Source organism: Pelodiscus sinensis, chromosome 1, assembly GCF_052426305.1.
Source record: "Pelodiscus sinensis isolate ZL-2025 chromosome 1, ASM5242630v1, whole genome shotgun sequence".
Taxonomy (NCBI): domain Eukaryota; kingdom Metazoa; phylum Chordata; order Testudines; family Trionychidae; genus Pelodiscus; species Pelodiscus sinensis.
Genome location: NC_143052.1, coordinates 152,795,621 through 153,037,487, shown reverse-complemented (window position 1 = coordinate 153,037,487; position 241,867 = coordinate 152,795,621). Strand labels below are relative to the sequence as shown.

General features: G+C 45.6%; 2 protein-coding genes across 7 annotated transcripts; one reads left to right on the top strand and one right to left on the bottom strand.

Moving 5' to 3' along the window:
* Positions 1–29,604: 29,604 nt before the first annotated feature.
* On the top strand, positions 29,605–165,925 carry BOC (BOC cell adhesion associated, oncogene regulated). 6 transcript variants are annotated; one of them, XM_075906699.2, is made up of 20 exons: positions 87,052–87,274; positions 121,333–121,421; positions 128,348–128,504; positions 130,256–130,534; positions 143,275–143,421; positions 144,172–144,315; positions 144,833–145,126; positions 146,332–146,604; positions 147,234–147,499; positions 150,944–151,109; positions 152,335–152,445; positions 154,052–154,258; positions 154,678–154,859; positions 155,207–155,312; positions 155,548–155,670; positions 157,720–157,941; positions 158,330–158,538; positions 159,233–159,306; positions 160,489–160,682; positions 165,199–165,925. In XM_075906699.2, exons 3-20 carry the CDS (start codon positions 128,426–128,428, stop codon positions 165,381–165,383), a joined length of 3,261 nt encoding a protein of 1,086 aa, XP_075762814.2. In that variant the 5' UTR covers positions 87,052–87,274; positions 121,333–121,421; positions 128,348–128,425; the 3' UTR covers positions 165,384–165,925. The 6 variants fall into 6 exon arrangements, with proteins under 6 accessions (XP_075762820.2, XP_075762814.2, XP_075762805.2 ...); XM_075906705.2 differs by lacking the exons at positions 87,052–87,274; positions 121,333–121,421 and adding an exon at positions 29,605–29,729; XM_075906690.2 differs by lacking the exon at positions 121,333–121,421 and having other exon boundaries at positions 87,052–87,427.
* Positions 165,926–168,855: 2,930 nt separating this feature from the next.
* Positions 168,856–237,937, bottom strand: CFAP44 (cilia and flagella associated protein 44). The gene is made up of 36 exons (XM_075906631.2): positions 237,836–237,937; positions 232,919–233,074; positions 230,059–230,349; positions 228,617–228,742; positions 226,637–226,808; positions 221,550–221,712; positions 220,174–220,276; positions 219,655–219,871; positions 218,260–218,374; positions 217,782–217,946; positions 216,270–216,425; positions 215,840–215,887; positions 211,795–211,894; positions 210,336–210,430; positions 208,193–208,402; positions 207,643–207,753; positions 199,265–199,417; positions 197,008–197,229; positions 195,986–196,131; positions 194,694–194,964; positions 191,682–191,737; positions 191,018–191,180; positions 190,257–190,387; positions 188,518–188,711; positions 187,861–188,041; positions 185,550–185,727; positions 181,990–182,493; positions 180,857–181,060; positions 180,168–180,363; positions 178,866–178,976; positions 175,890–176,020; positions 174,364–174,480; positions 173,690–173,891; positions 173,272–173,432; positions 169,616–169,750; positions 168,856–169,048 (listed from the first exon to the last, which is right to left on the bottom strand). Exons 1-36 carry the CDS (start codon positions 237,864–237,866, stop codon positions 168,866–168,868), a joined length of 5,898 nt encoding a protein of 1,965 aa, XP_075762746.2. The 5' UTR covers positions 237,867–237,937; the 3' UTR covers positions 168,856–168,865.
* Between the last annotated feature and the right edge of the window lie 3,930 nt (positions 237,938–241,867).

Genomic DNA, 241,867 nt, shown 5'->3' with positions numbered 1-241,867 from the left:
TTCAGCTGTCCTGAGTTGAACCACCTTGATTCTTTTGTGATGCTCTAGTGAAGAAAAAAATACAGAGTGTATTTTGGTAAACTGTAGCAATGGCAGAGAAGAGGGTTTGCATATATACTTTAATTTTAGAATACTCTTAAATTCTTCCTGTTCCCTTAAGACAACCTGGAGAAACAAATGTAGTTCAAAGGTAGATTTCTTCCTGCTGCGTGGAGGGAAGAGCTGGTTGTTCTAATTTCCTTCTGCCACTGAGGCAGAGGGAAGAAAAGGTGGCTGTATCCATGCTGCAGAAGTCAATCTGGCTGTGAAGAGTTGGAAATTCAGACAAAGGGAAGTAAATGGTTAGCTGGGCAGAGGCAGCCCCAGCTCATAGAGCTATCTGCACCGTCAATAATCTAGGCTGTGTGAGTGACTGTGAATTTAAACAATAAATGGTCTGGTAGCACTTTATAGACTGACAAAACATGTAGATGGTATCATGAGCTTTTGTGGGCACAGTCATCTGAAGTGGGCTCATACCACCATCTACATGTTTTGTTAGTCTATAAAGTGCTACCAGACCATTTGTTGTCTTTTTAGTTTAGTCTGTACAGGATAACTCGGCTACCCTCTGAAGCCAGTGAATGTGAAGCACTTCCTCATGTGTGTTTCATAGAGGACTTCAAGCACACAATTGATTAGGGTTGTCTTGAGGCTTCTAACTCTTGCATGCAAGTTTTCTGCTCGCTTTGTCCTATTTTAGCTGTAACCTAAGCTAATCTCCAAGCCAAACAAGGGCCTACATCTGTTCTAGTGGACAAAAGTTTACCACACAGTGCTAACCAAACCAGTCCTTGAGTAGAGCATTGGAAAGACAATCTTCTTTCTTCTTCCTGAAGTCTTAGGTTACATTAGCCTCTGGGCGGACTAGTACAGTGAGCCCTCTTCCCAATAGGAGAGGCAAATCCACCCACCTCAAACTATACATAACAGTGACTAGCCCATACCCCGGTGGAATTTCCACGTATCCTGACAACCATCTATGCAACCCTACAGCCTTTAATCCAGCTGTGGCCAACCCATGGCTCACGAGCTGCATGTGGCTCTTCTCCCCTCCCTCTCCTCTTCCCCCGGGTGCGGCTTGCGAAGGCTCGCTGTGGCAGGGGAGCTGTTCGGCATGGCTATTAAATATGGTGTTGGCCGGCGGAAGCCTGATGTGGCCAAAAAGTTGCTCGACAACTTTGCCCCAGCAATTCGCATTGGATCCGCTGATATCTTGGCTCTTTGCCCGGAATGGGTTGGCCATCCCTGCTTTAATCTCATCCCAAGAAGTCAATCATGAAAGACCAGAGCTTAGGTTGGAACAAGAGGCTAGAAACAGAATGCTGACATTTTTTAAATGAAATGTGTAAGTTCTGGTTGTGTCAAAGTATTCCACAAACGAAAGAAGGTTACACAATCAGAGCCAAATTCCTTTAACTGGGATTGCTCAAAGAGTGACTTCGCAAAGTGATGGAACAAGATGCTGGAGTCAATGATTCTGCCCTGGTGGAGAAACTGGAGGAGGAAGGGATGCTAGTTCTTTTCCAACTGTAATGGATTTAGCCTATTCCACTAACTTTCCAGCCAGTGACACTTTTTTTTTAAGCAGGGAGAAGTGAGTAAACAAAAGCATCTTTGCCTTTAGTTGTCTTGTGGTTCAAACTGGGTCGATGAGGAGGGAACCATAAGCTAGGAACAGTTTATAGCCAACATCTCCCTCAATACCTGTGCTGCTAGTGGTAGGACACTTGTCCCTTGGTTATACTACAGCAGGCTCAAGTGTCAGATATTGGCTTGGAAAGCAGCTTTGTGAATTCCCTCTCCTCCAGTGTGCCTGTTTTGTTCTCCTCCACAGGAGGATGTGGATGAATTGTAAAACTGAACAATGTGCTCTGTCTTCCAGGAGAGGGCAGCAAAAGGCTGTCATAACATTAGCCATCTTTTTCTGAACTCTGAAATCATCTTTCTAGTCAGTCAATCACCGTCTTTCAACTGAAGGCATCAATCACTTTCGATCACTCAAATGAAGGAGAATCCTTTGATCACAGGGATCTGACCAGTTGAAAGTGGAGTCTCAGGGAGATTTTAGTCCCTGGTGGAGCAACCTTATATAATCATGACTATTGAATTTCTGGTGACTCCTGAAAGGAGGGGGTTTTCTTGCCGCAGGTCAGGGGGGCTGATCACCTCTGTAGGCCCCAGACAAGACGTGTGTGGGGGGGGGGGGGCTGTGTGCTCTTTCCGGGGCCAGAGCCTTCAGCAGAAGGAGTCCAGCCTGGAGCAGGCAGCCATCAGCACCATCTGAGTGCATTGCCCCCTCTCCTCAGCCCTTAGTATTGCCCAGAGCATGCAGCAATCTCATATCGATTTAAAGAGCCCTGGAATTTAGAGCAACTGTTCCCCTTTTCCTCATCCGCATGAGCAGGCCTGCTACAGGTAGATGACAGCATGAGCACATGGACAACTAGTCTCACCAGGAATGAAATCAGCTGTGTATTTTACTATGAATATATTGTCTTGAAAAAGAGCTCTATGGAGCTCAAATGCATGTCTCTCTCAACACTAGAAATTTGTACAAGATATTATCTCCCCCATTTATGATCTTTATTATGACAGGAAGACCTCAAGGCAGCCGGAGATGTTTTCCACCATGAGATATTTCAAGGACCCAAGATGAAACTTTCTTCTTTTCTTCACTAGCTGATTTCCTGCAGAAACTCTGCCAGGTGCTTCAGTGGATTCCTCCGTAACTACTTACCAGTGTGAATCATCTTTGACTGTTCAGGCTATGTTAAGAAACAGAAACAGCAGTTTTCTTTTGCTAGAGACTTACACAAAAGTTTGGTGTTGAGTTTGAATTTCACTCTCTGGGCTCCTTGGGTTCTGCTTAGCAGAACAAGAGTATATTTCTTTGGCAAGGGGGAGAGGTGGGAAAAGTCTTCTGTCAGCATAGCCATATTTTTAGTGTGGGAGTATAAGGTGTGTAGGTCAATGAAAACCTCCTCTCGTGCCTTGATGATTTTCCCAGGAATGGTCTCAGCTCAGGTACTGTAATTCTGATCTTAGGCACTCTCCCTCTTCCTGGGCAGTGATGGGGATCCCCCAATTCAGGTGACATACAGATGTCTAGACAGAAGCTTCCACTATCCTTTCCATGTTGTGAACCAAAATCATCAGGTCCAAATAATTTGCAGTGTTTTAAAAGAGCTGGTTCAGGAGCAACCTAGCTCATTAATGTTGATTTTTCAGTAAGTCTGGGAACATTAGAGATATTCCAGAAGAATGGAAGAAAAATATTGTTGTCAATATTTTAGACAGGTGACTGGGATGACCTGAGTAAGTTTAGGCCTTCAGTCTGACATCAATCCCAGGTACGATAATGGAACAGCGGACACAGTACTCAGACTGAAAGGAGGGTAATGAAATCAATGGCAATAAATGGGAGTTCATGGAAAATAGATCCTATCAAACTAGATTACAACTCTGATAAAGGTAATAGCATAGATATAAAATACTTCGACTCCTGTGAGTTGGCTTGGTACTACGTGGTGATATTTTGATTAAAAGCCTAGAACAATATAAAACTAACATGACACTCACTAATGTATTACATTGGCTAACTGAAAGGTCTCCTAATATAATTTTAAATGGGAATCATCACTCAGTGGAGTGTTTTTCTAGTGAGGTCCTGCAGGGGCTCAATTCTTGACCCTATGTTATTTAACATTTTTATCAGTGTTCTGGAAGAGAACATAAAATCATCACCAACAAAGTTTTCAGACAACACACAAACTGGGTGAATAATGAAAAAGTCAAGTCATTGACTCAGTGTGATCTGGATTTCTTGGCAAGCTGGATGCAAGCAAACAATGTTTTAATACAGATACATATAAATGCATACAGCTAGGAACAAAGAATGTAAGCCATACTCACAGGATGACGGACTTGTATCCTGGGAATCAGGGGCTGAAAGAGATTTGAGGGTCATGGTGGATAATCAAGTGAACATGAGCTCACAATGTAGCACTGTGGCCAAGCTGCATAAAGAGTAGGAGTAGAGAGGTTATTTTACCTCTGTATTTGGCACTAGTGCAGCTGCTGCTACACTACTATGTCCAGTTCTGGTGTCCACAATTCAAAGATGTTGATAGATCGGTGAGGGCTCAGAGAATAGCCATGAGAATAATTAAAGGATTAGAACACCTGCCTGAGGGTGATAAACTCAAGGAGCTGAAATTATTTAGCTTAACAAAGAAAAGGTTAAGGGGTGACTTTATTACAGTCCATAAATACCTTTGTGGGGAACAAATATTTAATAACAGGCTCTTCAGTCTAGCAGACAAAAGTATAAGAAGATCAACTGGCTAGAATTTGAAGCTAGACAAATTCAGACTGGAAATAAGGTGTACATTTTAAATAGTGAGGGTAATTAGCCATTGGAACAATTTAATGAGCTTTGTGTTGGCTGCTCCATTGCTGGCAGTTTTAGGATTGATTTTTTTTTTTTTTGTTAAAATATATGCTATAAGTAAAAAGGAATTATTTTGGGAGAGTTCTACTGGCTCTGTCATAGAGAAGATTAGACAGATCCACAGTGTCTTCCTCCAGGTCACTGTGCCAACCTCAGGAAAATCCTATAACATCTAATAAAACACTGACTGGGTGCAATGAGAACCTTATAGCTGAACATCACTAATGTGCTTGTGATCTCGTTTGCATGTGTTTTATTTTACCTATATAAAGGGGGATATTTTCAGAGCTGCAACCATTTTTAGAAATAACCCCCTTACAGTCCCAAATATCTTGTACATTGGTGATTTTGCACTTCGAGGTCCCTGGATTGGGATGTATCGTGTGTTTGTTGGAATCACTGCACAGTGGTTTAGGACAGGAGTTTTAGAACAATGCATCTACCAAAATTGAAATGAAGCTATACTTTGGTCTTGTCTATCCGGTGAGGCAATGAGGACTATAAGGGACAGATTTCTAAAGCGTATCAACGTGCCATGCATTCGTTGATCTGTGTTGTCTCTGTGCATACTAAATGTTCCCTAGTATGTTTTAATGTAGTACCACTTGAAACAAAACGACGTTAAAGTTCACTATGGCAGTGGTTCTCCATTTTTTTTTCTTTCTGAGTCCCCCACTCCACATGCTTTAAAAACTTCTGGCCCACATCTGCCACAGTAACTGATTTTCAGCATACAAAGGCCAGGGCTGATATTAGCGGGTGGCAAGCAAGGCAGTTCCCTCGAGCCCCATACTACAGGAGCTTCTGTGATGCTACATTGCTCAGGCTTCAACTTCAGCTCTGCCAGGGCCCTGGGCTTCAGCCCCATGTGGTGGGACTTCAGCTTTCTCTCCTGGGCTCCAGTGAATCTAATGCTGTCCCGGCTTGGTGGCCCTCTCTGAAACCAGCTCAGGATTCCCTGGGGGCCCTAGATTCCTGGTTGAGAACCATTGCACTAGGGAACTTTTAGTCCATACCAGCGGGGCATGCAATAAGTGCACAATGCATTAGTTCTCTTTACATCCCTGTAGACAAGCCCTATTAGACACAATGCAAATAGTATAGTCAGCTGGTAGCATTGCCATTGGTTGAGAGACTAGCTTACTGCTTAACCACTGGTTTTTATTTAGTTAGTTATTGTGAAGAGCTGTAAAATCCACATGCTTTCTTGGATGTTCTTGAAATTTCCTGTACCTCCTAGGAATCCAGAAGCCAACAAATGAGATCATTTGGACAAGATAGTACCTTAGCCTTGTAGAAAGTACCATTGAGTCCTTAGTGATCCTAGGGGGCGAGGAACTTGTTTAACAATGCCTCCGGCAGCACTGAATCCCCTAGAGCGTCGACACCCCCCCCAAGTGAGCACCAGCGATGCTTTCTACAAGCCTTGAGGTTTCCCATCTAGGTTCTGTTACTAAGCATCACCCCAGCTTGGCTGGCTTGTCCCAGAGAGGTCCCAGGCTAGCAGAGTATAGCTGCCGGCCTTCTTGGCAGGGTTCTCTGTGGAGTTTTTATGAGACAATATCTGTCAAGCGTACGTGTGACAATAAATCAAACAAGCACAGCCATGGCAATTAAATCAATGTGAAATGTGAGTGGCTTCCCCCAGCTGCCATGTGTGCTGAGCGTTTTTGCAGACACAGGACAGGGAAAAGGGGCTGGGTGGGGGAGGGAAGAGTGGAGCGGGGACGGGTTACAGGGAAGGGAGAGCGCCAGACAGTTGCAGACAGATGTAGGCTTGTGCTGTTGAAGTAGTAAGGTTGGGGCTTGTACAGAAAGCAGCTGTTTTGGAGCTAGAGGCCATCAGAATGGGAGACTTTATCCATCCATCTGGGATGTTGTCTTGCCCATCTCACAGCCTCGGAGTGGACTGCTGATGGGAATGCGAGGGAGTCATGGCAAGGGGCACGAGGGAGCACAGCTCCAATGTGAACTGAGGTGTGGTGAATGAATGGTATGTACACTGTATAAAGCCATTGGGCAGATAAAAACTGAGCGTGGAGAGACCACCAGTTCTCTGCTCCTACTTCCCTTTCCCCACAAAAATTCTTGAGCTGATCTCTTCTCGGCCCCTTTTCCCATTGCCTAGTCATCTCTCCCTCATGGAAAGGGAGGTCAGGGTTGAGGTCACTGGTGGGGCACGGAGGGGAAGGTCAGGCATGAGGCTGCCTGCCTGCCCCAAAGCTGTCCCCCATAGGAAGAGGGCATTGCAGCTTCCAAAGCCATCAATCTCCTCCCAACTTTCACTGCCTATTCACCTCTCCAAATTTTAAGTGGAAGAAAATACAGCCACGCTCTTCAGACTCTTGTGTGGCGCCCTTCGGAGCTGCATTCTTGCTCCGGAGTGGTCAGTTGCCAAAGCAGAATAGCCAATATATCACTTGCAACGTCTTATTTTTGGGTTGAAGCTGGATCAAGGTAGCTGAAAGCTACAGTAAGGGGGTAATGATTCCTTGGTTTCATACAATGGAGCTGCTGTGACCACTAAGAAAGCATTTATCATTTTCCCCTGGCTGCATTGGGAGTCTCAGTGCGCTTATTTGTTTACACCCGTGATTTGTAAGCAGAGAGAATGGCCTTGCAGGGGAGACAGGACCTAACGCAGTTCCAAACCAAGAAAGCGCTTGGTGTGGTAAGACAGCCTGCAGCACTTGCACCAAGTATAAAATCGGAGCTGCGTCAGTATGGCACACACCCTTGACATGCCCTAGGACACACAAATATGGGGCACAATCCTCTGCTGGTGTAGATCAATGTTGCTCCACTGAAGTCAACAGATCTGGCCCACTGTAGCGTGGTTTCTGCATGTGATGTGTCTTGCTCGTTTAATAATTATGGTTCAGGTATGTTGTCAAGGGTTAACTGGAATAAAAGTAAAGAGAGATGTAGGGTTTTGCTAGTAACAAGTGAACAAAGGCCATGTGCTGCATGTATACTGAACTCCTGGTCTGTGACTGGAATCCCTAGCTGTTACTCGGGACAACAGAATGATTAATAGGTAGTGGCTTATCAGACACTGCCCCTTCTATACTGGATTGGACAGGTTTATGGTGTTATTTACCATGTGACCTTTTATCATCAAAAAAGCATAGGGAACCTCTTGAAGAAAACTGGGCTCTAATGACGGGCTAGTTAGATTTGGGTGGGTGGAGACATACAGCAGATTACTTAGCTGATGCAAGTTGCCAAAGCAACTTTAAATGAGAGAAATACGGCCATTAACACCAGCCCAAATCTAGCTCCCAGTCTTCCACTACCCAGCAGAGAAGTTGTAAAAGCCAAACATCCAAGGGCCAGGCTTCTATATGGTTTTTTTTAAATGGGTATTGTACCTATTGGCACCAGTCGACCAATCCTTGCCCCCAGAAAGTGGGATGATGGAGTCAACCAGCATTTTGGCAGCACCTTTTTGGGAAAGCAGTCATTTGGCAAGGCATTTTGAACAGGCACATCTTACCCCCATTGCCTCCCCCAGAAGCAAGGAACTCATTTGCCTTGTCCTCAGAGAATTATCCCCAAGGCAGCTTACCTACATCTGCTGGAAAACGGAGAGGAAAAATCATAGGCCAGCAGAAGTGAGTGGCCTAAAATCACATCTAGTCCAGGTCTGGGTCACAGCATCTTGGTTACAGAAGCCCCATTGTTATCTGCTGCCAAATCCCTTAGCATCTCAACACCTCTCATCAGCTCCCCTCTGAGCTAACGTGCCCAGCTTCACGTCCAGCGCTCCCTACTTGTTCCAGGGCCTTGTTGCTCATTCCAATTTAGGAACATAAATAAAGTAGCCAGATTTTCAGAGGTGCTCAGCAGCTCCTGTTCTTAGTGGAAACTGCTGGGCACTGAGCGCTTCTGGAAATCTGGCCTGTAATGAATGCCCCTGGCAGTCTCTGAAGTCAGGCTTGGATTTCCATTACGAATCCAGCCAGGGAGTCCTCCAGCAGGATGTCTCCACATAATATTTGCTCAGGTGCAGTGTTGTGGGAAGTGAAATAAGCTCTGTCCCTTTCCCAGAAAAATAGTCATTGTCTGCCATGGTTAATTAAAATTTCTCGTTCTCGCTCTCTCTCCGCACACACACACACACACTTACACACGCGCACATACACAGCTGAAATCTGTTTTCTAGTTTTCCCATCAGCTTTCTCCTGTGATCTAAGGAGCTGTCACCCCAACATGCATATCACTTCCCTCCTTCCCCAGTTTAGTCAGCATCACATTTGTTTGCGTGTTAATGGGTTCCTCCCCAGGGGCTGTTGACTGTCTTTCCCAGAAGTGTCACCCAATAAACGAAACCATTCTCTTTTCAGTTCCTTGATTATTCTGTTAGGGTATGTCTACACTACAAAGTTAATTCGAACTAACAGATGTTAGTTTGAATTAACTTTGATAGGCGCTACACACGCGAACCGCTAGTTCGAGCTTAATTCGAACTAGCGGAGCGCTTAATTCGAACTAGGTAAACCTCATTCTACGAGGACTAACGCCTAGTTCAAATTAAGTAGTTGGAATTAAGGGCTATGTAGCCACTTAATTCGAACTAGTGGGAGGTTAGTCCTCCCCAGCTTGCCCTGGTGGCTACTTTGAGCACAACCAGGGAAACTCGTCTGCCCCCCTCCCAGCCCCGGAGCCCTTAAAGGGGCACGGTCTGGCTACGATGCCCGTGCAAGCGTGCCAGCACCCAGCCAGCACACCCTGCACCTGGCACAGCACGAGCCAGCCACCTGCTGCCACCCAGCCCTCTGCCTCTTCCCGGGACCAGGCTGGCGGCTCCCAGGAGCCTGCCCAGGGCCGAAAGAGGAGGGCGCCTGCCTGGTCTAGTGCGGAGCTCGTGGACCTCATCCAGGTTTGGGGGGAGGCCTCCAACGTCCACGACCTCCACACTAGGCACAGGAAAGCGGCCGTCTAAGGCAGGATAGCTGCCAGCCTGGCCACCAAAGGCCACATGCAAACCCAGGATCAGGTTTGCATGAAAATCAAGGTGGTCCAGTGAGACCCGACCCTGAGCCCTGAGCTTAGAACATAAGAACGGCCATACTAGGTCAGACCAAAGGTCCATCTAGCCCAGTAGCCCGTCTGCCAACAGCGGCCAACAGCGGCCAACACCAGCTACCCCGGAGAGGATGGACCGAAGACGCTGAGCAAGCCATTTGTCTCATGCCGTCCATCTCCAGCCTTCCACAAACAGAGGCCAAGGACACCGTTCCTACCCCCTGGCTAATAGCACTCCATGGACCCAACCTCCATGACTTTCTCTAACTTCTCTTTAAACTCTGTTCTAGTTCTAGCCTTCACAGCTTCCTGCAGCAAGGAGTTCCACAGGTTGACTATTTGCTTGTGAAGAAGAACTTTCTGTTATTAGTTTGAACCCTGCTACCCATTCATTTAATTTGGTGTCCTCTATTCCTTATATTATGGGAACTAATGAAGAACTTTTCTTTATGCACCCTCTCCACACCACTTATGCTTTTATAGACCTCTATCATATCCTTCCTCAGTCTCCTCTTTTCTAAGCTGAAAAGTCCCAGTCTCTTTAGCCTCTCTTTATATGGGACCAGTTCTAAACCCCTGATCATTTTAGTTGCCCTTTTCTGAACCCTTTCCAAGGCCGAAATATCTTTTCTGGGGTGAGGAGATCACATCTGTACACAGTTCTGAAGATATGGCGTACCATAGATTGATATTTCCCCTCCTCCTTCTTCCCCTGGCTTCCCCTTCCCGCTCCCTCCTCCCAGGTTTCCCCCTCCCCTCTCCCACCCTCTCTCTTACCCTCTCCCACCTCCTTTTCCCGGTCTCCGCAGAGGTTAACTCCCCCCCCCCCCCCAGTTTTGTTAAAGAGAGTTTCTATTTTTGACCACGTGTCCTTTATTTTTTACATCAGGAAGGAGAGCTAGAGAGGGGTAAGTGGAAGGAGGTGAGAGAGGAATGGGGCACGAGCCCCCAATGGGGAGAACTGGGGTGGCTCTGCGGGCTCCTCGGGGTGGAAACTGTCCTGCAGCCCCCAGATTAACCCCCCTGGATGGCAGCCTGCGGCAAGTGCTGCCGGACTGATGGCCGAGTGCTGTGATGTGCCAAGTGTGGACATTCAGGGCACTCCAAGGCAGGACTGCTTTGCTGTCCCTCATCGAGGTAGACAAGCAAGCGGGGAACCCTGAGAACTCTCTGTCCGGGGTGGGGGTCGGGTGCCTTTAAGCACAGCCCTCAGCTAGCCTGAGACAGCAGCTCCACACTCTAAGGGTATGTCTACACTACAAAGTTAATTCGAACTTTGATAGGCGCTACACTAGCGCTCCGCTAGTTCAAACTTAATTCGAATTAGCGGAGCCCTTAGTTCGAACTAGGTAAACCTCATTCCATGAGGACTAAGCCTAGTTCAAACTTACTAGTTCGAATTAAGGGGCTGTGTAGCCCCTTAATGCGAACTAGTGGGAGGCCAGCCCTCCCCAGCTTTCCCTGCTGGCCACTCTGGCCAACACCAGGGAAACTCTATTGCCCCCCTCCCGGCCCCGGAGCCCTTTAAGGGGCACGGGCTGGCTACGATGCCCGTGCCAGGTGCAAGCCTGCAAGCACCCAGCCAGTAGACCCTGCACCTGGCACGGCTCGAGCCAGCCACCCAATGCCCCCCAGCCCTCCCCCTCCATGAATTGATCTCACTTCTCTTTAAACTCTGTTCTAGTTCTAGCCTTCACAGCCTCCTTCAGCAAGGAGTTCCACAGGTTGACTCTTTGCTTTGTGAAGAAGAACTTTCTGTTATTAGTTTGAAACCTGCTACCCATTCCTTTCCTTTGGTGTCCTCTAGTCCTTCTATTATGGGAACTAATGAAGAACTTTTCTGTATGCACCCTCTCCACCCCACTCGTGCTTTTATTGACCTCTATCATATCCCCCCTCCGTCTCCTCTTTTCTAAGTTGAAAAGTCCCAGTCTCTTTAGCCTCTCTTCATATGGGACCTGTTCCAAACCCCTCATCATTGTAGTTGCCCTCCCCTCTCCCACCTCCTTTTCCCAGTCTCCCCCAGTTTTGATCAATAAAGAGAGATTCTATTTTTGAACACAATTGTCCTTTATTTTGTACATCAGGAAGGGGGGCTAGGGAGGGGTAAGTGGAAGGAGGTGAGGGAGGAATGGGGTACGAGCCCCCGATGGGGAGGACTGGGCTGGCTCTGCCGTCTTCTGGGGGTGGAAGCTCTCCTGCAGCCCCCCAATTGCCCTCTCTCCCCAGATGGCAGCCTGCGGCAAGTGCAGCTGGTCTGATGGCCGAGTGCTGTGATGTGCCCAGTGTGGGTACTCCGGGCAATCCAAGCCAGGACTGCTTTGCAAGCGGGGCACCCCTGAGAACTGTCTGTCCAGGGTGGGGGTCGGGTCCCTTTAAGCACAGCTCTCGGCTAGCCTGAGACAGCAGCTCCACACTCTAAGTCCTCATCTGATGCCCTGCCGGCACTGCTTCCGGCCATCCTCAACCCCGGTTCAGGGTCCACTCTGTGTGGACATGCTAGTTTGAATTAGCAAAACGCTAATTCGAACTAGTTTTTTAGTCTGGATGCTAAGTTAGTTCGAATTAGCGCTGTAGTGTAGACATACCCTAAATCCTAACCTGATGCCCTGCCGGCACTGCTTCCGGCCATCCTTAACCTCGGTTCAGGGTCCACTCAATGTGGACATGGTAGTTTCAATGTGTTATATTTTGGAGAGTGAATTTGGGATCCAAGAGTAGTTGAGGCAGGTGCTGTGCAAACCTCCCCCCAAAAAGACTCTGCACCTCTCTTCTGCCCCTGCAGCACCCTCAATGCTGGACTCCCCCCATCTCTGCCAATGCACCCACCCCACTTCTGTTCAGCACCCCGCTTCTCCAGTCCTGGATTCACCCCACATAGCTCTGCTGATGCCCCTCCCCTCTATCCTGCAGCTCCCTGTCTCCCGTTCTTAGTCCTGGAGTGCTCATCAGCAGAGATTCACGTTCCAAGCAATGTGTAGTGTGGGGTAGGTGCTCAGTTTCTGTGGGCAATGTTCCTGACATAAGTCTCACCTTTAAATTGGAATTCGGCAGGCTAATTCTGCTCTCTGACTACACAAGAGCATTAAATCTGCATTGGTGAAAGGCCCTCGTGTTTCCTCCAGCGTGTCATCAAATTAATTCTCCTGAGTTATAGCTCAGGGACATGGCACTGGGATCCAGGGCACACCCAGCTAGGGAGGCAAGAGTCATACCCAAGGGAGATGATGTTAGAGGAGATAAATTCAGTCTGGCAGCTGCCCCAATTTGCTGCTAAGGCCTTGTCTACAGTGAACAGTTTTGCCAGGAAAAGGCAGCTTTTGCCCACAAACACACAGTGGAGATGTATACACTACACAGCTACTTTTGACAGCAAAACTCTGCCAGCAAAACAAAACCACTTTGACGAGTGACATAAAGCTCTTTATGGCAATGCTACAGTGACAAAGCTTCAGTGTAGACACTGCTGTTTGTTATGTCAACATAACTAGCTTCCCTCAGGGCTCATCTAGACTATGCAGAAGATTCAAAAGAGGATATGCAAATTCCACAGGAGCTTTCAAAAGTGAAAGTAGTCAAGACGCGGTTTTTTCGGCAACCTCCCCCTTTTTCGAAAAGCCGATTTTCCTCAAAAAATGAGGTTTACGCGGCTTTTCAGAAAAGGGTAGGGGAGTTGCTGAAAAAATTGCATCTTGACTACTTTCACTTTCGAAAGCTCTGCTTTCGAAAGTGAGATTGGAAGAAGATATGCAAATTCCACAGGAATTTGCATATCCTCTTTTGAATCTTCCGCGTAGTCTAGATGAGCCCTCAGTATCCCATAATGCTCACCATGACTGCTCTGCTCAACTGTTTTGAACTCAGCTGCCCAGTCAGCATGGACCTCTCTCCTGACACAGCTCAAGGACGCATTCTTTGAAGCTGAGGATGCAGCTGAGGCGGCTGTGGGAGAACTTCTAGGCTACGTCTACATTGTGCTCTCTTGTGCAAGAACATATACAAATGAGACGCGGCGATGAATAAAGATGGGGGGGCTGATGTGGCAGGGTGTCCCCCTCACCTAAGCATGGAGGCTCAGGCTGCTGTCTGAACTTAGACACAGCATGCCGACACACTCACCCCTAACACACGCACTTGCCCATCACACTGTCTCTCTCACATATAAACTCCCCCCATACACTCCCTGTCATACACTCTGCTCCTCCCTCCCTTCCCTACACACTTCAGTTGAAAAGTGTCTGGCAATCGAGTAGGATGCCCCTGGAACGATGGGATTGAGAAACTTGCATTGTGTGTTGTTTTACCTGTGCCACGAGGCATGGCAAACCCTTCCCAAAGCACCCTCTGGCCAGCTGCAGGGTGGGATAGCTACCCACAGGGCACTGCTCTCTGTGTCAATGCAAGAGCTGCCAGTGTGGATGCATTCTGCCAACACAAGGAGCACAATGTAGACATACAACAGCAGTTATAATTAAAGCAGCTTAATTTTTGTTGACAAAACTTTGTAGCGGAGACGATTCCTGGACCACTGGAGTGAAATCTTGGCCCATTGAAGTCTATGGCAAAACTCCCCATGACTTCCCGTGGGCTAGGATTTCATCCCAGTTCCTACCAAGTTGGGGAAGGGAAAGGAAAGCCCAAAAAGAAGTTGTGCGTTGTGATGATGTTTGTGTGTGCGTGCGTGTGTGTGTGTGCATGTACACACGCATGCATGCATGCACAAAAGGGACAGGAAAACCCTGCAGCTCAGAGGAAGTGGTCAAATCAATCATTCAAAAACAAATGCATTTGTTCAATAATATTTTCTTTAGATTTGTTAATAAGTTAATAAAGCTGAGGGCTGGAATTTTGCTCTCATCTTTTCCTGGCCTCCTACGACGCCAGTAAGCTCATTAAATCCTATTTACACTGATCGTTTTTAGATTCATGCTTACTTTATGACTGAAAAAAGGAGGGGATGAAAATCTCCATCCAGCAAATGGCTGGCAGGGGATGAAAAAGAATACGCCTTGGGAAAAGAACACTGTTGCTCACAGAGACACACACCCCCACACAATCCAAGTTTCTCTTGATTCCAGAGCAATCAGCCACACTCCATACAGTTAAGATCCAAGTCTGCAACATGGAAAACAATGACAGCAGAAACAGCTCAGCAGATGTAAATTTATTACTAGAGCAGCAACAGCAAAGGAAAAAAAAATTCCTTGGAGCCTATGTTTGATTTGACTGCAGTGACCTCTCTCATTCCTCAAATAAAGCTTTTTCTTTCCGCAGATCACCATGTATGGCTGGCATTCCATGATTAGGAAGGCGTCGATAAATCAGTGACAGACAACCACGTGAGAACTTTAGCCTTCCCTGGAATCATGCTATGGAAAGTTCAGATTCGAGTACTCCTTCATTCCAAGCAGCAGACAAGGAGACTGGAGTTTGGGAAGGATGACGGGATGGTGGGGGGAAATTGTGCTGGTCAAGCAAAGGAGGGGTGGGAATAGCATTGGATGAGCTGAGGATGGTAAGGTAGTGGAGTTCTGAATGAGCCAAGAACTTGAGTGGTACTATATCTGAGGATTAATCCTGATAGAAAATGTTAATATTGTACAATGCTTTACACTTGGTTGGGATGTGATAGAAACAATGGGATTCCTGCCCTACAGAGCTTACAATCTAAAAGCATGTGGGAGAAGCAGACAGACTCTCTTTTCTCTCTCACCTTTCCCCAGGCCAGAAGCTGTCTGGGAGGATGTGTTTGTACAGTGCCAAGAGCAAGACAGGTCCTGATTTCCCCTGAGTCATGCAGGTGCTATGGTAACACAAATAACAATAAGAAGGGAGCTCAAACAAGCTGTGGGGCAGATGAAAATACATGGAATGCCCCAGAAATTTGGGAAGAGACATGGTGCTCGGTGGGCGAAGGGTTAGAGAGAATGACAACAAGGTTGTGTAATGTTACATAGCCACTTTTCCCTCTCAGTCACTCTTTCAAATCCAGACCAGATTAGTGGGGATCAGAGCTGGGCCCTTTTACAAATAAAGAAGGCATCAGAAAATCAGGGATAGGAGCTCAGGGGAGTTAATGCATCCCCTTAAAGCGTATAGCAACTGGTATGTTCTCCTCTCACACTGGAGGTTGTATTGTCCTGAAGCACAGGACCACCGATGTAGCTGAGCATTCCCTCCCCCCACCCCCACAAGTAGGGCAGTAACTAACAGCCACCAGACAGCCGTGCTGAGCAAAGAGCTGGAGAAGGTGCGTTGGGGGATGAGGAGCCTGACATGGCTGCCCCATCTCTGATTTTTAGTGGTAAACATCAGAATCTTTCTCCGGCCCCTTTAGCAGAGTGGGACAAGTTACCCCTGGTGGAACTCCACTCAGGCAAGTGAGATTATGCCAGGAGTGAATTTGGCTGAGGGAGTTAACTGATCATGCAGCTTTTGGAAAGCACCAAGTAAAGCATGAGGCAGCGGGGACTGTGACAAAGGCTCTTTCCTGGACAGAGGTAGGAACAGGGCCAGATCAGCACTGTGGGCTTTTCTCTGAGGTGCCTCCCTGTCTGGGGCCCTGGGTGTGGGAGCCAGGGTAGGGCTTAGTGGATTTTTTTCCACGCTGTTTCTCCAAGATCCCTGACAGAGCCCATCAGGACAGCCTTTTATCAGCGCTGCACGCTTTAGTGAGTCTGTCATGACTCACACACAGTATGCTCCATGCTGGATTAATCCAGCCAGCTTTCATGCTCAGGATATGGCAACAGGAAGTGGGGCGGGGGAGAGAGAGAAAGAAATAGATACATGGGCTGACAAGGGCTGAAGAGATCAGAAACCCAAGCCCCTTTGTTTGTTGACGACAGGATCTCAGTTTTTAGGGTGATACGAAAAGGTGAATAAAAATAAACATAGGCCAATGAAAGGGGTAAAGAACAACAGGTACGTATGTCTACTACCACTTATTTGCAGATACTTGTTGCTTTCATGATTTATACATTTCAGGGTGTATTGAGCCATCTCTAGTGGGACTATGCAAGTGTATTTCAATTGCTACACCTTTACCATTATATCACCCTCTGGCGAGTCTGAGTTTGAGGGCTATGTAACATCTCCCAGAGCCCTCTGGGCTGCAAGGAGGTCATTTCTTAAGCCAAGCACCTCAAGGCAGGGGTGGGAGTGGATGTGGGCAGAATTCTCTCTCATTCTCTCTCTCAATTTCCACATAGATCTTTGTTTTTTTTCCATCAACTTGGGCTGCACCTGGATTTGAAAGAATTATTTAAAGGAGAAATTTCCTGCATTTTGCTAACATCTGTACAACTTACTGTATCTCTTCAGTTCTTAGTCCACTCCACACTAACTCCTCCTTCAAATCATTGGCTCACCCAGTATTAACCTCATTCCCAAAATCCTGGGTTCACTTAGCACTAAAAAGCTTTGGAGAACCCACCTATTCCTAAATCATAGCAGTTTCAGCAATCCCACCTCACTCTTTGTCTGATTGCCCAGCTCTTGTTTCAATAAACTGCTCTGCATGTGCCGAGCTGAAAAGTCAAGGAGCGATGTTGTGTCTTTGAATTTGAAGAACTTTGATTCATTAACTCAGTGTCCTGATAAAGATCTAGCAGTTTTCTCAAATGCATCCAGGCTGAGTGTTGGTGGCTGATGTGGACCTGGCTATGAACTTTTCAGAGCACTCTGTTCTTCCATCACTGGTGTCTCAAGAAAAACTTGGACGGATTGAATCAAGAATCTGTTAGCTATCTTCCAAACTCCCCATTTGGAGTTTAGATAGGATCTCACCAGGATTTTGCATCATTGTTGCAGATAAAGGTTACTGCAGAGCAGTTTTCCCCATGACTAAAAGATCCATTCTACCCAGAGGATAGGTAGGGCCAGATTTTCAAACACAGATGTACAAAAATGCATTTGCACTTTTAGCACATTTATGTTAGGAATGAAACTTTCTTTCTGTACATGCACTGCTTGAGCTGATACCTCCAGGGATTTATGAGCCTAAGTAGGATATGCACCCACTGATTGCTGTTAATACTTAGCACTTTATTTTTACCCCTTGCCCTACTGTAATTTCAAAGAGATGGACAGTAGAGATTAAACTGCCTTCTGACCCCCAAACACCCATCTTCCTGGGCAGGGTTGATGCATATGCTGTATTGAAAGCTGTCTTAAAATTGTCAGCTCTCACTTCATATGTTCAGGAATATTTCCTGGTTCTGTTTACAGGCTAGGCAACTCTGTCAGAAAGTATGCCCTCTGGGCCTAACAGTAGGAGTCTGCAGTAAGCTGAGGTGAGTTGCTAACCATCTCCACTTTAGGGAGCAGCCTGCTTTGTCTCACTCTTTTTGTTTCTTGTGGGGTGTCATTTCAGATTTTTAAGAAATAAAGAAGTGTTACATTGCAGCCTCCCAACAAGAGCATTTTTACATTTTTTAATCTAATTCTCTTGTGTGTGCTTGAACAGGCTAATGCACACTATCAGGGGTCAGCACTGATGCTGCCGTGCTGTATATTTTTGGGATAAAAGGCAGTCCCGAAAGGGCCTAGACAATTGCTGTGCACCTGCAACTCCAAATGAGTAACTCTCAAGATTAACCCCAACAGAAAATGTCACACGGCAGGGTTGTCAGTCCTGCATCTTTCACCTGGCCCAATTACTTCAAATTGACACACGAGATCAGAGAGTGGGATTCTTCTCTGCCTGGCACTTTGTGTGGTGATTTATACCTGTGCAAAATGAATGTGAAATACTGCCATCCCTTTTTAAACGTTCCATTTATAAAGATAGTATAAACTGGCTATTTAAGTGGAGCTTTGCTGATCATCTACGTACGCAGATGGTCTGACCCAACATTTTTTTTCTGATAAAACAGCTGTGGCATTCAAGATAGAAAAAAAAACCCCATAATGCCATTTAGTCACATTAAGATGAGAAACCCCTATGCATCTTTCTCATACCTCACCAATTAGAGAAACACAGTCACAGTGCTGACAGTAGAATATTACCACCCAGATACTTTTCACTATTCATCCAATAGCTGATACATCAACAATTCATCCAAGACTCTGTGGCTATGTCTAGACTGGCATGATTTTCCACAAATGCTTTTAACGGAAAAGTTTTCTGTTAAAAGCATTTGTGGAAAAGAGCGTCTAGATTGGCACGGATGCTTTTTCGCAAAAGCACTTTTTGCGGAAAAGCGTCCATGCCAATCTAGACGCGCTTTTGCGCAAAAAAGCCCCGATCACCATTTTCACGATCGGGGCTTTTTTGCACAAAACAAATCTGAGCTGTCTACACTGGTCCTTTTGCGCAAAAGCTTTGCACAAAAGGACTTTTGCCCGAATGGGAGCAGCATAGTATTTCCACAAAAAGCACTGATTTCAGACAGCAGGAAGTTAGTGTTCTTGCAGAAATTCAAGCGGCCAGTGTAGACAGCTGGCAAGTTTTTCCGCAAAAGCAAATGCTTTTGCGGAAAAGCTTGCCAGTCTAGACACAGCCTATCAGATTAATTACTCCTGATCTGTGCTCCACAAAAATAGAATTTCCACCAATCGTTGTTAGGATCAGAACCATTAATAATGTAACAGAGTTGATCAACATAAGCCAATAGTTGTGTTCTGATTGGGTAGTTTTTTACACCTGTTTTCCCCAGGTGCAAGGCCTGAAATCCACAGAGTATGGAAGCATGTTCTTAATATTAAGCATGTGATTAAAATCTATTCCTCTTCAACAAAGCAGTTAAGAATATGCTTAAGCTTGTGCTTGAGTCCATCTGAAGGCAAGGGCACAAATTAAGCACATGCTTAAGTGTTTTGCTGAATTAGGGCCTAAATAACTATGTGTGTGTGACAGAGAGAGCACCAGGCAGGCAGGGCTTGGCTCGGCTCAGCTCCACTCCGCTCCGCTCCGCTCCCTGTGTGCTGATCTTCAGAGGATGTGAGTTGTTACATCTCCACCTATAGAGGTTTGGCTCTTCAGCACAGGCTGTAGCAACTCATGCTTTTAAGTCTGCTGGTCCAAGATGGTGGCTGCACAACAACTATGCAAAGTCGTAGAAAATCCGATCCAGTTAGGCTATAATTACACCCATGTATAGGAGATCATAATCTGTCTCAGGGAACTGTGGGTTTATATCAACATCAAGGATATCTGAATTCAGCTCTTTACCATGGCTAGCAGAATAGTGGATCATTGCAGTCTGGGAATCACAATCAAGGGAGCTATTCTGGTTTATACCAGTTAAGAACCCTAGGGTGAGGGTTTACCCTCCTCCCCCTATCTGTGCCACTTTTCTTAGGGGCACAAAAACAGTTTTATAGTCCCCGTGATCGTTACAAATGAAAACTCTCTCAGTTTAACGTTAATGCCGTCTATTAACTAAACCACCTTGCTTGGCATCTCACTGCACTTTGCCCAGCTGGTTCACCCCATGTGTTCCGACGATTCCCTTTCGTTTTATTCCCCACGGGTTCTTTTTATTCCCTCCCTTCAGCATTGCGCCACTCAGCTCTGAAGCATGAGCTGCTGCTGCTGCTGCCACTTCTCCTTGGCACATGGAAATAGGCCCAGGTGTCAAAAGCTCTCTCAGTTGCATGTTACAGCCCTTCAGCTCCAACGTGAAAGGAAAGAAATATGGGGTGTGTGTGTGTGTATGTGTGAGAGTGAGAGAGAGAGGGGGGGGGGGCTGCACTAATAACAGGGCCTACTTGTTAACTAAAAAATAGAGCCAGAACAGAGGAGACTGAGACTGGCAACAGCAGGAGCTGCTGGAATGGGGCTAGGGAGGTGGAGAAGGGGGCGGAGGTAGGGGGTGTCTCTCCACAACAGCCATCAATTATACAGGCGGGTTTTTGTTGCCGTTTTGTTTTGTGAGGTCTGAACTGAGGCTCAGCTGATGAGGGCGAGTTGTGTGTGTAGAGGCGGAGGGGGAAGAAGGGATTTTGCCCAATCCAGTGATTCTGAATGGAGACTTCAGGCTAAATTGAGGGGCCTGAGGCAGTGCAGGCCTGAAAAAGGATTCCCTGGGACTGTGCAGGGGAGAGGGGGATGGGGGGGTAAGAGGCTGGGGGGAAGGGAGTAGAATAGCACAATAATGGGAACGGGGAGGCCGGGCTGTGGAGCTCTCATTTCTAACAATGATTCCCATGTGGTTCTCTTTATCTCAGCCATTCAGGAGTCAATAGAAGGAGCTTTTTTATTTCAATGCGGAGTATGCAATCCTCCCCCCCTCCCAAGTATGCAATGTTTCACCCCTCCTGCAATAAAAAAGAGGGAGAGGGAGATTCTTAATGACATATATAAAAAAACCCACACAGCTTGAAAGAAGTGGGAGAGCAGTTCAGTCAACAAGTGTTTTCTTTGCTCTGACTTGCCCTGGATTCAGTGTGATCAGGTGGTACTGAATATAAGAGTGGCAGAGTTATTCCACCCCAGCTCCCCCTTCACAGACCAGAACTTGATTCTTCCTAGATGCCCTCTCTCTGCCCACACTTATCATCACCACACTCCTTACCTACCCCCCCTCCCTCCGCACCCACTTTATACACAAGCCTTGCTCCATTGGGGCCTGATTCTCCTCAGCCCTGCACCTATGGAAGCATTAGCCATCAGAATACTCCCCTCCCTCATTCTGGCAGTAATAATGTTCACTCCCTTTGCCAACTGGAAACTGCTCCAGGTGCACAGAACAGCAGCCTCTGGCTTTGATGGTTTTCTGCTGCTTTACATTGAGGGAAGTGACAGAAAAACCAGGTCCAACAGGCCCACAAAAGACTTCTCTCTCCATTACCTGGCTTTTGTGGAGGGGTCCTGGCTATTTTTTCTGGTGGATCTTTCTGAGAACTCTATCTATTGTGAGATGACAACTATTTGGAACAAACATATGGAAACAGTAGAATTTTAACATAGGAAAGGTGGTCCCCAGAGCATGGGCTGGGTGCTTATTCAATACATTTATACTGAAATACAGGGCTGGCCTTACCATGAGGCCGCCTCAGGTGCCCTGGGGCGCTCCACTAGGACCCAGAGAATTGAGACCTTTCAACGTTTTGGCCCAAGTGAGGGAGTATGGGGGCATCATTTGAGCTCCCCGACTCAGGTGCCAAAATGTTGTGGGCCGGCCTTGCTGAAATGGAATGGGTGGCTCAGACCCTTGGCTGGGTGTTCGTGGATTTATGCCAGCTGTGCATATACACGGAGAGAAGCTAACCCAGAAGGGACCATTGTGATCTGCTAATCTGACCCTTTGTATAACAGGCCTGAGCACCTCACCCAGAATTTTTGCAATAAGCCTATAACTCCTCTTTGAGCTACAGCATATATTTTTTGTGTGATGTCCAGTCTTAATGTTGAGACTATTAGGGATGCAGAATCCATCACAAGTTGCTCCAGTGGTTAATTACCTTCACTATTGATAATTTGTGCCTTGGTTTTACTCTGAACTTGTCTGGCTTCAGCTTCCAACTATTGGTATCTGTAATGCCTTTTTCTGCTAAATTAAAAGCTGCTTACTTACAAATCTCTTTCCCATATAGGTTGTTATAGATTATGATCATGTTACCTGTTCATCTTTTCTTGGATAGACTGATCTTACTGAGTTACTGTTCTGTTTTTCAGATCTCGGATCATTCTTGTATCTCGTTTATGAATCCTTTCCCATATTCATACGATAAATGTAGTCACATATGCACCCGCTAGCATGCAGAGCACTTGTGATATACACACTTCAAGGAGCTGTGTCTGCAATTATGGACTAGATGTTATAATATACTAGTATAGCAACAATTGGAGAAAATACTGTATGTGGACATGCAGAACTGCTTCTTATAGACCAGGACCGAGCCATGTGAGGAGCCAATGGTGCTAGAAAAATTTAGCCTCAATGTTTCACTGTGCAACTGCCTAGCTCTCTAGAGTAGATGGACGTACAAAGAGAAGACATTCTTAGAGATGGAAAAAATCCAACGCAATTTAATAGAAAATGACATCCTTGCAGCAATCTATAGGACAGTTCCAAAAAACTACCATAAGGATCTCAATCCCTATTACATTCTATAGGTTGGCTGAAAGTAAGTTCTGTAGAACAGTATTGGTTTCATCCTTATTAAACTCTATAAAACTTTTGCACTAGGGGAACTACAGGATTTAGTTCATACTTCAAACCCTTCAACCCCCAGCCAAACTTCTGGGGATTTCAGTTAGATGATTTCAGTTCAGGTGACTTTCCTGTCCCTATTGGTCTAATTCCCCTCTCACTTACTATGCCATAATCCAGGAGTAACTCCGCTGAATTAAAAGGAGTTTGGTTTAAAACAGGGATGAGTAAGATCACACTTAAGCCCTATGTTTAAATGCAGCCATCCCGGGCAAACCAGAGATGTCTTGTGTGATGGATGGATAGATAGAGTTATGGTAACAACAAAAGTGCAAGGACCAGTTATGTTTAAATGTGATGTATCTATCTAAGGTGCTTATATATGGTCCCCATCACCTTAGTAACTGACAACCTTTGACATATTTATCCTCACAATACACCTGTGAGGAAGGGCAGTGCTGTTACCCATGTTGTAGTGATAGGTAACTGAAGCACAGAGAGGCTAAGTGACTTGCCCTAGATCACACATGAAACCTGTGCCAGAGCAGAGATTTGAATCCAAGCCTAGGGTAGTGCCCTAACCAATGATCCATCCTTCTTCTGCTATATGGATCGGTCTAAAATATGGCGTGGCCCAATGTCAGTCAGCGAATGGCACTGAGTGGTATGTTCCCTGCATGAAGGGGTACCACACCAGTGTTAGAACTGTCATGGTCACGCAACAACAGCCAATCCACAAACCCTTTTTTCCAACTGTTGATTGTCTCCCCCTCCTCCACCTCTGGTGCCCGCTCCCAAAGAGCATAGAGATGAACCCCTTCCCCTTCTGTAGGAGGAAATCATTTAAGTGTACGGCACACAGCTGGGGCAAAGCCATGAGAAGGGAGTGATGGACAGGCAACTCCTAATACAGTCTTCACCTAGTGCAACTAGGGACAGCCTCGGGAGCACTCCAAATTACACTGGCAGGGTAGGAGGCATGAATATTGGATTCCCTTTGGAGCATCAGGGTCCAGACTGGTGGATCCTTCCCCCTGATCATTAATTTACCATCACAAAAGCAATGAACATAGATAGCACCAAGGCTCAGAGCCTCAAATACATTTAGATCCCTAAATCCTGTGGAAATCAATAGAATGTCTGAGTCCCTTTGTGGGTCTAGCCTTAGGAGACACCAATTCTTTCTCCCAACATAGCACTTGATATTAAAGGAGACAGAAGGAAGAAAGGAGAATTTCCCTCTGACGGACAAGGTCCTCCTACTCCAGCCCCCAGTTTTTGGAACAGGATGATAGCAATCCCCCCTGCTCCAGCCTTGCAAACTCACAATGTACCACAGGGCCTTTTTTATGCTGCAAGTTACATGCTAATGGTGCTCACACATTGGTGTTGCCCTGCTATGGGAAGAGTAGGCCTTGACCCTCTCTTGTGCCACTAGTGTACTATCCTCTGGCTGTGTCTGCAACAGGCAATCCCAGGCAGTTAGTTATTCACCTCACTCCCAGAGGCAGCAGACAGGGGCCCTTGACCCTGTCAGCGATAAATTTATAATCAGTGATAAACATCTCTAACACTGTCCTGTTTTCAGGCAGCTATCTTGCTAGGGGACTTGCTGGGGCTGTGGGTGGGGAAAGAGGGAGGTGGCTTCTGGTCAGCCTTGCTGAAAAGGAGTTAATTAAAGTGGCCATTTTGCCTTTTCATGCCCTGACATTCCTGTCAACTTTTCTTCAGCCGTTCAGAAACCATGTGACCAAAGTGGCCTCCCCTAGTCATGTGTGACCAGCTCTCCTCCTTGGCTAGTTTCTCACCATCCCCCGCCCTCCTCCTCCTGCTGCTGCTCTAACACATTTCCATTATTTATGAGACGCTTGGTAAGAAAGAGATGTCGCAGTTTAGGCTTTCTCCTTCCTTCTTCCACACTCTTTAGCCTCTCCTGGCTGCCTCCTATCGGTAAATGGCCCAGAAGTGGAGGTGAGTTTAACCCACTGACAACAGGCATAGATTTCCCCCAACTCCTCATTCTTGAGACTGGCCATGCTCAGAAAGGTTTCAGAGAGTGTTATTTGTACAGTGTTGGGTGCAATGAGCACTAGTAAAAGATGGATTGGATCCCTGGAGACCAGAGTTCTCTGGGTTTAGCCCCAAAATAGGCACTGCATGAGCAACTGCCCTGTCCTGGAGAAGTCAATAGCCTCTCTCATGAGACTGTCAATGAGGGAGCCAATTATTGTTGGCAATTTTTCTGCTGGACCCTGTTCTCCAGGAAGTGGACAGAGACCTGCTTATTTCACGAGTCACCAAAAAATCAACAATTGCCATCTACCACCTTCAGGCCATAACCCATTTCTGTTCCCTAACCCAGTTTCTGGAGCATTTTTTAAGAGAAGCAATAAAAAATTATAATATTTTTTCTCTTGCTCTATGTCATTTACTCACTTCAGTGCTGTTATCATGTAGTTAATTAACCCTTTTAATAGGACCAATAGTCAAGCACTGGGAAAGCTAGCCATTGGCTCTGCCCGTGACACATTGGAGTGGGTTTAATCTGCTTCCTGGAGTCCCTTCTCCAGGGCTACACTCACCACACATGAGCATCCTGAATATTACCATAACTAGGATTTCAACTTATATCTTTGTGGTCCAAGGCAGCGGCTTTACCTAGTAAATGAAAAGCAAACCACCCTCCTACCAAGCCATACAGACTGTGTTAAAACTAGCTCTGTTGGAAATTGTTCTTTGGCCTTCTTATTCCAATGGTGGCCTGAGAAGGTTGTTAGCTGCTGTTGGGAAGCAAGATGGGGGACTCTGTACTGGGAGGCTGTGATTCTGAAAAAGATTCTACAAGGTCTGCTTGAGAAATGATTCAGGGGGAGTCCTCTGGCCTGTTTTATAAGATGATCACAAGCAGTCCCTCTTCCTCAGTATCTATGCATTTTGTGAATATAAATAAGATCAGTCCCATCTTTGTGCTCTCTAGATATTGTGTTTGACACCTCTCTCCTCCACCCACACTCTTGAAATCAACAGTAGAAAAATAACAGCACACAGCCAAACTAAGCCACACACAGCTCCCCAGGAGTCTGGTTTCATTATAAACAACACACTCGGGCCAAGTTTGTCCAAACGTTCACTGATGTTCATGAGTTGAACCTAGGCCATTCTGAGTAAATCAGGGGCACTTTATAATTTCTTTTCCTTGTGACGTGTGGGCCCAGGAGGTAATGTCACATGCAAATTTTGGATTTGTTTAAGGTTCAGGGTCCATTTTTGAGACCATGCCAGGGAATGGGTTGGTGTCTTATTTCATTGGTACTTAAATCTCTGTTGTTGAAGGATTTCATCCCTTAGAATCATGAGATCAGCTGTTTGTGCATGTTGCCTCCAGCATGGGTGTCACCTCAGGATTTCAGCCACATCCCAGACCAGAAAGCAGCCAATCTTGGGTATGAGTCTGGCCAAGACCTAAAACTATAAGGGAGTGTTTGGGATCAGACATTTTAATCTAACTGCTTGCTTGCCTTCAAAATGTAAAATGGTTCATATTCAAGATGCTGATTGAGACAGCTCTGCCAGTTTGAAGCACAAGTGAGGGAAAGTGAAGCTACATGGGCCAAAAAATATGTCTGTACATGGCCCAGTTAAAGGGAGATGCAGGGACTTGCAAAGGCCACACAGAGTCAGTGGCAGAGAACCCCCAAACCCTCTTCTTCACCCACTGTACCATCCTTGATCCATCAATGCATGCTTGTGTGGGCCAAAACCTCAGCTGATGTAAACTGGGTTAATGCCAAAAAAGTCAATGGAATTTCATGGGTTTTTGCCAGTTGAGGATCTGGTCCAAGGTTTGTAAAATGCACTATGAACAAGTGAAGTGTTATTTAAAAATCAAACCAGTTATGATGATACAAGCAGAAGACCACGCTAGACGCAAGTTAACTCTATTTCTAAATGGCAGTGCTTGAGGTGACACCGCTGGGCTTATATGACACACCCTTCTTTCCCTTCCCCGAGAATGCCAAGGGTATGTTTAGGAACCCACTGCTGAAAGACTAAGAGTGGGGACAATTTCTCCCCCACTTTCTCATTTCTGCAGTATGCCCAGAGAAACCCTCAAACCATTGCATTTTACATTTCTTCCTTAAAACCTCACTGTGCAAATGTTTGCTGTGAGATGATTGGAATAACCCCTCTTCCCAGACCTTAGTTTGATGGATTTCCAGGGTTGGGGGAGTTGTACTCACACGGGAGGGAAGCAGAAATGGGCAAGAAGCGGGTTCTGCTGAGTGAGACCCACACTTGATACAGAATAAAGTTAACCTTCTGACCTGTCAGCTCCTGGGGAAGGGATGTGGGAAGGGTTGGAGGAGAGGAGGGAGATGTGACACACTCAGGGAACTGAAGAAAAGGGATTTGTAACAGGAGGCCCATTAGGGCTGCTGAGAGAAACACACAAGGATTTTGAAGACCCCCTTATTTCAGGAGCTCAACTTTCTCGGAGCCTCCTGAATCGAGGGTTCTCACCATCCAGCACAATATATACAAGCACACATGCGAGTGCGTGCACATAGAGTGGATGCGGAGGAGGGGGGGGGGCGCAGAAGCGACGGTTAGAAAGCCTTGCTGAGAAAGGTATTTTTCATGGGGGGCGGGGTGTGGAGGGAAAAAAGGGCAGGCCCCTCGCTCCCTACTGAGCCCATTTCTCCTGCTTTGCTGGAGCTGTCAGGCATGAATCCCAGTAGCATTCCGTAACTAATTGACAGTAATGGGGGCCATTGGGAGTCTAAGAATACATGGCATTACCCAGAATGCATTGGAACAAGAAGGGGGGCTGCACAAGGGCAGCTGTGGGGGGAAATAAAGAATGTCTTTTAAACTTTTTTTTTTTGTGGTTTGTTTTGTTACAGAGGTGGGGGAGGCCAGAGAGGGGTTGAGTGGAAAAGTGATTTTGGAAAAACTTTTATTTATCAGAAGTGAAAAAAAGGTGTAAATGGAGGTGAAATCTTCTGTTTTCCACAGTGTCCCAAGGCTTTGGGGGCTGGTACTACAGGGAAAAAGTGGATTGAATTTCAATTTAAACCTAGTGAAATCTAGGAACAATCTCTCTGTTTTGCATCTCCTCCTGGACGTATAGCAGATTGTAATATACGACCTACTGGCATGGCTGTTGAGTTGCCGTTTCTAGAAACAACCCACCCTGTGTTTTCTGTGCTTAAGGAATCAGCACAGAAAAATCTCCCTCTGCACATGTAATTTGGGATCTCTAGCTCCATATGTTTATTTCCCCCTTTCAAATATTAAATACATATTTGGAGAAAAAAGGGGAGCCGATTTTCTTCTCTCTTATAATCCTGCTTGTGTGGAGCTGCGCTAGCATCACAGATGGAATTTTGATTTGACTCACACAAAACCTTTTTTCAATTAATAAAAGTAAACTTTACCGAGATCTGTTTGTTTATAAAAACAGTCTAAATGTTTTTTGCTATTTTCCAAATGGAAAGAAATGAAAATGGGATACCTTTCTCAGGTGCCCATCACCATAGCATCTGGGTAGCAGAGAGAGAACTGAGACGCTGTCATGTTTTGAAATACTTTGATCCCCACAGCAGCTAAAGAAAGACCCCAGCCTCTACGATAGCCCCTATGTGCTACTCCAGTGGTGCAAAGAGTCTCAAAAGCCGTCTTAGGGTATCTCCTTCAAATTGCCTGACTTAGGGGTATGGCTGGGGAGCCCAGAAGCTGGGGAAAGAAGAGGCATGTTTGAGTCAGCCTCTTGCCCCCATCCCAGGGGATGTGAGGATTTTAAAGTGGCATATCATAGACTCCAAAGAGACCACTGTGATCATCTAGTCTGACCTCCTGCACATTTTACTCAGTTATTCATGCATTGAGCCCAGCAACTTGGATTTGGCTAAAGCATATCTTACATAGCCATCTTTTGTCCCCTAGTATGTCTGGATTGTGTGCAAAACACAGCTCAGCCAGGCATGAGCATGCTGGGCCTCTAGTATTTAGAAAAACATTTACTTTGCATTTTGAATGCTCAGTGTATTTTACATCACCCACACAAGTGCTGTGTCTACAAATGATCTGCAGTATGTGATATTACAGCAATAAGCTCTTCAGAAGGAGGAGCATCTCTCACTCTCAGGCTATGTCTAGACTGGCATGATTTTCCGGAAATGCTTTTAGCAGAAAAGTTTTCCGTTAAAGCATTTTCGGAACAGAGCGTCTAAATTGGCACGGACGCTTTTCCGCAAAACACTTTTTGCGGAAAAGCGTCCGTGCCAATCTAGACGTGCTTTTCTGCAAAAAAGCCCCGATCGCCATTTTCACGATTGGGGCTTTTTTGCGGAAAACAAATCTCTGCTGTCTACACTGGCCCTTTTGCACAAAAGCTTTTGCGCAAAAGGACTTTTGCCCGAACGGGAGCAGCATAGTATTTCCGCAAAAAGCACTGATTTCTTACAGTAGGAAGTCAGTGCTTTTGCAGAAATTCAAGCGGCCAGTGTAGACAGCTGGAAAGTGGCTGATTTTCTGGAAAAACTGGCTAGTCTAGACACCGCCTCAGTGTATACTGTGGCCCGTGGAGTGGGGCCTCAGTCTTGGTAGGACCCTTTAAGACCTCCCAGGGTACAACTACAGAATAATAGTGTACCATCAAGATCAAAGACCTCTATTTAAAACACTTCCTCAGCAGCTCAGGTTATTAAAACTGGGGAAACAAAAGGTTGAAAAAACCAGGCCAGACTCTCTCCCATGCCAAGATATGGTTGGTGCAGAAGAATGAGAGGGAGAGAGTGGAGGTGGCCTTCTGCATCAAGCATATTTTTGCACTTGATTAATTACAACTCCCTGATTCTCAGGCCAACCTAGCCCCAGCCTGGGTATAAATTAGAGCAGCCTTGGAGCTGCTCCCACGTATACCACCTTTCTATAGAGTCTCACACCAGCTGAGAATTGTAATAAGGGAACAGAGCTCCTTTTCCAGCCCTATCACGCCCCCTGCACAGGTGGAGGAGCAACAGGTGTAGGGACCAGCACCACCACCACCACCATCATCATTCACCAGCTGGGAATTGCTTTCCTTTCTATTCTGAAGGCTTTGAGTGGTATGTACACAGACTTTTTGGTGTCTTTCTCTGTGTGGGTGAATTTCCACATGCCAAAGAGATATTTTATCACACTGTGTGGTTTCACTCTGTAACTATTGAGCAGATCTTATACAATGATAGAAACAGGGCATGATTATGGACCAAATTAAATCCTCATTATGCTGGCCTTGGGTGCATTGTCAGACAAGAGGGCAAATGCTGTGTGTGTTTAACCTAAACCCTTAAAGTGGTCCAAAAGCTGACTAATGCCCACCCTGGCTGACATGTATCTTATTGGAGTATGGTGGATTTTTATTTTAACATTTAAAAATCCTGGAAGATGAAAATGCATGATATGCAGTAGCTTCTTCTGCTACAAAAAATAGTTTCTAGAAAGAGGATTTTTAAAAAGATCAGGATATTTAAAAAGATCAGGCATGCATCTGACGAAGTGGGTCTTTGCCCATGAAAGCTTATGCTCCTACACTTCAGTTAGTCTATAAGGTGCCACAGGACTCCTCGTCGCTTTTGCAGGAATATTCTTGTTTGTGAATATTTTTGTAAACTTTTCTCTGTTACCATTCTCTGGTTCTATTCTCCATCCTCCAGACCCCCAGCTGCAGTTTCAGCAGCAGTTTGTGACTCAGCTGCCATTTTGGGGTCAAGGTGCATCATACAAAGTGACACTTGGCACATCAAACAATACCCAGATTTAGATCTCTCCAATTCCCATTCAAGTCAATAGAAAGATTTTCATTGACTTGAGTGGAAACTGGATCACTCTCTATACCAAACAGAAGTTTAAAAAATGGCTGCAGGGCCACAACATGTCCCCACCTAGTGTCTTATGTCTCACCATCAGTTTGCAAGCTCTTTAGGTCAAGGACCATCATACCTAGCACATTGTCATCCTGGTCCATGACAGAAGGCTCTAAGCTTTCTGGCAATAGAGAGACAGGTGGTTATTTGCGTTATTTGTAAAGGCATAGGGAGTAATGAATCTGCATGTGCTTGCTGCATTATGTTATCTGTGTGCTGTGACTTTAATTTGCAGCACCAACTGCCATTTTATTCTCACCGTTGCTGTTAGCTGGTATGGTAGAGGCATGCACCCTGGGCTCCTAATGGAGATGTCAATTCCATTCTCGCTTTTTCTTGCTATTGTTCTTCCTTCATCTACAATAAAAATCATTCAGATTTCAATGATTGATGTGTATGAAAAAATGGAGGAGACATAATACTGTCCCTTTTCCTCTTCCTGAGGGCTTCAAGACCTGTCCCTACCCTCTCTGCTCACCTCTTCAAGCTTCCCTTTGTCTCCCCTATTGCCTCTTTCTCCACCCATTTCACAGCAGGGATGTAGGGACCTTTCAATATAGGTCAGGATGAGGTCCCAGCTGTGCACTTTTAGAAGTGTCAGCTGTAATGTTCTTGACAGTGGAGAATAAACAGGGTTGGGCTGTATTGAATACAAAGGGGATTCTTTCCTGAGGCTACTGGGCACAGACTGACTCTGTGGATGTCTCTGGCTCTCCAGCTCCCAAACTAACACAGCTCATGCTGCCTCATGTCACCTCACAGACTCGCCCTGCTGGGCTGGATGTATTGGTCACAGAAGGGATGTTTGACTATGTTACAATGCACGGCGGTATCCTTGTCTAAAGTCCAACCAGCCTAATAGACAACCTGTCAGACAATCAATGTCTGCAGCGTAATTGTGGCATTAAGGTGCCACCCCAGGAGAAGCTCTGGGAGACCCCATTTGTTAGGCAGCCATCGTACATCCTGCTGCACACAGGGTGCCCAGCCATCATCCCCAATGAACTCCACCATTCCCCACCACAGGCCTACTGCACTAGCTGTGTAGTGGGAGGAAGAATAGCTCTGAACTTTCTGCTAGTCTCGTAGCCTTTGCTCTCAGGGGAAGCTGCCCTGCCCCGGCAGGCAATAGACTTGAATGAGATAGAACAGGGTTTCTTAACCCCAGGCCGGGACCTAAAATCAGGTTGCCAGAATGTTTCAAAGGGCCACAAGGCAGCACTTGTCCCACGGGGCTGGCTGGGCTTGCCTCCCTGGCTTAGGTACCCGGGGTCTCAGCCCCACGCAGCTTTGGCCCAGCTGTCATGACAACAGGAGCCTGGAAGCCCAAACGTAAGTGAGCAGCACTGCAACCCTTGCAACCAGGTCACAGATCCACTCATATACATTTGGTCCAGTCGGGAAGAGGGGGTAGGGAGAGCAGGCAGAGTCAAACCTGCATGATGCAGCAATCCCAGAGATTGCAACACCGAGAGCCCATCCAGTGAGCCTGACGGCACAGGTGCTGCAGAGGACACCACTGTGGGGTGAGTGCTGGGCAGGAGCCAACCCCCAGGCAGCAGGACCCAAAACCACCCCAGAGCTTCCACACCCAGGCTGTTTACCTAGTCATGACAGGACATAAGCATTTGCAAACGGATCTTAAGCCCCAAATGTTAAGAACCACTGATCTTTGCTGTTCGGAATGCATTTGGCTTAGGAGTAGTATTGAGGGGTTTTAGACAGCACCCTGGGTAGGTGCCATGACTTTGCTTCCTTAACGTCAGCATCAACAGGGACTGTTTGCCCAGGCTCCTAAGTGAGAAAGGGCTTGTACAACAATCACACAGCATGGTTACGTATCCTCCAGTAGACTAGACCTGATAGCCAAGATGAGCACAGTCCTACAGCACCATCTCCCAGCAGTCCCCCCATGCAACTGGTGGAAAAGGTCCAGCTATTAAACAATAGCTTTTCATCCTGTGAGAGTTTTAGTGGTGGCCCTGTGTTATGACAGAACATGGTTCTTTAAACAAAGCAAGAACTCTACCTCCGGTTGTCGGCTGCATACCACTGGATTTGCAATGGTGCATCCACAAAGCCTGCCTCTGAGTCCTGCACCATTTTGATAGCATTGCCCATGTTCCGTCTGAGAGCCTGGCTGGATCCCCACCATTATCCCTCTTCCCTGAGCACCCAAGAGAGATCTGAGCCTTGAGTTAACTTCTGCTTTGCTGGAACGTAAATAGGGATTTGGGACCTTGTCACATACACTTCTCCCCCTCTCTTCCACCAACCTTTCAACTTATCCACAAGCAAAGGCTTATATGACTATAAAACAAATGGTATAAATAGCTCACGCCGAGATAGCCCAGATGTATAAGCGGGAGGAACACTAATGGACTCACAAGAAGCTGCTGCAGAAGAGAGAGCAGCTGGCTCCTTGGGAGCACTACCTTTCTGAATGGACCTGCCCTTTGTGCAGTGCCAAACACTAAGCATGGCTGGACTTGGTGAGGCTCTGCGTGAGGGAGGGAAGTAGCGCGCTGTTGTGCAGAAGACAGGCCAGTCTCAGGGTCTTTCAGTCCTTTGTGCACCTGCTTTTACGCATCTGTATGGGGTTGCTGTCTGTTCAAATGAATGGTTCATTCATTCATTAGGGCCAGGATAAGGCCTTTGACTAAAACCTTTGGTTGCGGTGCCCTCAGGACTGTAAGTGATAGGCAAAGCAGATTCTCCTTTAACTCGACTGCTAGCCTATAAAGGCCTCTACATCGGCTCCTTACCAACAGGCTTTCTAAACACCCAAGGGAAATCCTTCATTTGATGGTCACTCATTTAGTTCCTTGCCTGTCATCAACAACGTACAATGCCCCAGTGTGGCAACTTCTTCGTGTTGTCTTGATAGACGTAATTACACCTTAGTAGTCGCTGTCAATCTAGACCAGGGGTGACCAACCCGCAGCTCACAAGCTGCATGCGGCTCTTCTCCCCCAAAAGTGCAGCTCACGAAGCCACTCCTGCGACCCTCCCAACGGCCCCCACTCCCCTGTGCTCACCAGGGCGGCGATTCAAAATGGCACCCAAGATGATGGCCATCGATGGGAGCTGATATGGCCAAAAAGCCTACGCTTCTGGTGCGGCTCTTCGCATTTTTTCCACTGCTATTTCGGCTCTCTTTGTTAAATGGGTTGGCTGCCCCAGATCAAGACATTTCACCTGTAGACTACAATGATGCCTGGGTACTACAGAAATGCCAAGCTGGATTCAATTAGATGTAGATCACAGCATGACACTAGCAACTCTATACTTAAAGCTCAGATTGCCAGCTTAGCCTCCTCTTTCCAGCTGCTCACGATAGTTTACAAATTACTTTTCTGTGCCTCAGTTTTCACATCTGTAAAATGGGCCTGTGTTATGCAGGAGGTCAGGCTAGATGGTCTTAGTGGTTCCTTCTGGCACTGAGCCTATGAACACTAAAGCAGTGCAAATCTGTGTGATTAAAAATCATGTCAACCAGAGATGGAGCCAAAGGAAAGCCTGGACCCCAACTCTCCTGAACTTTGGAAGTGTTAAGCCCTGGCTTCAGGTCCAGACTTTGCAGCTCTCGTTCAAAAGGCTTGTGAGCCTTAGGATACTTTGAGGTGAGCCTGGTCTGGGGAATGGATTTATAATGAAATCCTAACCCAGGAGAATTTCTTGAGGCTTGGGGTCTGTAAGGGAAGTGTCTCATCTGGCTCTGGTAAAAAGTTACCTCCCAATGTCTGAGAGGTTTCAATTCTCTTGAATGCTTGACAATTTGTTTAGAAGAAAGGACTGTGGAAGGGGAACTAGCATGGAGGGGTCAGCTTACCTACCTACTGTTGACTTTGCTACCAGACTCCTCTGTGACCTTTAGGCTAGTTGTGTCACCTCTCTTTGCAGCTGTCTCCCCACTTGTATAAATCTGATTGTTAGAGATGATTCAGTGAAAAGAATGGGATAATGAGAATCTCCAGGGTTAAACAGTAATTAAAGAAAATTGACAGGGACATAAACCCACATGCTTCAGGGTTCAAGCCAACCTTTGTCTGCTGGGGGTTAGAAGGAAACTTTCTCTGGAGAGGGTTCTCCTATAACTGCCTACTGGAAGGTTTTCCTCACCTCCCTCAGAAGCAGATGATGATGGTCACTGACAGGAACTGGACATGGGAGTAAATGGCTCCGAGCTGGTTTGTTAATTCCTCTATTGCTAATTCCTCTATTGCTATAGTTACCCAACTTTGTGAGTCTGCATGTGCCATGTATGGATTTAAGGCAATATACAGGTGGTGGTGTTAGAAACTGTTGGAGCAAAAGCACTATAGAAGAGGAAAGTGAAGTCCGAATCCCATAAAGGCTCACAATGGGATTACTCACAAGGCATAAAGTTATGCCGCTGCAGGACTGAGACCTACCACTCTTATTGCTCTGAGAACCAATTTAAGAATGGGCACTCCTTCCTCACCAGAAAGGGCATCAAGTTTATGAACCCTTCCACTCCTATATGCTGGGGGGGGGGGTAGCCAAGTTGAGAGTTTCCCAGCAGTTGGACTGGATCTTCCCATCCACCTCTCTCTTGGTCTTTTGCTGTGGGCTGCATCCAAGAGCGGGAGGTGGTAGCTGCCGGGGGTGGGGAGGGGAAGCAACTTTTTAAATAAAAAATTATAAGTGATGAATAGATCGGCTAATCCCGGGAAATCTTGAGAATATAGCGCTGCATCTGTGGGGCCTCCCTTTTTTCTTTTCTTTTTAAAATTTTCTTTTCTTTAATTTCGCTGCAGCACGTATAATCAATTATGGCTTGAATCGGGGATAAGGGGAGGGGAAGCACTTCAATTCATAAATCAATTTTATACGGTCATCAGTCAGGTTGTGAATGCAAATACCTCTGTCGGGTTAGGTTATTCAGAATTAATTGACTCCCACCGGGCTGGGCTGCAGATGGAGAGACACTTTCTCACAAAGTCTACTCAGACTCAGCATGGGGGCAGGCAGGGGGTGGGAGGTTGGCTTCCTCCTCTTCCACCTCCTCCTCAGCTTCCCCCCTCTCGAGGAGTATTATACTATTGAAGGTGGGGGGGAGCAGTGAGTATGTGTGTGCAAGAGAGAGATGCTTGAAGAAAGAAAGGCATATGCAAAGATTAAAGGCGCAAGCCCCCTCTTCAGCCCTGGCCTGCACAGAGACTTTTATGTGATTAGAAATGCCTTGCTTTCAAGGGTTTGCTTTTAAGCCTTCAGCTTCTCTTGAGTTTCTCAAATAAGAAAACAAACAGCAATGTCAAAGCCCCATGTGCTCAGAATTGGAGGTAGAATTAAACAGCCACTTTGCTACTGAGACGTGGGCATTTGGGTCACAGTCTTAAAGCCAGCCTGGGTCAGGAGTGATTGAAAGTCATTAGCATCTAGTGTCTGTTTAGGTAGCCTAGTGGAAATGAGCTGGGTGGGTTTCAATCTTCCCTGGGGACACATCACAAGAGCTACCCTTGAATTCCCACTCATTAGACCCCCCTCTCTGGTTTCCTGGCAGTTGGACTGCCCACCTTTCTCTTGGTCCTTTGCCCTGGGCCATATCCGAGAGCAGGAGGTGATGGCAGTGGGGCTGATGAGACCCCGGAGCCTGACAGACATTCTCATCTTTAGAAAAGAGTCCCATGAGGATATTGCAAAAACAGTTGGCCAGAGCAGTTGGGGCGCGGGGGCTCTATGCTGTATCTGTTTTATGGATGAAGAGAAGACTTCGGTGACTCCGGACTCTGGCTTTAATCTGGCACTCTTTGGCTGCACTGGTTCCTTAGCCTCCTTGGAGTGGCAGGTATTGCCGATGGCTCTCTGCTTGGTGACCCCCCTACAGATCCCATGTGACCTGCTCCCTCATCCCCGGTTTTCACTCTTTGTTCCAAGTAATTAGTTAATGTTCTGAGATCAGTGGTGTCTCCCCATGCCTGAGGATCAGACCTTGTGGTGTTCTGATGGGCTTAGCCCACAAGCCCAGAAATCAAATTGACTGGCACATTTCAGAGGGGGAGGCCATTACTGAGCTCTTTGGAGGGCTTTGCCTATGCCACAGAAGCCAAATAAGCCAGTATCTTTGGGAGTAACTCAGGGTATGTCTAGACTACATCCCTCTGTCACCAGAGGGATGTAAATTAGACATACCGAAATTGCTAATGAAGTGGGGATTTAAATATCCCGCACTTCATTAGAATAAAAATGGCCACCGCTTTTTGCTGTCGCAGCAATTTGCTGGCAAAAAGCGGCAGTCTAGACAGGGATCAGTCGGCAAGGAAAGCCTTTTCCGACCGATCCCTTATGCTTCGTGCAACAAGGTTTACAGGATCGGTCAGAAAAAGCTTTCCTTGCCAACCGATCCCGGTCTAGACTGCCACTTTTTGCTGGCAAATTGCCACATCGGCAAAAAGCGGTGGCCATTTTTATTCTAATGTAGCATGGGATATTTAAATCCCCGCTTCATTAGCAATTTCGGTATGTCTAGTTTACATCCCTCTGTCGCCAGAGGGATGTAGTCTAGACATACCCTCAGGGCTAAAGTGGGGACAAAGATATTTTTCTTGGGGAGATTTAGCCAAACTCAGGACCGAGTCCTGACCTGTTTGTATAGGTGAATGGGCACTGAGAAAGACTTGTAGCAATACACACTCCCCAGTGAGTTACAGTTGCATAAATAGCAATACCTAGCTCTGTTATAGTGGCTTTGCAAAACACTTTGTGATCTACTGAAGAAAAGAAGCAGAGAGTAGGGAAACTGAGGCACGGAGTGGAGACATAACTTCCATCCAGGTCAGTGGCAGAGCTGGAAATGCTACCTAGGCCTCCTGAGTTCCAGTGCTCTACCCACTAGGTCACACAGCTCTGATCACTGGAAATCTGATTTACAGCTCTACCTGTTATGGAAAGTAAGGCACAGGGCCACGGCATATCCAGGTCCACTATTTTACAATGGACTAGGTGCATCAGATGCCGAACAATGCTGGAGGTATGGATGACCAACCCATACGGCCCTATGAAAACAATAGTCTTGGAATGCTGATAGGCACTAGAGCATTCCAAGGTAACACTAGCAGCAGAGGAAGCCCAGTTTCACTTTTAGCACCTCACCAGGATGAGGCTGTGAAGGAAGATGGAAGGGAGCTGTCTGTAGCAATGCAGTTTAGTGAGGAGATGGAAAATAACTTTGCAGCTTTTTAAATAAGGCAGAGTGCAGAGTTTGGCAAGAGCAAGGGATGGCAGAACAAAAACCAAGCAACTTCCTTTATATTCTTTTTACATTTTGAGTGAGTGTGTTGCACGAGTATTCACTAGTGGCCTCGTCTACATGAGAGCATTCAGGAAAATTAATGAAAGGATTGAGTGTGAAAAGGGTTATTTAAACCACATTAAAACTCAAAGGTGGATGCTGTTACTCAGAGTTAAAGTGGGTTTAATTTGGTTTAGTTTAATTCACTGTGGAAGTGAATTAAGTTAAATCAAATTAAAGCCACTTGAATTCTGAGGCCTGGTCTAAACTTAAATTTTAGAATTGCATACTTATCACTAAGAGGATTGAAAAATTCATGCCCCCTGGGCATTGTAGCTATGCTGACCTAAATCCCAGCATAGTCACAAATCTGTTGACCAATGAATGCATCTATCAACCTCAGTACCGTCACTTAGGCAGGGGATAATGCACAGCTACAGGAAAAACCCCTTCCAGCGCTTTAGTTAAGCATATATATTTTGATGCTACAGTGGTGCCCGGCCTCCCCACACAGCCCTGCCCGTGCCTCTCAGTCCTGGGACTTTCCCCTCATGCTGAATGGCAGCAGTGTGACTCTATGGACACGTGTATGCTCAGGCAATGAGCATGAGGATCACAAACTCCTCTTCACTTGTAGAATAGTGATAGAGATGCAGCCGTGTTAGTCTGGTCTAGCTGAAACAAAAGACAGGACTATGTAGCACTTGAAAGAATAACAAGATGGTTTATTAGGTGATGCTTTTGTGGGCCAGACCCACTTCCTCAGATCAATATGTGGTTGTGCCGATTTTCTTCCACATATTGATCTGAGAAAGTGGGTCTGGCCCACGAAAGCTCATCACTTAATAAACCATCTTGTTAGTCTTTAAAGTGCTACATAGTCCTGTTTTTTGTTCCTCTTCACTTGTGATGTGAAACAGATTTGTGCCACCCTTCCCAGAAGTGACAGGTTGGTTAATTAACACGCGCATGACTTCTTCTTGCTTTGACTAAGAAATCTAGGAGAACCAGGAGTATCTTACGATTGTCTAACTCACTTCCTGCTGTGTGTTGAATGGTGGCCTGTGGTGATGACCAGACCTGGCATTGGTACTGATTAATGTTACATTTCTTGATGAATCAGTTAAAATGAAACATTGAATTTGAGTCTGCAACTTCACACTAGTTCTTTGGACAGATCTATACGTAGTGCAGCGGTATGATTGCTGTAGTACACACTCACCAATGGTTCACACCTCACCCTGTCAGCTTCTCACCTTCCCACCTTTCCATTCTAGACTTGATTGTCTGAAGAATACCAGGAAGTTGGGCATTTGATTCTTTTTCTGGAAGGTCACATGGTCAAATTCCCGTGCCGAGTGCCATTAATATTATGCTTAGAGTTAGAAAAGTGACCTGTGGCCCTTCCTTCATCTCAACTCGCCCTTCCGTGTGTCTTTGAGCCACAACTGCCCCCTTGACTGACAGTAACAGGTTTTACTCCTGTTATCCACACAGCTATAGAACAGTGGGCTGGGTTCTATTCTTTCGCTATGTACCTACGTAGTGTAAGCAAACTACTCTTAGCACTCAGCTGAGAGGACAGCTTATAATGGGTGACAGTTTGAGAGCCAGGAAGCAACCAGCTGAATAGGCAGATGCCAGGTGGAATATGTGGCAGTGGAAGTTAGGGTTCTATAATACTGGAGCCCCTTTGATACAGAATCCCTGAGAGTGAAAATATATTGGATCATTTTGGCAGTGATTTTTTTCAGAGTGTGTTTCTGTTTGCCCAGCTCTCAGACAGCCCCCTCTAGATCATTTTTATTATTGTTACTCAAAGCCAAAATCTCAGGCCATGTCTACACTAGGAAACTATTTCAAAAAAACTAAATTCAACTTAACTCACAATATTACTAAATCAATCAATTTCCACTATGGGAAACCTTGAAATTACTCCGAGGCAGGCTCCCTTAATGTGGACGCACTACCATGACTTAGAGCCCCAGGAAGCATTGGGGAGTAATTAGTTTGAATTACTCTGGGAAGTAGTTATTTCAAAATAGCAGCACCAGAGCGTCCGCACTACTGCTATTTTGAAAGAACTATTTTAAAATTAGCATTATTCACCGAGGGAAAGCAGGAGTACAGATTTTGAAATAAGTGGCCTCTTATTTCAAAACAACAGGCTTGTTGTTGTTAACCCTCCACTTATTCATTCGACCTACGGGGGTTAATTTTGAAATAAAGCCCTAGTGTTGACCAGGGCTCAGTGACCAAAATCCAGATGACTGATTCTCTTCCCTGCAGGATCCTAGAAACTCCATGTGAGAGAGAATCAGGCCCCAGGACATCAGCCACAGGTCAACATTTCATAGACCAAAGCCAGTGCTTTAACAGCTGCGATCGTTGGGAGGTGTGAGCCCCTTACTTTACTACACAGCCCTTTCATAGTGGCCTGGGGAAAGGAGGGAGAAACTTTACACTCATGGTGTGACTTCTGAAGAATTTACAATCATCTTTCCTAAAGACACTAAAGATTTTATAGCCTTAGTACCCGTGGTTACAATATCCTGTGAAACTCAGAGCTGAGCCCATGCCAGGGACCCTTCCTCTCTCTAGCAGCTGGAAGGCAGCCTGTAGCTTCACGGGGGGGGGGGGGGGGATTTTATTTTGGAGAGGGAGGGGAGTGAGGAAGTTGAGAGAGAAGGAAAGACGGAGGCAAGCGGTGGATGGGTGAGAGAGAGGGAGAACAAAATAGTGTGGGATAAGACTGCAGTGAAAAGAGAAACAAAGGTAGGGAGTAAGACAAGACTGGAAAAAAAAGGATCAAGAAGAAGGATGAAGGGGTTGGGAAAGAGAGAGAAGAGGAGAAGCAGAGAGAGGAAGGAAAAGAAAAGGAAGGAAGACATGAAGCGGAGGATGAGAGATAAGGAATGAAATGGGAGAAGGAAGAAAGAGAGGTATAAAAGAGCAGAAGAGAAAGGGAGTGAGAAGAGGCAAAAGGCCTGGGGTGATATGGCAGCTAGGGGCAGGTACATCAGGAGAGCTCACAAAGCTTCCAAATCCATCTAGAAAATGAGGCTTTTGCACTAACCTTCTGAAACGAGTCCCAAATTATTTGGCAAATAAACCCTAAATGCCAGTAATATGGGGGTAAGGATCATCACATGCACATCTCCACACCCCCAAACATGCCTACCAGACACCCTCAGAGATTCCAAGGCCAGAAGGGACCATTGTGATCAACTAGTCTCACCCCCTGCATAACACAAGCTACAGAACATCTGCAAAGTAATACCAGTGATGAGGAATCCACCACTACCCTTGCTAAATTGGTCCAATGGTTAACTATCCTGACTATACAAATGTATGCCTTATTTCTAGTCTGAATTTGTCTAGCTTCGCCTTCCAGCCATTGGATCATGTTAGAATGAGTATCCCATTATTAAAATTTGTTTCTTAGGTAAACCGTCTTCTTCTTGTCATATGCACAATGTGCCTCAGGTGGAGGTAAGCTAACAGATTACATTTTTTGAGTCTCTCATTATAAGGCATGTTTTCTGATCCTTTAAATCAGTCTGATGGCTCTTCTGTGAACCCTCTCCACTTTATCAACATCTTCAATGAATTATGGGCACCAGAACTGGACACACTATTCTACCAGTGGTCTCACCAATGCCAATATAAAATACCTTTTGAGTTTCTTACTCTAGTTTCTCCTGTTTATATATCCCAGGATCACATTAGCTCTTTTGGCCAGAGTATCTCACTCAGAGCTCATATTCAGTTGATTCTCCACCACCAACTCCAAGTCTTTTTCAGAGTCGCTGCTTTTCAGGATAGACTCCCCTGTCCTGCAAGTATGCCCTGCATTCTTTGTTTCCAGGTGGATACATTTACATTTAACCATATGAAAATGCATAATGTTTGCTTGTGAACACTTCCCAAGAGATCCAGATTGCTCTGAATCACTGACCTGTCCTCTTCATTATTTACCCCTCCTCTGCTTTTTGTGCCACCTGCACACTTTATGAATGATGGTTTTGTGTTTTCTTCCAGGTGATTGATAAACATCTTAAATAGCATAGAGCCAAGAACTTATCCTTCCAAAGCCCCACTGGAAACACACCTTGCTCGGTGATGATGCACCATTTACACTTGCATTCTGAGACTGAACAATTAGCCAATTTTTAATCATTTAATGTGTGTCGTGTTAATTTTGCATCATTGTAGTTTTTATTCAAAATTACCTATGGTACCAAGTCAAACACCGCACAGATGTCTACATATCTTATGTCAATAACTGTTACCTTTATCAACCAAACTTTAATCTCATAAAAAAAAAAAGATCAGATTAGATAGACAGGATCTGTTTTTCATAAACACATGTTAATTTGCATTAATTACATTATCCTCTTTTAATGATTTATTAATGGAATCCGGTATTAGTTGCTCCATTATCTTGTCCGGGAGTGATGCCACAGTCTGGCTTATAATGATCTGAATCATCAGACAGGACCTACATCCAAACTCATAAACAACAGTAAGTGCATCTTTTCCTCACACATTTGTACACCCAATACACACACACACACACACTCACACACACACGTGCTCATCCATGTACACCCCCACATACATGCCCATAGACACACATACACACACACACACACGTGCTCATCCATGTACACCCCCACATACATGCCCTTAGATTCCCCTGCAACCTGTCTCATTCACACATACAACTCCACATACCACGTATGCATACCCTCATGCACATGCTCCGGTCCCCTACTCAGAGAAGCATGCACAAACCCAGCCCCATGTCCTCATACACAATCAATCACATACATGCACCCATACTCCTTGACCCATACCCTCATATACCCACAGTCCCATCCCTGATTTAAACACGACGGCTGTGTCTAGACTGGCATGATTTTCCGGAAATGCTTTTAACAGAAAAGTGTTCCGTTAAAAGCATTTTCGGAAAAGAGCGTCTAGATTGGCACGGACACTTTTCCGCAAAAGCACTTTTTGCGGAAAAGCGTCTGTGCCAATCTAGACGTGCTTTTCTGCAAAAAAGCCCCGCTCGCCATTTTCGCAATCGAGGCTTTTTTGCAGAAAACAAATCTGAGCTGTCTATACTGGCCCTTTTGTGCAAAAGTTTTGCGAAAAAGGACTTTTGCCTGAATGGTAGCAGCATAGTATTTCCGCAAGAAGCACTGATTTCTTACAATAGGAAGTCAGTGCTTTTGCAGAAATTCAAGAGGCCAGTGTAGACAGCTGGCAAGTTTTTCCAGAAAAGCGGCTGATTTTCCGGAAAAACTGGCCAGTCTAGACACAGCCACTGTCACATGCTTACATGCCCCATGTGGGCATACTCTCTCACACATCTACACTGCAAGACCAGGCAGGGTTTTTGTTTTTTCAAAAGCACAATGTATTGACTTATTCCTCAGACCAGTCAGTCACAATCATAAAAATAAATTCCTCAAACCCAACATTAAATCCAACACATTTTCCCTTGGTTATAAAGGACAGAAACTGATTTACAACACAGACTTTCTAGACTTTTATGGGCATTACAAGTGCCCTGGAAAGCGATGGGAAAGTGGGGGTGTGGGGAGACCTGGCAAGGATAGGACAGAGATGAAGGTGCTACAGTGGTTTAATTTTCTATTAAAATCCCTTCCTACAAGCTGTGTAAACATTTGCCTGTTAAATAAACACTCTACAAAAGACATAGACTCTACACAGTTAATGAGACTAACCGCTTTTGCTGTACTAGGAACCTCCACAAAGCAGCCAGAGGAGTTAAAGTAGTGTGCAGCCTTAACCGGGGCATATCCTGACCGCTGAGTAGCAGGCTCCCATCAGCAGGTGCTGAGGATGTTGAGCATCTCCCGGGACAGATTCTCCATGTTCTGTTCATGGAGGTTTGAGTTTATGGATACCTAAGGCCTGGTTCTCTCGCTTACACCAATATAACACCACAGGATCAAATTCAGCCTTGATGGAACTCCATAGACTTCTCTGCAGTTGTACCATAGTTAAACAAGACTTATCAGAGCTGATTCTATTCTCATGGGCTACGTCTACACTGGCATGATTTTCTGGAAATGCTTTTAACAGAAAAGTTTTCCGTTAAAAGCATTTTTGGAAAAGCGCGTCTAGATTGGCAGGACACTTTTCCGCAAAAGCACTTTTTGTGGAAAAGTGTCCGTGGCCAATCTAGACGCGCTTTTCCGCAAAAAAGCCCCGATCAGCAGTTATGCAATCGGGGCTTTTTTGCAGAAAACAAATCTCTGCTGTCTACACTGGCCCTTTCGCGCAAAAGTTTTTCTGAAAAAGACTTTTGCCCAAACGGGAGCAGCATAGTATTTCCGCAAAAGCACTGACAATCTTACATGAGATCGTCAGTGCTTTTGCGGAAATTCAAGTGGCCAGTGTAGACAGCTGGCAAGTTTTTCCGGAAAAGCGGCCAGTCTAGACACAGCCATGGAGGATTACCTTCGAGAAGGGGAACTCTTCACTGGCACAAAGATAGCAGAGGCAGCTCCTGCACCAGCTAGTCCCCACCCCAGCATAGTGGAGGAGTGTTGGGAGATGGAGGAGGTATGGTGGGGTACCACCAATTCTCCACTGGCTTATATCTATAGGGACCTCATGCCAGTGGCAGCAATCACACCAGGGCTGGGCGGATGGAAGTCAGGTGGCTAGATGTGGCTCATTGGTGATCTTCCCCCTGTATCACTGCTGTGCCCATTGGCTTCAGTGGAGATACTCCTGATCAAATAAGAGGCTGTGACAGGGTGACTGCCCTGCACTGGCCCCTTTAAAGGCAAAACCCAGCACTGAGCCAGGGCTGAGTGAAGCCCCAGCTGAGGCAGTTATTGCTAATTAGGGCCCAGCTGGGCTATATAAAGAAGGGCTCTTGCTGCTGAGAAGAGAACTTAGGCTCTCTCTGTCTAGAGAGCAGGAGGTACCTGACTGCCAGGAAAGCAGAAGGAAGAGGCTTCCTGGAGGTATCCTAGTGCTGGGGAAGGAAGGCAGAGCAGGGGAATCTCTGTCTAGGCAAGCTGCAGGGCCTGAGGCCAGACCCAAGAGCAGGAGGGCTTCAGCGAGCCAGCCAGGGTAGGCAAAGGCAACAGGTTCGTACCCCCTTGTGATGAGTGGCCATTTCAGACTGCAGTTTGTCCCCTGAGGCAGGGGCTAGAGGCTAGATGAAGACTGGCAGTAGGTCACTGAGGCAAGGAGAGTACAGGGGAACTGGGTGTTCCCTGGGAGGGAGGACCCTGGAGTGCAGAAACTGATAAACACCCTGCTCCCCAGAGGATTGAGACACTGGAGTGGGCACTGCCCTGAAGAGGATACTATGGTCCGAGAGTGACATGGGTCTGGACTGGAGAGTGAAGTGAGGATACAGGGAGGCACCAGCCAGAGGGAGGCATCCAGGAATTCCCAGTGCTACTGGCAGGAGGTGCTGTGGTGATGAGCCTGCCCAGTGACAGAGGCAAATAGGTTCCCTGGGCTTTAGAATGACCCAAGTTTTCAAAGGACAACTAGGGAGAACTTTCCAAGAGCTAGGAGAGGAGCAGGGGTTGTGCTGTGTGTGTTTGGGGAAGAAAGATGAATAGGTATCTCATTTCATGTACCCCTTTTCCTAGCTTCTGGAAGGAACCTTGAAAGGTCATCATGTTCTGGGCCAGATTAAGGGGGGGGAGAGCCTAGCCAGGCAGCTGCCTGGGGCACCAACCTATGCGGGGGGCACCTGATTACAGCTGTAAGGGGCACCGCATGCTCCGGGGGGGGGGGAGCAGGAGCTGTGCATGCGCTGCACACCTGCTGCCCAGGGCACAAGAATGGCTCGAGCCGGCAGTGATCACTTCCAGTCCCCTGCCTTCACAGCAGGACCAAGTACCATCCCTGACAGATTTGCCCAAGAACCCTAAATGGCCTCCTCAAGGACTGAACTCACAACCCTAAATATAGCAGGTTAATGTGCAAACCACTGAACTATCCCTCTCTTTTGTAGATACTACTTTCACTAGTGAGCAATTGCTTGCTGAGTAGATCCAATGAAGCCACTGAGTCTATTCATGTGAGTAGCTACTCATCAGTGGACACTTAGGCTATGTTTACACTGGAGGGTTCTTGCGCCAGAAATATGCAAATGAGGCAAAGCATGGAATATTGCTGAGCCTCATTTGCATACCTAATGAGCTGCCATTTTGTGGAAGAGGCTCTTGCACCAGAAGGAGCTGTCTACATGGCCCCTTCTTGCGCAAGAAAAGCCCTCTTGCGCAATGCCATTATTCCTGAAAATAATCAACGTAACAGCATTGCGCAAGAGGGTTTTTCTTGCGCAAGAAGGGGCCATGTAGACAGCTCCTTCTGGTGCAAGAGCCTCTTCCGCAAAAATGGTGGCTCATTATATATGCAAATGAGGCTTGGCGATATTCCACACTTAGCCTCATTTGCATAGCTCTGGCACAAGATCACCCCAGTGTAGACATAGCCATGGAGTTGCCAGGCTGGCCTTATGCAATTTTAGGCAAATCACTTAACCCAGCTGTTTCAACACCATATGCCTGAAGTTAGAGACCTGATGTTGTATTTAGTTAAATAAATAGCCTTTTTCAGGGTGCTGAGTCCTCCCAGATCCCATTGTCTTCTAAAGGAAGGCAAAGGTGTCCAATATCTCACTGGATAGGGCCTGCAGCTTCATGCTAGAGGGTGTTTTTCTCCCTAATTTTGAGGGGAGAGATGGAAACCATTTGATCTTTTACATTGCTCCAAGGCAAGATCTAAACCCAGATATAAGCTTGTCTTCCAGAGAGTTGGCAGCATTTCTTGGCTGAGATCACAGGAAGCTCATTTATGAAGCAAGGAGAAAGCAAAGTGCTTTTTATAGGTAAAATGTTCTCTGCTTATTTCCTTTCCGTCAGGCAGCGTTCCTCCTACGCTTCTGGCTTAGATCTAGTTCCCTCCAACCTAGCATAAGCATTTCAGCATGTGCTAGTTGAACTGAACGAGGATTGTGGCAGGCGCTTGGGAATGACATCCCCATAGTAGCTGGAGGACACAACCTAGTAAACCTTGGAGCATCCGGCTTCTGCCGCGTTCAGGAGGATGAGACTCTCCATGCAGCCCTGTGTTATGTACCTTCTCCATGAAGCCATCAAGTTCCAGGATCTCAGAGGAAGTTGCTGGCTGACAGCAAAGTGGGGGGTATCGTGCACCTCAGAACCTGCTTCAGACTCCTCCTGGGAGCCTAGACAGTGTTGTGGGCAATGTGAGAGATGGCAGTGAATGTTCTAGAACGGGGGAGGAGGCCTGAGCTGGGCTTTATATGCAGGTAAGGGGCCGCCCATGCAGTTGACTCGCGGGATGCCCAAGGCTGAGGTACCAATTTCAAAGTGGTCGCTAAAGGGTGGGCACCCTGAGACTGAGCTGGGAGGTCCTGCTACTAAAGCCCTTCCGCAGTGTTTGCGGTTCCCATCCCTCCACGCAAGCACTCTCAACTGGACAGGTGCAGGCACAGCCATTGTCTCGGTTGCTTGGAGCTGATGCAGTCGGAACAATACTCCAGCTCTCGCGAAATGTGAGGAATGCTTTTATGGGTTTTACGAGCAGCATGTGGGAACAATAATATATTTCTCTACGACTGGGGCAGGGGAGGGGGTCTGTGTGCATTGAGACACACTCAGGTATATGCATATAAATCCATGCATGCAAAGAAGCAGACCCAGAGATACCCTCTGACATACGTAGAGTCAGAGAGGCAAAAGCTTGGCAAGATATATGGACATGCACAGAAACAGCCAGACACAAACACACCTTCACAAACTCAAATCAACAAAGGAGCTGGAATCAATTACTTCACAGTGAAATCAGACATGGAGCAAGAAGCCGAATATTCAAATGAAGAGAGAATTCTGAACTTAAGGCCCAAACTGCGGTAGGTTTATGGGGAGGACAGGAAGGAGGGGAGAGAAAAAGCTGTGTGAATCAAGCCAGTTTTCTCTCCTTTCTCTTTTAGACTCCACTGAGTCAGGAGTGCTCATTAAGGACTGCTCTTGTTTCCCTAATTAGGCTGCCCCGCTCTTCACAGAGCTCTAGACCTCCACCGTTCAGCAATAACATGAAACTTGTTATTTTACAACCCAAGCAGGGGAGGAAGAGATGGCTTTGTGAGGTGCTTCCTGGAAGGAAGCAAGCTCAGAGAAATCTGGGAACCTGTGCGTATCAATGTGTGAGAATTGGGGGAGGAGGGAGTTGTCCTATTAATTAGAACCGTTCCACTCTCTTCCATCCCTGTGTGCTCCAGGCCCTAATACGCACACACCAGGAGTTACACTAAAAGGAAAGGGAAATTATTTTCTCTTTTCTCCATGCAGTTCTTCAAAACCAGCATGTGTGAGGTTTTTTTTTAACAAATTAGGGCTGGGGTTTTTAAATCAACCTTTGGGCAAAGGTGCCTCAGGCAGAGTTGGAGATGATCCAATCCTGATGCTAAAGAAGGACTCGGTGGCAGGGATGGTGGGACAGAGGAGGCAACTAAAGTTGGAATGGATAGGTTTTGTCTTCTATCAGTCAGGAGACGCTATTTTGAAGAGCACAGTGTTCTGCCTCCACCGTGTTGGCCTCACATGCACAGGCCGGAGGAGATGGGGTCATGCCAGTGGGGTGAGTCCAAGCCTTTCCTTAATGTATGAGAATGCCCTGTATTCTGGGAATGCGTGAGAAGTCACCCTCCTTCTGCTCCACAAACGGTGTGGTCTCTGTTTGGTGTCTGACTCTGCTTTTCGGCCATCTTGTTAATTTCAGATCCCACAATCCAGCCTCCCTGTTTGAAATAGTCATCGAATTTCGACCTGGATTTCACATTCTCAGTACCACTTTGCCCCAGGCTTTTATCTGGCCCTCATCATGGTAGTAGCCAAGCAAATCACAGGCAATAACAAGACATTCGTCTCAGAATGCTTCTGTGAAGTGCAGAACCACAATCCCCAGTGGGCAGATGAGGAATGAGGCAGAGGGAGGCTAAAGTGACTTGCTCAAGGTGTCAGCTGGTCTGTGGCTGAGGTGGGAATCAAAACTGTGTTCCAGTCCCCTGTGCCATCTTTCCTGCGGCCTAGGTGCCTGACTCATGTGGCGAAGTGCCTTTCACCAGAAGTAATCTCTGTAAAGCCAGTGCTACTCCTGACGTGCTCAAGTGCTTTGCTGGCCTGAGAACAGTGTTCTGCACTTTGGAGGATCATTTATCCCCATCATAAAGCTCTGCGGATCCACCTTGTGCTGTGGAGTCTCCCTCCATTTTCTCCCAATCAGCAATGAAACCATTTTTGCTCAATTTGTGTCTCATTTGAATAACTTGTCATTTATTATTTAGTAACATTATAGCATTGGCTAGCTGGCCCAAGTAAGATCAAGGTCCCGCTGCGTTAGGGATGTGAGAGACAGTCCCTGCCCCCAAGGAGCTTACAGTCTAAAGCAGTGGTTCTCAAATTATGGGCAGGCTTCCCAAGGGAGGCACAGGAATGTGCCAATGGAGGCATGAGCAGAATACTTAAAAAAAAAAAAAAAAATCTGACTCCCAGCTATCTGCCATGCACACCCAGGAGGCGGGATACAGCAGACTGTTGGAACATCACCATCTGAGTTTGGGCCCTCCATCCCTCAATGGGAGGCATCCTGAGATCAGGATCTCCTTCCCCCCAGACATTCCTTGCCTGGAGTGGCAGCAGCAGCACAAAAGTAAGGGTGGCAAAGGGGCACCAAGTCTGTTGTGAAAAGGGATCATTTCACTTTGCCTCCTTTCACTTCTGTGCTGCTGCAGGCATGGCTCTGCCTTCCGAACTTGTCACCCAGCCTGAAGCTACCGCTGCCTTCAGAGTTGGGTGATGGTATGCATACTTGTGTGCATGGCACGGCAGGCATCCGCGACTACAGGCAGATGCAAAGAGGGCAGGCCTGATCAAATAAGTGTGAGACCCACTGATCTGAATACATATGGGTGGGAGTGAGCCAGCGCTACTGACCCCATTTTACAGTTACTGTGTGTTATGAAGATATTAAGTTATTTGCCCAGAGTCAGGCAGGAAATGAACTCCGAGTTCCTGAATCCTCAGGCAGTGCCTTTAGAGCAGTATTTCTTAAACTGTGTTCTGCAACACACCGGTGTGTCGCGAGGCAGTGGGAGGTGTGCCATGGAGAACAACAGAATTCAAAATGGCCACCCTTAAAGGGACAGGTGACCCCCCCTTTTTTTTGCACTCAATAACTTTCCCCCTGACCCTTTCTTCCTCTCTGCCTTTTTTCCCCCTCAACAAAAAATCCTTGGTGTTCCCCATTTAAAAAAAAAAAATTGTTTGGTGTTCCTCGGTCTTAAAAAGTTTAAGAAACACTGCTTTAGAGCAAGGCCATCTTACTTGGCCTCACAGTGCACACATGCTTGTACACAACAACATTAAATATACTTCTATACATACACTCACACAGTCCAGTTCAATCCATTAATGCAAACACACATACAAAATCTCCTTCATGCTCACCCACTGTTACCTCTCTAACACAATGTAGGCTCTCTTTCTCTCTCAGGCATACACTTACTAACTAGCTCTTATGCAAAAACAAATATTAAAAAAAAATGCCAGCAACTTTCTGCCCTCTTCTCATTGTCCCATTCTGTCCCTCAAAAAACCATGCACGTCCAGCAGCATGAGGGTAGTTCTTAGTGTATCAGGGCCAGACAAATCTGTGGTGGCAGCTTTGAGTCTGGAGAGGCAGATTTCTCTCTCTGTGTTTGGAAACATGCTGGCTGCCAGTTCATTCAAAGGGAGCCTGTCTCCCCCTCTTTGCTTCCATTCTCTGGAAAGGGCAAGCAAGCCTTGAAACGCCTGGCAGTGTGAATGAATAACTGTGCCAGGAAGCAGGCAAGGTGGTGCCAACAGCAACGTGCTCACTTGGAGGCCAGTGAAAGCGAGAAAGAGACTGGAAAATTACATAAGTCTCCTCAGGGAGCGTCTGTTCATTTCCTGTTGCTGACTTTCTGGTGGAGAGCTGAATATGATCAGGAGAGGTACAATTCTGTAGTGGTCCTTGTATAAATCAGCCCACACAGCCATTGGTGAGCAGAGAGAAACAGGAGAGTGTGAGGGAATTATGCATGGATTTCCCATTAATTTATTTAAGGGGTGGTTGTTTTTGTTGGGGGACAATAGCACGCACTGTTTTGGGCTGCCCTGATTCCACAGCTGGTTTTGGGCTGCTCTGATTCCACAGCTGGTTTGTATCACAAGTGAAAAATGAATGATGTGGCCTAACTCAGCTCACCTGTGAACATTTCCCAGCATTACAAAATCAGCAGTGGTGCATTTGGAGTGATTTCATGAGATGGCAGTGATCAGAAGGGGCTCAAGATTGGAATACTGAATTTGTTCCTTGGTCATGAATGAGGGGCACTGGCAGAGCTGTGTGGGGAGCCCAGGGCTGGAATAGCAGGAGGCTGCAGGGCAGGACTGGGGGTACTGGCAGGGCTGTGTGAGGAGCCCAGGGCTGGAATATCTGTCTCTGGAAGCCTGTAGTATTTCTGTTGGAAGCAGGATGAAGCCATCCTGCAATGTACTTAGATGGTTTTCTCCCACCCTCCTGTGAACTTATTTTCCCAAACATTAATTTCTTGACAGGTGACATGACCCAGAAATTTTCTATGCTCAGGAAGCTCTGTGCATTGAAAACATTGCAGACATTCTGACCCATTCCGAGTGAGCGTTCATGGAATGGGTATGAGGTGGGGATTGAGGGATGAGTTCTAAATTGCTAGAATCCTTCTGAGGTGAGGATTCCTGGCACGTACCTCAAACAAAAGAAGGGGGAGAGAAGTGTCAACAAAGAACACCCTCACCCACAGGTCTGCCAGGAGTCCAGGACAGCAAGCCAGCAAAACAGAGCTTGGGTCTTTACTTATTACTGCTGGAGAAACAGTGCCATTCCCAGCTGATCATCATGCCAGCACTTGATAGGCAAGGATTTCAGTGTGTGATGGGGAAGAGAGGAGAGCGTGTGTGTTTGCACGCAGTGCAGATAGGGGGGAGGAAAAGGCCAGCTTTCCTAGTTTAGTTAAAACCCACTTCAGCCTCTAACACAACACACACGGAAGGTCCCAAGATCTTGGTAACAGCCTCCCTCATGCCATTGTGTGGCTGACCTGCTTAAATAAACTGTGTTATTTTAAGCAAGGGCAGCTGAGCATTTGCTGAATATCCTTCTCTCTCCCTCTTCCCCTCCCTCCAACCCCCCTTTCCCACTGCTTCAGTTTCCCCTCCCACCCCACTTTTCTTTACACAGCGGGATTAATCCATCAAACCAAATGGGGGAGAGGAGGAGGGGCAATGATACCGCACTTCAGTGAGCACTGAAGAGGCCCCCATTCATGGGTCAATAAAACCAGGGAGGACTCTCGAATTTAATCAGCCAAGGAGCGCTTCAGCACTGGAGACAATTAACATCAAAGAGAGAGAGAGAGAGGGGCGGCAATTTGGAAATCCAAGTACAATTTTTTTTCTTAAAAAGACAGGCAGGCTAAGAATGAATGGAGAGGTGTGTTCTAGGGAAGAGGGCACTGAGATGGGCATGGAATATGAACCAATAGGAGAAGTGGATGGATGGGAAGTAAGAGGGAGAGAAGGAGCAGCCCACCTCAAGGCCACGGTTCTCTGGAGTTCCCCATAATCTCGTTTATAATGGGTGCTACTGTTGCTTACATTCTATTTACATTAGAGTAGGGGCTGAATTTAAAGAGAGACAGTCCTTTACTTGAGGACAGTTGGGTCCAGATCCACAGCTAATGTTACAGATGGGGGACCTGAGGCACAAAGCAAGGGCATGACTTGGCCATGGTGAAACTGTGAGTTAATGGTAAAGCTGGGAAGAGATCTCGGTAGCCCTGGCTCCCTAGTTTAGCTACTAGACAAACTCACTTACTGCTGCTACCGTAGGGTATGATCTTGCATGTACACTTACCCTAATGTACAGACTTGTTCGCGCCAATGGGACTCTGCCTGGGAGTAAGCATATGTACAGGAGTAACTGTTTGCAGGATTTGAACTCTTAAGGATGCACTTACACATCTGTATCATCATCAATATCTGAATAGTTAGAGTTTTAATTTATCAACCATTGTGCAAGAGTGCAATAGGCTGGTAATGTGTTCCTTAAAAATATACATATATGCTTTGTTTAACAAATGGCTATCCTGTTACAAATACTAAGCAGGCTCTGCTGACTCTGTTGAAGAAGGCTCATTATCCTACTCAGATACAAGTGAAGAGGTCTCAGCAGAGGACCTAGAGTGTGGGCTGAGCAGTCACCAAGGAGGAACAACCAAATTTTGGGAGCATTCCTGCTTCTAAGACTCATGCTCTTTAGACTTCTCTTTTCTAGAGTTTGGTGCTCATCTATACCACTCATCCTATTGTTTTGGTCAGCTGCTATGAGGAAACAGAGGCTGAGTTTTTCTTTAAATTTCCTACCATTGCTCTAGCAGCTTCCCTGATGCCAGCACACAGCAAGAGCATTACAGTAAATAAGGTGGCAACACTATTTTGATAGGCAGCCTGTCTCTGTAGGGGGGCACAGGCTTTGTAATCAAAAGCCATGGATTCCATTCTTGGCTCTATCAGTACCCCACTCTTGGATCTTCAACTCTTTGCATCTTCTTTCCTCTCTCACTCTTGTCAGTTTACAGGGTATGTGCTTCAAAACCGGGACAGTCCCTTACTGCATATTCGTACAACTTCAAATTAGCAAGTCCAGTAGTTCAAACACCAGAAGGCAAAAAGTCTCCTCCCCTAATTTGTTATTTTTTAAAATCTTATTATTTTAAGCCAGTCTCCTAATTTGGGGGGCCTGGTTCATGATTTTTGAATGCTTGGGGGTTGGCAAAGCATCTGTTTTAAATATTTATGGTATTTCACGGGAACTAGAAGAGATATACAAGCACTATAGACCAAAACCAGATTTTCTAGCTGAAAGACATAAGTTTCATTTAAAGAAGTGGTTTTCCACCTTTTTTCATTTGCGGACCCCTAAAAAATTTCAAACAGAGGACCCCTTTGGAAATCTTAGACCTACTCTGTGGAACCCAGCGGTCCACAGGCTACAGGTTGAAAACCACTGATCTAAAGAATCAAATGGAAGGAGAAAATCTCCATGAATTTCAAGCAGGCCTAGCAGACAATTTCATAGCTCTGTATCTCAGAGTACTTTACTCTTTACTGATTTGGACTAAATTTTGAAGCCTCTCTTCTGTTGAAGTTTTTTTTTTAAACTCTGAAAGGATTTGTTTAGGCTCTGAATGTCCATAGACTTGCTGTATTGATAGACTGCATTTCTGTTCTTGGGCACAGCACTAACAAGGTTTGCCCGTTTACCATGTGCAGACTTTTGGCTCCAAAGCTGTGACTTAGGAGGTGGTGCTAAGTATGTCCCTAAGGGTATGTCTACACTACCCTCCTAGTTCGAACTAGGAGGGTAATGTAGGCATACCGCACTTGCAAATGAAGCCCGGGATTTGAATTTCCCGGGCTTCATTTGCATAAGCGGGGAGCCGCCATTTTTAAAACCCCACTGGTTCGAACCCCGTGCAGCGCGGCTACACGGGGATCGAACTAGGTAGTTCGGACTAGGCTTCCTATTCCAAACTACCGGTACACCTCGTTCCAAGCCTAGTCCGAACTACCTAGTTCGAGCCCCGTGTAGCCGTGCTGCACGGGGTTCGAACCAGCGGGGTTTTAAAAACGGCGGCTCCCCGCTTATGCAAATGAAGCCCGGGAAATTCAAATCCCGGGCTTCATTTGCAAGTGCGGTATGCATACATTACCCCGCTAGTTCGAACTAGCGGGGTAGCGTAGACATACCCTATGAGAGGACGCCTCTGAGCAGTGACCTCAGGCGAAGGCCATTAATGGAGATTGTGATCTGTATCCCAAAGCATGCCAAGTAGGGGGGCTGGTGAAGGCACAGAGAGAGACCGATGATCTAATGGGTGCAAGACCCAGGAGGTAGAGTTGGCACAGCAGTAGGGGAATGAGTCTCTCTCCTGGATTTCAAGGTGATGAAGTCAGTAAAGACTCTGTATTCCCTGGCACTTTTAGGAGTCGGTTAATTCTTAGTGGAGGAAGAATTAATGTAAAGTTGTCTCTATTCTCCTACCCCGCTCCTTCTGCCCCACTGGGCTCCCTTTCCCACTGTATAGTGTCACCAAAGATTAGCAGCTACAGAGTACTCATTTGTATGTTTATTCATGTGTTGGCTGCCTCAGTATTCTCCTAGGGTTTGGCAGTTACCACAGTTATGGGCACGTTAGAGACAGCCAGACGGATCAGGAGGAAGTGACGGAACATTGGCTTGGGTGAACAAGCCATCTATGTATCGGTTACATCTAAATTGCAGCTGTCTGGATTTTAGGAGGAACAGAAAGGGGAGCACAAGGCATGCCCCGGCTTTTGTCTTGTGCACTGAACTTTGGGATCCTCTTTCCTGCTGTCCACCTTCTCTCTGTCATGTACGTCCACCCACATCCTCACCCTGTGTCCCAGATTGGCTCCTCTCCAAGAGCAGCTCCTTTAAATTATGACGGGAAGGAGCCTTTAAAAGCTCTGAGGTAAAATGTCTGGGAACACGTTACTACCACCTTTCCTCCTCCTTCCCTGCATAAATGGTCTCTCTATTATCCTCCCTCCTCCCAGAAGGTACCTCCAGAGTAATGTTAGCAACAATATACCAGCATGACCAATGCCTTGCTCTCATTCTGGCAGCTGGTTTCTGTTAAAGGTTCTTAAGCACATTTTCTCTCTCACCCTCTCATCTAAAAGCATTATTGTGTTTCCTGCCCTTTGTTTCTGTGTCTGAAGGAGGGGAAGGGGCAAACTGACATCAAGAAAGAGCATGTAGAACATGATCCTGCTGCTCCATGTATAGCAGTCCCATCAAAGGCGGTGAGTTACCCATCAACTGAGTTATTTACTTGCCTACTTATGTACCCACTGAGTTATTTACTATAGTGTTGCTGATGACCAAACACTCCTTAGAGTTTATGGGGCCCTATGGCAACCCCCCCCCCCGCCTCCATGTATCCCCCCCCCCCCCATGTGACTTGTTTCTGTCCTCAGCCCTGGGCCTCCTGTATCCCCCCACACACATTGTTCTTCTCTCCATGGCGTATTACATACAGCCAGTGCAGCACAGAGGCTGCCTGGGAGAGTCCAGGAGGGTCCCTGGGCTGGGGTGTGGAGTAGTGAGCGGGCCTGGGACTCCCCACCTCTTCATTAGGCCTTGGGGAGAAGTGACCTGGACATTCAGGCACCCAGGAGAGGGTGGTCTAGCTGGAGAGATGCAGCCAGAAAGCCTAAGAGGGCGAAGATGTTCCCTTCAGGGAGGGAGCTCTGGGGGCACTGCTGTATCCTGGAGCAGGGGCAAACAGGGCGAGAGAGTACGGGCACATCCTGCACTCTGCCAAGGGGTGCTCTCGAGAGCTTTGCTGAAACAGGCTAACATGGCTACCCCTCTGAAACAAGGAAAGGAAGTTTCTCCGGTAGCTCATGTAGCAGCATATTTGTACTACCCAGAGGGGAGAAAGGGCCGGTGCAGTACACTGGTAAGAACCAGCCACAGTTCCCAGCCTGCACAGGGCTGATGTTCGAGTGCTCTGGACCCCATTGGCAGGGCCACCAAAGGGGGGCTGGAACAAAAAGGACAATCACCTTGCAGGGGAGAAGGGAGGCGTGATTGATTTAATAGGGCAGAGAGCCCAGGATCCTTCAACTCAGTATTGGAGCCCTGAGTTGTCACAGCTGTAGTCCTCCCTCACCCTGCCCCCGCAAGATCCTGGCCACTGCTAAAGCAGCAGGTATGAGGAGCTAGCTGGGGAGGGTTTGCCCTCAGATTTGCCCCTTCTGCCCTATCCCTTCTGGGCACCAGAGCCACTCCCTACCTCTTTGCCAAGGATACCAGGCCCAGTGCAGGGTATGCTGGTAAGCCCTGGTATTTACTTTCACCCCTGGTGTGACCTGTCAGCAAGTCCTGGATTCAAATCATGGTGCAGCTGCGGGCAGAGGGCAGGCTTTTTGGTTAAATCTGTTGAGACTTGTTTTTCCATCTTAAAAACAACAACAACAACAACAACAACAAAACTGGTACCTTTAAATCAAAAGGAGAAACATCCATAATACCAGGTTTTATATTTTTAAAATAACCTGTTATCTCTCAGTTATAGTGCCCCATGCAACAAAACATGGGTGGGCCACATTTCAGTCGTCTGTCACTCTTGGCTTGCTTTACACATTGGCAAGGCTGAAGGTTGAGAGGTATGGGTGTGCATAAGTGATGGAGCTCTCTAGCTCTCCACTCAAGAAATAGGGACTCCTTCTTGGGGAGACAGAGGGACAATAGGCTGGGCAGTTCATTGGTGCCCTTTATTCTGGATTGTCACACTGCTGTTTGGGTTGTCTGTTCTTACATACTGCAGGTGGCCATAGGCATGCACCCAGGGAATTTTTTTTTAAAGGTGAACATTTATTGAATGCTCAATCATAAAAAACATGCTGCGAATGAACGCGGGTTTTCTATACATTCTACAACATCTATATTATGCAATTTGGCGTTTATTGCATAATACAACAATCCATACTTTACAACTAAAAGAGCATATCATGTGATTAAATTAAAGCGCAAAGCCACTTTTTTTCTGAGACATTAGGATGTGCCTGGGCACACCAGGCACACCCCCTCCGCACACCTCCGCACACCTCCGCACAGGTGGCTCTGAAACTGGGGGAGATGTATGGAAGCACTATGGCTGGCTTGGGTGGATGAGCTAACCTGATTGCAAGCAGCTGGGCACAAGGAGGAAAGGAGCTGGATTAATTGCAGGCATCTTATTGCATGAGCCCTCTTCCAAAGATAGTCCCTGTACAGTCAGAGAGAGGGGGGTTCCAAAGAGGATGGTGAGAGACTGTTCTCAGTGGTGACAGAATACACCACTGAGAACACTACTGGTCTCAAGTTGCAGCAGGGGAGGTCTAGGCTGGATATTAGGGGAAAGTATTTCCCTAGGAGGGCGGTGAAGCACTGGAATGGGTTACCTAGGGAGGTGGTAGAATCTCCGTCTCTAGAGGCTTTTAAGTCCCAGCTTGACAAAGTCCTGGCTGGGATGATTTAGTTGGGATTGGTCCTGCTTTGGGCAGGTGGTTGGACTGGATGACCTCCTGAGGTCTCTTCCAACCCTAGGATTCTATGATCTTGGAGTCAGTTAGTATTGGCCATGGGGATCTTGAACCAAGAATGCACAAAGATGTGAAACTCTCTGTAGGTTCAACATGCTCCATATGCAAAGGGAACATGGATTTCTCGTTTTCTCACATCCATAGTCCCAGCAGCCAGATCTGAAGGGAAAGCTCAGATGGATTTAAACTTGGAGCTGCAGGCAAAAAGGAGATGAAGACAGGGTCTTTTTGCCCTTTAAGAACAAGAAGTAGCTACCTAAGACCAGACTCATTGAATCAGTTCCTTTCTTATTTGAGTCTGTGACAGAAAGCAGTCTGCTCCTCATTCCTTCTTACTCCTCAAACCTACTCAGACTTCATGGGTTGGATATCCCCACTATGTTGTTTATGTTCTCTTCACCGACAGCTTTAAATCTTGTGCAGTAGTACTACTTACAATATCCCTGGTATCCCCAGGGCCTTTCCCAGGGCCTGAGAAGAGACAAGATCTATCTTGCTGGAGCTCTCTGATATTAGGCTCGGTTAGCACTGCTTACCCTCCCCTTGATATCATTATCAGACCAGAGGATGCTGTGTTGAACTGAATCCTAATTGTTTGCTCACTGGTACACAAGCTTTCTTCAGAGACAAAAATGCAAAGTGGCTAACAAACTCTCTTGCAAAGCAGAAGACAGGAGTGTCTACAGAATGGGGTAATCTCCCAACCATAGTCCCATCTTTTAGACCTGCATGCTCTTTGCTGCAGGATTGCCTTGTTGCAGGCATTTTTTTCTCTAACGCACCTTTGTCTGGCTGGCCTTTTAAATTTGGCAGCCCTAAAGCAGCTGTTTTGTAATTGACTCCTGCTTGCTGCATCTCCTCTTTCTGCTAGTGTTAATGCTCCTGCTAGATTTCCCCTTCTCATGCTGAGAAGGGGGGATATTCTCCCAGGGCCTTTTGCTTGGTATATCATACCAAGAACTCTTCATAAACATTCCTTGGGAACTTGAGTCCTCAGATTACACCTAAGCCCTTAAGCAGGATGGATTTGGATGAGAGAAACAGGGGATTCACAGTAGCCATCAGTATTAGCTGGTGATGAAAAGAACTCTGAGATGTGGAATGTTTTGGTTTTGCTAAAATTCAGGGGAGGAGGTGTGCATTTCTCTTCCTAAAGAAGGAAGGCTCTAAAAGCACTTGAGAAATCACTGTTTCTCAGAAGCCTATTCTAGGTGACATGTGGTGTATTCTAATTTTGATGTAGGCTTCCGTTGCATAAGCATAGATGTCTCACCTTGGAGGTCAGACTGGAGGCCCAAAACTATAAGGTCTATCTGTGAATATTGAAGATGGGTTGTTGTTTTTAAAATTCATGTTTGTATTAGGGAGTTCCGCATTCCTCATTTGAAATGTACAAGAGCCCCACCGGTGGGGCTCTTGTACATTTCAGAGGAGGAATGCGGAAGTGCCTATCGACTAGTCGAGCAGTCGATGGAAATTCGAACATCCTTAGTCTGTACAACTGTCTGAATTCTGGTGGATCTGAACTTATTGTGGAAATGTTATCATGAAAGTCTGCTGTATCATGAATGCGCCTCTGACTTCAAAGACTGGTGGTAAAAGAATAGCAAAAGAGTGGGTAATGTTAAGTGCTCTTCCAGTGAAAGGGAATAGCACTAATCAATAGTCTAGCTCCAAGCCAGGAGAATTGCCTTAGCAAGGGAGAGGCCATCTTGGCAATGAAATCATTGGGAGGGGAGAGGTTAAGCGAGGAAGCTGCGCAGACTGGGACACCAGTACCTGGAGCTCCCTTTGTCTTGGAACGGCAATCCGCAGCCAATGGGAGCTTCAAGTGGCCATACCTGTGGAGGCGCAGGCAAATAAAGTGCCAGAGTTCTGCCAGGGCTAACCCTAGCAGGCCATAGCCTGTATATTTCCCACCCCGGTTTTAAATATTGGTCCAATCATCTGGGAATCATCCAGTTTTTGGTAATAATCAATTAGTCAGAAGGTTATAGAGACTTGGATGTGATGGTTCAAAGGAGTGTGTTGCCTCCATTTGCATTCTGGTTTGGAGCCTTTCGATGGTTTCCATATGCTGATTTAGGAGGAGTCCACCCTGTTCTCTGCAGCCGTGTTGTGGGGGTTCCTGTATGCATGCAATACTTGTCTGCAGAACTGTAGATACAGGGTTACTTGAAATTTTTTCCCAGTTGGTGGCATGAGCTTTTTAAAGATGGGCCCCAGGTTTCACTACCATATGAAGACACAGTGAATTATTCCACCGCATACCTTTAGTGGAGAGTTGTGTTTATCTGTTCTTTTTTATGGAATAGCTGACCTATAGAATTGTTTTTCTTGTAATGCTTTGAGAGCCAATTCTATGCCACTATTGCGACATTTACTTTGTTTTGGTCGCTTTGTAGCTGTATCTAAAATATTATGTGTAATACAGGGGTGACAGCCACATGTTGGAGCTTATTCAGATCCCACACTGGCTTTGCTAAGAGCTAGCCTCTCTGAAAATCACGTGCTATAAAAGCAGCGCAGCACAAAGTTCTGCCTTTTGAGGGATTGACTTCACATTTTAAAAGCAGGAGTTCATTATCCCTTGCCAAACATCTTATCCCTGCCTGATTTTGCTGTTCTCTGGTGCTGGGGAAAGCCCTGGGTTTGGTCTTGTGCTCTACTGTGTCTGAAGGGAGGCTGAGGTAGAACAGGAAACCACCACTCAAAGTAGCAAAAGACTTTTTCTAAAGCCTTTTGTTCCAACAACTAGTGCCCAATAAATCAAGGGGACTGGCCTTAAAGAAACTTGAAGTGCTCTTTTTTAACCCCCCCCCCTCAAAACCCAACCAAATCCCAGAGTCCCTAAAAGGAAGTGAAAGGGGGGAAAAGGGACCTCCTGAAAGGATTCATAAATCACATGCAGTGGGACCTGCTGCTGATGTTCCGCAGTTCAGCCTTCTGAGTGAGGGACAGAACCATAGTGGGACTGAATATCTATGCGTAAAAGCAGAGAAGGCTGCTGATTTGGAGGGGGGCCTCTTCACAGGAATAAGACAGGTCTATTCCCTGCCCGCACCCCTTCCAAATAGAGCCAGCCTGGTTTCTTGGTGCTGTATGCTTGACTTTAGAGGGGGAATCCGCTAACCATCTCAGATGTCAATACACAACTGCAAGGCATCTGGGGACTAAACAGAAAGTGCTAGAAAAATTAATATAAAGCTAAATTTGGTTTAACTCGCAACATAGAGATACGGTGTGATAAATCTCCAGATGGGAATATAGAGGCATATATTGACCAGGAAGGACATGAATGGAGAAGGAGAGGTCTTGCATTATGCATCAAGAATACATACATTTTCTTTTTGGAGGTCCAAAAAATAATCAGTAGTAGACCAGCTGAAAGTTTTCGAGGGTGGGGAGGGGGGAGAAGAGGTGAAATAGGTGTGCAGTCATTCTAGGAGTCTACTATAGACCACCAAATCAAGAGGAGGAGGTGGATGAGACATTTCTAGAACAAATAATACAAATATCCAAAACAGACCTAGTAGTAATGGGGGGCTTTAACTACCAAGCTAAGGCTCTGTCTGCTCTAGATAGTTTACAGCAGCACTGCTGTACTGATGCTGCTGCAAGATCTCTTCTGCAACAGCCCTATGCTGGCAGAGAGCTCTCTCTCATTGACCCAGTTACCACCAGGTGTGGGGGATGGTTTAATTATGTTGGCAAAAGAAGTTCTCCCGCTGACACCGTGCTGTGCATGCTACTTCTGTTCACACCCCTAAGAAACATAGGGTTTGCCAATGTAAGTGATAGTGTAAACATGCCCTAATACAGCAAAACACACAATTTCCAGTAAGCTCTTGGAATATATTGAAGGCAAATTGGTTTCAGAAAGCAGTGGAAATAACCAGAGGCAGTCATTTGAGATTTCATTTTGACCTACAGGGGGGAATTGGTTGCAAATCTGAAGGTGGAAGGCAATTTAGGTGGAAGTGACTGTTATGATTTCATGATCCCAAAGAAACGAAGAAGTGAGAGCAGCAGAATAAGGACAATGGACTTCAAAAAAAGCAGACTTTAATACACTCAAAGAACTAGTATGGGGAAGAACCATGGGAAGAAAATCTAACCAATAATGGAGTTCAGTATAGCTGTTAGTTTCGCTAATAAGACCATACTAAAGGCACAACAGCAAATTCTCCTCATGCAAAGGAAATATAGGAACAAGCCAACATGGCTCCATCAGGAATTCTTCAATGGCCTGTAAATCAGAGGAATCCCACAAAAAATGGAAACATGAATGAATTACTGAGGAGGAGCACACAAATCACACAAAAAAGAAAGGACATAATCAGAAAAGTTCAGGCGCAAAATGAGTTACACCTAACACTGGACATAAGCGGCAGTAAGAGCAGCTTCTGTCATATTATGAGCAAGAAAAAGATGAAGGAAATTGTAGGCACTCTGCTTAGTGTGGGAAGGATAGCTAATAACTGATATAAAAAAGTCTGAGGAGTTCAATGCCTAATTATTTTGCTTCAAGCTTCACTAAAAATGTTAATGGTGAGTGACCAGTAACTCAGCACAATTAATATTACCAAGAAGGGGGAAGGAATACAAGCCAAAACAGGTAAAGTGCATGTTAAAGAATATTTAGATAAAGTAGATGTATTCAAGTTATCCAAGACTGATGATTGTCACCTTAGGATGGTTTAGCTAGATCCTTAAATTATCTCATAACTCCTAGTAATTATCTTGGAGAACTCATGGGGGATGGGTGAGGTCACAGAGGACAAGAGAAGAACAAACATAGTACCTGCCTTTTAAAAGGGGAACAAAGAGGAACTGCTTTGAAGCACCCCTTTCTGACAGAGGCAGCAAGGGTGGGGGGAAGCGACTAGTTGACTAGTGTGTCAACTATCCGATAAGCATTTGCTTATCAGATGGTCGACTAGTCGTTCACATCCCTAGTCAAGGACTATCTAGATCAAAAGTGGGCAAACCTTGATCTGCAAGCTGTGTCCAGTCTGACAGACTTTTCTTATCTGGCCCTCGAGCTCCTGCAAGGGAACAGGTTTGAGGGCTTGTCCCACTCCACCCACCCAGAACTCACAATTCCACCATCTTCCAGCATGCACAGACCACACTGCACAAGCACAACTTCACTGCACTGTTTATGCAGCAGCCCCCTCCTATGCAGCAACATGCTCAATCCCCTCCTGGTCTCCTATGGCCCCATCTTTGAGCCTCTAAGCCACCCAGGCAACCATCCTTACTGACTTCCTCTTTGTGACTCTCCATGATGGTGCCTGGTACAGCTGCCATGATGTCACTGCCAGCAGGACCCCTAGGAGTCTCTGGTACCACCCTGTGCAGCCCCCACCCTGACACCACACTAAATCCCATGGAGTTCCTCCTCCCCCCGCTTCTCAGTAACATTCCTTTACAGAGCTTCTCCCTACCCCTGTACCATATTCCATGAATCCTCCTGCCTCACCTTGGCATGCCATATAATTTCCAGACACAGATGTGGCTTTTAGGCCAAAATATTTGCCCATCCCGGTCTAGATTTACTTGGTCCTGCCTCAGCACAAGGGGCTGGACTAAATGACCTGCCATGGTCCTCTCCAGGCCTAACTTTCTAAGTCTAGTGTTGTGAAGAAAACTGTTTAGTCACCTCTCCTTGGATTTTGACTTCTACCTGCATTTGTCTACACCAGAGAGCGCAGTGGAATCAGACCTCTCAGCCCCAGGAGAGGCAGAGATGGAAACAAAGGCAGACCCTTGCCTTTCTTAAGAGCAATGCCTCAGATATTATGAGGTAGCTTTTTTGAAATTCTGAAGGGGTCCCATCCAGAAACTGCCAACATGACTATTTGCTTCTGCCTTTGTGGCTGGTGGACAAAGATGGGGCAGGTGACGGACCCAGACACCAATTAGAAACAGCAGTGCTCATGTGAGTAGTGGAAATCATGGGGGAGGCTAATATTCCAGTGGAGAAGGCCAATGAAATTCACAGAAAAGTGATAGAAATGTAGCCGTGTTAGTCTGGTGTAGCTGAAACAAAATACAGGACTATGTAGCACTTTAAAGACTAACAAGATGGTTTATTAGGTGATGAGCTTTCGTGGGCCAGACCCACTTCCTCAGATCAAATAGTGGAAGAAAATTGTCACAGAAAAGTGACTCACCCTGCAGCTTTTGAGATGCTGCCTGTGGAGGCAATCAATCTGACTGGAGGTGCTTTTGCTTTCACTAGATATAGGCCAAGCAAGCAGAGCACTGAATGCCAGACTGGGCCACTTTCATATTTCTGCAACTCCATTTACTTAGCTGGGGATTACACCAGGGATGAAAGTGTCCCCTTGCATCACACGAGTGTTGCAGAGCCATAATACAATTGTTGTGTGACAGGTAGGCATTGCGGGTACATCTTCACAAGAGTCCCTTGCAGTCTGAGCATTGCATTCCCCCCACTGACACCTGGTAGGCACCCTCTGGCAATATTAGGAACAGTTAGTAGGTCAAAAGAATGCTGCAATTCGCCGTGCAGGTACTATGCTTTTGTTTTCAGGGTACCGTGCTGTACTATTACACCTCTAAGGACTCCACCATGTGCAAACACAGGCAGACGTTTGGTTTTTTCAGTGCAGACATAGGGGAGATGCACAAACCTCTCCTGATCACTTGCTGGGGGACTTTACCTTTCTTCCTTTTGGCTTGTTCTCAATCTAATATAAAAGTCCCCCTGATTGGAAATACTTTGCTCTTTGTGCATGGAAAAAAACATGAAATGATCTCACAAATCCAAATGGGTTTTGGTGCCTCCGACACCTGGCGGTATATTTATTTAAACATGTCCAAGAATAACTAGGAGTATGTAAGAAAAAAGATTCTTAACTGCCTTTCATGTCCAGAATTCTTGAGACACATGAGCTAACCAGTCTGTAAATACATAGTTTGAAATCAGTTCAACCTTCTACCTTCACGGTGTAACCAATGGACTAGCCGGTGAGACTGACAAAAGCCCCATATCTTATAGAACAGGTCCTGTTTGCCCTTCACTGGACCTCTGGCTGCTCCTCAACTCTTGTCTCTGCTCAGTGGTGTCTGTCTGTCTCTGCTTCCCTCCTTTGCTGGCCAAGATCTGATTTCACTAAATGAATCACAGTCTAGTGGAAACTCCCTATGCGCTCTGCCAAGATTTGGAAAGTTGATGAAAGAGCAACATTCAGCCCAAGGGGAGCTTTGTCTGGTTTATACTGGTTGGGACCAGCAAAGGTTTCCATTAGAGCAGCCCCCATGGGCCATGAGGGTGGCTTGGAGTGTCGGCTAAGATTTGTGCCCACATACACACAGTGAGTCTAGCCATGGTATAGAGAAGGGCTACTCAACTTTGGAAGCCCAGGGAGCCTCAGTGATACAGCACATGCCAAGTGCTGCAACTTAAGGGTGGTTGCATATACAGTACATGCAAATATATACAAATAGCTTCTTCCACACTGATGGGCATGAATACAAAGATTAAGGCAAGACTACACAACATGCAGACCCCGTTTAAGTCAGTTCAGCTGATATTAATAACATGTCACACTTACCCAATTTCCACCCATATTTCAGCACTTTTATTGAGCAACGACAGTCCATGAGTTTAACTACTAAAATGCATATCAACAGAAAACCATTATATTGACTCGCCCTTGTGGAGCGTGTTCCCAGTGGAGGCCATGTTCAAAGGACCCCACCTGCGGGCCGTGTGCTGAGCCTGGCGTAAACCCAAACTGCACTGTAGACTGCAAATAAATGGGTTGTGGGTTCATGCGGCCCACGGCACAAGTAGTGGTTGTCTAATACGACTGGTACCATAACATTGTTACTAGAAGCCTCTATCCATAGCTGCCATTCCTGGCAGCACATATTACTACTTTAGGTCTCTCTTCCAGGCTTCTTCTGTTTGCAACTGATGGCATTTTAACTCAGACCATTTTCACCCTATTTTGAAATTTGCATTTTGCCTAAATCTGGCTTTAAACCTTGCTTCCCACCTGGCAACGATTCTATGGATCTGGGGACTTCATAGGTGACAGGTCCAAATTTGTTGCACTATCGAGCATGTCTACACTAGGAAATTATTTCAGAATAACTCATTTTGAATAATAACTCACAAAATAACTATTTCAAAATAGCATGTCCACACTCCAGGGACGTCTCGAGTCCAAGGCTGGCTCCACCTTGATTTAGAGCCCCAGGAAGCACTGGGGAGTAATTACTTTGAATGATTCTAGGGAGTACTTATTTAAAAATAGCAGCAGCAGAGCATCCACACTATCAAAGTTGGAGTTATTTCGAAATAACCAGCCCCTTATTTAAAAATAACGGGCTTGGTAGTGTGGACACTCCGCTTGTTATGTCTGAGGGACAAAGAAGGGTGAGAGGCATCTGCAAGGGAAGTAGCGGAGAAACACACAAGAGGTGGCCAGGAGGACATGGATGGAGGAGCAGCAGCATAGGCAGGACTGCCAAGTAAGAGCAGAATGTGGGAGTGGAGCCTGGGGGTGCGGGGTGGGCATGGTCACAGCCCAGGTGCGCTTTTGGCGGTAGTGTTCCACAGATGACAGGCCAACAGCATGGCTCCAAAGGGAGATACGCTGAATCCTGGTCGGGGAGGTTTAGGCTTATATCTGCCATCCATGTTGACTTGCAAATATGTGTAACAATGGGAGAAGCCCCTACAGGTTTGGAAGTTCTTCTTGTTGGGAGTTCCTCAAGGATTCTCAGCCCTCCTACCTCTGACCTAATCATTAGAGTCATAAAAACAAGAATTCCTGTGGTCCCTAAACACTAACACATTTATTTGGGCATAACTTTAGTCAGTACTAATATAGTACTAGTACTAATCTAGTTAGTACTGGTCCTCCACTTGATAAGGTAACTCCCTTCTTTTCATGTGCTAGTATATTTATGCCTGTCTCTGTAATTTCCACTCCATGCATCTGATGAAGTGGGTCTTTGCCCATGAAAGTTTATGCCCAAATAAACCTGTTAGTTTTTAAGGTGTCACAGGACTTCTCCTTGTTTTTTGCAGATACAGACTAACACAGCTACCCGTCTGATATCAGTAAAGTTCTGTGAGTGGTCTCTCCCAAGCCGTCGTGGTGGTGCTCTTTGCAGATGAAACTAGGCAGTTCAGAGATAGGGAAAACTCAAGTCCGGTCAAACCAGTAACAGAACTTCTCCAAATAGTGAATCCTATTGGGTTGGACCCAAATTGGCTGTCCCCAAACTACTCTTCATCAAGCTCCTTCCTACCATCTCTCATTCTTGTTTTCCCTCTTAGTCCTGCTCCCCTTTTTTCCTTTTTCTCTTTGTGCCTTTGGCCCTCCTTGCCCTAAAATTCCAGCATCTCTCATGGTTTTCACTACTCACTCTTTCTCTTCATTCTCCTTCCTGCATTCTCTCTTTCCCTTCACCCCGGCTCCCTCCTTCCTGTTTTCTTTCTCTCTGCACCATTCTCCTACCCCTTTTATTTTCTCTACCTTTCTTCTATCATCTATTCCTCTCTCCCCCACCCTCCAACACACACAGGATTCAGATTCCCATTAGCCTGTCTGGTTCCTCTTCTCCCACGGGGTTTCCTAAAACATGATGAATGTGTCTGATTGATTGGGAAGAAACAGCTTGGACCGAGGTTCCCAGCCAAGCCTCTTTAAGCTCCAGTCCAGGAAAACTGGCTCCAGTAGCTCAAGCCAGCAGAGGCCCTGCATGGGACGAAAGCTCATAAAACCCAGGTGTGTTATAGCTTTGCATTGCTGTCAGCCTTAGAACATGAGCCTCCCTCAGCGCTGTGTGCTCCCTGCCAAGGGATTGGAAAGAAAGTGAAGGGCCAGCCAGGGCAGGTGTCAGGTTTCTGCTCAAAGAAAGGAATGAGGTTGTGCTGTCTGAAATCCCATATATACAATTTCACTGGGGAGCACCACAAACTTTATCAGGATTCAGTCACTGGCTGCTCAGAAGAGTGATCGTTTTCCATTCTTGGTCTCTCGGTGCTCTAACACTCTGCTCTTTCTTTCTCTCATCTGTTTCCTTTGACACTGGTCCCAGGCCCACTGCCAAGTCTCTGATCCATTAGCGAGGTGCCTTGCTGACTGAAGCACAAATCCGGATGGATCTGGGTGCAATTAGCAGTTCCTAGCACCTCATCTGGAAGACATTAGCTTGGCAGGGGGAGAGAATGGGGGACAGAAGGGGGGGAGAGATTAGGGAAGGGGAGAGGGAAATAAGAAGGAATTTCATGTAGATGCCAAACAGAATAAATAGCTAATTGCTGTAACTTTTAAGGAACCACGCTCTAGCAGCAGATAGCGATGTGTAAACAGGTGAATAGTAATCTATAGGGTGGTACAGTTACTGATTCCTAGTCAACATGGCCCACAGAGCTAGAGCACATTCTGGGGGCACAGGATCATTACTGAGGCACTAAGATGTCACCAGACTTGTGGTTACCATGTGCTGTACAAAGTGCCTCCTGGTTTTCTCACACAGGCCCAGACTGATGGTTATAGTGTTCCACAATGTCCTCCATAACATCAGCAGACAGGAGGCTACAGTTCTCTATGTGCCTCATGGATACTAGGCAGTGTTCCCTCTAAGCTGCTTGGTAGCACAGCTTCACAGGTGATTAATAAGCCCCGCCCAGTCAGAGGTTCAGGACTGACTGGGCGGGGCTGATTAATCACCTGGGAAACTGTGCAGCTCAGGGGGAACACTGGTATTAGGACGTCCCAAAGAGGGCTGCTATGGCCTACAGCACCACATGCTGCCAGAGACATGCCTAGGACAGGGTTAGAATGTCCTACGCAGCAATTGTAGATCATGAAGGAGTCCTAGATTGTATGGCTACAAACAAGCCACTAGCCAGTCTCCTGATTCTCTGCAGTAGTCCCGTGTGTGTGTGTGTGTGTGTGTGTGTGTGTATGCTAGTCAGTTCCCCTTTGAGGGAAATCATAAAGCATCTGAACAGACACACCATGAAATCCTCATGCCCATCAAGGGGACCTGAGGCATCCTGGATGTGCCACGCCGTATGTTTGGGAGCAGCTGTCTTGGGGATTGAGACTTCATCAGCTATTATGGCAGGTGACTGTTGCAGTGAGTTTCACAGTGTACTGAATGTCAGTGTATGTGGTTACTAAGGTACTTAGTCTTATTCTCAACAGAGAAAGAATAAACAAAAGTGGAGTACCACAACTAGAAACAGAAGAGTTTTCCCTCCCTCCTTCCCCAACCTCACCCCTCCTTCTGTCGGAGCCTAACAGGGCGAGTGCTGGGTGGGGGGTGAGAAATCGAGACTGAAACAATGGATCAGCGTTCCTGGAGCTGGGGCCTGTACAGCAGATGCAGGGGCAGGCTGCAGAACTGTGGCATGTGTATGAAACAATATGTAGCGCTAGGAATGAGGGAGGGGAAGGAAACAAGTGTCAGGGTCTCCTTAGGAGGGAGAGCCTTTTGGGCAGGAAAATGAGGAGATATTGCTTTGGTTTATTCTTTTAAGCGTGCTATCTCTTGGATCCGTTCCTTGATGCTGCCAGAATCCCCATGGGCCAGCACGGCCACAGCATTCACTGAATGTTTTCCTCTGTCGGGACAGCTGCGGCTGGCTACCGTAGCTGAGCATTTCTCTCTGGCCAGTGCTCGTCTACTCCTGCTGCACAGACAACTGCTGGAGGTGGCTGGTAACTTCTCTAACAAACACTTCTATATTATGCCCTCCAGTTTCTCCTGCTGGGAGATACAGGTGCAGGAGGAGCTGTGAATTGGACCCTGGCCCACGCTCCTACGTCATTCCTTAGTTTAACTCCCTCTAGGAGAGGCTGGGTCTGGAGTACCACAGCTAGAAACAGATCTTTGCTGGGTTAGCATAGCACAGACGTAAACCAGAAAATCTCTACAGCATGTAGGTGCTCCTACATCATCGCCTACTGCCACTTTTAAAAGAGACCTGAAATGGGATAAATGGGAAATTGTCCTGAAGTGCCTCCTGCTGGGAAAACCTGGCATTGGAGTAGCCATGAATTCCCCACCATCTGTTTCTGCACTATTCTCTCTCTTCAGAAAAACAACAGAGCATCTCCGTCTCTGTGCTCTAGTCCTTGGGCACAAGATGAACCATCCACGCTTCGTACGCTTCCCCAGGATCATGCTTCTCTATAAGCTGTCGCTTCTGTTTCCAAGCATTGGAGGGAGGTGATGGGGTGTCAACAGTGGTCATTTTGGTATCTGTGGCCATTCTGGCACATTCTTCTCCAGTCATTGGGAGCCTGTTCTGAGTACAAATGAAATTAGGCTTGCAGGGATAGATGGGTTGGCGGTGGAGTAAGGGGGTGGAGACTGCCACGAGTTGTCATAGTGCGAGGCTATTCGATGTGTTCTCCATGCACCAAAAAACAATCAGGAAGCTCTAAGAGCCTCTGGTGGACCTTGTCATGAATACAGAATAATAGCCCACAGAGGCCACAGTAGCAAGCATGGGGTTCCATCTGATTCTGAACTGGTTGGCCTACACATTTCTACCAGGATTCAGATTTCCCATTGGAATGTGCACACATGCTCTGGGAGCGGCTGTTCTCTTGTCTTCCAGTCCGGGGAGGACTAAGGCAGAAGACCTGGTTTTGGTTAAGCCCTTGGTCACACGAGGATGCCTTTCCCGTTACTCTTACTTCAGAGGGAAAACAACATTTCCAATTAACTCTCCCAACTTGCTCACATATTGTACTCTGCCCTTCTTGAGGGGTGGGCCTGTGTCAGTCTTAATTAAGGAGTAATGTGGGGTTGTTCAAATTGGGGACTTCCAGTCGTCATTGCTATCCTCCCCCCAACCCAACAGAGAGAAGTTGGGAAACACATGATGCTGAAGGAGAGCTTTGAGAATAGGATCAAAGACATGTGGATACCATGTGATAAGTGTTGTGGAGGTGCCTAGAGAGTTACTCATGACATGGTCATGACTAAGATTGGGCACAAATTTAGGAACTCTGGGTAGGGGGAGCAGAAAACCACCCCCGGAGCTTTTATAAAACCAAAGACCATAAGAAAAAGATTCCTATACATGGATCAGAATGGAAACTTTTTTAGCTCAACAAGCATTCCTTTGAAGCATGTGCAACCCAAATATTGCATCATTGTGCCAGGGCTTAAGGACCTGCTAATGAAACTGATGGTAAACCAGCAACCTATTTGTCTTGTCCTCACTGTGAGTGCAAAAAGGAAACAAATAGTGCAAGGGGGATAGTGTGACAAATATTCGAGTAACCTAGAATAGGATTGCCAAAAGGATCCCAGTGAGTTAAGCCCTCAAATCTCATTGAATTTCCATTGGTACATAACATGGGGTCTGTGGAAAATCACAGCCCTAACATGTTGTAGGAAAATGTCTTCAGAAATACCAACAGCATGCCTTCAAGTCGATAGGACAATTTCTGATAAAAAGCTTTTAAAAAAATCCATTTAAATTTTTCTAAAGAAAATCATTTGGATCTGAAATATCTCCTGTACCCTGAGGAGTGCCTTGTGTAGGTTTTGTGTGGGAAGAGGGAAGAGAGAGGTAGTGGGAAAATATTTGTTTCCGGGGGAGAAAATTGTCCAAGTCATTCTGTAGCTCGTAATGTACCTCCCTCATGGGGACTCCACCCACTTGCCAATAGGCAAGGGTGTTCTCTTCTGAGCAGTATGGGGCCTAGTCCTCTGGTTTCAAGCAGCAAATGAGTTTATTGAAACCTTGTGGGGTTCTACAGGATGATCAATCTGCAACCAGAATAAGGAACAGGAGGCACCTGAAATGTCATACCATGAAAGCAGGCTTTAGTACATGCCCTGGTATAGGGGAACTCGTGGCTACTTTGTCCCAGGAGGATGCACTGTAAGGAGCAGTGCAGTAACTCTATCTGTGGGAGAACTCACTTATTCCAACCCCAACAGAAACAGCCATGAAAAGCTACTTAGCAGTAGTTTACTTTCTTGGGAAGATAACCTGCTTCTCTTCTGTTGAGATGGAGGAGGGGCAAATGTACAGTATTGATCAAAATTGAACTTGATCTGTAAATAGCAATCTTGCTAGCAAGTCATTTAAAGAGATGGAAGCAGCTACTGCTCACTTCTCTAGGTGCTCATCCTTCATCCCAGAGCCCTTCTCATGCCACAGACCTGTGTCCTGCACACTAGTCTTTGAGCTCTGCCTCTGGTTATGCTGTTCGCAGCTCTATCAGGTAATTGAATCTTAAAAGCTCATTTGATCTCTCTAGAGTCCTTGAAACCTTCTCAGGGTGTGTTTGGGCCTTGGAAAAATACTCAGGAGCTGCAGAAGAAATTAATGTATACAGAGAAACAAAAAGAACTAAAGGCCCCTGTGCTGGGGTGTACCAACCCCACAGTGCGGCTGCGAGGGTTAAACCTGGTTACCTGGCTGACATGGCCCTGGGGCATGCTCCAGCTGGAGGCCAGCTTTAAAGGCCTGTGGAGCTACTCAGTCTGGGCTGACTGTTGATGGGGAAGGAGGTGCTGTTGGAGCCCCAGAGGAGGAACTGCAGATGGACCAAGCTGAGGAGGCCAGTCAGTGGGGAGCAGCAGGAGAAGCCCCCAGTCGAAAGGGAAGAGTCAAGGAGGACTCCACTGGAGAGACTGGTAGGCGGTAGCCCCAGGCCCAGCCCTCGGACAAGGCAAGCAAGGCGGTTGCCTTGGGCCCTGTACCTTCAGGGCCCCGCACTGCCCAGCACCCACCTGCCCTGCCACTTGCTCGCTGCCCTGGCTGGGAGCCACTGAGCCACGCAGCGCAGCCAACCAGTGTGCCACCTTGGGCCCCACAAACTCTTTGGTTGGGCCTCAGTAGCCCAGCGTGGGTCATGGCACCTTGGGAGCTTGGTATGTTTTGGTAGGTCTCCTCACCGAGCTAGGGGTAGACCAGTCCATCATTGACAGGGCCCTGGGCTGGGACTCGGTGGCAAGGGTGGGCCTGGGTCCTCTTACCCCATGCCTATCAACTCCACACAGAGATCTACACTCGTTGCTTCTGACCCTGGCCGCTAAGCTGCACCGCCCTGCATGAGAAAGGTGTTGTTATTGACTCTGGCCATTGAGCCGCACTGCCTTACAGAAGGAGGGTGGTGATGTGGATTCCGGCTGCTTGGCCTGACTGCCCTGCAGCAGGAGGGTGGTGTTGTTGATTGAAGCTGCAGATCTTACGGCATGGGATGAGGTACAGCACCCCCTTTACCCAAACTGCTACGTATGTGGGATTGAGCACCACCCGAGGGGGCTCAGACACCTGGCGCCCACCCCCCAATGAGGGGGTCATGTATGCTCCCCTTGCAACAGTCCCATTCATCTTTAACTTTACACTAAAATTCACATTGGTGTGAATTAAAGTGGAGTATACATGAAAGTAACTCAGAGAAGAATCAGGCCTAAGACAAGCATTGCTTCCTCATTAATAGCTAAGAGTGGATCAAAGAATGTTGTAAATACCATGGAGGGGAAGAGTTTATTGTGGATGGTCCAACATAGTAAAATCAGAAGTAATGGGATGAAATAAAGCAGAGAAAAATCTAGGCGGAATAGCTAGATCAGAATTTCCATCTTGTATCTGCCAACTGCAGGGTTCTGAAACATCTGGCCACAGTCAGAAGCCAGATGCTGGATAAAATGGACTTTCAGGACTGAGCTAGTCTAGCTATTCCTATGCTCCTAGAAGAGGTGCCTCAGGACTAGCTCAGATCAGGAGTGACTTTCTGTTTTGAACGTTTCCAGGAATTGGGGCAGCTGTCAGATGCTATGAAATCCTGGTCTGAAAGACACTGTAGAAACATGTGTCCAGCCTAGTGCAAGGTTAATCCAGACACATACACATGGGTGCAGCTCTTGGCACAACTCTTTCTGCCCGTTGCACAATCCAGAGTTGGGATGTCCATGTTCTGGCATTGTGGTGGCCTTGCGATAGACGAAGTGTTTTGAATGAGTATGAAAAGAGATTCTGTAACTAGAGACAGGGGTTGGGTGCATAAATAGAGCTGAAGGGGAGGGGCTCAATCTGTAAATTGGGATTTGCAGGTCTTAATACCAAAAATAGTGAGGAATTGTGTGGGATGATCCTCTTAACTGGGAGCAATGGGCTGAAAATACATAATGTTATGCTGGTGCCTGTCACTAAACAGATCTTTGCTCTATAAACCATCGCAGGCCTGTTTGAAAGGGAAGATGCAATTACGCCATTCATGTGGTGAGCTTGCTGGAAACAGAAGCCACTGTCCAAGGCAATGGGCTGCCTGGCATGGCTCAGCCAGGAGCTAAGTCCTATGGGCAGGGGTGGCCCTAGACTAGCTGCCAGCAAGTGGTAGCCTAGTCAAACCATGCAATCGGCGTGCCCACCTCCAAACCCCTCAATAATATTGCGCTTGAATTTGGCACCCCATTTAACTTGGCGCCCTAGGCAACTGCCTAGTTTACCTATATGGATGGGCCGCCCCTGCCTATGGGCTGTGGGGTTCCCTGATTGTAAAGGCCGGGGCTAAGGGACTGCGGGGCAAGCTGGGGTGGGGGAGGTGTTAGCGGGAGAGTGCCCACATGCAGGCAGAGAAAGAGTGGTTCAGAATGGCCGTGAGAGGGAGCAGACACAGCTCCCTGAGGTGCAGGTCTGACTGGAGAGGCAGACTAACAAATAGGCAGTTTCTGTGCTCACGGCTGCATGTTCCCATTGGGTTCAGGAGAGCAAGGTTTTGTGGGCACTCACTGTCTGGCGCAGTCGTGTTTGATTACAATATACCCGCCTCCATCATCGATTTCTCCTAGTGGAAGCAGCTGGGCAAGGGCTAACCACTCGAGCCTTAGGCCCAACACTCAATTTGCTAACATCGAGAGCCAAGGCTGTGGAAACCCATCACTTGGGACGTTTCAGACTGAACGGGACAAAGTGCTGGAAAATGTACTGTGGGGAAGGAGTCAGTGTCAGGTAGATGGCTAAGGGGCTGAGAGTGGGGGCGGGAGGCTGCCCTGTTAGGGTTGCCAGATGGTTTCAACAAAAATACCAGACACACTTGACATGACATCACCATCTACATTACATCTTATTTAGAAAATACTGGACACTTATGTTTTCTCATTTCTATTTTCTCAATTTGTTTCCCGAGCAGAAAGCTGAAATACTGGACTGTCAAGTTCAAAACCGTACACCTAGCAACTCTATGCCCTGTCCTTGACTGCTAGAGGTCAGTAGCTATCCAACTCTTTCTCTGGCCCCAGCAATGGAGGGCCAGGGGGGACTACTCTTGGTGTCACCATATACAAGCCAATGGCGTGACACCAGGGATGAGTCTGGCCCAACAAGTTTGAAGCTGCCATGCAGCCCTTGAAAGCATCAACAGCCAATTAAAGCAGAAGGCAATAGGGGCTGTGGTGTGGGCTCTTTCCTGGGCTCAGGCAGGAACAAGCCCAGGCCAGCGTTGTGGGCTTTTCTCCTAGGTGCCTCCTGATCTTGGGACCCCAGGTGCTGGAGCTGGGAATAGGGCTTAGCAGATATTTTTCCACACTGTTTCTCCAGAGTCCCTGACAGAGCCCATCAGGACAGCCTTTTATCAGTGCTGCACGCTTTAGTGAGTCTGTCATGAGTCATGCACAATGTGCTCCATGCTGGATTAATCCAGCCTTCATGCTTGGGATGTGATGCAGGAGGGAAGAGAAATGGATGCACGGACTAATGAGAGCTGGAAGATTCAGAAATGCAGTCCCTTCACTTGTTGAAGATGGGATCTCAATTTTAGAGTAATCTAAAGGGGCCAAGAAAGAACAATCAGAGGTCAGTGGGGGTGTATGCTAAAGGAACAGGTGGGGAAGGAGAGTCAGCTGTAGACAAGCAGGGTTTGGAAGGACTGGATTGTTGGCAAACAGCAATTTCACTCTCCCTCACACACCCCTGCAGAAAAATGTTTCCACTGACGATGGAAGTTTACAGATAGGCTGCTTGAGAACTTATTTTGATTTAAGGATAAAATTTTGACATCTTGACTGTTTGTTTGTGTTAACTGTTAAAAATTTAACTTTTTGAAACAGTGTCTGCTCTCATGAAGTGATTAATATCCGACACTCTGCTCCAAATCTTTCCACAACTTGGAAAGATTGGAAAAATGCTTTAAAAAGTCATTTTAATTGTTTTAAAATCTATTTTAATTAATTTCTGCCATGCCTATAGCTAGGACTGTAAGAACAGAACTGTATCAGAAGAAATGTGATCCAACTGGTGATTAGAACTAGATTAAATATACCCTGAACCCTCGAAGACTGGACTGCAAGTTCAGGATCTCTTGAATAAGCAAAAGGGGCGGGTTCTTGAGTGGATGAGGGGATTCACCTGGGTAGCACAGGGTGGATGAAGCTGTCGCCTGTATTAGAAAGGGAGGATAAGGGACCCTCTGAAGGTAAGGAGGTAGTCTGGATTCTGGAGCGGCCTAGGGGATACAGATTTGCCTGTGGAGCACAGTGTTGGGACCTTGAGTCTGACTGCCCCCGCCCTTCCACTCCGTGAACAGCCTTCTAGCATTCTTGCTGCTTTCCACACACAAAGCACCAATTTGGTCTTTGCCCAGATTACTTTTATTTCAAATCAAGGAACCCCACAAAGAAAAATTGTCTAGGAATGTAAAGATGCAGTGCAGAGAACACAAAATCGTAATGGGACTAGATACAACTCAGTCATCTCATCCTATCAGAAAAGGGCGGTGTAAATAAAAACAAGCCAAGGGGGCCCCTGAATGAAGCCTCTGGAAAAAGGAAGGGTTCAGAACAATCAGAATGCAGAATAATCATCATGAATAGCAACCAATTATCACAGCCACTAGGAATAGACTATTGAGCTGCATTGTGGATTCACTTATTAATACCTTCTATGGGCCAAATTTTAGCAAGACTGATCCAAATGCAAAAAAAAAAAAAAAAGTGCCATTGGGTTCAGTGTTTATTCACCTTAGAAGATAGTGCTCCACAGAGTGGTGCTATGGCTAAACTCTTCCCCACCTCCCACGTTGGCGCACTACTTGCAGAGCTCTGCCCTGACTATTGGATCCGAGTGCCATGTTCTGTTGGAGACTCTTAACCTGTATATTTTAATATAAGGATCTGCGCTTAGAGTCTTGGTGATCTTATGCAATGTAGATTATGAGAACATCATGCATTTCTCTTCCATACTTGAACATCCCCACAGGAGCAGAAGGGGAGGCAAGGGAACTGCACAGAGGCAGTGGTTATGTCTGCCTGCCCTAGTTTCTTCCACAATTTGATCTGAGGAAGTGGGTCTGGCCCACGAAAGCTCATCACCTAATAAACCATCTTGTTAGTCTTTAAAGTGCTACATAGTCCTGTTTTTTGTTTCAGCTACCCCAGACTAACACGGCTACATTTCTATCGCTGCCCTAGTTTAATGACTGCAGACAAGGGTCTGACAGTTGCAGGTTTCCAAAGACCAAGATCAGAGCAGATTCTGGACACCAGGGACTGTGAGTGGAGGCTAATGAGAAGTAGGGAGCCATATACCCCATTAAGTCTGGGGGAAGCAGAGGAGGCCTCTCTAGGCATCTAAAATCTCTGTTCCCATCATGATCCTATGACCCCTTTATGAAAACCAGGAGGGTCCCCTGATGTAGAGAGCTGCCCCAGCTAGAATGGGCATAGCCAATCTGAGATTAGTCCCTACAGGAGAAGCTGGGTTGTGGTGGTGGTGCTGTTTGGTGGGGAGGGGCATATCTGGGAGTGAAGAGGAATGGCTGAAGTATTATTGAGCTCCGGCTATTCCTGAGTTCTGTAGTTCCCTTGGGGCTGTGGGCAATTGGGAATAAGTTAGAGTAGCCCTCCGACTGCTCTAATCCTTGTCATGGGCCTGAGCATCTCCCAGAAAATCCCAAACTGCCAAGGCACAAAGCTGGCATAAAATTTTCATTGGCACGAGTGTGTTTGGGGTGTCCATAGGATGTAAAATGAAAGCCAGTACCTGCAACTCAAAGTGTAACTGACTCGTGGATTTTCAGTGTTCTTGGGGGATGAAATGCAGGAAGTCCGTTATTAGAAGCAGAAAGGAATTCTTGCCATGCTTTAATTAGTAATTGAATTAGTGTCATAAAGAGAACAAGTGAGAGGACTTTTGTCTTCAGAAATTATAAATGGTAAAATCAGTCCTGGTTCTCAACTTCCCCTTAGCTTGGGTGGATTTAAATCCCAGGAGCCATTTGAGGACAGTCCATTTAAATGTACTCTCACTATTTATGCTATCTTAGGGCATTTTTATTGAGATTAATAATAATTATAGCTGAATACAGGTACTTGTAAAGGGAAGTCTTTAGGAATCATTTCCACTTTCTCACTGAGGTACAGGTTGGACCTCTCTGGTCTGGCACCCTTATGACCGGTCCCAAACAAGGGGATTTACCGGAATTGGGGAGATCCCTCTCCTTATGGCCCATGCTGAACCACTGCCCCCCTGCTGCTGCCTGGCTGGCCATGGCTCCCTGAGCTGGAGCTTTCTGCCACCACTGGAGCTCCGTGGCCACTGCCAGCCCCCCACTACTGGCTAGCTGTTGAGGCCAGAACTCCCCGCTGCATACCCCCTCTCCCTGGGCTTCCAGCTGAGTTGCCACCCTCCTGCCATGCTCCTTCCCCACAGCCAGACCTCCCTATTCTGTGGTCCAAGAATATCCATAGTCCTCTAGCTGACCCATGGATGCTGCCGAACCAGAGTGCCCCGTTAAGGAAGGTACAACCTGTAGAAGCTTGATATTTGGTGCTTTCATTCATTATGGGCCACTGAATACAAGGAAAAAATCCAAATGCTCCAACTTTTCTAGCCACCAAAACGCCATGGTTCTAACCATTCGTTTTATATTCTTCCATGAAGTTAAAAATATTCAGGTTTAGACTATATTGGACCAAGTTTAGAGGTGAGCCAGCCCAGCTGTAACTTACAACCTTAGGGGCCTATTGACTATTGTCCTGCACCTTGTACAATCCTTTACACCAATCACTTGTTTCTGCATGCAAGTTGTACCTTTCTGGCTCTATCAGTGGCAGATAAAGTCATCTTTACAATAGTTTAGCTTAAACTGGAGCTGTAGCCATGGCGTAGATGCTTCCTGCAGCAAGGGAAGGGTATTTTCTGTCCATGTAGTTAATGCATCTCTGAGAGGTGGTAGATATATTGAAGTAACAATTCTTCCACTGACCTATCTGCAACTACATGGGGTGCGGGTAGGGCAGCAGCACAGGACACACAATTTTTCGCAGTCCTAAGTGATGTACATAGCTCCGTTTAATTTTCCAATTGTTGACGAGGCCTAAGTTAAACTCTTGTAAAGATGACGTAAAACCATTAGACATGTGTCTATGTTTAGGGGTTGTATTGGGATAACTAAATCGACATCAAAGCATTTTCGTTTACACCACTGCAAATTTCCTAAAGTAGATAAGCCCTAGTTCTTGGCTCACCTCTGAATTCAGTGCCCTGTGTTTTGATGACTTGAGCCCTTCCCTCTTTGTTTTCTCTGATTTGTCTAATCTGTTGTTTAAAAGATGCTTAGTTTCTGAATCCTGCCCTGACACTTTCTTCTCTAATCTTCTCTCCAGCCAAACAAGGTTTTATGTGTTTGTTTAATTTGACATGCCAAGAGAGAAATGATCCCATTTCCTATGGATTATTGAAGTCACAAACAGATTTACAACAGAGTAAACAAAGTAACCCCCCTTCTCAAAGGCTTTGAACTAGGGGCTTCCTAATCACTTCACTTCACTTAATTTGATTTCTTTCCCTCTCTCCCCTGCTGCTGTCAAGATGACTTTCTGGCCACTTCTCTTAGAGGCTGATCCCCCTCAGCCCAGCCCTGTCCTCTGGATGAAATAATCACACACTCTTTGTTCTTCTTTTCACTAATATAACAAGCAATCCAGTTTGACAGCTTTGTACCCTTGCAAAAGGATGCCCCATCTTGTTTTTGACTCTGTAGCCCATTTCCCCACCTATCAAATTCCTATTTTCACTATGATCAAGAGCTGAAAGCACTTCCTTGGTGAGTTTTTTCTTTTTTCTGTTGACATTACTGGGAGTTTTGACACAGTAAATAATTTGTTTTGGGGCTGAATACACTCTAGTTATGCAGCCACGGGTGTACATTTTAATGCTGATTAGACATGGGCTCGAGTAACTGAGTTTATAACCAGGATTCAAATTTCCACAGAAGTGAGAGGCGTTTGAAATTCCTGGTTTTGGATGAGTTCAATGCAGAGATAGTTGTCAGCCACAGAATTCAGATCGCAAACTTCTCAAAGTTGTTGGGGTTGTTTTTTTGGTTTTTAAGCCTTACCCCTGCCCCACTTGCTTCCTCCTTCCTGGGCCTGTTTATTACTTTTACAGTAATTGGAAGGCATGTGTGGGTGAATTCAGCCTAGCAGGATGTATGAGAGAACATACTCTCTTCAGTGGCTGAATGATCAATTTAATGGAGTCTGTAACCCACTGAGTGTCTTAGCGAAACTCCACTATCCAGTTTCCTTTGAATTCTCTCTTTCATCTGGAGTCCTCTCATGCTCCCCCATCTTCCTCAGCACAATATCAAACAGCTGGAGTTTCTGCAGCCCTGAGGAGGTGGGGGTGTTAATCTCTCTGGGGCAGCCGTGACACCAGAAAAGGCTAAGGTTTATTCAGTGGTAGTCTAGGACAACAGATGCTATGGCACATACTGCTGATGAAATGTTGCTAGCTCAGGCTCGAGCCTCATAAATAGCTCATGCGAAAGCCTTTTCTTTGAGAGATGGGATGACTTCGGTGATTGGACTAAAGAGGCTTTTTTAGCTTTGTTGCTGGTACAAATCTGGTCTAGATCAATAGTAACCAAAAGTCCTTGATGTCTAAGGGCAGTTTGATGGCCAGGGTGAAAGAAGCTGATGCCATTTGAGTGCCAGGGAATAGATCTCCCTGTCACACAAACACCACCACTGATAGCAAGAGGGACCTCTGGCATTCTCAGAAGAGGTGCCCAGCTCTGTCAGGCCAAAGAAACTGACAAACCCTCTTCGTGTAGAGGTGGTTGCCCTGGATTTAGGGATGGGGCACACAAGGAGGGAATGGGGCACACAAGTACATGTTGGAAAACTTGCATTGCAGCCATTTGGGCTTTTCCCCATCTGGTAATAAACAGAGAACTAAAAGCTCAGAGCTGTCCTTTTGGCACCTTGTGCTAACAGTAATTTCTCTCTGGACCAGATTTGTGGGCAATGTGTAGGGTAATTCTAAGGCACCCTTCTCTGCTCTCTTTTCCTTCCCACCCCCAATACTAAAACTGCTCGGGGTCAGTTTAGCTCCTGTTTAATGTAGAACATCTTAAAATGGCTTTAAACTATACAAACACTGATGGCCAGGCAAGTTGTCTGATTTCGGTGCTCAGCACTTTTAAACACCAGGCCATTTATATAGGTGCCTAGATGTGGATTTGGGAGCTGAATATAAGGACCCATTTTGAAGCAGAAAATCTTTGGGTGGAGGGGGGAAATGTTTCTTTTGGGGGAGGGACATAAAAGTTAACCTTCTGGAGAAAGAAAAGCTTTGTAAAAGATTCAGTAAACCTGCCCATTCAAAGCAAGTGTAAAATGTAATGATACATATCCTCCAAAATCTCTAGTATACTCTCCAGGGAAAACCAGATTTGACATTCCTGGTATGTCTAAATATTTAAAAAAAACTAGCAGAAAAAACTTGGAGGTTTTTTTTTATGCATCATAAGAAAACATACAATTCCTGCATCCCACAAAAAAATCACCCACATGAAGAATCAGATTCCTCTTAATGGTGGTGGTAGCTCTGAAACATCAGGACAATCTACATGTCAACATTAACTGCTGATCACCTCAGCAGAAATGTCCTCTCCCTCTGCCTGGATTTAGGGGCAGCTATGGCATCAGGAAGTCGTAGGAGCAGCTAGATTGCTGGATGAAGAGCAAGAATGAATCAGAACTCTAGGCTCCAATATTAAAACGTACCCCAACCCAAAAGAAGGAGGGAAGGCAGAGATTAATTCCTTCCTCAATATTAAAACCGCAGTTGTCTTCCAGAGACTTAGACTACTTTGTACCTCTGAAGTTACCAAAAGCTCCAACTGCCCCTTTCCCAGATATCAGAACTTTGAGCTTCCTTTCCAACAACTTCTAGGGTGCATCTACATTAGCTGTGCAATTTGAGCTATGCAAATTGCTTATCGTATTTTGATCTAATTTTGAAATAAAGCGCTATTCCGACAAGTTCACTACCCCTTGTGGAACGAGAGTTTCAGGGACGCCGGAATAGCATGCCAATTATTTCGAAGTAACAGGCACATTTAAAGACGCAGAATAGCTATTTTGGGATACTTCTGGTATCCCGAAATAGTGCCACTGTCTATGCATAGCCTCACAGTGCGGTTATACATGGCAGTTCCTGAACAGTGAGACATTGCACATTTGGGAGCAGAGTCATACCAACAGAATTGAATCTCAAATTATATGAATGCATGGAGGGTGTACTGACTGGCCTGGAATGGGGGAGGGGGTAGTGACGTGGAGAAGGCACACTGCTCCATAATTGCATAACTTAGGTCTGATGTGCTGCAAGGGCCACGTGTTCCCGCATAAGACCGCTTGGCTACCTAAGGTAGGGCAGAAGGTGGCAGGATGATCCTTAAGCGGTGCTGCCTGTAGAAAGTCCATGGCATGTGCACTTTGAGCTCTGCACTGAATGATGATTTCCAGGTGTAGTTTAAGATGCTAATTTTTAACCTGAATGGCTTGGAACCATCCTACCTGAGAAGACTGCCTCTCTCCTTTGAGATACTCATGCAGTCCTGGTCTGCGGAAGGGTGAACAATTCCTGTTGCAAAACAGAGGGATCCACAAAAGTAGAACTCAAGCCTTTATTTTGGTCTACAGAGCCCAAATCCGTGGGCTTATGGGGCATGCTGCATCATGGCTCAGCTCTTCTCTTGTGTGTCTGGTTAGTGAGGTGGTTGAAGGACTTCATAATCAGAGATTTTTAAGGCCTCCATGAGATCATTTAGCTTGTTGTCTTGCATAATGCAGGCCATAGGGGAATAACTGGGTGAAATTCTGTATCCATGGTTCTCAACCTTTTCTCATTTGTGGACCCTTACATTTCAAATGGAGGTTGCGGCCCTTTGGAAATCTTAAATATGATCTATGGATCCCCAAGGACTCTGTGGGGACCACGAAATGAAAACCACTGCCCTGTAGCAAGCTTAGGATTGCCAAATGGTTTCAACAAAAATACCAGACACACTTGACATTACATCACAATCTACATTACATCTTATTGAGAAAATACCGGACATTTATGTTTTCTCATTTCTATTTTCTCAATTTGTTTCCTGAACAGAAAGCTCAAATACTGGACTGTCCGGTTCAAAACTGGACACCTGGCAACCCTAATCAAGCTAGTAAGGAGTCTTCTGGGTGTGCGACAGCAGTGTTTCTCAACCAGAGAGAAGTCTGGAGGGTACATCAACACAACTGAAATTTGGACAAAACTGAATTTTTGTTTTACGTTTTACAGCACTTTTGTACTTTTTACACCCAAAACTTTCATCACCCGCCCAGCTACAATTAAGTTGTTTAAAGAAATGTATTGCAATGGTAGGAAAAAAATTGTGTCTGAAAACTGTAGGTACTGGGAGTACTTATAATTTTTTTAAAGAGATATTTTATAAAAAAAAGTTGAGAAATACTGTGATACAGCATATATTTCAGAAAGATATCAAGGCCTGACTTAAAGATTTCAGGTAATGTGGAATCTAGGCCAGCATTACATAGGTTGCTCCAATGGTTTAGTTACCAGTGAGTGTCTGGAAGTGTGTTATTGTACGCTGCCGTCTGTATACAATACTGTATTAATTTCAGTATTTCAGGGGCTGTTTTTTGATTATTGTATTTGACTGTATGACTTGCGATATTGAGCTAGAAAGAAACCTTGTATTGTTTGTCTTGAAAAGTCATGCTGTTTTGACAAACCTCTGCTGTCCCTTTATCCCGCAAAGGCAGACAGGCTGGATCTTGGGGAGAACTGAACAGCAAAGTGCCATGGTGGATCTAGAGAAGATCACAGCTTTTCTGGTGGGAAGACTGCCACCAGTCTCCTTCTGTGTGGGTTGCGTGAACAAGTACCCAGGGCCATGGGGATTCCTTCTGTTCTCCAGTGCTAGGTGAGGGAGATCTGTCTGTTGCCTCTCTATCATCAGCATTTTCTGCCTGTTTAGTGGCAGGGGAAATCTGATTATTTTTGTCCCAGAACTTCTGTAGGGGCAAGTGCCTCCAAATCTGGCCACCTCCTTGAAGAGGGATCTACTGGGGGGTAGGAAGGCTCAGAAGGAAAAGGGAAGAGGAGTTGGAGGTGAAACCACCAGACTCCAAGAAAAGGGACCTAACCTGGGAACGGCGCCTTGTCAGATCATGCTGTAGCAGGAAAGCAGGTGCCAGCTGGTGGCATTGCCAGAATTCTCCTGCTCCTGCCTCTCATTCCCTGACCACGTCATAGGCTCTGTTCTCTCTGCATGGAGGGCTGCAGTCACCTTTTTTTCCCCTCTCTTGCCTTGGACTTTCCCATCTTTCCAGTCAAGTTGTGCCTCCTGCAAGCCTAGCATGGTGTTGCCCTTCTCTCTGTACACTAAGGACCAGAGTATTCATTATAAAGCATCCTCTTTTGCCAAACAAAGATTCCTTCCAGTGGCAAATGACAGCAAGCTGTTACTACAGAGCTTATTCTAGAAACTGTAAAAAAGGTCTGAAGTGACTGTTTGGGCTGCTCTTATTTTCCCTGAATCTTTCACAAAGTTTCATTTCTTTTGCCATCACTTCTCTTCCTCATCCTTCTTTCTCTTGCCTCCCTTCATCCCATTCACCGTTTAGTCTACATTTTCTCCTGGTGCTACCTACATAGAAATCTTCACAGAGAGAAACCAATAACTGGGTAATGCTGGCCAGACAGAATGCCTCATGGCTCTTCAGACACCTTAATTTTCCCTGTGAGTGGGCATGACACCTGTCTTACAGGAAGATCCTTATCTTACTGCTGGGGAAACTGAGTCATACAGAGAGGAAGGGACTTGCCCAAGATCTCACAATAAGCCATCATCAGAGCCAGAGTGTGGGATTTAACTTTGCCAGGTTCCCTGAAGGACAGCAGATGAATGTGTTCATGTTACACAAATGTTTGTCATGGCTCTTTACTGAAGCAATTTCTAGATGGTATAGTGGGGGGCGGAGTCAAAGCAAAGACCTTGAAGCTGCAGATCAGGGTGGGCCATGATGTTTTTGTGTTATTACATATTTATATCCCTGCTAGAGGCCCCTTAGGACATAGAAAGTACATGCTCTCTATTTAATTTTATAGACAAAGTAATTTCTATAGACCCCTATAAATTTCATCCCTATTAAAATCTAGTAGATTTTTTCCATAAGGATTCTGTTAATGTTTATTAATAGCTCCTTTTGTTGTAACTTCTCTCTATCATGATGACATCTTGGAGAGAGAGAGAGAGAATCACTGGAGTCAGGCTTTATTAGTGATATGAAAAATAATCCCAGTAAAATGTTTTAAAAACCCTCTAAAGTGACTTTTCTGTTAAATTTGTAGCACATGCATAATCCATGAAGCACTGACGTAGTATTAAGGCTTTATCAGCACTTGCTTGCAGTGTCCTATGTTCTGTTCTGGTCACATTGCTCTCAATGAATGGTGGCTCTTTATGAGTCCAATAGGTGCAAAGCACCCACCCCTCTCCTGAAATCAATGGGATTTGTAGGAGTTGAGCTCCTAAGATCAGGCCATGTAGATGGCAGTGCACGTTGTACCACCAATCGTGTGCAGTTACGCATCTTTCACTATGATGCATTAGAGGGACTGATCCTTCCCCAAGTCAACGGGAGTTGCAACATCTGCGGGAACAGGATTGGGCCCATGGTGAAAAGAATAATGTTGGAATACTTGCACCCCTGGGATTATTAAAAGCAAGCTACACCTGCTGTTAACACAGTACTTTACATTATAATACATTAGAGTATCATCCAGAAGCCTCAGAGAAAGGGAGCTGTGTGCTATCTGCTGCCCACACATGACAGAAATGCGGTCCCCGCTCCAAAGACATTACAATTTAAAGCCCAAGCTTCAGCATGTGTATGAAGTATTCATGAGCAGAACCATGGACTCACAAGTGAGAAGTTATGCACATGCTTAAGAGTTTGCAAGTGAGGGGCTTTCAAAGGTGAGTCAAATCTAAAAGGCTGAGACAAGGGAAGACAATTAAATATTTATCTTTTATCTTTGATATAAGGTTAGTTTTGTAATGACACAAACTTTCCCCAAGTGCCCTTCAGCCTAGCCACCATACCATAACATACTATTGCATGTGCCATATGGAACAGTGAAGGATAAACAAAAATACAGCCGCTGGTTTGTCTGTCTCTCACGCGCTCACTCTCTGTTTTTCCATCTGCAAGGCTGTAAGTTTCAAGAGCTACTTTCCTGCCTAAAGGCTGTGTTTTGTGTAAGAAAGTCACTCTGCTGCAGCAGCTCCAGCTTCTAACCTCTCTCTATCCCCTGTTGAATAGGGTGTCAGGAGCTTTCACTAAGAGCCGCCCCATACCAAGTCCACAAGACAAGGGGTGGTGGAGGGACCCTCCTTCTTTTGCCAAACTTTTCAGCCCAACTCTCCCAGCTTCCGCTTCTATGGAAACAGAGGAGGGGGAGGGAAAGCACCAAGACTGCTACTTTGTGTGTGTGATTCTTTAAGCTCACCCCAATTTCTGGGAGATGGGGCCCAGAGAATCCATCTGATGAACATTATTAGTATTTGGGGGAGACTATTGTATGTTACCTTCCTTTGGGGGAGTTAGTCTCCCCTCCCCCCATGTCTTGCTCCTCCTCTTTTCCCTCCTCCTCCTGAGGGGGAGGAGGGGAATGGGAGGGAGGCACCAGAAGAGCCGCAGAACTGGTAGCAAAAGAAGGGAATTGTTTGAGAGTTCAGTCATCCAAAAAACCTCCTTCCATGTGGCTGCCCTGATTCCAATGTCTTTCTTCCTCCTGCAACAGCTTCCACCTCCTTCTCCCCTGAGCCTGGCAGAATCCCTCCGCCCCTAAAATTATCCCTAAAATCAACCAGCACGAAAAGAAAGTAAGTCCCCAACTCTAAGCCCCCCAGAATCTTTTGCTGAATTCCAGATCCGGCCTGGAACTTCCCAGCCCCTGGACTTTTTAGCCTCTTTGTTGCTTCTTCTCATTTTGTGTATCTTTGTATTTCTCCTTCCTGCTCCATCAGAGATTTCCGGTGAGTGAAACAGCTGGGGGTGAGGTGGGGTGGGGAGGTTAAAAAAAGTTTGTTTTAGAGAGAGAAGTTCTGGTGTCTTTTTCCCCCCCTTCTTTCCTTACGCTCCTACGGGTAGGAGCCGCAAAACTGCGTGTCGGCGTTTGGGAGGGCTGTTTGCTGGATGTTTTTAGGGCAACTCTGGTTTGTGTTTTTATGGAAGAACGGCCAGGGAGGAACAGCTTTCCCAGCTATTCCCTCGACCTCCTTCTATGGTGAGTTTTGATTTTGGCTGGGCAGGTGGGATTTGGAGGCTTGTTTATTTCACTCTGTCTCTCTCGTCAGTTTCTCGGCTTTAATGGAGGGCCCTGCACGCACTCAGTGGTACTGCGGCTCCAGTGCCCCAAACTTCCCCAAAGATTTAGTCAGCTCGGCTCCCTTCCCCGGGCAGCAAGAGACAAGGGAGGGAGAGGAGGAGACGATTTAGAAAATCGGTTTATTTGCTCTCCCCCACCCCATCTTTCTTTAAAAAATAATGGTTTTATTGACAAAACTCCTGGGAGTTTTCAGAAAAGACAAGTAATGCAAAGGCATCTTGGTTTGTGATTATGTGGAGGGGTTCCTGTTGCAGAGAAGCGTGGGTGGATGTTCTGTAAGTGAAATGTTTCTTCGCTGCCTGCGTTTTCTGCTGCAGTTGACGTTTTAGTCCTTATGCCCAGGTGATCGGTGAAATAGTCTTGGGGGGCTTAAAGGGGGAATCACTTTGTGCTGTGTGGTGGGACTGGAGAGGGTGTTATGCATGTGTCTCTATGTTTGTACTGCAATTTAGGCAGATCCCTGTTACCTTGCCTTTCAATAGAAAATGCACTGATTCTTTAGGGGAGGGGAGGGGAGGGTTTAAGATTTATAACAACCTTCAAATTAAACTTGTTTGATTAAGAGTTTTGAAGAACTTGCTAATCACAGGACAACAGTAATAGAATAAGCAAGCACCTTCCCTGACACCCCCAGGGGGCAAAGCTGATTTAACACAAATCTTCATTTGGACCCCACTGGGTAGACAGGTTTCAGTTCCCTGAGTATGTTTCACAGAAGCTGAGGAAGAGGCATTTCAGGATCTATGCCAGTTGGTGGGTTTTTTAATGACACTGTTGCCTGTACATATACTATCCTGTGTATGAACAGGATAGAATGATTCTATAATATGTAGGCTGTGTGCATCCACATAGAGTTTCTTGCATGTCTTAATTTGTTTGATATACTTGATACCTAATTCCCTCAATTTCTGTGCAGCTACTAAGCAGCTCTGTGCAATGTCATTTGGATATGTCCATCTGCAGCCATATAGTCAAGCTGCATTTCCCCTGGATTAAAAAAAAAAAAAACTTTTCAGCACAGAAACTATTAAAAGAAGGTGGGTTTTTTGTCGTGGTAGGTTTTGTTTGTTTTTGTTTTGCAAGTACGATTCTATTTTAGTTTTCCTTTTGGAGAGTGTGCTTTCTCAATCTGCCTAGGTTTGGAAGAGAGAATATTGTTGGCTTTGCACATGCATGTGCACACAACACCTTTTTGGTGGGTTGGATATTGAGGTTTATGGCTCAGGGAAAGGTTTCGGAAGAAACACCATGAGGGTTTGCAAATGATGGGGTTTTTTTGTTGTTGTTTAAATTACCTAAGTAACTGAATTTGAAGTAGCTCCCCTTGCTCACAGGAAGCATTCTGGAGTCTGCTAGGGGAAGATACAATTTAGGCAGTTACAATTTTCCCAGAATGAATGGATTTATCTGTGGCAAGCAAGAAATCAGTGGTGTTTTTTGCTTCTTTTCTATTACTCTCTCTAACCCTGCAGGTCTAAGCAGGTTAACCTCCCAGTGAGTGTCTTCTATTAGGACTGAAATCAGGCATAGTGCTACTTTCCTTGTGGATGGAGTTCTATTTAATAAAAAAGGGCATGTGAAGGAAGCACAAAGCCCTAGTGCACAGAACTGGAAAGCCTGGAGAGCATGTGTACCAGGGCACAGCCAGAGGGGAAGGGCAATCCCTAGGCAGCAGGGATAGGATGCTATAACTTAGAAAGTCCTGCAGGTGTATTAAATTTATAGTGGGGGCCATGAGATGGTGGAGGAATGGAAGGAAGCCACCTTAGGCCAGGTCTATACTGCAGGGGAAGGTCGGCTTACGGTACACAATTCCAGCTACATAAACAACATAGCTGGTGTTGACGTGCTTTAAACCAAACTTTGGTGCTATTCCCGGGAGATTGACAGGAGAGACGTTCCTGACAACTTCCCTTATTCCTTGCGCTATGATTGACAGGGGCACCCTCAGTGTTCGATTTAGGAGGTCTATACTAGACCCACTAAATTGAATGCCAGAAGATCAACCACTGCAGCATCAGCCTTCCCCTTTAGTATAGACATGGCCCTAGCCTTCACTGCACTGTTGAGAGCTGTAGCTCAGAATCTCACCCCTAGGAGGGCTAGTTCTGACTACAATCCTAGTCAAGGCACATGAACTGCTAGAGTGACTTGAAGACGACTAATAACAAAACATGTAGTTTACCCATTGGGGGCAAGAGAAAAGGTAAAGTAGTTAAACTATATCTTTTAAAACCCCCTCTGGTCATTGCACACTGATGGCCAGATTGTGGTGCATAACTAAGCAGCTGAAGGCTGAGGAATGGCTCTAGATTTAGCTTGGTGTAACAGATAGTCCAGTGTCTTGGGACCAAATTTGGTTACCACAGACAATGAGGGTTCATATTTGGCCTCATTCTGTTCCCATTAGAATTGGTGGGAATTTTGACTTGAGTGATAGAGGAGTTAAGCCAACTTGAGTGGTTTTGAAATTATAGTCCTGTGGGAATTCTGCAGTTGTTGCCTTTGGAGCAATAGTAAAATTGCAGAATTCTCCCAGGACTAAAATTACCACCTCAAATATGTTCTAGGGGAGGTCTGAAAGGTTGAGCTTGTGGAGGTCATTTGCTGGGATCTATCATGTTAAATTCCTTATTTTGCTGTCTTGTAGTTGTTGCGTTATGGTCAGAGGATTGCTGATCTTTTGGCTCAGGGGATCTGCCTTCTGGGTGGAGCCTGTTCAGTTTTAAAGCTCCTTCAGAAACATTCCCTGGAACTCCTGTTTTATGTGCTTGTTGCAGTAACCAGGCACTGTGCTTTTACTGTAGAGCTGAGTCAGCCCATTGCTTGTGGAATCGCAGTTCTGAAGATGCAGCAGTTTGGCATGGTTATAAATAGGGTTAGAAGGATCCGATTTTTATCTGTAAATGTCTATTTCACCATGTTCACCTAAATGGCCAAAAAACACATTTCCAGTGTTGAGGATTGAATAGTTACAGATAGGCAAAGTAAGAAAAATGCAGCTTGAGAACTTATTCAAATTTGATTTAAGGCTGTTGACATGGGTGTTTTAACTTGAACTTTACAAATCGCATCTGCTATTGTTAAAAAATTACCAGATTCTCCCCCAACTTCTCACAACTGCGAACTTTCAAATGGACAAATAGAAAAACATAAAATTAAAAATCAATGTCCCGTGTAGAAATGTTTAAAAAAAATCAACTTCTGCCAAGTCTTGTTATAAAGAAGCTTGATATAAAGGCAACTGTTTCTCTAAGTCAGAACAAACTCCCATGGGTGTTTAACACCTGTTTGTTCCTGTCCTAAGGACTCTGGTTGGGACATCCTCTTCAGTTACCCTGATGGAGTCTTGATAGCCACACCATTATGGCCACACATTGCTAATTGTTCACCAAAGCAATAGTGCAGCACAGTGAGGGTGCCAGTAGACTGTGAATGGCAGTGCAGGTGTGGACTTCTGTTGGGTACTGGGAAGGGGCCAAGGGCTATTAGGATGGGATGAAGCACTATCGAAGTCTCTTGGCTTCACAAACAATCCCTAGGCAGGGAGATGCAGGTGATCAGCATGCCTCTGACCATCCGGTAGCCCCCAGATCAGTGCTGCCAGACCTCATGCAACTGTTTTGATTAGGAATGGTGAGGTGAAGCTGTGCTGAGCACACACAGCTCTTCTGTATTCATAGTGGCAGAGTTTAAGGTAGATGGAGCTTGGTCCTGCCTTGAGGGCGGGGGGCTGGACTCGATGACCTCTCGAGGTCCCTTCCAGTCCTATTATTCTATGATTCTATGAAGGTTGGGAGGGAGGGCAGTGTAGAAGACTTTAACATATCCTTCCATTTCCTGGCTCTCAGTGATGGAAGTTTAGTTGCCCATGTTTGGGAAGTACATGAAAGGCCGGCAGGAAACCTTCATTCAGCATGGACTGTAGGTTTTTGGCAGTGTATAATGGCCTGTGGATGTAAAATGACCCAATCCCAGTGAAGTTGACAGCAAGATACACTCCTATAAGGTTTGGATAAACATTCAGAATTTGTGGTGGCTATTCAGATCCAGAAGGCCTATAACAATGAGCGGGGGACTGTCACTGAGCTATAATGCTGGGCTCATTGGTTAACCTTCATGGTTACTCACAAGCTCCATCTCTTCCCCTCCGTGCTGCTGCCTCTGTATCAGATGTGACGATTGTGATTATACTTGGTGGCTGTGTAGAGACCATAGGCTTCTTGGAGTTTAATCCAAACCTCCTAGGCTACGTCTACACTAAAGGGTTTTTGTGCAAAAACCTGAGGAGTGTCCACACCTCAAGCACGTTTTCGTGCAAGTAAATTTACAGTAAATCAAAAGAATAGAGGGGTTTTTGCGGTGTAGGGATTCCTCTTTCTACAAGTAATAACTCCTTTTTGCGCAAGAGTTCTTGTGCACAAAAGGTGTGTGTGGACGGGCAACAGGATTTTTTTTCACAAAAAGAGCCAATCGAAAAAAGCACAGGTGCTCTGGTGGCTATTCTTTCAATAGCCATCAGAGCTTTCTTTTGAGAGAGTGTCCATGCAGTCTGGACACTCTCTTGCACAAAAGCACATTGCTTTTGCGATGTGCTTTTTAGTATGGATACCTCTTGCACAAGAAGTTTTTGTGCAAGATCTCTTCTGCAAAAAGCTTCTTGTACAAGAAGCCTGCAGTATAGACTTAGCCTTAGAAGCCAGGCCCTAGCAGAATATGGGCTGTGGGTTATACAAGTTCAGTCAGGGATTGCAAGTAAATCCCTTTCATCCCACTTGGTCCATCTTCTCTTCAGGAGTTCAGCAGTTTGCTTATAACTGCCAGTGAGTCTGTCAACCAAACCTCACTGGTGGGAATTTCATGTTGGCGACCACAGATCCCATCCAGCAGAGAAATAAGTAGAGTCAGGGTCTTGGTGTGTATGGATCCTTTTGCAGGGCACTGGATTCAGTGCCAAAGATTCTATACTGATTTTAGGCATAGGCCAGTGGGTCAGGAAAGTCCCCTTTTGCTATAACGATACAAATGTGGGACCGTGAGAGGACTGTCCCTTTAAAAACTCCAGCATTAACTTTCTAACATCAGACCAGAACACTTTAGGTTATTTTTATTTTCTCCAAACCACTTAAATTGCTTGAAATTAGAGGCTTTCCACAATGAAGAGTTGGTGCCATCTGAAAGTTGGCGGGCCAAACTTGCAGGTTAGCTAGAGTCCTCTGAGCCATTACAGAACAGTAAATAAGGTCTTGTCTACAGTAAGGAAACTTACCCAAGTGTAACTCCAGTGAAGTAGTCACATTGATGTGATCAGTGTTCCTTGTAAGCTGGGTGCTTGTGTTGCCGCACAGGAGAGATTCAAATGCCGCTCAGCTGATTGGCAGAGCACCCTCAGTTAGGTTTTTTTTGTTTCTATTGGTGGTGCATATTCACACATGCCTTGGTGCACATAAAATTTATTCTGCACATGGATGACAAAATTAGGAAAAGCTTTGGAGGTGACCTCCTAATCTAGATGCCTACTGGGACTTACCCTACTGCTGCTTTATCCAGTGATGCACTAATACAAACTGCACCAGCATAGCTCCTGCTATACACTGCAACAGCGTAATTAATTAGGGGTCCAACTGATAGAACTATCTGGGTGTTTTCCTTCATGTAGATAGGGCCTAAAGCTGGTTCAAAACAAAGTAGACTCTGCCCATCCTCCCCTCACTGAGTCGCACAGAGATGATTGAGGACGTTTGGGAGACCCTGGTTCAATCCCTTGGCCCACCAGATGGCCCCTATGACTTTGGAAAGTCAGTTAGCCTCTCTGTGCCTCACTTGCCCACTGGTAAGAAAGCACCTCCTTACCGCACAGGGGCATCATTAAAGACTAAAAGATGCTTCAAGCATGGCAGTGAGGTAAAAGGCTTGTGCTGGGAGGGTGGGAAGCTTTCTGGGGACTCTGCAGTGCTTTGAGATTTGGAAAATAAGCTGGCGACTTGCTCTAGAAGACCTGTTAGCTGAGTGTGACTATCATGGAGTCTAGTGTAGGTAGCACCGTTGCAACAGATGTATGGCTCCAACTGGTGGTGGTACAGAGAGATCAATGTGATCTTCTGTTTCATGCAGCATGCATTTCCACCAAGTGCCTCCTGCCTTTTCACTCCCCTCTAGCCCTCCACTTCTAGTTTTATGCAGACAATCACACCCTTCAAAATCTTCAAAGAAGCCCTTTGAGAGTAGGGGCAAGAGAGACCCATCTCATCCATTAGGAACATAACTGCCAGTGAAAAAATGCCTTTTAAAACAAAGTCTGAACTGTTAGGCTACTTCTACACTGCCCTCTCTTGCGAAAAAAATATGCAAATGAGGCAAAGGGTGGACTATTGCCACGCCTCATTTGCATAATCAATGAGGCTCCGTTTTTGCGCACGAGACTTTTGCGCAAAAAGGAGCCGTCTACACGGATCCTTTTTGCACAAAAAATACTCCTTTTGCTCAAGAGCTGTTCCTGGAAAAAAGCGGGAAAACGGCTCTTGTGCAAAAGGGGGGTTTTGCACGAAAAGGAGCCGTGTAGATGGCTCCTTTTTGCGCAAATACCTCTTGCGCAAAAACGGAACCTCATTAGTTATGCAAATGAGGCATGGTGATATTCCACGCTTTGCCTCGCGTGCATATTTTTTTTGCGCAAGAAAGGGCAGTGTAGATGTAGCCTTAGTGTTTAAAATCCAAAGCCTAGATTAAGTCCATGCAGAGGCCTTCTCGCCTGAGATCTCACTGGCAATATACCATGCAGCAAGGATTCTCTCACACACACAAGTGGACAGTTCTTTGGAAGCCAGTAGTATTTTGAACGATGAATAATATTTTTACATTCATCTGGTTCCTTTCATCCCAGAGCGCTCCAAATGACAGATAATGCATAGAGAGATCTCTTCACTCCACCCCTTCCAACCAAAGGCAGTCCGTTCTGGGGTGGGAGGGTGGCACTCGACCAGTGCATGGCATGGCAGCACAGCCGTGGGTGGTATAGGCACACTTTGGCCAGCTGCTGTCCAAGCTTGCCATTGCCAGCAAGCCCTTCCTTTTGGGCCCCTGGGCCAAAGGCGACTGGCATAGGATTTAAAGGAAAGCTGAGCATTGAGTCAACAAGTCTGAGCTGTGTCAGGCCAAGAAGTCGGGAGTGCGTTCCAAAACTGAAGAATTCTCTTGGATATCCCTCAGAGTGGGATTTTCCAAAGCACTAAACCTTGTCATTTAACACAAGGCCCATTGAAAGTCAGTGGACCTTGTGCTCCTAAATCACTTGGATGCTTTTCAAATTTCAACCAACTCCCTCTTTAAAAGCAGAGCATTGTTTTCTGGAGAGCCATCACTGACCGTAAGTGTGGTGGACTCACAAGAGAGCCAGGTTGTCTCTCAGGTAGCTGAATTTCCATCCTGTTAAGGTTCAAACTATCTAGCTCCAAACCACCACCTTAGACCCCATCTGGAAACTATTTGGAAACTGTCTATGAGATATCGATGTGATGTGATCTCTGTGCAAGGTCTTACTATGTAGGATGTGATAATCTGTGTGATCCCAAGCTATAGTTCCACATCAAGAGTGTTGCATTAATCTACTATCAAGAAGGCAAAGGCATGGATCTTGGTAGTAGAGGGGACCTTTGAGAAGAAAGATCGCTCCCTTCTCAACCAGCACAGGTGAAGGAAAGCCTTGGCCATCTGTGTGTATTTATGTGGCCCACATCACCCTAATAACTAAGTTTTTCACACACATTGAGCTATGGCCTCTTGCATTTCTAAGGCTGTATCCATCTCTACTCCAATGGAGAGCACAGTGCTGTATTATCATTAATGAATATAGTTTCACAACATGCCTTTTTACTATCTCTACCCTGTCTAATACGATTGGGGACTGGTCTGTGGCATACACATGAGTAGAAGTCCTTTGTACACAGTAAATTGCATTTGCACCACATACTACAAATTGTGTTGGATCTGGCTTCTGCTTAAATCGATGTCAAAACTCCCAGTTATTTAATTAGGTGCAGGTGCAAGCCTTAAATATACCACAGAGAGTAGAAATGAAAACATGCTGGCCTCACCTAAATTTGCAGTTGAGTGAATTTCATTCTCAGTTGCATGTCAGGGAGGGTAAATAGAAAGTAAATAGTGTTTCTACACATGCCACATGTTTATGATTGCAGACCCAAGTGGTAAATCATATTAATTACGCACCTCTGGCCACCTCACCTGCACTCTGCCCACAAATCCATTTCTGCTGGGACTGCTATGGATAACTCAAATCTCCAAGCTATTTGAGAGAGCGACTGTTTTTAAAAAAAAGACCAACAAACAAGTGCCCGTATGTTTTATCAGACCAAAAAAATCTGAACATAACCCAGTTTAGATAGCGGAAGGGTTTAAGTTAAGAGGAGGTTTGTTAATGTGACTCTCCAGGTGAGAATCTGAGAAGAGCCTCTTGCTCCCTTTTTAATCTAAAATCTAAATTTATTATTTGCATTACTAGAGGAATCAGATGAGTTCTAGTCCCCATTGTGCTAGGTGCTGCGCACACATGTAGTGAGAGTGAGTTCCTGCCTTAAAGAGTTTACATTCTAAATGGACCAGGCCAGCAAAGGATGGAAGGGGAATCCCAGTGAAGTGACTAGCCCAAGGCATCCAACAGATCAGTGACAGAGTTTAGAGTTGAACTGGTGTTCTATCCATTGGCCCACCCTATCTTTCTGAGGAGGCCGTCCCAGTCAAACACTTGGGGATGTTTTGTGTTAGCTTCTTAGCACCATGCCTTGAAGATATACTGTTACCTAACAGCTTAGGGCAGCAGTTCTCAAACTTTTGGGGCTCCAGAGCCCTTTACATGCGTAAAAATGTATGCTGCGCCCCAGCAGTCCACTGATTGTGTGTGTTGTACCTATCGATGTTGGCCGCATTAGACTTCCAAATTTTGTGAAATTTTGTACATATATTTATCAATTCATGTGTGTTTTATTCATAAATAATAACAATCAAATCATTTACTTGTACTATACTTTTTTATTCAGATTTTAAAACACAACATTTTTATAAGACAAATGACTGCATTTTGCCCCAAATCAAAAACAATCATTATTTTTAGGGAGAAGAGTGGGCTTGCTTTCTATTCTTACAAAGTTCTTTAATGTCTGGCTTGATAGAAGAAAGTTGGATTTGCATGTCTGCTTCTGCATCCAGTCTGTTGCGGTATTTAGTTTTGGTTGAAGCGTGTGAAGAAAATCCAGCCTCGCACAGATAAGTAGTGGTGATTCTCAGTTATGCTTTTGAAGGCTTTCCAGTTTGTCACCCTCGCGGAGCCCCAGGAGATGTCTCGCGGAGCCTTGGAGCTCTGTGGAGCACAGTTTGAGAAACACTGGCTTAGGGTATCGGGGTAGCTAAGTTAGTCAGTAACAGGAAAAAACTGAAAAAACAACGAACAGTCTGGTAGCACTTTATAGAGTAACAAAACATGTAGCTGGTATCATGAGCTTGCATGGGCACAGCCCACCCACGAAAGCTCATGACACCATCTACATGTTTTGTTAAAGTGCTATCAGACTATTTGTTGTTTGTTTAAGCTTAGGGTATGAGTGACTGTATCGCTGGTGGGACAGCAAGTGCAGGCATACCTATGCTCCTTTGGAGTGAGCTAGCCCACTAAAACTAGCAGTGCATCAGTGGTGGGATGGGCTGATTACCCAAATAATTAGTGAGGGGCTGGGACTAGGTTCCTGATTGCGCTGCTCTGCTCTATTACTGTGATGGGCAGGCTAGTGAGCGGGCCACATGAATGACCCTCCTTCATCTCAGCAGACTGGTCCTCTCCAAGACTCCTGGGATCGTGTCGCTTTGCTAATTGAGCTAGTGTGCTTAGAATTTGCAGGGTTTGGTGACGGAACCGTAGCAGCGTTTTGATTGGATGCCGAGAGAGCACATGGCTCTCACAGTGTTGTGCGCAAGCCGCATGCCCCTCACTTTACATGCCCCCTTGCTTCACATGTGTGAGGCGTTAGCAGTATTGGTGGGGGAAAGAACTATGAGGATGGAAACCAGCAGAATCTAGCAAACCTGTGTATGGGCAACAGTGAACAAAATGTCTTGTGGGCCGCACACAGAACCCTGATGGGCTGCAGGCAGCCCCCACGTCACAGGTTGTCCACTACTGGTCTACTACGTGAGCGGAAGACAAATGTCTATAGGCGCTATTAGTTGTGGGGCCGTTGGCTGGCAGCATCACTTGCATGTATCCATTCTGTGTTGCAGGGAAGTGAGGGAGTGATCTGGAAGATGGTGGTTTGAGGTGCATCATGGGAGGAGTGGAGTGATAATGTGCTGCTCATCATTCTGAAAGCAGGGAGGGATAATTATACCTGTGGTGGGAGGGAAAAGGTCATGAAGGGACTTTACAAAACTGGTGACTGAGCAAGAAAATGGCAGATGAAATTCAATGATGATAAATGCAAAATAATGCACATTGGGAAACATAACCGCAATTGCATACAAAATGATTGGGTCTAAATTAGCTGTTTCCACTCAAGAAAGAGATCGTTGGAGTCATTGTGGATAGGTCTATGAAAACTTCCGCTCAATGGGCAGGGACTGTCAAAAATGTTAATAGACTGTTAGGAAAGAAACAGGTAAGAGAAAATATTATGGGGTGAGCCTACACAATGAATACTGCATGCAGTTCTGGTTGCTCTATTGCAAAAAAGATACATTTGGGAGTGGAAAAAGTACAGAGAAGAGCAACAAAAATGATTGGAGGATGGAACAGCTTCCATGTGAGGATAGATTTAAAAAGACTGGAACTGATCAGCTTATAAAAGAGACAACTAAGGGGGAGTGTATGCTAGCACTCTATATAATCATGAAAGGTGTGGAGAAAGTGAATAGGAAAGTGTTATTTGCCTCTTCACATAACACAAGAATCAGGGTTACTCAGTGAAATGAGTACAAAGCAGGTTTGAAAACAAGCATAAGGAAGTACTCCTTCACCCGATGCAGTCAGCCTATGGACTTATTGCCAGGGGATATCATGAAGACCATAAGCACAACTGGTATCAAAAAAGAATTGGCTGTGTTCATGGAAGACAAGTCCATCATTGGCTATTAGCCAGGGTTGTCAGGGATGCAGCCCAATGATCTCGTTGCCCCTAAACTTTGGACTGCCAAAAGGGACTGGATGCCAGGGGCTGGATCACTCAATTGGCCTATTCTGTACCTGAAGCATCTGGCAACAGCCATTGTCAGAGACAGGCTACTGAGGAAGATAGGCCATTGGCTTGACCCAGTATGGCCATTCTTTCTTACATTACTCCATCCTTTTTGCCCTTCTGCTTTTCCATCTTCCAAATCCAGGTTGCATTTGGTGCACCAATATCAACCTAGCTGGATCAAAATGAAGTGGAAATGTTGACTCAGTTGCTGATATGTAATTTCAAAAAATTGGGTGCGTTGAGAAAATTTATGCGTTGAGAAAATACCCGTGTTGTGAGATGGGGAAGTTTATGTGTGTGCGCATATATATTCCTACCCCTCTCAATTACCAGTAAAACTTCTCAGGATCTGTGATGAAAAAGTTGTGGAGGGAAGGAAAAACTGGACTAGGGTTGGATCATGGTTAAGATGCTGTACTCAGAGGCTTAGTCTACGCTGTACAGTTTTTGCGCAAGAAGTCTTTTGCAGAAGAGATCTTCTACAAAAACGTCTTGTGCAAAAGCATGTCCAGACCTCAAAGCACATCATAAAAGTGATGTGCTTTTGCGCAAGAGTGTGTCAACACTTCCTGGACACTCTTGGACAAGAAAGCTCTGAGAACCTGTGCTTTTTCCGATCGGGGTTTCTTGCACAAAAACCCCTCCGGAGCGTAGAGTTGCCAGGTGTCCGGAATTCACCCAGACAGTCCAGTATTTTTGCCTCCTGTCCGGTAAAACATTCAGAGAATATCGGACACTTAAAATGTCCGGTATTTTCGGATTTTTTTCCCCTGGTCAGGAGGTGAAGATGCCGGGCACCTGGCAACCCTACAAACACTCAGTGCCGGGCCTCCTCCCCATCTTCCCCCGAACCTCTCCCGGCTCCCAACACCCCCAGCCCCCATGCTTACCTGGTTCTGCAAGGCTGCTGGCATAAAATGACTGCCAACCAAGGAGAAGCAATGCTTCCCCTGGGTCGTAGTGATTGACTGCTCCCGTTCCTATCCCTGCACTCACTCTTAAAGGGGACATGCTGTTTTAATGCTGTTTTGTTTTTAATTTTAATTTTAATTTAATTTTATTTTTTGCTTAAGTCTGGGAGTCCTCTTCCCCCCCCCCCCCCAACATATTTGGTCTCCCCCCCCCCCTTTTTTTTCCTTCAACAGAATTTTTTCCCGTTTTTGGGGGGTTTTTTTGGAGGGGGGGTTTGAGCGCAAGGGTGTTCGGTATTTTTGTTTCAACTGGCAACCCTACCGGAGCATCCACACATGCCTTTTTGCACAAGATCTGTAGCCCAAAAAAGGAGTTATTCCTTGTGGGGAGAGGAATAACTACCGGCAAAAGCCCTCTGTTCTGACTATTTACTTGCGCAAAAATGCACTTGAGATGTAGATACTCCGCTGGTTTTGCACAAAAACCTTGTAGTATAGACATAGCCTGAGTGTGTGTGTGAGCTTTCTCTCTGAAATATGAGGAGATTGTGGTCAGAACTTCTTGGGTTTTCTCCCTGCTCAATTTTTATATTTGAGCTCCCTGCGTTAGGACTCTCTGCCATAGTTACTGTTGCCAGAGCTGAGGGACTCATTATGGCTCATCTGTCGTGCACCGGTTAAGTGTGCTCCTGAATAGTTCAAGGGACTCAGTCAAGAACAACCCAAGGTGTTTCCTCCCAGGCCTGAACAGTGCTCCTAGCCATGCTTGACTTGGGGGCAAGAGACCAATCCTGACATGCAAAGGCTAGTTCCACTGTACAGTAAGTGATGGATTGCATTTATCCTCAGCAATCAAAAGCAGAGGTAATTCTGGTAAATGATTATTCTGAGGAGATTTTGGCCCCATCCAGACATGAAGATAAATCTCTTGCAGATTTGATTCAAAGGTGTGTGGAGGAGATGAGGAAGTGTCAATCTGGATCTCGGGATTTGGATCCAGTTGGTGTAGAAGCACTGCGAGGGGATCCCAGGTAACATGACAATGCCTTTATTAGTCAGAGAAGGGGAATAGGGACTGGGACTAGAATAGAGGAAGTCCCCTGAAACTCTTGGATGAGCCCTATGGCTTTTGAAGACTTGCCAAAAATAAGTGATTGTAAGAATTGGGGGAGGGAAGATGAGGGAGTATGTGCTGAAGCCTTATATTTTGGACCAGTGGTAGGCAACCTGTGACCTATGGACCCCCTGTCTGCCATCTCCCCCATGTACCTCTGAGGCACTAGAGCCCCACACTTTTGGAGCATCACTGATTCATGCTCCATCCCTGCTTCTCCCACTGCAGCGGTTTAGCTACACAAAGCAACACTGTAATTCCATTTCCTCCCTTTTTAATGTTGTATTTACTTACATTGTAAGCTCTTTCAGGCAGGAACTGTCATTTTTGTTCTGTGGTATCGTGCCTGGCATAATGGAGCCTTGGTTTGTGATTGGGGCTCCTAGGTGCTATGGTAATATATACAATGCATAAATAACCATATTGCAAAGATCTCTAGCATCTTACAAACCATTAGATGGGTGAGAGCTTCTCCATAGTTGAGACTGGATTTGCTTCCCTCCTCTCTCTTAACATTAGGGTTGCCAAGTGTCTGGTATTGACCTGGACAGTCTGGTATTTTCACCTCCTGTCGGGTTAAAAAAAAAATCAGAAAATACCAGACGCCTAAAATGTCCAGTATTTTCTGGGTTTTTTTCACTGCCAGAGGCAAAAATACTGGACACCTGGCAACCCTATGACCCACTCAGCTCCCAGTCCCAGCCCCCAGCCCTCCCGCTAAGCCTCCCTGGATGCCTCCCCAGTCCTTGCTTACCTGGTTCCGCAGGAGCTTGTCTTGTGGCTGAAACAGAAAAACAAAATGGCCACAGGCAAAAAAGCCTCTTCTTAAAAGGGCCATGCTGTTTTTTTGTTTGTTTGTTTTGCTTAATAACTGCTGTTGGGGTCCTTTTTTTTGTTTGTTTGTTTGTTTTTTTGCTCAACAACTTTGGTCTTCCCCTCCTCCCCCCCCCTTTTTTTTCCTCAATAGAATTTTTTTACATTTTGGGGGGAGAAGGACGGGGGTGGGGGGGGTGGGGGTGTTGGTTTTTTTTTGGTTAAGCCATCTGGCAACCCTACTTAACATCCTCAACACTCCTTTCCTTTCTGCTTCACATTTTGTAGGGATGGTCTATAACAAGTGGACACTGGAATAAATTGGAGATGATGTGATTCCATGTCTTGACCTGAAACCTGACTGATAGGGAGTATGAGAGAGTAGGTGGAGTTGGGGCAGTTTTGGGGTTGGCTGGCATAGAAATAAGAGGGTAGAATTGGGTGGGAGTTTGCATAGATTGTTTGCATACACTGATACTACTTCTAGTGGTAATTGGGGCTACTGGTTTCTCTTGCACAAAAAAAAAAAAAATGCAAATGGGTGAGTGGTTGCCTAAGAGGAGAGGGGGAAGTTGTGGGATGGTAGAAAGGGAAAGGTGTGTTGGAGATGGGATTGGGGGGATCAGTTTGAGGTAGGGAAGGAAGGCATGGGTCAGCTTTGCATGTGGGAGGATGGTTTATTCTGCACTGGAGAGGGAGAAGGGAAGGTCTTTGGGTGTGGACTAGGGATGTTAAATATCAGTTAATTGAATAGTCGATTAACATCATGAATTCTTATCAGTTACTCAACTATTCTGAAGTCCCCAGGGGTGGGTCCAGCAGCATGGGGTGCTTTATCAGAGGCAGCAGCATGGGGTGCCAGGTGGGAGCTGGTCCGTGAGGGGAGCCAGTTTAAAAACCAGCTCCCTTCATGGACCAGCTGCCTGTTGCCCCATGCCGTTGCTTCTGATACAGAGGCAGCAGTGTGCAGTGGCAGCAGCCCCTGTCCGGGGGGCGGGTCTGACCTCCCAGACCTGGCGTAAGCCGGGCTGCCTGTGCACCTGTCTCCTAATATAGTTTAAATGCAGAGCTGCAGCGGAGGTAGGTCCCGGACCCAGTGCAAGCCAGGCCTGAGCCATGCTGCTGGCCAGCCAACTAAAAAATGTACTTATGGGGGTGGGGTGGGGTGGGAAATGCATGTAGTCTATAGCATTAACTGATAAGCTTTTGCTAATCAGTTAATCAACTACATTATTACATCCCTAGTATGGACCAGGATTGCTCTGTATCCATCATAAAGATATGGGGAGAGGCCAAGCAGCACTAGCACCAGATTCTCATCCTTGCTTCTGGAAGAGACTCCGTTGTTCTGGAAGAGACAGAATTTGGTGCATGCATACCAGAGAGATGCAACGGGCACTTCAGATACTGACAGAATGTATGGGGGGGGGGGGCTCCCTTCTGTCCAGTATGCCACAGTGAGGGAAATGCTGGTGTTTGATGAGAAAAATCGAGGGCCTTGCATGGGGGGAACAAGAGAACACTACTGCCACCCCCTTGCTCAGATTTCTCTGGTTCATCATTGACGGGCATTCTTAATTACAGGGGTTTTGTTCTTTGAGAATTTTCTGTGTCCACTCTGGCAGACAGAATGACCAGTCCACAGGTGCCAGTCCATGTAGCTTTTTCACGGGTGATGTATATTCTTCCTATCTCATGGTGCATCTGCATGGGGACGCTGCACCGTTTCTCTAGCACCGGTGCAGTTCCCCCATTGGTAGCAATGGCAAAAGCACTAGTATAGGCAGGACACTTGTGTTTAGTTTGTTTTTTTTAATTAGTCTACTATCCAACCTTGTGTAGAAAAGAACTTAAAAAGCAGCTATTAGTTTGGTGCCACAGCAGTGAGAGTGGCTGTAGTATCTCAGGATTTTGAGGTTGTGGCACCGTAGGACATGGATGAAATGAGAGGATCTGGCACCTTAGGCCACAAGAACAAAGCTAAAGGATCCAGCATTAGGAGACCTACAAATGGGGGCTGCACACCCCCATCTCATAGACTCCTGAAGCCTTGCAAGACAATGGGACACTCTCCCTACTGAGTGTTGTAGAAAAGAATCTGGAAAACAGCTGTTCCAGATGTCTGACCAAGCGTTAGCCATGTCTCTGAACTGCATGCTTTGCCAGTGCATCGCTGCGATGCCACAAGTTGTTTTTGCTGGTGGTAGCAGAAAGGGTTGGGGAGGGGAGCACCGGGAGAACTGGCTGCTTCTCCATACTCCTGACTCATCTTTGGTCTGTGGGGAAACTCAACTATCTGATTTTCAGCCTCAGGAATGATCAGCAGAGACAGTGGTTTGTGCCCCTAGAAGTGTGGGGGAGGGGTAAGCACAGAGCAGGGGTGCTGATGTGACCAGCCTTCTGGGCTGTAGTATCTAGAATAAGGATGTTAAATTACAGTTATCGACTACATGATTAGTTGATAAGGGGCCGCTCTGCAGAGCCGCAGCGGGGGTAGCGCCTGGAGCCTGGACTGAGCAGTCCCAGCGTGTGCCAGCTCCGGGAGCCACCTGTACTGAGGCTCTGCATTTTAAATGTAGTAAGAACCACCAGGCTCTTACCACATTGAAAATGCAGAGCTGCAATGCCCCAGACCAGCGTGAGCCAGGACGGCTCAGTCCTGGCTCATGCTGAGTTCAACAGCCCCTGTTTGTGGGAGCCCCTGGCCACAGAAAGCCCCAGCTGCCATGAACAGGGGCTGCTTGCTGGCAGCAGCCCATGTTCATGAGGAGGCCCAGCTCCCCATTGGACCCCTGTGGACAGGGCCTACTGCTGGAGCAGCCCCCCCACCATTTCCCCTTCCCCACTGCCTCTGATAGTCATCGAGGGGTGGGGGAGGGGTGGCACCACAGACATGGTGCTGGGGGAAACCAGCTTTTAAGCTGGCTCCGCCCTTCCCCCCAGCACTGGCTCCTGTTTCCCCCCCCCCCCCTCCTTGCTGCCTCTCATACAGAGGCAGCAAAGGGGGGGCGAGTAGTGGGGTACTCCACTCGATTACCCAGTAACATCCCTAATCTAGAAGTGTCATGTAAACAGTGTGACTGTGTTGTGAATGAGAGAGGTGGAGCTCAAAGCAATAAGATGCTGTTGCTGGTGAAGTGACCCAACATGGACCTGGGAGTGAAAGCAGCTGGGTCCTGGCTTTGGGAAGAGGAGGATCGTATGGATAATGTTCAGTCTCTTGTGGCCCATTTTGATCCAGGCTGCAAAATAACATAAGATTTTCAGAAAATCTCCTCTTCCTATCATTTCCTCTCATGGCTAGTGCATAACCAAGACACAGAATAATATCCTCCCCCATCCCCCATACATGCATGTTGGGGGGAGGGGTTTCTGTGTGTCATCTTGGCAGGAGTTAAAACACAAGAGGAGTTTGGACCAAGATGAAACCAGTGGAAGAATACATTGGGCAGCGAGAGGCTTTTGTTCAGAGCTCTGAAAAGAATGGGGGAGGGTGGATGTCACTTCCCAGATGGGGACCTTGCCAAAATGGTTCTTGCTTGAAAAGGCAACATATAGTTTTGAGGTTGTCTCAGAGTTAACACAGGGTCATCCAATTTATGAGTCACTTCCTTCAGAAATTGGAGACTCAAAGCATGGCCCTCTGTCCTAAATGTGGCTGCCTTGTGTTGTATGCTATATTGGTACAGAAATGTAGCCTAGGTATAGAGCGGAGGCAAAGCCAGCTATTCCTCTTGGATGACAACTGTGCAGTGCCACAGCCTTCCTTAACTAACAAGCAATCTGGGTTTGCCTGTCGATGAAGATACCAGTAGGACGGTTACCATTAAAAAGCCGACACTTTGCCAGTGGGAAGCAGGACTCCTGGGTTCCATTCCCAGCTCTGTCATGGACTGTTTGTCTCATCAAGTCACTTCACCTGTGAGGGCTTCCATGTCTACAAATGACAGTAACGCTACTTCCCCTCACTTTTATAAAATGTCTGCAAAATTTTTAAAAAGCCCCAAACCTTACTCTTGCAACCTTACTCCATAAATCTGGGATGCCCCCTCCCCCCCAACCGAGACCAGCAGCTTCTCCGACTGCAGAGCCTGCCAGCTTTCAAAACTCCCACAATTCCTTTGTTCCCTTAGAGGAAAAACAGCTTCCTTAATCCCCCTCACACACGTCCAGAACATAAACACAACCCACAGCCCCAAAGAAGGTGTCACTGACCTCAAGCTGGAGACTGTAAAACTCCTTCCCCTCCCCTCTGATTTCTACTGCAGCCTGTGACGTTTAACATCTTGTGCTGAGGGAAACTGCCACACACGCCAAGGCCAGGAGCTGTGGCTGCTGCAGCCTGGTGGACATATGGGTTGGCCAGTGACTAATACAGGAATATCACCTTGAACACCGGGGAAGACATGTACCTTGTGTTTTGGATGCTTCTTTCTAAGCTGCTGGAGGGAGGATTCACTAAACTTGGGTCCACCCAAGTTGTCACCCATTCCGTAGTATATAAGACCAGGTGTGATATGAATGCATGGGGAGAGCTGAGCATGGGATATTTGCAAATGGTGCCATGGTGCCATTACAGCTCCACTGCTTGCTTCGCTCTTGGCAGCTGGATGTCTGTTTGTCTGACAAACACTTTCTCTGGAGTCTGTGATTATCAGTGGTTTAGTCTGACAAACCCTTGTTAAATTGTCTTATCCCTCGTTGTCTATAATTTTTTCCCTAACCTCCCCCCGTCCCCACATCTCTGCTAACCAAAATATTTTGAGTGCGCCGAAAAATTATTTATCTCCATTGTAATTAGTCTCCCCTCCCTTGCTTGTTTTATTTGGTGAGGCTGCAACCCAGGACACTGACAACTGAGATGATTCAGATTTACTAATCCAGAAATCCAGGGGTTCCAGTGAAGCAGTAAATGTAATAATCTGAGAATCTCAAAGCACTTGACTGACATGCAGCCCCCGAAAACCCCATAAGGTTGTTCTATATTAATATCCCCATTTTACAGAAGGGGAAGCTGAGGCAGAGGGAGAAAGTAACTTGCATAAGATCACACAAGAAGCCTGACAGAACCAGGAATAAATTCCAGCCATCCTGACTCCCAATATCCCGCTCTGACCCCTAGGAAACATTCTCTCCTTCTCTTGGAGGAGAAAGAAAATGCCTTGGAAGGGGTGTCAGAAGCAGTTTTTAAAATGTCACCTTATTAGTAATTTTAATGGAATTTTGGCATTATAGTCCTGAAAACTGGGGTTGTGGAATTACTCCAAGGTTACTGCATTCCCCAGTCATGATCCAGTGTTCATAACATGATTCATGGGAAAGATGATATTTAAGTGACCTCTTGTTTTCAGCCCAGCAGTATTTTGGAGCAGTGTTGGGGAAGAAGAGCCCAAGAGGGAAAAGGACACAGCATGTGTCATTGCTATTAACTAGCAAGGAACAAAATTCTCTACAGGGGCCCAGATAGTGGATTGTGACTTTGGCATTCTGCTCCCTCTACTAGGGTGGTGGGAATATGTTTTGTACTAAGGCCAAATAGAACTTCTCTGGCTTTGCTACTTTCCCCAAACACAGCTGAGAACCTTTTGAGGTACCTTGGGGCTGACTTATGGTTTGGGATGGAAACCACATGGAATTCAGCCATTTCACGTGGTTTCTACTCCAAAGTAGGCAAATATGTGGGGTTCAGTTCAGTTTTGCTGCATGATTTGGGCAGGGAGGTGGTGGCGATTGGGGGGGGAGGGCGGAGATGGAAGAGAGACCATGTGACTCAATTGTGGCCCCAAAGCTGATGCAAAGGGACTTGAAACTGCCACAGCTCTGCTCCTTGTACACACTCAGAGTGCATCTACACAGCATCCTAAACCTGAAATAAGATACGCAATTTGTGCTATGCAAATTGCATATCTTATTTTGAATCTATTTCAAAATGGCTTATTTTGAAAACTGGCATGTCTACACAGCACCAAATTTCAAAACGCACTATTTCAAGCCACCCTTATCCCTCGTGCAATGAGGTTGACTGGCATGATGAAATAGTGCGCCCGTTATTTTGAAAAATATTTCAAAATAACGGGCCGCTTGTGTAGACACAGGGTAGCCCGAAATAGCTGTGCAGTGTGGACTTATCCTCACAGTTCCATGATGCACATGGGCACATGTAAGAACAACACCAGAATTTCACAGATGAAATTCACTGTGGGCTTAGGTTGTTCCTCTCTGTAGCTTGGAATACAAGGAGAGAGGGGCCCTGCAGTAAAAAGTTGAGGTTGGGGAAGGACATGTTCCCTAGCTTCTCCCCTCCCTCTGTGGTTTTCCCTAACACACATGAACCCCAAAGCTGAGGATTACTCTGTACTGGGAGTGCAGAGGTCAGCATGGGCTGGGACAGGAGGTTTCAAAGCTCCTTGCACCATGACCCCCCTTCTGACAACAGAAATTGCACACACTCCCAGGAGGTGGGGATCAAAACCCGAGTCTGCCTGGGTATGTCTACACTACAAAGTTAATTCGAACTAGCGGAGCGCTTAGGTAAACCTAAGTCATTGTACGAGGACTAAGCCTAGTTCGAACTTACTAGTTCGAATTAAGGGGTGTGTAGCCCCTTAATTCGAACTAGTGGGAGGCTAGCCCTCCCCAGGTTTCCCTGGTGGCCACTCTGGCCAACACCAGGGAAACTCTATTGCCCACCTCCCGGCCCCGGACCCCTTAAAGGGGCACGGGCTGGCTATGGTGCCCGTGCCAGGTGCAAGCCTGCCAGCACCCAGCCAGCAAACCCTGCACCTGGCACGGCTCGAGCCAGCCACCTGATGCCCCCCAGCCCTCCCCCTCTTCCCGGGACCAGGCTGGCGGCTCCCGGGAGCTTGCCCGGGACCGCAAGAGGCAGGCACCCGCCTGGTCTAGTGCAGACATCGTGGACCTCATCCACGACCTCCGCACTAGGCACAGGAAAGTGGCCGCCTAGGGCAGGAGAGCTGCCAGCCTGGCCACCCAGGAGCAGGTTTGCATGAAAATCAAGGTGGTCCACTGAGACCCCCGATCCTGAGCCCTGAGCTTACAATGGCCGTACTGGGTCAGAACAAAGGTCCATCTAGCCCAGTAGCCTGTCTGCCGGCAGCGGCCAACCCTAGGGACCCTGGAGGGGATGGACCGAAGAGAGTGACCAAGCCATTTGTCTCGTGCCATCCCTCTCCAGCCTTCCACAAACTTTGGGCAGGGACACCACTCCTACCCCTGGCTAATAGCACTCCATGGACCCAACCTCCATGACTTTATCTCACTTCCTTTAAACTCTGTTCTATTTGTAGCCTTCACAGCCTCCTGCAGCAAGGAGTTCCACAGGTTGACTCTTTGCTTTGTGAAGAACAACTTTCTGTTACTAGTTTGAAGCCTGCTACCCATTCCTTTCCTTTGGTGTCCTCTAGTCCTTTTATTATGGGAACTAATGAAGAACTTTTCTTGATGCACCCCACTCATGCTTTTATAGACCTCTATCCTATCCCCCCTCAGTCTCCTCTTTTCTAAGCTGAAAAGTCCCAGTCTCTTTAGCCTCTCTTCATATGGGATTTCTTCCAAACCTCTGATCATTTTAGTTGCCCTCCCCTCTCCCATCCTCTCTCTTCTCCTCTCCCACCTCCTTTTCCCAGTCTCCCCTAGTTTTATTCAATAAAGAGGTTCTATTTTTGACCACATGTTTTCTTTATTTTGTACATCAGGAAGGGGGGCTAGGGAAGGGTAAGTGGAAGGAGGTGAGGGAGGAATGGGGTACGAGCCCCCGATGGGGAGGACTGGGCTGGCTCTGCGGGCTTCTGGGGGTGGAAGCTCTCCTGCAGCCCCCCAATTGCCCCCTCTCCCCAGATGGCAGCCTGTGGCAAGTGCAGCCGGTCTGATGGCCGAGTGCTGTGATGTGCCCAGTGTGGGTACTCCGGGCAATCCAAGCCAGGACTGCTTTGCAAACGGGGCACCCCTGAGAAGTGTCTGTCCGGGGTGGGGGTCAGGTCCCTTTAAGCACAGCCCTCGGCTAGCCTGAGACAGCAGCTCCACGCTCAAAGTCCTCATCTGATGCCCTGGCGGCACTGCTTCCAGCCATCCTTAACCCTGGTTCAGGGTCCACTTAATGTGGACATGCTAGTTCGAATTAGCAAAACGCTAATTTGAACTAGTTTTTTAGTCTGGATCCGTTAATTCGAATTAACTAATTCGAACTAAGTTAGTTCGAATTAGCGCTGTAGTGTAGACATACCCTGACTCTCATTAAGTTCCAATTAATACTCTTTACTAACGATGGTGGAGTAAGTCTTGCCACTGGGGGAGGGAGGGAGTGTCAAAAGCCCAAATCCCAGCACAGTAGTGTGTGTGTGTGAGAGAGAGAGAGAGAGAGAGATGCTAACCCATTGTGTTTTGGCCTCAGGCTCCAGGTGGCTTTGGCCCAGGACACCAGCAAGGCTAATGCCAGCCTTGGCAACCCCATTAAAATTGGGTTGTGACCCACTTTGGTGGCCCCACAGTGTGATAACCACTGGGTTAGGGTTATCACCTTTTGAAATGCAAAAAGCCTGGCAGCCAACTCCCAACCACAGGACAACCCTCTCTGCCTTTGACAGCTGTGGATGGTATCTAGAGAGAAAACGCATCTCCTCATTCTGTGAGACTCAACACCCCCTCCCCCTCCACCCAATGCATGGTGCCCTTGCATGTTGGTGGGCTGCATCTTTCAACAGTTTTGATCTGCTATCCATTAAAACTGTGGAAATGGAAATACGGCAGCAGCCTTAGCGGGTCACAAACTTTCAACATTAGTTGCCCCAGTGTATTATGATGATAATGCAAATCTGTAGACCCAGGTGAAAAGAAAACCCCCAGCAGATTAAATTTTTTTTCTGGTGAATCCATAAAAAAAACCTAGCCGGGTCGATCAGATACTAGTCAAGTGGTAACCTTAGCATAGGCCTATCTTTGCTGAACGCATAGACCTAGCCATTTGTGTAACTGTGTACGTGTTCCTGTGTGCAGTAGGGGCTTTAGAATGCAGTAAAATCCTTCCAAGCCATCCTCCTTTCTTGCTCTTCTCCTCTACTGTTTGCTTCGATCTTTTGTAAATTGCTCTGCCAAATGCAGCGTCCTAGCTGGCTCCGGTCCATGTGTTTGTGTTCTGTGCATGTGCAGCTCTTGCCAGCTCCATTGCGCTGGGAGGGTAGGAGAGCAAGGGCTGGTGGGGAGGGGGGGGGGGGGAGAAACAGAGAGCAGGCTGCTGCTTTCCAAAACCTTATTTGTTTAAAGCTTAAGATTGTTTGAGGGAGCTTTTGGAGTGAGGGGGGAAGTGGCAGGGAATGAAGAAAGTAAACTGGATGTCAAGGAAAGCAAACTTTCCAGCTGGAACTGTTGCCTATTGCTTATTGTGTGAAGACTGTAGAGGGGAGAAGCAGCACATTCACAGTCTCATTCCTTGGGTCTGTCGAGACAGCACGCAAGTGTAAAGAGAGAGGAGGGGGAAAGCATGGAGCCAGGGACTGAGTCATGTGGGACATCCTGTTACTGTCATTCTCTATAAGCAGTCTAAGGCAGGAATCCTGAGTGTGTGTGTGTGTATGACCCTTGGCATCCTGACGCTGGACAGAGACCCTGGATGCTAGAGTAATGGGGAATATTACTGGGTAGGGGTTGCCCCTAAGGGAAAACATATGGGTGAACTATCCCATAAAGCTGCTCAGAAGTTCACAATAAAAGGAAGTGTGACAGGTTGCCCTGTGAGTACTGCAGGCTGCCATAAAATGTCTCTCTTTCTCTCTGCCCTGGCTACGGGTCAATGGAGACAGTTGGTGGGAGACGGGGCTAAGATAAGCACAAGCAAAGAGGGAGGTTGTGGGGAATGTGCTCTAGTCAAGCTCTGCAGCAGGCTGACCAGCACCATCACTGTCAGAAGCTGACCCCATTCATTATTGCTGCCTTCCATTGGCAACAGAAGCGGCAAACCCCTCCCTTCTAGCAGTTTCAGACCCAGGTCTTGTGGAGGGATGCAGCCATAGTCAGGGAGCTGCCTTGCTAGTGTCTGTGAATGTATTTGTGAGCAGATGTGGTGACAATGCTCCCCATGAAACTGGACAGCTGTTCTCCTAGTCAGCCTGTTGACCTGCCCTTCCAACATGGCCGTCACTAAAATTCTCACCCTGCCCTTCTTTCAGCGGCTCTCCTGAGCGGGCGATTGTCTTCAGGGGAGCCTGAGTTGAGCTATCAATGGCTATGTGACTAGGGCAAAGACTGCCCAGATTTGTGGTCTGAAAGAATCAAGAGTCAGTCTCCACGTGATCTTTGGAGAAAGGGGAATTCTATCACCCTCTTCTGTGAACTCCGTCACCTCCAGCCCCCAAAGTTTTACCTCAGAACCATTGCTCTCAGTGCACTTGAGGAGCTGGCTGCCATGGCAGGGAATGGCAGTCATAGATTCAGAGTGGTTTTTGTTTGTTTTGTTTTTAAAGACCAAAAATGTCTGTTATATCACCAGGACTGCATAAGACAGGCCATAGAACTTTCTCCAGTTACCCCTGTATTAATACCAGTAGTCTATGGGGCCATGTCTATACTAGGAAATTATTTAAAATTACTAAATTCAGTTTCTGGATTCCCAGTTTAACAAATTCAAACTTCCGTGACCTTGCTACGGGGAAGCATCAAAATTAATCCAAGGCAGGCTCCATTAATGTGAATGTGCTACCTCAGACTCAGAGCTGTGAGGAGCCTCCCAGAGGCCAATTAGTTCGAATTAGTTCAGAATGGATGTTTTTCCTCATGAAAAGCAGGAATACAGAGTTCAAATTCCACAGCCCTTTATTCCAGAATAACAGGTTTAGTAGTGTGGATGCACCACTTACAAATTCGATCTTGGTGGAGTTATCTCGGACTAAGGTCCTAGCGTAGACCAGGTCTGGGATAGGAACAAGCTATCTCATTGAAGCTTTAGAGCACAAGGATAGCATCCTGTAGTTAATCCGGAACTGGACCAGGAGCCAGCAAAGGGTCCAGGGCATTGTCCATTCTATAGGCAATACTTTTTTCTCTTCTCAATTAGCCTCTGGTACTGAGAGAACTCCTAGGGCTTTTTCCTTTAAATGTTACTGATGTATCATTTCAGTGGGAAACTGAGTTTAGTAGAGAGTCAGAGGAGTTTGGTTTATGCTCACAATTTTTTTCACATTTTCTCAATTAAAAATGTGAAAAAAATAGTGCAAGTAAAAAAGGCTGGCAGCCTTTGAAACCAAAATCCTCTATTTATTCCCAAAGAAAAAATATCACTAAAAGTGATCTGCAAAGGAAAACCAATGTTGGCCATAATCTCTTGTTTGCTTCTCTATGATATACACCAAAGGGTTTATTTTTCTCTCCATAAACACTTGTACTTTATATTCAAAATTCTTGCCTTACCTTAGCTTTCCCCTGAAAGGCTCCATACACAACTAGTTGGTTTATGACTAGAGCTGCATGAATAACCATTTTTTCCCAGTTTGGTGGCCAAACCAAACTCAGCCCAACATGAAAAATGAAGTGTTGAAAAGATTTCATTTCATTTTTAAAGGGCTTAAAATTTTAATTTTTATAAAATTAGACAAATTCCAAAACAAAACATTTTTCTGAAACAAAATCAAAATGCTTAGACATTTCTGATTATTTGTCTAACAGAAACAATTTACCAAAACTGACCTGAATTCTGAAATTGAAGATTTGTGTCGACCAAAAGTTTGTTTGATTAGTTTATTTGCGACATCACAAATACTAAAAGTGAAAACTAAGCAATAGAAACAGGGAGGGAGTTGTAGTCAGAATGTTCATATTTTCACAGTATCTATTTAACACAAATTCCTGAGAAACAGCTGTGAGGAAAAATCTCTTTGTTAAAGATTCGATATAACTTCACCTTATAGTATGGACAGTGAAAGCTCACAGTCCACATCTCTGATTCCCAGAGAGACCTCCAACACAAACGGGGAAGACGAGATTTGACATTCCTGATATTTCTAAAGGTGTTTTTTTAACAAAACAAACAAAAACCTCCACCACCCAAACAAAATCTTGTGTGTGTATCTGTGATAGTGTGTGCATGCTCGCACTCACAGTTTATTTGGAACAAACCTTCCAGGCGTCTTCTAATACATCATAAAGAAGCAAAATTGAAATAAAAATGACCCGTCACCCTTTTTTCCCTTTGCCATTAACCTCTAAAACTCAATAGCAGACTGCTTTCAGGACAGGACTACAGGTCAATGATGAAAAGAGCGCAAGCTAACTGTCAGAGTTCCCCACACAATATGTGATAGGGAATGCCTCCAAAGCCAGTCAGCTGGAAATTAAACTTTGTATTGATGGTATTGGCAAATCTTTGTCCTCTCTGCATCCTGCACCCTTTTGGATTTGATGTTAACTGGGTTAAACTAGCCTCAGACTCATTGACAGCAAGTTCTGGGCTGCTTCCATTGAAGGCAAGGAAAAGATCACCTTGACTTCTGTGGCAGCAGGATCAAACCCTCTGTTATGATCTCCTAAAAGTGTTTTATTGCAGGAAACATCTGGTGAGCCATTGGATTATAAAAGTTTGGTCAATTCTCTCTTGCTAGATCAAGGGACTAGCTCTAGAAGGGATTCCTATGCCGACTGTGTGACACACTTGGCGAGCATGTCAAAGCCGAATATTTAAAAACAACATCTGTCCAAGCTTTCTTTCTGTTTTGTGTGGTACAACGCATTTCCTCACTGAGACAAGAAAGACACTAGGTTATTCCTTGCAAATTCTTTGTGAAGCTATTTCCTGGTGTGACCTTTGTTTTCATTATATTCTGGCTGTCAACCCTATGCTGTCTAAGAACTACAGTTTCGAAAATTACCACCAAGATTGTCACAAAATAGGACCCTAATGTTAGGCTTCTTAATCCCTATTTTGGCATCTGAATAAGTGGCCTGATTTTTGAAAGCATGAATAACCGTCAACTCTGAATCTGAGTGCACCGCACAATACTGTTTTGAGCACAAGAAGCTCTGAATTGCCAGCTGTCTGGTACCCTAGCCCTCTTGCTTGACATTGGTACAGAATTTCTCTGTATTTATTAACTAGCTGTATTATTTCATGGCAGTGAAGTCTTTGGCTTTTAATTTTTATTTGTATCCATATTTTTGTTTTTTAAAGAGGGGAAATTGTATCGGTAGCTATTGGAGTATAATACTGTAAAACGGGTGGGGAACCTCAAGCCCAGGGGCTGGATGCAGCCTTTGGCTTGCCTGGATCCAGCCTCCAAGGCTCAGGAACCCCCCCCACCCCCAGCATTGGGGAGCCTGTGCTGGTGCTCCAGTCCCTCTCTCTCCCCCGTGGGGCTGAAGCACACAAAATCTACTAGGCTGGGCCTCCCTAGGCTCTAGTGTGCAAAGGCAATGTGGGAAGTGTCTTTCTTCTTCTCATTTGGGGACCACAGTGAGGTTTTTTTTTTCTGCTTCTCACCTATGTGTGTCCCCCAACTGATTTTTTTCCCCCTGTGGATAAGCAACCCCCCTCCCCTCCAAAAAAAATTCCTGATTCTGCTGTAAAATATATGGTCAATGGTACCATGACCGTGACCCATATCACATGAGACTTGGGAGGTAAAGATCAATCTCTTCCCAGCTTTTCTTTTGTCACATCCTTTTCATGCTATGCTGTCTTCCTTTTTTGAAAGACTATAACACAGTCAGCCACCCATTCCATGACTATTTAATCCAGACCAGGTTTTAGGGAGGCCCAGTGTGGTGAGGCTAGGTATCTGTCAGTCTGGGACAGCTTCCAAAATGAATCACCTTTTCACCCAGCACAATGCGGTCCTGCCTCTTTATTGCCTCAAAACCTAGTAATTGGTGTGAGGCCTTGCTGAGCCAGGAGGGTTTTCTTGGGGCTCCGTTGGGGATAAGTATAAATGGGGGAAGTCAATGAGAAAACAGGTCTGTCTGATCATTGCTGATTGAACTTCTCTAGCAGTCAGGGCAAAACCTAGCAGAGTGGAACCGCCAAACACCAGCTCCAATGTCCAGCCATCTCCCTTTCTCTATTTTCTCCCTACCTTCTCCTTTCTGCCTCCCCCACTTCCAGCTCCTCTGACAGCCCTTTGCGTCTGCTTTGCCTGTCCTTTCAGACCTTCCTCCAGCCCCTGCCCCTGAGTTCAATTGTTGTTTCTTGGTTGGGAAAGGATGCAAATGAAAAACAAACCGAGTGCCCTGAGTAACATGCCCAAGCCACAGGCACATCTGTGACTTGGGAATTGTGACTCCCAACTTGGGAGTGCCAGCTCTCTTTCTCTCTCTGTCTGATATTCTGGTAGTGGGTTTGGCTCAGTAACAAAACACCAGGGTTCAGAGCTGGGTTAAATCTAATTGGGGCCCAGACTCCAGCAAACCAAAGTTCCTTCCACTCCCACCCCCTGACCAATCATGGAACTGTTGGCTTCCTGGCTTGCCAATGCTACAGACTCTTTCCCAGGCCTGGAGATGAATTCCAACATGCTGGCCATGCCCCCTCTATTCAGTGGATCATTTGGTTCATATTGGGTGGCTCCCTAGGCTTCTCTTCCAGGCCAGGGTCCAGATCTTGCTATATTCCCTAAGGCTTGTCTGGGGCACAATTCTTTTTGCAGCCTTCTCTTTTAATCATTTGATGGTTGTTGCCTTTTTGTGTGTGGGTTGGTGCCTTTTTTAAATTTTATTTTCTTATTTTTAGATTCTTCCTGCAGTGGAAGCCTGTGATTGTGTGCCACTGCTCCGAGAGGTGCTGTACGCACAGCCCCGGGATGGGAGGGAGAGGTCATTTTCATGTTACCTTTGCCCTCTCCTGATTCTGAGCTGTTTGGGGATCAAAATGGCCACAGGTGTTAATTAGCCCAGGAAGCTTCTACTGAAGTTGTTTGTGGGCAGTAATGACACTCAGGCTATGTCTACACTCGCGGCTTCTTGCACAAGAAATATGCAAATGAGGCTAAGCGTGGACTATCGCTGAGCCTCATTTGCATACCTAATGAGGCAACATTTTTGCAGAAGAGGCTCTTGCGCCAGAAGGAGCTGTCTACACTGCCCCTTGCGCAACAAAAACCCTCTTGTGCAATGCCGTTACGCCAATTACTTTTCAGGAAGAACGGCGTTGCACAAGAGGGTTTTTGTTGCGCAAGAAGGGGCAGTGTAGACAGCTCCTTCTGGCGCAAGAGCCTCTTCTGCAAAAATGGCGCCTCATTAGGTATTCAAATGAGGCTTGGCGATATTCCACGCTTAGCCTCATTTGCATATTTCTCGCACAAGAAGCTGCAAGTGTAGACATAGCCTCAGTGTTAGGGCTGTTCTTAGAATGTATGGGGCCCTACACAGTACTAGTAAACTGGTGCCTGATGATAGCCGGGGCGGGCTATGATTTTTTTAGAGATGTGATTTTTATAACCTGCAGCAATGCACTAAAGAAATGTTTTTAAAGCAAATTTTATACTGAGGCCCTGGAGACTAACACAATACATTCAGAAGCTGACAGTATATACCTGGGGTTGACAAATGCCTGTTAAATGGCTTCATTACCACTTAAATGACTCTTTCACAGATTCAATGTCTGCTAATTGGATTAGCAGGCTTTTTCACTTTTAAGAAAGTCAACTAGATCCTCTCTGGAGGAAGTGAAGCCACAGAACTGGGATAAGAAGAGGCAGATGGGTGGACCTTAAATCCTAGTGGTATCCCAAATTTTTGGGTACCCTGTGCAGTGGCATATTCTGCATATGGATAGGTACCACAGGGTAAACCTGATATCCCCCCTGCCCCAGCATGCTTTTCACCTTGAAGCTGGTGAGGAGCCTGTGCAGCTGGCTAGGAAGCCAGAGCAGGAGGGAAAAAATCCCTCCTGAAATTGTTTACCTGATTGAAGTCTGTCTCTCACACTGCAAGGGGATGCAAAGGAATCTGCTTCACCTGCCCACCCAGTCCCATTTCTCTCTCTCTCTCTTTCCCAGTGACTACCATAGAGCAAGAACTGACTAAGGGAGAGAGAATTAGAGCTGTGGAATGTAGTGAATCAAGGTTTAACTTAAAACCGATCACTGGTTAGTTGTGACCTGTCATCTAGGAGTAGGGTACCAATTGTTTGCCCTGCCGGTCAAAATACTGCAGCTGGATTTGAAAGGAGGCGGATAACTTCATAATCAATACAGCACCTAACACAAAAGGTCTCCAACCCTGACAGTGCCCTCAGAGTAATACTATAACACAAATAGTACATGAATTAGTATTCTGTGGTGGCAGAAGGTAGAATACTGGACTAGATGGGCAAATGGTCTGATCCAGTACAGTAAATCCCTTGCTTCTAAAATCAGCATGGTGTTAACCCATATTATTCTAGCACTGTGATTTTTTTTGCATCTCTACATCATGCTATTGTCCACATGTGACCCTGCGTTACTCACAATTCCAGTACTATGTGCAGATGCAATGTTCTGCTGCAGAGCTCAGAATAAATTTTGATGTCTAACTGTTCCATGAGTTGAGTTTGCAGCATCCATGGGACAAACCCACAAAAAACAGGAAGGAAGATGTTATCTGCCCAATAAGTAGCAAATCTCCATGAAGAGAGCAGTGACGTTGCTGTAATGGTTTTACAGGCCAATCCTTCCCTGTTCTCCAAAAGTTTGTTTTAGAGCGCAAGGCAGATTGAGTTACAAAACTCTGGACTGCTGCTTGCAATCTTCCAAGATGATACTATTAAGAAGTGTGAAAGATTCATTGTCTTATTGAGATTTTTTCCTTATGCAACTACTTGAGATGTCCTTTCTTTCTGGGGACTCTCAGGTATTAAAGTGATGCTACCCCAGTTGTTACTCAAAAGAGTGGATTTTCTGCTGATAAAACAAGTAGGAAAGGGATAGAGAAAATGGTGAAAGTAGTCATCTAAATCCTGTTGGTAGTTTTCTCCTGGTAGGAGTTGAATTTTTTTTGTGAGGGGGAGAGAGGGTGTCTTTTGGTTAGATGTTTCCACACATAATTTAAAAGGCTGCTCTTCCTTGCCTGTGTGGCTCACAAAAGGAGCAGGAGGGGGTCATCTTGATCACAACACAGCTTCTGCTTTGTTGGAGCATTTTGTTTTTCAAGTGGTTTCATAGCGCAGTCTTCCTGGACCTTGTCAGCAGCCAGGGATACCCTCGAGAGAGAAAGATGGCTACACCAGAAGGACCCCAAAGCCACCTCTGTCAGCTTGGGCTGGATGTTTGCCCAAAGAGCAGTCTTGGGAACATCTTGACAGCTGGCCCACTGCATGCTTATTTGCTGCTTCCTTCTCCTTCGACTTCAACCATCTCCTCTCTTTTCCCCCCCCTTCCCTGTCCCAATCCAAAACTCTAGGCCCCCAGCCTCTCCAGATTAGAGCTCTCCAGGGACCTCAGGCTTTTGAAAGGAAGAAAGAAAGAAAAAAGGGAGGGGGGGGAGAGAGGAAGAAAGAGGGGGAACAGAAGAATGAAAACCGACCCAAGGGGCAATAGTCCCTCGAGCCATCTCACTGCATTACAATGAATGTGGACTCTATTAAGCTCCGTTCTGCCTGTTAGTGTTTCCCAGGGCAACACAGCTCCCATATGGCAAGCATGCAGCAGATTAGGGTAGGCCTCCAGGCCTCATTGAAGGCCTGAGGCTTGACTGGCAGTTGAACCCCCTCCCCGCTTCTCCTCACACTTGACACTGCCTGTGTTTATCTAAAGCAAAATGGGTGGGGGGTAGGGGGAGGGGCATTTGGAAGGTTATTGTCCTGGGCAATGAGAGATAGGAGAGGAGAAGGGCTGAGGCAGGCAGGGATGGAGAAAGGGAAGTTGGGTGGGGGGGTGAAGAAGGGGAGATGAGGTGGTGCAGTAGAAGGGAGCTAGGAAAGCAAGACGGGGGGGGGGGAGATGAAGACCTCATAAATATTCAGAAGGGTGTTGAATGGGGAGAGGCGAAATAAAGCAGATGGAATTCGTGTTAAAGAACAGTCACAATCGCCCTCCAAAAACAAGAAAAGAAAAGCGCACGGCCTTAAAGAGTGTAGGGAGCGGCGTTTATCCAATTAGCAGGGTTGTCAAATTGAATTTATAAAGAATGGAAGGGGGAGTTGTGTGGGGGGGGGGGGGAGAGAGAAATTAAGTGGTGTGGGATGCGGGGGCGGGGGGCAAGATATTGAAGAAAGGACGTGAGGATTTTTCCTTTACACTTTGGCAAGGAGGCTTTACCCTTTTAAAGGGCCGAGGCCGTTGTCAGAGTGGGCAGAAGGTCGTGAAACTTGGACGATGACAGTTGGGTGCTCCAAGGAGGGAGGGCAATAGTGAGGAAGATTACAGAACAAGGCTCAGGTCTGGGATGTGACAGGAAAATGCAGGCATCCCTCTTTCTTGCCTTGTATCTTTGTAAAGAATTTGGAAGTGGTTAAAAGTGTTGGGTTTTGGCAGCACAGAGAAGTGAAGTTCTCTGTACACAGAACAGGTGCATTACAGGGCAAGCTTCCCTCACATACTGCACCCAACCATCCCTCCCAACTCAGGACCACTTCTCAGTTGAGAGTGCAGTTCACATTCCTGAGCCAATTCAGCTGGTGCTGTTCTGCTGAGGCTGCGGAAGAGGGGGCTTACTGGCCATGCTGAGATGGACAGCTGCTCACGATACTCATTTCACACAGGCCATTTGAGAAGGCCATGGAGTTAAGCATTCTAAGTCAGAGAATGCCAAAACTAAGATGAAAGTACAATCTTAATTGTGTCTTTCTATACATGTGCCTTATAATGCAATATTTGAGAACTACTAAAAACGGTAATACAACTATTTGTCTACAGCTTTAGAGATACCAGTCAGTTTCCCTCCCTGATTCAGGTTCTCCCTAAACAGAGTCCACAAACTGTGTAACTACTGTTAAATCTTTTCTCACCGCAACAGTTATCCCACCCTTGAAATGTCAACAGGAGAATGAGTGTAACTAATGTGCCTCCCCTAATAATATCAGGTGCTAAAATGAACCCTGTTTAGACTCTCTGATGTGGGGATGGGTGGTAACTTACCTCCTTTTAATATTTCAATTTCAAATTAGCATGGCCTAGTATTGGCTAGGGTTCTGGGCTAGAAAGCAGAAGGCTTGAGCTCTATTTCCAGCTCTGCCACTGGCTACTGTGTGAGTTTGGGCAATACACTTACCCTCTCTGGGTCTCAGTTTCTCCATCTATAAAATGGGGATAGTGCAGCTCATGTTTATAATGTGGCTTTATATCTACAGAAGAAAAGTACTATATAAGCCCTACATTTGTTTTATTACATGTTAGTAGTGACTAGTGGGGTGTTAGTAGTGACTAGTGGGGTCCCAAGAGAAATTAGGGCCCAGTTGTGCTAGGCACTTGTAGAATATAGAGATAGTCCCTGCCTGATGGAACTTAGCCTAAATAAACAAAATGGAGACAAGATGAAAGAAAATATTATCTCTGTTTTGCAGATTGGGAACTGAGGCAGTGAGAGATTCAGTGACTTGCCCAAGGCTCAGGAGTCTGTGACAGTGCCTGGAATTGAACCAGATCTCTGGAGGTACTGAGTTCAGTGCCTTAACCACAAAACAATCCTTCTCTTCCAGATATAATTATTTCTCCCTTCTCCTACATGCAAGAAGGAACACACTGTCAAGCAGCCTGGAACAATCAAAATTCTAACATCAGGACTACATTTTTAATTACTTCCTGCCTGATGAACTGATGAGCACCACTTAAAATCTACAGATGGGCCTGAGAGATTCAGGGCTGGTTTACACTGGGAACTTACATCAGCATAGATACATCTTTCAGGGGTAAGAAAAAACCATTCCCCGAGAGACATAGCTGTGCTGTCTGCACCAAGGGTTAGGTCTGTTCTAGGGTGGTGGAAGAAGTCTTCTGTCAATCTAGCTACTGCCTCTCCAAGAGGTGGAAACCTATGCTGAGAGAAGACAGGCATAGGTGGTCTCTACACTGAAGTGCTGCAGCTGTGCCACTGTAGCATTTTAAGTGTAGACAAGCCCTGAGGTGTATCTGTCTATAGAACCAAATGTCTCTACTGTTTGAAGCCTGGGTATTTGATAGGGATGGTCTCTCAGAAAACCACTGTGCACAGACTGCTGCATCTGACCTGATGCTGACAATGCAAACTAGTCTCCTGCCTCAACTTCCTTGTAAATGTCACCAAACAGAAGAAATGGATGGTTAAATCTCTCGGTGTGGTTAACTCCTCCTGTCTTCTTTCACCCCTATGAGGTGGAACAAGAGCACATAACAAGGGTCATCTGAAGAAGTGGGCTGTGCCCACGAAAGCTCATGATACCATCTACATGTTTTGTTAGTCTATAAAGTGCTACCAGACTATTTGGTTTTTTGTCAGTTTACCTGTACAGACTAACTTGGCTACCCCCTAAAGTTTTAAAAAAAGAGTAATACTCAGCGTTGCTATTGCACTTTTTCTCCTCCGAACTAAAAGCACTTTAACAAGGTGATGGTATCCCTACAACATGGGGAAACTGAGGTAAAGATAGGCATAGTCCCTTGACTACGGTCATAGAATCAATGGCAAAGGAACAGAACCCAAGTATCATCACTCCTGGTCCTATGCTGTAGTCACTGAATCACAATGCCAGCCTATGCTAATCTGGTCCAAAGCACAAGAGATAGGTACACTCTCCTGACCTTCAGCCTTCTGGTCTATTTTGGCTTTTCACTTTTCTTCCCCACACACCACTTCCCCTCCCCTGGATGCCCAATGGTAGAAAGGGGCTGTTTCCTTTTGAGACTCTCATAAATTACAGGCAGTGTGGTAGTAACATGAATTGTTTGGCTGGCCCTTGTTAAGCAGGAGGGGGCCTAGGTCTGTGGGCAGCATTTCCTCAGTAAAACAATCAGCTTCTAATCAGCAAACACTTCTATTGCTGCCTGTGTTTAATGCAAAGTGTGCTTACTCTGGCCCCATCTCCTCCTCCCATCTCTCTTTCTGTCTCCCACTTTTCTTCCCTCCCCTCCTCATTCTCTCTTGCTCTCTTGCCCCCAGCCACTCCACCCCCTAGTGCAGTGTGTGTGGCAGAGAACTGGGCTGACAGCTTTTTCACCTCACACATCTGATGCAGCCCTTGTTAATCTCACTATGCTAATGACCCAGTTCTTTGATTTACTGGACTGTCTGAAGGGGACTTGATACCTTCACTGCACTGACAGGAAATTGTTATTTTAACCTGATAGGAAATAATTAAAAAGGGGCGGGGGGGGGGGGGAGGTTCTGTCAAATCCTCCCCCCCCCCCCGCGTAAGATTTTAACCCCTTCTTTCCCAGAATAGTTGGTGAGTGTAGGCTTTTGATAGAGCAGGGCTCACATGTTGATGGAATGTGAAGGGGTGCTTCTGGGTGCACCTGCCTTCCAGGAAGGTAGGGACGTTTTTTGAACAGAAAATCCTACTACATAATTGGGTAGAAAGATGGAACTTGTTGCTATGGGACTGTAATCCTTTCCGCTCCCGAGGCCAGAGGAACACGTACTGGGCTTGCAACCTCTGTGCACGCAACAGAAATCTAGATGGGAGATGGGGACATTTCACAAATCAGGGGTTGAGCTGCTGATTTCTAAACCTTTCCCCTTCCCATATACAAAGAGAGGCTGGTGGGTTACAGGAACGCTGTTGAGAGAGAAATCTGCGTACTTGAAATTCTTGCCTGTGTTACTACCACCACCACATTGGGACCAGAATTTCCATTTGATGCATTAGGAACTCCACGTGCTGTCCCTGCCCCAGTGGCTGGCTCTGCAGCTCCCACTAGCCAGGAACCATAGCCAATGGGAGCCATGGGAGCAATGCCAGTGGACAGACAGTACACAGTACAAATCTCTCATCCCTGCCCCCTCCCCACAGCTCACACTCCATCCTCTTGTCTTGCCTCAGTCCAGAACCCCCTCCTGCATGCTGAATCTTCATTTCTGGCCCCACTGCAGAGCCCTCATCACCAGCTGGAGCCCTCATCACTTTCTGCACCTAACCCCCTGCCACAAACCAGTGAAAACAAGCTAGTGAGGGTGGGGGAGAGCAAGTGACAGGGAGAGTGGATGGGTGTGGTGCTTCAGGGTGGGTGGAGAAAGGGGTGTTCAGTTTTGTGTGACCTAGAAAGTTGGCAAACTTAATTGTGGGTGCAGCTGATATGAAAATCTGGACTTGGATATTAACTGTTCTTTCAGTTTTTAATTAATTCTTTCATTTGTTTCCCCCTCTTTATGCTGGCTGTTCACTTTTTGTGAAAGAAAGGTCGTCGTTCATTGCTGGTACCCTGGCTGGGGGATTTGGGGAAGTGCTCCACCTTTAGTCTGTTAAATATCCTGTTCTCACTCCACCTACAATGCCGTTTAGTTGATCAAGTGCCAAATGAATTTATCCGTCTTCATTTTCTGCCACACGTTGCTCTTCACCTTTCTGCCAATGTCAGCAATGAGTTTTGTAATCGTGTGCACATTGGTCCTAGCTGGGAAGGGTGCATTGCACACTGTTGCTTCAGTACAAAGCCCCTGGCCAGAGGGCTAGGGAGGCCCTTACCCCTACCCCACCACATACTCCAAGAAGCACCTTTTTTTCCTTCCACTATTCATTCCTTGCTCCTACCAAAGCTGTCCACCTGGACAGGGAAACTGGCAGTTTTACTCGCTGTAGGCTTCCAGCACTGCAGGGACAGACTTAAATCCTACCTCCCAGAATTATATTGATTTCTGTTTCTTGTTATTTTTTAATTTCTTGAAAAGATTTTGGTTCTTGTTAGATCTTCTAAAACAGCCACCCACATTTTAGGCCTAAGCCACGTGACAAATCTTGTCTACACTAGTGTTATTAGTCTCTGTACTCTAGCAACTGCTATCAATAGTTTAGCTGCATCATTGACTTAAGGCATACACACTTGTGCAAAGAGGGCTCAGGCATTTTTATTGGCATGCTCCGTGCAGGTTTGGAGGGAGCACCACCTTAGTTCTGTCTACACTGCAGGTTTAGCGTCAGTACAGCAGCAATGTTGTTTGCATTTATTGACATAAGGATAGTAATTCTGCATGAGTAGACACACCGTAAGTGACCAATTAAAGGTTTACAGTGCAACAATTGTGTGGGAGAACAGATCATATTATCTGAGATGGCTGCCATATGAGGAGAGATTAATGAGACTGGGACACTTTAGAAAAGAGATTATTAAAGGGGGGACCTTATAGAGGTCTATAAAATCATGACTGGGGAAGAGAAAGTAGACAAGGATGTGTTATTTATTCTTTCTCATAACATAAGAATTAAGGATCACCAAATGAAATAATAGATGGCAGGTATAAAACAGACCAAAGGAATTATTTTTTTCATACAACGCACAGTGAACCTGTGGAACTTCCTGCCAGAGAATGTTGAGAAGGCCAAGTCTATCTTAAAAAAAGAGTTAGATAAATACATGGAGGTTAGGTGCATCAATGGTTATTAGTCAGGATGGACATCTTGGGCTGGGCTGGAGGAGTGTCCCAGGTGGAGCAGTGCTTCTCAACATTTTTGATACTAGGGACTGGCTTGCTGCCTTCCTAAACTGTATCATAGAGATCTCAGGGACCAGTGCTGAACCAAAGACAGGTTGTTGAGAAACACTGCTGTAGAGGACACAGAGGGACAGGCAAACTGAGCATGTTATTACATAGATACTGATAAGTAAGGGGGCTGATTCTCATTTATGTTAAGTCTCCTTCACAAAATCTGGTACAGGTTGCACCTCCCAAATCCAGGACTTTCTGGTCTGGCAACATGCATGGCTTGGCATGGATGTTGTTGGACCAAATAGTCCCAGGAATGGGAGCCAGCTGAGAGAACTTGGGGTTTTTGGAGTCCTGGCTGGGCCAGCAGTGGCTAGACAGGGGAATCCTGGCATTAGCAGGGCCAGGCGGCATCGGGGAGCCTTCACCCCAACTGGGGAACCCCCAGTGTCAGTGGGGTCAGGCAACTGGAGGGCCCCTAGCATCAGGGCCGGCAGTGGCCAGGGAACCCCGGGAAACCCTCGACAGCAGCGGGGCTGGTAAACTCTGAGGAACTGCTGGAGGTAGAGGGGCTGGTAATGACCAGGTGGCCCTGAATGGGGAACTGCTGGGATCCCCCGGTGCAGCTGACAGGCTACACTGCTTGTTTTTGCGCAAAAAGCATTGGCAGAGAATATGCAAATGACAGCACGATAAATGCTAATGAGTGCTTCATTAGCATACTCTCTGCCTGCAAAAGGCTGAAGTGTAGACGTAGCCTGAGAGAGAATGTCATCTACCCATGGAGCTCATCCAGTTGGAAGGCATCCACGTATTCCATTTGTTCTGTATTTATTTGTGATGTGTGAACTGGAGGGAGGAAGCCCGGATTGGCTTGTAGGGGGTTGAATTCATCAATAGAAAGACCACTTCCCAGTCCCCTCCTCTCTGTTAGAGAGCCGATGTTGCCTGATGCATTTGTGATCTAACTTTCTTTTCTTTTCCCTTTAATTGGAATGGAGGTGGGAAGGGTCTATGGGACAGAGGCATGTGCTAAGCGGTGCATAGGCTGCAGGAGTGATGATTGTGGTGTGAAAGCCTGGAGGAGTTAGCACAGCTTTGATACACTCAGACACTAGGAAGATCCCAATAGCAATTTGCCAGCTGACAACATGGCTCTTCTGATGGTAAAAAACGTGGATTTCTTTGGTACTCGTTGTCTCCTTTGTTGGCTTTGTAGTCTAGTATGTCTTTGGCTTCTCCTCTGACCCTACGAACTAGGGGACCAGCCAGCTAGTCCCAGTAATTAACTAAGCAGCACACTCCCACTGACGACTTCCTGCACTAAGAAGTGCTCCCATTAGCACTGCTGCTAGAGGGCGTGCGAAGCCTTTGCGCATACTGCCACGTAACACAAGAGGAATGTCTATTTTCCTTAAATCCCCAGTCATTGGTTGCAGGTGGTCCTGATTTTATATTGAAGGTTTCTTTGGGAAGAACTGGGTAAAATGTTCTTGGCCACAAAACCTACAGCCACCTTATCCGGCTTGTGCATTGGTGGCTCATTCCAAACTCCCACTAGGTACATCGCAGGGGTTGCTAAAGTTTGAGAGTCTTGCAGGCAGTGCTGGGATCCAAACTACGTGAAGTTTGCCTGCTGTCCGGCTAGGTTTGCATCCCAGGTGGTTGGCCCAACTGTTCTTCTTTCACAGTTAGATTCCTACAAACCTGAAATGAGCAGCAAGGGGGGAACTCCAGGGATAACATAATTTTTCAACATAGCCTGTAGGGATGTTAATTGCCATTTACAAAGCTTAACTGGTAAACCCTGGAGCTGGGGGTTGCTCCATCCAGGCCAAGCCCACAGCACCACACCATGGGTGCGGGGGCTGCTCTGGCCAGGCCGGGCTTCTGGTTAACTAGTTACCTAGTAAGCATGCTGGTAAGGCTCATGCTTACTGGGAAACTGGTTAACCCTTTACATGCCTATAATAACCTGAGATAATTGCTGCTTCCAAAGAGCATGTATGCTCTTGCAAGGAACCATTTGCTGATTCCCGGCCCCCGCATTTAAACCAAAATGCTGTGTTATAACCACAGCCCTGGGGGAGGTAACAGCATTTGGCAAGCAAACATCTTAAGCAGCACTTAGCTGGAAATATTTGCTCTGCTCCTGGAAGAGGTGTGGTGCACACTGATTGCCTAGCATGGTCCTCGGTGGGTGTAATTTGTCTTGGGGTGTTTGTAGTGCCTTGTGAGATTTTGTGTTGTCCTGACACTTGATGCCATGGCTGGCTGATGATGACAGGTCACCTAGGGCCAGGCTTACAGAAGTGCTGACCGTGCACTGTTGACGTCCATGGCAACTGATGATGTCCAGCACGCTCCTAAAAATGATACCTTTAACCTCCTTGTGCCGGAGTCTGTCCTCAGGAAACAAGAGTTTTTGTGAAGCCTCACTAATGGTATAGTGCTTCCTTTGAGTGACTCCTCTGGGGGAAAGTGCTAGAGAAGCAGGGGCAGATGATGGGCAGCATAATTCCGCGGGGGCCCCCCTTTTCCACCACGCATGCGCAGGGATGCCATGCGCATGCGCAGCAGCGCCACGGCGCATGTGCGGGGCTTTCTGAAGCGCGGGGCCTGGGGTGGCCGCCCCGTTCACCCTGCGGTATATCCGCCCTGTAGAGAAATACCCTTAAGCCACTACTGCCCCATAAGATGGCTAGACACTACCGAAGTAGCACAGGGCACCTTCCTGCAAGGAGGCAGTAAAGCCAGAGATGCCTTCAGTACCCCCCACTTCCCAGGGTGAGGAGTGTGAAAAAGGAAGCACCACACACATACTCTGTCCACCAGTGCGGGCTTGTAGTCTCAGTGGTCACTGGGGCTTGTGGGCTTCCCTCTACAGAAACCAAGAAGGGCTGGTGAAGGAAAAAAAATCACCTGAGAATCACGTTTGATCATTTCGCTCTTGTCATCCGCAGAGAGCCACAGACCCTGTGTCAGCTTATGGGCGCCCCGCCTGGGTCCTTCTGCTCCAGGCTGCGCTGCACAGGGTGACAATGACCCCAGGAAGGAAGAGACCAATGGCTGCTGTCACCTGTCTGATCCTAGCAGCTGCTGGTTACTTTGCTAATTTGGGTGAGTTTTATTCCTTCCCTCCTGTTCTACTCTGCCTGGAAATAACGGCAGGCCCGTATTGTCTACAAGGAATGGACCCCGCTTCCATCTCAAAGGGATTGGCCCCACCCAGTCCTAACGGGACAGTCTCTCCCCCAGCCACACACGCCGCAGGAGGCATTGTTGACCTCACTGCTTCATTAACCTGACGGACAACACCCACACCTGAAGGGGATCCTACTCCTGCTTACCCAGTTCAACCCATGGCCAACAATCCATCCCCCTTTTGCAGTGATTGCCATATTCACGGTCCAGATAGCCACTGCCACACAACCTGCCCCTTTGTGCCCTCTCTTGAAGGCCGGTGGCAGTGGAGAAGCATGTCACGGGGGCTGGGTAGGGTTTCCAGCACTCAAGAAGTCATGTGGCAAGCGAGAGCATCAAGCTACCTTTCCTTCTGGAAACCTGCCCCGAGGCAGGGGAGGGCTAAGAAAGGACCTTCGAGAACCAGGGCTCCCGTTCCGCACTTGCCAAGTGCACAGCAGATCCCTGCTGCCTGACCACTTACTGCCAGCATGGAAACCAGCCAAAAAGAGCTGATCTATGGGGTTCAGTGTAGAGATGAAATAGTGTAGTTGATTAATCTATAAGCTTTTGCTTATTGATTAAATGCTATAGACTACATGCATTTCACTCCTCCCACCAGTAAATTTTTTAGCAGGCTGGCCAGCAGCCCCGCTCAGTTCTGGCTCATGCCAGGTCCATGACCTCCTTCCACTGCGGCTTTGCATTTAAAGTGTATTAGGAGCCAGGCAGGCAGGCAGCCCAGCTCAGTTCCGATTCATGCTGGGTCCGGAAGCTCAGACACCCCCCTCCAGACAGGGGCTGCTGCCATCCCACACTGCTGCCTCTTTATCAGAGGCAGCAATGCAGGGTGACAAGCAGCCAGTCTGCAAGAGGAGCTGGTTTTTAAACTGGGCTAGCTCCCGCCTGGCACCCTGTGCTGCTGCTGGCCCCGCCCCTGGGGACTGTAGAATAGTCGACTAACTGATAAGAATTCATGAGTTTACTCGACTGTTCAATTAACTGATATTTAACATCCCTAGTTCAGTGTACTGTCCAGTGCTCATGCCTCGTTGAAGCACAGGAGAGGAAGCAGTAGCTGCGTGCCTCTAGCTGAACTGGGGTGAGAGGCTGTCTGGAGGGGACAGCATGTTTCCCGAGAAGGCCACATTTTGGAAGCTCTGGCTCCACTTCAGTCTTCAATCTGCCTTTGCTCCATTGCCTGGACAAGCCTAGCCTGCCTTCTGCATGCTTTGAACACCCAGCTCTCTGTGTCCCTCTCCTGGAAGCTAAGCAGCTCCCTGAGAGCTCAGGTTTTGCAAATGGTCTGTTATCCCTGCGCAGAGAGCTTCTCCATCTCGTTCCTGGCCACGGCAGCAGCCTCTGTCGTGATTAGAGAGAAGGGTCTGAACCAGAACGCTGAATAACCCAGAGGCTTTGAGATCAGAATTACAGTCCCAGCTTTATAATGGACCGAATCAGACCCCTGGATCTGAACACACACTTAAGCTTTGGGATGTTTGAATCCCAGAGCTGGATTTTCCAGCTTAGACGTCTCTCTGCTTGACCCAGTCATTTCAGGATTCCAAGGGCTGTTCTGCATGAGGAGACAGGCCCGGGGTGCGTAGTCGGGCAGTGGAGGGAGCTCCCTCTGCTCTTCTATATGCTGACGCTCATGCGGGTATCTTGTCCTTGCCCCCACCATGTAGGTGAATCTCTTCAGGTCACCGTCCAGCCTGCTTCTGCCGTCCAAAAGTATGGTGGCTTGGTGAGCCTGGGGTGTGTGGTAGAGCCTCTGAAAGTCAACGTTACCTGGCGGCTGAATGGGAAGGAGCTGGTGGGGTCAGATGCAGCGCTGGGGATCCACATTGAGCTGGGGAAGCTCCTCATCCTGGCCCTCAACAACCACACCGTGGGCCGGTATCAGTGCATCGCCCGCGTGCCTGAGGGAGTTGTTGCCAGCGTCCCAGCCACAGTGACATTAGCCAGTGAGTAGCTTTTGTCTTCTGCTCTCTCCTCCTCTGCCTTTGAGCCCTCGCATGGACTGGGCCTTTGTTTGGGGATCTGGCAGCCTCTGAGACACCGGGGCAGGCTGAGACCACTAATACAATCCCATCATTAACACAGATGTCTGCCGTGACCCCCTTAGATAGACGTGCTAGACAGCAAGCCCGTACCATGATACCTTCTGAGGGGAATGACAAAACCCAATGAATGTCAGTGACCATGTAATATTTACCTGTACCTCGGTCTTCACTTGAGAGAGAGCAAGTGGTTTCAGATTTCTCCATCTGCCGGTTCTCTTGCTGTGTCCCGTGGTGTCGCTCTTTGGCTCAAAGGCTGTGGCTCTCAACCAGGACTCTAGGGCCCCCCAGGGGGCTGCAAGCAGGTTTCAGGGGACCTACCAAGCAGGGCCTGCTTTAGACTTGCTGGGGCCCAGCGTAGAAAGCTGAAGCCCTGTCGCACAGTGCTGGAGCCCAAGGCCCTGAGCCTTGTCAGCTGGGGCAACAACCAAAGCCTGACTTTGCAGGGGCCGCTGTGGGATTGGGACTCAGACTATTCCCCTGTTTGCTACCCCCTCACTGCGAGGGGCAGGGATTCAGAGAGAGAAAGGTAGAGAACCCCTGTTCTAAGTACACCTCAGTATCATCATGACATCTGACTTCTTGGTGGAGACTATCAACAACATAAACTCCCATAAACTCTGTCTCTGTCCTGCAGTCACAGGTTGAGAATAGTCCTGGACTAGAGTACAGGGCACTGCAAGCCACATCCCCTTCTGGGCTATGTAACCTAGTGGTGTGTGGGTGGGTGTGAGACATGTCCCCACCTGTGTCCACTCCAAAGAGGAGGTGTCTGTTAAAGATTTCACCCATGGAGCTCTGCTCCTTAGTTCAAGCTTCAGTGGCCCTGCTTTTTCAACAGGACGCTCAATTCCTAGCGTGTTGGCCCTCACAGCTGCACCATGGGTCAGCGCATCGGTTGGTCACGTGGTCTTAATTCCCTTGTTTTCAAACTCTCAAAAGCTGTCCCTTTTTGTGTCATGTGGAAGAGTTGGCCTCCCCCCCACAAAAGGAAAAGTAAAGGAGGAGATAGCGGAAGGAGAGAGGCGAAGAACCAGTACAACCCCAGCAAATGCTAAGGAGAGAGGCCTTCGGATCTCCTCCTTTAGATTAAAAGGAAACTGCTATTCCATGCTGTAGGAAGGCAGGGCTCAGTGGCGTGCTGTTGTACTGTGTAGAGAGGAGTGGTGCTCAAGTACAGCCATTGTTTAGTCCGACTTCCTGCATGACACATGCCAGAGAACTCCTCCCTGTCCCCCCTCTCCCAATTATTCCCACAGCGGATCTTTTAGGGGGAAAAAACGCTTTGAAGCTTGATTTTAAAAAATGGTCAGTGATGGAAAACCCATCGTGAACCCGTATAAATGTGATGGGGCACATCTCAAGCGGGGTAAGGGGTAGGCTTTTATTTCAGGTTGGGATCTACGCTCCGGACTGAGAGTATGTTGAGTTAGGGATGCGTCTTGACTGAGGCTGTATACCCAGTTCCGGGTACGTCCTTCTACACTCACGTTGGCCTCATGAAACCACCCCTTATCCACAGATACACGTACCCCAGTGCACCTTGTATGAGGTGGGGACATGATCTTCTTGAGAGGCTGACACTGGGGAGAGGAGCATTCAGGGCTAGCACTTGCGAAAGGGCATGTCTGAGGAGAATGACATTCTCCTCAAATAGCCACTGGACAGAGCTTCCTCGTAAAACCTGCAGTTGGGCCTGGCAGGAGGCAGGGAGGGAACTGGGGAAGGGGATATGTCTAAGAAATGGAAGGAGAGAAGCTGTTTGTGCAAAAAGGGGGCAGGCTTTGTATGGAAGCCAGGAACTATTGGCTTGTCATCAAGACATTAATCAGAAGTGAAATGTTTAGGCCGGTCCGGGAGGAGGAGAGGGAGAGTGGAGTGGAACAGCAGCTCTTGCTCTCAGAGGCAGGGTGGGAGGGGGCTGTCATTGGGCTGAAGCCATCAGGGGATTTGGCCTGGGCTTTGCACTTAGATTAAGTTTCGGCGAGTGCATTCCAGAGCAGAATGGGGGCTGTGTTCTGCTGGTGGGCTGACCCAGGAGGGGAGCAGAGAGGTGGATGGAATTACCAAGGGCATGGTTTGCATTTAGGAGGGACAAGGAGACCAGCGCATGCAGACTCCTTAGTACGGTGGTTTGCTTTCAGGCCTCTCTTAAATGTCGTTGCTTGGACAAAGCCAGCATTGTTCAGTCTACCTGGGTGCTGCCTTCCCCCTCCAGCTCTGGAGGCAAGGGAAGACAGGCATCCATTTGCAGAGGCTGTGATCCAACTGCTGGTGTGCAAGAGGGCCCCACCACCTTCCCTTAGATAGACCCCAGCGATAGCCACATCCAGTGCTGTAGCAGGGCCCCAGAAGTTGGTGGGGTGTTGATTCAGGCCCATATATAGTCCATCCCTGTCCTTACCCCCACCAAGCCAGAGAGTACTTGGGGTGAATCGAAATACGTGAGGCTTCCAGTTAGCATGGGTGTGCCAGTGTGAGTGAATATTAATAACAGCCTTTACAAGGCCTAGTGCAAGGTGTAGAGATCCAGTATGTCCCTGAGCTGGAATCAGGGAAGGGGGAGATAAGTGAGACCTTCCCATCCCCACAAACGTCTTGCCACCGACAGCAGCGAGGAAGATCGGATGGGTTGCAGAAGAAGGGCGAGAGCTTACCGGGCTTTGTTCCCACCACTAGGGGGGATGGTTGTCATTGAATGGGTCTTGAGAGCTAATGGGGAAGGAGGGTTAACTTAGTAAGAGGCAGTAACCCACTGTGGAGCCCTCTACACTTCATGGCATGTCCTCTAAAAACCCATGTCTTCCCACTCCATCAAGTGTCATTGCTTTGCAGGGAAGCTGCTGTTGGCCCCACTGGATCAATTTCTGGGGCACCTGACATTGGCCACTGTCAGCAGACAGGACACGGGGCTAGATGGATCTTTGGTCTGACCCAGTACGGCCGTTCTTATGTTCTTATTGTCTTGGCACATGGCGAAGCGGGATGCTCCCACCATGGTCTCTGCTGTCTTTGGGCCATGACAGTGGGCAGCGTGAATCCCACTGGGCAGCTGGGAGCCTGGGAACTGGTCCCATCTGTGAAGAGCCACCGATGGAAGTGGGCAAGGATGGAACTGAGGGAGGACATGAGTGACACAAGCAAGGAGCAACACGCATTGGGGTGTGTGGCCGGTGGGCACACCTGAATCCGTCTCTGATCAGGTGACTCAGAGGACTGGTTGAGACTAGCAGTTAATTTCCATAGAAGAGAAACCTGGCTATTGTTTTGTAGCCTGCAGGGAAGGAGAGATGGGTGGAGAGGATGGAGGTGGAGTGTTTAGCTCAGGTCTTCACGCAAAGGGCAGATGCTTTCTGTGGTGTATATGGATGGACTGCTAGAAGGGTTATTTATTGGAACTTGAGCGACCCCGCCCCCCCTCCTCCCCCCACACACATAAAGCAGCCTGGTGCACAGAGCAGATGGTAATGACCTTGATCACTTCCAGCCTAAGGTGTGTTGGAATGGGAGATCTAGAGAGGTTCCATGTCTTGTTCCCAGTCCCTTGGGCTGTTCCATGTCTTCGCCCTGATGTTGAGAGTGACTGGAACCCAGGCCAGTCTGAATGTGGCCAGGCATGGGCATGGGCTGAAGAATGGAGACTCTTTAAAGGCTGCCTAGCTTGAATATATAATGTTCCTATGAATATCATCTGCTGCTGCTCTTTGCCATCACACCCAGCTCCTTTTCTAATAGTCTCCTAAGACTGAAGTGCACGGTGCACAGTCCCCATGGAATGGTTTGGGAGCGACGATGACAGTGGTAGAAGTTGCATGTTGCTGAAGATTAGTCATCCCCACTCCTATCCAGAAAAAGGCTTTAAGCACCTGTTGAACTTCAAGCATGCAAGTAGCCCTGTGGAAGCCAATGGGATTGCTTGCATGCTTTAACTAAAACCTGCTTTTCTGGTTAAGTGTGAGTGGATGGAAGTGGCAAAGCCATGGAACATGCACTATACAGTGGGCACACACCATGAGCGTAACTTAAACAGAAAGACGGGTGAGGGGGGATGTAGCAGGAAAAGCCACTCACACAAAAAGGTCAAATGCAGAACTGGTGTAAGTTGAGTAGCTTGTGAGGATTTCAACTGGAGTTGCGCCTACTCGTGTCAGGACTGACGTTGACCTCCCACTGAATACCACATGCACGCTAGTGGCAACTACCTGCCTGTTGAATGCCAGATCAGTGCCCTGGCTGGGATGGTTTAGTTGGGATTGGTCCTGCTTTGGACAGGGGGCTGGACTCGATGACCTCCTGAGGTCTCTTCCAGACTTATGATTCTATGAGCTACTTTGCTGCTTGCACCCCTTTTCTTACCGTCTTAGAAACTGATGCATAACATTCCTCCCTTACCTCCCCTGGGGTACGTCTACCCCATGTCTACACAAGCTGCCCATTCTTTTCAAATATTTTTCAAAATAACGGGCGCACTATTTCGCCATCCCGGTAAACCTCATTCTACGAGGGATAAGAGATGGCTCGAAATAGGGAGTTATTTGGTGTTGTGTAGATGTGCCAAATTTCAAAATAAGCTATTTCAAAATAGAATAAAAATACGAAAGGCAATTTGCATTGTGCAGATTACGTACCTTATTTTGAGTTTAGGGTGCTGTGTAGACGCACCCCTGGACAAACACTTATGGGAGGAAAAGAATATACTAAACTGAATTTTCTACTTGCCAGTCACCTGGCTGCGAGGGAAGAAAAGACCGAGGGCTGCGTTTTTTGAAGGGGTTGTACATACTGGAAATGCTTTAGGACCAGAGAGGGTCATTCCTTTGTGCCCTTTCAGCTTTGAGAAGTGAGGTAGCAGAGCAGCCCTCAGCATTGGCGAGGCTCATGGGAGCAAGCCTGGTGTTGTTGCAAAGTTCCATTGAGCAGTGACCCCTGCTCTGGGGCATGGTTGGGGTGCCTTAGGAATTTGCAGCTGTCTTCTAAAGAGAAACCCATTCATTTTCCTTCGGCCTGGGCCCCTCAGCTGATGACTCCCCTGACGCAATGAAGGGGGAACTTCATCTCCATCTTGAAAAAGTATTTGCTCGCTGGGCTCAACTCCACCAAGGGCTTCTGGCTAGAGGGCCAGGGGCGGTGTGCGGGGGAGGAGGGAAAGAAAACACAGGTGGTGTTTCCTGAGCCTATCGCTAGAAAGGAAGGGCATCTGCTGTGGAGACATAGCAGGTTGGCTGTGATGTGGTAAGGAGCCAAGCTTGTAATATGGTAGGGGTGCAGGAGAGGGGCTTGGGGGGGGAGCAATGAGGACGTGCTGGGATGCTAGCATATGATGAGGGTTGCACGCAGGAGGAGCTGTTCTGAGGGGGCCTGTGTGTCTGACCAGTGGTGCGGGGAAAGGGGGGCAGGGAGTGAGTGAGCGAGCGGCCAGGCATGCATGAAGGAGGTGTGGAGAATGGGATTGTGTGCATGTCTCATCATGGCACTTGGAAAGGGCTCCGTCTGTTGCAGCTCACGGAAGAGGCCAGCAACTGGAATGTAGCTTAGTGCAGGCTGAGAGCTCTAACCCCCTTGGGGCTCTGGCAACCGAAATGGGGATTAGCGAGGAATAACTCTACTCTCCTGCTTGATGCCGGAGGAGCCTCAGTCCCTGACACTCCCCATTCTCAGAGGCCCTGCTTCCCTCCCTGCCCCTGGCGTGAGGGCAGTCAGGAAGGCTCAAGATCTGTCTCTGTTCCCAACCCATCCGACTGAGGAGAGCTGCCCAGTTTTTCTTAAAACAGTGGTTTCAGCAAGTCGGGGCTCAGCTGTCCCCAGTGCCTTCTATCCAATGGCCTCAAAGCTCCTCACGACACTGATGAATTGGGATATGACCGCTCTCCAGTGAAATTTAAGATTAAGGTCCCAGTGGGCAAACGGCACGAGGGGAATAGAGCAGGGGTAGGGTCTAGCATGGGATTTGGAGATGGGGAAACTGGCACGGTGGGAAGGAGCTGACCGGTTGTGCGGAGCAAAGTCAATCTGTCAGCTTTTCCCCCCACTCTCATGATCACCCATAGCTTCTTCTGGTCTCCAATTTTCTCGTCTTACCTGCCTGCTGAAAGGAGTCCATGGGGGTCTCTCCAGCTCATGTGGCAACCCCAATGGGCCAGGATGGGTGGGTGCGGTAATGCTGGCAGTATCTTGGCAGCAGTTCTTCAGCCCAGAAATGAATGACCACAGCAACCCTCTTTTTGCCAAATCTGTTTGTAGGGAGGTTTCAAGTGCGCATAGGCAACACAGGCCCTGGGGGAGACAGGTTTCAACAAATACATTATTTGGGGGGGGTCATTTACGGGAACAATCTGCCCACCTCCCCATCCCTGCTCTTGGCTCTCTCTTTACTTTCACCCACAGCCGCCCTTTGGCTCCCCCAGAGACCAGGGTGGCAAGCTGAGAGATGCAGGGGAGAAGGGGTGGTGGGTCCTCTCCCCCTTTTGTCTGGAGGGGCAAAATAGCTGCTGTGATGTCACAGGGTGGAACTCCTGGAAGTCTGTGGGTGGAGACCCCCCCACACACACACACATACACATACACACTTGCCTGTCTCACCAGCCTTTGGCTTTGCATCCACCTGTGAGGCAAGGCAATATTACCCCCACTTTACAGCCGAGGGAAAACACAGCACAGAAAAACAAAGCATTTCATTGAAAGCCACGCATCGTCTGGGTGGCACAAGCAACCGTAAGTCCCGTGAGCCCCAACTCTGAGATGTATGGGTTAGCCTCAGGAACAGCTTGGGGTACCACTAAGCCCTCTGATCCACCAGCCTGAGCTTCCTGTTGCACTGTGCTGCCGTGACTCACTGCAGACCCACTCCTGATCCTACACTTCCACCAGCATTCGCACAGGTAGGGGGACATCCCACTGCAGCTACATGCAGGCTCTGAACCAACAGTAGAAAGGCTACAGCCAAGGTAACTCTCAGCTCCCCAGGCACTCACCCCCTCTGGAGTATAAACCCAGGATCATGCTGTCTTTCAGTGCACAAGGACTTGTACAGTGTGAGCTCACAGAGTTCACCCTGCTCAGTGTCGAGAGGAATATGCAACAATCTTTATCCCTGGAGTTACAATGTCCCGTGCATTTTACTCCAATTCCCTGGTTTAGATAAAGCAAAAACACATTTACTTAACTCCACAGATAGATTATAAGTGATAGCAAACAGATCAAAGCAGATTACTTAGTAAATGAAGAAAAACACATACAATGCTTAACATGCTAGAGTGAGTGGATATGAATTAGCAGCTTCTCACCCTGAGCGACAGTACCAAACAGGGTTGCAGATTCTTAAGGGACAAGCTGCACTTGCTTTACAGCTTGGAATCCCCAGGTTTTAATACACAGGCTAGAAATCCATTTAGTTCCCCAAATTCCATTTAGTTCCCCTAGTTCAGTCTTTGCTCCTTGGGTGTTTCCAGTCTTCTTGTGCTAGGAGTGAAGAACAGATGGCGTCACTCTCTTCCTCAGATCGCTTATATGGCAGGAATCCTTTTGTCCCAAACTCAGTTTTTGGGACAACACTGACCTCCCATGATAGAGTCCGGAGTCAAGAAGCCTAGTTTCATGCCCTTGCATTCCTTGCTGAAACACATGTGAGCTGTCTGGGACATTCATAGGAAGCTTAAGTTCTTCCAGGGCCTGCTGTCTTTGCTGCTAGGCCATCAGCAATGGCTGGCTTCTTAATTTTTGTACCAGAAAGGCTAGTGGGGGGCGAGGGTTGTCATCCAGAGGAAGCATGACTGAAATACCGATACATAATCAATATTCCTAACTTCGGATAAAAAAATGACACATGCAGCAAATCATAACTTTCCCAATGACATCTCGCGTGACCCGTCTGCTACAGAAAGCACCATAAACAGGGGCTGCCCGTGAGCATAAGCAGACTCGGCGGTCGCCTGGGGCGCTGCCTTCAACGGGGTGCTCGGGACACCTAATGATGATGTCACGGGGCACCCAGGTGCCCGATGATTATGTCACGGCCTTTGATGGCCATGCAGGTGAGGGCTCTGATCGTGCGTTCTGCCTGGGGCGCCAGCTGCCACAGCCAGCCTCAGGCCACTCCTGACCATAAATATGCTATAATCCTATTATATAATAATATCACTGTGAAGAATATGGGGTGCAGTGTCACACTTGCCTGCCTCACCGGCCTTTGGTTCTGCACCCGCCCGGGCGGCAGGGAGCTATACAGACGAGGCAGATGAAACACAGAAAAGCAAAGGATTCATACAAGTCTGTGCACCCAGTGGGTGGCACAAGCAACCATAAAACCCAGGAGTCCCGACTCTGAGATCTATGGGTTAACCTCAGAACCATCCTTTCCTTCCATACACCGAGCCCAGTGTCTGAAATTCTGTCTCTAATTGCTGAAATCTCATCATTGTTTTCCCTGCTGGGCTGCTCTGCATCTGAGGTGTTGGTCTGTTCTTTCTCCAAGCTTACTGGCTCGTAGGCCTCTCTCCTCTTCTGGGTCTCTCTGTTCATATAAATCCCTGCCAGCACGGCTGGAGCCTGTGCCTTGGCTCTGAGATCCTAATTTGGCCGTGATTAATTCAGACCACCAGGGTGTACATTAATTTTCCTGATGCTCGTTTATATTGTGTTGATCACAAAAGTATGTGTGATATGGGCAGGCAGATTTCTGATTCTCTCCTTTTCTCTGCCCCCTCCAGTTTCTGTGTCTCTCACTGTTTTATCCCTTGATCAAATGTCAGAGGAGAAAACACTTAGCATTCTTCCCCTCCCCAAGGCTAACATTCATTATCAGAGGAACAGAATGTGCTGTATGTTAGGAGTTAACGTTCATCTGGCTTTAATACTCCGTGGAAACACAGCTCCCCTTCTCTGCTTGACTTAAAGGATTAATCACATTTCTGAAGTTCATTCTTATTCCTGCTTTTTATTATTATTTTAATTGAATGATGCCAAGAAATTCTCAAAGTCTTTAGCATGCTCACTGCAAATCATTTTTATGACATTGCTAAACCTCTCCTTCTCTTTTCAACTTTTTCCACCCCCTCTGCTCCCCTCCCACGCTTCTCAAATCTGGGCACTAGAATCATCTCCAAACATCGGGCCGAACAACTAATAAGTTTTACATTTGGGGAGGCTTTTCAATATGTTGCCAAGGGAGCTGGTTTTTATTTAAAATTAAAACGAATCTTGCTTTAATCAGAAAGTCTGTTTTGAGACATTGCATGTCACTTTTCCAGGACTGTGGGTGGGAGAACCTTGGAGCCAGACTTATCTTTGCTGTTGGAGAGCTGGTATAAATCCCAGAGAATGAAAACACATTTTTCCACTCTCCCAGTCTGCCAAGGGAAGGTCATGTGTCGTCTGCGATCCACAAGCTCTTCTGATCCTTGCTCTCTGAGCTGCCTGAGGCTGTGAGGGCCATGGATTTGTATTGGTTGCAAGGAAAAAATAATTGTCTGTGACAATGGCACACCACTGCATGATGTGGTGATGGTGTTGGTCATACGGCATCGCTGCGACATTATGCTTTGAAGAGCCAATGTGGTCTTGTTTCAATACTGTGCCATGCTCCTTGGAAGAAGTGCCTCAATGCTAGGTCATGCTATGGAAGATGCAACTTTAAGTAATGTTGCAATGTCCTAGCACATTGCCACAAAGTGCTGAAGAAGCAGGGACCTTAAAACACAATGCCACCACCTACTTGACCTATGGTCTCAATGCAAAGACACAGCATCACCCCACAGCAGGTGCTGCAACCAGTTTCCTGAAATAAATGCTCATTTCTTTAACATTCCTGTGAGCTGGGCTTGCAGGAAAGATTTACAAACATTTGCTGGAAGAGCCATGTTCTAATTTACCTGCAGTTGGTCAGATCATGCTCTCTAAACGTGGGTTGATTTTGTCCACAATGGCTTTTCAAACTGTTACCAGGCATCAGGGTAGTTAGACCTTCATTAAAATATGTCCAAACAGGCTGGTTCCCAAACTTTAGTTTAAGAGCTATAGAAGATGCATCTTTCTGCCCTATGGGTGAGTTAAGATACATTGGCTCCCAATGCTACTATATGATAATGCACATACAGTATAGGACCCAGGAGATTGTGCACTGCAAGTGGAGTTGGAAATAGGTCTCCAAGGTTTATTTTGTCTTCTAATCTTTGATGTTGTGGGTTTGGCAATCCAGGTACTACCAACCAGGGACTGGAATTCTCTTAAACATGTCTGTGTTGCTGCTCTCAGCTTCTGAGTGGCTGGCAAAGACCTAAAGCGCTACCTGATTCAGGCCATTTCACTTTGGTATCTGCTCTGAGTGGTATTTCAAAAAGAGATCCCCCTCTCCCTCCCCACCTCCAATAGGGTCTATGAGTAGAGGGTTCATACAAACCGTCTGAGCCCTAAAGTCTTAGAACAGAGACATTTCCATCCTGAGGCAATGGCTCAGCTGGCGTGTCTCTCAGGTCACTAAGCTTTTCCAGGAGGGGCCAGCTGTGCAGAGTAGCACAGGAGCAGGTTCTGAGGCGAAAGGGTCAGTCAGCTTATAAAAACTTGCAGAGAGCCATTGCAGTGTTTCCATTTGGCCTCTAACTCTTTGCCACACGAGGAGTGAGTTGAGAAGTGCAGCTGGAAGAATGTAGACAGCAGGGGAGAAGGAAGGTGGAGGACTGGACTGGTGAGGGGGTGGGGGCCTGTGAATAGTTCTGTCAAAACATTCTCCTAATGGATTTCTCAAATGTACCAGCAGGCAGGCACATGGAAGGTGTCACGTCAAATGCCTTTCCTTATGAAACCTGATCTATCCCTCTTGGTCTGGTATTCTCATTCTCTCTTAAAGGTACCCTCTGTTTTTAACTCCTAGGAATGTGATGTGAGTTCAGGACATGGTGTGGGTGGGTAAACAAAGGAACCTGGCCAAAGTCCAGTTCTTAGGCTGTACAGATGGGCTTTCTCCTTCCCCAGGATCTTTAAAACTTGTTTGTTTGTTTTTTAATTGTGAGCGTAGATGCATTTAGAGACCAGTAATTCTCTTCTGTTTTTTCTGTGACCCCCTTCCATCCCCTCCAACACCTTCTCAAAAAAACTCGGGTGGGAGAACCTTAAGACACAAGAATAATCTAGTGGTAAACCAACCTGTGGCTCTTGAGCATTTGACTCAAGCAAGAATTCCCCATGCGAAGGTGCTTAGCATTCAGGCAATGGAAGAGTTTGAAGTGGTGGTTGTGGTCACAAAAGTGGACTCTATAAATGACTCTCTCCTTCCTGTTCCATATTAATTCTTCTCCGTTTGCTTCCAGATTCAATCTTTCAAGTCTGTGAACTGAAATAACATCTTTTTTTCCCCCTCTACACCCAAAGCCTTCTCAATCTATTGACTGTATCTATTCCTATGTTTTCCTCTGTCTAATCCTTCTGTTTGAGATGTGTAGCATGGGAGGATGAGTAGCATTCATCACCATAATATCCAGGGGCTGAACAGTTAATTTAGAGCTACAAAGCAGAATAGATCTTCTTACTTGGTCCTGTTCTTTGCCTTTCCATGGTGTCAGTTAAGCTAGCTCTGCTCTGCTCTGCTCTCGCCCCTGTTTTGGTGCACATTGGCTACACACTCTCACTGGGGCCAAGTGAGGGTGAGACACAACCCAGTTGGATTCTTTCACAGCTGTGCAATTCTGCCCTTAGATGCACCCCAGCAAGTTCCTGGTGAAATCAGTAGAAGTCAGGAGTGCACAATGAGGTGCAGAACTGAATCCACCATCTGGCCAGTAAATACTTTGACTCCCTTCCAGCACATTCCATCAGAGGATCTCAAAACACCTCACAGACACTAATGAATTAATCCTCCCAACCCTACAATGTGGGGATTTCATTATCTTCCCAACCCCTGCAATGTGGGGATTTCGTTATCTCCATTTTCTAGTTCAAGACCATCCTTCCCTACTTTTCAGAAGGGGATGTCATTTCCTACCCATCACCGTATTTCAGGTGTGGGTCGTTGTATACCTCTCGCTTCTGTGTTGCCCAGCCTTTGCGCCTTGTCACATAAGCTCCACTCCCAGCGTCAATGGTAGTTTCTGTGTTCTAGTTATGTTTGAAATGGTACCTTTCACGCCTCCATTTTCAGTTGCTCAGTAAGTTTCCTTTTCAGGCTGGTATTTCTCATGTTCATATAGAGCCCAGGAGCAGTTTATTCACCAGGTTTCCTAATGAGCCCTTTTGGGAGCAATTAGGTGTTAGAAAGAAACAGTGTTCTGAGACCAGTCCAATTCTACTCATCACAGTGGGCACCTCTTCAATGTGATCCATCGCCAAGACCACACTAAACTAGCTCCCAACTCCAAACCTGAGGGGGTTTGGACTCAGACAACAAGAAGAGGACAGTCTTCACACCATAAACAAGATTGAGTGCTGACTAGCTTTGTGCAGTGAGTCAGCTCCATATATACGAACACTGAAATCCCAGTTGTGTGCTTTAGTCCAGTTTTGGAATATGTCTGGAAAAAAAAGAGTTTATATACTAAATATGCTTCAAGTTGGCATGTGTGTGTGTGTGGCGGGGGGTGGGGAAGTTTATTCCCTTTCATTAGCTCCTGAAGCTCCCACCCCAGTGCTAAGCTAAGATGTTCCTGTGCTCTTAACAGAACTCAAAGACTTCAAATTTGATGGTCAGCATGTGATTGAAGTGGATGAAGGGAACACAGCTGTGATTGCATGCGATCTGCCTGAAAGCCACCCCAAAGCCCAGGTGCGCTACAGTGTGAAACAGGAGTGGCTGGAGGCCTCCAGAGGTGAGCTACATTCAGGGAGAGGAGGGTGGGCTTCTCGTCTCTCTGTTTGCTACCCATTGCTTCTGTCCTGGGGGGGGGGGGGGCTGTTTGACATCTCTGTATCCCCTGGCTCTGTCCTTCCCTTCCCTCCCCTCTAGATCTTCAGTCTTGCAGAGAATAGCCCCCTCAGCCCACTGCCTGATTTATTATCCCCCCACCCCTCCACCGCCAGTTGCTCCTTTTTTTGCTGTCTGGACTTTGCCATGTCTCCAGGCAGCCATGCCTCTGAGGGACCCATGCTCAGCAGCAGTTTGCAAACAGAAAAAAGAAGGGGGATGAGTTGAATAGACCCTCATTTTTATTTTTTTGTAAATTAATTATTCATCCAGTGCTCCTTACAACTAGAGAGGGGTCAGAACCGAAGACCCTTCTCTGAATCTCTTGGCACTCCTGGGAAGTTTGGAAATCCAGATCTGAATGTTGTCACTTGAGCCCATCGGTACTTGTGACACTTTAACTTCACTAGAGGGGCCATTCATCTCTCTCCTCCCCAAATCTGTTCTTTCCTTACCCCAGTTCTGAGACCAAAGCAGCCTTGTTTCCAGGAGAAAGGGCTTGTGATGTTCATTTAGCCAGCTCTCTTTCCCCTCCTCCCCTTTGCCCATCTGCTCCTTTCCCTGTGCCTAGGCATGTTTGTGGAACCTGCTCCTGAGATCTGGCTGAGAGAATAGCTCCTCACAGAGACAAACCTTCTCCTCTCTTCCCTTACAGACAACTACCTGATCATGCCCTCTGGGAACCTTCAGATAGTCAATGCCAGCCAGGAGGATGAAGGAACGTACAAATGTGCTGCCTATAATCCCGTGACCCAGGAAGTGAAAACCTCAGTCTCCAGTGAGAGACTCCGCGTGCGACGTAAGATGCCACTCTTTAAATGTCTTGGGTTTCCAGACCCCGGGCCGTCCCCTCTTTGCATGTGCCATGTTATCCTGGGTGCCTCTTGACTGTTCAGCATTTACATGTGCAGCCCCCATGTTCCATTACTGTGCATGGACTGCCAGTATCTGCTTTGTGCGTGGATTGCCAGTAACTGCTGCTAGTAGAAAACATCCTGTGCAGCAGATGGTGGAGGTCTGCAGTTTTCACAGCAGAAGGTTGAGAGGTCTGTTCTCTGTGCTGCATGTGCACGTTGCCTGCGGCTACCCCCATGAAATTGTAACCGTCTCTGAGGAGCACTTAGTCTCTGGTGACATGGGGGCAAGAGTCTGAACTCCACTGTTTGTCTGTGTCTTATGCATGATGTGTCCATGTACCCTATTGTCTGAAGGAAGTAAGCATTCCTGGGGTGTCCCAGGTCAGCACTCTGTGCAAGACACTGTCCCCTGTGCAGCAGTGGAGGGGTCTAATTCTTTTTCTTCTCCCACTTCACCAGGCTCTACAGCGGAGGCGGCACGGATAATCTATCCCTCGGAGGCTCAGACCATCATTGTCACCAAAGGTCAAAGCCTCATCCTGGAGTGTGTGGCTAGTGGGATCCCACCTCCACGGGTCACCTGGGCCAAGAACGGCTCCAGTATTTCTGGCTACAACAAGACCCGCTTCCTGCTCAGTAACCTGCTGATCGACGCCACCAGTGAGGAAGACTCTGGCACCTACAGCTGCATGGCTGACAATGGGGTGGGCGAGGTTGGAGCTGCGTTCATGTTCTATAACGTTCAGGTGTTCGGTGAGTACTGCAGCAGCTGTCCTCCACACTCCCCAGACAGAGCCTGGGCTTTCTCCTTGTGCCTGTTTCAGGGGGAAATATCTCCCCTCCCCAACCTCCATTATAATGTAGAGCAGTGGTCCCCAATGTGGTGCCCGCAGGCGCCATGGCATTTATGTGCGCCCGCCGAATCATCTGGGCCAGCCTCGCGCACGGCACATGCGCGGTGCCAGCCCCGAGTGCAGGGTGCATGGGTGGCCCTTGCCCTGGGAGCGTGGTGAGTGAGTGGGCCCGCCCCCGGACGCCCGGCGCGTGAATGGCCCCGGGCACCCGGCAGCCCCTAAAGGTTGGGGACCACTGATGTAGAGTGAACCCACTCTCCTTCCTGCTAACTTTACCACAGAGGTGGGCAAAAGGGTTCCGTGGGCCGAATCCGGCCCGCCAAGCGGGTTGAGCCAGCCCGTGGAGGCCCTGCCACTCCTTCTGCCCCCAGACCATTAGCCGATGCAGCCTGGGAAAAAATTATTGCACACCTCTGCTTTAGTGCCAGTTTTAGTGTAAGGTGATGGATTTGCCCCTGAGGAGTCCATCAGCTGCCCCTTTCACGCACAGATTCCACTGTGAGCCTAAGGTGGAAATGCTCCCTTGAGGAATCCCATCTCCCATAATTTATATTTCTGTCCATTAGGGTGCTCTAGAGCTTAGTATCTAGCCCTTTCCAGGTACATTTAAATCTGCAGGGTGAGGGAAGCTAGCAGACTTCAGAGTCACGGGATAAGAAGGCTCCATCTGAGGAAAGAATGTTTAGAAAGATACATTCCAGATGTTTCCACAGAGCATTTCCCCCTTCTGTCAGGCATTGGCTGGGACTTGAACTGGTTTGGTTTGCGCCATCTATGTTTCATCCAGGTGTGGATTTCCTGTAGGCATTGGGACACCCTTGTTGTGGTACTGAGGGGGAGAGGGGTGAAAAAGAATCTGCACCTGTATGTCATTGACATACTGTTGACATTGGGCATGTGGCATCTCACCACCCCGTGGAGCCGGGAGAGGAAGGGTGGCAGGGTAGACCCCTGGAAAACCCCATGGAGGAGGAAGACTTTCTTGGCTGAGACTCAGTTTTCCAACCCCTGTCTCTGCTCTAAGGGACCGACCAGAGTCATGGAAGTGCTGTGCTTTCTGACAGAGCTAACGCCAGCGGTGGTGCTGTGGTTATTTCCCTACAGAACCTCCTGAGGTCACCATGGAGCTGTCCCAGCAGATCATCCCCTGGGGGCAGAGTGCAAAGTTCACTTGCGAGGTCCGAGGGAACCCCCAGCCCTCGGTCATGTGGCTGCGCAATGCCGTGCCCCTCTCTTCCAACCACCGGTTCCGGCTGTCTCGGAAGGCCCTACGGGTGGTGAGCGTGGGGCCAGAGGATGATGGGATATATCAGTGCATGGCGGAGAATGAAGTTGGCAGTGCACAAGCCGTGGTGCACCTGAGGACCGCCCAGCCTGGTGAGTCTTCAGTCGCGTTCACAAGTTACCTTTTTGCAGACATCGGTGCTTTATTCCAAGGGGCTAGTGTGCTGAAAGTCCCTCGCGTACGAAAGGGCCGAGACCTCCTTTCTTCCTGGCTTGCATTTCAGCTATCTTGCTCTTCTAGCAGCTTAACCCCAATTGCTAGGATGTCCCCAGCTGGCTCCTCACATGAGTCCTGGTAGGGGCTGACTATGTTACAAAAGTTCCATTTGTCTCCTTCAAGTTCTATGATGATAGGAAGGTGTGAGTCCTGTCTGTGGTAAGAGGAACTATTGGAAGCTGCCCTCTCTACCCGCAGCCCCAGTGTCCATATGCCCCATTTTTCTTGTGGGAGAGACGGAGGGGTGCATTGTAGGTGTATGGAGTATGTGGTGTGGAGAACTCTATCCTAACAATGTGTTATGGAGGCAGCAGCCTATCAATTCTTGAGAAGCTTGGCTGACAGATCTCTCAGGGTCATGGCACCAGGGCTAGCAGGTAAGGGCAGTTTTCCTTGACCCAGGGGAATGTATGTAGCTTCTTACTACCCTTGCATTCACTGGTGATTTAAAATGTCATTTGTTCTGTCTGAACCCCATTCCCTCTGCCCCCAACTTGTATTTCAGGAACGACGATGAAGCCCTGGCAAGACTTCAAGTCGGGCTCAGCTCAGTCCCCCACGCCACCCCCCAGTGACAAGGCTCTGAAGGAGAAAACCGTGCTGGCAGCCTCTCTCCAGTGTATGACTCACCGAGGGCAGGTGTCTCCGGCTGAGGCACCCATCATCCTCAGTTCTCCCAGGACGTCCAAGACGGACTGCTATGAGCTGGTGTGGAGACCGCGGCATGACAGCAAGGCCCCTGTCCTTTACTACGTGGTGAAGTATCGCAAGGTACCACCATGCATGCAAACTTCCAAGCAGCCATCACTAATGTTCTGTAGGTGAATGTGGGAGGGCACTGAGCAATTGTCCAATCGGGCATTCCAACTGCAGCCACTCACCCCCCTGGGGCAATCGCTCATCCTTGTAAGCAGATGCACCTTCCCTGTGGCATTTGATTTCTACCTGCTTTTGTTGTTGGGACACCCCACTCCCCTGCCTTCTTCTCTGGACAACTCTTATTTCCAGATCAACACAGAGAGAATCAGTAGTGCCTGCTGGGCTAAGGGGCTTCATTTTGGGGGATGAAGGGTGTAAAAAACTGCAGAGACCAGAGCTGAAACTGCTGAGATAAAAATAAAAAATAAAAGATAAAAATTCTATTTAAAAAAAATTATTTCCTAGTTTTTAGTAAGTTACTATATATATATATAGCATCAGTGCATAAATTATATATATATAATTTATGTACTGCTGCTATTCATTGACTTGTTGCATTTTCTTCATCCCAGACACAAAGCCAATATAGATTTCAGGTTCTAACACGCACCAATTCTTTTGTGTTTGGAGGATTTAAATAAATAAATCTCTGTCTATCCCCCAAAACTGGTTAATGTCATAAAGCCTTTTCTAATGGAAAGCTTTATAACCCCCGAGAAGAACCTTGGGGTTTTTTCCTAAACAAAACTTAAATCTGATGTTTAAACTAACCGTGTCTCTTTAAACAGCCATGTAAAGTAAAGATGTGAGATGTCAACACAAGCTGGAATACAGAAAGGGGCTAAAATCACTGGATCGTTGAGTCTTTCCATCTGCAAGGACAAGACGCAGCACCCAAATAGCATATCATGGAATGAAACCAGTTCCGTGTCTGATCTTAGTTTATGGGCTGCAGTTTGTTCTTGTTTTGTTTGTTTTTTCAGTGCTTCACCTGGAAGGCCATTAGGACAGAGAAGGTTGCCAAGGGTCACTGCAGTCTGCACTAACACATTTACAGTGTAGTCCAAATTCTCAGTTGGAGACTCTTCCTTGTGCCTACATGTGGGGCTTAGCCCCATTAACCCTTGCATTGCTGTCATTTCTGTGCCTGCCAACCCAAGGGGTGTTTAGTATTGGGCGTTATAAAGTTCCTGGTTTAATTAAAACTAATACGAATAGAATTATTAGTGGCTCTGTATTGGAGGTGGAAGGCATTATTTCCGTTTTAAAAATGTGTGTGTGAGAGAGGAGAGAGCACACACATGATCTACTATAGTGGAAAGCCAAATATATCAGAGCTGGGCTAATCTAGGATGCTGCATACCTGCAGTTCCCATTGACATCAACTGGAATTGTGTGTGCTCAGTGCCTTTAAAATCAGGCCCCTTAGACTATGAGAGTGAAACTGACCAGTCAGCTGAAGGAAGTGTAAAAAAGTAAATAAACAGCACAAATGGTGAAAAACGAATAAGATTGTAAAGATTATTTCTGTTGTGCTAACTTCAGCTGCTTTGAATCCTATAGGGACTTTTACAAACCACATGAGATTTATATCTAGACAGTGTTCCCACCCACCTCTACCCAATCTACAGACATGGTGGGAGCAACTACTCTGCTGCCCTACAGCCTAAGGGAAGTCAGATCCTTACCCAGTCATTATCTCTGTTTTTAATATTCTTTTAATATTCACACACAACCCATCCCCTGTTTTCTTAAATGTAACAGTCCTGAGGGACCTCTCCCTGGCCTCACAATCCCACAGACTCTGTTATAAAAATAAAACAGGGCAGATGTTAATCTGTCAGTGTCAAACACTTAGAGAAGATAAATGATATTGCAGAGTCTTTGCATTCCCGCTTCATCCCATTGCCTGCACTGCCAATGCTCCTCTCCATACGGGGTCGCTTAGGCATCCCACCTGTTTGCCTTGCTGTTGCGAGTTCCCCTCTTTTGGTGGGGAGGAAGGGGCAGAGGAAGGCCCCATCCTCTCTCTCTCTTTGCTATGAGTCATCTAGACCTGGCTGTTCAATTGCACTGCAAGATGAAGCTGTGATTAATGGCCCATTGGAGGCCATGGCCAGACATGGCTGCGTAGTTTGAAAAGAAAGCTATGCTAAGTGAACATTGAGTTGGCGTGGTTAAGTACTCAAAAGTCAGAAAATACCAGAGATGAGGTCACAACCTTAACTCCGTCCCCTGGTTCTTATGTGTCTCCATGCAGTGATAAATTAGAGGGTCACATAGTCTCCTATAACACAAGATAGCTTTAAATAGCTTTGACTCTCTCTGACTCATTCTAGGCAACATGAGAATGTTTCTCTTTTTAGCCATCGGTTGGGTGTTTCCAAGGAGCCAAAGGGAGTTAGGCACCCAATTCCTATTGAATTTCATTTGACAAAGCCCAACGTCAAAATCCCCTTGTGTAGACAGTGTGGTTTTGTATCAATGGAGCTTGCTGATGTGGTTTTGTATCAATGGAGCCAGTGAAGCCAACAGCCTGAGTGTATGAGGCACTGGGAGGTAGATTTAAAATCCCACTTCCCCTGCTTTGGGTGTTGCATTGAATAACACTGAGTCCTTGTTATTGGGCACTGCCAGGACAAGTGGTTTTAAGGGTTCAGGACTGCAATTTGTTCCTTGTTAGGTGCTGGGCCAGGCAGGGCAGCTCAGCATTTCACACACGGAAAAGGGAAATTGTTGTGTCAGTGCACGTCATTTGATTTCCCCTTAATTTCTTGATGACTGAATAACAGATGTAAAGAGCCACATCCCAATATGTGGTATCTGAAGGCTCATGGCCAGGGGGCAATGGCTTGTCGACACTAAACAGAATGGATTGTGACCTGCATGGATCGATCAGCTTAAAAAAAAAAATCTAAACAGCTCATACAGCAGGAAATGGACAATTGTGAATAAAATCTTATTTTGAAAAGTAATGTAGGCCCTTAGGGGCCCACCTCTCAAGAAAATAAATGTGAGCGAGGCTCTTAAATCACTAGGCACTTTTGAAAATGGTACCCTTTGTGTTTCAGTGGGAACGTGCCTAAAATGAATACAGGTGGTGCTGGCTGTGTTTGTCCAGACACATAGAGCAACTAGAACCTTTAAATTAGAATGAATTTTGTTTTATCTTAATTGAAACATCAAGAGTAAAGTCACGATCAGAGAGTATGGGCATGTGCAGATGTGGTCTGACTGTCTGTGCTGAATTGAACACCAAACGGAAAGACATGCAAAACTGTTACACGGTGACGTATATCTGAAGCTCTAAGCTTTGTAAAATTGGGTTGAAAAATCTGACTCTTGCAGAAAGCCAAACAATAGCAGGGGAGAGACAAACTTACTCAAACTTTCCAGGCTTCATTGCAAATTTTAGCCAGACGTTCCAGTTCAGCCAAAAAGTAAACCAAAGCCAGTTCCCGTCTCTTTCCCTGCCAGACCAGTGATTCCTGTGCTTATTACTTATTGTTCAAACAGATTATGAACTCTTCAGCCAACTGGACAGTCAGGGATATCCCTGCGACTCAGCACCACCTGTCCCTGACCAGACTGGATCCTGGGAGCTTGTACGAAGTGGAGATGGCAGCATACAACTGCGCAGGGGAGGGACAGACAGCCATGGTGACCTTCAGGACTGGTAAAGGTCAAATCTTTCCCTAGATGTTTTGTTTAATGCCCCGAGGGACCATCTCCCAGCCTTTTGCAGCAGGCACCGTTCCCAAGTTCACCTCTCTACCTAGCGCTTTGGGTCACAGAGCAGTGCCTGCCAAGTGGCTGCCCCGCAGTCGGAGTTTGAGCGGAGTGGGGGCAGTGTGCTGAAAGCGCAGGACCGGAATGGGGAGGGCTGGGAAGGGGAGAATCAGAACTCTGGTTCCATTCCTGCTGCTGCCACTGATCAGCTGGGTGACTTCCGACAAATCAGATCCCTCTGCGTGGCCCATCTCTCCAGCGATGGTTACCACTTTCTTAAGGTCAGCTGGTGGAGGAAATGGTGATAGATTTTTTTTTTTAAGCAAGAATTTAAAATACTTTTAAATGGCAAAAAATTTAGCTGAACATTTGTGAAGAGTCACTTAGGAGTGACAGTAGCACTCCATTCAGCTGAGTGGATAGTGGCTATCAGCCCTGCAGGTTAATGTCTGTAATACAGTTCTAGTAAAATATCTGGCTATTACAAAAATAACCCAGCAGACACAGCAGAACACTTCAGTGTTGATATTGTCCCAGAACATTTATCTTAAACAAATGGGTCTCTTTGTGCTTTTCCAAGTAATTGCAATTAATAAAGGTCCATTGTTACTTTTCTGCAATTTGCCATGTCTTGGCTGCAATTCAGCCTCAATTATTTGACACTCCTGCAGTTCAAGTAAGGGCAGGGGTGGCTGAGCCACATGCAGCTCTTCACCCCTGACAGTGCGGCTCGTGAAGCCTCCCCCGCGGCTTGTGAAGCTGCCCCAAGTGCCCCTACAAATAGCCCCCGGCTGCCTGTATTCACTGGGTGCAGGGGAGCCGTCTGGCGCAGCAAAATGGCGTCGGCAAGATGGCATCAACTGTCGGGAGCCTGATGTGGCCAAAAAGCCTAACCTGTGGGGTTTGTTTGTTTTTTTGGGGGGGGGGGGGGGTTTGTTGTTTTTTTGCCCAACAATTCTGGTGCGGCTCTTTGCATTTTTTTCTGCCGCTGTTTCGGCTCTCTTTGTTTAATGGGTTGGGCACCCCTGAAGTAGGGCCTTATCAATACTATGAAATCCTTGGGTTCTTGTAAGTGCACTACTTCCACATAGAGGCTGCAATTTCCAGTGGGAAATAAACACCAGCCGATTGCTGTCTCTCACGCCTCATCTCTCTGACATCATTTCTCTCTGGGCTAGGCCGACGACCCAAACCTGACATCGTCGCCAGTAAAGAGCAGCAGATCCAAAGGGACGACCCAGGCACTAGCACGCAGAGTAGCAGTCAACTGGACAACAGCCGCCTATCCCGTAAGGCTCTGCTTGAGTGGGGAGGGAGGGTGGGAATGTTGTGTGTGTTCTGTCAAGCTGCTTCTGGATTGGACTCCGTCCATCTCTTGGGTGGCATTGCTGGGTGCTGCTAACCAGACTCTGTACGGTTTTTGCTCATGCCTAGAGCACAGAGCACGTGTGTCATCTGGGTGTCCCATGGAGCAGCACGCTTGTTCCCTTTCCCCGTCCCCAAGGAGACCATTGGACATCTACCCTGCTTGTTCCCTTTCCCCGTCCCCAAGGAGACCATTGGACATCTACCCTGCTCTTCCACTGAATTTCATGCCTCTGAAGGGCGCAGCACTCCCAGCCATGGAGACTGCAAGCCACAGAACTAGTGCAGCAGAGGCAAGGGACCACAAAAGTTCCCACGCCCCAAGCTGCTTTGGAGAGATTTCCCCCCCCCCCCCCCCCTTCCCAGGGTGAGCAGGGAGTCCAGGCTCTATCGTCCATGAAGTTCTTGGACTCTCAGCTGAGCCTGAGCCTGATATCAGGGGCACATGAAGAGCTAACTCTGGGGATGGATTGGGGCAAGTGTGGGAATAGGCATTTGGGGAACATCGGCATGAAATCAGCCCAGATGTCCTGTTCTGTGCTTCCCAGCCCTTGTTTGACGTGGGTATTGTTTGTTGGAGTTGTTCCCCTTCCTCTGAAGGTCTCTCTTCATTGTCATTTTCCCCTTTGCATTCATTCTTCCTTCTTGGTCCCTTTCCTTCATTACTGTTCTCTTCCCATGTTCTACATATCTTCCCTTTTTGTCCTCCCCCAGCCTTTCCCCTCCCACTTACTTTTCCATCATGAATAATTTTTCCATGTTTCTTTCTCTCATTTCTCCTCCTCTCTCTCTCAGCTGCTGTATCTGTCTCTCCCATCTTTATCACTCACTGCCTCTGCATACTCCATCAATCAAACTTGCTTCTCTGCCTGGACCCTCACACATGCACACATCTTGCCCTGACACACTGCCCCTGCCCCTCTCCAGATACACCTTTACAAGGGACACCATACCCTTGCCCTACTTAGGCAATCGCCATTAATTATTATCTCCTAGAACTGGAAAGGACCTTGAAAGGTCATTGAGTCCAGTCCCCTGCCTTCACAGCAGTACCAAGTACCATCCCTGACAAATTTTTGCCCCAAATCCCTAAATGGCCTCCACAAGGATTGAACTCACAACCCTGGGTTTAGCAGGCCAATGTGCAAACCACTGAGCTATCCCTCCCCCTTGGCTTTGCACACACTTGCTTGAGGCTTAGATGATCCTTCTTCTGGGTGAGGGTCTTTGGCTGTAAAGTGCTCTTTCCTGATGTGACAGAGGTGAATTCTTAGCTGCATCCCCGGAGGGTGGGGGGTGTTTAGAGCCAGCCTGCTCAGCAGGGGTTCCCGCTGGAAGTGGCTGAGTGGGAGATGGAGTTGCAAGCAGAAGATAGAGGGGCTCCCTGAGTCTTCAGGGAGCAGCGGCAGTAGAGAGGATTGGGAGGAATTGAGGCCCAAGGATGGGGGAGCCAATCCTGCACATTCAATTGGCTTTAGAGAAGGCGAGGCAGAGAGAGAAGAGTTTCATGGTCTACCCTGCTCCCCACAGCTCCAGAGGCACCAGACCGCCCCACCATCTCCACGGCATCAGAGACGTCTGTCTACGTGACCTGGATCCCCCGTGGGAATGGGGGCTTCCCTATCCAGTCTTTCCGAGTGGAGTACAAGAAACTGAAGAAGCTAGGAGACTGGGTGCTGGCCACCAGTGACATCCCCCCCTCTCGGCTCTCGGTGGAAATCCCAGGTCTGGAGAAAGGTAGGAGATGTGCTCCTCCCCTCCTGTCTTTCTGCGGACCATGGCAGTTTGTCCTGCCGCTGGTGTGCAGAGAGGGAAGGAGATCTGGGATCCATGGAGACAGGAAGGGGAGGCCTTCTCCCAGCTGTTTCCTGTTGGGTGGAATTTCACAACTGTGGCCAAGGGACCATCAAGACAGCTCTCTGGGGAGACAAAGTGGCCGTGCTCTAGGATACAACTGAACGTGGGCCATTAGTTTCTGTGATGCCAGAGGCTGGGAACACTATCTTTGCAACATCTGCCTGTGCCATCCAGTAGGGTAGGGTGTGGCTGTGCTGTCTAGAAGAGAGTGACACAACTGGCCTCTTTTAGGGACCATGATGTCTATTGGGCTTGTAGGCACCAATCCCCTCTCACTTCCAACCCATTCCTCCCTCCAGGCATGTCCTACAAGTTCCGTGTCCGGGCACTGAACATACTGGGAGAGAGTGACCCCAGCGCCGCATCTAGGCCCTACGTTGTGTCAGGCTACAGTAACCGGGTGTACGAGCGCCCTGTCGCCGGGCCTTACATCACCTTCACCGACGCCATCAACGAGACCACCATCATGCTGAAGTGGATGGTAAGGGAGGCAGCCCCTGTCTGCAGGTGGGAGGGCAGGGTGCTGCTTGGGTGGCTGAGAAAACAAAATCTCAACTGGCTGTCAGATCTCATTCATGGCGAGGCACATCCTTGTTGGGACAGGGTGTGTGTCAATCTGCTGTTTGTGGCAAATCCAATGGCATCCCAGCTGGTACCTGGGTCCCCACAGAAGGGCAGGATGTTGGGATATGAGAGCAGGCTCCCTTAGCTCTCCTGAAGAAGCCCCTGTCCAAGGGCAGCAGGGAGAGAGGGGACATCCCTGCGGCTCTCCTCGGCGAGAGGCGGGTTGATCCGCATGGGCATGTCTGACTGTTGCCTTCTCCGCAGTACATCCCAGCCAGTAACAACAACACCCCGATCCACGGCTTCTACATTTACTACCGCCCCACCGACAGCGACAATGACAGCGACTACAAGAAGGACGTGGTGGAAGGTAAGAGGTGCAGGGTGACGGGCTCCAACTCTGGGTGGCTTCTCGGTTGGTGAGAAGGAGTTTATGGAGGGGGCACGTCATCAGGCACAGCCCAGCCGGGGGTCTGTCCAGCTCCCTGGCTGGGGTGCAGAGAGGACCAGCGAGTCAGCTTCCACCAGTGGCCCCAAGACTGTGAAGCTTAGTTTGAGTTTCCAGGGCAGAGAGCTAATGGAGCCCTGTGTTTGTTGCCCCGCAGGGGACCGGTACTGGCACTCCATCAGCCACCTGCAGCCAGAGACCTCCTACGACATCAAGATGCAGTGCTTCAACGAGGGCGGCGAGAGTGAGTTCAGCAACGTGATGATCTGCGAAACCAAAGGTAGCCAGCGCCTCAGCACACGTGGGCAGCCTCCTGCCATCCCTCACTGTCATTCCCCAAAGCGGAGGGGTCGTTCGGGGCCTGGCCGGAGGAGCCAACAGTTTGGATTAAAGCTGAGCGAGGGTAACGCACAGCAGGGAGGGGCAGGATTGGAAGCGTTGCTGTCGTGCTGATTTTAGGTCTGTGTACCGCTCGGTGGGTACGGTCCCATTGGGTTGACACTGTCACACACGGAGAAGGGACAGTCCCCACCCCAAAGAGCCAGCAGTCTGGGTTGTGGGCAAGATGTAAGAAAGAACTGAAACACATAAGTATGACTTCAGATCTTGGCCTGGACCCTGTGGCGGGTGCCATGAGGTTGCAGGAAGAGTGTATCTGAGGGGAGGCTAGAGTCTCAAGACAGCAGCATAGCTGGAGGGAGCTGCATGCACAGATCCTCTTTTGAGAGAGCTGATCGACTGGGCAGCCAGTGGCGGTGGTGGAGCTGGGGAATGGCTTGGCGCGCGATGAGAGAAAAGCTTGGTCAAACAGAGGAGGTGTTTGGGGTGTGCAGCATGAGGACGAGAGGGCTGCGGTTAGTTGCAGTGGAGAAAGTGGGGCCAACTGAGGGAGACCAAGGGCACGTTTAGACTACCTAATTTTGAAACAGAATATGCAAATTCCATGGGAATTTGCATTTCTTCTTCCGCTTTCGAAAAAGCAATCGGGTCTTTTGAAAGTGAAAGTAGTCTGGATGCATTTTTTTTCCGAAAAAAATCCTCTTTTTTGGGAAAAAAAAAAAAAAAAAAAAACACTCTTCCTAAAAAAAAGGGGGAGGTTTATGCGTTTTTTCGAAAAAGGGTTTTTTTTTCCCGAAAAAAAATGCATCCAGACTCCTTTCACTTTCGAAAGACCCACTTTCAAAAAAGCGATCGGAAGAAGATATGCAAATTCCCGTGGAGTTTGCCCCAAGAGATGGCTACTGTGTGGTCAGGAAGCAGAATTTGGCGGAGTTGTTTTGCGGGAGGGCGAAGGGCAATATGGGTACTGGAGAGGAGGCTGCAGTGATGGGGCCAAGGGATGACAATAGCCCGGAAGAGGTTTTGCTATCCGGTTAGAGGAAAGGGACTGGCCTTCTGGTGAGTGGAAACTGGCTGGATCTGTATGCAGCGCGGCTGTGTGAAGGGGGAGCAGCCAAAGATGGCCCAGCAACCTGGGATTTGGGAGCGCAGGGAGGCTGGTGCTGGTGTAAGTGACACAGGACGTGGGAAGGGTGCGGCGGGAAGTGCAGTTCCATTCACTGTTGGCTGTGAGTTGCGGGGGAGACCTCGTGGGGGAGGTGTCAGGAGGTGGAGCTGCAGGATGGGAGGGAGAGAGGCAGCTCAGGAGTGGAAGGGCAGACGTGTGACTCCTGCGCACAGTCAGCGGTTGAAGCCAGATAAGCAAATGAGGTTGTTGAGGGAAAGGATATAGTAGGAGAAGAGGAGAGAGACCCTTCTGTGCAATAAGAGTCTGAGAGTTACCTTCTACCTCCCTTTAAATTCTCCTGCAGTTCTCACTGGACCCAGGAGTTCTCTTTGCTCTCTGGCCTGAACTGCACTGCAGTGGTTTGGGGTGAGGGGAGAAGGCCGTCGTGTTCTATACCAGAGCTCCCAACATTTCCACAACAGGCAAAAGGATTCCTAGTACACACAGAATGGAAGGTGCTATATAAACATAATATGATTATTATCAGGGCTCACCGAACCGCAGCAAGTCCCGTTTGCCAGCTGCGCTGTCCAGCGATCTGCACATGCGCAGATCGTTCTGTACATTCACAGATCGCCCAAACCCGGCTCTTCCAGGTTGCAATCTACTCACCACGAGTAGCTTGTATTATTTGTTGAGCCCTGATTATTATCACGATCTGTAAGAAAGGGCACTACCCACCCAGCCATGGGGAGGCAGAGAGCTGGTGGTTCTATGAACCAGACTCTGGGTGTTCAGCCTCTGCCCTCCCCACCCCCTTTAGCTGCCTGTTGTCATTGGGTGACTTGTCCCTTTCTAACTCCCTGTCTTCCTGTGTTGCAGCTCGGAAGTCACTTGGGCTGCCTGGGCGCCTGCTGCCCTCAACGGTGCCCCCGCAGCAGCATCCGCCACTCAGTGGTGGGCACAGTGGGCTGGGGACTGGTGCCATGGTGGCCCGCTCCAGTGATCTGCCCTACCTGATTGTAGGGGTCGTGCTGGGCTCTATCGTCCTCATCATTGTGGCTTTCATCCCCTTCTGTCTGTGGAGAGCCTGGTCCAAGCAGAGTAAGTGGCTCCACTCTGAGGAAGCGGGAGGGAAGCTGGTGAGGCCTGGAATACGGGATAGGCACCCCCTGGTGAATTTGAATAGTTGGGTGGGAAGATCCTGGCTGTACTGGGGACTAAAATCCCTGGGAAGGCTTGCGCAGGTAGAGGCCCAAGTCTTCTCACTCATCAAGCCAATAGTCCTGAATTATGGAAAGGAAGAAAGCAGGGACCCTGTCCCCTCCCTCTTCTCTGTCAGGCAGGGTCTCCCCTCCGGTGGGGATGGTTGGATCATTGTTCCACCTGGCAGGTGCGTGGGCGGGTGGTACAGCCCAGTGTCCCTGCAGGACCCTTGCAAATCATCAGCGCTGTCTCCTCTCCTCTCTCAGCTCCTCTTCTCTCTCTGCAGAACAAACCATAGACTTGGGCTTCCCTGGAACGGGACTGCTGGTGTCTTCTTGCCAGTACACCATGGTGCCCCTGCAAGGCGTCCCCGCGGCTCGAGCCAATGGGCAGCTCTATGCCAATGGTGTGCACCTGAACGGTACCCGCCCCTCAGGTGGGACAGGCTACCCAAGCACAAAGCCCCGAAACTACAGTCCGGATGAAGTGCAGCAGGTACCTTCTCCCCATGTTAACAGCCAGCATGAGGGGGATTTCAGTCAAGCACAGCCTGGCCCATTGGCTAATTGATTAGAACTCCCTCTTAAATGTCTGTCTCCAGTCACACCTGCCCCAGAGCTGTAGTGGAGGTGGGGAGAGTGGCTTGCCTGGCACAGTACCCAGTTAAAGGAGGCAACATGGGAAGGGAAATCCCATTCTAGTTAACTTTGGATGGAAAGACTAGGCCCCCTGTGCCACGGAAAGGGAATAAGGAAGATCTTCATCGTGCCAGTGATTAGACAGAGGGGCCCCTGAAGAGGCCAGTTAGAGAATTGAGCAAGAGATCCTGACGAATTGTCAATCAGAGCTCCTGGCCCAGACCGTGGCAGGGCAAGCTGGGTTGTACAAGGGCCAAGACGTAGGAGATGCCAGCCCACCATTGCTCTTGCAGAATAGGCAGCAGCATAGCTGTATTGCAGACAGAGCAGCCACATGCTGTTATCTGATGATTCCATGGCCAGTGTGGAGTGAATTTGTTGGTCCATTTCCCAGCAACCATTCTGTCCTCTGCAATAAAGGAGGCAGGTTTCTCCCCGGCTACCGCCATTGTGTTGGTTCTGGAGTCCAGACGAGTCTCCACCTCTTAAATCTGTGTTGGAGTCTTGCTCTCCTAAGATGCTCCTTTTCCTTTCTCTCCTTCCAACCGCAGGATGAGACCAATACCTTACTGCAGGCGAGGGTGCTGCAAAACGGAAGTGTCCAAGAACACTATCCAACCTCCAGGTAAGCTTTGGCCTATGGGGCTCTGATGGGGAATGTGCAGACAGGTTACACAGACATGAGACTTAGCAATGGAAAAGAGTTACTGAGGCCGACTTCTCTGACATGCAGGATTGTCCCACAGCCTAACTTCCAGGGATCTCTCCAGTGTAGTTTTAAAGTCCCCCTTTTCCCATCACCCTGCCCACTCCCTAAAACATCTCACTGCCTAGGATTTTCTCCAGTCTAAACTTCTCCTTCGGAATTCCATCTGATCTCTCCTTGGAGATCCGGGCAGGCCAGGCCTCATTATAGAGATGACCAAGACCCCACGTCCCCTTTTTTCTGAATAGTGATGGAAACTCAGCGAGGTTAACAGGGCTAATGTTCACATCCACAGTGTTGAGGAAATCCTTCCAAAATGCCCTTGGTCCAGTTGCAGGCTTGCTGTAACAATCTGCTTCCCTGCTCAGATTTCAGATCAGTGTTTCGATCAGTTGTGATGCTCCCTGTTCCCTCTATCCCCTCTCATATCCTTGTTGACCAGGCTGTGACCAGAGCAGCTTTGAAGACAGATTTTACATTAAAGGCAGAGCTGGTTAGGAATGGCCTTCTGATGGAAAATTCCATGTCTGCAAAAAAGCAAGAATTGTCCATTGTTTCTAGAAATGTTTTAATTTGCATTAGAATTCTTTTTTGTCTCAATGAGTGATGAAATCTTTTTTTAAAAATTTAATTTACTTGGGGGAGGGAAATTTCATCCTGCTCTAATTAAATCATCACGCACTCATATACACACACACTCTCGCACCCACACAATCCCTGAGGTAAGAGGACAGGCTGAGCTTAACATATCTGAAACCCGACTGGGGCTTGCCAGTCCTTGACTGTGGGCTGAAGAGCTAACTTCAGTGATTTGCAATGTATCTTTAGCCAGATACAGATGAGGATTTGTATATATGCCTGATGTTCCATGGACATCTCAATTCCTCCCCTCCTTTCCCCTCCAAATTCTTCCTCTTTGTGGCATTGGAACACAACTCCATGGCAGGTAACATCCAGTACAGGTTTGTTGTCCACTCAAAGGCAATCCTCTCCCCAGCTTCAGTTGGCTGGAATGCACCAATCACCATGTCCCTCTAGCAGACTTCTGGGAAGGAGTAGGATGGTACAGAGAGTACCAACCCTTACCTATCTTTCTATCAGGCTCTCTGATGCAAGACCAGAAGTCAGTTCCTTCCTCTATGGCCTCCCAGATGACTCTACCCATCAACTGCTCCAGACACATGATGACTGCTGTCATCTTCAAGAACAGCTCGTTGGCTTGCATCTCCCAGTGACAGGAAGCAAGATGGGAGGGCCCAGCCTGGAAGCCCTGCAAGATCCCGCATTCCACAGAGGTCAGTGGAAAGGAGCGCTCAGTGCTTGCTGCAGCTATACTTCTTTAGGTTGCTCTTAAAGGAAGATATTAGTCTGCAGAGACTTTTCAAGGCTCTTGGAGGGCAGAGTTGGAGGCAAGATGTCTTTCTTTTTTTTTTTTTTTTTTTTTTTTAATGCCCAGCACTATGGTTCTGGGATAGTATTTGAATGTCTCACAGGGCATAAAAATGGCCAAATTGGGTCAGGCCGATGGTCTTGTTAGCCCAGTATCCTGTCTTATGACAGTGGCGGATACCAGGTTGCATCAGAGGGAATGAACAGAACAGAGCAACGACTGAGTTGTCCACCCTGTGGTCCACTCCCAGCTTCTGGCAGCCAGAAGCTTAGTGACACCCAGACCATGTGGTACCATCCTTGACTGTCCCAGCTAATGTCCATTGATGGACATATCATTCACAAACATATCTAATTCTTTTTTTGAATCCAAGGAGCAGTCCTGTGGCACTTTAGAGACTAACAAATACATTGTATCATGAGCTTTCATGGGTAAAAGCTACTTCATTAGATGAGTTGGAGTGGACATTATAGAATCCAGAGTATATATAACAGCAAAAGCAGTTACCTGTCAATTTTAGGGCCAGTGTTAATGATGATAATTGAGTCAGGTTAGATGAGTTCCATTCATAGCTTTTGCTCTATAAATGTGAATATCAAAGGTGAGGGAAATTGCCTTTGTAATGTGTTAACCAGTTAATATCTTTATGCAAGCCCAAGTTGATAGTGTCAAACTTTTAAATGAATTCCAGTTCAGCTATCTCCCTCTGTAATTGGGTGATAAAATTTTTTTGGAGAAGGATGGCTACTTTTCAATCCATTATTGACCGGTGATATTAAAATGTTCCTCTACAGGTTTATGTGTGTTAACATTCTTGATGTCTGATTTGTGTCCATTAATCCTTTGTCAGAAAGACTGTCATGTTTGGCCAATATACATGGCAAACCAAGTTATGGTTTTGGCCTTCTCAGCATCCCTTGACAAAAGTTCCATAGGATGATAGTGTGTGTTTGTGAAGAAGTACTTCCTCATCCTTAAATGAATCAACATGTTCAATAGAATCGCTATGGATAGTAATTCTATGCTCCAATAATAAGAAATTAGCAGTAGGGATATATTACCGACCACCTGACCAGGACAGCAATACTGACATTGAAATGCTAAGGGAGATTAGAGAGGCTACCAAAATAAAGAACTTTATAATAATGGGGGATTTTAATTACCCCCATATTGACTGGATACATGTCACCTTAGGAAGAGAAGTGGAGGTAAAATTTCTCAGTGGCTTAAATGACTGCTTCTTGGAGCAGCTGGTGCAGGAACCCACAAGGGGAGAGGCAATTCTCGATTTAGTCCTGAGTGGAGCGCAGGATCGGGTCCAGGATATAACCGTTACAGGACCGCTTGGGAATAGTGACCATAATATAATAACATTCAACATTCCTGTGGTGGGAAGAACACCTCAGCAGTCCAGCATCCTGGCATTTAATTTCAGAAAGGGGAATTGCACAAAAATGAGGAGGTTAGTTAAACAGAAATTAAAAGGCACCTTGGCTAGAGCCAAATCCCTGAAAGCTGCATGGAAACTTTTTAAAGACCCCATAATAGAGGCCCAACTTAAATGTATACCCTAAATTAAAAAACATAGCAAGAGACCTAAAAAAGAGTCACCGTGCCTTAGCCACCATGTAAAAGAAGCAGTGAGGGACAAAAAGGTATCTTTTAAGAAGTGGAAGTCCAATCCTAGTGAGGTAAATAAAAAGAAACATAAACACTGTCAAATCAAGTGTAAAAATGTAATAAGAAAAGCAAAAAAAGATTTTGAGGAACAGCTAGCCAAAAACTCAAAAAGAAATAACAAAATGTTTTTTAAGTACATTAGAAGCAGGAAGCCTGCTAAAAAACCTGTGGGTCCCCTAGATGATCAAGCTATAAAACGAGCAATCAAGGATGATAAAGCCATTGCGGAGAAACTAAATGATTTCTTTGCTTCAGTCTTCACGGCTGAGGACGTTGGGGAGATTCCCGAATCTGCACCGTCCTTTGTGGGTGATGAATCTGAGGAACTGTCCCGGATTGAAGTGTCATTAGAGGAGGTTTTGGAACAAATAGAAAAACTTAATGTTAACAAATCTCCGGGACCGGATGGCATTCATCCAAGGGTTCTAAAAGAACTCAAATGGGAAATTGCTGAGCTATTATCTGTGGTTTGTAACCTATCCTTTAAATCGGATTCCGTACCTAATGACTGGAAGGTAGCCAACGTGACACCAATATTTAAAAAGGGCTGTAGAGGCGATCCTGGCAATTACAGACCAGTAAGTCTAACTTCAGTACCGGGCAAATTAGTTGAAACAATAGTAAAGAATAAAATTGTGAAGCATGTAGAAGAACATAATTTGTTGGACAAAAGTCAACATGGTTTCTGTAAAGGGAAATCCTGTCTTACTAATCTGTTAGAGTTCTTTGAAGGGGTTAACAAACATGCGGACAAGGGGGATCCAGTAGATATAGTATACTTGGATTTTCAGAAAGCCTTTGACAAGGTCCCTCACCAAAGGCTCTTGTGTAAATTACATGGACATGGGATAAGAGGGAAGGTCCTTTCTTGGATTGAGAACTGGTTAAAAGACAGGAAACAAAGGGTAGGAATAAATGGTAAATTTTCAGTTTGGAGAGGGGTAACTAGTGGCGTTCCCCAAGGGTCCGTTCTGGGACCAATCCTTTTCAACTTATTCATAAATGATCTGGAGAAAGGGGTAAGCAGTGAGGTAGTAAAGTTTGCAGACAATACAAAATTGTTTAAGATAGTCAAGACAGAAGCAGACTGTGAGGGACTCCAAGAAGATCTCACCAAACTGAGTGATTTGGCAACAAAATGGCAAATGAAATTTAATGTGGATAAGTGTAAAGTAATGCACATCGGGAAAAATAACCCCAACTATATGTACAGTATGATGGGGGCTAATTTGGCTACGACAAATCAGGAAAGAGATCTTGAAGTTATCGTGGACAGTTCTCTGAAAACTTCCACGCAGCGTGCAGCGGCGGTCAAAAAGGCAAATAGGATGCTAGGAATTATTAGGAAAGGGATAGAAAATAAGACCCAGAATATCTTAGTGCCCCTGTATAAAACTATGGTACGCCCACATCTTGAATACTGTGTACAGATGTGGTCTCCTCACCTCAAAAAAGATATTTTGGCCTTGGAAAGGGTTCAGAAAAGGGCAACTAAAATGATTAGGGGTTTGGAACGGGTCCCATATGAGGAGAGGTTAAAGCGACTGGGACTTTTCAGTTTAGAAAAGAGGAGACTGAGGGGGGATATGATAGAGGTATATAAAATCATGAGTGGTGTAGAGGGCCGATAAAGAAAAGTTATTTATTAGTTCCCTAAATAGAAGAACTAGAGGACACCAAATGAAATTAATGGGGAGCAGGTTTGAAACTAATAAAAGAAAGTTCTTCTTCACACAGCGTGTAGTCAACCTGTGGAACTCCTTGCCAGAGGAGGCTGTGAAGGCTAGGACTATAATAGAGTTTAAAGAGAAGCTAGATAATTTCATGGAGGTTAGGACCATAAAAGGCTATTAGCCAGGGGATAAAATGGTGTCCTTGGCCTCTGTTTGTCAGAGGCTGGAGAGGGATGGCAGGAGACAAATTGCTTGATCATTGTCTTCGGTCCACCCTCTCTGGGGCACCTGGTGCTGGCTGCTGTCGGTAGACAGGATACTGGGCTAGATGGACCTTTGGTCTGACCCAGTACGGCCGTTCTTATGTTCTTATGTTTATTTTTAACCTGATGTTTATTCATTTCATTGGGTGATCATTCTTGTGTAGTGATTGCTTATTTTGTTTAAGAGCATTTGGTAAGGAACCTTGTCAGGGGCTTTCTGAAAGTCGAGGTGCACTATATCACCCTTGTCCACATGTTTGTTGACCCCCCTCAGAGAATTTTGGCAGATTGAGGAAGTATGATTTCCCCTCACAAAAGCCATATTGACACTTCTCCAACAAATTGTGTCTGATAATTCTGTTCTTCACTATAGATTTCAGTACCAGGCTAACTGGTTAGGTTAGTATTACTGGCCTATAATTGCCAGGATCACACAGCAACGTGAGGGGGCCAGAACAGCAGGTAGAAACCACAAAACTGGCCCGGCACACTGGAGGATGGAGAATTGATCTAGCAGAAGAGGGATTCCTAGAACCAGCTCATTCTCATTGTTCCGATACATTACTCCTAGGGAATAACTTAACCTCTTTCGAAATTTCAGCGTAGTCTACACGGTACCTCCCACACAGGACACAGCCTCCCACACAGCAGGAATGGTGAGAACCAAGCACCACATCACTTTCACTTTGTCAGTAGGATCCGTAGTTAGGAGTTAGTGTGGAGGCAGCAATTCTCTGGTACATTCATGCACTGGTCAAAGCTGTTTTCTTTGGTTGTAATTGCTTCTTGCTCCCCTTCTTCTCAGGTACCCCTTGCTGCCTTGGCCTGGTGCCAGTTGAAGAAGTAGATAGGCTGGATTGCTGCCAGCTCAGAGGAGAACTGTGCCCCCAGAGCCCAGCCATCACCTGTTTGGGGCAGGACCCAGCGAGACAGCTGAGCAGCAGCCCTCCACGGCACATGCCCTTTGAGACGCCTCCTCCTACTAGTTAGGGACAGAGCTGCCTTTGCAAAAGACTATTATTCTAAAGAGAGAGAGACTGGGTATTTATTTTTGTATAACATCTCTATTTATATATTTATGCACTTGTAAATAGATGTGTATGTACCTTTTATAATGCAATTGAGACAGAGGGGAGCTTGGGCAAGGGAACAGGAAGTGACAAGAAATCGGGGCATCTGTCAGTGGTGGCCTCGGACTGTTATCAGAACCCAGAAAAGCAGCCTTCTGCTTGACACAACACAAGAGACATCATAGGAAATCGGGCCAAAGGCAGTTTTGAAGAGGAGGCCGGTCAAAGGTATATTTTGCAGCAGGGACTATGCAAAAGATAAGACTGCGGAAAAGAAGGGTCCCTTTTCCTCTCCCAGTTGGAAGCGATCTCCTTGCAACATGCTCCTCGGAATGGATTGAAAGCATGTATAATACATATTGGCATTAACAAACCCTTCACATACACACTGTCTGTAGTAGCGTATCTGCAAAGCCAACCCCCTGCTTTAACAGCTAAATAAAAGCTTTCATCATCTCTGTGGTCTGATGTATGCGGACTGCTTCTGTTCTGAACTCAGTCTCCTTCCTTGGCAAGAGAAGAGGAGGAGGGCAGAGGGGTGTTTTCCATACGTCACTGCTTTACATGGAGCCCCCAGCTGGTTTCTCTAAATCCAGGAGTCAACAGAAGAGGTGAGGCCCTGAACAGCTCCAGGTGAAGTCAGATAGAATGCCCATTGGGGGACCAAAGTCAAACAAACCTTTGAACTAGCTAGGGAGGCGGGCTCTCTCCCTGACCACAGCTGCACAGAAAAAAATATATTTTGTGCAGACCCTCCTTGTTTTCTTTTTCATGTTCCTTTTTTCATAGGACTATCCTCTGTGTCTATTGGCAAAGTTGTCCCTTTGAAAGGTATCTGAGGGTGCTCAGCACCTTCTTGAAGAAGGACTCTTGCCACAAGCAGACAGTACAAGAAACACTAACCCTATGGTGATGAATGCAACGGCATTGTATGTACCCAATTTGGATCTCTACTGCTCTTCCTTTCTGTTCGTGGGCTCCGAGTGCTTTACATTATTTAGGACTGAATCTTCCCTGGATGCATGATGCTTTATATGTTTTGTGCTCCCCTCGTGGTTACAAGTTCAGTTCTGTCCTGCTGTCACCTTCCTTCCCCTCCAACTGAGAGAGGTTGTACATTTGATCTTGGTTCAATTTACACAAAACACCTCACAAAAAACAACCTCCAAAGGGACACAGAGCCCAGGAGGGTTGGTTTGTTCCAGAAGGTTTCTAGACCTCCAAAGTCTAGGACTGGGCTACCCTGCTTTAGAAGGAAACCTTACCATTTGAGGACTGAGGCAGTGAGACAGCAGTAGGGCTGTAGAACATCATCAAAGAAACCAAGATCTAGCTCAAAGAAGAAGATTGCAGGAGCAGGAGAAGGAAGATGAAAAGCATATCTTATACAGCCTTCTCTCGCAAGTTGGAGCAAGTCCATCATTATACCAGTGTCAAACCAGCATGAGTCCAGCCTGAGGCCTATCACTTCTACATAATGAACACAGCAGATGCACTTTTCCCTAATAGAGACATCAGTACCCCAATTCATTATAGTTCCTTATTGTTACTGCACCAAGGCAAGCAGCAAAGTCTGATTTAGTAATGACATTCCCATCTTTGGGCAAAGTTTAGCCCTTCAACCCTAAAGAAATCCATCTACTATGCACAGCATATTTGTCCTCGGCTCTTCCAAACAACTTATTCCACCCTCTCATTCCCCCTTTCAGAACATGCCCTTTCTCTCCCCAGCAGAGGGCATCTGCAGTATTAGGCGAGCCTGCTTTTTAGCAGACAGCTGATGGACCATGCTTCTCTTGGAAATCACTCCCACCTGCCTTTTGAGAGGACATACTACACCACAATGCAACCATAGGAAACCCATTAACTACACTTTATGTATCTAAGTATCAAAGATAGAACTGAGGCATGCAATTTCAAGTCTAGTATTCATCCAATGCAAATCTCTGCAGCACATGACTAAAATGGCTCAGTGAGTATACGTGGAGAACTACCTACCCACTTATCTTCTGGCCAAGATTATGATAAAGATTTAAGAGAAGAGTGATGGCGAGAGGGGATTACACCTCACACCTCTCACTCTTTTTTCCCTTCATTACTTGTGTACACTACTACTAAAAAATTGCACTCAACCAAGAGAGGCTCGGCTTCCCAAGAGCACCAGTTGCTGGTGAATTCTTTAAAAAAAATTCTTTGCACATTAAAATATTTGCAGGGGTTGAAAGGGTTACCCTCTTTAACTAGTCCTGTCTATCAGGGTAGCCACTAGCTAACCAAATTGAAACTTTAGGGAAATCTTTTTTTGCCTTGCTTTGCCTGCTATGATACAACTATAGGAGACCAGAGGACTCCTTAGTCTACCAGCCTACAGCATAACATCTGAGGGCTGAAAGCTGGCATCAGGAATAGTTCGCACTGGAAAATGCTCTATTACTTGAATGGATTCATGCACTGAACACCTTTCTAAATGATGCTCTAGTTTAGCTGCATATGATACAAGGGTCAGTGGGTGAAATGTTATGGACTAAAGTTGAGAAGTTCAAAAGTCACCTTAGTGATTTAAGCACTTGGACACCTAAGTCGCTTTTGAAAATGTTCCCTATGGAATCATAGTGATCCCTTCTGGTCTTAAAAAAATCAATCTGTACACTAGCCTCATAACACTCCAGCCTGTATAAATGCTTTTATTATCTACAGTACGATGCCAACTTCAAAACTGACCTTATATATTTAAAATCCATATAACTCCTGCCCCTTCTTTATGCGTATTAACCTGCAAGGGTTTGTTGCCTAATTAATACAGTTAAGAAATTGCCCATGACACTCAGCAGATGATTCAGAATGGATCATATTTCAAGAGGCACTGAAGAAATGAGCTATCCTGCAGCCTAGAATACAAGGTGACAGCCAGATGCTGGTTTTTTGATTACTCTGGGGCAAATGAGCAATGCACAGCTATAGCCCAAGCCAGGTCTGACTGCCGTGAAGAACAGCTTGTAACAGCCAGGGGAGCATAGGATTAGCTCTTATTTCAGAAATGCAGCCATTGCTTTAAGGGTACATAAAGATTGTATATAATCGGCATTAAACCAAGCTGTTTGTAACAGCTCACCACACGATGCAGCCTGAGAAATACAGATTCCAGCCAGCAATGTGCTAGCTGGCTCTGCATGGAGGATCCAAAAGGGAACATTGCATTTTGGGACTTGAAGTGTTTGCAGGCCCTGTTAAAGATGGATGACTGGCAATATAGAACCCCAGGGGGAAACTGCAAACAGGACAAACCCTTTGGGCCAAACTTTGATGCCCTGAAAGTTATTGGGACCAGTGCCAGATCCTCTCATGGACATACGCCTATTACAAGGGAAAGTCTAATGAATGAGGCCAATGACTGAAGGAACTTTAGTTTAGTATTTTGGTGTTTGGTGGAGGTTGAGGTGGTGGGAAAATGCGCCCATCTTTTCTGCTTAAGAGAGTGATTTCCTCCTTGAGTACTTCTGCCTCCTGGGCCTGGAGTTGGACCAGCGTGATCAGCCTCTCTCTCTCCTGGATCTCAGCTTTCCGGGGGCCTTGGAATTCTGCTCCCTGTAGGAAGAGGTAAACAGAGCTCCCTTTATGCACTGGGGAAGGCATGGCTTCACTTCAGCTCAGAAAGCAAAGTCTTCCCCTTTCCAATCCCGGCACAAAACAAGTTTACACCTTCTCCACTTGCATCTTAGGACCACTCAGTAAGTGACATTTAATTCAGTGCTAGACCTCTCAGCAGGCTCCCATAGATAGTACAGGGAAAAGAATATATGTCATTTCGCTCAGAGCACTCTAGACATTGGAGTGGTGTCTTGCTCGAGTGGAGTCTCTCCCAATCTCCCCTTGATAAGAAATATGATGATTGCACTGCACTGTGAAAAGGAAGGCAAGGCCTTAACAAGGGAAAATGTGGGCATGGCTTGCTCCAAGCAGGGATCTGGATGAATGCCACCCTGCTGCAAAAAAAGTGGAGTGGACACTCAACTTTTAGCATGGGTCATCATACACTCAGATCACCAAATGAGGACAGCAGTACAAGGAATTATAAAGGCGCCCTGGTGGGAATGAACACCTGTTACTAAACAATCACAAACAAGTTGTAGGTAGGGCAGCAGGAAAGTTTACCAGGTTATTCTGCAGTGCGTCCAGCTTTGTTTCCAGTCCCTGCTTTTCAACACAGAAGCTATTCAGCTGCTGCAGCTTGCTGGTATTTTCTTTCATCAGCATCATCAGCCGTTGTCGCAGCTCAAAAATCCTCTCCTGAGATGGAAGAAAGGTGAAGGAAACTTTTTCTTTTTTCCCAGTGGTAAATAGCATAATATAGCTGGGAGTAAATGTTTCATAATCAACCTGTTCCTGCTCTCACTGAAGTCAGTGGCAAAACGACCTGGGCCACATCCAGATCTGAGTTACACTGATCTGAGCTAAGAGAAGCTCCACTAAAGTGTAGTGAAATACTCGAAACAGATCTGAATCCAGAATGTTGTCCAAAGATAGTTTTGCCATTGATTTCTTTAGAAGGAGGTGAAAAGGCACAATGTATTAAAAACGTGTAGGCAGGCGTCTATGTTTTAGTGTGCAGTTCTGGGAAATGCATCATTTTGGTCAAGTGCCTTAAATTAAAGCTGCCAAGAGTGTGAATGTTTACATGGGAGGATTTCCATGTCTCCTGACTTTTGCAATCACTCTTAAATGTGTTGCACATGTTCCTTATGTTCCTTTTCATATTTTTAAAATGACAAAAATAATGCCTGGATATTCTAACAATAACCGGGGGGTGGTTCCTGTTTACAAAGTAATAGCTGGGTCTTAGGCTGAAGAAACACTTATGTCTAGAGGCCATGCTCTTAATAACAAGTAGGCTGAGAAGTTTATTTGCCCAGGAGATGTCTATATAATTATCAGGAAGTATTTTTAAAATAATTATTATTTGTATTCCTGTAGACCCAGAACCCCACCAGGCCGGGTGCCATACAAACAGAACACAAAGACTGTCCCTAGCTTAAAGCACTTACTAGCTAAATTCAGTATTACAGCTGAGATTTTCAAAGCAGATTTAGGGTGTTAGCCCTGAATACCAATTAAAAAGGTAAAGAGAGGAACACCCCAGGAATCCCTTAGACAGGAACTGAACTCATAGAAAATGATGACTGTATGTCATGAGAGAGGTAAACAAGGCTTTCTTTGGACAACTAACGGAAGTTTCCAGATCACAGGTTCTCATGGGGGACTTCAATGACCTTGACATCTGCTGGGGAGAGCAGTACTGCAATGCCCAGACAATCCAGGAAGTTTCTAGAGTGTTGAGGACAACTTGGTGGTGCAAGTCCTGGAGGAACCAACCAGGGCCTGTGCTCCTTTTGACTTGCTGCTCACAAAGAGGGAAAAGAATTGGCTGGGGAAGTAGAAGTGGGTGGCAAACTGAGCAGCAGTGACCATGAGATGGTGGAGTTCAAGAACCTGATAAAAAGAAGAAAGGGTAGCAGCAGAGTACAGACCACAGACTTCAGAAAAGCAGACTTTGGCTCTTCCCCCTAACCTCTGGCAGGCTAATATGAGGGAGAAGGAAGTCCAGGAGAGCTGATTGTATTAAAGAAGCCTTATTGAGGGGACAGGAACATAACATCCTGATGTGCAGAAAGAAAAAATAGGGCAGGTGACCAGCTTGACTTAACAGAGAACTCTTTGGTGAGCTTAAACACAAAAAGGAAGTTTATCAGAAATGGAAGGTTGGACAGATGACTAAGGAGGAGTATACAAATACTGCTCGAGCATGCAGGGGTGTAATCAGAAAGATGAAAGCACAACGTTAGCAAGAGATGTGACAGGTAACAAGAAGAGTTTCTGCAGGTATGTTAGCAACAAGATGAAGGTCAGGGAACGTGTGGGCTCCTTACTGCATGGGAGAGGCAACCTAGAGACAGATGTTGAAGAAAGCTGAAGTACTCAATGCTTTTCTTGTTTCAGTCTTCACAGACAAGGTCAGCTCCCAGACTGCTGCACTGGATAGCACAGTATGGGGAGGAGGTGGGCAGCCCTTGTGGAAAAAGAACAGGTTAAGGACTATTTACAAAAGCAGAATATGAACAAGTCCATGGGACCAGACCTAGTGCATCCAAGAGTGCTAAGGGAGTTGGCTGATGCAATTGGAGAGCTGCTGGCCATTATTTTTAAAATCATGTGGCAATTGGGGTGGACCCAGATGATTGGAAAAAGGTAAACATAGTGCCCATCTTTAAAAAGGGGAAGAAGAAGAAGAATCTGGGGGACTACAGACCAATCAGCCTCACCTCAGTGCCTGGAAAAATCATGGAGCAGGTCCTCAAGGAATCTATCCTGAAACACTTGGTTGAGAGGAGGGTGATCAGGAACAGTCAACATGGATTCACCAAGGGCAAGTCATGCCTGACCAACCTGATTGCCTTCTATGATAAGGTAACTGGCTCTGTGGATATGGGGAAAGTGGCGGATGTGATATACCTTGAGTTTAGCGAAGCTTTTGATATGATCTCCCAAAGCATTCTTGCCAGCTAGTTACAGTATGGATTGAATGAATAGACTATCAGGTGGATAGAAAGCTGGCTAGATCATGGGGCTCAATGGGTCGCAATCAATGCCTCAATATCCAGCTGGCCACCAGTATTCATTCAAGTCTATTCATTCAAGCAGTATGCCCTATGGGTCAGTCCTGCTCAAGATCTTGATCAATGATCTGGATGATGAGATGGATTGCACCCTTAGCAAGTTTATGAATGACACTAGGATGGGGGGGCGGGGAGAGGCAGATAAGCTAGAGCGTAGGGATAGGGTCCAGAGTGATTTAGACAAATTGGAGGACTGGGCCAAAAGAAAAAAGGACACGTGCAAAGACCAATCTGGGAACTGATTGGCTAAGCAGCAGTTGTGCAGAAAAGGACCTGGGATCACAGTGGATGAGAAGCTGGCTATGAGTCAAGTGTGTCCTTGTTGCCAAGAAGGCTAACAGTTTATTGGGTTGCATTAGTAGGAACATTGCCAGCAGATCTAGAGAAGTGATTATTCCCCTTTTGCTGCACAGGTGAGGCTACATCTGGACTAATTTTGGGGCCCCCACTACAGAAAGAACGTGGACAAATTGAAGAGGGTCCAGCAGAGGACAACAAAAAAGATTAGGGAGTTGGGGCACATGACTTACAAGGAAAGGCAGAGGAAACTAGACTTATTTCTTTCCAGAAGAGAAGAATGAGGGATTTGATAGCCGCCTTCAACTATGTGAAAAGGGGTTGCAAAGAGAATAGAGCCAGACTATTCTCAGTGATGACAGAACAAGGAGCAATGGTCTCAAGTTGCAGTGGGGGAGGTCTAGGTTGGATATTAGGAAAAACTATTTCACTAGGAGTGCGGTGAAGCACTGGAATAGGTTACCTAGGGAGATGGTAGAATCTCCATCCCTAGAGGTGTTTAAAGCCTGCTTGACAAAGCCCTGGCTGGGATGATTTAGTTGGGGTTGGTCCTTCTTTGAGTAGGGGAGGTTGGACTAGATGACCTCCTGAGGTCTATTCCAACCCTAAACTTCTGTGATCCTTAGTTTAGTACAAAACAGCAACTGTAACAGGAGTTTGGGGCTTCAGTAGAAAGTGATACAGGAGGGGAAAAGGTGTGGTTTAAGAATGACCAGTGAAAAGAAGTTGAGAATCCCCCACTGAAAGGATTTTTATGTAGCTACTCAGTTTCTAGGAAAGTGAATTCTTTATAACTGCAGCTGTATCACTGGCCTGGGGGGCTCTGTCCCTGCTCCTTACCTCCCACTTTTTGAGTTCCTGGGCTTGCACGTACTCCTTTTCCATCATTTTAATCTTTAGCTCTTCCAGGTTTGTGTTGATAGAGAGTGTCTGCAGGGCTTCCAAGTCCACTACCCGGCCAAACTTCATCAGCATCAGCTGATTGCAGTTCTCTTCCAGTCCTACCAGAACAGTCATCACATTTAAGGTATATATGCTAAAACATTTTTCACTGGTTAAAAAAAAACCAGTAGCCCACTGGGATATTGGTGTCCATGCAGGGAGCAAAGGCAGCTAGTGAATTAATTCACACTCAATACTGTATACACATTAAGCACTGATGCATGCAAGAGGAGATGTCCATCCACTTATAATATGGAAAGAGACCTAGCATGCCATATACACAGCAGAGAAAACCAAAGTGTGCTCAAGAACTCACGCTGGATCCTTATCTCTATCTCTCTCCTGTCCCGGATGAGCTGCTTATGCTGCTGCCGGGCCTGCTTGTAAAGTTGCCTCTGATCTAACTTCTCATGCTGCAGGACCATGATCCTTTGCTGCAGATACTCTAAGGACTGGTTGGTAAACACCAATGCTTGGGACAGGTCATTGGGTAGCTCCCCATTTACCATATACTCCACCTGCAGAAATAGTCAGACAAGGCTGATGACTGCATGTTAATGGTGCTGAGAATTGAAGTCAGCAATCTGGTTGACAGACAAATCACTAAAGCATGGCCGTAGCATGAGGACAGTCAGTCCCAGGGTCCCATAACTCTGAGAAGAAAAATTGCAAGCAATGCACTGCAGTCCCATGAGAATAACACTGCTCTTGTACTGACTGGCTCATTTTCCATCTGCTAGGAATCATTTTGCTCAGAGATAGGTAAATAAGCAGCCTGTGCTGCTTCCTGCAGCTCCCATTGGCTGGGAAGGGTAAACCGTGGATGCTGTGAGCAGCCCTATCTGCGGGCGAGAAGGTGTAAACAGCGTCTGGTGGCCCGCCAGTGGCTAACTGTGGTAAACTGTGTCCAGCCCACAGGGCAGCTTTTGCCCACCCCTAGTCTTGCTGCAGCTAAACCAGATGCAGTGAACAGACACACTTTTCCATCACCTGATGTAGCTTCAGAGGCACAACTACATGTAGCTCATTCAGTCTTTGCTGCTTCTCCCGTTGAAAGGCCTCCAGTTCCCCCTCAGCTGTGTCGAAGCTGGCTTGCACCACTTTCACCTGCAGAGATCCGAGCCACAAACAGATGTGAGGACGTCATCATTCGTAACTAACCAGCCACCACAGCACTATAATGACTGAGGGCTGCTCTGGGACTGGTTAGGAATTAGGGTCCCAATCCATCAGTTTATTTACAGTTGGATTCTATGTTATAGTGAAGGCACCTTTTGTCTTGTTTAAAGGGAATATGATATGGAAAGGACCAAACTATTTTGTTGTCTTGTCATCAGTAACTAATTTGCCTGCCCAGAGAAAGGATCATATCCTTTTTAAAGTGAGGCTCTACGCTGACTGTATCAGTGCAAAAGTGACCTTTTTATTCAGCAAGCCCCCTCCCTCAGCATATCAGAACACCTGCCCACTTCAGGGACTAAAACAATACACTTTTACTTAAATTAGCCCTGCAGAATCCACAAGAGGGAAGAGGGGCTGGATTCTATTCTGGTTTATGCATCATCAACAGTATTATTCTACTAAATTCTACTAGGATGCTGATACAATGTGACAAGAAAAAGACCCAGCTTGACTCTCAGATTCCAGTGTGAATGTGTAGTCCCTGCTTGCACTGTTCCCACTGCAGCGCTTCTGTTTTTGAAATGTACGAGAGCCCTCCCTGTGCTTTCCCTGTGTTCTCTGCAGCGTCACCACTGTCCCCATTCTCACTTCCTGTCTCTATGAGAGGCAGCAAGGGTGGGGACAGGAGCTGGTGCTGGGGAGAGCCAGCTTAAAAACCGATTCCCCCCAGCACCGACTCCAGGGTGCTGCCTGCCACCTTCCCCACGGCTGCCAGGGATGGGTATAGGGGACGCTGCTGCCAAGCAGCCCGTCTGCAGGGGAACCCATGGGGAACTGGGCCCCTCTGTGGACAGGAGTTGTTGGCACCAAGCACCCCCTGTTCACAGCGGCCAGGGCTCGCTATGGGCAGGGGCTGCTCAGGCAGCAACCCCTGTCTGTGGCCAGCCCTGGCTGCCACGAATAAGGGCTGCTGGACTCAGCACAAGCCAGGACCAAGCAGTCCCAACTAGCGCCGATCGCCGCGCCTCTGCCTTTTAAATGTAGTAAGAACCCAGCAGCTCTTACTACACTTAAAATGCAGAGCAGCATGTGAGTGGCTCTGAAACTGGTACGAGCCAGGACTGCTCAGTCCCAGCTGGAGCTGGCTCCTAGAGCTTCTTCCGCTGCAGCTCTGCAGAGCGATGCTTATCGACTAATCATATAGTTTATACAAATTGTGCCAACTAGATGATTAGCCAGATAATCGCATTTTAACATCCTTAAATGGATCTTCAATGATTTTGAGATATCCAGACCTTAGGTTTAAGTTTCAGTGAAAAGATGACAACTCAAATACCACACCATTCCCACCTACACAGAACTAAACGAGGCTTGCTAGGAAGTTGAGCTTTTACCTTTTTAGCCAAGGCATCATATTCCTTTTTGAGATTATCAATAACTTTCTTCTCCTCCACTAAGGCTTCCTCAATGTCCAACCGCTTCTCCCGGAGCTGAAGGGTGTTTTCAAAGAGTGTCTCGTCACAGTCTGAGAAGGAAGGTAGGTTGAAATTAAACCAGTCAGAGGGTGGCAGCATGGGATAGGCAGTTCATGCTATCAACTCAGTTGAAAGTAATTGCCAAGCAATTGCAGGGTCATCAACAGGGGGTACAAAAGGGGCAGCAAAGTTAAAGCACTGATATGGCAGTGCTTTAACATCCACTTGTGTACAGGCACCTGGTACCAGTGGGCAGTTTTCACCAGTACCTCTGAGCTCAGTCTGTCAATTAAAACACCAAGCATGTGTGAAAGACGACAGACATTATTCACAAGTCAGGTAAATGTACAAGACAAGCCACATTAAGAACACAAGCAATTTAAGATCAAAATACAAATTCAATTCTCTACTTTCTCCTTGCATCAATATTTTTTAAGAAGATAAACTGTCTGTTAGGGTTCTCTTCCCACCATGATATGGGAGGTGAGACTATGGATAATGATACAATTATCACGCTGACAGAAAACAGTTATGAAAATATGGCAAGGCAATTTGCTGATGAATTCTAATGAAATTCTAATGAAATCAGTCAGAAACAAAACAGCTCAAAAAGCAGTTTTGTTAAATGGTCATAAAAATACACCAGACCAACCTCGAACTCATGTTTTTACTCCCTCAACAAAATAAATGATTTGCCCTTGCTGAATGGGTGGGTAGCATTTTACAAAGGGCTGAGTAGACAAGTTTAAAAACAAATAAAATTCTACTGGTTAATCCCAGAAATATGCCCGGCCATGAGCAATTGCTGATTCTGCCCTCTAGATGGCAACAAAGAATTTAATTTACTCTCCAAATTAGGGATAATTCAAGATTTTCAAGAGCTGAAGGAAAATAATCATAGCCAATAAGTCTATTCTTCTAGTTTTCAAGGAAAGAGCATATGTTAAGGGTTCCAATTCCACTGCTCTGAGAGGAAGAGTCACGAAATGTTAAAAGGTCCTTAACACATAACAATTACTTCATTGCCCTTTGTGTTGTACATTTACGCAACTTGTGAGCGATGATCAACACTGTGCAATAAGTATTACACTATTTCCATTTTACAGAGGGGAAATGTTCACATTGAGTGTCTACTGTCTAGGGTCTATCACGGAGTTGGTTGCGGAGATTAGAAGAGACCTAGATTGCTTGGTATCTTGTTCCCTGTCTGTACTTATTTCAGTGTTGGATACAGGCACGTAACATTTGGGTTTTTTGCACATTTTTAATGAATAAAAAGTTGGAATCAAATGCCAGTACAGCCCCATTGGCTCTCACCAAAACTTATTTAAAGTTAATTCCCTTTTAGAATTTTAAGAATTAGATTTCTCCCCCTCCCCCACTCACTTTCTCTCCAGAGATGGTAATTGAGGTCCACCAGGCTGTATGTCATTGCACTGCAGTTATTATAGGTTGATGAAGCAAGGGAATACTGAAACTTATGTGATGTGTAACACTTGAAGTAGATGTCAACCTATTGAGGCTGCTACTCCTCTTTATAAACAACCAATTGCTACTTAACCCAAATACCAGATTCAATCACCCTTGCTCACACTGAGTAATTTTATTTTCCACATTGGTCTCATTTTCATCATTAAATTAATTTAAGGAGCAAGGTGCTACACAACAAGGGAGGGGAAGAATCTGGGCCATAATAATGAAAGCTAAGAAAAAAATCCTGTCTTTTTATTTAAATTCATAGTGTTACCCATAAAACTAAAAAAGTAGAGTGTGTGACACCCTGGCACCCATTATTCACCATTGTCATGGAACAGGGTATGTTTTATACAAAATGTGTGTTCTGAGGTATTCTAAAATTCTCGATCTACTAGACATTAATATATCACTGGTTTGTATGTGTTATCCATGTATGTGAAACTCCAAAGTCTGGCTATGCATGTTGTGAGGCTGACAACACCTACAAGCAGCCTTTCAAGGTACAACAGTAAAAAGGCCAAATAATGTGAATGTCTTACTGAGAAAATGCATGTACGTACAAGGATTACCCCAGGAACTGTGGGCAATGGAAACCTCTCAGAGACAGCACTGCACAATGGGAACAGTTTGATCCAGGTCACAGCAAAAACAAGTGGGGGAAAAAAATATAAAAGGGGGACAATGATATCATGGGGGAACCTCACTTTCACTAGTGTATCTCACTTTCACTATAACAATACACCTGGAAACATCTGAGGGACTAAGACTAAACTGTGGGAATTGATGGTCCCAAGCTGGAAGGATTTTTTAGCCTGTATATGAAAACCTGAGCAAGCCAAGGTAATTTGTGCCTTAAGAATCTGTCAGCCCGTTCAGCACTCAGGGTTAGAATTTGCTAACATATATTCCATCTATCTATCTAGTGAGCTAATCTCAGTTTGTGGGGTTTGTTTATTTATTAAAATAATCTGCTTTGTTCTGTTTGCTTCCCATATAATTGCTTAAATTTATCTTTTGTAGTTAAAAACTTATTTATTTATTTATTTCAAAACCCAGTTTGTGCATCTCTCTCTTTACCTTGAGAGAAAGGGCAAATTTTTATGAGCTTTTGCTGTGCAGTTCCTTTGCAAAGCACAAGACAACATTATTTGGGGTTCACCCTCCAAATGGTGTGTGTACTGGAGTGCTGAGTAAATCCCCAAGCAGAACCTCTCACACAGATCTGATTGCAGTCTGTGTCTGCAGCAAGATGTGGTCCTGCCTGAGTGTGTGCTGGAAAAGGGTTTGAGGGCCTGGCACAGCAACCCAATCTAAGGGAAACCTGTACTAGTGGGTTCAGTGGGACCCCAACACATCTGGTGGCACCCCAAAAATGGTCCAACCATTGCAGAGAGCACCAGAAAGTAATGGCTCACTTACTCTTTGGGCAAACAGAGTCATCAAAGACTTCATCCTCAGATCCTGATTCTTCTTCATCACTCTCCAAGCTAGACTCATCCTCACTCTCTTCATCGCTATCCTCTTCTTCATCTGGGAAAGGAAAGCAGTTTTGATAGCCCTCAGAATAACCTGGTTCTAATTTGTGGCAAGTCTGCTGGCTCTACAGGATGCAAATGGTGCCCCAATGAGCAATGCCATGCTACTGGTTTTAAAAGCCAATTAAATCATTCAAAGAGCATAATTGACAGAAACGGTGTTTTACAAAGTACTATGACCCCAGTCCTACCACTGATGGCATGTGTCCAAACTGTGCACCTGCTCAAAGCTCTATTGAAGTCACAAAGACTCGGCAGTCCAGCCAGACACTGTCAGTTTCAGGATCAGGGTCTGAGATTCATCCCAGACCCTGAAGAGTTTGCAGTCTAGGAAAGACAAAGTAAATTAACCCTTTAGAGAATTGTAAAGATCTAGTTTCCCAGAAACGTTGGTGGCTATACACTTTGAACCAGACAAATTGGTGACTGGCTCCTGCCCAAGGATTCTATTTCATTATTAGATACAATGATTGCACTAGCATAAGGCCAGACTGGTACCTCTCACTTTATTTAGTATCTTACCTCTACAAAAAGTTGTCCTGTTAAAGAAAAGAATACTGAGTTGAAAGGACTCAGCAGGAATTAATTCATGCTGGCATTTATTCACAGCCAGTATCAGGCAAGGGAAAAGGTGACAGTGTATTGTATTATAGAGTCACAGAAGGGATCCTCAAATTATAGATGAGGATGGATTTTCAGTCTTATAATCTATTAAAGGATGCTTAAAACCTTTTGAAAAATGACTCTTTGGACTGAATTTTCTCATGTGTCCCCACAAACCATGGGTGAATTTTGGGGGAAACTGGTAAACTGTCATATGGCTATTTTTGAGCTATCAGAAGACAGCAAGAAAAAAGTATTCTGTTGTAAGAAATGCGTGAAACTGTGCTTCCTTTTTTCACTCACCACCCATATGCCTCAAACCTGATTTGAAGGAACCCACTTTCAAGTCTTTTGACAATAGAAAATACAATCGTGCAAAAGATGTGGTTACAACCCTGTTGTCCCCCTTGACGGTTACAATAAAGTTTGGTCTTGCAACATAAGTTGGACCCAATCATATGTTTTGTTTATGACCTCGTACCTTGTTTATGCCTCATTTGGGACATGGTTCACTGACATCTCTACTTTAAAAAATGGAATTGTGTAACCAAACACATAAAACTAGAGAAATGACAAATCCAACCTCTTTCTCCTTCCACCTCTTTCTTCTTGACACGCTTGATCCTCTTCTTCAGGACCTTAGTGAGGAAGCTGGCAAATTTGTTGTTCTCTCCAAGGGATGCTTGGAAGGTGACATAAAGAGCCTTCTCGCGTTCCTGAAGTTTTATAATCTCGTATTTTTTGGCCTCCATTTGTGTGAGATAGTTCTCTAATTTCCACTTAAAAAACGTAAAACAAATCAGTATATTTAAACTGTTGAAGCATTAGCTTTTTACACTATCAGCATCTGCCTAGTAGTGAGCAAGGGATTGGAGGTTGGACTCTCCACTTTCTATTCCCAACTTTCTGCCAATCATTTGCTATCTAATGCTGGAAAGTCACTTGCCTGTGCTTCAGTTTCACAATCAGTTACATGAATATAATGATATTAATCCACTTTTGCGAAGTGCTTTCAGATCCCCAGATGAAATCCACTATACAAATATTAATTATTATTATCATTTATGCATTTAAGTTGTTAAATTAAACAGAACTTTATCAATCCATCTAGCTATATTATTACTGAACGCTTCTTGTTTCTCGGAATTCAGCATTAAAGAATTGGCTGGTGCATAACAGAGGCAGAGGGACATTCCTGTCTCGTTTTGAAATGTTTTGTTTTGAGGCCCATCAGTTGCTATAGTAATAAATCAATCAAAGTATCCTACATACTTGCATCTCCTCCACATCATTGCTGAGGCTGTTGACTCGCTCCTGGAGAGTGTCCTCATGTTTCTCAAAGTTCTTAAGGAGAAGCAGCTCCTCAAACCATGTGATGTGACGTAGATCCGCACACTTCATCTGTGTGTCTAGCTTCAGCTTCTGGTGCCGCAGGAGGCGGAGCTCAGAATCAAAGGTGACCACCAGTTCGTTGATCTGGAGTGTGGAAATGGGCAGAAGTGGAATGGGGAAGATATCAAGAAATGAGTCTAAATATGCAAGACAAGAGACAGGAACAAAGAAGAAAAATGTCCTGCTTGTTAAATCAGCAATTTGCCAGCAACGTTTATGGTGAGCTACTTTGGAATTCAAGATCAGTGGAGACGAGAGCCAGGCCGGTCCTGTGAGCAAAGTGTGTGGGGGGGGGGAGGAGGGCTCTGTGCTCCTGGAAGGGGTGGGGCTGAGGCAGCGAGTGCATCATACTCCCCCACCCTCAGCTCTCCACACCACATAGAGCATGGTGTTCAGGCAGCAATTTAAAGGACTTGGGGCTCCAGATGCTTCTGCTGCTACATTAGGAGCAGCCAGAGACCCAGGCCTTTTAGAATTGCCAGGCCCCGGGGAAATTGCCCCTTTATTCCCCCCCCCCCCTTTTTTTTGTTTTGTTTTGTTTTGTTGGCAGGCCTGTTCAGGATAACATTAATCACTGGGAATGTTTTTGATATCTATGACGCAAATCTAAGAATCACCAGAAATTCCAGAGCTATTTCAATGCCTCCCATTATCCCCATATCATCTTCAAAGAAGTATCTCACTTTTCTATGTTGACCAGACCTTTCGTGTAATCTTCTGCCAGGTGCAGCAGTAAGCCCATGTTACAGATCTCTACCTCATCCTCACTCTTATAGAATATCTGCTAACTTCTACTTTGGACAGGTACAACTGTTTCAGCACCAGCATCTACCCAAAGTAGGTTGACCATGTGGTTTCTTTCACAGGTCAGGTAATACCCACAATAGTGTTCTCAGCTCCACATTTTGTTCTAGTGGAATTTCCTGGACTTCCAGAAGCCAAAATTTGTCACAAGCATCACTTGTTTTGAACATGATGGGTCACCCTTGAAAAGTTCCCTTTTATTCTCCTACCCTCTTGATCAAGGTCTCCTGAAGGTAAATGTTTCTAATCTTCTCCCTTCTTAAAATTTCCATTTCCATCTCTGTTGGCTCTGCCTTTTCAATCTCAAAAGTCTTTGGTTGCACTGGGGCCACTAAAGATGCTATTCTCATTGATTTCACGCTTAAGGCTCTTGTTTGCATGTCCATATCTTTTAGAGAAGGCACATGAAGGAACTTTCCTCCAAACACTGCAAATGAACCAGTCTCTTGCACCTGTTTAGCAGCCTTAGCCTTGGTCTCTTGCTCTTGTTGGAACTTCAGGAGAATATTATTGTCATATTGAAATTTTTTTTCTGGAGTCTCCTCTGGGTGTAACTGAGGGATCGGGGGAATAGGGAGTTGTTCAGATGCATTCAAGGCTGATTGTATGGATTTCAATTCCTGCACCAAGCAGTTGATTTCTTCAATGATGGCCACCTTGAGGTCCCTAAGGGAAATGATCCATTTGTTCATGTTCAATTTCTTTTCATGGATCTACAAAGAGAAGGAATTCTAGTGTGACTTCCCAAGTATAAAATAGTCTCTGACATAAGACATTAATTAGTGGTTTGTCTAACTTTAAAAATCTCAAAGGTTTTATGCTTATGATATCAGTAACTTGTTCTTTGAGCATGTCACACACATCTGCATAGACACACACTTGTGGGATTAGCACCTCTGAGCACTGAGCTGTGGAATCTTTCTAGTGAGAGGGGTCTGTTGGGGCCACTCACACTCTCTGCCCCTTGCAGAAGGGTCCACAGGTATCAAAGGAGGAGTGGGGCCCCAAACACATTTCAGATCCTTCCAGAGGCAGCAGAAACTCACTCTCAATAGGGGCAGAGTGTGGCCAAATTGTCAGGGCAGCTGAATAGGAGGAGGAAGTTTTGGACTCTCTCTCTCACCAGGAATACCTGCTCCACACTGGCCCTATCATCTTGTTTCTACCTGCTTCTTGACCTTCTCCCAAGAGCCATAGCAGCTATTCCAGTATCTCTTGGTCCTGCTCTGTCCTTCAACCCCAGCAGCTGTGGAGTCCCACCCAGCCTAAGCAGCTGCACAGTTGGCAAAATGTGCAGAGGCAGAAACATAGATCCCACAATGTTTTTATTGTGGGGGAATTAGCTCCCACTACTCTCCTGGTTCTGCTGCTGCTGGTTCCTTTCCTAATTTTGAAATTCTTGATCTGAGAAGAGGGCAAGGTGGGCAGAGAATGTGAATATGCAGAGGCAACACTCTTCAAAGAATAATTAGCACCCTCTGCATACTCCTACTTATCAGACATTAATGAGATTTACAAGAAGTGCGTTTTCCCACAGGGCATCATCACTACATGAGCACTCAGGTTCAGGTACATTTAAAACAATCATAGGTATCTGTGCACCTCAAACAAATTTGCCTGTTACATCCAAAGTCTTCCTGACACTGCAGTAAAATAGGCCCCACGATCAAAGCATCATACTAGACGTGGTACCAAAGAGCCTAATTTGATTGTTGTAACCAGCACTTTTGGTTCCAAAGCAGGCAGGGTGATCCCAGAAGTGGCTGCTAAACTACTCCATGCCCTCTCTCTTTATTGCTTCCCTGAAGCTAGCAGGATGTTAATGTGCAGATGGGGCAATAACAACCATGGGGCATTTTCAAAGTCAGGGCACCAGTACCAGATTAGAAATCTTAATTATTCTCAGAGCCAACAGTGGTGTGGCACTGAATGAAGCTCAACAGGTACCAGCGCTACCTCAGTCTGGGCCTGGGAAAGTGTTTCCAAGGTTTCAGCATGGCAGATATCTCTGTACTCTAGAACATCTCAGTTAGAGAACCCAGAACTATGGGAGCCAATAAGGATTCAGAACCCCCAGCTTGGAAACATGGACTGCTGTCTGGAGGAATTCCCACAAAAAAATGCCAGAGCCTTCGCTGATTATCCAGGATTATCTGGGTATTGCTGACCCTGGATACAAATCTACTTTGAGAAGTGGCTTACTCAAGCAACATCACTTCAATTAAGGATGGTCTTACTTCCAAGTACATTGTACACCATGCTACTTCAAGCAAGTGACTCATGAGTGTAAATTGTGCTGGATACTCAGCACTAGATCTGGTTAACCAAGACGGATCCAGAGACCTAACACTACCTGTACTGGCATGTGGCTACTTCAGGTACATCAGCTAACTGCTGAAAACTTAGCACCAGATGCAGATGACCCAGACTGCTGGGAGAAAATAAAGGCCTGTACAATGAGCACCCGACCACATCATCAAGAGGTTCTCCATAATGCAGGAGAATAAGCACTTTTTTTATTAACCTGAATAAATTTGCTGAAGTCTATGGTGTTAGATGTCCTTCTTGCTCAACTATGTTGACCTGAAAGGACCTGGGAACATCAGCAACACAGTGATGATACCAGGATGTCAGCACTGAATTCCATTGACTGAGAAGGACCCAAGAACTTTGGCACTGTGACAGTGATGATAAACCTTAGCAGTAAATTCAGTCAAATGAGGAGGACCCTAGAACCTTGATGCAGCATGGGCATTTCTGGAAACTTGGCTTCAATAGGACCTAGGGTTTACAGCATCATGTTGACAGAGGATCTCAGTGCTGAAGTAGTTCATTCTACAAGAACATCAGCTTCCGGATCACTAGGATAAGATCAGGGAGATGGATGCTACTTAAGAAGATCACAGAGCCACTCAGGCTAGCAGATATATAAAGCCGATGCTGGACTTACACATTGCCAGACTTAGTCTACTAGGCTTGAGGAACTCCCATAAGCAGCAGGACTATGTGAGGAAGCCTCCTGCTCTTGTAAGTCACCCCGACAATTCCCAGTGGGACAGGTACTGTTTTTTCTGTTAGCTTCAGAGGGGTAGCTGAGTTAGTCTGTAACTAGAAACACTTAAACAATGAATAGGCTGGTGGCACCTTAAAGACTAACAAAACATGGGTTGTGCCCACAAAAACTCATGATACCATCTACATGTTTTGTTAGTCTTTAAGGTGCCACTAGACTATTTGTTGTTTATGTGTTCTTCTAATTAAAGAAACATGTTCTGACTCTCTATCTAATTACACTGCCAGGAAGTACTAATCCCACAAACATCAATATGCAGATGCCACATAAAGAACTGTTAATTGTGTCTGTGGTTTTATAATTATGCTATATAGCAGGTTGGGAGGGCTAGGTCACTGAGTTTCTGGGGCAAGTTTCTTAACCTCTGCATGGTAGTGTCTTTGGAAGCATGCAAAAGATTGATGTTTCTATTAAAGAGCTGGAAAAAAAATCCCCTGTTTAATATATTGGCTTAGTCAATTAAGGCCATCTGAGGATTATTGTATTGAGTATGGATTGATGCAACCTTGGGCTAGGTGAAATACCAAAGCCTGGCAAAACAAGCACCAATGTGCAGTTAAAATGGACCAAACATGGACTGTCCTTAGCAATCCCCCCACCATGTCTCTTTTAAGACATTTTGCAATGACTTATTTTCTACAGAATATTTTCCAAAAAGGGGAAAGCTCCACAGCCAAAATAAATCCATTTACATACCGCCGCCTCTAGTGACCTAAGTTGCATCTTCTTCTTCTCTGCATTCATACGCATGTGCTCGGGAATCTTATAGTTTGTTGCCGTCTTCAGTTTGAAATCCCCCATGTTTTCCTGAGCCTCTTTGATGTCCTGAACATCCTTGGGGTTCTCATAGTTGTCACTGGGTTTGCCCTTGTATCTGCCAAGTACCAAAACCAAGCAGAAATTCTAAAGCTGCTTAAATCTCCCACCTTCATGCTTACCTGTCCTGTTGGGGACTCTTGCTTTGTGCAAGAAGGTTTGGTAGGAGAGTCAGGAGTCAATGGAAATCTAAGCAATACTTAAGAACAGTGGTGGGCAACCTGAGACCAGTTCTGCATGTGGGCTGTGAGATGTTTTGTTTATTCATACGCACACACAAGGTTGCCAGATTGTGCCATGTATGTGGTTTTTCCCTACTGGTATTCCTAAAGTGATACGCATGGAAAGGGCTCATGAAGTGAATTGAGCACTGATTGCACACAACATTGACTAAGAGAGCCATGCGCTCCCTCTGCAACCAAAGTGCTGCTATGGTCCAATTGGCTCATCCCACAAGTTCGAGCTATGTAAAATTACCCTATCCCGGGAGATCATGTTGATTACAACAATCTTGCAGCCCACTGAAATGAAGGAAGGCCACTCATGTGACCTACTCACTAATCTAGATCGCCTATTGCTGACTTAGATAAACTCTCCCAAACAATTGAGATGACCTACTATGAGCACAATGGGACTTCCATACTTTGGGAAGAAACATCTCCTTCAGTTTGAAACAGAAAAACAAACATGAATTGAAAAATGTGGGTTTTAAAAACTACTAAACAAATATATGATGTACCTCTGCCATCAGGGACGGATTCAGATAAGACACTTTAATGAGACTCTGGGCTAAGAGAAGACCCTGATATAGCAATGTGCAACACGTAGCATGTTATAAAGCTGATTGCAGCTGACAAAGCAACCAATGAAGAGGAGATGGCACCAAGCATATGTAGACCCTCTCCCAGTTCAATAGCTCAAGTCATCGTAAGACCCAAAGTTACGGTGGGGCAGGAGAGGGTATAGGAGTATGTGACTAATTCAACTGATGAGCACAGCACATGCTGCTGGCTTTCCCAAAGAGATGGTTGGCAAGGTTCTGCTTGACTGCACCATAGCGTACAAGGCCTAATCATTTGTCCAGTTCTCACTGACTTCAAGAATTTGCAAGTCACTGCACTATCTTTCTGCCTCCTTTAATGGATCCATTCATATGAGTAAGTTGTAGATTAAGCTTGAAGAGATTCCTGTTTTCCATGCATTTTGAGAGACTTGTTGTTCTCCATTTTAAAAGCGGAGCCAACAGGAAAGGGACAGGACAGTGTGACATGTATGGACACACATAAATAATTAGGGTTGAAAACTGTCTAATCTCACAGACCTAAACACCATTGCCTCACCCGCCCCCCCAACCCACCCCTTCCCAGAGGCCTCACTCCTGCTCTGCCCCTTCTCTAGGGCCCCACCCCTGCTAATTCCACCCCCCTTCCTTCTTGAACTTGATCTCCTACAGCCTCACTCACTTTCACCAGGATGGGGCAGGATGCAGTGTAGGAGAGGGTGTGATCTCTGGACTGGGATCAAGGGGTTTGGAGTGTGGGAGTAGGCTCTGGGCTGAGCCTTGCAGAGGAGGTTAGGGTGCAAAAAGGGTTTTGGTCTCTGCGGCTGTGTCTAGACTACATGCCTCTGTCGGCAGAGGCATGTAGATTAGACACATAGGCAAAGGCAAATGAAGCCGCGATTTAAATGATCGCGGCTTCATTTGCCTTTGCCAAAACAACAAATCTACATGGCTCCGTTGATGGAGCCATGTAGTCTAGACGTACCCTGGGAGGGAGTTTGGATGCAGTAGGATGTTCAGAACCAGGGCAGGAGGTTGTGGAGCACAAAGGGTGCTGGGTATGGGCTCTGGGATGCGGTTCAGTGCTAAGGCAAGAGTTCAGGAGGGATGTAAGCTGCGGGAGGGAATTTGGGTGGAGGAGCAGAGTCAGGGCTGGTGCAGAAGGTGGGCTTTGGGAGGGAGCTTAGGGCTGTGTTACGGGACTGGGTAGAGGAGGGGAGTTTGATTTGGGCTCCAGCTGGGCAGTGTTTGCCTCTAGCAGCTCCAAGTCCTGTTCAGCACCACAGTGGGGCTAAAGCAGGTTCCCTGCCTGCCCTGGCCCCATGCCACTGCCAAAATCAGCTGGCACATCCTTTCCTGCAACAGAAAGGCAGACCAATGGAAAGATGCAGTTTGTAATTCATAACTTACAGTTCATCCCATTCCTTCCTTCTTTGCATAATCTTAGCTTTGGCCAGGTCAGCTTTCTCAATAATTTTTCTAACTTGCTCGAGTCTGTTTCCACCAAAACGTCCCACTCCAGCTTGCAGCTGGGGCCTCTTTTTTAGTTTGTCAGCTTCCCGTTCCTCTTTAGTATCTTCAACAGCCTGCCCTAAAAAAAAGGGAGTGTATGTGTAAGTATTAGGTATATTATGTGACACAAAAGCAAGGCACAGCTCCTGTAAATCATCCTGGGCCAGCTCCTCAGCCGGTATAAATCAGCATCGCTGCAGTCAATATTCCTTTGCTCATGTCATGTTATCAATCAATAAAAAAACAAACCCTCCTGCTGCACAACCTTATGTCTGCCCTTTGAGTGGACGGGTTTTTGCCAACATTGACAAGAAGGTGGAAACTATCTTATTCTAAATGACACAGGGATTTGATGACTGGGAATGCACAGTGATGACTGTAACAGATCATGAAGATACTCTGCAACCACGTTTTAATGCCAAGTTTCTTTGCTTAGAGATGATGTGAAGTATTGCAGTCTCTTCCACTCAAGCACAAGAAAATAAAGTGAGATGAAGGATGGAAAGCACATAATAGTGAACAGAATGGCACTTTAGGCCTTTGCAGAGCTCTTACTTGAATCTTTCAGGCTATCTTGTCTTTGATCAGCTTCTTTTCCTAATTTGCTTGTTCTTCTCTTTCCTGCTTGACTTTGTTTTCTGGCTCTGTAGAACCTCTCGGAGATTGCCAAGAGCCTATATGTGGAGATCTGATGAGTACTTCCTATAGCATGAACGACCACTGTGTCAAATTCTAATGTGTCCCGGAACCTAAGGAAACAACATGCAGATCATATCAATTATTGTCTGAGTTTTGCAATAGCAGGCTATGAAGTATTTGCCTTCTATCCCATATTTCTGTCCCAAAAGGCATAAACAATGTGTTGTATTAATTAAACAAATTATATAACCTTAGTATCCGCATACCTAAAATAGCAGGTGTCAGTGCTACAACAGAAGTCCCTTCCACTGACATCATGAAATTTAAGAATGAAGCCACTGAAGAATGGGCATGTCAACAATACCTCATCAGCAGTGGTGTCTAAGGCATCTGACAGATCTAGGTGAAGCACAGATAACTGATCTTTGTCTACCACAGAGCCATCCCTAGTTGGATGCAGGGCCTCGGACAACCCTGTGGTACGCCATGCTATGCCTCTGCCCTGCCTCTCTTGGCCTTGCTCTGCTCCCCTCCCCGTCCTCACTCTACCCTTTCCCCAAGCCCCACCCCTGCTTCACTCCCTCCTGTCCCCATTGCACCCCTTTCCTCGTATCCTCTCCCCTGAGCAATGTGGCCCAGGGGACTAGTGGTGGCCCTGGTGCCAGCAGCAGGAGTCAGGCCCCTTCTACACTCACCACAGTTGCAGGTAGTGGAGCAACCCACCCCAATCCCACTCCATTCTCCTGAGCCCAGCTCCCAGCAGGGTTGTTCGTGGGGAGAAGAGTGAGCTGGGAATGGGTTGCTCCACTTCCTGCCACTGCAGTGGAGTGGAGCATCCTGACTGAGAGACAGTGGAGTGGAGCAGGCTATGGCCAGGTCACTCTGCTTCCAGCAGCCTGCTGTGCTCACAGGCCTGACCCCTGCTGCCAATCCAATAATCTCATAGACTGTCCTGGGCCCACAGTACCCCTCACAGTGAAAGGACTAGAGTGGCTGCCTCCACTACCTCCTATGGATGGTACAGCTCTGAGAAAATTATCTAGTAGATCAATTTCTATATCAAACTCAGGCCTAAAACTGGAGTGGACAGGATCAAGGAAATCTAACAAGTCCAGGAATCAACCTAATTGTATTACTACAGTAATCTTCCCCACAAAAGAGAGATTCCAAATAAGATTTTAATTGGTGAGATTATTCACATCAGGAGATGATTTACTGAGCAGTGATCAAATAATCTGTTCTCAAGCCAATGACCATCTCTTCCATAACAAACTCAGTTAGTCACCAGCTGCACTCCACCACACATGAAGGACATGGGTTCATTGCACAGTTTGTTCTTCAAGGCTCCACCAGCAATTCTAGAACCCTAGCAAGTATCACTGGCCGGAATTCAACCAGAGATGTTCCCAAAAAAGATGGCACTGATCCCATGGAGGTGGATAGTACAATCCAGATTTAGTAATGCTCTCGTTTGCAGATCAATGTTTGCCTAACTTGTGTATGTTTAGGACCACATGGTAATATAACCCCCGGAAGGACGCAGATTCACTTCAGTTCTATGAAGAAAATGTTCCATTCTTGTTCCTCAGAGCAGATGCAACTTAGCTAGTGAAGGATCTCATAGTAGAGAAGGGTAAAAGAAAGCTAGTCCTTGCCTTTTCTGCAATTTCTGCAGTGCAATGCGGTGCTTCTCCTGATCCCAGGCCAACTCCTTCTGCACTAGCTGGATTCTCTGTGCTGTCTGCCTATCCATCTCCTCACAGATTCTGTGGTCCATCTCAAATTCCTTCAGATAGATGAGAAACTCAGCATCATAGCATGCTAAATGCTTGGCTATAACAGTCACAGTGGTTTGGTTTAAGACATAAGAGTTTATGTGCATCAACACACTCCCTCCAGAAGCTGTTCCTAGCAATTGAGAGAGCCATGACACACAGCATTAGGTGTGGGTTGGAGCTTCTGGAATATTTAAAATACATACGTGCACACCTCTTCTTTCAACCCATCTAAAATTGAAAATCAAGGAACTTCAACACTTCTCCATAGCAGGAATAAAACATAGTGTGCAAGAGAGAACCAAGGCAAATCAGTACTTTACCTCCCTGCTAGCTTTGCTACTTTCAGTCACTTCAGGATGATTCTCTATCATATTTCCATTCCCTTCAGAGTAGCCTTGATAAAGTAACTGGAAGTAAGCAGCATTTCTGCTTAGTCTATAGATCTCACAGATACTTCTGAGGCACTAATATCTGCAGCACACTCAGAATTGCCTGTGCCACGGGAAAGCAGTTCCTTTAAGGAGTTAAAGTGGGAAAGGGGGAAAAAAAGGTTGGACACATTTTGACTCTGAGACACTGGTCATTTTAAAGTGGCAGCCTAATCAAAGATAAATGATCTGTTCAACAGTCAGATGTACCTCTCTATGTAGTTGCATGTGCTTTGGCAGCTCCATGTTCTTTTGGAGTAGGCAATGAAACTCATGCCTAAGGGTGATCAGCTCTTGCCTCTTTTTGTCTTTTTGGGCTTCTGCTGCCTTCATTATCTCATCATATTCCTTTTTTCGCCTGGCATTCTCAATACTGGAAATGCAAAATGAAAGTAATATTATCTGAATGGTGGACGGGAAGAGAGGAGACATAATAGTGTAGCCTTCTAGCCAGGAACAAACATGGGTCAAATTCTGCCCTTAATGTCTCTCATCCAGCTCCCCTGGGATCAAAGGGGCTGAAGAAAAGTAGAATGAAACATCGGACTTCAAGCTTTTGAGTGAAAGGATTATCATGTAATATATGTTTATACAGTCCTAGTACAATGGATATCTTGCTTAATAGGCCTCTACATGCTACCATAACATCTATATTAAAAATGTCAGAATACCATGCTACATTCACTCCTGAAAAACAGGTGGATGAGATGGATGTCTGCATACAGGCTTTGAAGGCTCTATGTGTCTTGTCACAATGGCCCAGCTTCAGAGAGAGCCACTGTCTTCTTTGAAAAGGCAAAAGAGCTGGACCACATGAACTGAAGGCAGAGTTATTAGCAAGTGTTGCCTCTCACTTTCATCGAGCATGCCTTACCTGAAGGCACCAGGATCTTCAATATCCTCTGCAGCTTTCTCCTTTTCAAGACCTCCCTATGAAACAAAAATATAACCATAGTATAAATAATTAATGACACTCAACAGCCCATGAAGCTGTTCCATGGTTATGGAAGAACTCCATTCTGCTCCTCACAAGTCAACTGACATATGTAAAGCCAGATGAAATCTTCATGATGATGATGGACACCCCCAGGTCAGTGAATATCAGATTGTAATGGTTCCCCAGGCAAAAAAAAAAAAAAAAAAAGGCCAATGCAATATTTACCAATGAAAACTGGAGGCGGGCAAATTGATCCATGATGCAACTCAATTAACTTCAGTGAATAAGAGTTTGGCCCATTATGAATCCCATTTATGTCTAAAGGTGGGTTACAGCAAGAGGGCCGATGCATTTCAGCTCTATATAAGACCATCAGAATGACTATGCTGACTCAGACCAAAGGTCCTTCTAATCCTGTATCCTGTCTTCCACCAGTGGCCAATGCCAGGTGCTTCGGAAGAATAAACAGAAGAGGCAATCATCATATCCATCGACTGTCACCCATTCTTAGCTTCTGGCAAACAGGCTAGGGACATCATACCTGCCCTTTCTGGCTAGCAGCCATTGATGGACCTATCCTCCTTGAACTTATTTTGTTCTTATTGGTTATGGTTTGGAGCCTTTTCACCATCTCCTGGCAAAAAGTTCTACACGTTTGTGGAAAAAATAATTTATTTTGTTTGTTTTAATTCTGCTGCCTATATATTTAATTGTTATGTTAGTGAAGGAATAAAATAAATGTCCTTATTCTATTTTTCCACACCATTCATGATTTTCTAGACCTCGAACATATCCTCCCACCTTTTAGTCATTTCTTTTCCAAGATGAAAAGTCCCAGTCTTGTTAATCTCACCTCATATGGAAGATGTTCCTTACACCTAATCATTTCTGTTGCCCTTTCAGTACCTTTTCCAAATCCAATAGATCTTTTTTTAGGTATTCAAGATGTGGGCATACAATGACTTTATATAGTGGAAATATGGTATTTTGTCTTCTTATCTATTCCTTTCCTAGTGATTCCCAATATTCTGTTGGCTTTTTAGTTTTTAGACTACCACTGAACATTGAGCAGATGGTTTCAGGGAACTATCCACAAAGATTCCAAGATCTTTTTCTTGAGTGGTAACAGCTAATTTCGACCCCATCATTTTTGTATCTATAGTTAGGATTATATTTTCCCATATGCATTACTTCGCATTTATCAGCACTGAATTCCATCTGCCCTTGTGTTGCCCAATCACCCAGTTTTGTGAGATCCCTTTGTGACTCTTTGCAGTCAGCTTTGGATTAGTCCCTGTTCACCCCTTTTTCAAGAACATTTATGAGAAGCTTAACACAGTTATCCAAATGCACAACACTCATTCCTACTCTTTCTTCTCCCCCATCCCGTCTTTTAAGTGGAGTATCTGGCAATGTTTTCATGATGATCTAACATCCAGACTAATTACTTGAATGTCCAGCCTTTTTCTATTTTTAATCACCTGCCTCTCTCTTTTTATAACAAACTCCCTGCCCCAAAGGCAAAGCTGCAAGCAGCTCAAACTCTTTTGCATTTAAGAACTGCCTCTGCAGTCAGGGCTTTAGAGCAGACCTCAAGTATGAAATCCAGGGGTTCCAACTTCAGGGGACTACTGCTGCCTCCTTAACCCCCCAAAAATGGCACCTTTGCCCATGCAGCTGCATGTGCTGGTGTGCCTATGAACAACCCTGACAGTCATCTATTGATCCATCTCTGGCCCAGCCCCTCATACCCAGCGGCTCTCTCAGCTACCAGCAGGAGGGCTGCATTCTTCCTGCCCCCTCTCCAACACTCATGTTCTACTATTGGTTAGCTGGCCACTGAGCTAAGTGCTCCTTCCTGCCACACTGGAGGTGGAAAGGAAGTGGCTCTGTGCTGGCCCTCAGGAAGCCCCAAACCCCAGCATGCAGGGATGGAGGGAACAAGGGAAGCCCCAGCAGAAGCCATGTGGGGGAGAGAGGGGAGCAGGCAGCCTTAGGTAACTTTTGTAGGGCCCCATAAATTGTAAGGACAGCCCTAAGAGTCAAATCTGCTTATTTTGATGATTACATTAAGCTTATAGTAACTTTATTCCTGTTAGCCCTCTAAAACCGGCACAATTAAGGGACTTAACTAAATGTATTCCTAATTGTGTATCAATAGAATTGTTTACTAATTTCCAATCAGTTTCATCTGTGAAAATTCAGTAAGACTAACTGGGTAGCACAGAGGCTTTAAAGGTACTAATTTGGCTTAAGGAATCTTTATTTATAGTATTGGTGTATGAGAATGAAAGAACCTAGCTTGGCTCTCAGTTCCCACAGGATGTTTGTAGGTGTGGTAAATTTTAAAAAAATCTTCCTTTACTTATAAATTGAGAAACCATGGTTCAAAAACCATTGATAAAAATAAACATAGTGCCTAATGATGCCAGTTTTTCAGTTTCTCAGTGTAAAACTGCATTTTAATAAAAAAAAAAAGTACAGAACAGAGAGAAAATCTGCCAGGTGATGATTAACTAAGAGATACTAAGAGCACATATATATCAACAGAATCAACTTTTAGAATGAAGAAAAAAAGAACGGATTGGGGAAAGGGAAGTATTTACTTAGCCTATTATTTCAGGAACATTTGTAGAAAAATGGTGTGGCCTCCATCAAAGTCAACAGCTAGGGAAAGCGACATGCACCTACACGCTTAAATAGACATTTTGCTTGTGCTCAGATTTTCTAATTGCTTTGAAAGCTTAAGTTTTTGCCATCAGTGACCCACCATGCAAAAAGATTGGTTTTTGCATAGAAGTAATAATAAGCCCAGCATTACTTAGCATTAGAGGGTACTCTGCTAGTCACAGATTTGGACATATCCTGGAGAAAGAACTGTAATTCTTTTACCTATACACGAGTACACAATGCAAAAGAGTTAAGACATGTCTTCATTCAGTTACTTACTCTTGGAGAAGGCACTTTGGCTTTTAGCTCTCTTTGAATGTCCTCTGGAGACAGGATACTGAAGGTAAAGATGTTGCTATCTGCTCCACAGGTAACTAGGAACCGGTCATCATAACTCGAGTAGATTGCCTGGATTTGGCCATAATCATTGTCATGAATATTGAAGGACCAGTATCCATTCATCATGTCTGCTGAGAGGTCTTTGTCCTGGAGAGGATAAACTCGCACTGCTCCATCCTTCATCCCACAGAACATCAGTAGCTTGCTGGTGCTGTAAACAAAAGCTAAACAATTCTAGACACTGATCTAGACCAGTTAACATTACAACAGCAAAGAGCCAGTGACACTTGTGAAGCAAAGTTCTCACACACATATCACATGCCCTGCACAAGAAGGCAGTTAGAAAGCTAAGTGTCTGCACATGAACCTTCTGTGCATCAGGGAATTGGCTTCTGAACAGGCCCATGAGGTGGCAGAAAAAATCAATTTGGGGTGGACGAGGTGCAATACAGGGAGGACATGATTCTGTTGTGGCCATTATCCAGCCCACAGGCTGGATTAGCAGCTAAAGAGAGGTTGCACAGCAGCCATGCACCCTAGTTTGGGGTTAGGAGGTGACTTTTACCTCCCCACGCTCTACCCAAAAGTAGGAGAGGAGAAGACAGATGTAAATTACAGGAGTAAAATGGCATTCTTAGGGACAGATGAAGCCTGATTTCATAGGGTGGGGAGAGGACAAGGAGCTCTCTCCTCTACTTGTATAGTCTACATAACATCCAGTTCAAGCTGTATGCCTGGCACAAGAAGAGTCTGGGGATTGCTCCCTCCACATTCACTAAAAGGGGTGAGAGATGGATGGAAAGACATCCATGACTCCATCCCCCTATCCACTGGCCCAGAGAGCAAGACCAGTTCACAGAGATAGTAGGCTGCACTGTCCTAGGAAGTAGCAGCAGAACTTCCCCAATCCATGGCTGTGTTTTAAAGGCACAGTTGAGCTCCAAGCATTCAAAAAAAAAGTGAGCATTTTCACCACAAACAATTTTTAAAAGAAAAAATAATGTATTTTACACATCTGTACTCACAAATCCTACTAATCAGGAATCCTCACTCTAGTAATGAATTAACACTAGGTGACAGGAAATAAAGCAAAATTGATCTTGAACTCTTGCACATGGATATTGATCCATACAATGAAAGAAACCAGGGGAATATATTTAAATATCTCCAGAGTCCAGTTCCTCAGGTAGGTTAGTACAAAGCAGTAAGTTATAGTGCATAAGCTCTTTTACCAGAAAGAGATCCTTTGGATGGAGTTGTCCTCTGTGTTCTCCATAGGAATCACATCAAAGGGCTCATCTTGTCTGCTTTCAGGGGATATGTGGTCCTGAACTTGGGAGAATGCACAGTGGTAGAGATAACCAGAGTCATAACCACCCTAAAGAAAGAAGGACCGTGAAGAAGAGATGAGGAAAGGGCACTCAAGTAAGTATCCAGGAAAAACGTAGTTTCATGAACAATTGCTCTTTTCTTAATGAATGTGTTGCGTGTGAAGAATGCCAGACTAAAAACACCTGGAAATTGTTTATACGTTCACCGTTATCAGTAGAGTTACAAGCTATTGCCATTCCTCTGTGTCCCACCAATGTGCTTCAGTCCTGGCCTCAAAGGACCATCAACTACTGGGAAGGAAAGAGTTTAGTCTCCAGGTGCAGTCAGTCTTTGACCTCTCTCTAGAGAGCACCACCAAGGCTATGTCTACACAGTAGCGTTATTTCAGAGTAACCTCAGTTATTCCAAAATAACATAGTGCACATCTATAAAACAAGCCCGTTATTTCAAAATAAATTCTAAATAATTGGCTTCTTACTTTGACTCCTATAACCCTAATTGTACGAGGAGTAAGGGAAGTCGGGGGAAGAGTGCTCTATTTCGAAATAACTGCTGTGTAGACAGCACCAATAGTCAAAATAAGGTATTTCAACTTAAGCTATGCAATTAGCGTAGCTTAAGTTGCATAGCTTATTTCGAGTTTAGTCCTGCTGTGTAGATGTGCCCCAAGAATGCCATTTGGAACAATACTGTAAAACGATTTCACAAAGACCACAGAGCACTCACATTAAGCACTAGATCTTCACTGAGCACTTAGATATCATCAAGTCTGGGGCACATATGAACTTAGTCCCTGAGGCAAAAGGTTTTTATTCCAAATACCAGTTCTCTAAGCCATCTCATCCCCAAGTCCATGAATCTTATTGTCTTTACACTTTACAATCCCTTCCTCAAATCAAAAATGAAAGAATGTTTAATTTACCAAGGAGAGCCAGAATTTCCCTGGTGCTGAATAAAACCCGCAGACAATGGGGCTGGGCTCCTTTGGGATGTAGATGGGTGGCAGTGGTTCCTCTTCCACAGGCTCTGCCTCTGGTTCTTCTTCTATCTCCATTCCCATATCCTGCTGTTTCTTTATCCAGGCCAATCTTGCTTTCTCCTCCTCCTGTTTCTTTTTCTCTCTGCGCTCAATCTCCTCTTCTCTCTGTTACAGAAAGCAGTGAAAAATGAGTCATGAAACCAGTGCACTATTGACTGAAAGGCTCTCATGGTAAAAATGCTAGAAATTAAGGAATTATTCCTTGCAACTGAATAGAGATCAAGCCTGACTATACAATCCCATAGTGTACACTACAGAGGTGTGAAATGCAGCACACACTAAAATGCTGTGCTGTAATTGTCCATATATGCCCTGCTAGCACAAACTAAAAGGTAGATCTTTCTTGTTAACATAGTCCTGTTAACCTTTTAGTTCAAGCTAGCAGAGTCCACATGCAATAGTTACATCACAACACTCTGGTGCACCCTGCAATTCACACCCCCATAGCCCTCACTGCAGGACCTACCTAAACAAGTTCGTCATACCTCATTTGAAGCTGCAGTGGGAATCTTCCTGTTCCTTCCTTCTCTTATATTCTGCCTCACAAGACTAATGAAACAGCAACCACTCTCCACATGTTGAATTCAGGTTTTTCCCAAACCAATGAATCTTTCTGTTGGCCAGAGGGTTTGCTTAACAGCATTGGAAGGTTGTCAATTCATGGATTGGATGCCCTACTTAAGTAGTCTTCCCACAGCACCCTTCACATCTACACAGCACCCTTAGCTCGAAATAAGCTATGATTTTAATGCTATTTTAAAATAGCTTATTTCATAATTTGGCTCTGTCTACACAGTGCCAAATTTTGAAATAACTCGCTATTCAGAAATTCCCCTTAACCCTTGTGGAATGAGGGTTACGAGGATGTCATATTTCGAAATAACAGGCTGCTTCAATCGACACAGAATAGCTATTTCAAGATACTTCTGGTATCCCGAAATAGCTCCACAGTGTAAACGTACCCTTACTTGCCCAAAAGTAAAAGGGATAATACTGGAGACTTACATTCAGATTTCCATATGGCATAGCTCTGTATTACCATATGGCATGGCATTGTGCTCAAACACAAGTTTAAACTGAAAACAAAGTGTTTGTAATAACCTTCCTTCTGAACATTGAATTGAGATGTACTGCAATGGCCAATTTATACAACTTTTTAAAATTGCATGTTATTAAAAATTATCTTAGCATAAATAAGTGTCAAATATCAAGCTACAACAGGCTTTTCCCAGGAAAATCTTAGCTTTGTAAGGACACCAAAGAGATATCTTCTTCCTGTTACTGAATTTCCTCCTGGTCACTTTGTGTGCTGGGGTTTTGCCAGATCTTTAACAAAACATCAAAGTAGTAGTTAAAAATCTCTGAAAATACAGTTGAGAATGGAAACACCATAACACAAGAGAGCAGATGTAATATTGGTAGTTTGAGCATTGACTATGAGAAAGTGTTTTCTTCCTAAGCCTACCACTGTGTTACTTTTCAGTTTTCTAAAATACCCACTAGCGAAACTCCACTATGTAACTCCATTGCTATCTAGGTGCTGCCCATGTTTATACCAGAAATGAATCTGGCCACAAGCATCTTCAAAGGAGCTAGTCCTCATTCAGAAATGCATAAATGTCATTCAGTGATAGCTTTTTATATTAATATAGCCCAGAGTTATCACAGCACACAGAAAAAAATATCAGAAATATTTAACTGGTGAAAAACAACCATATTTCATCTCAGATTAACTTAAAAGTGGCCGAATGTATGTTTATTAAACTGAGATTGGGCATGACAAATTACAGCTGTAAGGATGCTTTTGAAAATTAAAAGACTGAAAATATATTTTAGAATGGAAGTGACATTAAATTTAACTCTACCATCACTAGTGTAATCCTATAACATACATGCATTATCAGCTATATGTTATTCCTCAATTCCACTTTTTATCTCCATGAATTAGTGATAACATATTTTCCAAATGATGAAGCAAAGCCATGAGTAGGCTGTGCTTAGTCACTCTTTATGACTGGCTCAACTAGAACGCTGCATTCAGGCCTACGAAGACTAGCAACTTGAGTGGAATAGTTTTGCACTGTATGGCTACTCATAGCTGAAGGCTTCACATTCAATTCCTCATAGGACAGTTATTTACCTTGATCCGGGATTTAATGCTGCAGAAATGGAAATACTGTGTGGGCAGGTCTTTGATCTCATAAGTGGTCTCTGTATCCTGTTCTCTAAGGATAGGAGAAGGAACCTGAAGAGCAAAGCCATTCTCACAGAGCACAAGCAGCATGCTGTCTGCCTGTAGAACAGCACATAGAACACGAGCATTAGGCAGACATATGGAACAGAGAGAGAGAAAGGGTAAAACTAAAGGTCAAAAGTTGACACGTCATAAAGTTAAAGGCACGCCAGTCAACATTCACTGTATCTGATTATTTAAATGGTCACATCTCCATCATAAATCAGAAAATCTCACCCATTTTATGTATCCTATGCAACGCTAATCATCTGAAGAGGTCTACTACACACAGTACAGTTACATTTTTGGAATTGTTTAGACTGAGAGCAGCATGATGATGATCAGTGTCACAGGGTGACTGGTCTCTTAAAATGAAGCAAGTCCAGTGCCTCTGTGAAAGTGTAGATGCTCCCAGTTGGCCAATTAAAAAGGCAGAGCAGTGCCTGGTGCTATAAAGGATGAGAGGGACCAGGTCTGTAGGGAAGGCTAGAGTGGGGTTGACTGACCTCCCAAAGGTCAAAAGGCAGGACCAGAGAGTTAAAGATAGAAGAGCAGCTGGGCTACGTCTAGACTACATCCCTTTTTCGTAAAAGGGATGTAAATTAGACGTATCGCAATTGCTAATGAAGTGGGGATTTAAATCTCCCCCGCTTCATTAGCATAAAAATGGCTGCTGCTTTTTTTTCCCCGCACGGAGCTTTGTCGGAAAAAAGCGCCAGTCTAGACGCTGATCTTGCGGAAAATAAAGCTTTTTCCGAAAGATCCCTTATTTCATAGAGGGATAAGGGATCTTTCGGAAAAAGCTTTATTTTCCGCAAGATCAGCATCTAGACTGGCACTTTTTCCCGACAAAGCTCCGTGCAGAAAAAAAGCAGCAGCCATTTTTATGCTAATGAAGCGGGGGAGATTTAAATCCCCGCTTCATTAGCAATTGCGATACGTCTAATTTACATCCCTTTTACGAAAAAGGGATGTAGTCTAGACATAGCCCCAGAGAACTGGAGCTGAGTATCAGACAGGGCTGACAAGGAGAACAATGGAAGACCTACCTGATGGCCTGTCTGAGATGAGTGGTTAACAGAACAGAGGGAGTGATGGATATTCCACTGGTGAGGATGAACTCCCAGCAGAAAGGTTTGGAGAATATGGGTATCATTCTGCTAGGAAAAGTAGGGGTACACTTGAACTGGAATGGTTTGGCTGGCTGTACTGGACAAAAAAATAACCCATGGGTGGTAGAAGAGGCCAGAATGAAGTACGTGCTATGTTGATGGACTTGTTGTGTGTTATAAGGACTACAAGTCCTGGGGGTAATAATGGACTAAGAACATAAGAACAGTTAGATCAGAGCTTCCTCTAGCCCAGTATCCTGTCTTCTGACAATGGCCAATGCCAGATACCTCAGAGGGAGTGAACAGAACAGGTAATCAAATGATCCCTCACCTGTCACCTATTCCCAGCTTCTCACAGAGGCTAGGGCCACCATTGCTACCCATCCTGGCTAAAAGCCATTGATGGACCTATCCCTCCATGAATTTATCTAGTTTTTTGTTGTTGTTTTGGGGAGTTGGGTTTTTCTTTTTTTTGAACCCTGCTAAAGTCCTGGCCTTCACAACATCCTCTAGCAAGGAGTTCCACAGGTTGACCGTGCATTGTATGAATACTTCTGTGACAGGATGTCTGCCCCCCGCACTGGGCCCTTTAACAGGTTAAAACCCAGTCATGGGTGAGGGCTGGAGCCATGGAGCAAGCAGCTGCAGCAGATAGCAGCTGATTAAGCCCAGCTGAGGGGAGTATAAATAAAGGCTCATGGCAACAAGGAGGAATACTCTTGCTCTGGCTGGGGAGTAGGAGGGATCTAGCTGCTAGAGAAGCTAGAGGTTTCCTGATTTGGAGCAGGGCTGGGGAAAGTTCAGGTAGAGCTGTGGAAGCTCTGGCCAGGCAAGCTCCCAGGCTGCAGGGCCTGAAGCAAGGCCTCGGGGTACTAAGGCTGCATGGAGGCAACCAGGCTAGGAAAAGCAGTAGGCCCACATCCCTTGCCAATGATGAGCAGATATTTCAGACTACAGTTTGCCCCTGTGTCACGGGCTAGATGAAGACTGGCAGTGGGTCACTGAGGCAAGGTGGGCATAGAAGGATTGGGGGTTTCCAGAGGGGGAGGATTCCAGAGTGTGAGGGCATTGTAGTTGGGCAATACCCAGGTAGGAGGATGCTGTGGTCTGGGAGAGGTGTGGGCCTTGACATAGAGTGGTGAACAACAAATAACAGGGGGTGAGACACCAGCCTGAGAGGGGCACTCCATCACCAAATATGCTAATTCCCTGAGTGAACAGCAGGAGGCACCCTTGGTGAGTCTGCCCTGTGACAACTTCTTCTTTGTTTTAAACCTGCTACTATTAATTACGTTTGGTGACTCCTAATTCTTGTGTTATGGAAACAAGTACATAATGTATTTACTTTCTCCACACCAGTCATGATTTTATAGACTTATCATATCCCCTCTAGTCTCCTCTCTTCTAAGCTAAAAAGCCCCAATTTTATTAAACTCTCCTCATATGGCAGCTGTTCCAAACTCCTTTTCTGAACTTTTTACAATGGCAAGGTATGTTTTTTGAGATGAGGCAACCACAGCTGCATGCAATAGTCAAGATGTGGGTGTACCATGGATTTATATCAAAGCAGTAAGAGACTGTGTGGTAGTCCCTAGAAGCCTTAAAAGAAAAAGTGGGACTATACCTAGAGTTTTAGGGTGTCTAGCTGCAAGAAGGTGCTCAGGGAAGAAGAGGAATCATTCCCACCTTATAAGCCTGGCTTCTTTGCAAGATCCCCCTGAACTAAAAAGATTGGGTCAGGTTTTATTTGAATAAGCAACTGAAAGGATAAATGCTTTATCTGTACTATACATTATCTTTAAGATTGGGCTTGAAATCTGGGGGGGGGGGGGGGGCAGGGAAGGAAACAACTCTTATGGGACTTCTGGTCCCTGCTAGATCCCTGAAATGCCAATGTTGGAGGAATAGCTGAAATAGGAGGAAGAATTATCAAAACTTTTACAGTTGCAGTAAAGGTCAAGTTTGTGAATAGAGTTGTTTCCATAGAAGACCCCAGGGATGGGATGGGGGCCTGTTTATTTTATGTGAATTAATTCACCCAACCCTAACATGTTCAAATGGAGCTGGTTGCAGTTGCTGTAGGAACCATGACTTAGAATTGTATATCTCTTGTGTATTTTAAAATCTATATCGTAGTTACATAATGTTCCTTTTTTTTTTAAATTTCCTCCTTTGCTCATACCAAAGAGAGAGAGAAATGAAAGTACCTTTGAGAGTTATAGGAATTTGAGCTGGAAGGAACTGAGTGGCTGGCTTGGCAGGATAGGAGATGACAAAAGGAAAGCCAGAGTGGCAGAAGAGGCCAGAGTGCAATATGTGCTATGTAGATGGACTTGCTGTTGTGTGTTAAGAACTACATCCCCTGGGAAAATGACATATGTAAATCAATATACTATGTTAGGAGGGTTTCCTCACCTAGCAGCAATGTTAGGATAGATACCTGTCACTTGTGGGCAGGAGGACAATTAGAAGACCCTGATGAGAGAGGGAGGAGATACTGGTGTTCGTCAGGTATACAAGCAGCAGGTTGTCATCAAAGATGGGTTTGCTAGTATACCTCTATTGGTGTGTGTATATATACCTATACTCAGAGGCATTTCATCCATAGGATGGCTTGAGGTGGCAGCCCCAGGCCCTGCACTTTTGAAGTCCTGCAGTGGCTGCCCCAATTGTCCTATGGATGGGAGGGACCCAGGAGATTACAGGGGGCCTGGCATGGCAGCAGTAGGGGTGGGATCTGAAGCAGATGGCCCCAGGGCTCTTTACTATCTGCTGCTGCTGCTGAAAAGCAGGGCACAGCAGGCTAGGAAGGCAGCAGGGTGGGGTGGCGTGGCGTGGAGTAAGCTGCAGGGCCACTCCAGCTCCCATTGCCCACATGGGAGTGGGGGAACACACCCTGCTGCTGAGCCAAGTGCCCATTATACCCCAGGCTACATTGCTCTGGGGATGGGACAAGAGGTGAGGCGGGACATAGAGTTGCCCTGGACCTGGTGCACTGTGGGTGGTTGCTCTGGATAGCTTTGCCTATACTGGCAAATTCAAGAGCAGAGATGCCACTTATAGCAGCCAGAGAATCCTATTTCCCCGAATAGCTTATATCATTTCCCTATACAAAACAAGCTATCCTGGCTAAAGGGCTTTTTTTTTTTTAAACCAGTATAACTGAGTCTACACTTATGTTAATAGAGATCAAAGGAAATGCTGACTGAATAGTTTTTGTCTGCCTATATCCTGTAGTTTACTATTGCATCTATGTTACGTATACCCAGTAACACTAGATTGAAGGTGTGTTGATGTACGATTGTAGTTAGATGGGTTAAAACTTCAAGAAAACTAATGTATTGTTACCAATAGGCTATGTCTAGACTGGCATGATTTTCTGGAAATGCTTTCCGTTAAAAGCATTTTCGGGAAAAAGTGTCTAGATTGGCACGGACGCTTTTCCGCAAAATCACTTTTTGCGGAAAAGCGTACGTACCAATCTAGACGCGCTTTTCCACAAAAAAGCCCCGATCGCCATTTTTGCAATCGGGGCTTTTTTGCGGAAAACAAATCTCAGCTGTCTACACTGGCCCTTTCGCGCAAAAGCGACTTTTGCCCTAACGGGAGCAACATAGTATTTCCGCAAAAAGCACTGATTTCTTACAGTAGGAAGTCAGTGCTTTTGCGGAAATTCAAGCGGCCAGTGTAGACAGCTGACAAGTTTTTCCAGAAAAGCGGCTGACTTTTCCAGAAAAACTGGCCAGTCTAGACACAGCCATATTGTTTTCACTTATCTCTTTCTATTATACTATGCTAACAGGCAATTGTATCAAGTATATTCTTGTAATTAAATAACCCATTGCATGCAGATGAAGCCTTGGGGAAATGCAAAAGAAGAGGAGTGTTAACTTTAAAGCAAGAGCCATTGTATTCAACAATGGGAAATCAGAGACTGAATCTGTATTTACTACAGGTTGGACCTCCCTGTGTCCAGGACCTGAGTGGTTCTGAACCATGGAGTTTGCCAGATCAGTGGAGGTCAAAGCTCCTCTCCAGGCTGTGGGCATCCCTGGAGTCTGGGCTTCCCTTCCCTGCTGCTGGCTCCTTGTCTGGGCTCCCAAGATCAGCCTCCTTGGTCTAGGATTTCCCCCATGCTACCTCCGGCTCCTCTCCAGCAGGATTCCTGGTGAGGCTGGGGCCTCCCACTGCCGCTGAGGTTCTGGGCTGGGGCTTCCCTCTGGCTGCTGCTGGCCCTGCTCCCGTTGGGGATCCCCCGGCTGCCACTGGACCTGCTTCCACCTGAGATCCTGGCTGGGGATTCTCTATACCCACCGCCAGCTCAGCTGCCACCAGCGTTCCTGACTGGGGTTCCTGTCAGCCGCTGCAAGGGGGTCCCTGGTCCGGGGCTCCCCATGGCTGGATTCCTCACCCACTGCAGGACTAGCATCTGTCAGCCCAGCTGGGGCTCTCCAGCACTCACGGGGACTCCCAGCTGGCTTGTGCACTTTGTCTCCAGGGCTTTCCTTCCAGACCATGGATGTTGTCAGACCAGAGAGTCCCGGATGTGGGATGTTCGACCTGTATTCATCAAAACCCACATGGGTGAAGACACTGTTTGAGTATTTTCCGGAGATTCCTTGGGGAATCCTTGGGACTTCCCCCAGGATTGGGTAGCCCACACTGGTGCATTAGCTCCCCTATTGTCTCCTTACAGGGGTAGAGCACACAATCTACTAGCCTGCCCTTCCCTCCCTCCCTTCCCAGATTCTGATATGCAAGGGGGATGTGGGGAATGTCTTTATCCTTCTCAGTAAAGAGCTGCCTCGCTTGCCTTACTTTTCACTTATGTACAATCCCTGACTGACTTTCATGCAGGTCAGCAGCCCCTGACACAAAAAAGGTGCCCCACACTTGGGCTAATCTGTTTGGGCACTTACAGGGAAGCATTCCAGATGCAAGACAGAGATCCCCAGAGTTATTCTGGGTGACCCTATGAGACTTTTAGAAAGCTAGCAGATAACTACAGTATTGCTATAACTTGGATTTACAAACTCTGACTCACCGGTTAATATATTTTATCTGCCTTAACCTCTCAATTCTAATTTATTTCTCTTAGCTAATACATTTTTAGTCTAATTGGTGAGCAGCATCATTTTTGGGGTAAGATACAGAGTACCAATTGATTTGGGATAAGTGACTAATGGCTTAGGACTGGGGGTAACATAATGTGATGCGACTTTTGGTTTATATAGCCTTTTATCTCACAATCCAGTTTGTCTGCAAGGAAAGATGGACTAGAGAGCCTAAAGAGGTCGAAGGTGCTGGAATACACATTTATTGCTGTCTTGGTGAAATCAAAACAAAATATACCATGAGTTTAGAGTGTCAAATAGGGCAGAAAATCTGACCTGAGATCAGCACTCACAGTTGTAAGCTACTCCAGACAATAACATGACAATCTAAGCTACAGCTTTTTGACAGTTGATAAACTTTATAAAGAACCATACACCCCCAATCAACATTGTTACCTTGAAAAAGCTTCTAGGATAGACCTGGCTGCTTATACTCTTGAAATCTTGGTTTTAATAACAAAACTCTATTTGAATTAGTCGTAGTAATGGCATTGGAGCTTGAGTTCAGAGAAACACCCAAAAAGGTTTGCTTTTGATGCTTTGAAAACTTTGTTTACATTTGCAAATGCCTATTTGAACATGGGCAACAGGCACAGCTGCTGTTCAAATCAATTCTTTTCAAATGAAAACTAAGCCTTAAAAGTTTCACTCAGCAGATCTGGAGGCCTGTTTCTCTCATGGGAGCCAATTAAAACAGGTGGTGGCCAAGTTTTAGGTGGCTTCTAGAGTTCTACACAGCACCCTTACCTATAAATGACGCAAATGAGATGTTTTAAAATAGCTTCTTTCAAAATCTGGCACTGATTACAAAGTGCCAGATTTCAAAATAAGGCACTATTCCGAAACATCCCTTATCCCTCATGCAATGAGGTTTTCAGGGATGTCAGAATAGCAAGCCCATTATATTTCAATGTAACGAGTTTGCTCTTAAGACGCATGTAAGGGACAAAAGGAGTGCTGACTAATGGGTTAAACTCAGGTACCTAGCAAAGGATTGCTAGGGTTGAAATTTGAATTGGATATAGGTTCCCTGCCTGACTTCTTGTAGGGGTGGGGAGAGAAACCAGGACCTGAGAGACACGGAACGATTTAAACTTAGGCAGGACTGCCATGTTCGCATGGAATTCAGGGCATGGGAGTGGACCGAACAAAGAGAAAATTAGACATAAGTAACAGGGAAATGTGAATCCAGTCATGTTCAGGGTAAGTTTTTCTTTATTTTGTGGCTTGGTTTGAACTGCTGTATGATTCTATGCCTCCCTTTACCATCTAAGCATTGTTCCAGAGATCTTTCTCTGTTTTAACTTTGTTTTCCTTAGTTGCTCTGTAACATCTAGCAACCAACTATGCTTTCTGAAGTTTTTTTTGTAATAAACACTACTTTTAAGGTGGTGATTTGATTCTTGTGTCTTGGAAGGTCGGTCTGTGTGTATCTGCATGCCTCTGACCGAGAGGTCAGCTACCAGAGACTGTAGCTTGTTTTTCTCTTTTTCAAGCTCCTTTGGAGCAAAAGAATTTGGGACAAGAGCTTGGGGTACCCCTGGGGATGATTTCAAGCATTTGCCCCTGGTTTTTTAGGGATCAAAAAGCACTTGATGGTGACAGCAATTCCCCAAAATCTGTTATGATTCTGGGGGGGGGGGGGAATTTTGTAACCGGTGCCTGTAGGAGCAAGGTTTTGAAGCTCTCTTGCGGGCCCTCACCTTCTGCACTCAGAGTGCCAAAGTAAGGAATAGCTCTGACAATGTGGAATAGCTATTTTGGGATACCAGAGGTTATCCCGAAAGAGCTCTGCTGTTTAGATGTAGCCTGGGTGACCCTGCATGCTGTTGCTCAGCTCTGAAATATTTTTAACTGCCTGCCTGGGAGGATGATTGTTTAGTAATCATTCTCATCCTGAAATGGCATGAAGAGTATGGCAGCAAAGTGTCTGTAATATATTGCTTAAAAGAGAGTCTTCATCCTTAAGATAACAATGTAGGCTAGAACATCAGTGTATTGAAACAGCTTCTTTTAAAAATATATTCAAGCACCGGGGGGGGAGGAATTCACCACTCACGTGAGAAGGTGGAGACCACTGTAATGCCTGCACAGGTCCAGGGACACAAATGTATCCAATTGGCTCATATTTGTCTTCAACAGCAAAGAAGAATACTGTTTTGTCACTACTCTGAGAAAAGACAACAAAAAACATGCATTTCAAGGTTTTCAAAACATTTCACAAACATGCCCACTTCAAAGCTACACATTCCTCATCTCAATGCTGTGCATTCCCAATATTTGTAAACCAATATAATGCCCTCCTAATTGGCTAGACCAGCTACTTAGATCCACCAGAGATACAGAAAATGTGATCATTCTAGGCACTGTTGTTCTTTCCCAAGTGCTTTAAAATCTTTTCTCGCTGGGCCTCTTTTGCTTGTGCAGGGGTCTAAACTTGTAATCCATAAAATCCTCCCTTCTCCAAGGTCAATGTGATTGTAAGGCTAAGAGTAGATCACAATAAGTCTCTGTGTGGCAGATATGAATGGATAAGTCAATAAATAAGCGTGATCATGTAATGTTGACACTTTTTTTATTTTGACATAATAAAAACAAGTCAGACCTACCCCTGTGGCGAGCATTTCCCCATTTCGTTCATATGCCAAGGCTGTAACTGCAGCAGTGTGGGGTTTAAAAGCTTGTTTCAGACGCATCTCTGCATTCCCTACATTGGTCCGTCCTGCCACAATGGCAAGCCCCCTGGGATCATAAACTTCAATAATGCGAACAACGCCATCTTCAAACCCAGCTGCAATTAGACCTCCTTTGGGATTTACCTGTGAGTAGTGAAATTAACAACACTTGTATCTTCAGACAAATAACATGTGTTCAAGGGCAAGAGGAACCACTGTGATCACCTAGTTTGAGCTACATAATACAGACCATATCTTCCTCAATAATTCCTGTTTCTACCTAAGCATGTCTTTTAGAAAAACATCCTATTTTGATTTTAAAACGTCCTGTAATGAAGAAGCCACCATAAACCTTGGTCAGTTGTTCTGACAGTTAATTATTCTCATGGTTAAAAATGTACACTTTTTCCCAACTGAATTTGTCTAGCTTCAACAGACTCATAGTACTAGAACTGGAAGAGGAGACCTTGAGAGGTCGTCCAGTCCAGTCCCCTGCCCTCATGGCAGAACCAAGCACTATCTAGATCATCCCTGACAGATGTTTGTCTGTGTTCTTGAACATCTCCAGTGATGAAGATTCCAGAGCCGCCCTAGGCAATTCATTTCAGCGCTTCGCCACCCTGACAGTTAAGATTTTCCTACTGTCCAACCTAAACCTCCCTTGCTGACTTGTCCTATAATCAGAGGTTAAAGAGAAAAAAAATCTTCTTCTTTATTACACTTTTACGTACTTGACAGTTGGTAACACTTAATCCTGGCCTGCACAACATGCAGCCCGCAGGGGCTCACTGTGCAGCCCGTGACAACTATGGGCAGCACGACCCATCTGATCCGCCGGCTGGGCAGAAGAGCAGAGCGCTGCCGGGAAGGGGGAAGTGCAGTGATTCTTGCCGCTGGGCTGTCTGCATGCAGCTCTGGTGCGAGGAGGTGGGGTGTGAGCCAGGGGGTGGGACGCCAGGATGCTGGCGTGATGGTGTAATGTCACAGCTAGCAACCACCGGATTAAAGGCAGAAGTTGGGGAGGGGAAGGGGCTTGTGCTGAGGGGATGGGGGCATGTCAGGAGAAAGCAGAAGACACCAAGGGGCAGGGTGAAAGAGAGACAAATGCCAGGGGGTCAAGTTGTTTTTTGGTTTTTGTTTGGGTTTTTTTGGCTCAACAAAAATTTTAGCCGAATGTTTGGTATTTTTTGGGGAGAGCATCCTTACTTGCGGCCTGCAGCTGTTTTCTTTGGAGTAATATGGCCCTTGTCACTTTCCGAGTTGTGCAGGCCTGACTTAATCGTTGAATCTTGTTAAATCTTTGTCTGCTAGATTGAAGAATCCACTATCTAATATTTGTTCCCCATAGAGAGGTACTTATAGACTTGTCTAGTCATCTCCCCCTCCCCCTTTTTTGTTAAAATTCAATAGATTGAACTACTTAAGCCATAATTATAAGGCTTCCCAAGCCTTTAATCATTCTCATGGCTCTTCTTTGAATCCTTTCCAATTTACATCAACTTCATTCTTGACTAATGAACGCCTATAGCACCAGCGCCAAATACAGAAATAATGTCTGTATTGCTACTCAATATTCCCATTTATGTATCCAGGGATAGTTTTAGCCCTTGCTTTACACTACATCACCACACAGAGGTGTGAGTCACAGGGATGCTCGTGAGAGGTGAGTGCAGCCCTGTTACAGCAATTAATACTCTGTCTAGAATAGCATTGTTGTTCTTCAACTCAAGAGTATTTCCTGGCAGTGTCCACATTGCTCACCTTTACAAATCTATGGTGCTTGGAAAGCCAAGACAAATGAGACACGCCTATATATACACATCATACAATAAATCCACCCTCCTAATGCCCTAGAAAAATCCTCTATTAGACAAAAAGTTTGCTTGCTTGTGCATATTACAGTGTAGGAAGAAAAAAAATCCTAGACCTTTATTTTACCACTGTCAAATAATGTCACCAATGGTGATTCATGCAGGCTAATAATTTCATTAAAACCCTATGTCACGAACATCTGTGATTGCTATGAAATAGACACTTTGTGAATCCAAGTTAACATGCTGCAGTAGGGTAAACTTACCACTCGGGGTGCCCACATCAGGGCCGTTCCTCCCTGTTTAAATTTAATCTCTGCCAAGTGACAGTTGTCAATGAAATCATAGACACGCACTGAGTCTGTGTAAGACAGTTGGGGGGAGGAGGAAAGGAGACAAATTATTGCAAATAGCTTTGTATTTTTTCTTGAAAGATTACTTGTTAAAATTTATGGACAAATTTCTGATTCATCTTCATGAAAGAGTGGATGGAAAGTTAGTAATCTCTCTTTTTACATCAAAACTCACAACTGCAAGCACCTGGCTAATGGTTATATAGTACTGTAGCCTTGCTATCACAAAGGAAACACTAACTTTTATTAACTTTGCTAAATATTCACATCCAAGCGTAATCAGAGCTGAGAGAGTTGTGGAAATAACATATTCAGGGTGGCTATAAAGCGAGGAAGAATATGCCTCACTGGCCAACTGAGGTCATTCTTGAGTAATCAAAAAAGCAACAATGACATGTACTAAAAAGCCCTCTGCTGATAGCATAAGACTTAATGATATGGTGATACTTGGATTTGCCTTTTAGCAAAGTGATAAATGGGTTAAAATTGAGAAAAATCTGGATAACAGGCAATTTCACTTTAGCTGGAATTAATAGATTGTAGAAATACCTATTAGCACATAGAATTCAACAACAACCAGCAATCATCTTCATAGGTGTCAGTTTGGCCTAATTGGTAGGAATTCCGCCCTCAGGCCATAATGCATGGATACAGGTAATACACCATACATAATTCATGGCAGACAAGATCAAGTTTAAGTCTATGGCACTTTCTGAAAAGCATGAAGGATAATGTCAGTGAACTGGTCAATATCCTTTCCCTCTCTAACATGTTCTGATGTGAAGTGTTGAAAGGCTTGCTCAGGCATATTTTCATAGATTAAATAAATGTTCGTAATCCGGGCTAAACTATGGATGAGAACACGATGGCCGTTGCAAGTGCCAAGAAAAGCACAAATATTAATGGTCAGAATTGTTTATACAGTGCCATACATGTATGTAGTGCATTACAAAACAGAGCAAAAGATTATTTATTGACCCACACAAGTCTCGAATATTAAAGTTATTTAAACAAAATTATCTCCTTTTTTTTGTTGTTCTTTCACAGCGAACAAAGTTTGTAAAGTCATAGTCAGACTCTTTCAACTGAAAACCTCATTCTTGAGATCAGACACTCCTTGGACTTTACTTAGCTTCAACCCATTAATCATCTCTTGTAATTATTAAAAAAACTGTCCCCAGGAATAATGGCCAACTGGGAAATATCTTTGCAAAGTAAAGACAATTCCACTACAACTGCAAACTAAAAACATTAGTTTAAAACAATGATTCCACAATGAGCCTGAGACTGCAATCCTACCCGAGACTGCAATCCTACCCTTATAAGTTAATAGCTTCCGTGGAAGAAAGGGAAGAGCTGAACTTGTACTTACGGTCAAGTGCAGTAGTGGCCATGAGATATGTGACAGGAGAGACAGCCATGGCTTCAATCTTTCCAGAGTGAAAGGTAAACAAGCACTCTGGATCATGGGTCTACAAAGAAATCAGAACAGACTTCTTCTATGTTCAGAGACTGAAAACATTGTGGCTTATGCCTCATCATAAAATGGGTATCTAAATAAATAAACATGCAAAATCTGCCTACATCTATTGCATACAAAAATGTGGTGTTTGTACATGCAACTGATACACATGAATATAGTTCCCTTTTGTACCTGTAAATGCTCATTTTGGTTGTACAACAGGTGCATATGCCAATTTTTAAAGACATATTAAGCACCTTAATTTAAAAATATGGTATCAGATGTGTCAAAAGAAAGATGTATACAGGCAGTCCCCGGGTTACATGGATCCGACTTACATTGGATCCCTACTTACAAACGGCGTGAGGCAACCCCGCACTAGCTGCTTCCCCCCAGCAGACCAGGGAGACGCGAAGCTAGCGCCCCCCCCCCAGCAGACCAGGGAGATGTGGAGCGGCTTTTCTCAGCAGACACCACAGCTTGAGAATAAAGGACTGAGGGAAGTGAGGTGTGGGAGAATAAAACTGAGCTCTAGAGAAATGTTTGGCTAGAGTTTCCCCTACAATATGTACCAGTTCCGACTTACATACAAATTCAACTTAAGAACAAACCTACAGTCCCTATCTTGTACGTAACCCAGGGACTGCCTGTAATATATTATATTGAGGTACCATGCCTGGAGATCAAATTCATAAGAGAAAACTATTACTTTGAAAACTGAGAAAATGACCTTAAGCCAAGGGCTTTATAGTTCACTAGAAATCTTTTCCCAACCCAAGAAAAATAGGGCTCCCTATATATATATATATATATCTTTTTGCAACAACAGTGCTGCAGTTTCATTTATCTGCTGCTATATGGTCTGTTTGGTGTAATTTTTGATCAAACACTAAGGGTGTGTCTAGACTGCGCAGTTACTATGGAATAATTACTGTTATTCTGGAAAAACAATACTAGCGTCCACACAGCAATTGTGTTATTTTGAAAGAAAATCAAAATAACGGAGGACTTTTTCCGACATTGGTAAACCTCATTTCATGAGGAATAATGCCTCTTTCAAAAAAGTTCTTTCAGAAGAAGGGGAGTGTGTATACTCCATTTCTGCTATGTTGAAATAGCTCTTTACCAGGGCCATTCTAAGTTACAGTAATTACTCATTTAACACGTGCCCGCTTAACACGTTTTTGAGATGAGCACACGTTTTGTGCTCATGTGACTTGCTCATCTATCTTTTTTTTTTTAAGGAACGTTTTTTTGAACAACACGACCATCCCCGAAATAACACGAAAAAAAAAATCAAGTGGTGGACTACTTCGTGCAGCAGTATAAATTGTGAAAACAGTGATAATACAGTAGACTTATGATAATCCGGGATACCAGGAGGTACTATAAAGAGGCTGTGATGGGTCTGCCGGGACCCGCACTGCATCTGGCGAGGGACGGTCGGTGTGGAACGGTGCGGCAAGCGGCGAGCCCTCTGCAGCTTTGCAGGGAGGCGGGGGAAGCTCCGTGCAGCCGCTGGCGACAGGTCGGCTGGGGAAACCCAGCCGCTGGCCTGCAAGCGGGGGTGGAGGAGAGGGGGCAAGGCATCCGGGCTACCTCGCCCCCTCTTCTCTGCCCCGGCTTGCAGGCTGGTGGCTGGGTTTCCCCAGCCGGCCTGTCACCGGCAGCTGCGCGGGGCTTCCCCCGTCTCCCTGCAAAGCAACAGAGGGTTCACCGCTCGCCGTTCCCCTCCCTCCCCTCGGTAGATGCAGTACAGGTCCTGGCAGACCCGTCACGGGGGCATGCTCACAACCCAATCCCCCTCCCCTCTCCTCCTCTTCCCTTCCCCAGAGCCAAACACCTCCCCTCCCTACTGTAACCCAGTCCCCTTTCTCCCCCAACCTTATGTCCCAGTCCCAAGGCAGCTGCCTGTGCTCAGCTGCCGTCTGCTAGCAAGTGCAGGCTGGAGCTGCGAGTGCACATGCGGCTCACAGCAGCTCGGCCGAGAGAACAGCTGACCGGAGCACTTCTGGGTTCCAGTTGATGCTGGACAATTGGACAAAACTGGACAAGTTTTACTGTACAGTACATCGTCTAATGTTGACATTGGCAACTCAGCACCAACAGAAAATTGACTTCTACACCAGCGCTTGAAATGCAACCCCCACCTTTTCCATTATTTTCAATGGGAAAATCAACCCCACATAACATGTTTTCGCTTAGCACGATCATTTTCTGAAACGTATCTACCATGTTAAATAAGGAATTACTGTATTCCTCTCCAGTGCCTCCTGGGGCTCTAAATTGAGATAGCATGTCCACATGAGGGAGGCCTGCCTCAGACTAATTTGGAGGCATCCCTGTAGTGTGGATGCTCTATTTCAAAATAAGCTGTTCAGGAAGTTATATTCTGGAATAGCTTTTTCCAAAATAAGCTTGCAGTGTAGACGTACCCTAAGTGTCTGTTTTAACCTTTTTTGCTCATGTGACCTTCTCTACCACTAGCACATCTACAGCAGTAATAGCAGCCATCAGTTTAATCAAATGTACAGATATGTGAATGTTGTCCTCAGTGTGATCTAGATACAATAGTAATGGGCACTTCAAAAATACCACTGCAGACAGGTTATATTAGCAGCCCTCACATTAACTTCCCACATTATTGTCTGTTACTTTGCACACTCTGAGGATCAGGCCCCTTTAAGGTAGCTCCAGTTTAAGAGTCAGCATTTAAGTAACCCAAAATCAATAGTTACTTCTGAAAATACAGGCAGTCCCTGGGTTACGTACAAGATAGGGACTGTAGGTTTGTTCTTAAGTTGAATTTGTATGTAAGTCGGAACTGGTACATATTGTAGGGGAAACTCTAGCCAAACATTTTTTTTAGTTTTGGATAGCATAGGGAAAGGTTAACTCCCCTCTAATGTTTGTTTTGCTGTCTGTTCCCCTGTTCAGAAGATTTCACATCTATTTCTGTCCCTGTGACAAACTCAGGACTAAAGGAGTAACTCATCAAATACCAAACAGCTCTGCACCATGCTTTGAGCTAATAGCTTTATTTCCACACACCACCCAGGGTCCTAGGAGGAGGGTCCTTTTTTTGCTAACACAATGAGGCCAGCACTTTGTTTGTTTTGGTGGAGTCTTTGTTTGCCCAGGGAGCCCAGCATGTATAGGGGGAGGAGGGGCGGAGAGGCTGCTTTTGTCTGCTGTTCGGCAGCCTGTTGCTCAGGGGAGGGGGCAGCCTGTTGCTGGCAGGGGGGGAGGGGGGAGGCGTGCAGGATGCGAGGCCGCGGGGGGGGGGGGGGGGGGGGCGCGGGCGTGGGGAGGCACTTTTCCTCTGCCCGGCAGCTCTGCGGGATCCCTGTCCCTGTGGCCAGCTGCTGCAGGCAGAGGCCAGTTGGAGCCGGCCGAAGAGGAGGAGGAGGTGGATTCTAGGACCCAGGTGAGCGAGCCCCGGGGACGCTGCTGCGCTCCGGGAGCCTGGCATGTATAGAGGGGAGGAGGGGCAGAGAGGCTGCTTTTGTCTGTTCGGCAGCCTGTTGCTCAGGGGAAGTGGCAGCCTGTTGCTGGCAGGGGGGTGGGGGGGGGCAGCGGGTGTGGGGAGGCACTTTTCCTCTGCCCGGCAGCTCTGCGGGACCCCAGTCGGAGCCGGCCCGAGGAGGAGGAGGATCCTAGGACCCAGGTGAGCGAGCCCCGGGAATGCTGCTGCGCATGTGTGGGAGTTGCCTCACCCCGTTCGTATCTAGGGATCCGACGTAAGTCGGATCCACGTAAGTCGGGGACTGCCTGTACTGGCAAATTGTAATTAATGAAACTGTAAGATATATCATAAAGACATGCCTGATAATAATATTAAATCCTCAACTGTGCAGTTGGTCAAAAATTGGATGGCACTATGTGGCCACTCAGTGTAATTAAAGGAACATACACAGGGAAGTGAAAAAATGGGATGAGTAGAAATAAAACTTACAACATTTGAAAACCTCAGGTCAAGCTTCCAGATGGCTCCATTGGCATCCTAAAGAAATACATATTTAACACCCGAATCAATCCTAGTAATTCATTACAAATATTCTAAGTAAGAAATTCAAAATTATCTGAAAGAAACAGGATTTAGACTTCATAGAGTCTAATGTCAATTTCCACCTGTTGTGGAGCAGCAGAACAGTGCAATAAAGCCTGTGTGTGACAGTTCCAAATTCTCCTACTCCCCTGCTCTCAAAGCCAGAAGAGAGAGACAAATGTTATTCTACTCTTATCTTGTCTCTTCCTAGATTATTTTTAAAGTTCTACAAGAGAAATACAGATTGCTTCACAGCAGATTTCCTCTCACAATGTATCACCACACACTTCATCCAATATTTCTCCACAGAGCTGATAAGAATGCAAATATCTCTTACCTGAGCATACCAAATTGGCAGTCCAAGATCATGAATTTTCACAATGGAGCTCAAATTGACATTCTTGCCAACTAGAAGTTCATTCATATGCTCTATCTCAAGTAGCCCCGTGTCATCCACAGAATCAGCTGCATCTATTGTCTCAAAATCCCACACCTGCAAGCAGTTGGAAGTGAAAAGAACAGCTCTCATTAATCCAAATGCCAACACATCTTGCGTTCAATGGCAATATAAAATCAAATTATAAGACTCCAGGGGAATCAGTGGCTCAGGAGATAGAATGCGTCATATCCACATTGCTAGCTTGAACTTGACGTGGAGCAATGATAATCAGAAGCCATTTAAATGTGTTTTAATGGTCTCAATTCAATTCCTAGAGGACAATTATCCATATCCCAAGGTCAACAACTATAACTGGCACTATTTAGTACCCATGCTGGCAGTGTCACAACCGTGAAGAATAAAACTGAGGCGGTGTGGAAGGGCTAAGTAAGAATGCTTTCAGCTCCTCTGCCTGCTCTGTGCATAAAGAACAGGTTTCAATTTCCAGATCTGCCAGCACCCTTTAAGTAGGATGACATTTGCATAAAGGATACCATCAATGTAAAAAAGTGAAACCAAATCAGAAACATCATCTGAAACTTTTTTCCCCCACAGCTGCAACCACTACCTATCATTACTATAATTGAACGATTAAATGAAAAAAATGTTTTTCCATGTTATTTATTCTGAGTATACAAGGAGTATTTTATCTATTGTCAGTTTTTCTCTCTCCTGCATACTCAGTTCCCCACTGTTGGAGTGTGTTTTGTACCGATAGGGAATAAAACTAAAACAAACAAAAACAGGAAAATAGGACTGTAAAACCACAACTGGCAGGTAGAATCAGATGCAGATGTAGACCTGAAGCTACTGTAACTCATTTTTAAAAATTGTTTTTATTTTAAGTTGAGTGTGTCCCATTATTTATTTATTTTTTGATAGACAGAGGTGTGTTGCTCACTTGACATGGATACAATCTTAAGGCAAAATAACAGAGGCGGTACCTAATTACACAAATATATTGACTGTTCACATGATCAGAAGTGAATTTCAAGCACGTCTGTGGTTTATCCCGTGAAATAGTATGTGACATGTTAATAAGGTGTGAAAATGACTAACTAAAACCCCAGCTACACATAAAAAAGTTAGAATGTGGGCGAAAATAAAACTTGTTAAAGACATTGTTGAAATTGCTTCTGACTTATTAGTGCACCAAGGGGATTTCTGTAATAATAACAGGCACAGAAATTTATTTAAATGTTGTCTGAGCCAAACATTTACGTTATGGAAAGAGATCAGCTCCTATCCAGTTTCTTCTCAAAATTAATTCTCACACAGTTATGGACAGAAACTCCCTCAGTAGGCTACTCCCAATACAAAATGTAGGTTAACCGTTACTACTTTTTCCAACTATTAACAAGGTTCTGTATACCAATTATGTATCCAGGCTATTAGAAAAAAAATACTCACCCTAATGTAGCCGTCTCCTCCAACAGTGACCAGCTCTCCCTCATCCAGAATTAACTGATTAACGGGTCCATTGTGACAAGGTCTATGTCCAGTTCGACAGAGCTCTACTTTGATGAGGCCCCCTTCCCAAAGCAGCAAGTTGCCCCATTCAGACCCAGAGATAACCTTTATGCAATTTAAGAGAAATAAACAAGTGTTATAACATCAATGTGTAGATATCAGTGAGAGATTAGTTCATATCTTAGCTCAAGTTAAGAAAGCTCATTTGTCTGAGAATCACAGGAATAATGACTAGTTTTAAACTGTTAAACGTAAGCCAACTTATTGCCAGTTAATGTCAATATTTAATTGTGCACAGAAGGCCTAATTCAAAGCATTGTGAAGTAAATAGGAGGATTCCCATTGACTTCAATGGACCTTTGATCAGTCTTTGAGAGGGAGAAAAGGAGTCAATGAGTATATCTTTTTTTCCACTCACCTTCCCATCAGGTAGCTCCACATACCCTACAATGTCTGTCACAGCTGTTTTACCAAACCTGCCCAACGCTCCCTGTAGCTTGAGCCCAGTGAATGTAAGAGCCATCTTCCAGAACCTGAGTACAGAAAGTACAGTCCTCTGGGTTACACTCAAAACGGTATTTAGAAAGTACTGTATCTCAAGCTCTAAGGTCATCATATCTTGGGTATTTCCAATGTGTAGACTAATCATTATAATTATTTTTAAATATAAGTGTTTGACTTTTTAAAATTAGATAAAACATTATATGTGCAGAATGAGGCTATTTTTTGGTTACTGAGTGGGACTGAAATTCCACAATATCCACAAGACTAGGTCACCAAACCTACCTTAGTAGTAGTCAGGTGTTCATTACTCACTCTTGCCACCAACCCCCCAAAAACAAACTTTCCCTTCTAATCAGAAACCTAGTAAAATATGGGTGGAAATTTAAATAAATATATATACATTGATTTAGAACCTATCTTACAATACATTCCATATTTACCTGGGGAAGCCTACCCTTCTCTCTGGTTGATCTCCAAAGTAAGATGCTCATCTGTTGAAATCCTGTGGATAACTTCTCCACTGGATTCCATTTTATGTAACCCTATGGACTTCAGTGGGGTTGCATTAATCTAAGTGAACCAGAATTTGGCTCTGTATCTGCAAAGTTACTTCTAAGAAAGCATATAGAAATGTTACATAGATATAGAAGTAACTAAGAATGAATGCATTACAGACAAACTGTCATCTCCCATTTTAATTACAGATGGTCAAAGTTTGTGGTATATGCATTAGGCTAGGTCTTGGGACCATGCTATAACTGAGACTAAATCAGGGCTAGAGATCAATTTTGTGGCCCTGAAACATTTCAAGCTGGTTTTAATGGCATTTTAGCTCAAATGGTGGGGAGGGGAATCTCACCACACATCTTATTTAGTGAGATTTCAATTATCTACAAAATTGTCATAAGATTTTAGCCAAATCCAGGTTAGATCTTGAAAACAAACTCCTTTTTGGCTTACACCCAAATTTGAATCAAATTGCAGGTATAGGTTCAGATCTAGAGATTTTTATTTGATTCCTCTGTAAAATTCAATGGTATTTGGATTCAGCATTTTTAGCCCTGCATCCTTCCGGTCCTAAATTTCTATGATCTCTTTTAGAAAGCAGAGTTGTCAAAATATTCAGCTAAGCAATATGATTGACTGAATTACCTTAAGAGCTTTATCATTTCCATTGTTTGTATGGCTAAGCAGAACAGTGTTCCCCAATGTTGTGCATCTGATAACAATCACATCCTTATTAGATAATTGCCTTGTAAGTTTCATGACTTTTTAGTTATTTCCTGTCAGTTGATGATAGTGAACCTACTTTATGTGTCCTGATCCAGATGTGGTGAGCTGCTCTTCATTTTCAGGAGAGAATGTGACCTTATAAACATCCTGTGAAAAAGCTTTTGATCTTAGCACAATCTTTTCCTGTTTCCAGTCCCAGATTGTCAACATGTAGTCAGGGCTGCTCCCAACACTGGCCAGTAGTGTTCCATGATTGTTAAAATCAGCAAATGCATATGCTTCCTCAGTCCCACCTGGAAGGACAGGTGCCCACAAGGAAAGAAAAAATAAAGAAAAAAAATAGGTTGCTTAAAAGGAACTCAGTTCTCTTTATTTGACTAGTCATGAAGCAGAGTCAGTCAACAAACAGCTGGCTATTTTCCACAGACTCAAGAATACACAGGTAACCACTTATAATCAGTTTTGTGAATCTGATTTTCAAGTACCAAAATATTATATAATAAGTAAAAAATCTAAAATGTAACATTATTCTACTTCATGGAGTCCGTAAACTTTTCTGTATCCATGTAATACCGAAGTATCCTATTTAATTTACCTCGGAGTATTCTGTATGGCTTTAGTGAAGGATACTCATAGATGATGATGTTTGGCTTCCATCCTTTTTCTCCTATTGCAAAATACTGTTTACTAGGGTGTACCTAGAAAAAAACAAAGATTGTGTTACATACTCTGATATTCCCTTTGGCAATATCAAGTTGTCTCTACCACTACACACATTGCAGAACCATGACATAAATTGTGGAACCATGCAATAATTTGTATATACCCTGCATCTTTGATCATCTTACCTACACAAATAGCAACAACATATTCAAGGGACTGTTCTGCAATAGTGGAGCTAACAGAATAATTAATTTTTTTCACTTATTTGGCCAAAAAATCCCAACAAAAATAGGGAAAAAATTGTTTTGGGTTGAACAAAATGTTTCATTTGACCCCCATAAAAACTTTTCTTAAAAATATATTACCTTTAAAAGGGCATAAAAATACCCACACATTTTTTTAAAAACCAAAGTAAACCATAATTGAAACAAGGTCAAAATATTTCATTTCAAAATGTCAAAACCGCTTTCACTCTCATTATTTTTATTCAACCAAAACTATTTGCCAAATTTGACCCATATTTAAAAATAGCATTTCTCAATGGATAAATGCATTTTAGATCAAATAATTAATTGTCCCAAATAAAAAAAACTCACCCAGCTTTGTACAGGACATGTGAGGATCTGACGAGATTCTCAAGAAATGCTGCTTACAACATTAACAAAACAGCATAGGGTCAGATTTGACAGCCTTACTTACTTGAAATAGTATCAATAATCCAACAGGACTATTCACGGAATAAGATGGTACTAGACCAGAGTAAGTGTTTCAGAATCTGGCTCACAAATTGGTGCTTGCTACCGTAAAACTAGACAAGAATTCACTTCATTTACCTGTGTACTTGAAATTCCAAATTTCAAGGCAAATGAAATATTTAACTAAAATGAACTGTAATCAAGATAGTTAATGTATTGAACAAAAACAGTTAAACTGTACACAGGGTATTTTAATAAATAATTTTTTAAAACAACAAAAAGTGAAACCCAGTTGGTTTGTCAATTCTTATAAGTACCTTATTAGTATGGCCTGGAGCCTGGATCTATTTAAGGTATGCAGTTGTTTGTTCTCTATTAAATAGCTAGGTCCATGTATTATACCTTGAAAGATTGCTACTGGTCACACATCTGAGATTACTGACCTTTCCTTTCAACTCTTTAATCAATGCCACTGTTTTGTCCAAGGCCAAATAGGCAGGCAACTGCAGAAATATTTCGATCAAACAGCTGAGACGCACAGACAGTTTCACTACTATAAGTTTTAAAGTTTAGAAAGGGAACTCCTTGCTAAAGAGCGGAATAAAACCTGTACCGTGATAACGCCAATTCCACCACCACTGCTGCTACGGAGATAACTCTGTTGTTTAGTTTTCAGGTCCAAGAGCACCAGCTGGTTGCCTGCTACATAAAGAAGTGTTTTGCTATCCAGCAGCTGCAGGTTTGCCCTTTTGGTGCAGTCATAACCAAAAGAATGTCTGTCAACAGCTCATTAAGGAAAAACATTGACCCTAGACCTCAACGTTTATTTCTTCCAGGTAATAACACTAATGATATTAAGACTAAAACAACAAGGAGTTTTGTGGCACCTTAAGGCTAACACATTTATTAGGACATAAGCTTTCATAGGTTGTAGCTGGCTTCTCAGATTCACGAAGTGAAAGACTCAGATGACAAGGAAATATTTATACATACACAGATGGGAGTGTTACAACAGTGTTAATGAGGTTAATTCAATCAGGGTGGACATGACCCACTTTCAACAGTGATAAGAAAATGGGAATGCCTAAAGGGGAGACTTATTTATAATAATAAAGCTTCAGAGGGGTAGCCGAGTTAGTCACACTACCTTCCACATTCTAATGACTTAACCAAACAAACAATGGGTACTTATAGAGGTGCAAATTGTTCTTATCAACCTCTTGTAACTTGAACAATCTAATTTACTATTTTTTCTTTTTTTTTCTTTTTTCCCCCTAATTTTCCCCTGACCGTCCCTTATTTATTCTTGGATCTAGATTTTTAATACTCCAGTCATCTGAAGAAGTGGGTTGTGCCCATGAAAGCTCATGATAACTTCTACATGTTTTAGTAATAGAGATGTAGCCGTGTTAGTCTAGTCTAGCTGTAAAAAAAAAAAAACAGGACTACAGTAAACTTCCGATAATCCGGCACCTTTAGGACCCAGGGTGTGCCGGATTATCAGATATGCCGGACTATCAGAAGGGGGGGCTATGAGGGGTCTGGAGTGGGGTGGGAGGGGATGCCACCCTAGACCCCTCATAGCCCCCCCTTACGATAGTCCGGCTCTGCCCCAGGCGTCCCTGATTCAGCTGCTGCAGCTGCTGATGCCTGCAATAGAGCAGCTGGGGTGCTGCCGGGTTGGTCCCGCAGCGCCAAGGGGCAGCGCTACGGCACCAACCCAGCAGCACTCCAGCTGCTCTTGGGGACGCCTGGGACAGAGCAGCTGGGGTACTGCCTGGTTGGTCCCGTAGCGCTGCCCCTCGGGGCTACGGGACCAACCCGGCAGCACCCCAGCTGCTCTTGGGGACGCCTGGGGCAGAGCAGCTGGAGTGCTGCCGGGTTGGTCTTGTAGCGCCGCCCCAAGGGCACCCGGCAGCACCCCAGCTGCTCTGCCCCAGGCGTCCGGATTCAGCCTGCTGGTGAAACTGACGCTGGAGTTCAGTTTCAGCAGCGGCTGAATCCCGACGCCTGGGGCAAAGCAGCTGGGGTGCTGCGGGGTTGGTCCCGTAGCGCCGCCCCTCAGCACTGCGGGACCAACCCGGCAGCACCCCAGCTGCTCTGCCCCAGGCGTCAGGATTCAGCCGCTGCTGAAACTGACCAGGAGTCCCGGAGCATTGGATGCCGGTCTAATGGAGTTTTACTGTATATAGCACTTTAAAGACTAACAAGATGGTTTATTAGGTGATGAGCTTTCATGGGCCAGACCCACTTCCTCAGATCAAATTGTGGAAGAAAATAGGTATGACCATATATACCAAAGGGATACAATAAAAAAAAAAGTGAACACATTTAAAAAGGACAAATCACATTTCAGAACAGAGGGGGCATGGGGTGGGGGAAGGTAAATGTCTGTGAGCTAATGATATTAGAGGTGATAGTTGGGGAAGCTATCTTTGTAATGGGTAAGATAATTAGTGTCTTTGTTAAGACCCAGGCGTAAAGTGTCAAATTTAAGCATGAATGACAGTTCAGAGGTTTCTCTTTCAAGTCTGGTGTTAAAATGTCTTTGAAGCAGTATGCAGGTAATCAAGTCTTTGAGACAATTTCATTACCTGCATACTGCTTCAAAGACATTTTAAGACCAGACTTGAAAGAGAAACCTCTGAACTGTCATTCACAGTGCAGTCCGTTTTTGAAGGGTTAGGGAGGGGAACATAGCATAAGAATGGCAACTTTCAACTCTGTAATTGTTTGTCCAGGAAGGTTAAAGTGCTCACTATTTTTTGTATGATACCATTTCTGATATCTGATTTGTGTCCATTTATTCTTTTCCTTAGATAGTCCAGTTTGTCCAACATACAAGGCAGTGCAGCATTGCTGGCATATACCACATTAGTACAGATACAGACAGACAACATCTTGCTTTCTAAGTACAAACAGTTGGATATCAGACCAAATGGACTGAAGGTGAAAAATCAATTATAATTAACATGCTACTCAGAATACAATGAGAGATTGTGCCATACACTCTCAAAGAAACTAAGGAGTCACTTGAGCAGCATCCTGTGCAGCAAACAGAAGAAGATCAAGGAAAAAAATCTTCAAAAACAGACTGCACTGTGAAACTGCTGAGCTGGAATTCATATTCAAATTTGACACCATTGGAATGGCTCTGAATAGAGACTGGAATGGCTAGCAGATTACAATAAGTATGTTTCCCCTTTTAGTATTCTCACTTTTTTATCACTGTTGGAAATGAGGCACATCCACCCTGATTAACCTCATTAATGATGTTGTAACACTCTCATCATTGTATATATAAATATTTCCCTATCATCTGATTCTTTCACTTCATGCATCTGATGAAGTGAGCTTCAACCCCTGAAAGCTTATGTCCAAATAAATTTGTTAGTCATAAAGTTGCCACAGGACTCTGTTGTTTTTGCTGAAACAAACTTACATGGCTACCTCTATAAGACTAAAACTAGAACAAACCCATGTGGAAAAACTGAGTTGGTAGTTATTACTCTGTTGGTCCAGCTCTGGTTTCTTTTAAGAGTGGAACAATGGTGAAGCTAAAACAAATAATAGGGAAAAATATAAATGAAATATTTACAAGATGTATGTACCAGCCCTCCAACTCTGTTAGACTCCATTTTATGGCCTATCCTGATCTCTAGAGCTCTCCTAAAAATTAATATTCTGTTGTCCTAATTTTCTCTTTAAAAATAAAAGTAATTGATCAGATTACAAAGGGCACTGTGCACAAGAGAGAGAAACAAAGCAATGTCCCAGGGCTTGTCTACATGGAATGTGTACTGTGGAGGTGGAGGGGGAAGTGATTTTTAAAGTTCTCTCATGAACTTTAACATAGTGCACACTAGAGATGTTAAATTTAGTTTAATCAACTTATCACCTAGTCGATGGATTTTCCATCAACTAGTCAATTAGTCAATAAGCAGGGGAGCCACAGCAGGGTTAGCTCCCAGTCCTGGCAGCTAAACCTGCTGAAGCTCTGCCTTTTAAATTTATTAAGGGCCAGCAGGCTCTTAATACATTTAAATGGATGAAACGCAGCAGAGGGGACCAAGCGCAAGCTGGGACAGCTGATTGCCGGCTTGCACTGGGTCCCCCCTTCTGATTTTTAAACATATTAAGAGCCTGCAAGCTCTTAAAACATTTAAAAGGCTGCTGCACAGCAGGGGGTACCCAGTGTGAGCCAGAAATCAGCTGGCCTGGCTCGCACAGGGTTTCCCCTGCTGCACTTCAGATTTTAAAATGTATTAAGAGCTAGCAGGCTCTTAATACATTTAAAAAGCAGAGTCTGGGACTGGGCATAAGTCGGGCATCAGCTTATGCCCGACTCGCACCCAGTCTCTGCTACTCCCCTGCCCTCTGTGGGGACTTGCTGAAAGGAACTGGCTTTTAAGCCGGCTGCCCCCAGAACCTGCTTCTGCTCCCCACCCTTGTTGCCTATGCTAGAGGCTACAAAAGGCGGGGAAAGCAACTAGTTGAGGAACTAGTCAACTATGCAATAAACTTGCTTATCGGATAGTCAATTAGTCACTTACATCCCTAGTGAACACCAGCAGGGTCTATGATAAGTGCCCTAGGAAATTTTTGGTGTGCACCAGCAGGGTCACACATTAGTGGGCTTTAGAAATCAGACTCCCATCAGTATACATTACTGCTCTGTGTAGAAAAGCCTTTAAGCTTGGCCTCCACTACAGTTAGGTCAACATAAACTAGATTATGTCAACCAAACTTTGTAAGCATTTACACAAAACCATAGCTCCCACCAGTGTAACTTCCCTACTACACTGATTTAACATGAGAAGCATAATGCTTAAGTTGATATACTGTAATAAGGTCAGCAGTGTCAGTGCAGACACTGCATTGTTTACATCAATTGCTGTTGTCTTTCAGAAACCATCCCCCAGTGTCCCATACTGATAATTAAATCAGTGCAAGTGCTCCTGGTGGGAACATGCACCACTGACCAAAGTAGTGGTTTTGTAAAACTAATGCAATTACTGCAGTGATTGTACATCAACATAATTTAGGCTGACTTAATTTTTTAGTGTAGACTTACCGTGATGCAAAGAAGAGACAGAGGGTTTCTCAGCAATTTCTCTGAGTCTGTGTGTGTGTGAAAAAAAATCATACATTCTTCCCTTCTCCTCCCATACACCTAGGGGGAAATAATATACTGCAGCTCTTTACTGCTGCAGATTACTTGCTCTACTCCTCTGATTCACATATAAGGGATCCACTCACTCTTTGTCCATTCCCCATTCATTGTCCAGTGAGGGAAAATTGAATATGTAGCTCCTGATCTCTCCATTGCACTCCAGACACAATGTGGAGAACAGTAACCTGAGTAACTCTACAGGATGAAAAGGAGTGGGGGAACGGTTCTTACTCCCCCATGATCTCCAGCATGGCTGCAGTAGGTTAGGCCACAATCTGGCCCTATGGAATTACTCCCGAAATAAGCACTGTCTGGTATAAACTTCCAAGATTTTTGTTTAAATTCACCTCAGAAATGTGATAGGCCATGATTTTGATCTCTTCCTCTTCAGTTTTACACCACGGTAAGCCTACTGATTTCATTGAAGGTTCTCCTGATTTTACAGTATTGGTGTGAGGTCAGAGTCAGGCCTGACTGTTTTTAGATAAGAAAACCCTAGTTCTACGTCTACACAATGAGGAGGATACATGAGAGAGAGAAGGTAAATTGGAATCCCAGAGTCAGATGTCACAAACGGTTGCGAGCACAAATCTTCATAGTTATAGAAGAAGGTTTCTGAGATTTTCTTCTCTAGTTTCTCAGGCTTTTTTTCTGCCTCTAGCGGTTTCTCAATATCTTCCTCCTGCTCCTCCTCTCCCTCTGTGTTTCAGAAATAGTGACACAAAAAAAAGCCTTAGTCAGATTGACATTTCTACCTGTCTCTTAATTGTAAACATATTCATTAACTCCTTCCTTCCACTAAAGAAATTAATACACACTACAGGGTTTAAAAACACACCTGCTACATTTGTATTAGGAAATATATCCTGTGAATAGCCTCTAATGAATAGTAGCATGTACTTTTCTAAGTTTAGAAAAATCTATTTCTAAATAACTAAGGTGAGAAAGTTTTGAGAATGCATTGCCCCATACACATAGCACCTTGTATCTATGTTTATAATGTAAGTCGTCTTTACTAACTTTAAATTTGAGTCCTTAAAGCTACAGGGACAGTTTATGCAGATTTTGATGTTTAGCTCTCAATTAGATTTAGAAAACAAGCCAAGTTGGAGGCTTTTTTTTTTTTTTTCCAGTGGATCTTAAGTGGACATTATGCTGAATAATCAGTACAAACGTGAAGCACTTTGCTCTTTCACATGAGTGTGTTGCCTTGGAGACATTAATAGGCAGCCTTTGCTAGCACCATGTGTTGTTCTACATAGTTCGTTACTGGCAGCGGGGCCAATAGCCTCATTGGGCAAATCAGGGGAGCTGTTCCGTGCCCCTAGAGAGGGCAGGGCCTCAGGCAGAAGAGGTAGCAGCTCTTAGAGCCGCCAGAAGAGCACTGTACAACCCCCTCCCAACCCTCAGGCTATGTCTACACTGGCCCCTTTTCCGGAAGGGGCATGTAAATTTCACTAGTCGTCGTAGGGAAATCCGCGGGGGATTTAAATATCCCCCGCGGCATTTAAATAAAAATGTCCGCCGCTTTTTTCCGGCTTTTAAAAAAGCCGGAAAAGAGCGTCTAGACTGGCCCCGATCCTCCGGAAAAAGTGCCCTTTTCTGGAGGCTCTTATTCCTACTTCAAAGTAGGAATAAGAGCCTCCGGAAAAGGGCACTTTTTCCGGAGGATCGGGGCCAGTCTAGACGCTCTTTTCCGGCTTTTTTAAAAGCCGGAAAAAAGCGGCGGACATTTTTATTTAAATGCCGCGGGGGATATTTAAATCCCCCGCGGATTTCCCTACGACGACTAGTGAAATTTACATGCCCCTTCCGGAAAAGGGGCCAGTGTAGACGTAGCCTCAGTGATGCGTGGAATGTGCCATACTATACTCCAGCTGCAATTTAAAGGGTAGGCCTGTTTACTGGAGTAGTGCATTGAATGGAAACTGTCAGCTGAATTATAGCCAATTATAAATATGTTTCAGGTTCTATTCCTCAATCTGTGTTGTCTCTGTCCATTTTTGTGGGTTTAGAGTGACATTATCTTTTTCATTAACATGTTTTTCTCTCTCTGTTATCACATGACGCATCACAATAAAGGATCAATGGGGCAGAGACTGTTCAGGGGACTGCATGTTAAGTGCTGTGAAGGGAGCAAGCTGAAAAGCAGAGACAAATAATTATTTTTCTCATCTCTGTCAGTTAGAATGGTCTTAGATTAGTATTTCTCAAAGTGGGCAGTTTTTCAAAGAAGCGGCCCAACCCATGCTGCTTCCTACTGTTCCCCCTGGCTGCGAATGACAAACCGGATCCAATAGGAACCACAAGGCTCTGTGGCTGCGGCGCCAGTAAATAAACACACCAGCACGGCCAGTTAGTAGCTTTCTCAAAGTGGTTTGGCAGACCACTTTAAAATACACTGCAGATGTTACTTCTAACAATAGTAAGCAAATGGAAGACATTTCAGGGTGCAGTGGGATTTTTAAATTAATGTCTATGCCTCTTAAAGAGAGAGCAATACTCACGGGTACTGCTGTAATCTGACTCAGCACTTTCCACTGGCTTCATTATTTCTTCTGTCTGCTCCTCTGGAATCGGTGGCACCTCTCCTTCACCTGCTGGTTCCTTTGAAGAGCTACTTTTGCTTTCATCTATAAAGGAAAATTGGGATAATTTCACTTCTTTAGCATTCCAACAGGGTATATTTCTATATCTTGCTCTCACTCTCCATATTTGGATAATGTAACATTCACAGTCTTGAAGCATTAAAATTACTTCTATCCTACAATGGATTTCCTGCTCTTGGAAAGAGAATTTCATTGTTTAAAACTGATTTAGGACTTTTGAGAAGGAGAGAAGCACATAATGGAAAGAAAAAGTGCATTAACAGAAAGAATTAATTGAAGGACCAAGACACAGTATGCCGAAGTTCCAACAAAATACGCAGTAAAGAATCACAATAGAGTCCGTGCACTGAATGGTAGTGCCAATATGCTGTTTATAACATGCTGAAACACTAAAATGGAAGCCGGACCCAACACGCTGAGACAGGCCTATCTGAATGAAAGAAGTAATCTATGAAATGACTGAAACAGGCTGAGTAAATTCATACTCTGAGGACTTAAGTACTCCAGAGCAACAAGAAAGGCACAACAGAGCAAAAATTAAAGGAATGTATTATAGTTCTGACTAGAGAAGCTGGTCTAACAAGCATTGACTGTCAGAAGACAGACAGGAGATAGGTGCAGCAACCACTAGGGACAGTACACAGCTTTTGCCAGAAGAACTATCAGGACCACAGTCAAGAAGGAACTGGCTAGAAAGTTGTGAGGTGATTCACGTTTACCTCTAAAATGGCTGTCTTGCATTGTTGCCCCCTAGTACTTTTGCCTAAAAGGGTCAAAAATGTAAGAGGTAGGGGAATTCCACCACATCTCATTTTGGGAGCATGGGGGCTAAGACTGAGTCCCATGTGTATATATTATGCCTGATACCTGCACTTTGTGTACTCAGACTAATGCAAAGTAGGTGTAAAGTGCTACCAGATCAGAATTATGCAATTATGTAAATTTCCAAACAAGGTATCAAGCAATAGTGAATCAAGCCTAGTATTTTTAAAAAGATTACTGTCTTTTCAAGCCTGACCAGTGAACATAAAACACACAGAACACTCTTTAGGCCTGCTTCTCACCAACACTCAAAAAGAAGCAGATGCACTGGTTTACCATAGACATCTTTGTATTGTTCTGCACACATTAATCAAAGGCTGACAGCCTACCTTGGTTCATCATGGAATCAACCCTATCACAAGGATGCCCACAATAAACACTAGTGTGAATTGGAACCATAGACCCCTGCCCCTCTCCCCAGCAATCCCTTCTCTCCCTCCTCCCTTCCCCCCTCCCCCCCAAAAAAATCAGGGATCTGCCTAGAATGCAGACTCTGTGTAATGGTGGACAATACTCACAGACACTACTGGTATCTGCCTCTGCATTTTCTACTGGCTTATCTGCCTCTGCATTTTCTACTGGCTTTTCTACACCTTCCTCTGGTCCCGTGGATGGTACCTCTCCTTCACCTTCCTCTGGTCCCGTGGATGGTACCTCTCCTTCACCTTCCTCTGGTCCCGAGGATGGTACCTCTCCTTCACCTTCCTCTGGTCCCATGGATGGTACCTCTCCTTCACCTTCCTCTGGTCCCATGGATGGTACCTCTCTTTCACCTTGTGGTTCTTCAGAGATACTACTTTTGACTTTCTCTGAAAAGGAAAATAGGGATAATATTCACTTCTTCTCAATACCCTCTTTAGTATATTGGATTCCCAAAAGGTGGATTTTTCTCCATGTAATCTATATATCTGAATAATGCAACATTGAGGTTCTTCCTATCCTGCAAGGGATTTTTCATTATGTAGAATGATATTCACAGAATAAAACACTGTGTTCCTATAAAACATTAAAATAAAAAAAAGCAAAGATGTTTTCTTTCCGCAGGTTGGGTTGAATATTCAGGTTGTGGGACTTTCCATACATTTCTAGACCATAATCTCAAAAATATTCTTTTAAAGATGACTTGACCTGCAAAGGAATTGGATTCATGCCTTTTTTCTTTTTTATGATAGCTTTTTAGTTGTTTTCTTTAAAAAGGGGATAGAGATGGTTTTGTTTGTATTTTACCTTAGAAATATAAGGATTATCAAGTCTGATCTTTCCTTCTCTTGCTAAAAGATTTCTTGAAAATTCCACATGTGCATTATGATGTCTCAGACACTAAAGAAGTAGGACAATGAATCAACATTTTCAGTAGGCACTGAAGTTAAGTAGGTGTGACAATACAGAATTAAAATATGACCTTGTAGATTATTTGTTTCTGCCACAGTTATTTAATTACAACTCTTGTACAAAATGTGTCATGTAAGGTGTCTATGGAAAAGTTTTATTTTCTGAATATGACACTGCTATTTATATGCATGCATCGTTTTTGTATCTGAAATTATGAATATTAACTATGTACCTAGTACCTGTATTTCAAATGTTTGCTCCTGTGGTAACACACACAAGCCATTTAGTCAGCACACCATGAATGATGTATTCAAACTGATGGCTCATCAGAAAACACAGTGAACCCTGAAAGAAGCCAATTTACACCTAATAGACTTTCATGTGAATGTTCTGGATAGAGTATGGGTAATAGTCCCAGCTATGACTCAACAAAACACACACGGGCATGTGATTAAAGCATGTGACCCTAAAGTCAATCTTGCTACCTGTACTTTTCCACAAACTATGCTAAAAGCTTTGTTTGGGACAATGAGTTTCCATCAAGATAGCAGAAGCTATAAAAGACCGTGAAAACGTCCATTTTGCCTCTTTCCTGCTCTGATCTCTGGACTATGGACCTCTACTAATGAAAGCATTCTAACCAAAGAACCGAGGACCTTCCAATCATTTGGGAACAACCAGAGATTTTATCAGTTAGCAGTATATGCCATCATTGTTTCTAGACTGATCCAAAAACTCTGCAACACTGAAGCTCACCATCTCTACTAAGAAAGTGACCTCATAATAGTATTAATCTCTGTATGAACAATTATCTTTAACTCAATATCTCTCTTTTCTTTTGTAATACATTTTAGTTTAGATAATAAGAATTGGTCATATGTAAGTATTTGGATAATATTTGAAATATTCATTAACATTCCTGAGAGGTAAGGGGCCTCTCTTTTCGGATTGGTAAAATTTTCTTATATGATGAGTAAGATTTCCAGTAATCCTTATCATATTTATCCTGAGAACCTGGATGGAAGCCAAAGGCTAGGTTGTTTTAAGGGTTTTTTTTACTTCTGGGTAACTAGTAACATATTATAGAAGCTGTTTTGTGACTAGTTAGGTGGATCTAAATATTAGAATGACCACCAGCTTTGGGGATTGCCTTCCCTATTCTTTGCAATTTGCTCTAATTAAATAACCTCAATGTGTTCCACCTTGGACCCTAGTCTTACAGAGGAGAAAAGACAAGAATTTATCATGTTAAAAATAAGCAGAAATGGTTGTGTATAATTTGCATTTTTACATCCTATTTACCTCACAAAGGCAGCGGCGGATATAGGGCACGGTGAGCAATGCGGCTGCCCTAGGCCCCGCGCTTCAATAGGCCCCACACATGCGCCCCACGCACGCTACTTCTGGTCGGCTACTGCCGAGGCGCATGCGCGAAACGCTACTTCTGGTCAGCTGCTGCCGAGGCACATAGGCAAAATTATACTGACCCGGGCCTCACAGCGCTGCCCTCGGCCCCACAAAATTATCATCCACCCCTGCACAAAGGAGTAAATAAATAAATAAATAAATAGTATGAAGCCTTCCCTCTCCTACCTTTTGTCTCCTTTGCATGTTACATTTACTTTAGTTTCAATCTTACCTGGCTCTCTTTCTTGCATTCGTTTATTTCGCATAAGCATCTATTCCTAAACAATACACTGTAAGATGGATTTAAGACTGAAATCATATATGTGCAATTTAAAGGATAAAAACAATTTTCAATAATATTGTAGATATTAAAAATCCAGAAAATTCAGAGTTAAAATTTTCCAGAATAATGGCTTTCTAACCAGGACATAAAAAGTCTTAATAAATATATCCCTGGTTTCAGGTTGGATAAGAATATATGCTACAAGATCACTTTGGGATTTCCAGATTCAGGAGAGTGGAAATATCCAAATGCACAGAATGTTGACAAACATTTTATCATGGATACTAAAGAATGGAGACGTTATTATATAACAGGAGTGTATTCGACCTGCAAACTCTGGAAAAAAATCAACCCACCTTCTCCTGAAGTTTCAGGGATCTTCTTAGCATCCTCTTCTCCTGCAAAATCCTTTGTAGTGTCAGACTTTTCCACATCTGGCTGATCCTCCTGATCCGAATCTTTCAGGGGTTTGTTCTCATCAGAATTCTCATTCTGAGGAACTTCCTTTTCTCCTTTATAAAAAAGAGACTGAGTCTACATTTAAGTATTGTTTGGTTACATCCTTCATAACAAACAATTATTTAAACCTATACCTTTCAGATGGCCTCCTACTTACATTATAACAGCAATATTGCCAACTCTGGGAATTATATTGCAAGTTATGTAATATTTGTTATTTTTCTTAAAGTGCTAGCTCCGGAAATCCTAAATCTAAGTTTTCATTTCAGATATAAAATACATTTCTAGCCTGCATGTTTGCTGAAAAAATCTTGAAAATAAAAATATTTTTTAAAAAAGCTTATGATGGCTGAAAAACCAACAAGACAAAGAGAACTCAAAATCGACTTTGAAAAGCCAACAACTCCGATTATTTAAGTCAATTTCATAATTTTAGATTCCTGGTTCTTGATTTTGTACATTTGGGACAAGTAATACTGGAACCCCAGTTCTATTACCAGCACTACAGTTAGTCACAGACATAGCTGCAGGAAAATTGAATGAATAAAGGGTAGGGTGTCCAGAGAATTGATTTCTTTCAATCCCAGATCTGCAGTAGGGATGCTAGCAATTTTTCAGCTGTTACATGTTTACACACAGGGGGGAAGGTGGGAGATGATGCTCACAGGGTGCTGGCTTTTAAGACAACACTCCCCCTGAGCACCAGCTCCCGCCTCCCCACTATCTGCTCTCCTTGCTGTTGGCTGGCTGGTGAGAAGAGTAAGCCAAGGGATGCAAGCAAGTGGTAGGCTGACTGCTCACCTTTGTGTTTTGCATTTGTTACTGCAGTTCTGTTCTTGTTCAGATATAGCTGAATATGAATAAAGACATTACCTGGCTAGCACACTACCTTCCACATCCTAATGACTTAAAAAAACAAACAATGGATACTTAAGAACAATTTCCACCTTCTCTATCAGCATCTTGTAACTTTAATGTTGTAATTCACCATTTTTTCCCCTTCCTTTCCTCCGCTCCTCCCTTCCCCTACTTATTTTTGGAACTGGACTTTTAATACTCTAGTCTATTCATCTGAAGAAGTGGGTTGTCCCCATGAAAGCTCATGGTACCAGCTACATGTTTTGTTAGTCTTTAAGGTGCTACAAGACGATTCACTGTTTTTTAAGTTTTTCCAGTTACAGACTAAATTCGGGTACCCCTCTGAAGCTTCTGAATATTAAAAAATCTATAGAGCTGTCCTCAAGATCAAATGGTTCCTTTATTTGAATGCAGGACAGATAAATCATACATTCAGAAATGATAATGTATAACCAAATGCAAGGATAGCATCTTTCTTTTTTGTTTGCAATTTGTCCTACTTTTATCTTTCCCCTTTTCTTTTAACAAAACAAAATGGTATTTCAATGCACAATGCTACATAAAGGCAATGCTATGATTGGAATTTAAATGTATAAAAGTCAGGAGATTAAATGATGACTAGAAAATATTTCACTGCTTGAAAAACTTGAAAGCTTGGGAAAGAGCTTATCTATTATTTAGAGCAAAAGACAGGGAGTCAGGAAAACTGGTTTCTACTCCTTGCTTTGCCACTGACTTCTAGTTTGATTTTGGATAACGTAAGTTCACCTTTCTAAAAAACAACAAATGGTCTGGTAGCACTTTATAGACTAACAAAACATGTAGATGGTATCATGAGCTTTCATGGGCACAGCCAACATCTTCAGATGACCAGAGTTATGAGTAGGGGATATGAAAACTCGAAATAAATAGGAGAGGGGGGAGAAAAAGAAAAAAGGAAGAGGTGTGTGCAACAGAGCATCATTAAGTATCTGGAGAATGGGTACTTAAACCTAAGTAGACCAAAGTAAATAGATAGATGCTAAAACAGGAAGGATACCACTCACAGAGCTGTTAGCACCTTCAGTGGTTGTGAAGTAGGTAGTGTCTTAGCCTGCCCATATCACGATTGAGTCCATTAGCATGTGAACTGAATTCGTGGATATGGCTATGTATTTTGCTTGTGGACCTGGCCTGTGACAAGACAGCCACCTGCAGGTCTGTTAAAGTATGGTTAGGTAAACAGAAATGTTCACCAACTGGCTTTTGTGTGTTTCCTTTACGTATATCTGATTTGTGTCCATTGATTCTTTCCTGCAGAGACTGTCCAGTTTGTCCAATATATATAGCGGTGGGGCACTGCTGGCATTTGATGGCATAGATCAAATTACTAGATGTGCAGTCAAATGACCCTTTGATTTTGTGGCTTATGTTGTTTGCTCCAGTGATGAATTCGTCAGTGTAGATATGTGGGCAGAGCTGGCATCTTTTTTGGTTGCAGGGCTGGGTTCCTGGAGGCTTATGATGTGGTTTTGGGGCATGGTTATCAGCAGGGCTCGCTGAACCATGGCGAGCCCCGCTCACCAGCCGCTCTGTCTGGCGATCTGCACATACGCAGATCGTTCTGCGCATGTGCAGATCGCCAGAACCCAGCTCTTCCAGGTTACAATCTACTCACCATGGGCAAGTAGATTGTATAATTTGTCAAGCCCTGGTTATCAGAAAGAATGCGTTTCAGGTCTGTAAGCAAGAACAGGTTTTTCTCCTAAGGCCTCTGAGAATGAGGGATTATTTTCCGAGATGGGTTGTAGATTGTGTATAATGCATTGGAGGGGTCTGAGTTGTGGACTGTAGGTAATGACAAGAGGAGTTCTGTTATTTTCTCTTTTGGGTCTGTCTTGAAGTAGTTCATGACTGGGTATTTTTTTGGCTCTGTCGATTTGTTTTTTCACTTCCCAATGTGGATATTTCAGTTTTAGGAATGCTCTATAAAGATCCTGTAGGTGATTGTCTCTGTCTGTGGGGTCGGAGCAAATCCGGTTGTATCGTAGGACTTGGCTGTATACAATCGACTGAAAAATGTGTCTGGGATGGAAGCTAGAAGCATGAAGGTAAGTGTAGCGGTCGGTGGGTTTTCGATATAGGGTGGTGGAAATTTGTCCATTATTTAACTGTATTGTAGTGTCCCTCCAGATACTTATTGATGCTCTGTCTCACACACCCCTTCCTTTTTTCTTTTTTCTTTTTTCTTTTTTTCTTTTTCTCCCTGCTCTCCTTTCCCTCTGCTATTTATTTTGAGTTTTCATATCTCCTACTCATAACTCCAGTCATCTGAAGAAGTGGGCTGTGCCCACGAAAGCTCATGATACCACCTACATGTTTTGCTAGTCTATAAAGTGCTACCAGACCATTTGTTGTTGTTTTTTTGTAACAGACTAACTTGGCTATCCCCTGAAGCTCCGTTCACCTTTCTGTGCATCAGCTTCCACATTTTACAATAATAATACTAACTTCTATTCAACACTATAAGTGATTCAACAAAGGAGTTATAATGCTATATTTGGTAAAATATAATTATAGTGTAATAACTAGAGGTGGGGATGACCTAGAGGTGGGGTTGAGCAACAAAACTCTAAATCATGTCAAACTAGTGGATTTCATTTCTATATTTACACTCAAAAACCTGCCAACTTTTGTAAGAAACTTTTGGGACCCACAAGCCTTTCCAAAAAACTGAAACTCATGCTATCTCTGGATGAGTGACTGAGGCTGAAGATTGTACTTTGGTAACAAAAGTTTGTAACATCTGATCTGATCATTGGATTCTTGAAAACCCTATATCCAGGGTTATCAGACTGGGCATTGTTTCTATCTACTGTATTTTGTTAACAGTAATTTATTTTGGTTTCTTTTTACAAACATTATTCCTTATTAAAGAACTTGCCAGTTATGTTTTTGTTTTTTCTATCAACAGTCAGGTTTCTGTGTTTGGAGTGGGGGAGGAGATGGGTTTTTAGAACACATACATGAGGAGTTCTGTTGCACACTGAAGACTAACCAATGTTAATCTTTAAGGTGCCACAAGATTCCTCATCTACTGAAACAGACTAACAAAGCTATCCCCCTGAAACAATACACAATGATGTATGTTGATTATTTAAACCTAACTGAATCAAAATCTGAAAATGATCAGAAAAACATTGTTAGAAATTTGATTTGATAAAACCATGAAATAAAATACAAAGCAAGTCTACCACTATATTTGATAAAAAAAAATTACTTGATTTCTGTCCATAACTATAAAAAATGTTAGTTATCAAAAAATCAAAAAAAGCCTACATGAAGCAAGTAATCTGACAGGCTTCTGCAAGGCTAACCATTTGGAAATTAGTCTATAGGAAAGTACACAAGTATTGTGCCATACTATTGATTCACTGGAAATTGACAATGATTGATCCCAATGATGAAATGGCCATTTGATGTGGTATTTCAAGACACCCTAAATCTTGAGAAGTCTCTGGATTGGGATTATGAAGAAAAGCAAGACATAGCAGTAGATTTGAATGGAGCTTGGACCTGGGCTCCAGGCATGCTGAACCTTGGGTTTCTGAGCATCTGTACCAGCCTGAAGGTCATCTGGGGGCGTGGGGCACGGGGGACACAGGCGCGAGAAGAGAGGCAGGGTCTGGGCTGGCCCCGCAGGCTGCACGCGGGACACCCCGCTGACCGCACAGAGGGGATGGCTGCGCTGTGAGCTCCTTGCACGCGGGGCAGCGCAGCCCCCCCCGGCTGCCAGGTGCGAACCCAGCTCCGGGGCTGCCCGCGCCGCGCTAGCAGGGGCCGGTGGCTGCGGGGCGGGGATGGTCCTGTGCAAAGCTGAGGGCTCTGCTGGGGGAGGGGGGAGCCCCTAGAGGGCGGGTCTGGGGTTGGGGGGCGGCTGGGTCGGGGGGGGGGGGTGTCACCCTCGCGCTCGGTACCTGACGCGTCCGGCGACCCTTCAGCCTCCATCGCTGGTTTACTCGGTTGCTAGGCAGCCGCTGCCAGAGGCCCGGCGCCTCCTGGGAGTTGTAGTTCCAAGGGCCGCGCCGCGGGCTGGCGCGCATGCTCGGAACGCGGCCCCGGCAAGGTGGCTTAAGCCGGGCAGGTGAGCGCACGCGCACAGGAGCCCCGAAGAACGGTTCTCGAGTGAGTGGGACCTGGAGGTTTCTTTCCTGGTGTAGGAAGGTTGCCAACTCTCCCGCACCGGACGTCATAGGTGGCAACCCGAGCGCTCCCGTAGGCGGCCAGACTTGGGTCATCCGCCTTCCCAGCACTCTGTGCCACGTGACTCCTCGGTGCTGCTACAGTAGTTACTGTGTTACCCTGGTACACACGTGCACGCTGAGCAGCACACCGCTTTGGGGATTTTTTTTTGGGGGGGAGAGGAGGGAGTGGATTTTTTTTCTAAAACTAAAAGTTGCTTAAAGGTCTGTAACATTTCAAACCCATGGCCCTCCATATCCATACTCAGAATATGCAGTGGCATAGTAGGGCACCTGAACATTTGGGGGCAACAGTGGGTTGTGATGTCCACTCATCTGCCTCTTTCTATCCCTGTTGTGTAGCCCAGCTTCCTCTGGAGAGAATCTGCTTAACTCGAAACTTTGAAAAGCCTGCCAGAGCTATTAGCAAAACATTGAGCTTGTAAAAGAGTTATTCAAGAGTTATTCAATTAATCCATTTAACAGGCATTTGCCAGCCCTGGGTGTATACAGTCAATTTCTGAATTTATTGAGTTAGTCTACAGAACCTGCATTTAAAATGTGCAGTTTGTTGCTGAAGATTATATAATCCCATCTCTAAAAAATCTTCCCCTCCTGTCCCACTTGCTGTTTAATAATACGGTGTAGTATGGGGTAATATAGAGCAGGGCTCTATAAATCCTAAGGATAGTCCTGTTCAAGCCTTTGTTAGTTTTTTAACATTTTATACTTTAAAATAGCTTTTAAAAAATTAAAATAAATATTTTTGCTTATCTGGGATTGTGTATTTATTTGTTTATTATGTTTTAAACAGTGGGTTGATTTTGGAGTGATAACACCACTTTCCTGTTTTAAGCATCTATGATCCTATGCGATAAGGATATAATTACTGCCATGTTGCCCCACTAATAGATGTGTATAATCTTAACTCTTCCCTTTAAACTGGAGTTAGGCTCAAATTAAAAATATAGATTTAGGTATGGATCCAGATGGTCTGTACTCCTATGTTCACTCCTTTTGCAAGACTCTGATAAATATTATACAAAGTATGCCCTGTGTGAAATCATTTGAAAACTTGTAATTTGCTGATTATTATTTCCCTGATAAAATATATGTGGCAACATTGTGTGAAAAGTTATAGAATCATACTTTATGCTATTACTAAGATTTATTCCAAGTAGAGCAGTCACAAACCAGTTACAAGAAACAAAAGGCTAACTGGTGCCTCGGCCATTAAATTGGACATCATCTGCTTAAGTAGTTATTCTTTGTCAAGAAAATAGATGTGAACAAAAAAATCTACATCTTGACAAAGAGACAGCCTGGGGTTCCGTCAGCACAGAAACAGAAGTTTTCTGAACCTCAGCTACAGATGATTCTCAGAGAAAGAAAAGAACTATAAGAAGCTGGGGAGCCTACAGGCTCACCAGCCACCTTGGCAAGGTGCAGGCTGAGGCTGAATTCCAAGCTCCCAGAATTGGTGAAATGGGTGGATCTAGGGACAGCCAGCCCTTAGTGCCATCTGGAGTGTGTTGCACTGCTCCCCACTCCAGTCTTTAGTGCTGCCTGGAGAATGCCATGTGGCACTCTGGGGGCAATTTAAAGCGCCAGAAGTCCCAGGTCCTTTAGAATTACCAGGGCAGTTGCCCCCTTTGCCTCCTCCTTGTCAGTGGGCCTGATAAGAAGGGAGAGCAGATACCCCAACCATGGCATCAGCAACAACTGAAGAACAAGGAAGTAGCATTGAACCGAGGGAAGGATTCTGACTGAAATAATGCAGAGAAATAATGAATTCACATAGCTTGTTAAGTTGGCTAATAAATGTATGTATTTGTTAATAAACAAATTTATTATCTAAACTAATGTGTTTGAAGTATTTGGGAAACTCTGTTAGGGATGAGAGGATTTGTGAATATAATTTTCTACTGATAAAATGACAGACTTTATATGGGCTTGTATTGTCCAGGAGGAAGCCGGTCAGTGCAAGATGCACATTTGAGGAAAGTCTGGGACCGGGAATTTGCTGGTGTTGCTCTGCAATGTAATTTGAGAGTGCATAGCTATAGCACTCATATATTATAACTGGGAGTGACTTACATGCTGGAAGCTGTGTGAGAGCAGACTAGAAGTAGTAACTCTCATAGCAAAACAGTGTAAAAAGCACCCCAAGTTGGAAAACTGAGGGACACAGTTGTAAATTGGTTCAGATTATACCCTGGGTAATTTCATACCCATCTCTTCTTTAAAGTTAAAAGGGAAGACACGCCAACTCTTGAGATGTTCTCAAGGTATCTCAGAGAAGTGTCAGTATGAAGTATTTTCTATTATCCACCCCTGTTCTGGGCATGAGTATCATTATATTCCTAGAAGGCCCCACAACATGCAACTCCAGAAGCTGCAGGTTTGGCAGCAGTACCTGAATCAGGCACTGAGAAAATCTGGCACTGGAATGTGTAATAGCCATTCCTAGATCAAAAGTCAGCCAGTCAAATTACCATGATAGCTAAGATTCTAAAATAGTTCTCCCTCATATCTTGGTGTTTTCATAGTCATAATTTTCAAGAACTTTCATCTTTAGGACTGAAATATTCCATGCTTGGTCTCTACTGATGAATCATTATAAATGGTTTGAGCAAAATCACTTTAGTCACTTTTATATTATGGGCTCCTTGAAAACAAAAATCTATTGTTGGTTGGATTAAACTTCTTGTTGCCTGTGTGACCATTGGCCCTCTTTTAAGGTAGCAGGAGGAGACTGCTATGTGTCTTCCATCTAAAACAAAGACATATGTAAGTCTGCCCAGGAATTACAAGTGTGTGAGTGCAGGACTTTGCCTACTATTGGGTTTTACTTGTTGGCAACAGCAAGACACAGACAACACACAGAAAGGGATCACATAAACAGAAAGAGCAAAATGGTCCAGTCATCTTTTGGTGGTGTAAGTGCCCTTTGAGTAGGGATGTTAAAAAGGGTGTACTTCGTTAATCATGTATTTGACAAAAAGGTTGTTGACTACATAATTAATCAATAAGGGTTAGCAATGAAAGCACTCAGTCCCTGCTCACTCCGGGTCCTGACACCTAGCCTGCTGTGGCTCTGCATTTAGGAGACTGGGGAGCTGGCAGGCTGGCTCAGTCCCAGCTTGTGCCAGGTCCCAGCATAACCCCTTCACAGTTCCCCTGTCCCCTAATAATGCAGATCCACAGTGGGGTCGATGCCAGGACCTGGTGTGAGATGAGACTGAGCCAGCCTGCCTACACGCTGGTTCTCTATTTCCCTAATCATGTAGAGCTGCAGCGGGAAGCCTAGGACTGAGCCAGCCTGTTGGCCAGCCCATTAAAAAATATACTTGCAGAGCCACCAACTAGGAGGAGGAGGAGAGGGGCCATGGGTGTAGTCAATAATGTTAACCAATAAGCTTCCACTTATTGATTAATTGTTTAATTGCCTACACTATTACATCCCTACCATTGAGACGTCTTAGAGAAATGTTTAGGGCAGGAGTATTGGTTGAAAGAGGTTTGGACCTATAAGTAAAGAAATTCTCTCATCATTTGATTCTTACTGTGTTCAGGGAAACAGAACTTATTGTATAATCTTTGTGAATAAACAAGATTGCATTAAAAAACCCTTCACTCTATCATCAAGTTCTTCTCCTAACTAGAACAATCCACAACCCCCCTAACTTAGTTAACTACTAAGGACAAGCATTTTTCCTTTATAAACAAATTCTAACCAAGCTATTTTCAACAGGGCTGTGCGAAAAA

Bases quoted from the DNA above. Each gene is read 5' to 3' on its own strand.
- BOC (XM_075906671.2), top strand. The intron at 151,110-152,334 runs GTCAAATCTTTC...TCTCTGGGCTAG, and splicing joins GACCTTCAGGACTGGTAAAG to GCCGACGACCCAAACCTGAC. The intron at 155,671-157,719 runs GTAGCCAGCGCC...CCTGTGTTGCAG, and splicing joins GATGATCTGCGAAACCAAAG to CTCGGAAGTCACTTGGGCTG.
- CFAP44 (XM_075906631.2), bottom strand. From the start codon at position 237,866: ATGGAGGCTGAAGGGTCGCCGGACGCGTCAG. The intron at 176,021-178,865 runs GTAAGTGAGCCA...CTTCCTTCTCAG, and splicing joins TGACTCTGTTTGCCCAAAGA to ACTGTGACGAGACACTCTTT. The intron at 169,751-173,271 runs GTAAGGAGCAGG...CTTCCATCTCAG, and splicing joins AGGAACTCAAAAAGTGGGAG to GAGAGGATTTTTGAGCTGCG.